Source organism: Zalophus californianus, chromosome 4 (genome assembly GCF_009762305.2).
Source record: "Zalophus californianus isolate mZalCal1 chromosome 4, mZalCal1.pri.v2, whole genome shotgun sequence".
NCBI classification, from domain to species: domain Eukaryota; kingdom Metazoa; phylum Chordata; class Mammalia; order Carnivora; family Otariidae; genus Zalophus; species Zalophus californianus.
Genome location: NC_045598.1, coordinates 70,960,610 through 71,248,967, shown reverse-complemented (window position 1 = coordinate 71,248,967; position 288,358 = coordinate 70,960,610). Strand labels below are relative to the sequence as shown.

The window sequence follows — 288,358 nt, the reverse complement described above, 5'->3', positions numbered from 1 at the left end:
TGCTAATGATAGAAATGAAGTGAAGGTGCAGATTAGATAAACATGAGGGGTAAGTTGGCAGGACTTGGTGGGTGGGTGATCAGAGGTGGCAGGTGAGCAAAAGAGAGGAAGTGGAGGATGAGTTGTAGGTTTATTGCACAATCAGACGCATGGTGGTACTCCCAAATGAGTTAAGAATATCAGAGGAAAAGGACAGGCAAAGATAACAAATTTGGTTTTGGACAAGTTGAATTTGAAGTACGTTTGGGATTTCTAACTGGAGAAAGTCTCGATCACATACACAAACTTGGGGATCATCAGCATATAAATAGTAGAGATGACAACGGATGAGTTGTTTCAAGGAGTTCAGCTTTGAAATCTATTCTCTCCACCCCCACAGCTTAAATTCATGCACTCAGCATAGTTTACGTAAAATATTGCAGCAGTCTCCTTATGGTTCTCCCCCGGTCCTCTCCAAAAGTTTTTTAATTGCTTCTTATTTATAAACCTTTGATGAATCTTTTGGCTACAGGGAAATGTATGTTTCTCAACATGTTAAAAAAATTCTTCCATAATCCAAACTGTTTCCCTTTCAACTTCATTTCTTACCACTGTTTCACATGCACCCTGCATCCCAGCTACCCCAGACTTGTTAGTATTCCCCTCTGTGCACCTTCATGCTACAAGTATAGCCTCTGTAAATTTCCCAGGTCACGGAGGTACAGTTAGTTTTTCCTCTGTGCTTCCCCAGTACTTGTGTTTTTGTTTGTTTGTTTGTTTTTTCTGGGTCATATCACATTGTCTTAAAATTATTGGCTTGTGTCTTGTATGTGCTCTCCAACTAGACCATGTGCCCTTTGTGTACAGGATTCAAGTTTTGTTCATCTTTGTATGCTCAGCACTTGGCATATTAGGTATTTAGATATATGAAATGTTTGTTTTGTGAATAAATAAATGAATGTGGGAGTTCAGTGGACTGGGAACTGTAGGAACCCTTCACCCAGCCTACTTTCCTGCCACCACGTACTCGGATACTTCGAAGGTCTTCCATTGCCTTTAGCTCATCATGATAAATGTAAGTCAAATTAGTCATCATCATCTTCATCACTAACATTTGTTGATGACTTACTATTTGCCAGGCACTTTTCCAAGTACTTTACATACATTATTTTATTCCTCATAATACTCAGATGAGGAAACTGAGGCACCAAGGAGTTAAGTTAGTTACCCAAGATCACATATCTAGTAAATGGAAGAGGTAGAATACAGTCACTGGCATCAAATTATTAATGCTATTTATTGGAACCCAGATCAGCTTTCTGCCAAATAAGCTCCCTGGGGCATTTCTCAGATCTAAGCCTGTTTTCTGTGATTTCCTTTCCTTCATTTCTTTAATTTCTTCCAACATTCACTATTTCTTTAGTGTACTCCCCCTGTCCCACGCCCACCTCCCTTCTACCATCTGACTCACAGAGTTAGGGTATAGTCTTTCCAACTAACTCCCAAGATAAATACATTATGGACTGTTACGGTTTTACTCTAGGAAATACACTCCTTGGTTTTACCCAAGGAGAATGGAAAACTAACAAACATGAGAAAGTTACAAATTACAAGGCCTCACTAAGTTATCCTCTTTGATCCTGACTAATTCTGGATTCCTTGCTAAATGGTAACTAAAATGTATGGAAGCCTCTGCTCTCATCTTTACCCCTGAAGGTGGAGGCCCTGAGCATACCTCCCTATTTCCACAGACCCAGGCCCTTTAGATTTGACCAGCTTCCTCCTCACAATAGCCTGCTCTTGGTTTATAGGTGTGAAGGTGAGATTAAAGCAGGACAGAAGCTGCAAGGAATGTTTAGTCTAGGACCGACTTCTGTCTACTTGGCCCTTCGTCTTAATAATATGGATATTAGTAGTCCTGAGCCTCCTGACTTGAGTACGTTTTCTCCCACCAGTTAAGATTCCTAACTAATAATCAGTCACCTATGTGATTTCCTCAAGGGTTTAAAAAAAAAAAAAGCACTGAAGCACAGTTTTATGTCTTTTAGGCTTTAGAAAATCTGCGTGTATACCTATGTGAAAAAATCATAGCTGAGAGACATTTTGATCATCTACGTGCAAAAAAAATACTCAGTAGAGAAGACACTGAAGAAATTTCTTGCCGAACATCAAGTAGAAAAAGGGCTGGAAAATTGTTAGACTACTTACAAGAAAACCCCAAAGGACTAGATACACTGGTTGAATCTATTCGGCGAGAAAAAACACAGAACTTCCTGATACAGAAGATTACAGATGAAGTGCTGAAACTTAGAAATATAAAACTAGAACATCTGAAAGGTAAGATATTTTGGTGTCCAAGAATTCATTTACATGTGACAATGCTTTTAAAAGTAAAATACAAGGGATGCCTGGGTGGCTCAGTCGTTAAGCATCTGCCTTCGGCTCAGGTCATGATCCCAGGGTCCTGGGATCGAGTCCCACATCGGGCTCCCTGCTCGGCGGGAAGCCTGCTTCTCCCTCTCCCACTCCCCCTGCTTGTGTTACCTCTCTTGCTGTGTCTCTCTCTGTCAAATAAATAAATAAAATCTTAAAAAAAAAAAAAGTAAAATACAAAACAAAAAACAGAAATGATCATTTTGTTTTTATTCAAAAAGTTTCAGCTTCAGAATTATATTTGATTTACATTTTTTTTTATCTTATGTCATTTCACTGGAAAAGTGGAATATCACTCAGTGTTCTGTATTTGTATTTATTTAACAGTACCGTTTATACAAAACTTTAATGAAATCCCGGTATACACATGAGTTTGTTTCTGAAGTGTGCATAAGATCAATCTATTCAGAAGTAACCCCTGAAAATACACATCACACATGAAGAACAATATATAGGCAAAGTCTTTTTATAGTAAGTCCAACTCTGATGGTTCTTCTTCCACCAGTTGATCACAGAATGAAGTGGTTGGCATATGCTTGTAAGAATCATGTTATAGAAGTTATCCATAACTTTAAACACTAGAGTCACACTCGGTCTGGCATGATGAGAGAGACGTGGGAATGGAAGTTGATTAATGGCATAGCAAATTCACTTCCTGTATTTCACCCTCACCCTGGAACACACACTCAGAGAAATACTACAGAGAATTGCCTGCACTGTTTAAATCCTCCTCTCCCCGCAAACCCCCTCTCTCTCTCCCTGTGCCTTTCTCTAGAGCACTTAAGATAAATGTGCATATGATGTAGCTCTACCCCAGGTGTTCTAGGCACTGGGGATAGAGAAGAGAGTAATTTAGGGCTCTGCCCTTAAACTCTGTCGGTCCATACTGGGAATCATTGGAAGTCTCCCCTCCTGAGCCATATTTAAGAAAATAGTTTCTATAGCATGGAACAGAAATGCTGAATGTATTGTGAAGTTGAAAAGCTAGTGGGGAAAAAAATGACATATAAATGTACTTTATAGACTTCTCAGATTTTACATAAAATTTGTCAGCTCAGGAGGTTCTGTGCCTTTAGACAGTTAGGTTAAATATTTGCTAAGACTAACAGAAAGATAAAATTTGTGTGTGTTTATTCTTTCACCCCGAGGCTAATTGTTACCTGTACCCATTGGATATGGTTAAATTCTTTGATCTGAGCAACCACTGTCATTTAAGTGAACTGTTAGGTTGAGAACCGGGACGTTATTTAATGTGAAGAGGAGACCTGGGTTATAGTTCTTACTTTCCCATGAAGTAGTTCTGGAATATTGGGCATGACTTGACTGTTTGGGGCCTCTATTTTTTATTTCTGCTAGTAAGAAGCTATCCCAAGGGACCTCTGACATGTCTAACACCCTGGGATTCAAGAATCTGTAATTGGTAGTGATTAACTCAGAATTTTAGCATATGCTCTGTTTAAAGTTTGTTTTTTATTGGGTAATACGTTTTGTGCCAGAATGCTAAAGAATATTAGTTGTGACAGCTGTTTCTTATTTTATGAAAAATTTTAGGGGCTACTTAATTTTTTCTAGGTCATTCAGTGGTTAAGTATATAAGGATACAAACTAAATGTGAATTATAGCATGTCATTTAGCTTCCTTAAGACTATTTCCTTATCGAAGAAATAAAAATAATGGTATACTTCATAGTTGTTGGGAAAAGCAAATGAAACATGAAATGGATTATGACAGAATTTATAAATTGCTGTTTAAATCTCTGTTGTGTGGTAACTAGCTTATAAGATGGGTATGTGTTCAATTTTTTAAGTTACTTTTTCATTTACATCTGAATACAATTTTATTGTAGGACTGAAATGTAGCAGCTGTGAGCCTTTCCCAGATGGAGCCACAAACAACTTCTCTAGATCAAATTCTAATGAGAGTAATTTCTCTGAAAAACTGAGAGCATCCACTGTCATATACCATCCCGAAGGAGAATCCAGCACGGCCCCCTTTTTTTCTACTGAGTCTTCTCTGAATTTGCCTGTTCTTGAAGTCGGCAGAACTGAAAATCCGACCTTCTCTTCAACTACGCTTCCCAGACCTGGGGACCCCGGGGCTCCTCCTTTGCCACCAGAGCTGCAGTTAGGAGGAGGAGGAACGTGTGGAAACTCTAGTGAGATGTTTCTTCCCTTGAGATCACGTGCTGTTTCCCACCAATGACAGTTTACAGCCTCTTAATCTTTTTTAATAATGACAAGAAATATTTGAAAGGATATCAATCTTTTTATAAAATTGCTAGAATGACAACATTTGATATATGTCTTTTAAAAAGCAATGGAAGCATACTTTGTAAATAGACTTTTTTAGGACAAAAGAAGCATACTTTTAGATAGCTGAAGAAAATCGTGTTGATCATGTAATTTTCAGTGTTTTCTTTGCATTTTTGAGGTATGGAGTGTTCACATTTTTTGTTTTAAGACTAACTTTAATAGGGAATATTTCTCTCTTTAAGAATAGTCTGAGGCTGGGTATAATGTCTCAGTGCATTTGTACTGGAATTTTCACAGTCTAATAGTCCTTTCCAACATACAGCAGTACATTTTCAGATTAAGCTACATCTATATGGTAATAAAGCCAATCACTGACAGGAAAACTGCCAGTGTACTGAAAAGAATCTCCCACTCCCTTGAGCTTAGAGACACTTACAGAGTCCCCTTCTGATGCGGAGGAACATCTAAGGGAGTTTGAGCCACCTAAGATCTCAATTTGCCAAAATACAATTCTTGTTAACCTTACTAATTAATACTATTTTCTTAGGATTTTCACAATCTTTGCTTATCATTTTCACTCCTACAGAAAAATCTCGGCAAAAGCCTGCAATTGCGTGTAATTTGGTGAGATTTTAAAAATATTTTTCTGTACTTTTCATTCTCTTTTAATGAGGACCACTGTACAAGGTGAAATAACTAGGACAGAATGTTGTGTGTGTGTATCTATGTGCCAGTTCTGTCTTCAGTACTGTTTGGAACAAGTGGGTCATTAGCCTGACTTGTGTTTTTATTATAACAGAGTTTGACTAATTTTACACCTTTATAAATTTTATGCTGTCATTGTTTTTATTTAAGTTATAATTCTGCCTATTTCCTGATATATTCTCATATATTTCCATTACTTTTCAAAAGCAAAGGTGGAAATATGCTATTAACAATAAAAGTTTTTCAATTGTGCTATTTTTTTGGAAGTTTCAGGTATTTCAATAGGAAGTAAATACCTAAAATACATTTTTTATGTGTACCAATTTTTATAGAAACATTACTTCAAGTTGTGAGATCAAGTTGCATTTCTGGATAGACTGATGCATTTATCAATCACAAAGAAGATTGACATATTCTTTAGATAAATTTTTTTCAAGCTTGGATGATTTTTATAGTGTAACATTTCCTAAAGATTATGGGAAGCATGTTTCCCATTCCTACGCCTTCAGTGAGGCATAAGAAATAGTGGCATTACATTTAAAGAAGTCTCGTTAAAAAGCAGAAGCAGGCTTTTCATTTCATTAATTAAAATAAAATTTGGTTATGTGGTTACTTGGAGTAGAATTTACTCAGAATCAAAAAGAATTTAGATATGCTGTATCATCTACATTTATAGTTTATAACACTGAGTTTTCTTTCAGACTGTCAACTATACAGACAATAAAATTAAGGTTTTAATAAACTTAGCCTTTGGGTTTTCTGAATCCTATGAAGTCAATTTTTTTTTCCTTTAAACTCTGAAAACCACCTGTTGCTGAAAATATATAAATTAGAATGTCAGACTGACAGGTTGGTAAAGGCAGGAATGAAAAAGTTACTTTTTACAGATACCATATTATCACTTCATACAAAAACAACAATTCAGAACTCACTTTTAAAATTTTATCTTAATTAAAAGACTTTATTTTTTAGCATGGTTTTAGATTTATTGAAAAATTGAGCAGAAAGTACAGACTTTCCCATTTTCACATCTTGCATTAGTGTGGTACATTTGTTAGAATTGATGAACTGGTCTTGAAACATTATTAACTAAAGGTAGTAGTTTACATTAGGATTCACTCTGTGCTGTGCAGTTCTACAAGTTTTCTTTTTTTAAGATTTTATTTATTTAGAGAGTGCATGCGCTAGCAGAGAGAGAGGCAGAGGGAGAGAATCCTCCAGCAGACTCCCCACTGAGCACGTAGCCAGATGCAGGGCTCAGTCTCATGACCCTGAGAACATGACCTGAGCCAAACTCAAGAGCTGGACACTTAACCAACTGAGCCACCCAGGCACCCTGGTTCTGTAGGTTTTGATAGATTCATAAAGTCATGTATCCACCAGTGTGATATACAGGACAGTTCCACTGCCCTAAAAATTTCCTTTGTTCCACTTACTCATCTCTTCCTCTTCCCTCCCCCTTCTAACCCTGGCAACCACTGATCCTTTTATTGTCTCTGTACTGTTTTTTCCGGAATGTCACATAGTTGGAATCATATGTAGCTTAAGTAGTATGTAGCCTAAGTTTCCTCCAAGTCTTTTCGTGGTGAGCACACCTTTTCATGAGGTGATTACACATCTTTGGTCAGCATGTTGCTCTTAGTGCAAGGTCAAACACTGGCAAACTAGGAACAGGCCAGAATAATGGCAAATTTTTGTTTCGTTTTAATTATTTTTAAGAAGTGTTTTGGTTCTGTTTGGGAGTTTCGGGGTTTATTTTGATAAACAGTTTTTATTTTAATTAATCTAATTTATCAATCTTTTGTGGTTAGTGATTTCTGTCTCTTGTTTTAGAAATCTCTGCTTATCTCAATGTCATGATGATAGTCTCCTATTTTTTTTCTGGAAACTTAGTTGCTTTAGTTTCACAATTGGCCATATAATTCATTATAAAGTGATTTCTGTGTATGGTATAAAGTAGAAGTCAAGTCTTACAGGTACTGCTTTTTCACCTAAGTAATACAGAAGGGAGCAGAAATTTCCAGGCTCTGGTCTTATCTTGCATCAGTGGATAAATATACACACTTTTGACTTTGGGAAAAAAAGCAAACCAAGAAGCAAATCTGTCTATAGTTGTTAAGTGCAATCTTATGAAGCCTACCTGAAAGCAGAGCTAAAACAAACTCAGAATAAAGTAAATGATTCAACATCGCACAACTGTTTAGAATAAAAATCCAGGGCTGTTTGGCTCCACAGTCAATGTTCTTTCCACAACTCCATGTTCTTCTTAGTATTTCTTAAATAACAAAGTTAAGAGTGGAGATTATTTTTTCACTCATTTAGTAATTATTGGAGTACCTTTTATTCTAGGTGCTGGAGATACAGTGATAAAACAAAATCTGTGTTCTCAAAGAATTCATACTCTAGTTGGGGGAGGTAAAATAGAAGCATGGAAACCTAGGTACTTCTAGTTACCATGGATATACAATAGGGCATGTGTGAGCTAAACCATGGGGAAGGGTATAGATAGCATCATCTGGGAGGTCCTCTCAGAGCAGGTGGCAGCTGAGCTGAGACATGTTCAAAAGGCACAGAAACCAGCTTGAAGGGGCTCCCACAGGCCAAATCCAGAATAATTTCAACATCAAAATAAGTAATGATAATAACATTATAAATCATTGGATAAAATAAGAAACCATGAGTCAATGCTAATGTAAATGGACAAATAATGTGATGAAGAATGGGATATTGACAATTGTCTCAAATATCTCCCTACAAAACACTTACTAATTACAAAGGAGGAAAAAAGTAGCTTGATAGCAGAAAATCCTGCCAGATACTACCTTAAACAAAAAATCAAGGGTGCTTGGCTGGGCCCAGCTGGTAAAACATGTGACTTGATCTTGGGGTTGTGAGTTTGAGCCCCACGTTGGGTACAGAGATTACCTAAAAATAAAATCTTTAAAAAAAGAAAAAGTTGAAATCGTTAGTACCAAAGCAAATGAAATCACATGCCTCCTGATAGAATGCAATGAGAAGAACACAACACCACTTTCATGATGTTCTTAACAAAGATTCGTAACCTGAATTTATCACTAAGACAAATTGAGGCATCTTCTACAAAATAACTGGTCTGTAGTCTAAATACCAAGGTCATGAAAGTTAAAGACAGAAACTATTTCAGGTTGAAGGAGATGAAGAGACACGGCCACTAAATGTAATGCATGAATCTAAACCAATTTAAAGATTATTAAATGTTAAGAAAATTAGCAAGCAAGGAAAAAAAGGTAATAGAGGTAGAATTGGTAATAAGTGTTTGGACTTGGACTATATTTTAAATTTGAAATGATAACACTTGCTGACCTTTGACCTGAGCACCTGGATTAATAATGCTGCAATTTGGGGTGCCTGGCTGGCTTAGTCTGTAGAGCATATGACTCTTGATCTCAGGGTCATGAGTTCAAGCCCCATGTTGGGTGCAGAGATTACTCAAAAATAATGGTAATGCTGCAATTTAAAGAGATGGGGCAAATTATGGGAGGTGGGGAGTATTGAGGGTAGGAAATGAAGAGTTTCCTATGGACATGTTTTTCAGGTATCTGTTGCTGCATAACACAACACCCTAAAACTTAGTGGTTTAAAATAATGACTGTTTATTTGTCATGATTCTGCAAATTGGGCTAGACTTGGCTTCATTGTTCTTATGATGGTCTATCCTGGGATCATTCTACATTCTTATAAAGGCTCAACTGGGATTCTATAAATTCACTCACAAGTCTAGTGCCTTACCTGGGATAGATACACTAGCCGGGAGCTGGCTGGGGTTCTTTATTCATGGTATCTCCAGCAGAGTAGCTGTACCTTTCTTTACGTGGTGGCTCAGAGCTCCCAGAAAAAAAAAAAAAAAAAAAGTGGAGGCATTCTCGTCATCTAAGCAAGGCACAAGGCTAGCCCAGATCCAGAAGGGAGAGGAAATAGACCCCATGATGGAAGGAGCGGCATGCAGCACTGGCATGGCAGGAATTGTTGACCACCATCTTGGTAGAAAATGTACCAGAAATATGTTGTTTGCAGTGCTTGTTAGACACTGAAGTTGGGAATTGGGTACAAGGATTTGGTGTTCAGGGAATACTTCTGGACTGGTTATATAAATGTGGGAGTTATTAGCATAAAATGGTATTTTAAACCATGGGACTTAATGAATTCACCTTGAAACATAAGGTTCATAGAAAAGAAGGATGATCCAGGACTGAGCCTAAGGTGCTCTCACATCTAGAGGTGAGACGGAACAAGGCAAGAGAGGAAACTGAAAAGAGCCCTGTGAAATAGGAAGAGAACTAAAATGTATGATCTAGTGAAAGGCAAGAGAAAAAAGTGTTTCAAGAAGGAGGCCTATTTTGGGACGCCTGGGTGGCTCAGTCGGTTGAGCGTCTGCCTTTGGCTTGGGTCATGATCCCAGGGTCCTGGGATCCAGCCCCACAATGGGCTCCCTGCTCAGCAGGGGGCCTGCTTCTCCCTCTGCCTGCTGCTCCCCTTGTGCTTGCTCTCACTCTCTTTCTAACAAATAGATAAATTATTTAAAAAAAAATCTTAAGAAAAAAAAGGAGGCCTATCTTGTTAAAAGGTGAAGGAAGAAGCAGCCCTTGGACTTGGTCACACGGAGGCTATTGGTGGCTTTGATAACAGAGACTCATGTTACTCAAACCGGGTACCCCAACCCCAAAGGCACTCAACAGTGGACCAGTTTTTTGTTTTTTAAGATTTTATTTATTTATTGAGAAAGAGAACAAGCGGGGGGAGCAGCAGAGGGAGAAGTAGACTCCCTACTGAGCAGGGGCAGCCCGATGTGGAACTCTAGCCCAGGATCCTGGGAACATGACCTGAGCCGAAGGTAGATGCCCTCCAACCAACTTTTTTACTTTCATTTAAGTATCATTCCCTCTTAGATCACCAGGAGGAGTGAAAGATTTCTAGTTTTCTTGGTGACTAGGTTATATCAATTACTAAGAGAGGGAACACATACAGAAACAAGTCATATGGAAAGACAGGTTACTGATCTAGTAAGTGGGTGTTTGAAGCCCCAGCAGGATGTCCACATGGAAAGCTTAAGACCCAAGGGGAGGTCTGGTCCAGAGGTTGGATGGAAAGATTGGGGTTGGAAACCCAGATTTGGGAGTCACAAGCATAAGGTAGTTAATGCCATGGAAAGAGATGGGCTGACTTGCAACTTTGTAATGCCCTCTGCAAAATGATAAGTATTGCTGAAAGATGGTATAATACGCTGGGAAACACCAGCGTTTAAGGGCCATACAGGGCAAATCAAGAATGGAAAGAAGCTGACAATGAGAAGCCAGAGAGTTTGGAAGACCCACCTAGTGGTGAGATGCAATCCAAGAGGAATTTCATCAAAGGTAGTTTTCAGAGCCCATTGTAATGAGGTCGAGCAGGAGAGGATTTAGTCTGTGACTTGGTAAGTCCACCGCCCATAGAGGTCTTCCATGGTGACTGCGGGAAGCAACCAGACTGAGAGTAATTTTCATTTTGAAGAGGAGATGCGTGAGATCGGGAAGAAATCCTGGCGTCTCTGGGCGATGGCTAAGGTGAAGTGGCAGTGAAAAAACAAATTCTTATCTCTTGTATGCCTTTAATAAATGCTTATTGAATGTTGAAAGTTTGGTTGGGACCACTGGTACAGGACTTGCCTCTTCTCAGGGTTCCTCCGGAAGGAGCCTAAAGCAGCCCCCGCTTGGCTACCAGCGCTCCCCGCCTCCCGCCTCAGTGCCGAGGGGGGAGGCAGGAGCCCGGCGCAGCCGTCAGGGGGCGCAGGCCCTGTGCTCTACCGCAAGACTTGGGGCGGAGCCAACCGCGGGGCGGGCCCTGAAGCAGCTTCCGGCTTCCGGCGGAGTCCACGGTCGTCCCGCGCAGCCGTCATGGCGGCCGAGGAGAAGGACCCCTTGAGCTATTTCGCGGCTTACGGCAGCAGCAGCTCAGGTTCGTCGGGCGAGGAGGATAATAGCGAGCCGGAGGAAACAAATCGCAGGACCCCAGATCCTGCGAAGTCGGCGGGCGGCTGTGGGAACAAGGCGGAGAAGCGGCTGCCGGGACCCGACGAACTGTTTCGGAGCGTGAGTCGCCCGGCCTTTCTCTACAATCCGCTCAACAAACAGATAGACTGGGAGAGGCACGTCGTCAAGGCGCCTGAGGAGGTGAGGTTCCCGACCCGGTTTCCCGATCGTGGCCCCGGCCTCCGCCCCCTTCCTCCTGAGCCCTCTCCTGGGGACCGGCAGTTCGTTCCCCCACACGCAATCACCTCCTGCGGGATGCCGCACCACCCCTCCCACCTCCAGCCCTGGGGAGCCCGGGCCCCCTTCCCCAGCCTGGTGGGTGTCAGACCGGCCCGCAGCCCCCACCCCCTTGTGAGGAGACCCAAACCTCCGCGCTCGGTGCCCCGACCCCGCGCTGCGAGGACTAACGGTGGTGACTCCCCCGCCCCCCCCCCGCTGCAGCTTCTCCCCGAGACCCCTTCCCTTTGACGCCGAAGTGCCTGCGGTGCTGCCTCCAACAGTGTCTGCTGCAGCCTCCTGAAGGGGTCAGCCTTGGCGTAGTATCTGAGACTGGATTCTTCTTTGGTAACTAAAAGTTATTAGCTTTATTCGTATAGGGAACCCTTTGGCTTTTCACTTAACAGTATTATGATTTTGATGGAAAAAAATGTGTCTTTAAACCTTAAAAAAAAAAAAAGTCAGCCTGAACAATGAGCGAACGGCAGGGAGGTGCATGTGCCCATACCGATTGTGGGAACCTCGGTTCCTCACGGTGCGTCTTAATGTGTTTGCTTAACAGCCTCCAAAAGAATTCAAAATATGGAAGTCAAACTATGTACCACCTCCGGAGACCTACACTACTGAGAAGAAACCTCCCCCTCCAGAGCTGGATATGGCAATAAAATGGTCTAACATATATGAGGACAATGGTGATGATGCCCCACAGAATGCTAAGAAAGCTAGGCTTCTACCGGAAGGGGAGGAGACAGTGGAATCAGGTAAGACGAGTCAGACTCCGTTGATAATACCTTTTGGTCCCTGTGATGAGTTTAAAAAGAATAAGATATTTAATGAATGAAATTTAAATGTAGCGATTTAACATATCAATTATGGTGTATGATTATTATTTTTGCTGCAGTTTTGAGAAAGACTGTATAAATTCGGCTTTGAAGTGAAGTCTCTGAAAGGTCAACCAGTAGTATTTACTATGTTTTAGAAAAAGATCTTAAGTTATTCAGGCTTTAGAGTGAATTCTCTGATATCTCAAACAGTAGTATATATGATTTATTATGGTGCCCTTTTAAAACAGAGCCAGTTAATTCATGGATTCTTTCTTGTGATTGCAGCTTTGAAGAGCTGGAGGCTTCATTTTCTATTAAAGCAGTTGTGGTTTAAAGCCAAAATTAGGGTGACAAAATGAAGTTAATTGAGTAGTACTACATAGTAATAGGAAGATGATGACTTAGTTGACTTGCTTATATCATAATTTCATCTCATATTTAGAGTGTAAGTAACCACAGTAATCTCTGCTTACACACTTTTACCCAACCCCCCCAATTCCATCCTAAACACAGCAGCTAGTGATCACTTTCTAAAAGTGATGTCTGGTTATGTAACTCACCTGCTTAAAATCCTTCACCAACAGCATAGTCAAAGCCTTCTGATAGGCCCTGCCTTTTTTTCCACCTTCATTTCAAATGGTGCTTTTTCTAGCACTTTAAGATCTTAAAATTGAAAACTGAATAGACCACGCTATTTTATGGTTCCATGCCTTTCAGCATATGTTGCTCCTTACTCTAGAATGTTCTTCCATCCCTCTTTGGCTGGTAAACACATTCATCCTTCAAAATCCAATTCAAAGAAGAAAAAAATGTCAGCACCTCCCTCAAATTATTTGCTCCTCTGTACCTTGTATGTGCTAATGCTATTGATTACACCTGTCATCTTTTATGAGGTTATTTGTTCATAAGTCTATCTTCTTTTTTTTTTTAAGATTTTATTTATTTATTCATGAGAGACAGAGGGAGAGAGAGAGAGAGAGAGAGAGAAGCAGAGGGAGAAGCAGGCTCCCAAGGAGCAGGGAGCCCGATGCGGGACTCGATCCCAGGACCCTGGGATCATGACCTGAGCCGAAGGCAGACGCCTAACCATCTGAGCCACCCAGGAGCCCTAAGTCTATCTTCTTTATGAAAATGAGTTCTTTTACAGTTTGTAGTATATTTTAAATATTCAGTGGATAATTGTTGAATTGGACTAAATACTTGGACTGTCATTTTTATGAAAGGGCATGCCAGTTAAACAGATTTCTGATGTTCTCATAAATCCAGGGCTCCTTACTTAGCTCCTTTTACAATCAGGCAGAGAGTTTTGTTTAGGAGAAAGAATAACTGATAGGAGTTCTTCAGTTTTGATTCTACTTGGTTTTTCCATTTCTTTCACTGTTTTCCAATGTGGATTAGAAGTCACTAATGAAGGTGTATGTTCAGTAAATGGCATCCTTTTAAATCCAAATACCTCATACTGTATAGCATTATGTAATTTTAAAAAATTTGCATAAATGTTTAATCCTACACCTTGTGAAATCAGATGGGGAAATGTGGAAATGAGAGCTTAATGTGGCTTGTCCATGATCACAAAACTAGAAAATGCCAAGTTGTAAAATAGGTACTTTCACACAATTTTTAAAATTTATTGTTCTTAGCAACCTAGTACAGAAGTGGTGCGTAATTCATAATTATAATGAATTTTATCTATAAAAGGAAATAATCTCAGATTAAAGAATTGGCCCAAGTAAATTCACACAGCTAGGAAGAGGCAGAATTAGAATTCAGATTCAGGCCTTTAAATGGAAATGATGCCTCTGTAAGCTGGGGTTTATTCTCTTGATGTTTTGCAGGCTGTAGTGCTTGAGAAATAGCTGTTCTGTAGGAAGTAAGAACACTAGAGTTGATATTCAAACTAAGGTACCATAGGCTGGTGCTCTATCCTTGTTCCTATATGGAAAATGTGAGGATTCTATACCAGGACAAATAAGCAGAAAGAATTACCTTTTTTTCAGCTTGTCTATTGAGTTCAGATAGAAGAAGTTCCAAATATGTGGCAAATAATATTGTTATTCTCCTAGATAATTTCTGTTCTTTTGATGGTCATATGATGGTCCTCTATCAGAAAGTGTACATAGACAATATCAAACGACAAAAGGACCCAGTGCTCAGACAGTTTACAGTAAAGCTGGATCATAAAGTTAAAAGATAATCCTGGAATCTTTAATTTGGATTCTAAATGTTGGTTATTGAATATAACTATCTTCTTTTTTAGATACTTTTCTTTTTAGAAGTGTTTTTTTGCCATTTTAGAATCCCGTACCGTGTTCACAGAGTCACTATAAAATTGATTATTTTTACCTGTATTTTTTAACTTAATACCTTGTTTAAGAAATTCTATACTCTTAAATTATCTAATTTTTAGATTATTAAGTTATTTTTACTTTTTCTACTCATTTTTTGCACTTTGGCCTTTTTTGCCAGTTAACTTCCAGATTTTTTTTTTCTTTAAAAGTTGGGAAAGAGAGGCACCTGGGTGGCTCAGTCGTTAAGCGTCTGCCTTCAGCTCGGGTCATGATCTCGGGATCCTGGGATCGAGCCCCGCATCGGGCTTTCTGCTCGGCGGGAGGCCTGCTTCTCCCTCTCCCACTCCCCCTGCTAGTGTTCCCTCTCTCGCTGTGTCTCTGTCAAATAAATAAATAATATCTTTAAAAAATAAAAGCTGGGAAAGATTCAAAACTCATCGAGGCTTGCTACTTACCAGCACTTTTTGTCTGGTAATTGTGAAATGAAAATTGGTAAGGCTTAGATATTCACATGTCCTTAACCACGAAATCCTAGTTAAAGTAGGTAATGCTTTTTCTTTTTTCTTTCTTTTTTTTTATAAGAATTTAGAAAGCTCATATTAACAATGTAAACTTCTTTACCTCAGGTGGCATGAATTCCATAACAGAAAAATTTTTTCCTTACTAATGCCTCTGTAATACATGGTACAGAGTAGAGACTCAATAATCTTGATAAATGAACATTTCCGGGTGGTTTTCATTTTTCCTCTGGTTTTTTAAGGTAATACCTTGTTATGTCACTAGATGGCAGAAGCTCCGGTTCAAATTACTGGTAGAAAATTGTTTTTCCAGCCCTAGTAATTTGTGTTTTTTGTTAATTCAGTAAATCTATTTAAAATTAGAGACTAACAGAAGTGTCTCACAATCATCTTTTTTTTTTTAAGATTTTATTTTTTTGAGACAGAGCGAGAGCAAGCACCAGCGGGGGGGAGGGGCAGAGGGAAAGGGAGAGGCAGGCTCCCTGCTGAGCAGGGAGCCCAAAGCAGGGCTGGATCCTAGGACCCTTGAGATCGTGACCTGAGCCAAAGGCAGATGCTTAACTGACTGAACCACCCAGGCACCCACAATCATCTTTTTAATAATATGTCAATGGTGGATTTTATAGCAGAGTTAGAAAATAAATTTCAATTTTTATTCTATGAAGATAATGTCAAAGTCAAGCAATGATGTTAATTAAACTCCATTTAAAAAACAAAGACTTTGGCTTATTTGAGCTGTGTGCCGTATCACTTGGTTTGTACATTATTTTTGTGTATACATGATAAACTTGATTAAAACTCTGGTTTTTGAAGTCCTAGGATGATTCATTGATCTGAATTTTATTTTATCTTGCTGCCTATATAAATCCATACGTGCTTTCTGAAATACATGAATAACATCGCCATACTATGCTTGAAAGATGAATGAAGATAAATCATCTGCTGTTGATTCTAATTATTCTCCACATCAACAAAGGAGATATTCTGAGTATGGTACAGTTAGCAGAAGGGAGTTGAAGCCTTAAGTTGTAAATGTATTTCCTCCATAAGGAGGTTATGGTGTGATATAAGCAGCATTTCCCCGATTTTTTTTTTTTTAATTAAGTAAGCTCTACACCCAACGTGGGGCTTGAACTCACAGCCCCAAGATCAAGAGTCGCGTGCTCTACTCCTGACTGAGCCAGCCAGGCACTGCAGCTTCCAGTTTTTTAATATGAAGACCCCATTCAACATCAGAATATTTTATAGATCACCATGTGATAGACATTGAACGTTGGGTATCTGTTGATTGAGAAGGTAAAGCCAAAAGTGCAATGAATCCAGTAATGTGGTTAAAATAAATTTGTATTTTAAAATTTATAACTTCTACATGTTTATCTATATGGAGTTCTCTTAACATAAAGCCACACACATGTTCAGAGAGAATACAGTTTTGGTGAAACATCTACCAATGAGTGCTTTTTAAATTTCAGAATAAAAGGACGGGTTATAAATACGGAAGGGAGTTGTTTTGCGGGGAGAAAAGCAGATTGGAAGGGAAAGAACAGCCAATGGCCACTTAAATACTTAAATATTAGATTGATACTCTTCTTTGGTAAAAAGAATAGAATGTGTTCCATTTTTACAACATGTAGATTATTTAAATATACACAAAGTGTATACTGTGGAATATATAGGAATAGCTTTTTTCCAGAACAAGTCTGATTTTCTCATTTTAAACTACCTTAACATAGCACTAAAAGGTCACTCTGAATTTTGTGTGACACTACAATTAAAAAACTTCTTGTTTTTACTTGCACTTTAAAATCAGAGTTCTAAAAGTTAATTTTTGGTTTTTATTAGGAAACTGGAAGACACATAAGTTGAGGATAATGATTTTGGTCTAAAGTCAATGAAATTTTAATACTTTTTTTTTTTTAATTACCGATTGAAACTTTTCCTTTCCTATTTAAAGATGATGAAAAAGATGAGCATACTTCTAAAAAGCGCAAAGTAGAACCAGGAGAACCAACAAAGAAGAAAAAGTAGAAAACAACAAATGACAAGAATTTCTGGACTGCGAAACTCGTTGAAACGATTTTTTGGGGCAGATTAAGTTGACAATTTAAATTATTATGAAACAACATCTCCATGAAAGTACATGCTAATTAACTAATAATAAGTATTGCTGTGGGAACTTTCCACTGTAGAATTCATTTTTTATTTAAAACTTTATTTAAAACTCAAGTGGTGATTTGTGATTGTGAAATTGACAACACATGGAAGCATTCTTGCTATCACAGAATTGGTGACATGCTTTGAGAGTTTTGTCACATGTCCACATGCCAATGTTCTATGAACCTTTTATAAAGGAATATATTTTTAAAGTAAATATATTGTACTGTGAACTTGTAGGGTGCTTTTCAACAGTGTTTGTACAGTGTAAATAGATCATGGAAATAAAATTACTTATTCAGTATTACTATTATTGCATAACATTAGCATTTGAATATTTGTGACAAGGAACCTTTTTGCCATGTGATGTTTTAATAGTAAGTATTACCATCTAGGAGTGCCTCCCGTGTTCCAGGTGCTTTGTGGATACTTTTTCTCTGATCCTCAAACAGCCTGGTAAAGCAGTTACTAGTGGCTTCATTTTATAATAAGAGATTAACTTACCCAAGGTTCCACAGCGAGTGAGCAGTGATTTGGGGACTTAACTAAGGATACTTGAACTCCAAAATCATCACCCTGAACCACCTGCCCACCAAACTTTGTTTATCTTCTAGGGACTGCAGTGGTCATGTCTTCAGATGCTCTCTGTGGTAAGCAGGGGGATCTCCTTACCTGATTATATCACTGCACTTTATCATGTAAGCCTTATGTGATGGTATTCTTTAATTTTCCCTGGTAAATAGTTTGCTGAAGATAAGGATTCTGTATAAAGAATTGGCAGAGGTAGCAAATAAAAATACAGGACACCCAGTTAAATTTGAATTTTAGATAGACAACAAATAATGTTTTGTATGTGCAATATTTGGGACATACACTAAAAATGTGTTTATCTGAGACTTAGATTTAACTGAGCTTCTTGTGTTTTATCTGACAACACTACTTCTATTGTGTTTTTGTACATGGCTCCTATTTTAATGCTTTGCATTTAGTAATAAAATCAGCAAGGGGTAGCGAGGAAAGTAATCATCTTTGATTTTACTTCTATAGTCCAAAATGCAGTGCAGTTGCAGTTATTTGTAGCATTTTGAAATATAAAAAGGAGAGGCTAGACATTGTATCAGTCGTTCCATGAATCTTAATACCTTTCAGGGACAAGAGTTAATTATAGGACACTGCACCTTTAGTGTTTACGAAGACGTTGGCCTTTGAGTTTTTTAAAAAAATCCTCAGTCTAGTTGTTTTTCTTCAGTACTGGAAACCAGTACTTGAAAAACTGTAAAATTTGTTTAATTGGGAACATGGATCAAGTAGATTAAAATTTGTAAAGGGCATAAAAGTGATGATGCTAGCCATGGTGTTTTGTGGGATGAGGAAGGAATATAACAGTATGATAGCTTCCAGTACATCTCAAACTTAAAAAGATTAATTCTGTAGCTGTGCATCCTCTATGTTTATAGATATGATTCCCAAAGTGGAAGTAATTGGTAAAACAAACTTTTTGTTTAAAGCCTTTGTATATGAATAATTTCGAGGGCTGTAGTATCATATTAGGGAGTGGCATCAAGTGATAAAGCATGACTCCATGGTGACACCAAACTACAATGAAATTATAATTTTGAGTCTGTGATTCCCAAATCTAGAGAAATAAGTTGCTGGATACATGTATTGGAGGAGCAGATATCTCAAGAAGTTACTGAAATATTACAAGATTTAAAAATTAGCATGAAGGCAAACCTCATACAAAAAAACAAAACCCAGCAAGCCACTGTCGGGAAATCTAACCTCTTTTTATCACCCATTAGTTCAACTTCCAACTTAGATCAGTAAGTTTATGACAGAACAAAAGCTCACTAGATCAGTCTCTAGTGATGCTTTGAGCCCCCTAGTAGAAGATAACAGAATGAGGGTGGTGGGGAGGAATAAATACTGCTTTTTTGGAAGGGGGATTGATAGTTGAGGACAGTTCGTGGCTACACTTGTGAGCTCATGCCCCTGCTGGGAGATGGATGGCTATTTGAGCAGTTCTAATGTAGGAAGGGGAAGAGATACTTTAGGAAGAAGGAGGCTAAATATTTTGGAGCAGTCTGATTCTGCCATTTGTATCTCATTGGGTTTCTTTTCAAAATATGGCCAAAAAACAGAAGGGGAAAGGGACCTCTATCCAAGTTGTTTCTTTTTTGACAGATCACTTGATATTTGACTCTTTCCTCATCTTTAAAGAAGTTAAGCCATATCAGGCATAAATGACTTTCTTTTGTGCAAGGATAAAATTTGAGACGAACTAAGCATCTGTGGGCCATATTTAAAAAAAAAAAGCTTAAAAACCTAAGTAAGTAGCTTTAAGGAGTTTTGTGGAAAACATTTTAACTGGAATCAACATTACTGAGAAAATTGACACTGATTTTTAGCCATTAAAATACTCATATTACCTGGACTTATTTGCAAACTTGCAACTTTCTAGTCTAAATCCTTGTGTAAGTGCTAAATGCTGTGTAGTGCTTTTGAGTTCACAAAATTCAATCACATAGTTTCCAAAAACCTAATGAGGTAGGCTTTATCATTTCCAAATTAAAGAAATGGAAATCAGTCCCAGCCAGATAAACAATATACCCACAAATATATGAGTTAGCTTCAGAGCTCAGGCTAGAATCTAATCCCATTCCATATAAAGTTTATGGAGTACGTATTGGTGCAAAGCACTGTGTTAGGAAAAAAGGACCCATCTTTATTTTAGCAAAGTCACGTTGGTAGCCATAAGGAGAAAGGACATGAAAGGACCAAGTCAGACCAGTTGCAGTAGTTTCGTAGAGCAGGTAAGTATCTGCATGAACTAAGGCACTGGAGAGGGGACAGGGACATGAAAACCAATAGTCCTTAGTTGGATATAATGGCTGAGAGTGAGGTTTTCTTTTGTTGCAATATATATATATATATATATTATATATATAATATATATATATATAATTAAAATGTAAATGGCCTAATGCAGGTTTGGACATGACCTGCATATAAAACATGTTGCCACACCATTTAGACACACAGCCCTACTAGAGATATTTTTAAAATGTAATTGTTTTTACAGGTATCTGCATAAACTCAACAACTTCGAATAAGTCAAATTTCTGACTAATTAAAACCACAGCTGGACTTTAGTGTCATTGGTGGTATTTCAGATTTTAGCCTTTTGTGTCCATATGGAACTGCTTCCCTAGTTCACTTAGTACAGAAGTTCCAGACATTCTTACAAAAAAGATGTTAAAATCCCAGCAAGTGTTTTGGACTTGTCATTATATTCTAAAGCTTTCTGTCTTCCCTTTACATAGTTTTCCCAATTTAAAGCATTGCATTGCATTGTAATGCAAAATAAATAAAAGGTACCAAGAAGCATTAGTATGTACAGTCCACAGAGGAGGGCCTCTGCCTGTTTTCTTCATTGACTAGAATCATGCCTGGCACATAAAAGGTACTCAATAGAACTGATTGTTGATGGTGAACTGAATTTTTCACCTCTGGTTTGGGAGTGATCCTCCAGAGGCTTGTGTTTTCAGTTATATGGGCCAATAAATCTTGACAGTTTAAACCAGTTTGAATTCAGTTTTCTGTCATTTTCCATCAGAAACATCCTAACTGATGTGAAACTCTTCACTCCCTGGGTTTTCTTGCAAGGCCCCACGCTGCCCTGGTTCTCTCCTCTGGCTCCTCTGCTAGCTGCCCCGGAATGCCATTGTAGCCTATGTTGCCTTCTCATTCTCTACGCTGGTTCTTGACGATTTCAGTGGCGTTCTCGGCTACCACAATCAGTAACACTCTGATGGTTCCCTGTACTGTATGGCTTGCCAGAATGTTCTCAGAAAACCCCAGATCTTTGTATCCATTTGTACATCTCTGCTTGAGTCTAAAGGCCCCTCACATACTAGATATGCAAAACCAAACACTGGCAATACCCATACCACCTCCTGTATTTTGTTTCTGGTTAATTGCATCACCATCAACCCCAAAATCTGCCTTCTGCCTCATTTCCCATCACGTGGGTTTAGTTACCAAATCCTAAGGGTTCTCTCCACTTATGCTCACACACTTATTAATCCAGCTCTAATGAACCATTTATAATTCCCCAGATAAGCTAGTTTCATAATTTTGTGTGTTCACTTACACCATTTGCTTGGCCTGGCCTTTCAACTTCGTGAACTCCCTCTTATCCTCACAGATGAGAGTCTCAAGTATTCCACCTCTTATGCCCCTTGCTCTGTTTATTTCTAGATCTGCACCTGTCCATTGCTTTTCCCTGTGCTAAATAGCCAACATTTGCAGAGTACTTACTGAAACCAGGAACCAAACGGTTAATGGGGCTACTCGTCCCTGCAGACTAGTAAGTGCAGCTGCAACTTTTCACCTAGACTTTTTTTTTCAGATGCCTTTACATTTCCCTGATACTCCTTCAAGAGGTGGATTTGAGGCTTGCTCTCCCGTCTCCTTGTTTGGCTGCCTTTCGAATAAACCCTCTCCTGGCTGCACACTTGTCTCAGTGATTGTCTTTGCTATGAATCGGGCGGATAAACTTGGATTTGGTTACATTTACTATGTGCCAGGCATTGTTCCTGGTACTTTACATGTATTAACTCATTTAATTTGATGAGGTGGGTGCTATTACTAGCCCTACTTCCCTGCGGGGAAAAAAAACAGAGGTACAGAGAGGTTAAGTCATTTGCTCCAGGAGGTGGTAGAGCCGGGAAGGCAGGCAGTCTGGCTCCAGACCCAGGGCACTCCTTCACTGCACTGAAGAGGAGGAAGCGGCGCCTGAGTGAACCCATAGATTGATTTATTAATTTGTATGTGTTTCCTTCAAAGGATGTCATCCCTAGAAGGCACTCAGAATACAAACATTTGGAGAATTAATCCAAAACCTGTTCACTAACCAGAGGCACAGCATTTGTTTAATGCTATGGAAAGCATAGTCAATACATAAGTGTTTTAGGAAGATTGATGCATATTTCAATGATTTAGTACCTTCTTTATCACATATTTGGAGTATTTTTTCATTGAAAGCCTTAAAGCAATAGGGCTGAGAATATACCCCCCTCCCTCCAAAAATATCTTTTAGCTTTTCACTTGTTTTTCAAAGTCTACAATTTTTTAAGCAAAGTAAAATAGCTTTAAGTCATAAATTTGGCCTCAAATTTCATTGGCTTTTTTCTAACCTCTCAAATGATGGCTTGAGTGTAGAATCCTCGTACCAGGGCGTGGGAAGGCCTGCAGAGGTCCTCCGGTACAGCCTTGCCAGAATGCACGAATGTCTTCTCTGTCATCTTTGTCTCTCTTTTCTAGGCTCACAGATGAGCCCACAAAATGACAGGTTTACAGGCTGGATTTGAAAAGCCATTTCCTGTGTGTCTGTAATATTTTGGTTTCCAGGGTCTGGAACTCCTGTTCCTTTCCCTGTGTTTACCATTTTCTGAAAAGGGAGAAACAGAGTACTTCGTGCATTTTACTGAAGTAAAAGGGCAGCTCTATTCCTGGCATAATTACCTGTCTCCGTTTCTACAGGGGACCAAAATTCTAGCCACCTTCTCTGGCACACCGGGGAGTTTGCATTAACATTTTAAATTTAGAATTCCTGAGAGAACCAGCAATGGCATAACAAAACAATCACTTCCAACTAAGGAGGTGACTTGCCTATGAGCCAAGTTACAAGCAAGCCAACTCAGAACTAACTCCTCTGAGGCTTAAGACCCTTTTGCTTGTTTTTGGTTTGCAGACACACGCATGCTGAGGATTTGCCAGGCAATAGGACCTTCCTCTCGTCTTTTTTTTTTAAGATTTTATCTGTATTTGAGACAGAGAGAAAGAGAGCACAAGCAGAGGGCAGGCAGAGGGAAAAGCAGGCTTCCCGCTGAGCAGGGAGCCCGATGCAGGGCTTGATCCCAGGACCCCGGGACCATGCCCCGAGTCAAAGGCAGACACTTAACCAACTGAGCCACCCAGGCGCCCCATTCCTCTCCTCTTTTTACCAAGCTCTGCCTCAGGCTGTCCCCTCCAATCCTCTCCTCAACTATAAAAAGTGGCCTAAAAGCCTTAGCAATAACATTTCTTCCATAGCATCTGGAATCCATATGTCCAATATGGAAGGCATAAAATTATTTTTTTCCTTTTAATTTAGGCTTAATTACTTGAGCTCAAAATCCTGCAGGCCCCTGCATCCCTCCATACCAAACTAATTAGAACAATTATCGGAGCCACCCGTGGCTCCAGATCTGTTAAAGCCTGTTATTGAGGTTAACAAATGAGAGGGTTAATTTCTCCCGATTGCTCCATAGTTGGCGAAGAAAGATAACAAGCCTCTTACATTAAGAGGGTGCTTTCGAGCTTTCAAGCTATTTTTTTTTCTCAACACCAAACTGCCACCCAGGAGAAGAGCTTCCTTTGGGGGGATCCAGCCTGTCTGGAGGTAAGTGACTTAATTCTGAACTGAAGCCCTTGGAATTCACTACCGCGTGTGAAAGAGGGGCCTCCTGGCCTTGCCGCTTCAACTGTGTAAAAAAGATTTCAATACTTCTTAAAAAGAAGTGGGATTGCCAGGTAGTAGTAGTAATCTCTGGGGCCAACTCGGAGATGTTGACTTAAAACCTTAAACAGTTAAGTGGCTTTTTCTAGATAATTAGACAAGGGCCCTGTATATTTTTAACTTAAATTCATCCAGTCACTTTGGCTAGTTATAAACTACCTAGGTTTTTCTATTCTTTTTCCACTTTTGTGTCCCCTGTAACAGTAGCAAGACTATCCTATGTCCGTCTTTCTGGGTAGCTAAACTGGAGTTCCTAATTTAATTTTTTTTTTTTTTTTTTTTTTTTTTGCCCTGGAAGGTTTTTTTTTTAGATCACTTAGCCTAGCATTGAATTTTTTTTTTAAGGCCCAAGAGAGTTAAAAAAAGGATTCGAGTTTCTTAGCATTACCATGATTTCAAATAATTTTTCCAAAAGAGATTTGTGAAAATGTGATAAAAAGTGATGGGAAACAGGTTTTCAGTTGCCTCACCAAAGTGCCAAAAGTAAAAAAAAAAAATCCTTGTTACAGAAGTGCCAAAAACAAAAACTTGTATGTTTTCTTTACTACAAATATATTTTGTCTTTTTCAAGGACAGGATCAAAGTTTACTCCAAAAACACAGTAAAAGTTTATTACTTTCAAGTCACATTGTTCCAATTAATTCTCATAACTTTAGTGTTCTATATAAATTGTTTATAATAGTAATGTTCATTTAAAAATATTTCTGGGGACACCTGGGTGGCTTTCTCCGCTGAGCATCTGCCTTCAGCTCAGGTCATGATCTCAGGGTCCTAGGATCGAGCCCTATGGGGGACTCCCTGCTCAGCGGGGAGCCTGCTTCTTCCTCTCCCTCTGCCCCTCGTCTCATCATGCTCGCTGGCTCTCTCAAATAAATAAAATCTTGAAAAAAAAAAGGAAAAAATATTTCTGATTATGTGGATGCCTCGGTGGCACAGTCGGTTAAGGGGCCAACCCTTGGTTTCAACTCAGGTCAAGATCTCAGGGTCTTGGGATTGAGCCCCATGTCAGGAGGCGCTGCGCTCAACGCAAAGTTGGCTTGAGACTCTCTCTCCCTCTGCCTCTGCCCCTCCCCCACTTGCACATGCTCTCTAAAATAAATAAATCTTAAAAAATATTTCCGATTATGAGAATGATACATGTTTGTTGTAGAAGTTCTGGGAAAAAAGTAAAATGAAATAAGAAAATAGAAATCACACTTAGTAGAGAAATCCACTGGTAACATTTTGATACAGAGTATTTTTTAGAGTGTTTTCTTCCTATGCATGTATGTACATATTCTGAACAACATAGTCCATATTTTACTTCACATTAAGCATTAATTCCATTAAGAATTCCTCAAACACCTTTTTAAATTTTCATTTATCTATTAGACTTTGAAATTATTTCCACATTTTTCACCACTATAAATAACGCTAAGATGAACACCTTATAATTTAGTATTCGGTTGTAGAATTTGATTATAGAACTGCTTTTGTGAGTAGGAATTTAAGACAGAGTCCTATGGAGAGTTGATCTAGTTTGCTTGACTTAATGCTCCTAACTTCTTGAGGCCACAGCTAAACAAATATTTTTAAAGTTTTCGTACCTCTTTTTGACCTCCTACATGTTAAGTCCCTTTCCAGAAACCAGCTCTTTATAATAGCAATCTGGTATTTCTTTTTTTTAAAGATTTTATTTATTTGACAGAAGAGAGAGAGCACAAGCAGGGGGAGCGGCAGGCAGAGGGAGAAGCAGGCTCCCCCACTGAGCAAGGAGCCCAATGTGAGACTCGATCCCAGGACCCTGAGATCATGACCTGAGCCGAAGGCAGACGCCTAACTGACTGAGCCACCCAGGCGCCCCAGCAATCTGGTATTTCTAATATGTCCTCTTTTTAGCTGCTCTGAAAAACCATGTTTCTTTTTAGACTGCTCCAAAAAGCTACTCAGATTCCAAAAAGCCATTCCCCAGTGCTCAAATTGAGAACCTGGTTATTTTGCCTTCAGCAAAAGGAATTTGTGGCCACTCTGAACCAAAGACAGATTTGAAGGTGGAAAATGGACAGAGGGAGAAAAAAATAAAGCGGACTGGGCTTTCCCCCCACCCCACCTTGACATTATTGACAACATAACTGCAATTAGCAGAGGAGAACCTTAGGTGGAGCCCAAGGCTACTGGAGAAACGCCCTCCGCACTCCTGCAGGCCCGGCTCCCCGATTCCCCACAGCCCTGGCGGCCTCACTGCCCAAGGGGTCCACAGCCAGCCGCCAAGAAGGGAGGGTGCCAGGGAGCACCTTCTCTCAAAGAAAGGAAAGGAAAAAAAAAAATGCCTTCTTATCGTGGTTTGTGGAATTGGGGAAATTCCACAATCAGAGCTCCCAGTAAAGTTTTACCAGAGGGTTTACAAAGCAGACTCCCAAGAGAGGAGCTCCCTGGGAGAAGTAACATTATCCCCGCTCTCATCTTGTCACTTAATCGCACTTACATTGTTACCTCTCTGCCGGGCATATCTTATCTTCCTAACTGGATTTGGAGCTGCTGGAGAGTCAGCAGGGCCTTACATGTCTTGTGGAACAAACCCCGGGACCCAGCCCAAAGCGATAAAATTAGAAGTTGTTTGATAATTATTTGCACAGGTGAACCAACACTTAGCATCTTAGAGCAGATGAGTCTTCATGTCCTTCCCCTCAGTCTATTTTCGATGGGGGACTGAGCAAAGCAACCCAGGGGAAAGAGGACCAGGAAAGAGCAGTTCACCAATGTCCATTGGCTGGCCCTGAAGAAAGCTAACCGAGTCCAATTCTGATTCCTGTCCCTCAGTTAATCCAACTGTTAATAACCCTCGATTAACTGAGATCCTCCCCCACTTCCTCAATTTTTAGGGAAAAAAAATTATAAGAAAACAATAGGGATTTTTATTTCTTAAAAAACAAGTAAAACTACTTCCTTGGTGTTGGCCATGGCCTAGGTGAAAATCCAACTCAGTCTCCTTGACTTTCTCTGTCAATGTTTCCAGAAATATGTTCCAAGGAAACTTGCAGATGCTCTGAGAAATGGTTTCCATTGACAAAGTCTAGGATTCTTCCCTTCTGGATATTCACAATGAACATGAGAGTTACAAGGGTTCTGAGGAGTCATTCAATAAAGAAGCCTCTACCTTCTTGGCCCCAGTGTCTCAAACTTACCTGAGCACAGAATTCTTCTGAGGAACACCTGGCAAAAATTTGTGGAATGCACTTGCAGACTCCCTACTCTCCACCATGTGGAATGACAATACTCATTTGGGTTTATACTGGGTGGTGTGGGGAGAGTTGATCATTGATTAGTCAAGGAGTATCTTCAGTAGAGTCTATTTGCTAAATTATTTTTCCAAAATAGTTTTTGAATCAAAGATATTTTTTAAAAGATTTATTTATTTATTTATTAGAGAGAGAGAGAGAGAGAGAGAGTGTGCAGAGTGAGAAAGAACACAAGGGGGGAGGGGACAGAGGCAGAGGGAGAAGCAGGCCCTCTTCTGAGCAAGGAGCCCCATGTGGCCCGATCGCAGGACCTTGGGATCATGACCTGAGCCGAAGGCAGATGCTTAACTGACTGAGTCCCCCAGGTGCCCCCCTTCTTTAATCAAAGATATTTTTAATAGAAATGCAAATTAATGCTCCTAAGGGATACTATTTCTCCCTAAGTAGATTAGAAAAATGACACTTGACAACACATTCTGATAAGGATACGGAGACACAGCATTCTCATACATGCAACTAGGAAGGCAAAATGATCTAAATCTATGGAGAACAATTTGGCAAAAAATACAGAATTACAAGTATATTTACCTGTTGACCCAACAATCTCACTTCTAGGAATTTATCCTGTAGGTATGCCTAAACATGTACAAAATGATATATGTGAAAAAGTTATTTATTGAAACCTTATTTATCATAGCAAAATACTGGAATGAATTCAAGAACTGGTTAAATAACTACGGTTATCCACACAATGGAATAGTATTCAGTGCCAAAAATAAGGGAAAAAAGTTCTCTGGAGGGATATGGAAAGATATCCAGCATATACCATAAATGAAAAAAGGAAAATTGCAGAAGGTATATATACTATGTTACTGTTTACTTTTTGTGTAAGAAAGGGGATGATAAAAAAATATATTCACCAGACAATGGAATATTATTCAGTGCTAAAAAGAAATGAACTATCAAGCTATGAGAACATGGAAAAAATTAAGTGCATAAGTGAAGGAAGCCAATTTGCAAAGGCTACATAGTGTATGATTCCATCCGTATTCCATTCTGGCAAAGGTAAAACTATGGGGGTACCTGGGGGCGGGGAGTTGGCTTCTCCCTCTCCCTCTGCCCCTCTTCCCCATTCATGTGCACTCTCTCTCCTTCTCTCTCCCAAATAAATAAATAGAATAATAATAATACTAAAAAGTAAAACTATGAGGACTGTAAGATAGTGGTTGCCAGGAGTTGGAGTGAGTGGGAGGGATGAACAGGTGGAACGCAGAGGAATTTTAGGGCAGTGAAAATACTCTCTATGGTACTGTGATGTTGGATACGTGTTATCCATTTGTCCAAACCTGTAGAATGTACGACACCAAGACTGAGCTGTAATGTAAACCAGGCTCATTTGGTGATTATCGTGTGTCAGTGTAGCTTCATCAGTTGTAATAAATGTACTGCTCTGGTGGGGGACATCGATAGTGGGGAGGACTATGGGTATGGGGCGGGCAGGAGGTATATGGGAAAAATCTGTAACTTGCTCTCAATTTTGCTGTGAACTTAAACCTGCTCTAAAAAAAAAGCCTTTTAAAAATATATAGAGTCATGTTTGTTTGTGTTTGTATAAGGTAAAACTGCAACTACATAGAAGAAACCAATAAAAGTAGTCACCTGTAGAGGAGAGGGGAAGTTTGGATAAATAGCGACAATGTCGAACTTTATCTAAGTCCTGTGCTTCAGAAAACCATGAAGGCTAAGAAATCCCCCAACCCTTTTTTGTCCTAGGAAATAGCGAAGAAACCCCTCCTATCTGAAGTAAGACCCATTTTCATAAGACTCCCATACGACTCCCTGGGGATGACTCCCTTGTTGACCTGCTCCTTCCTTCTCTTTAAGACCTCCCTCATTAATGAACACTCTCCCTGTTATAACAGCCAGAATAAAATTATCTCTTTAAATTGTCCAGTGCATTTTCACAACAAGCATGGGGCCAGAGATTGAAGACTTCTTGGAGTAAACCTTTATATATCTTTTTTTTTTTTTTTGCAGTTTTATACCTTTATTTGACAATCAGCGATTAGTTCTCATCCACATTAACTGTCTGTAGATTTTTGAAAGTGGTGACAGGTACATAGGTAACCAGTGTGTAGAGCTTGTTTGGTGAAACTTCATCCTCGTTACGTTTTCTGGACAACCGCACGCGGATACGGTATGGAACATTCCTTATTCCTTTGGCCCAGACAGCTTTGTTGAGCCTGGTTCAATGCGCACATCTGGAGTTCCCATCTCCTTCATGGCAAATTTCCGGATCTCTTTGAGTGCCCGAGGGGCACGCTTCTTAAAACCCACTCCATGGATGCGCTTGTGAATGTTGATGGTGTATTCTCTGGTCACTACTTCGTTGATGGCAGAACGGCCCTTCTTCTTCTCGCCACCCTTCTTCGCAGGAGCCATTCTGCCGGGCCCTGGTTGGAAAAGCAAACCTTTATATATCATTTTGATGTTCAAACCATGTGACTGCCTTGCCCCCTTTAAAATTTTTAATTTAATTTAAAATATGAAACAAGCCAAAGATACTGTTGACAAACTAGGGGCTACCTTGAAAGTAACATTAACTAGACTACCTCAGGCCCAGCATCCCAGTTTACTGTTTCAGAATAGAAGCATGTCCCACTCTTCAGCTTTCTCTATTGACCGATGAGGCAACCACTCACTGACCTTTCCAGTCTTTTCCTTCCTTATAAGTACACTTGTAATGATAGAATACGGAGAGAAAGGAAAAAGAAGGAAAAGGCAGGAAGCGGTTCTGTCCTTTCATGTATTTTTTTTTTTTTTAACCCATGGCTGATAAAATTCCCTAGTTCGAACCCATAATCTTTCCTCCTACCACAGAAACGAAAAGTCATTTTTCTCTTTTCTTCCTCCATGTATTCCTGCCCTTTGGATCTTCTTTCTCCTTCCCCCTTCACTTTTCATTAATGTTTTGGAAGCCTGAGCCTACATGGACCTCATGCATGGCCGCTTCCCTGCAGTTGCTGGCTGGACCTTGGATGTGGTGGCCTTGCTTTGATGACTGGTCCTAGGACAGGGCACTGCGATTTCATGGAAGGAACCTGGATCACTGAGTGACCAGGAGAAACAAAGCTGACCTGAAGACCTGGACCATTCATACTTAAACTGTTACATGAGAGAAAAAGAAACTTACAAGCCATTATATGGATTAACTTTATTCAAACCACCACAGTTTCTTTTCAAGGAAATTGAAAGGGTTGTATTAGATAATTTGTAAGAAGCTTCCCAGTGCTAACTTACATGAATCAAAGCCGAATTTTGCCACTCTAAATGGTTATAGAGGCTTTGAACCATAGCTGTGTTCATAGAGCGGATCATCATGCACAGCTGTGAGGCATTTGCTACTCTCCTGCCTAACGGATAAGACCTGGACTTTGGATTCAACCCTCATAAATCCAGTTCCTGGCCCTGCTCCTTACCACCTGTGACCTTGGGCAAATTGCTTAAGCTGTCTGAGTCTCACTTCCTTATCTACAAAATTCAGATAACATTAGGAACTGTTTCACAACCTGAGGTAATCCAGGAGAAGTTCTTGACTAATAATAAACGCTCAATAAATTGTAGTTGTTTTTTTTATCATTGGTGCTGTTAATGTTATTGTGATTATGAACTTTGTTAAGAATGTAAACCTCAACTATAATAATGTTTCCACAGACAGATCTTATCCAAATTCTGATTTACCTGCTTTATATCAACATTTTAAAGAATTAATAGACAAAAAAGCATCACGACAGATGAAAATCACTGTGATGGGTGAGATGAATGGGTGTGGTAGAGGCATCTATTCTTTGCCGACATGTGGTTCTCCTGTTTCTTGGGAATATGGGAGACTATACTTCCCAGCCATTTTGCAGTTATGCAAGCATCATGACTGGTTCTTGTCAAGGGACAGTGAGTCAAAGTGCTGTATATGACATCTGGTGCAAGGTATTTCAGAGCGGATGTGCATTCTCCTCAGCTCTTTCCCTAAAGCCACTGGTTGAGCTGATAGCATCATACAATGATGGAGCCCCCATCAACCTGGGTCCTTGAATGACTATATGGAGCAGTCCCCTTCTCACCTTCAACCTCTGACTAACTCACATTGGACATGCGGAATAAGAAATAAACCTTGCTTTGTTGACGTTGACTAAGCTATCACATTACCTATTTTTTTCTAATATAATGAGTAATGACCAAGTTGCCATAATATCCAGAATACTTAAGCCTTTGCATTGAAAGGTCAAAGTGCCCACCATTTGCCAACTGTGATGGCCCTTGCTGGAAATTTCCATGATTAAAATACCTAAAGGTGATTTAAAACATAGAATTTTTTATTTCATTAACAAAAGCATACCAATAAAATTTCCAAGAGTGATTAATATAGAGGTTCTATGATTAGAGCCCCTAGTAGTATAGAGAAAAGCTCATATCATTTTTTGCTGAGTGTATTGAGATGGTTTTTTTAAAAAGGTTACTTATTTGTTTGAGAGAGAGAGAAAAAGAGAGAGAGTGGGGGCTGGGGAGACAGAGGGAGAGAGACAAGGGGACTCCCCGCAAAGCACAGAGTTCAGTCCCACCACCCTGAGATCACGACCCCACCCAAAATCAAGAGTCAGCTGCCCAACCAACCAACTGAGCTACCCAGGAAGCTCAAGATGATTTTTTTAATAGTCGTATTTTTTTAAAGATTTTATTTGACAGAGAGAGAAAGAAAGAACACAAGCACGGGGAGCGGCAGACAGAGGGAGAGGGAGAAGCGGGCTCCCCGCAGAGCAGGGAGCCCGATGCGATGCGGGACTCGATCCCAGGACCCTGGGATCATGACCTGAGCCGAAGGCAGACACTTAACCTACTGAGCCACCCAGGCGCCCCCTCCCAGATGATTTTTTAATGTATATTTATTGCATAGTTGTTAAGAACACCCTAACTCTGACTCTGAAGTCAGACTGCCTAGATTTGGAATCTTGACTTCACTTCTTATTTTGAGAAAGTTCTTCAATTTCGCTGGCCCTCAGTTTCCTCATGCACCTCACTTAAAAAGTTGTTATAAGGATTAAATGAGTTAATATATATATATAAAGTTCTGGAATTAGAAATTATGCCATATGATCCTGTCATGAGAATAGACTGATAAGTCATTGACACAGAGTAGAGAACCCAGAAATAGATTCAAGGCAGGACTGCACTCCTCTTGGTTTGCATATTGTCCCTGTAGCAGTAATTTACAGACGGTATCCGTTCTGGCTGATGTGTCCATGCTGTTTTTGCTATTTATATTTTGAATATACCCCTGATCCCAGGACATGGAAATTTAGTACATGCAAAATATGGTTCCTACAGGCTCTTGGGTGGCTCGGTTGGTTGAGCATCTGACTCTTGATTTCGGCTCGGGTCATGATCTCAGGGTCCTGGGATCCAGCTCCACAGCAGGCTCTGTGCTCAGCAGGGAGTCTGCTTAGGATTCTCCCTCTGCCCCTCCCCAACTCAATCTCTCTCTCTCTCCCTCTGTGTCTCTCTCTGTCACTTTATTAATTAGAGAGAGAACAGGCAGGGAGAGGGGAGCGGCACAAGGACAAGAAGACTCCCTGCTGAGTGCAGAGCTGGACCCGGGGCTCCACCCCAGGACCCTGAGATCTTGACCTGAGCTGAAGGCAGATGGCTAATTGACTGAGCCACCCAGGCACCCCAATAAATGAATCTTTTAAAAAAAAATGTGGTGCTTCAGTTCAATGGTTAAAGATGATTTATTCACATATATTGCTGACAAACACCTGGCTATACATGCGGTAAATAAAGTGAAACAGTTACCTTATACTATATAGACCTAAATTTCAGATGGATTTGAGTTTTAAATGTAAAAAAAGGTAACAATGGAAATTTGGCCCTAAACTTTGGAAAGACTTTTAGCAGGAAATTTAGAAGCTGTAAAATAAAGATAGGTAACTACTCAAATAAAAAAAAAACAAAAAATATAGTGTGAAAAAAATTAAAAAATTTTAAAAATATATAAAAAACATAGTGTGGAAAAAATACCACAAATTCAATAGACAATGATAGATCGGGCAAATGATCTCCAACACATGCAAAAAATGAAGGGTTAAGTGTTCTACTATACAGAAAGTTAAAAAAAAAAAGAGTAACCTAACAGAAAAAGGACAAAGAATGTAAATAGGCAATTCATATAAGAGCAAATCCAAGATTTGTGTTTGCCACTAAACACAGAAAAAGACACCAAGATGCCTGCCTCATGAGGAGTCAGGGAATTGCAAATTGAAGTAACAACAAGATTATCCCTTTACAGACATCAGATTGGCAAAAAGAAAAAAACTAACAGCTACTGCTTTCAGAAATATGTGGAAAGGGTCACTCTCATACCTTGTTAGTGAAAGTGTGAATTAGTACAGCATTTTGGAAAGCAGAATTAAAAGTATATATATATTTATATTATATATATGTATATATATATATATATATATATATATATACACACACACACACACATTCTCTTCCTACCAATCTTACTCATAGGAAGAATTTTCCCATTTAAATGGGAGCACCAGTTTGAAAGGATACACGTGCAAGGATGCATCCTCGCTTGCCCCTGGAAAAAAAAATCTTAAAAATTAGGCATTAGGTAGAAAATTATGAATTAAGTTATGGTTCATCCACACGATGAAAAAATTATGCAGTCATCAAAAAGAATGAGGTTGTAACTATAAGGGATCTCCACAATACCATTTAGATGAGACAGATGAAATGCAGAGAAGTGTCAATTATAGACACACACACACACACACACGAGTATATATATAATCTGATTATATGAGTATGGGGAAAGAAAACCACATATCCATAACATATTTTATATTGATTCCCTAGGATGAAAAAGCAACCAACCGAGCAATATTTTTTTTAAATGTTTTGGGGCACCTGGGTGGCTCAGGCGGTTGAGCCTAGGACTCTGGGTTTTGGCTCAGGTCATGATCTCAAGGGTGGTGGGGTGGAGCCCTGCCTCAGGCTTGACGCTCGCAAGGAGTAGGCTTGAAGATTCTCTCCCTCTACCCCTCCCCTCACTCTCTCTTTCTCTAAAATAAATAAACATCTTTTAAAAAAATGTTTTAAGTGCCTGGGTGGCTCAGTCAGTTGAGCATCTGCCTTCAGCTCGGGTCATGATCTTAGGGTTCTGGGATCGGGCTCCGAGTTGGGCTCCCTGCTCACCAGGGAGCCTGCTTCTCCCTCTCCCTCTGCCCCTCCCCCCACTCATGCTGTGTCTCTCTCTCTCTCTCTCTCTCTCTCTCTTTCACACTCTCTCTCTCAAATAAATACATAAAATCTTTAAAAAATGTTTAAGTGCCACAATAAAAATAACACACATGACATTCCGTTTACATAAATTTGACATATGAGATACATAAAAGGATGGGCACCAAAATGTTAACAGTGGTTATCTCAAGCAAGGTAAGGAGATTTCGGGTCATTTTCAATTTTTTTCCTTCTATGTTCATATATTGTTTTTCGAATTTTCAAAATGTATTATTTATATAATCAGGAAAACATTAAACTTTTCATTGTGGGAAAAATGAATGAGGATCCTCAACAAACTTTTAGGTAAGTAGATATTAATTTTGGGAGGAACTTAAAATGTTGTGATTTTACCTAAACTTAGGTAATATTGAATAATTCATAGTTTATTTAAATTTGACTTAAAACAATAAAAATATTTAAGTACCTTCTAAAGATTTTTTTCTAGTTTTCTACCTTAAATAACAAAATGTAGCAAAAACCTCAATTCACTTAACCTGAGATTTTGTTACTGAGAAACTTTTCACTGTAATTCAAAAGAACAATATTAGCTAAAAGATGTATTTTCTTTTCATGTTTTCAATAAAATCTTCAATGGCCCACATCCTTATATATACCCTGATATTTACCTCGTTTTTGGAGACCTGCTACTTAGTGGTTTTATTCCCTGCCCTGGTTCTTTAAATTTGACTGTACTTTGTGGTAATCAAATTACTACAACAAACATTGCTGAGCACTTTGTTATGACCTCAACACAAAGAATTCATAGTATTTTCAGTTATTATCTTGTGAGTCCATTCATATGTATGTGTACCTTTCTTTTAAACAAGTAAAAAGCTGTTTATAAAAGAAAAGTTAAATCATAACCCTGAAAAGAACTCTACCCCTTACACAAAAAGTGGCCGCATAATAGGGAAAGGACCGTCAGCAGGGAAAGCACTAACAGAACAAACCCATGAGGGATTAGATGCAGTGAGATAGGGCACTGTTTCAAATAGCTTAACTAGACACATACACCACATTTTTCTCTTTTCTGGCTCCCTTGGGCTGCTACATTCCAGCCCGTTTACCATTGTCTACCCACTCAGTCTTTTCTTTCTTTGAAACATCTTCATGTTTTTCCGGAGTATTATGTTCTAGTAACTCCTTTCACAATGAGAGGCTATATTGGTATCTGGTTTTAATAAATGTATTCTCGGGACGCCTGGGTGGCTCAGTCGGTTAAGCGTCTGCCTTCGGCTCAGGTCATGATCCTGGGGTCCTGGGATCGAGTCCCGCATTGGGCTTCTTGCTCAGCAGGGAGCCTGCTTCTCCCTCTGCTTGTGCTCTCTCTCTCTCTCTGACAAATGAATAAATAAAAAATCTTTTATAAAAAATGTATTCTCTTCTCAGTGACCATGGTTTTGAAAAGCAAAAAGTATAGACCCAGCAGAATTTCTGGAACATTCTCTCATCCTTGAGAGGGACATATGAGTAAGGAACGCTGGTCAGGTCAGTGCTACACTGGCCAGAATCCTCACTTTACCATGGGTGATGTGTAGGGCACTCCCTTGCTCCCTGACCTAGCCCCATTCTGCCTTTCTAGAGGCAAGAAAACTCATACTAAAAAAAAAAAAAAAAAAAAGGGATCTGTAATACCTATCCAGTAGGGAAGTTGTGAAACTTAAACCATGTTTTTATGGCACTTTCCAACCCTTTGCTGCAAGAACTGCAGAAGAGCAGTGTTAGCCCTGTTTCGATGGCTATTGTGACCCATTTGCTTCAGTGATGCAACAGATAAGCTACGATCAAGGTAAGTTTGAGGTTTGCATATGACTTAAAGCAGCAAGGATCTGTCATCTATCTCTCCTTAACAAAAGTCTTATGCCAGGGCTCTCTGTAATGACTGGGTATCAACAACTTTCTCAAATCAGAGAGTCTGTTCTGAGGTTTTGGAACATTCCAGCAGCTCTCTATCGTTTCCTTGTTGACATGGGCTATCAGGCTTTCCCAGAGGGTCTTATCTGCAAGGGGCCGCGGTGGTTTAGGGAGCTGCCAAACAGGTTCAGTGGGATTGCACAGCTGCCTGGGAGCTAGAAACCAGGCTGGATGAGCTCCCTGCTTTCTCCTTCCAAGGCCTGCAGGCTTTGACCTGTAAATAGGTGCCTAAACAGGGTCTAATCTGTCACACAAATATGCCTTAGCAAAAGTGGTCATGCCCCTGATTACCTGGCTTAGCAACAATCCCAAGACATATATTTAGAGAAGAGCTTGCATAAATTGCTATACTTGAAGCTATGCCTGGTATTTCTATAAAATCCTCTTAAGAGATGGTATGATGAATCAAATTTTATTTATAGCAGCCAATGGGAACAAGTCCCTTCTTATGACCCCTAGCTCTTAGGAGCAGCCCTAAAATAACAAATCAACACTGTACACTTGATGGATGTCCTTTAGGCTGAGCTCAAGTATTCTGTTCTTGCGGATTGTGTTTTACTCATTTGAGATGGTTTTTACCATCTCTGCCCACCATGATATGATCTTAATGCTTCCATTAAAAAAAGACATTTTAATTTTTAGGGTTTTTTTTTTATAATTCAGAGAACTGTTTTTAATTTATGAGAAAAACTCTCTAAAATTGGAATGATTGTTGATATTCATGGTTGGAAAGTCAGTTCTCACGACCCTGAGAGCACGACCAGAGCCAAAACCAATAGTTGGACACTTAACTGAGTGCACCACCCAGAAAAAGACAGTCTTTTTAAAGATAGTATTTAGAGGTTTTTATCCAAGTTGGAAGACCTTACATTTGCTCTCATCGTTAGCTTTGTGATAGAGGGAGGTGGTAAATACTATCAGGTTTTCAGATTTTAAAAAAGTTGTTACAATTTTTTTTCATTTTTATTATTTTTTTTATTAATCTCTGTGACCAACTGTAGGGCTGCACTCATGACCCCAAGATCAAGAGTGGCATGTTCTAGGGACTGAGCCAACCAGATGCCCTAAAAAAGTTGCTACAATTTTAACATTAAATGAACAACTTTGAAAGCAGTTCATTTTGTAACAACCTGAACCAATAGATGCCCTGTTTATTTATCCTACAACAAATAACGACAAGGTTTATAAAAGATACCACATTATGGATACTATGGATTTCTTAGAGTGTTATCCCAATTTTAGAAATCCTTTTTTTCTCAGTCTCAGTCTGATTTGTTTTTATTTTTTTTAAACTGCTCTTTTTTTTTAAGTTTTTATTGATTTAAGTAATCTCTATACCCAACGTGGGGCTCAAACTCATGACCCCGGAATCAAGAGTCACATGCTCTTCTGACTAAGCCAGCCAGACGCTCCCTGATTTATGTTTCTACGTTAAGACCACCGCCTTTTGCCTCATTCCTTTTCCATTTTTCCTTCCATTCATTCATACATACATCCACCAACTATTGAGCTGAAGAAGTATTTGAGCTGAAACTTAAAGAATAATTTGGGTTCTAAGCTTGGTCCCTGTCTCCCATAGATCTTACATCTTAGAGGGATAAAAAGTAAACAAGTAAAATACATCAATAAATAATGATAACTGGAGTTTGTGATACCTGTTATGACCAGAGAGACATTTAAGCTGAGACCTGAGGGATGAGCATGACCCATGCACCCTCTGCAAAGAGGAAATCATTGTGCAAAATCTGATGGGGAAGTGCTTTGCAGGTGTGAGAAATAGAAAGGTGACCGGCATGGTTGGAGGGTGAGCGGGAGAGCGGTGTGAGATGAGGATGGAGCCTTTGGAGGCTGAAGAAAGAAGTTTGGAATGTATTCTATGAGCAATAAGACCTTGAAGGGCTTAAGCAGGGGAGTGTTAGGTGAATATGGATGGGGGACTTGTTCAGGGTCAAGGGGTAGTCACACGCAAAGATGTGGAGATATGAAAAAGTGTGGTAAGATTGTTAAAATTCAGGAAAGAGCCCCATATTAAGAATCTTGTAGGGAAATGAATATGATGACTAAAGCAGTTTTCTGCACCCAAACTCTGTCATTCGTCAAAAGTGAAAAGCCTCTTAAGTCCATAGCCCTGAACATTGCACTCTGCCAATGAAACCAATCCCACATTGTTGAAATTGATTTATCATGCACAGAGAACATATTAAACAAACCAAGAGACCGACTTTGATCCATTGCTTATCTTTCAAAAGAGAACAGTATCATTCTCTTCCTTTTTTTCTGGCCACAGGCAACCAGAAGTTATTAGTGATCCTTCTACTTTTTATTGGTTCGGAAATGTCTGCCTCTCAAAAGGGTGTAGGAGATAATTTATGGTGAAAGTGTCCATTTCTATGAGTCAAAATTGCATTACCAAGATGGAATTTTATATTTCTAGGATATTTAAGTGTTCAGAGAGAAATCCATTACATTTTCCCAAAAACCTTTCATTTAATTATGAGTTCCATTTCAACCTTGCGCTTGCTGTTACTCATCTCGCTGGTGTTGATGAACATCTGTTCTGCATCTTCCCAAGGGAGATTTCTAGTGGGGTCTTCATTGATTGCCTTTTGAGTTATAGCCCGTCTTCCTAATTCCTCTTTGCCTTTCAGTCTTGGCCTGTAACTGACTTATTCATGCATTTTCTCAGGTCTTTTCAGGTCTTTTAGCATACCAACCTCCATGTATTTCTCCAAGAGCAGTTTTGGAATGTTTACACAGAGAATTAGTTTATAGTTTGGCTCATTCTTTTGTTAACACAATGCTATGGAATGAAATCTTTGCTTCCCTTCAGCCTTGACAGGTCTTGGCAGTAACTGCTACTTACTTCGTTGTGATTTCCATTTGGGGGAGAAGCATTCACTTTTCTTTTCGTACACAGTCTTGTCTCAGACTTTCCTCTCGCCAGGATGTTACACCTCTTCTCCCTCTTCCTTTCACTCAGGAGCAAACCCTCTATTCTTCTTGAAGCCAACCTTATGCTGTTCTCAAGCACATTCTTTACTTTCCCACCTCTATGCCTTTCCTCATGCTGTTCCACTAGCAGGGATGCCTTTCTTCTCATTTCTGTGAACCCACAATCGCTTTCTTCCTCCTTCACCAAGCCTTTTCAGAACGCTTTAATAAAAAAAATCTTTGTTTGACTTCTCACTGGGCATTTTTCCGAAGACCATGCAATGACCTGTTCAGATTTCCTGAAGACAACAAGTAGAAGCCAAGAAATCATTTGATAAATAGTTAAGCAGTGATTAGAGTGGGGAAAATGGGATGGAAGGGGTCTAACATAGTCAATCTGCCACCAAAGTGTCAGACAGTTCCCCTCCGGGCGGTGGTTATACTGAGGACTCCGTGTGGACAACTTGATAGACTCTCAGCAATTAGTAACCAGGTCAGCCCTGCTGAGAGGAAAACATCCAGTTCATTCTACCAGGTAATCTCACTTGAAGGAATGAGGGAGGAGCGACAAAAACAGCATATATCAAGATAAATATACCAGACTATTCTTTTCCTCTTAAGGTTTTCAAAAATTTTTTGATGGTTGAAAGTAAAAATTACAACATTTTCTGGTGGATTTTCAAGGTGGATATAAGAGATAAGACAATTGCAATATAAAGAGGGAGAGTGAGAGGACCTATATGTTGGTAGATTTCTACATTCCACTTGAAGTGGTAAAATACTGATTGTAAGTGACTGTGAAAAGGGAAGCATGCATATAGTATTTCTAGAGAAACTACAACAACAACAAAAAACTATACGGAGACATAGAGTTAAAATCACCATACGTAAGTTAAAATGGAATACTAAAATGTGCTCAGAAACCTGAAAGAGAGGAGGAAATGGAAAACAGAGTAACGGAATACACAGAAAAGAAGTAATGAAATGGTAGAACTGAATCCAAACATGTACGAAATTCTCTTAGATGTAAATGGAACGAACCCCCTGAATTTCTTTCTGCAGAGGCAGAGGGAGAAAGAGAATCCCAAGTAGGCTCCACAACCCACAGAACCCAACGCGAACTGAAATCAAGAGTCAGATGTTCAACCAAATGAGCCACCCAGGTGCTCCCTGAAGAACTTTCTTTCAAAATTATTTTTGAGCTGGTCTCCTGGCAATGAATTCTCTTAGTTTTCCTTCATCTGAAAGTGTTTTTATTTCACCTTTATTCTTGAAGGATACCCAGGTGGGTATATATTCTGAGTTAATAGTTTTTCAACATCTGAGAAGCGCCACGCCACTTTCTTCTGCTCTCCATGGCTCTGATGAAAAATCTGCAGTCATTTGAATAAAGACTAAAGGTAATGCATCATTTTGCTCTGGCTACTTTTAAGATTTCTTTCTTTGTAGTTTTTCAGTAAGTTGATTATGATGTCTGGGCCTAGATTTCTTTGGCTTTATCCTGTTTGGCATTAAATTTCTTAAATGTCTATGTTTTATCAAATTTGAGTTTTCAGTCATTACATCTTCAAATACTTTTTCCAGCACCACACTCCTCTCCTTCTGGGACTCTGATGACGTGGATGTTGGACCTTTTGTTATTAACCCACAGATCCCTGAAGCTCTGTTCATTTTTCCAAAAATATTTTTTTTCTGTTCTTCAGATTGGAAATTCTCTATGGACATGTCTTCACATCCATTGGTTCTTTTTCTGTTATCTCTATTCTTTTCATCCCATTCAATGACACTTTCTGTTTGGCCACTGTCTTTCTAATCTGACATTTCCATTTGACTTCTTTGCTGAGGCTTTCTATTTTTCCCTTTGTTTTAAGGAGTGTTTGCAATTGTCCGCTGAAGCATTTATATATTAGCTGTTTTAAAATTTTTGTCAGATAATTCCAACATCTGTGTCCCTGTGGTATTGATGTCTATTCATTGTCTTTTCCCATGCAAATTAAGATTTTCCTGGTTCCTTGTATCCCGAGCAGTTTTGGATTACATCCTATCCTGGACCTATTGAATATGTCAAATTCTAGTTCTAAATGGTTGTTTAAACCCAATAAAGAATGTTGATTCTTGGGGGCGCCCGGGTGGCTCAGTCAGTTAAACATCTGCCTTTGGCTCAGGTCATGATCCCAGGGTCCTGGGACTGAGTCTAGCATCAGCCGGGAGCCCGTTTCTCCCTCTATCCCTCCCCCCTGCTTTTGCTCTCTCTCCCACGCTCTCTCTCTCAAATACATAAATAAAAATCTTAAAAAAAAAGAATGTTGATTTTTTTGAAGTTTTTTTTTTTTTTTTTACATTTACTTATTTTGGAGAGAGAGAGATTGCACGCGTGTGCAGAGGGGCGGAGGGAGAAGAAGAAGGAGAGAGGCAGACTCTCCGCTGAGTGTGGAGCCTATGTGGCACTCGAGCCCATGACCCATGAAATCATGCTCTGTGCCAAAATCAAGAGTCGGATGCTTAATCAACTGAGCCACCCAGGCACCCCAATTTTTTTTTTTAACAAACAATTGATCTGGCTAGGTTAGGTCTGTAGGCTTCAACCCCCTTTATGTGGGCTGTGGAACCAAGATCAGCTCAGCTCTTCCAGCCTTCCAGCACAGTTCAGATCCGTCCCACATATGGGTCATCTCATGGTCACTTTGGGATCTGGGTGGTGGTGTATCCATTAGTTCAGTTCTCAATGTCTTCAGGAGGCTGATGAAGGTCAGATCCATACATGCATATAGCTCAGTGGTGAACCCAGGCATACATAAGAATTCTGTCTCCATCCACTCAGACTGCTGAGTAAGAATACCATAGACTGATAGACTGGGTGCCTTATACAACAAACATTTATTTTTCACAGTTTCTTTATCATAGTTCTGGAGCCTGGGAAGTCCAAGATCAAGGCACCAACAGTCTGGTGTCTCATAAGGAACCACTTCCTGGTTCACAGATGGTCATCTTCTGTGTATCCTAAAATGGTAGGGGTGAGGGAGATATCTGGGGTCTCTTTTATAAGGGCACTCATCCCATTCATGTGGGCTCCAGCCTCATGACCTAATCACTTCTCAAAGGCCCCACTTCCTAATGCCATCATAATGGGGATTATATGTCAGCAAGTGAATTGTGGGGAGACACAAGCATCTAGTCTGTGGTACAATCTCTCAGGCCCCTTTTGTTTCCTGGGCGCTGTCTGTTTTGGTCATCGGGCCACTGAACTGAGGCCTCAGTGACCTCGCTCTATTGCACACCACTGTTAACTTTGCTTGTATTCAGGGCCAAGCACCAAAAGGATGGAGAGAGAGAAACATGCAATGGGGGTCTGCCCCACCCTCTTTGAGGCCACAGCTCCAGCGTTCAGAGAGAAAGTTTTCCCTCCTTTAGACCTCCCGCATCACCACCACAGGCATGCTTGGGAGGTGGAGTGCAAGAGAACGGGGAGGGATTTCTGCACTTTCTCTGAGAATTAGGAGTTCCCTCTTCCACCTCCGTGAGAAACTAGAGGGCTTCTCCTGAAACTCTCCCTTTGGGGCCCCAGGGCCATTTCCAAGTGTGAAGCTGCATTGCATTCAGTTCAAGGAATACTGGCCCAGTTTGGTGGTCCTTTTAATTCTGGTCTTCCCAATCCATCTGCTACTGTTTAGTTTTCAGAGTTCTAAAAGAGGTGCTGTTCGCATTCTGTCCATGTTCTGTAATTAAGAGAGAGTGAACATTTTATCCACAACCCTAGTTTGATTTTTTGCTTTGCAACTATTTTACTCTACTTGTCATGACTGCATTCTAAGGGGCACTATCTAGATCTGTGGGAATATGTTCAGTTTTCATTAATACATTTTATGTGAGAAAGAATTCTTTTGTTTCTGTCTGTAGTATGTAGACCAGCTATAACTGTGATTCATATATTAAATATGCATTTATTTAATTTACTCCTGGGGTAAACAGAGACATAAAACTTATTATACCTTCAGGCAGTCTTGACATATGCATTGAACTTTGCTTAGGAGCTTTGTTCCCTTTTTATTTGAACAATCTTTGGGTATGTAATTATGAGGTTGCCGACTGGTGCACATAGTTAAAAAAAAAAATGTTTTCAGATAAGTGAACCTCTCCTGCATTTAAAGGAAACATTTTCCCCCCAATGTAATTTCACAAAGATCCTGGTAGAAATGCCATTCCTTATTGGGTCACTTAAAATTCTTGTTATAAAATAAGTTTTTATTTTTTCCCTCCTCAGACATGTTAGATCAAATACACTAGCGAGTACCATGTCAGTGTTTATAATAAAACACCACGCTCTAAGATAATTGTTCTGTATGACCGGAATATTATTTTAATACTTCTAATGAGGTTGTTGAAATATTGAAAAGCACGGCTTCCCAGCAGGAACTGTCCTCCTGTGGAAATGTGGGGGTGTGCTTGGGGTGGGGAAGTGGTTACCTGAGTTTCTTTTCTTAGCTATTTTTGCTTTTCTATATTTTCTAAGTTATATATGATTTTAAAGAAAGAATCACTTTCATCAGATTAAAAAAAATGCTTTTAAAAAGTGAAGGGATTTGGGGTGCCTGGGTGGCTCAGTCGGTTAAGCCTCCGACTCTCGGTTTCGGCGCAGGTCACGATCTCAGGGTCATGGGATAGAGCCCCGTGTCGGGTTTCACACTCAGCACGGAGTCTGCTTGTCCTTCTCCCTCTGCTCTTCCCCCCGGCTCGTGCTTGCTCTCTCTCTCTCTCCCCTCTCTCAAACAAACAAATAAATAAAATCTTTAAAAAAAAATAAAGGTGAAAGGATTGTATTAGAAATTTGGAACACTGAGCTTAGATCCTCTTCAGGCCTGAGTAACCATGATTCAGTGGCTTCCCCCCTCTGGGTCTCATCTACTCATCTGAATGTGGTTATAACCATCTCTGTTCTACCTCTTCCCAAAGACTTTTGGTGAGCATCTGACTAGGAGGTAAAGTAAAAGCACCTCACTATTCATAAAACTCATGATACTCATACTGATACTGAGATTATAATGATGAAAAATAAGGCAAGAAAAGGGAGTTTCATCATCACCATAGACATTGGCCCATTGGGTCATGGGGCTGACAACAGATTATTTAAAATTATGGTGTGAAGCTTCCCTTCCTTTTGGAATGTTTGTGTAGTATTCCCTGAAGGTGAGAGGTCAAAAGCTGGCAACTAGTACAATGTATTTGGTTGGCCCACCCAGAGCTAGCCTCCATAGTATTTTTTAAAATGTGGAACTGACTTCCATAGCCAAAGGGTTAAAAGAAAGAACAGGAGACATGGATGAAGCAGTGGTTCTTTGTCATTCTTCATTCTCTGAGCCGAGAAAGCAGTTGTTCTCTTTTAATAGGCAGGCATGGTTCTTTGGTTGCTATACCTGGACTAGTCCACTCATTGTAGGCACCTGCCTGATCCCGGTGGGCTCTGAGTTTGGACCCTGCTGTAGATGTGTGATGTCAAGTTGTCTTTACGTGAAACTCTTTTTTTTTTTAATTTTATTTATTTATTTGAGAGAGAGCATGAGCAGGGGGAGTTGCAGAGGGAGAGGGAGAAGCAGGGGCCCAACCCAGGGCTTGATCCCAGGACCCTGAGATCATGACTTGAGCCAAAGGCAGATGCTTAACTAACTGACCCACCCAGGGGCCCTATATATGAAACTCTTCTTTAGTTTTTTCAGAGCAGTTACTAAGTTTTCATAGGGTACTGGCCCTTCCATTGACCATCACATTATTGATAATGACTCTGTAGGCTCTTATCTTAATTAAGAAGCCACTTATATTTATTTGTTGAATATGTAGAATTGAGAGCTCTATTGAAAAACTAGGATATAATACAGAAAGCATTTCTGATAGTGATTGCTCAGTGAAACGGCTTTCAAGCTGTTCTTATTTGCATGTGTAGGTACATCCAGGAAAACTGTCACCATGCTTCATCTTAAATGAATCAATAGAAAATGATGATTTTTGTTTATACTCTGGCGATAAGATAGAAAGTCTTATTCTTTATCTTGAATACATTACTAATGGGAGAAAGAACTTTATTCACCCTTGGATAAGCTGTTTAGTAAAAATGGTAAGAAGGTATGTTTTGTGATAAGGAACATGACTTGAGACTGGTGTCCAGACTTCAAAAGATTGGTCAAGATGTGCAGTGTTAGGCCCTGTGGGTTCAAAGAACAACACAAGATCCCAGACTTCAAGGAAAATATAATGCAAAAAGAATTTCTTTGGTGGTTACTGTGTCAGGAATAATAGCTGGAGGCAGAACTTTTTAGAGCAAAGAAATTGTCCTAACTTCATGGTGTGATTTATCAGTATTATCACAAATATACATAAAGCCAAATCTTTTATTGCCTTAATTTATATATCTTTAACCCTTTGAAAACATGTTACTTTATTTTTATTTTTTATTATTTATATTTTTTAAAGATTATTTATTTATTTGAGAGAGAGAGACAGACTGAACTAGTGAGGGGCAGAGGGAGAGGGAGAGAGAGAATCCACAAGCAGACTCCCCTCTGAGCACAGAGCCTGATGCAGGGCTCCATGCCAGGACCCTGAGATCATGACCTGAGCAGAAATCAAGATTTGGCCACTCAACTGACACCCCGAAAACATGTTACTTTAAAAACTCTTTTTTTTAAGATTATATTTATTTATTTGACAGAGAGACAGAGCACGAGTAGGGACAGAGGGAGAGGGAGAAGCAGACTCCCCACTAAGCAAGGAGCCTGATACGGGACTTGATTCCAGGACCCTGGGATCACAACCTGAGCTGAAGGCAGACACTTAACCAACTGAGCCACCCGGGCACCCCAAAAACTCTTTTATTCTAAAAGAACCTACTTGTTTTAGTCTGCTAAAGAACCTTCTTGTTTTAGTCTGCTCACGCTGCTGTGACAAAACACTATAGGCTAGGTGATTTAACCAACAGAAATGAATTTTCCTACAATTCTTGAGGCTACAAGTCCGAGGTCAGGGTGCCAGAATGGTCAGTTTCTGGAAGAGTTCTCTCCTTGGCTTGTGGAGGACTGCCTTCTCACTGTGTGTGCTTCCTATAGACTGGATGTTTGTGTGCCCACCATTCATATGTTAAATCTTAATGCCCAGGGTATTTGGATGGTATTTGGAGGTGGGGCCTTTGGAAGGTGATTAGATCCTGAGGGTGGAATGGAATTAGTGTTCTTACATAAGAGACTCCAGAGAGCTTCCTTGCCCCCTTCCACCATGTGAGGATATGGAGAAAAGCCAGCCCTATATGAACCAGGAAGTGGGCTCTCACCAGATGCCAAATCTGTTGGCGCCTTGATCTTAGACTCCCCAGCCCCTAGAACTGTGAGAAATAAATGTTCATTGTTTATAAGCTGCTCAGTCTATGGTATTTCTATGACAGCAGCCCTAATGGACTAAGACAGCTCACATGGACTTTCCTTGGTCTGTCTGCCAGACAGGAATCAAGCTGTCTGGTGTCTCTTCTTAGAAGGATGCGAATTGCATCAGAGCAGGGCCTGTCCCTCACAACCTAATTACCTCCCAAAGGCCCTACCTCCAGATACCATCACACTGAGGGGCCAACATATACAATTTGGGAAGACACAACTATTCAGTCCATGACCCCACCGGAAATGTATTTCTTGGGATCCATCATTTCTACACTGAATGGACGTTTCTCTCCTTGTATGTACTCTGCTCCCCTTTCTTGTATGTGTCATAATTCGTACATTACCACAATTTAAATTAGAAACTGAAATAAAATTGGGATTTTTCTAAAGTAAAACCATGTAGGTATTAATAGTGACATGTGCTTTATGAAAATGAGCTTGGGAGGAAAATAACTGGTTTTATATAATAAAAAGAGTCTAGCATACTTTCTGGATTACCTGAACTAGTTAATAAATAAGCACTTATCTGAAGTTTCCTCTTTACATATAACTGAATAATCAGAAGATGATTTTTAATCAGGAGAGATATTATTAGGCAGTTTTTGATTTGTTTTTCCCCCAAATTGGTTACTTGCTAGTCCAAAATGTTAAGTAATATGTAGCTCCTTACCTTGTGCTTTAGAGAAAATCCTCTAGTAAAAGAATACAAAAGGCTAAATATGTGTTTACTTATTTATCTCTTTTGGTGTAATTATGGTTTTTCTTAGTGGCTTCTTACCTATAAGTAATGCTCTTTCATTTTGTTTACATCAGGGAACTATGAGTTTCCAGTAGGAGATGAAAGGAAGTTATTTCTAACTGCTGAAAATGTTTTTGTTTTCTTACTGGTAGTGGCAGGTTGAGGTTGTTTATTTAATTTTGTTAAGTCTAGATTTGAACCCATTTGGTAATTGATAGAGAAAAGTAAACTTTAAGTAAGAAAGTTTTTATTTGTATTTATTTGTTAAATATGTAGAATTGAAAGCTCTATTGAAAAATTGGGATTTGGTATGTGAAAACATTTCTGACAGCGAATACCCAATGAAACACATTTCAAGCTATTCTTATTTGCATCTACAATCTTCTCTTAATGTTTCCCTTGAAACTTTTTCTTTTGAACTGACATTTTCCATGAATATTAACTGGGAGTATAGTTAAACTCAAAAGGGCAGGGAAATAATGCTCCCTTGTTTAAAAAATGGAGATGTAATTTGCTTACCATAAAATGCACGATTTTAAGTGTACACGTCTGTGATTTCTAGTATACTTACAAGGTTGTGCAAACATCACTGCGATCTAATTCAAGAACATTCTCATCAGCCTAACAATAAACTCACACCCTTTAGCAATCATTCATCATTCCCCTTTTTCTCCCAGCCCAGGCAACCACTAATCTACTTTCTGTCTCTGTTGATTTGCTTATTCTGGACAGTTCATAGAAATGGAATCGTACCATTTTTTTTTTTTTTTTTTGCTTTGAGGTCACTCTTCATTCCCTCCCCGCCCCCTTCCCGAGCAGCCTGCCCACTCCCAGCCCTGCCAGCTCACAGGGTGCCCCCAGGGCCTGTAGGTGGTGCAGGCGTCTTGCCCGTGACCTTGTTGGCGCAGTCCAGGAGAGCAGTGTGAATGTCCTTGGCACAGGCAATCTGGGCTTTGATGACCGCCAGGTACTGTGGGTAGGGCAGGCTGTCCGGCTGCACGGCGTCCGGTTTGGTGGCCGTGGGCACCAGAGTTGGAGAGTGCTTGGCGCTGTCGCAACTCTGGGACAGGCACTCATGGGCCAGGCGCAGGCAGGGCTCCAACTGGTCACAGAGTGCGTAGAACTCCTCCAGACACTTGTCGAAGCGCTGTATGGGTCCATCACTGCTCTTTTGTCCGTTGTCAATGTTAGTGTTCTGAATCAAGTTCTGGGCTGGAACCTTCATCAAGGTCTGTAGACTCTCCTTCAACTGCGGGATGAGCATCTTATAACGCTGCACCGGATCGAAGTCCTGTTGCTGTTGCTGCAAAAGCCGCTCTGGGCAGACCCCACCAGCTGTGCTGGTGGTTGCGGCTGCTGTTGCGGACCCGGGCCACCAGGCGGACCCGGGCCACCAGACGAACCCGGACCCGACACACCCGCAGCAGACGAAGCAGCTGCAGCCTTTTGTGGCTGACTTCTTCTTCTTCTTCTTCTTCTTCTTCTTCTTTTTTTTAAAGATTTATTTAGGGGCGCCTGGGTGGCTCAGTTGGTTCTATGTCTGCCTTCAGCTCAGGTCATGATCCCAGGGGCCTGGAATCAAGCCCGGCATCAGGCTCCTTGCTCAGTGGGGAGCCTGTTTCTCCCTCTCCCTCTCCCTCTGCCTGCCGTTCCCCCTGCTCGTGCTCTCTCTCTCTGTCAAGTGGATGAATAAAATCTTAGAGAAAATAAAGATTTTATTTATTTATTTATTTATTTATTTATTTATTTATTTATTTATTCGAGAGAGAGAGAGTGAGAGAGCACGAGCAGGGGAGAGGATCAGAGGGAGAGGGAGAAGAAGGACTCTCCACTGAGCGGGGACCCCAACATGGGACTCAATCCCAGGACCCTGAGATCATGACCTGAGCTGAAGGCAGACATTTAACTGACTAAGCCACCCAGGCGCCCCTGTGGCTGACTTCTTTCACTTAGCATAATGTATTCAAGGTTCATTTATGTTACCTCTTTTAATTCTCTTAAAGATACCTCATAGAACAATAGCAATCAGTTTTACCATGAAGGAAATGGAAACATACGTTAACTTGCTCTTGGACATGAAAATCACATATTCACTCAACGAATATATATGGAACATCCACACATGCCAGAAATATTCTACAAAGTAGGGTTATGGTATTTAGGGGTGGTGACGGTGGTGTCACTTAAATCAATAGACATCTAATGTAATATTAAATATAAATAAGTACAATGAAGAAAAATAAAGCAAAATGAATGGATAGGAAACATCAGGGGTAGTATTTTAGGAAAAGTGGTCAAGGGAAGGGCTCTCTGAGCAGGTAACATTTGAGGTGAGACTTGAATGGAGGGAGGCAGTTGCACAGAGGGAACAGCAAATGCAAAGCCTCAGAGACAGGAGTGGGTTTGGTGTGTTAGAGGAACGAGGAAGCCAGTGTGACTGGAGGGCAATGAGAGGAGGAAGGGGAAGAGACAGGTAGGGAGGGCAGAGAGTTGACCTCAGGTAGGCACAGGTGCAGCAGCTCATCGGTCATAAGCGGCCCCGAGGTGGAATATCGGAGTGCAAATAATGCTGGCTGGAAGATCTGGTGGCCGGGGGATGAGGCAGTTCTCTCCTGAATGTTTCTGTTATTTCAGTGTAACAAAAAAGAAAAGTGATAACTGACAGTGAGGAGGGGAGAGTGGTGCCAAAAAGTTGAGAAAGAGGGGGCTCCTGGGTGGCTCAGGATGGTTAAGCGTCTGCCTTCAGCTCAGGTTGAGGTCTCATGATTCTGGGATCGAGCCCCATGTCGGGCTCCCTCCTCGGCAGGGAGTCTGCTTCTTCCCTCTGCCTCTTCTGCTCCCCCTGCTCGTGCTCTCTCTGTCTCTCCCTCTCAAATGAATAAATAAAATCTTTTTAAAAAAAGTTGAGAATGAATGGACTAAGGATTTTTAGTGGAGTCGTTTGGCAGCACTGAGGGGCCACTGGAAGGTTGTAATATGTTTTTCTCCAGCCATGTAAGTCATCCAAGTATCAATATGAAGTGTGTGGGAAAGTTAGCTGTAACCAGGGTTGAAGCTTCGCCAGGTGAGGAGGACAGTGGGAGAGAGGACAGGAGAGCTGAGAGTGTGCAAGAGAGTGATTGTACTGGGACCGTGCGTGCAGTCCAAACTGGGAGAAGAAAGGACGAGGAGAGGCATGACTGACTGGAGGGATGGTGGGACCAAGATATTGTTGGAGTCTGAGTGCTGGAGGGAATGAGCTAGAAAATAGGAAGTGGTGTCTGGAGAGTTTGCAAGTATTGGTTATGACAGAGTCTAATCAATGTAGGACTCAGACTGGGTGGCTGAGGTGGGTGGAGGACAAGATTATTAGAAAAGTGTAAAAAACAATAGGCCAGGTTATTGGATCCTTCTCGTAAATAACGAAATCACCAATAGTGATGACAAGAAAAATGGCAGAGAGATAGTGAGGCGGATGCTAGAAGGAACGAAGGGGAAGGTGGCAGATGACAACAAAAAGCAGAGGCAGCAGGTGGTATAGTTTAATGCCATGTATTTCAAGAGAGATGTGGATTTTCAGGAAGAAGGAGGAATAATGATCTGGAATTGGCAAAGGTGAGCAAGAGCTCACTCACCATGATCAGTGGTGTTTAGGTATATGACTCATCAGGATTAGGATGCGAACTAGTTCTATCTGATTTCAAATAATTTCTATTATACCACTTCACATTTGGATTAGAATTGCAGTCCTTAGACCTAGATTTCAATTTTCTCTTGCTATCCCTGCAGTGTATACCATTTGGCCACCCTCAAAATTATGTTGCTTTAAATAGTTGCCAAGATCCATTTGGAAAGTTGGATTCCTGTTAAAAAAAGTCCATATTGTGCAATTGGCTAATAAGTTGAAGAAACTGAATCCTCTGGCTTGTACTTTCCCATAGTCTGGATTTTATAATTGCATCCCCCTGGTGTTAACATGCTCCTCTGTTCTTTGCAATTCCTGAAAATTGGTAATCAGATCTTGAGGCTGATCAAACTCAGGTTCATTTCTGGTAAGAGGTGGTGTTGTGTACTTGACCAGAAGCCATGTAATGTCAGGCTGTCTCTCTCTCGGTGACGCAGTAGCCCACTTGTGATTTTTGTCGAGCTCTATTATTAGATCCAGTATTTCATCAGAACAAAAAATGTTGGTATTGCACCAATTCTTTTTATTAGATTAACAGCTTTGAAAAAAAAAAAAAAACAAAAAACAAAACAACACTACTTCTCTCCATCAACTGTGAGTTACCTGGAGATACAAATCACTTAGGAGGGACAGGCTATACCCTCAGTTTACTTCTAAAAGAGGCTTATCTGCCAGTGCCTGCGGTTTTAAGGATGCATATATTTTGCCTTTAAAGTATTTAATTGAGTTTGTCCTACTTTTAAAATTAGACTACCTTTACTGGATGCAGTTGCACATTGTGGCTTAATATTTTCAATTAAAGGGGAATATATTACAGGATTTAGTTCTAACACCTTTGAAGAGGACTGCACAGAAAAGCATTCAAATCTCAACAAGCAGCTTTCCAATGATCTGCTGCATTCACAAAAGCTCATAAAATATTAAACTCTTCTGAAAGGTGACCAACTAAATAATTATGAAAACAAAGTTTCAGGTCAGCGCAAGTATGGTTATAGCAAATGGGTATTCTATTTTTCTCTACAGGGAAATGTCCTAGGGTTGTAGGCTATAGTGGTTTTGGAATCATATAGATGAGGTTTGGATTCCCCTTCACTTATTATGGTGACTCTGAGGAACTTACTCTACATATCCTAAATACACAACAAGAAGGTGTGAAATAGTGAATATTCTAAAACATTATACATTTCTAAAACATAGAAGATAGATATGTATTTGGAAAAAGCCTCCCTTTTATTCCTTTGGTTCAAGTAGGGGATGAGGTAAGGAACATGACTATTGCCAGATATCATTAATTATGGAAAAAAATTAACAGTAAAAAATGCTGTAATCAGGACATGCCATCTTTGAGTCCTCAGGGCAGTGGCAGGGTGGTCAGTTTGGGGCTAAAAACCCTTTTTACTCAATATTGATGGAACGGCATCATGGCAGACCAGGCAGGTCTATACCAGAGGATCCCTAGAAGGCAGTTTAGAGAGAGAGAGAGAACTGGGCAAATGCCAAGTTAAACTTGTCTTTGGTTCCACTAAGCAGTGGAAGACTGAACAGCAGTGAGACAGAAATGCACTCTAAATTGCTTAGAAAATAACCATAACATACCTAGACATTTGCTTTGTATTAGTGTTAAACTTAGCCTTCTGTCTCAACCTGTCTTGCTCCCTACCCCTTCTCCCAGACTGAGTCAGTACCACCCCACCCCTAGTTTGGCTCCCGGCCTTACCGGAGTCCTATTATCCCATAGTTGTTTCATCTTTTGTGACTGTGCTGACATAGTTGTTAATTACAGGGCATCAAAATGATTTCCAAGTCAGTGAGAAACAAGTACAAACACTGGAAAATGTATCTCCACCCCTTAATTTTCATAGGAATCTGTTGATTAGAAATATATGAAAATTGAGATAACTGAGGGAATGGGGTAAAACTGTTAACACAAAGAGGATTTTACAAAGTAGAACTTATGTTCATATCTTGTCACCATCTTAACTATATGTGTAATGTAAATTCTGTGGGTACTGTCTTTGTAGAGTTACATTTTTATAAACTTTTATTGAAGTGTAATACACTTACAGTGGGATTTGCATTTTTAAGGTCATTACTTAGTGTCATATAGCCTTGACTGCCTTATTAATTTCTGTTGTGACTCTTTAAAACACTTCTTAAAAATTGTGAATTTATGCGATAGAACATTTTTCCGCTTCAAAGTGGCATTAAGTTCAGTTGTGTTCAGCCTTAGTTCTGAGTAATGTATAGAACAATGTGTAGTATTTGATATTGGCCAATGTATAATTCCTGAAATCAACAAGTTGACAAGCTGAATTAAAGAAGTTCAACCTAGACCTTCAAGGTTATATTTTTTTATTCATGTTTACACATATATGCAACTTATGGTATACTTCACAACTGTTAACTTACAAAGAATAGACAGATTTTGTAACCAAGAGTTGGAATGGAAACAATTTCCGAGATAGAGATCAAATTGTGTTTATAGACACCATTATTGGCAGATTTACTGTCAGTCATTTCCTGTGGGAATATTTCACTGGGACATAATTGTATGCCTTGATTATTCATTAAATAGCCTTTGCTCCACGGAATAAAAATACTGTAGGACTATGAATAGTAATGCATGCAAATTATAGTTTAACATTTCACAGTATTTTTCTAGATGAGGATTTAGATTATTTAACAAAGTATTTCTTACTCATAACTAAAAGAATTTTAAAACAACACCAATACAATATGGTCTAGTGGAGAGTTAGGCAATAGACTGGAAATTAAAGCTGTTCGTTTCCTCTAAATTAAAACTGTCATTAATTCAAGAATATTTATCCATCATGTACATATATAAGACGCTGTATTTACGCTCTGTGGAGAATACAGAAGTCAATGATAAATAGTCTCTGCCCTTAAGGAATTTATGAATTTTCTTGTAGGAGACATAAGGCGTGCTTTGTAGAAAACAAAAACCAATAAATATACTATGAATGGATATGAATAAAGCACTCCTGGAGTTTGGAAGAATGAGAGATCGTGTCCATCTGGAATATCAGAGATGACTTCTGAGAGAAGGTGGTTGAGTGGAATCTTAAAGGATGGGTAAGATTTTGCAAATAGAGATGCAGGTAAAATTATTCCAGGAGGCAGGGACTAAGTACTAAGGATCCTAAGTAGTATATATCAAAGCACATTTAGAGATTGGAGTCTTTAACTGGTGGGGAAAAAAGAAACTTCCATAAATATATTTGGAAATTGGATAAGTTAGGACCAATTTTTTTTTTTAAGTAACTTCTGTCCAAGGTGGGGCGTGTGAGGCTCCAACTTACCACCCGGAGGTCCAGTGGCGCGCTCTACCGACTGGGCCAGCCAGATGCCCCAGAACTAAATTCTTTTATTTAGTTATGCAGGCGTTCATTTATGCAACAAGTATTTCTTGAATTCTTATTATGTGTGAGTACTGTGCTGGGAGTTAGGAGTACATTCATAAGCTACTCAGACACAGGCCCCTTCCTAATATGTAAACGTTAAAAAAAAATGTAACTGGGGGCATCTGGGTGGCTCAGTCAGTGAAGTGTCTGACTTGGGCTCAGGTCAAGATCTCAGGGTCCTGGGATGGAGTCCTGAGGGGCGTGGGGCTCCGGGCTCAGTGGGAAATCGGCTTCTCCCTCTCCCTCTGCCCCACCCACCTCGTGCTCTCCCTAACAAATAAAATCTTTAAAAAAAATGTAACTAAAATCAGAGGTGACAGTGACGATGATTCTTACCAATCAGGGATAGGTCCATTCACCTGTGGCAACTGTTAACACAGAATACGGGATTTTATGTTTTTGAGAGAGCTGATATTTCCAAATAACACCGTTTCCCAATTTTAACCCAATTGTTTCTCAACCAAGTTTTCATTAAAATGACGTGTAAGCGGGGTGATGGGGGGGCACTATATCTGCGGCTCCATTTTACAAGGTTGATAATCAGAATTTTGTGTTGGCATGCATTCATTAAAAAAATAAGACTTAGGAGGACAAGGTGGTGATTTGGGGGGCAAAAGGATTCTTCCTAACTTAAAAGGAATCGTTGCAAATTTCCTTTAAATAGCTGGCTCCCCGCGTCATTAAAATGATTAGGAACGTTTCTAGAACGCATTGCACTGAGATACACCTGTACTCACACTGTGTCCGTCAAAACGATCTTTGTTTTCTCTCAAGCTAGGACTTGTCATATTCGACACGCCTCGTGTAATGGTGGCAACGGGGGAGGGGGTGAAGGTGACGGGGTGGCAGCCAGGAGGGCACTTTCCCTTTCTCCAAAACTTTGCAGCCTTCCAGCCGAGACACCTTCCGCTCATTCTTTTCTCTGCCTCAACTCTAACTGTTCACCTACTCCCCGGGCCCCCACTCCTCACCACGCTCTGGGCGCTCCCTCTCGCGTCCCCGTGTCTACTTTCAGCTCACTCTCGCCCTCCTCCTTCCCGACCCTCCGCCGCGCTGCGCGCCCACCCGGGGAACGCAGCTCAGCCACCCGCAGACTGCGCGCCCCGTCGCGGCCCGAGGCTCCGGGGCATGCGCTCTGCGGCGCCGCCGCCCTCCCCCACCCCCTTCCCGCGGCAGAGTTATGCCAAGTATGTGAGGAGCCCGCGAGGGCCAGCGCCGGTCATGGGGAGCCGCCGCCGTCGCCGCCGCCTCCGCGAGCGCAGATTCTTCCCGAACTGGGCTCCGTCCTCTTCCCGCATAGGGGGCGAGCCTGGCTGTTGAGGCGGAGGGGGATGGCGGACCCTCTGAGGAGGACGCTGTCCAGGCTCCGGGGGAGGCAGAGTCCCCGCGCCGCCGGGGGGCTCGGGCTCCGGGCGGCGGCTGCAGCTACTGTGGCGGCCTCCGCGGTTGCCGAAGGAGACGCTGGCCGTGCCCCGGACCCCTGCCCATGCGAGCACGCCCGCGGAGTCCGGCCGAGCTGGGAGCAGCCCCCGCCGTCGCCGCAGGCGTGGGTTCCCGAGGCGCGGGTCCCGGGAGGACGCCCGGAGCAGTGGGGAGCGCTCGGGCCTCGTCAGCGCGGCGGGAAGGAGGCCCTCTCCTCGGGTCGCGGGCTCACTCGCCCCTGTCTGCCACGCCCCGCCGGGCTCCGAAGGCAGCGGAGACGAGGAGGACGACCGGGAGGACGACGCCGACTACTACGAGAACCTGCCCGGCGGCTCCCAGTCGGCGCCCAAGCCTGAGGGGGCGGAGGCGGAGCGGTGGCCCCCGCCTCCCCCGGCGGCGGGCTCCTCCCCGGGGGCGGAGGGCGGCCGCCTGGAGACAGGCAGGCTGCAGACCCAGTTGCGAGAGGCCTATTATCTGCTGATCCAGGCCATGCACGACCTGCCCCCTGACTCGGGCGCGCGGCGGGGCGACAGGGGTTGGGCGGATCGCGGCTGCCTTGTGGGAGCCCGGGCTCTGGGCCAGCTACCTTCCCCCTGCGGCGCTGCGGTCCGCCGAGCCTGCCCCAAGACTGGCAGCGGGGAGGCGGTGGCCGCCCTCGGCAGCAGGTGGTCCCCCGCCCCGGTCGCCTCCAGGGGAGTCGGGGGGGAGGCCGCCTGCGGACTCCTCGGATGCGGCTGTCCTGCAGCAGAAGCCTCGAGAGCCTCCGGGTGGGTGCCAAGCCTCCTCCCTTCCAGCGGTGGCCGAGCGACAGCTGGATCAGGTGCGGCGCGCGCGGAGGACTTGGGGCGAGCCCCCGCCACGTGGAGGCGGGATGGACGGCTGGAGCGAAGGCAGCGCCCCGGCCACCGCGCCCTCCGGCCTCCTGACTCCCGGCTCCAAGGACCCCGGCCGCTCCTCGGGAAGCCCTTTCAGGGATCCTGCGGGGTCCGCTGTGCTACGCAGCGGCAAAGGAGACGGCCAGGAGGGGCCTCCCCTTCCTCAAGCCTCCCGCGGTGACAGTCAAGAAAGCTGCAAAAGTGGATGTACAAAGGACGTCTGCTGTCCTAGGAATGAAGGGTCGCTCCCGGGGGACACCCCCCAAAGTCACGGGAGCGCAGGCAAACCTCTCCAAATCTGGGCCCTTTGAAAATGCGTGAGAGCCAAGTCCCTCTCCGTGCCTCCAGATCAAAGAATTACTCTAACAGGTAGGTTACTTTGCAATCAAAATGCTAACGCTTTGCGTCTTAATGTTTACCAACTGGGCTTCGCTTAATTAAGAGCCAAGAATAAGGTCTGTTCTTGCAGACAGGTACGTGCCGGTGCCAAAGTGTCACGTAAGGGGCAGCTGAATGCACCGGGTTACTTAGTATAATGCATTCACTTGTTTTGCCTTTTTCTTTTCTTTATCTTCCTGCCTTTCCTTTTCTTTCCTTTCCGACAGTGGCATGAGGAACTTGGGGTTTTTGTTTTTTCTCTCTAAGACCCAGTGTGCCTACTCTTCAACACAACAGTGAGTAAAGGTTAAGTTCACCACACGCTTTTAGTATAGAGTTGGGCGGTGCTGCCTTGATTTTTATTCTTTGTGGCTCTAGGCAAATCCGTAGACTTTGTGGAGTTTGTGAATTTGAATTTGTTCCAAGGAAGACTTTATGGGCTTCATAAACTGTCATTTTACTCATTACACGTTTTTTTTTTCTCTCTCTCCCAGGCGCGCGTGCACACAACACAGACACACACAACCAAACCTCCAAAACAAACCAAACAAAAAAAACACTATCAACTAAAATTTCTTTTTAGTCACGTAGGATTTTCACATACTTCTTTCCACCTTTCCTCTCTCCTCCCTCCCATAAAAAACTAACAAAGTGAATAATCTTTTTATTGTGGGAAAATCAAGGGCACTAGTATTTTAATCAAAAAAAGATGTCTCATACTTCTAAGAAGTGCAGACTTTTAAAGTCATTTGTAAACTTAACTATATTTGCCCTTATAAATAGGATTTTCCTCCCAATTTTGTATGTACATGATTTTAATTTTCACTGAAGGTTTAGAATAACAATTCTAGAAAATCTTTTAATTATGTTGTAAATAGTAAAAATTCTTTCCTGAAAGAAGTATAATACTTTCAAACTGAGTCCAAAACAACATGATCCTTTGAGCTACAGTCTTAAATACAAAGACTTTTAGTGACCATAAAGACTTACATGTCAGTTAATTGTTTAAAAAATATTAGATGGTGAAATGTAAAAAGTATTCAGAGTACTTGGCATTTTCTCTGCCTTCGGCTCAAGTCATGATCCCAGAGTGCTGGGATCGAGCCCCGCATCTGGGCTCCTTGCTCCGCCGGAAGCCTGCTTCTCCCTCTCCCACTCCCCCTGCTTGTGTTCCTGCTCTCGCTGTGTCTCTCTCTGTCAAACATAATTAAAAAAATCTTAAAAAAAAAAAAGAATTTACAAATCCCCCAGGACTGGGTTTATACACATTAACCTTGTTTAATCAATAAATACAAAACAGTGGGGAGAAACAAAAGTTCACAAAACTTCTAATCACACAGTGAAGACAAATCAAATGATTCATTTAAAGCGTATACAAACTTGGAAAGTTTTTTTGAATCTATAAATCTCCAATCCATACCTGTCAATTTTTTCCCTCAAATTTATTCCATTTCAGTTGAATAAAAGGATGACAGGATGTAAATTGTTTTGTAAAGAGAGGTGTGCTTTATGCTAAATTCATATTAAAATATGCATTTGCAGGGGTAAAGTATTTATAATCATATTTTATTGCCACTATAGCTTTATTTCCCATGATCTTTGTTCAGTTAACTCTTTGTAAGATTGTTAAATTTCAGCCGTAGCAAAAATCTGCATAAAACTTTAGTCAAATATTTTTTACCCGTTTGTTGCATAGGTTAAACATTTACCATCTGATGGCTTTTAAGGCCCTCAGTTATAGAGTAAATAAACATTCAAGGATTTAAAAGTAATAATAAACGTAGTAATGCTTAAGAATGAATTCATTGATTTTTTTTTTCCATTGAGAAACTAATTAAATGGAAGTAACTTTAAAAGGAATTAAAATGAAACATTAGAATTACTGTGTGGTAGTATTTTAGATATTTTACAAGAAATCTAAGCAAAAGCTTGGATAATTTCTGGTTTAAACACCTTTCTCAGATGTTATTTAATGTTTTTTAATCAGATGTTATTTCCTTTCAAATTTTTTAGGAAAGATAAAAATAATTTGTGTAATGTTTGCATATCTGGTATAGATTTGGAGAGTTAATCTTGTTTTTTAACTATTTTTCATTAAGTTAGTTTAACTCATTAAAACAATTCTGGATACTTTATGTGGTTCTCATATTTACCCACCAGCCCCATGACACTTGTCATTTAACAACAACAAAATAAACGGGTTTGAGTAGTTTGCCCAAGGTCACTCAAACTAGTATATGGTTTGTATATACTAGTATAACGGATTCAAACAATTACACCGATTCAGACTTAGATCTCTATGACTCCAAAACCTGTATTTATTTAGGGTTAAACAGATGCTAAAGTTCTTTAGAGGTCTGATCCAGCAAATTCTATTATGTTGCTTGGATGGAGGAGATGAATGAATTTCAGCAAGGTTTAGAAGGGTAGGTAACAACCTCAAAGTTGCAAAGATGAAGGAGTTCTCATAGATTTTAAGACAATTTTTTAATCAATATGTTTTAAACCTTTACCTTTAAATAAGTTTAGTTCAGATTGATGTTACTTGGATTCTATTTTTTTTTTACACATCTTTTCCGGATTCTACTTTACAGTCATGTTTTCTAAAAATTAATTGGGCAGTCCAAATGAAGCAGTACGTTCTAGATTGTATAAAGATGTTAAATAGACTAAAAGGGTTAATATCACACTTTTCTATACAGTATTATTTATGCGGATATTTTGTTTTAAAAATGTTACAGAATTTATAATATAAAGTATATAATGGGATAGAGATACCTAATTTGCCCAATATTTAGGTATTTTGGAATTTTTGAGACTGTATAACAAATGGATTTTCTATTTTGACTTCTGGCTCCTACTAAGAACCTCTAAAACTTGAGATAGTGTAATAGTGCCAGTGATTTGGTGCATTGGGTATGTAGTGTTCACAGATTGGCCAATTTGTTCTTAATTGAGATGATTATTTAAGAAATCTTAAGTCATTACACATGGTAAATATTGTCAAGTTTCTGCAAGCCTTAGATTACAAAGGAATTTTAATCTATTTGCCAACTATACTTCATTAAAAAGTCTTTATAAATAAGTTTATTAGCATATAGTACTCAGAAAGAAATTCAGAAGCACTAGGTTGAGCTGTTTCAGCCTTTTATTGCTTTAAAAAATAGCCTTTTTTAAAAGATTTTATTTATTCATTGAGACAGAGAGATACAAAGAGAGAGAGAGAGAGAGCACGGGACCCGATGCGGGACTGTATCCCAGGACCCTGACATCATGACCTGAGCGGAAGACAGATGCTTAAGCATCTGAGCCACCCAGGCGCCCCTAAAAATAGCCTATTTTGACTCTACTTTTGCTGCTACACTATCTGTGAAAGGAAAACTTTAGGGCATGTAACTTGTTAATATTTTTGTCTAAAAATGTGGGCAATTCTTTTAAAATAGTATAATTAACTGGTATAATCTTGTGTAATATACCTTAAAGTGAAGTTGACATTTATAATGTGGAGTCCCATCTATTTCTTCTCTTTTCTCAAGTATTTGTAGTTCTGACTTCTTATCTTTATGAGCTACGCAATCTTTATGGATTTTTTTCAACAAAATCTTTTATGCGTTAGCCCTCTTCACGATTAGTAACAATAAGCATATAATTTTTTTACTGTTTTCTATTTTTATTTTTATTTTTTCTATTTTTTTAAAAAAGATTTTATTCATTTGAGAGAGGGAGAGAGAGAGAGTGGGCATGCTCAAGCAGGGGGAGGGGCAGAGGGAGAGGGAGAAGCAGGCTCCCAGCTGAGCAGGGAGCCCAATGTGGGGCTCAATCCCAGGAACCTGGGACCGTGACCTGAGCTGAAGCCAGATGCTTAACAGACTGAGCCACCCAGGTGCCCCTGTCTTCTAGTTTTAAATCCCCCTCTGAGAAATTCTGCCATTTTGGCCCTAGAAGCAAGTCCAGTTGCTTTTTGGGGGGGGGGCAATGCCATAGAACACTAGAGTTGCTGGTGGCAGGAAAGCTCTGAGAATTACAAATTCAGCAGAAAATAGTGTGTTGATTTCAAAGTCCTACATTTCTAAGTGGAGTTTATTTTTTGAGAATCGCCAAGGCTATTTTCTACACCATTGCCACTCAAAGTGTGGTTCTGGAGCAGTGCTTTTTAAACTTAATGTGCATATGAATTCCCTGAAAATCTTGTTAAAATGCAGATTTATAGGTGTGAGGTGGGACTTGAGATTCTGCATTTTAACAAACTCCCAGTGTAGTTGGTACTGTCTGGTACATACTTTGAGTAGTTAGGTTCTAGAGTTCCCAGTGCCCCATCACCTATCTTGATGCATTTGTTAAAGTTTTGAAAAAGCATTCTACTTTATTCTGATACCTGATTCTTAAACTAATCCCTATTAGAACAAAGCAGTTGAGCTCTTTCTGCTTCAGTTTTGTTATGTATACATTTATATTTACTACTTGCCTGTGACAGGTTTAAGCAGTTCCCTCTATATGGGTCTCATCTTGCACCAATAAATGTGAGATTTTGGAATCTGCCAGAGAGGGGGCCATATAGTATACTGGTTAACAGAATAGGGCCTCTGGGTTTCTGATTAGACCCCAGCACTTACCTTACCAGACTTGTGACCTTGAACAGGTTACTCAACACTGCATAGCCTCAGTCCTCAGGTTGCTGTGAGGATGAAGAAAGATAATCCATTTGGTACCATGCTTGATTCTTAGTTAGCTGTTATCAAGAGAAAGGCAAGCAGGCTTTGTGAGAGTACTACCTTGCCCAGATCATTAGGATTCTGGATGGAGAGTGAAATGATCAGAAGTTGAGGAGTACTGCCTTGAAGAACACTGGGAGTTGAGCTAGAACACACCCCTTTAGGGGCATTTATTTATTCTGCTCATCTTTTCTTTTGTGCATCTTTGTCTTGCTCCTCCCCTTACTTTTGTGGAACTGAAAACAGTCTCAGAGTTTTCTTCTCTACTGTCCCAAAAGCTAGCACACAGCTTTTTTCTTAAGGGTTTTGCTAGTGACAAGAGAGGAAACATAAAAGATAGAAAAATAACTTTCTTCCTTTCCATTGTACCCATTTCCTCATTTAGATTTATCTGGAAAAGAGAAAGACACTTATAAGTACACTCATGCATAAACCTAAGGTTTCAGTTTATTCTAGTCATTTCTTCTGGGCTGCCAGGTTTGACTCTAAGCAGGGCTGTTTGTATTTATTTAAACTCTAATACAGTATTTGTAAGAATACTTTTATGTAGGATTTTTTAATCTTTTCTTTTTTTAAAGATTTTATTTATTTATTTGAGAGAGAGAGAATGAGAGATAAGAGAGCACGAGAGGTAAGAGGGTCAGAGGGAGAAGCAGACTTCCTGCTGAGCAAGGGGCCCAATGTGGGACTCGATCCCGGGACTCCTGGATCATGACCTGAGCCGAAGGCAGTCGCTTAACCAACTGAGCCACCCAGGTGCCCTATTTAGGATTTTTTAAAGAGAAGTAAGCAAAAGCAACAGAGTTTGTTTCTGCAGTAGGACTTTTTTATTTATTTAATTTTTTTAAAAAAAGATTGTTTTTATTTATTTGACAGCACAAGCAGGGGGAGCAGCAGAGGGAGAGGGAGAAGCAGGCTCCCCCTGAGCAGGGAGCCCGATGCAGGGCTGGATCCCAGGACCCTGGGATCATGACCTGACCCGAAGACAGACTCTTAACTGACTGAGCCACCCAGGCACCCCTGCAGTAGGACTTTTTTAAATGATGAAAAGATGTCTTATATAGGTACATTTTCATTGAGGATTGAAATACATAATTTCTCCAAAAGTTTGCTGATGATTTTGAGCTGGGACACTAGTTAAATGTTTAGTAAGTCATTTTAATTTATTATGAAATCATTGAGAACACAAAATTGGCTTGAGTAGTTCACTGCTATGTAGAATATTTTTCTGAGTGAAAAACTTAATTGCCACTTCTACATTCTCTTACAGATTTTCAAAGTAAAATGACTTTAATTAGTCATGTAATTAATTATATCACAATATGTATAAGTATAAGGGAATAAAGACTTTTCTGCCTTGCCACTTTGCATACTTATTTTGGTATCTTTTTTACTTGTTTCTTCTTTCAGTGTGTGTGTGTGTGTGTGTGTGTGTGTGTGTGTGTGTGTGTGTGTTTATGTATGAATATAACTGTAGGTAAAGCTAACATAAGCTAGAGGTAGTTCAAACTTATGCCAGTAGGGTTTAACATTAATTTTAGCATACAAGGGAGTAAATAGAAGATTGCAAATAGTTTTCCATTTCTGTGTAACTAGCATTCATATTCATCCCTTTAGTTAATGGAAATAAAAGTGAAATGTTTTAAATTCTTTATAAATAATTGCTCAAATAAAATTTAGTGCCCTGTAGGCATTGCTTATATTTCAGTTTTAATAAATGAATAAATTTGGCCTTTATCAGAAATCACCATAATGTACCTATTTATCTCTAAATTTCGCCTTCAGCATCAGGTACTATTTTGAATTATTCAACAATAGCAGTCAGACTGTTTGGTTTCAAGTTTTTGTAGTTTATAGTTTCATGAAAAGTAGTTGCATTGTATCTCGTGTAATTATTCCTTTTAATATTATACATTAGGGGTGCCTGGGTGGCTCAGTTGTTAAGTGTCTGCCTTTGGCTCAGGTTGTGATCTCAGCGTCCTGGGATCGAGCCCCGCTTTGGGCTCTCTGCTCCACAGGAAGCCTGCTTCTCCCTCTCCCATGTCCCCCCCCCACCCCCCCCCCCCCCCCCCCCCCCCCCCCCCCCCCCCCCCCCCCCCCCCCCCCCCCCCCCCCCCCCCCCCCCCCCCCCCCCCCCCCCCCCGCCGCTTGTGTTCCCTCTCTCGCTCTGTCTGTCTCTGTCAAATAAATAAAATCTTTAAAAAAAAATATTATACATTAAATACTCATGTCAATAGATGTGTCAATTTGCATAAGTATGGGATGCCAGTAGCTTTGTTTTTGTCATTGCAGTTCCTTGGAATGCAGTACAAGTAGAAGCATGTCTGTTTCATTTAAAATGCATGTCAAAAAACTCTATAAGGGGCGCCTGGGTGGCTCAGTCATTAAGCATCTGCCTTCGGCTCAGGTCATGATCCCAGGATTCTGGGATCGAGTCCCACATTGGGCTCCTTGCTCAGTGGGAAGCCTGCTTCTCCCTCTCCCACTCCCCCTGCTTGTGTTCCTGCTCTCGCTGTGTCTCTCTCTGTCAAATAATATAATATTTATTATAAAATAAATAAATAAAATAAAAAAAACTCTATAGGACTCAAAATAAATTATCTAACTATATAAAACAAAATATATAAATGTTTGAGAGACATCTGAGAAAAAGATACAGTAAGATGTGACTCCTAGCCATTCTGAGTTGTATAATTTTGTACTTTTGGCTTCGAATTTACAATTGTGTAAAGACTACAAATAATATCTTGTGAATGTCTGAAGTGCTATTAAATAATATGGGATTTGGGCTTAAATGTGAAATAGATTTAGTTTTTAGTACACTTGGACAAAGACATGGCCACTAAAAGCCCAGAGGCCCCAGTGATTCATGAGTATGTGTTGATTTTCAGTTTTTAATTTCTTTAATTTTAAAGGAGACAGAACCAAGAGGACTCTTGAATCTTCAAGTTTTTCATTAATTAAACTAAATCAATTCAAGATACTTATTGAATATGTGTTACATGTTTGCATGTTAAATCTTGGAGGGTAGAGGTGTGTAATCTCTTTAGTTGTAGCCCAGGTATACTGCTAACAAACTTTGGAGTCAGAAGAGTTTATTTTGAGTGCTACCTCTCCCGTTTATGAACTAGGTGGTCTTGGGCAAGTTACTTGATTTTTCTGAGTAGTACTATACAGTTTTCAAAATATTTCCAACATTATCTCACTTAATTCTTACCAGCAGCCACCCTATAAGGTTAACTGGGGTGATATTATCACCATGTTCAGAAAGGGCTGCCTACTTCCCTACTTTTTGGTGGGTAGCATGGTATAGGAGAGTGTGGATTTTAGGGTTAGACTGGCTTAAATTTGAATACTACAGCTAGCACATTGACCATATTCCTCATTTTTTCTGGCTTATGGAAATAATCATACCTGTCTTAGCATTTTGGTGGAGGCTTAAACGAGGTTAAAGGCTTTCTTACTGTTTTATCTCTCATTGCTGATAGACAGTAGGCACTCAGTAAATAAATGCATAGTAGGCATTCATGGGAGCTTCCTTCCCTTTTGCGTCCTAGTCTGTTCTTGCCTCTGGAACTAGTTGAACTTGAAGCCCAGTTTCTGTTTGAGGGTTGTTGTTTTTTTAATTTTTTAAAATTAATTGCTTAGTTGGGTAAAATTTAGAATTAAAAAAAGACAAGTTTACAGTTTTTAAGGGATTTTTGTTCAGTAGAGGGAGGTTACTGAAAGCCTTGATTATGCATGAACCTAATTTTTTGGTTGTTATTAAATTCCTCATAGTTTAATATGTTTTTATCACTCTGTTATTAGGGTATTATATTTTATTTGCTGCAATACTAAGATGAATCAACCATATACATACTTAAAGTAGCACAGACTATAATTCCATAATTTATAAACCTGGACATGATCTTAAATTTTTACAAATGTGGTTTTGTCTGTTTTTCTATGTCTAGTGAATTAGATTATGGTATATATTTAGCTTATTGACTGTCATTGAAGCCTGCCTTATGCAATTCTTTGGATGTGTTCCTCTTTATATGGGATTAATGTTACGTATACATTTTCAGAGTCTTATCTCATTATATTAACACAAACACATCCCAACTATTTGATGACCCCCATTGGACTACGAATTCTTTAAGGGTAGAAACTATTTTGTTCATTCTTATGTTCTTGCTCCTTAAGTTTGTGCCTGGCCAGTAATAAGAACTGGTTGTATTTACCGTGAGACAAGATAGCTGGTTCTAATCTAGAGCCTTCTTAAGGGATTTTTATTTTTATTTTTGTCCTAGATATTTAGAATTTAAACCCTGCATAAGGTGCAACTGCATAACTATGAGATTGGGAAATAGATGTTATGTTGAAATTTCAGTAATCAGGAAAGCATTTAGTAATAAGTAAGCCACACTTATTTTTAAAGATTCACTCAAAGTTAATCTTTGTGTGAGAAAGTAGAAATATTACTTATGTTTTCTAAAGATTTCTGGTCCTTGTAGTAGTAAATTGGAAATTATTAAAAATATTAATTAAAGGCATACTGTGTACAAAGCATTCTATGTAAGCTTTTTCTAAAGTATGTTTTGCTTGGGTTAAGTCTTTGTTAGCCCTATCATGTCTATAAAGGCAATCTCAGAGTTTGTTTATTCTTTTTCTCAGAGTTCTTATGTCACTTATACTAGTAGTCTAATAGAAATTATTGTTAGGTGAAAAAGCCAAAATTTTTCTTGTTTCATTTTAGTCTCCAAATGTAATACTACTTTTCTTTCTATCTTTTTAAAAATAATATTTTAATAACTGATTTCAAGTGACCTGTCTTTCCTGGTATGCTAGGCATTATATCATTACAGTATTTTCTTTTTTTCCTTTGAAACAGATTTATTTGAAAATGTCTATGGGTCTTCAGTGAAGGGAAGAGAACTTGAAGATCTGAAGGATGATATTGGATTCAGAGGTCATAAGCCACTTAATAGCATCACTGTGTCAAAGAAACGCAATTGGCTATATCAGAGTACTCTGCGATCTTTTAATTTGGAAGAGGAAAATAAGAAATGCCAAGACATAAGTCACTTATCCATCTCACCCAAACATCAGCTATCACGGCCTTTCTTCAAGTCATCTGAGGAATACTGTACATATATGGTGTGTGATGCTACAAATTCTTCATTATCAAGAAACTGTTCTTTAGACTTCAATGAGGAAAATGATGCAGATGATGAAGGAGAAATATGGTACAACCCCATTCCTGAGGATGATGACTTTGGTTTATCAAATGCCTTGAGTTTTGGTGAGGCAGACCCTCCTGTTCTGAAGTTTCCTGCTGTTAGTTTGAGAGTATTGTCTGGTAGTGACCTAATGAAAACAGAGCAGTACACTGAAGACTTGCTGTGCTCTTCAGAACTCAGAACCACACAGTCCAATGAAACGAATCCTGTAGAGTCCATCCATTCCCCAGAGCTCATGCAGCAGTTCAAGCAAAGGCTTGGACACAAGATACAAGAAGGTATCATGGTAGAGGAGAGTCTCATGTTGAAATCTCCTTTTGCAGGTAAAGATGATCATATGTTTGCCTTTTCTTTTTCCATTCAATTCTTTGACAGTAGCTAAAACTAAATATAGATGTCTGTTACAGCTATGTACTTTTTCTTACAGAGTGAGTGAATTTTCATAAAAATAAAACTCAAAAACCTTTACAAACCTTTTTATATAAATGGTGGTTTCATTATTCCTATCACAGACTTGGTTTTGTAAGGAGTGAAGATACTGGGGTAGTCCTACACCAACTCTTAGGATGTCTGTCCTTTGAGATAGTAATTACTTTTCTCTTAGTTGAAAGAATGGAATCACAAGGCGTGGAAGAGAAAGATATGTAAAATATGTAAAAGATGTAAATCTGATTTTACTTCATTCATTCATTTACACCTAGCCTGATTATAGCTGAAAAGTTGTATATTCAGTGTACCAGTAGTTATTACTTTATGGTTTCATGCCTACATTTCCTCATGAAAGGAAAGGAAGAAGAGAAAAAGAAGTGAGGGGGAGAAGTAAAGACCTTGGAAATAGGTGCTACAATACTTATGGAACCTAGAAAGGAAATAATTGGAAGTTTGATGCATATTAGGTTGAACCATATGAAATTGCTGAGATTCAACAGTGTCTGATCTGCAAAACAGCATTTCATATAGTTCAGCCTGATGGTTTTATTTTTCTTTGATTGCCTTGATTTTTTGATATGCCTCTTTTCAAATTTGATCCCAGACACACTACACAGGAAACTGCATAAAGCATATTTAGTTGCAAGATATCAAATGTTGGATAGAAAGCAGTTCTGGTTTATATCAAGTCATTTTAATTTATAAAATTTCAAATGAAGGGCACCTGGGTGGCTTAGTTGGTTAAGCATCTGACTTTGGCTCAGGTCATGATCTCAGGGTCCTGGGATCGAGCCCCACATCCAGTTCTGCACAACCAGAGAGTCTGCTTGTCCCTCTCCCTTTCCCTTTGCCCCTTCCCCACAAAAAATCTAAAAAAAAATTTCAAATGATACAGAATATTTAAAGATGTGGGGTATAGCAGATGCTATCAGTACCTTGTGCATATCCCTTGGATTTTATTACTTATTTAGAGGGAAGCAGCCTACTTCCAAACATCAGCATCCACATCCCTGCTTGAGGACTCTGAGAAGGGTTACGGAATTTCTTTGTAGGGCAGTCTAGGCGTGCCCCTCAACCAGTGACTGACAGGAGTTGGTGTAGGGTTACCTCAGCTCTCTCCCCCCTTGAGTGCCATAATTCTACATTGTTTCCCAGAGTTTTCTCCTGAGGTTAAGTACCAGTTGCCCATAGTAGCAGGCTTGATAATTCTTGGATTTTCCCCTGAATTTTCTCACTTCTTGCTAGTATTTCTGTACTTTACAAATAAACTACTTGCATTTGAATCTGTTCCTCAGGGATGTGAGGAGCTGGAGTGAATGTTATATTGATAAGAGAAAAAGTGAGTTAAAAAACAGTGTGTACTATATGATGTTAGTTTTTTGAAAGAAACACTGAGAAGTTATGCTGGAAATATTAAGTAACACCCCCCCATGTTGGGATTTGAACGTAATGAAAAATTGTGTGTGTGCATTCCTAATTGTAGACTGACTTTTCAGCATGAATTTGTGGGTTTTTTTGTAATCTGGATGGAGAGAGAAATAAATGCTATATAATATAATAGGAACGCAGGTTGTGATTAGGGTGGAGTGGTAGGGAAGGCTTAAAGGAATATGGCAGAGTGGCAGGTTGGTACGGTGCAGAAAAGGCAAGAGGGTATAAGAACAACTGCAAAGTTAGAAAGCCAGTGTCTGTAAAGTGATACATACTTTGATTTAAGTTATTGTCTTTAAACTGTATTATTTTATGTTTGTGGCAAATTGTGAACCTGGAAAGACTAACAGACATTACAAAAACAAAAAACAACAACCCCCAAACTTGAAAGTATGGTAGGACTGTCATTTAGGTCTCCTTTCTCACTGTTATTCTTCTCTTTAACATATTATTAAACTATAAGCACTATTAAATATGACCAAAGGAAATATTTATTTATTTATAAATATTTACTTATTTATTTTAGAGAGAGAGAGAGCTCATGCTCTGGTGGGACGGTGGTGCTGGAGGGAAGGGGCAGAGGGAGAGGAAGACATGCAACAAGCAGACTTCCCACTGAGCAAGGAGCCCAACACAGGGCTTGATCCCAGGACTCTGAGATCATGACTTGAGCCAAAATCAAGAGTTGGACACTTAACCAGCTGAACCACCCAGGCACCCACCAAAGGAAGTATTTAGACAGCTTATTTACATGTCATCATTTTTTGTTTTAGTTTGATCAGAAAGGTCACCTAAAGTGATATTTTCTTTTCTTTTTTAATATTTTATTTATTTATTTGACAGAGCACAAGCAGAGGGAGAAGCAGGCAGAGGGAGAGGGAGAGGCAGGTTCCCCATGGAGCAGGGAGCCTGATGCGGGGCTCGATCCCAGGACCCTGGGATCGTGACCTGAGCCAAAGGCAGATGCTTAACCGACTGAGCCACCCAGGTGCCCCTAAAGTGATGTTTTCTTTAGCAGTATTAACAGAGAACTGTTGAGAAATAGGCAAAGAGAATGGTTGAATTTTAAAATAATTTTCTGATTAAGAAATAGGAAAGCTTGAGTATATTTAATATGAATGACAATTTTTTAATCATCCTAACACAATTATGACTTGTTTGTCTTTCAAGTCCCATGTGTATATGTATCTTTTATCTAGCTGCAATCATAGCACTATGCTTTTTGGATAGTTTCACTTGGTATTTTCATCTTGTATTGTTACATACTGTAGAATAACATTATTGTTTACCAATTTCATAGTATTTAATTGGGTTGATGTGTCCTAATCTATTTGACTCATTATGTTGGGTGTTAATAGATTGTTTCCACTACTATTGGAGTGATCTTCATCATGTTCTATTTTACTTAATTAGGATTAATTACTAGTAGCATTACTGGGTTTTTATGACTGGTAACTATTATATGTAATTCCTATATTATAATTCCTAAAAGGTTTACCAGCTTACAGGCAACTAACAATTGGTTGGTTGATTCATTTATTCAGTAAACACTTAGTTTCTACTGTGTACGAGTTACTGTTCTAGGTGCTGAAGGAATGTGCCAGTTTCACTTGATTCTAGCCTGGTCCATGAATTTATAAAGATTTTCATTTTGTGCTTTCCCTTCATAGCTAGTCTGTGATTTGATTAGTGTGATTTTGGTTTAATTTTTTTTAAAGATTTTATTTATCTGAGAGAGAGAGAATGAGAGAGAGAGAGCACGAGAGGGAAGAGGGTCAGAGGGTGAAGCAGACTCCTTGCTGGGCAGGGAGCCCGATGTGGGACTCGATCCTGGGACTCCAGGATCATGACCTGAGGTGAAGGCAGTCGCTTAACCAACTGAGCCACCCAGGCATCCCGATTTTGGTTTAATTTTAAGCAGTTATTGAATTTGGTAATATTTCAGCTCTTGGATTTTATAAAAACAAAGCATTTTTATTTTAATAAATTATCTTGTCTGCAGTTAGAAATTGCTAATTTATACAGTATTTCATTTTAATAATCAGTTAAGGACTTAAGTAGGAAATATTTAATGCATGATGTGTAGAAAAAGTCAGAATGTTAAATTAACTCCTTAATAATGTAAAAAAACCTAGAGCAATTTAATATACTGGGTAGCTTTTTAAGCCATGACAAAATAGATTGTAAACTACAGCAAGACTCTGATTATTATAGAATGTTTTAGGCCAGTAAACCGTAGAATTGTACTACAATTTACAGTACAAGAGAATGCTTTATCTAGTTTATCAAACACTCCATTTCTTATTAGTTACTTATCAGAAAAGCCCAGCAGGCATGCTTAAAATAGTCCTTTCTCTATAAAGAAGCCAGTTCTTTGTCATTAGGATACATAAAGAGGGGTGGAGGGAGATGATATTAATACTTTAAAGAAAGGCCATTTAATCTATTGATTTTTGAAATGAATTAATACTTTTTTGGATCATTTTAATTGTGAAAATGTATTACATAGAGTAGCCTCTGATATGAGGGTCATTAGAGATCTTTGTAAGGAATAGTTAGATGAAGTATGAAAAATTGATTTAAATTTTAAATAGTTTAAAAAATAGATTATTTCTTTTTTTCTCTTTTTTTTTTAAAGTAAGCTCTAGGCCCAACCCTGAGATCAAGAGTCGGATGCTCTACTGATTGAGCCAGCCAGGCACCCCTAGATTGTTTCTTTAAAGGAACAGTTTAAACTTATATTAGATTTTAGAAGATATTTTCATTTTGCTTTATTAGTTTGAACCCTTAAATAGGAACAGTTTCAAATTTTAAAATAAAATTTATTAGTCTATACATTTTTTTAAAAATTTATTTATTTATTAGAGAGAGAGAGAGAGACAGAGCATGAGCAGGGTGAGGGGCAGAGGGAGAGGGGGAAGCAGGCTTATCTTTTAAAAGATACAAAGAAATACAAATAAATAGCCTAAACTGCACTATCAAGAGATTAGCCATTGTAAATATTGTGGTGAAAAGAATATTAAAAGTTGTTTAATATTAAATTGTTAATATTTATAACACCAGCCAACATTTATTTAGCTAGACAAAGTATGAAAAATTAATACTTAAGTATGCAAGGATCCTCATTTAATTCTTGAAAATAAAGCTTTAAAAAAATAAAGTATATTAAAAAATAAAAAACAAAAAATCTGCTTGTCCCTCTCCCTCCCCCCGTTTGTGCATGCTCTCTCTCTCTCTCTCTCTCAAATAAAATCTTTAAAAAAATTAAAAAAAAAACTGAATATTGAATATCATAAAGCTAATTGATTGATTTAAAAAAACTATAAAGACATTTCTTATATTATTTATATACAGTAGCTCCCTAGAACTTCAAAAGCTAAATTAGGGTCTTTCCTTGCAATTTCAAAGTATTAAATGACAGTACAGAGACATAAATAAGTTTTCTTATAATTCTGTTTTCATGAAGAGTAAAGCATTGAAATGTTTCTTAATTCTTCTCCACCCAAAAATAGCTTTATTTTTTTTCTGAATGTGAAAGTAAAAAGTAAATATTCTATTTAACCTCAAACTTTCAATCCCAGTTAAAAAAAAAATGTCAGGGCGCCTGGGTGGCTCAGTCGGTGAAGAATCTGCCTTTGGCTCAAGTCATGATCTCAGGGTCCTGCTCAGCAGGGAGCCTGCTTCTCCCTCTCCTTCTGCCCCTCCCCCTGCTTTTGCTCACTTGCTCTCTCTCTCTCTCAAGTAAATAAATTAAAAAATCTTAAAAATAAAGAAGAAATGTTCTTTTATTAGAGTAGGATTTCTTTTTTTAATTAGAGTAGGATTTCTAAATAAACATATTAAAATAGGAAATATGTTAAATGTGTATTAATATGCCAAAATAAACCTATTAAAATAGGAGGCTTTCCTAGTTTCCTCTGATATCCACTGCTTATGGTTCTAAAATAGCATACTTCCTGAATTATACTGCAGTGGGAAAGATTTAAAAGGAACCTATATTATCCTTCCTCCAAACCTTTAGAATAGAAAAGCGGATGGAGAGGGAAATGCTTTTTTCCTCTGTAAGCTATTTAGAAATCCCCCCGCTTTTTTTTAAGATTTTATTTTTAAGTAATCTCTACACCCAACGTGGGGCTCAAACTTAACAACACTGAGATCAAGAGTTACATGCTCAACCAACTGAGCCATCCAGGCACCCCTGGAAATCCTTGATACTCTGTTTGAAGGGGGTAATGGAGTTTACCTAAACTTGTAACTAACTAAATCTCCCCAATGAGATGAAACAAGAGAAGAAAATCTGTCTACATGAGAGTTTGTTTAGTTGATGATTTATAAAGTAGGAACCAGAACATATCACCTTGTAATACCTTTTTTGTTTGTTTGTTTTTTAAGGTCCTGGGATCCTAGCTGCTACAAATAAGACTGAATTGGGAGTGCCAGAACCATCTTCTCCAAGCCCTAGCCCTGTGAAAAAAAGTAGCTCAATTAACTGGTCTTTCCCAGATAAAATAAAATCTCCACGAACTGTGAGGAAACTTTCCATGAAAATGAAAAGGTTGCCAGAACTTAGCCGAAAGCTGAGCGTCAAAGGAACTTTGGATCATATGAACAGTCCAGATAATACTCCTTCCTTGTCTAAATGTAACTGTCAAGAAATGCATCATGCTGATATTCTGCCTTCTGGGAACACAACCACAGCTGCTAAGAGGAATGTTATAAGTCGGTACCATCTGGATACCAGTGTATCTTCTCAGCACAACTACCAGAAGAAGACGTTTATGAGTTCTAAGTATTCGTGCAAAGGGGGTTACCTCAGTGATGGAGATTCACCTGAACTTATAACTAAATCTAGCAAACATGGATCTGAAAACAAATTTGGAAAGGGAAAAGAAATAATTCCAAATAGTTGTAACAAGAGTGAAATAGACATTGATGCTTTTAGACATTACAGTTTTTCTGATCAACCTAAGTGTTCACAGTACATATCTGGGCTCATGAGTGTGCATTTCTATGGTGCTGAGGATTTAAAACCACCCCGGATAGACTCAAAAGATGTCTTCTGTGCGATTCAGGTAGATTCAGTAAACAAAGCAAGAACAGCTTTGCTCACATGTCGGACAACATTTTTAGACATGGATCATACTTTCAACATAGAAATTGAAAATGCACAGCATTTGAAATTAGTAGTGTTCAGTTGGGAACCGACTCCAAGAAAAAATCGGGTGTGTTGTCACGGGACTGTTGTTCTTCCCACTTTATTCAGAGTGACAAAGACACATCAGTTAGCTGTCAAACTTGAGCCTAGAGGTCTTATTTATGTGAAAGTGACTCTTCTGGAACAGTGGGAGAATTCTCTTCATGGACTGGATATAAACCGAGAACCCGTAATATTTGGTGTTGATATTCGAAAAGTTGTAGAGAAAGAAAATATAGGACTGATGGTGCCACTCCTGATACAAAAATGTATTATGGAAATTGAAAAGAGAGGCTGTCAGGTATTATTTCACTGTTTCTCTACTACCTCCTTATCAAATTTATCTGCCTTAACTAAGTTTATTGTTAAGTCTTAGGGGAAGGAATTCAAGGTAGGGTTAAAAAAATCCAATTTAGACATTTTCTCATTCCTATTTTTTATTTTTATTCCATTACTGTTTAGGGTACTTTCACCTGTGTTGTCAGTGAGCAATTGAGAGCATGCTAGATGGTTCTACAATTTATGTTGTGATGCAGAGCTGCATGGGCCTTATACCTCTATCAGGATTGCTTTACAATGGCATTCCTAGGAAAAGCCAGAGCTGATAAGATAGGCAAAGACTAATTCATTTAAGGAATGTTTCTTCATGGTTTGACATTCTTATGGCACAGAATTCCAACAGTGAATCTTAAAACCCCACTTTACTCCTAAAACTAACACCATGCCCTTATTCTGTACTCTCCCTCATACTCTCCCACTCTTCAGGAAGCATAAGCTTATTTGTCTCTGAACTTTGGGATAGCATGGAGGATGAAGAGAGGTCCTACTAATAACATTTCTCATTCTCTTTTCCTTTCAAATAAGAAGGTTAAATAAATAAATAAGCAGCCCATTAAAACAAACAAAAACCCTGGTGTTGTATGTAATCAGATATGTAATATTAACCAGTTTATTAGACCTTATCTTTATTTTCATTAATACATGTGGGCTATGACAATGAGAAACAGCGTATCACTGAAGATATTATTCTGAGGTACAAGTAATTGTTTAAATTTAAAAATTAAGCCTAACGTCAGTATTTCTGAGTTATTTCTGCTTTAGTGCTATCAGAATTTATGACATTGATTAAAAACACCAAGGGTAAATATCACCAAGTCTGAACTATGATTTCTTTATATATAGAAAAGATTTTAAAATAACTCACCTTGGACCTGATGAGGAAACTATGGAAACAGTGTTAAGTAAGTTAGTGGGTTTTTGTATTAAAGATGCAGGAAACAGGTACTGGTTTCTCCTCCATTGTTAATTAGCTGTGTGATATTGGGCAAATCACTTAATCTCTGTGGGTCTTATTTGCTGATATCTATAAAAACAGATGAAGTAGCTTTCTGAAGGTGAGAGGTAGGAGGGACATCTGAACTTTTGAAACCTCTTCTCAGGTATATTATTCAGATTGACTTTATGTTGTCTATATGAGATTGAAGCCTTTAGTTTCCAATCTAACTCTTGGTCCGGTTACTTTTTCTTAAGGTTCTCTGTCTCCCCTTCTTTTTTTTTTTTTTTTTTGGCAACATGTAGAGAGGTCAGAGATTAGGCAGACTGTAAAGCTAATTATTAAACAGAAACTTTTACAATTGAATATTAAAATAAGTAACTCAAATAGCACTGTACTTTTACAGTCTCTTTTCTGAAATATTTTATAAAGAATGTATATATAAGACATAACTTTTTTAAATACTAAGAAAACATTTTTAGCAATGCTTTTTATTTCTATACTTAAAGTTTAGAAATAGTTACTTTAATAAAGAATTATTTCCTGTGATGGGGCGCCTGGGTGGCTCAGTCGATTAAGCATCTGCCTTCAGCTCAGGTCATGATTCCAGGGTCCTGGGATCCAGTCCTGCATCTGGCTCCCTGCTCAGTGGAAAGTCGGCTTCGCCCTCTCCCTCTCCCTCCTCCTGCTTTTGCTCTCTCTCTCTCTCAGATAAATAAACTCTTAAAAAAATGGTGTATTTAAAAAAAAGAATTATTTCCTGTGAACTAAAAAGTAAAATTTACAGTAGTACATTTGGAACTGCAGTTTTTAAACACCTTTTTTGGTTTTGTTTCTTTTGCTTTTTCCCTCCCCCTCACCCCCCAGAAAAAGAAGCTTATTGTGTCTGTATTTTACAGACTTCTACTTGGATTTTGTTTACCTTTTTAGTCAGTAATTATTCTTGTTTTTGTTACCGTGAACATGAGGTTTTAACAGTCATACAAAAGTAGTCTGTGGCGTCTTCCAAATGCTTTGAAGGCTACTACCACCTATCCCCTGCTTCCAGTGGGAAAAATTATGGTGGAAATCATACTCATGGTTAATCCAGTACAGATTTTGTCTCTGATAGAGGCATCAAGCATGTACTTCAAGTGTTTGATTCAAGAAGTCAGTCTCTGAAGTTAGGGATAATATCCTAAAGTGTCCTTTCCTTGAAATATCTATATTAGATCTCTGTCTTCCTTTATTCACCTTTTGAGATAGCATGGTTCATTAATTTATTACTTACTACTGAAGTATTGCTTTCTTTATTCTAGGTTCATCTCCTTCTCAAGTTGAAGGGGATACATCTTTATTAGGGAATTTTCTGACACTTAAGTGTGCCTATACCAGAAGGGTCTACTTGAGTTAGTTTCTTCTAATGTGATAGCATTTTAATATTTTAGCTTTATTTTCTGGATCATCTATGGGTCTGCTATGTCTTGTGAGATGTGACCAGCATAGGACATGCTATTCTCAATGTGAATGCACTATGAATGTGGATAAGAGTAGGAAATTTCCTTTTCAGTACATTCCTTAGTTTCCCATATTATGTTGATCCTTGCATCACCTTCTCTTAAAATAGTTGCAGGTTCCTGGGGCGCCTGGGTGGCCCAGTCAGTTAAGCGTCTGACCTTTGATTTAGGCTCAGGTCATAATCTCAAGGGTCATGAGATCAGGCTTCTCGTTGGGCTTTGCACTCAGCAGGGAGTCTGCTTCTCTCCTTCTCCCTCCCTCTGCCCCTTGCCTTGCTCACATGCACGCACTCTCTCTTAAATAAATAAATCTAAAAACAAAAAAAGAAAAATTGTTGTAGGTTTCTTACTATCTTCCAATTAATAGTTAGTGCTTATCATCTCTAATATTTTGCATAACATTTCTCTGTATCTATTAATAACACTTTCCTATATCAAGACCCACCTTCTATATTCTATTCTATATTTTGTCAGTTATTTAATGACTTGGAGAGGTTTGTGTCATTAAGTACACCTGGAAATTTCATTTGTGTACTCCTTCTCCTAGTTTGTAAGATTTTAAAGTGATTCCTAGTTCAAATCCTTGGGGATATTCATTGTTTGTTTTTACTTTATTTCTGTCTTGAAATAATTTCTTTATAACTTTCTTCAATTCAAGGTAATGCAACTTCCTAAATCGTGTTTGATGTGGAAGTACAGTTAACAGTAACTTATTTTTCTTGGTTTTCTTGAAGGTTTATTTAAAAAAAAACTGCTTAATCAGACATGTTTTCCTTTTATAGATATCATGTTGATTTCCTCTCAGTGAATTTATAGTGAGCTTCCTAAGACTTAAATTTTATCTCCTGTATGAACTAACAATGTTTAAAAAAATAAATCTTTTTAGTGTAGGTTGAGGGGAAGGAGGGTGGTATCTGTGCATCTTACATATATTTTGAACTAAAGGTTTTATTTTACCTTTAATATATTATTTTAATTGAATTTCCTTTATCACTTAATAATCAATTTAGTAAGTTAAAAAAATTCCAGGTTTGCTTTTATTTCTTCCCTAGAATCTTTTTTTTTCCTAAAAAGATAACATAAATAGTATACTGGAATCTTATTTCAACTATATACTTTTTTATGGAAAAATAAACTGAGATTTAAAGAGATTAAATAACTTGCCTAAATTCACTAAGCTAGGAATAATAGGGCGGGGCTTTTGGAATCTAAAACCCTGTTTAACCACTGTGCTGCATTTCTTCAGTTTAGAGCAAAAGATGTGAAAGGGCGCAATCTTGGGCATAGTGGTTGACCACATAAAATCAAAGTGAAAGGCTTGTATCTTAAGATAGATAGCACTACAGAAATCATAGAATATTGTTTGAATTTAAAAGAAAGAATAGAATGTTTTTATTCATGAAGTCTGATGAATATAGTCTATGGTGAGATTTCAAAAGCTGTTTGAGGTTTTTTAATTAAATGTCATCAGAACATATTTGATTACCAATTTCATGTGACTTATACATTTTGTGCTATTATTTTCTCTTTATCAAATTTACCATAATATGGCCATAATTTTATTTCTAGGTGGTAGGCCTGTACCGATTATGTGGTTCGGCAGCAGTCAAGAAAGAACTTCGAGAGGCTTTTGAGAGAGATAGCAAAGCTGTTGGTCTGTGTGAAAACCAGTACCCAGATATAAATGTAATAACAGGTAATAAATATTTTTTATTCTATGTACACATTCTGGAAAGACTGCATCTGTAGGAAAAGGAATTGAAATACTGTTTTGTAGCCCAAATTGAGTTGGGTTTTATTCTGAAGTCTTGTTTTCCTTCCTTCACAAACATTACTGTGTTATTTTCTGTGGGGAGGTACCAAGATATGGTCCCTGCCCTCAAACAGCCAACAAATATTGGGGGGGTTGGGGTGGGAGTAAGACCTACATTAGCTCTACTAGGTAGCAGAAGGGAAATGTAGCAGAGTACATTTTCTTCATAGAGGGATAAATAAAACACCATTAGAGTTCACTTTGATTGGAGCTTGGGTCATGTAAAGGGCATTGACTACCTGGGTAGAGAATTTAGATTTATTTAGGAGGCAGAAGGGACCCATCAAAGATTTTTGAGCAGGGGAGTGAAATCTTTAGAGATAATCTAATCTGGCAACTCTGTGTGATGGATTGGAATTAGAAGAAATCAGAAGACAGAAAACCAGTTAGGAAGGTGTGGTAGTCGTCCCAGCTGAAGGAGTCTGGTAGCAGTAACAACAGGAAGGAATAGCATTGAAAGGATATGAAGGAAGAGAGGGCCCAGATAAGCATGACTTAGACACCTGGTTGATTGGGTACCATTTGGAGAAACTAAAGAGCTGAGAGGAGAGCTACTGCTTTTGGTGGAGAAATGTAAAGAAAGATTATGAATTGGGTTTCTTTTCAAACATATATTGAATTTGAGGTACTAGTTGGAGATCTATGTAAGTATATCAGGCAAAGTAGAGAGTACAACTAAGGAGAGGAGGTAGTAAAATTTACCACGTGGTGAGTATAATCCAACGTATAATAACACTCCTGAGACGGGGGTGGGAAATGGCAGTGTGAGGGTCATTGACATGTAGTCGTAATTACTGCCTTGTGATTGTCCATAAAGTTCGAAAAGACAAGGGCTTTGAGGCTTTCCACACTTTGGAGGCATGCAAAGAAAGATCCAGCTAAAGAGATTGAGAGAAAAGGAGTCAGAAAGTTTGGGAAACAAAAGACAACAGAGTTTAAGGAAAGGTGTGAGGCAGTGTCATTTGATGGAGAGATCATAAAAGATGAGAACAGAAATAAGGCCTTTGAATTTGGCCATTATAAGATTGTTCATAACTAATGGATATCTTCAGGGACTATTGGCTTATAATTCTATGTTTGTTTTTGTTGTTGTTTTACTTCTTATTAGCAAAGTTTTGAAGCATATACAAAAGTAGAGAGAAATTGTAATAAACCCTCTTTATCCATCACCTGGCTTCCATAATCAACACATGACCAAACCTGTCTTTTTTTTTTAAGATTTTATTTATTTATTTGAGAGAGAGAATGAGATAGAGAGAGAGCATGAGAGGGGGGAGGGTCAGAGGGAGAAGCAGACTCCCTGCTGAGCAGGGAACCTGATGCGGGACTCGATCTCGTGACTCCAGGATCATGACCTGAGCCGAAGGCAGTCGCTTAACCAACTGAGCCACTCAACCAACTGAGCCACTCAGGCGCCCACCAAACCTGTCTTTTTTATACCCCTCATTTGATTCTCCCCCAGACATGGATTATTTTGAAGTATATCTGGGATATCATATCCATTCACCTATAAATGCTTTGGTATGTATCTCCAGATCTTCTGTGTCATTTTGATAGTTCTCTCTACTGTTAACTACCATTTTTTTATGCTGTAATATTGTTTATTTATCTCTCTAATTTGATTTTTTATTTTACATGCAAATAATTGCCTAGGAGAGAATTTGAGGGAGGTTCACCTTGCACATATTAAAGAGATTTTTGTTGGTTGGAATCCTTTAAAACTTACTTTTAGGATTGAGGCTTTTCATATAGCTGAGGTTCTCAATCTCTGAACTCTGAATGACTATATTTTCATAGTATTTAATATTTATTCTTAGATCATCAAAACTTTGATCCCAACCATTTTAAAAGAGACAACAAACCAAGGCCCTTTTTCTTTCTTATAAATTTTAGCAAATCAGAAATTTTGGGTACTTTTATTTTTGTAAAGGAAGAAAGTTTATCCTTCCTTTCTACAAAAAAAAAAAATGGATCATGTCTACAAAAAAAGTAGAATTTTCCCCTTAATAATAAGTAATTAAAATCAGCAAAGGACCCATTTTATGAATTCATTAAAAGGAAATTTTATAAATAGCAATTCCCAGGAAATTACACTCTATAACCAAATGAAATGAGATTTTGCCTTGGTGGGGCATTATCTTAGAAATAAAAATAAAATAAAAAATAAAAATCCTGTCAAATATGTACAAATTAAAAAGATGAATGATGTGGTTTAATTAGATTATTTGCTATGACAAGATCCTTAGGAATTTGTAGCATGTGCAGATGATATGAATGAATATTAAATTTATAGCATTCTTTTCTAAAATAGAGAGTTTCCATAATTTATGAATTGGGTATTTTTTGGCTCTATTCTTCGTACTCTTCCATTTCAGGAAAGCTGGGTTTTTTTTTCTTGTTTTGTTTTGTTTTTGTTTCAGATTTATTTATTTATTTTAGAGAGAGAGAGTGCAGATGGGGTGAAGAGGAAGTGAGAAAGAGGAGAGAGAATCCCAAGCCAGCTCCACGCTGGGCGTGGATCCTGATGCAGGGCTTGATCCCAGGACCCCAAGATCACTACCCAATCCAAAACCAAGAGTCTGATGCTTAACCAACTACACCACCCAGGCGCCCCAGGAAAGCTGTTTTTAAAAGAACCTAGAACTATTTTCTTTCTTGATAAAGAACAAGTGAAATGATTTAAAATTGAGAAATAATTGATATTACAATAAATTATACACCAGGTCTCATTATGTCTCAAAAGAAAGGATATTATTGATTTGGGGGATTGGCCAGTAATGATGTTGCCTCATGTGTTTGTTCCATGTGAACTCATATTTCTAAGTATACTTTGAAATATAATTAACAGTTCAGTAGTTCTAAAAAATGAGCTATTAATAAAGTGAATAGAATTTACTCACAGTTTAATGTGTTCTTAGTAGTTGGTTTGTCTGGAACACAGAATGAAGTGCTCCAGACAAACCAGATTTTTCCATGAAGTGCAAAATTTAAGGTATGAAATCTATTCATAATTGTTTATGGGGCTTATTTATCAAAGGAACAAGAAGAAATGAGAAAAGTAAAAATATTTATCATTTAGTGATTATTAGAAAAGAACAAGCCTCCTGCAGAGGAAAATTCAATTTGAATGTGTCTGCCTTATGTAAAATAGACTTCATATTTCAATATTAAACCATTGATATCTAAGTTCAGTGCTTAAATGTTTATTTGACCATGACTTTTTCTGATTTTAATTCTTTTTAAATTATTCATTCTTCTATTTTCCCTCAAAAGAAAACTTGGTCAGAAATAAACCCAAAATTGTCTTTAAAACATTAATAATTTTCTTCATTTAGGCATATTAAATATACATTTTCCCTACCATATGTATTGTATGTTCTCTGATCTCTGGCACATTAACTTTCAAATTATTTCTGTTTTTCCTTACCTGGATTGAACATAGACATCTAAACTGTATAAACACTAAGGAATGCAAAACACTGAGGAATGGTTATAGATGTAGCAATTGAAATATACTGAGGCAGTGAAAGCCATTTGATCTGAGTAACATCTGCGGAGTGTGACCAAAGCAAGCAGGAAGTTCAGAAAGAATAGGTGAGGTAGGATGGGGTAGGTTAATAGACTTAAAAAATTAATTATGAGGAATTCTTAATCTCAGGAAACAAACTGAGGGTTGCTGGAGTGGTGGGGGGTGGGAGGGATGGGGTGGCTGGGTGATGGACATTGGGGAGGGTATGTGCTAAGGTGAGTGCTGTGAATTGTGTAAGACTGTTGAATCACAGACCTGTACTTCTGAAACAAATAATACATTTTATGTTTAAAAAAAAGATAGTAGGAAGGGAAAAATGAGGGGGGGATATCAGAGGGGGAGACGAACCATGAGAGACTATGGTCTGAGAAATAAACAGGGTTCTAGAGGGGAGGGGTGGGGGGATGGGTTAATCTGGTGATGGGTATTAAAGAGGGCACGTATTGAATGGGGCACTGGGTGTCCCAATTCATACCAAACAATGAATCATGGAACACTACATCAAAAACTAATGATGTAATGTATGGTGATTAACATAACATGATAAAATAAAATAAAAAAATTTATAGAATTAACTTCAGGAAATGTCAGTGATTCTGTGTTCAAATCTATCTACTCTAATGTATCTTTATTATCTATAGAAGTTTCACCTGAGAAGAAATGATTCTCACAGTCCGGTAGTTGTATTTTCAGTATTCTGGTTCTGGTGAGTTAATTTTTTGTTATAGTAGGTGCTGATAGAGGATAAGGGCACTTTCTCAGGGGACAGTGTCTCACTTGAAGAATGAGGTTATTTAGTATATTAATCTTCATAGTCCTGCAGTTGCTAGTAGAAAAATGGTATCCATTCATCTAACCACCATATATTGAATGCTTACTATACACTAGACATTTTGCTAAGGCATTTGGAATACAACAATGTGTAAGAGATAATCTCTGCCCTCAAGAATACTAGTCTCAGGGGGAAGACTGAGTAAGAGACAGCTGATTATAATATATGAGGAGGAACACCTAACTTAAATTGTGGGAAAATTAGGGAGAACTTGGTGGGAAAGGTGACTCCTCAGCTAACTTAAAAGGTGAACTGGACTTAGCCAGCAAGGGAGAGCAATCTATTAGCAAAAACTTGAGATGGCAAGCCACATGACTTGCAGTACTTGCTAAAGAGGAAAGCATCAGGCAGGTGAATGGTGAGAGATAGCTGGAATGCCCTCTCAGACTGAAACCCAGACCTGGCAATGAGGGTCATTTGGAAACAGCAGAGTTAGAACATGATTATTTTCATTTTTCTCTCTCTTTCTATCTTTCCCTTCCCTCCCTCCCTCCCTCCTTCCCTTCCTTCCAAGTTAGTTGGATGAGTTTCCATGTACTAAGTTTTATAATAGCACTTGCACATTAAAGACGTAGAGGTAGCTAGGAGGGCTAAAAGAAAGGTATGGAGGTGGTGATCCGCTAACTCTTTGAGGTGAATATGTGTAATTCTACAGTGACTTTTTAAATTATTATTCCCGATTATTTAACAAAAAACAAAACTTAAAAAATTGTTCATTTGTGTTGCAGTACTAAAGGGTAAATACTAAAAGATTATTTGTTTTGGCATTTTTCTCCAAATCAGAACCAGAGTTTTAAACTTAACACTGTACATTCCTGGGGTACTGGTGTGTTGGTGGCTGTAGAAATCAAAGTAAGAAAGCCAAGGAGAAGGGGAGTCTGCATAGGAATAACCAGAATCTACTTAGTCACTTACCCTTCTCTATCTAGAAATTAATTGGTTTATTTACTATTTATTGAACATTTACTATATGCCAGGCATTCTTCTAGGCACCAGGGACAAGTGAACAAGATGAACAGTATCTTAGTCCTTCTGTATGTATTCTAGTGGGGGAAGAGAGAATCAGTAATCAATGAAATGAATAGTGAGATATGGTAACTTATGAGTGATGAGTAGGACATTGGGAATGATACTGATTGAAAGTAGTAGTCAGCTTGGTGACCCCGTGGCTAGGGGTTCAGAGAAGAAAGTTCATCTGAGAAGTGCCTTTTGAGCTAAGATCTGTATAATACAGAGTTAACCATTGGAAGATCTGGGGCCAGAGTTCTAGGTAGAGAGAACAGAGTGATTTTGCTAAGTGAGATTAATAAAATACAGATACTACAAACCAGTCTTTGAGAGTTAGAAGTAGTTTTAGTTATTAGAATGCTTTTTTTTTTCTTTTTAGTGTGATGATACCTATTATTCTGGGGATGAGTAGAATTTTCCTGTATAGTCGGTCCTTGTGCCTGAATGAAGGTGAGAGGCATATGGTTTCATAGTATCTAACTATTACAGAGCAGCTTAAGAGATGTAGCCAGAACCAGTTCTTTACCTATAATTGCCTGCATTTTCTTCAAGTACATGATAAAAGATTTACTGTGTTGCACTAAATAAATTTCTCCATGAAGTTTTTCCCAAGTTTCCTTTAGTAGTTCCTGTAGCAGTAAAGATTGTCACCACAAACTTATTATCTTAAAGTTTTTATGTCCTCATAGTGTTTGAAAGATGTTAAGGCAATATGGCTTAAGATACTCCAGTCTGTCACTAAGTTTTTGGGATAAGGTCATATAGCTAATGTCTAGATTGATGGGTAGTTACATAGTATATGTCACAACATAGTATAAATACCTCTTCTGGGTATCATTTTATGAAATCTTTTGATTATTTTTACAATGAACTCTTTGTCTACATACAGAAAAGGAGCTATAACTTTCACTTCATTGAACATAATGTACATTGAGCATTCTTTAAGGGCTTAGTATTTGTTAGTAATAATTCTCCCTTACTTGCCCTCAAATTATAGTGAAGTGTAAGTAATCTTGAACTTGGATTAATTTAAAATTCCGTTTATATTAATTGTTTAGTATATTAATTATATAAAGGATAATGATATTTGAAATATGTATTTTACTAAGCTATAAAGTTATCTTTTCTGGAGATCTTTTAGGTTTTAATTTAATTTAATTGCTTTATAGGGCGAGTCTCAAACTACCAGGGCATATTAAATTTTGTTAGAACTAACAAGTCATGCTTTGTTAAGGAACACATTTGGAATCTTTTTTTTTTTTTTTATCATGCCCTAGAGGGTAGGTAGTGTCTTTGTTTGGCAAACTACAGGAAATTGCATTTTCACTTTCTAAATCTAACTCAGTGGTCCTCTTTACACCAAATGTTGCTATTCATTGTAAGTAGGTTTAGACTGCAAAACTAATGATGGTAGTAAAAAAAAAAAAATCACATGATATAACTTAAGAAATGGGAATAAACAAGTACTCATGTCTACTGTGTATAAAATGCTTTATTATTATCATCAGTGTACATTTAACATGTATTGATTGTTATGATATGCCAAGCCCTTTATATATATATCATATTTCTTTATGTATGTCAAGGAAGAAGTTTGGTCAGTAATCTCTTGGTTTACTAATGCTATTTCCAGATTATCTTTTCATTGTTGAGTAGAAACTTATGCTCTCCTGAGGAATGAAGCTCTCTTGAGGCTCATGGCACCACCACCTCTATCTTTCCTGTTTAACATCTGCAGAGCTCTTGGGCATTCCCATTTATTCAGTGAACACTGTGATATCTCACCAATGGTTATATTTCCAGCTGAAGTCCTGCCTTTGTCCTAAGTGATTTTACTATGCAAATGTCCCATTCAGAATCTATTTGTTAAAAAACAATTCTCTTTCCATTGAACTGTATAGAAATACAGTTGATTTTTGCATATTGATCTTGTACTTCGCTAAACTCATTTATTAGTTCTATTATTTTAGTGGATTCCTTAGGATTTTCTATATATAAGATTATATCATCTTCAAATAGAGATACTTTTACTTCTCTCTTTCCAAGATGGATCCTTCTTATTTCTTTTTCTTGCCTAGTTGCCCTGGCTAGAACCTCCAATATATGTTGAACAGCAGTGGCAAGAGTGAACATCCTTGTCTTGTTCTTGATTTTAGGAGAAAAGCATTTAGTTTTTGACCATTAGTTATGATGTTAACTGAATTTTTCATAGATCCCCGTTAGCAAGTTGAGGAAGTTCCTTCCTATTCCAAGTTTGTTTGGTATTTTTATCATGAAAGTGTGTTCAGTGACTTTTATGAGCCTATTGAAATGATCATGTGGTTTATGTTCTTTATTTTATTGATATAGTATATTACATTAATTGGTTTTCAGATGTTAAGCCAACCCTTGCATTCCTGAGATTAATCCCACTTAGTCATGATGTTTCTTCTTCTTCTTCTTCTTCCTCTTCTTCTTCTTCTTCTTCTTCTTCTTCTTCTCCTTCTCCTTCTCCTTCTCCTTCTCCTTCTCCTTCTCCTTCTCCTTCTCCTTCTCCTTCTTCTTCTTCTTCTTCTTCTTCTTCTTCTTCTCTTCTTCTTCTTCTTCTTCTTCTTCTTTTCTCCCCCTCCTCCTCCTCCCTCCTCCTCCCTCCTTCATATTTTGCTGGATTTAGTGTGCCAGCATTTGTTGAGGAATTTTGTGTCTGTATTCCTAAAAGATATTGGTCTGTAGTTTTCTTGTGATGTCTCTATCTGGTTTTGGTATCAGGGTAATACTGGCCTTTCTTCTCTCATCTTTATAGTTTCCTTTCTTTTACTCACTTTGAGTATAATTTGCTCCTTTTTTTTTTTTCTATTTTCTTAAGAAAGAAACCCAAGCCATTGATTTGGGACCTTCCTTCTTTTCTAATGTAGACACTTAGTCCTATAGATTTCCCTCTAAACTCTGCTTGAAACTCATCCCACAAATTTTGATGTGTTGTGTTTTAATTTTCACTTAACTCAAACACATTCTGATTTTCCTTTTCCTTGTTTGATTCATGAGTTATTTAGAAGTATGTTGGTTTGTGTCAAAATATTTAGGGAATTTTCCAGATATTTAAAATTATTAATTTCTCATTTAATTCCATTATAATTATAGCACATACTTCATGTGACTTGAATCTTTTTGTTTCGTTGTTTTTTTTTTAAGATTTTATTTATTTATTATGAGAGAGAGAGGGAGAGAGTGAGCGAGTGAGAGAGAGAGCACGAATGGGGTGGGGAGGGGCAGACTCCCTGCTGAGCAGGGAGCCCTTTGTGGGACTTAATCTCAGGACCCTGGGATCATGACCTAAGACGAAGGCAGACACTTAACCAACTGAGCCACCCAGGCGCCCCATCTTTTTGTATTTATTTAAACTTACTTTAACATCAAGGACATGCTCTTCTGTGGTGAATGTTTTCATTTGAACCCTTGAGAAGAATGTGCTCTGGTGTTTTGGAATGTAATATGCTATAATTACCAATGCAGTCAGGTTGATTAATAATGAGGGTATGTTTCAATCCTCCATGTCTTTATGTGTATTCTTTCTTCTTGTTAAGAGAGGCATGTTGAAATCTTCAACTATGACTGTGGTTTTGACTCACCCATCTACCTCCCCCTTTCCTTTAAAGACTTCAGTTACACATGTATTAGGTCACTTGTGTTTGTTTTACAGCTCACCTATATTCTGTTCGTTTTTTCCAGTCTTTTTCAATTTTTGTTTAATTTTAGATTATTTCTATTGCTGTGTCTTCAAGTCATTAATATTCTCTGCTAATATTAATTTCATCCATTGTATTTTTAATCTCTGATATTTAGTTTTCACTATTAGAAGTTTGACCTTTTTTCATACCTTCTGTGTCTCTACCTAGCATGTTCAGTCTTTTTTCTGGCTTCACGAATATATGAAATACCATATAATAACTGTTTCAATGTCCTATCATCTATGTCATTTCTGGGTTGGTTCGCGATTGATTTTCCTCCTCATTATAGATCATATTTGCCTGCTTCTTTATATACACTGTAACTTTTTGTTAGATGTCAGATGTGAATTTTATCTTCTTGGGTGCTAGGTTTTTTTTATCCTTTTAGACACTTCTGGGCTTTGTTCTGGTAGACAGTTAGGTTACTTAGGAACAGTTTGATTCTTTTTAGTTGTGCTTGTAAGTAGAATGAGAGCAGCTTTTAAACAAGCCATCTCTTTTTCTATTTCTTTGATCCACTACTGAAGCAAAACCCTTCTGTGTACTCATATTAGTTTCCTATGGCTGCCGTACCAAAGTTCCATAAGCTAGGTGGTTAAAACAACAGAAATTTATTGCCTCATGATTCTGGAGGCTGGGGGAAGTCTGAAATCAAGATGTCAGCAGGGCCTTGCTCCCTCAAACCTGTGGAGAAATTCTTCCTTGCTTCATCATAGCTTTTGGTGATTTGCTGGCAATCTTTGGCATTCCTTAAGTTTATAGATGCATCACTCCAATCCTCTGTCTTCACAAGGTGTTCTTTACATCCTCTTCCATCTATGTATATCTGTCTCTGTGTCCAAATTCCCCTTTTATAAGAATACCAGTCATATTATATTAGGACCCACCCTAATGACCTCATTTTAATTTGATTATCTCTGTAAAGATCCAAAGAAGACCACATTCTGAGGTATTGGGGACTAAGACTTAAATATATTTAAGATTTAAATATATTTTCTTTGTGGGAGACATAATTCAACCTATAACAGTACTGTACCCAAATCTCATGAGTTACGAAGTTTTTCCACTGTGGTTGCTTAGGACAGGAATTACTGCCTGCCAGTGTAAGCTTCTGAAATTGTTCCCTCTAATCTTTTGGGGCAGGTATTTCTCCAGCTTTGGTTAGTTTCCTCACCTGCACATGCTGATCAGTACTCAGATAGAAACTCAGGGGGATTTGGAAGTATCCAGCCTTTTTTCTGGACAGCTGTCTACTCTCTAATACTGTCCTTCAAGCTCTAGCTGCTTGGATCTCCTTAGACTTCTAGATTCCTCTCCTCAACTTAGCTAGACCTACTAGCTACCTGTATTTGCACCTCCTCACTGTGACCTCGAAAGGCTTTCAGGCAGCAAGCGGAGGCATTTATGGGCACACTTCATTAGTTTTCCATCCCTTAGGGATATCCTTCGTTGCCTGATGTCTAATGTGTTGAACATAGTTTTGTTTTGTTTTGTTCTGTTCTGTTTTGTTTCTAGATATTTTATCTGGTGTTGCCAGTTGTTTCAGGCAGGAAGTTAAATCTGGTCCGCATTACTCCGTGTTGTCTGGAACAACTGGTCTCTTTTTCTAGCCTGTATCTGAGTTAATGATCGCTACTAGAAAAAAATCACACAAGGGTATATCTTGATACTAGTATAAATCCATGGACTTCAGAATTAACTGGGCTTTCAGTGGTGTCTGCTAATGAATATGTGTTCTTATCTCTCCAACCCCCCTTCTCTCATTCTCCAGAGTGTCTGTTTAATATTTTCTCACTCCTCAAATCTCACTTTACCCGCGTCACTCCTAGTAGATGACCCTGCCTCCTAACTTCATGGAGGAGATAGAAGCCATCAGAGAGGAACCTCCTCTACGTGTCACCCAACCTGCCGACAGGCCTTCTTTGGCATACATCCTTTCCACTTTTCCACTGCCTTTTCTGTAAGAGTGTAGAAATTATCTTCTTCACATTTTGGATTCGTTTTAATTCCTTCATGTGTTCTCAGGAGTCTCTTCTTCTTTCCTCTTTGGGGATTTTGCTCAACTTATTCCTCTCTCTTGGACCTTGAAAGCCATTTTAATATCTTCTTTATATTAGCATTTAAATGTTCAAGTCTCTTTCATCTTAAAAAAAAAAAAAATCCCTGCTTTGATCCTGCTTCTCCCCTTCCCACTCATCTGTGGTTATCACCTTCTCTCAAAGCCAGATTTCTGGAGCAGATTTCCTATCTTTCTTTCTTTTTCTCTATTTCTTTAACATCCATTTACTTCCTAACCAAATGCAACCTGACTTCTGTGTCCTTTATTCCCCTGAAGCTGTGCTTACCAAGGTAGCTGACTTCTTTGTCTGGTGGACATTTTTTGATCCTTGATGTAAATTATCTCATGTTTCTTATACCTAGTTACAAAAACCGCAACCTTAGAATCACAACAGGAATTTGTTAAAAATACAAGGACATGAGCCCTGACCCCTGGGGATTATGATTTAGTAGGGCTGGTATGGGGCTCTGGAATGTATTTTTTTTTTTTTTAAGTTCTTCAGGTTATTTCAGTGTGCAGCCCAGTTTGAGAAACACTGTGCTCCGTAGTATTTAACATGGTTCTTATCTAACCTTATTATTGGCTATCAGTTGATACCGCAAACCCTTTCTTGAAACATTCTTTTCTTGACTTCCTTGGCGGCGTACTCGCCAGCCTCCCCTTAGCCCATCCGCACCTCTTACCACCCGTACTTCTTTAGTCCCCTTTGGAAAGTCCTCTTCCTGAAAACCCCTTAAAGGCTGGTGTTCTTCAGGGCCTTCTCACATCATTTGCTTCCCTGATCATCTCAGCTATTCCTAAGCTCTGTTATCATCTTTAAGCATTTTTAAGTTGATCATTCTCAGGGCCTCCAGCCATCTCTTTCCTGAGCCTCGGATGTTTATATCCAGCAACCTTGAATGTCCCATAGATACTTTATGCTGAATATATTCAAAATGAAACTCCTTTCTATCCCCTATTCACCCCTTTTTAAAGTATAGCACTGCTATCCACCTAGATGCTCAAGCTCCAAACCTAGGAAACATCCTTACCCCTCCTTTCCCCTCGAAATCACAAGTGCATTTTTGATTTAGTGATCTTGTTTTGAGAGTTTATCCTATAGACATATCTGCATACATACAAGTAATAATGTGCAAGGCTATTCATTGTAGCATGTTTTGGAATAACAAAAGATTAGAAACAACCCAAGTATTCCATCTGTAGTGACTGCCTAGATAAAATTCTGGAACATCCATACTTTGGAATACTGTGATGTACCCCACTTTTAAAAATCTTATGGCATAGCAGGAAGATGTGATTCCAGTTTATTCAAACAGATATTTTGATCCAGCCTTCTCTTTGGATACAACACCCAAAATCTACAAAGCAATGTAAGGAAGAATACTCTGTTTCTCATCAGTAAATAAGCAAACAAGACAAAACAAGGTCTACTCTCTTAGCAACTTCTAAATATACAATACAGTATTATTAATTATAGTCACCATGCTGTACATGGCCATTGTATTCTTTAACTTTCAAAAGTCTAGAAAATCAAGATTCATGTAATTGGAATAATTTATAATTAATATTAGTGTGCCTTGTTTTCTCAACTTTTGTTTCACATGTATTTAAGGAGGGCCAGAATCAATAGAGTATATGTACCATGAATTGCTTACTTTATGAATAACAAACCTAATATGTATGATCATTGGAAATTATGTGTGTGCATTTTTAGCATGCTTTCAAAACAAGAAGTCAATTACTGAGGCAATTTATAAGATTAAAAAATGCTAGTGTTTTGTTCTAATAGGTCTTTGTTGTTGTTTTTATTATCTTCAGGATATTAAAGGTTGGCTATAACAATACTTTAAAAAAATTCACAGTTTTTAAATTTTGTTCTGAAGACCAATTGCTATCTCTCTGTTTTTGTTTTCAAAAGGCGTTCTTAAGGACTATCTAAGAGAACTTCCTTCTCCCCTGATAACAAAGCAGCTTTATGAGGCTGTATTAGACGCAATGGCAAAAAATCCTTTGAAAATGTCATCAAGAGGATGTGAGAATGACCCGAGTGACTCTAAGGACACTGTTGACCTGCTTGATTGTCTTCCTGATGTTGAGAAGGTAAACATATGTGGTATACCTTTTTCCCTAAAAGCCGGCTAATGAATATATACTTAGCTCCAGAGCTACAAATAATTTTACAGGTATTTCGTATTTGTGGCACTACGAGTTTAAGCTCTGCCTTTACTAAAGTCTCCTTAAACAGCATACATTTAAAAACTGCTTCTTAAACAGAATAAATCTAGATAAGAATTTTATCTTTTCTGTGTATAATTTTAGTTTAGGCACAGGTACTTCCCGTACATTTTTTTAAAAGTATGATTATCTTATTATTAAAATAGTACATGTTTATTATAGAAAAATTGGGAAGATATAAAAAAGAATGGAAAATTGCAATTATCAATATCCAAAGGCAACAATTAACATATTAGTTTATTTCCTTTTAGTATTTAAAAAATATGGTAACTGTTTCAGTGTATGTGCCTTAGCCTCAAGACTTAAGCAACCCTCACCACCACCATTTCTTTCCTTCTTGCTTCTTTCCATTTGCCGCCTCCTCACAGTCTAAATCTTGAGATCAGTATCTTCAGGCATGCCTGCAGAGCAGATAGTAGGATAGCTGGGTCTGCAGAACAGTCTTAGCCTAACTAGCTGTTGTTCCTTAGAACAAAAGGGAGAATAAGGGTGATAGGGCCGGGCTTGTCCAGATGAGACCAACTTTACCTATATTTTTTATCATGTGACGGTAGAAAGGGCATATATAGAAATTTTTTAAAAAACATTTTATCTATTTGAGAGAGAGAGGGAGAGAGCACAAGGTGGGGAAGGGGCAGAGGGAGAGAGAGAAGCAGACTCCCTGCTTAGCAGGGAGCCAAACTTGGGGCTTGAGCCTGGGACCCTGGGATCACGACCTCAGCCGAAGGCAGACGCTTAACCGACTGAGCCACCCAGGCGCCCGAACATATAGAAATGTTAAGCCCCAGAACTTCATTCGCCAGTTTACTATAGTCTTCTGAACATCCTGTGCTCACTCCAATTAGATTAGCAATTACTACTCCTTTGGGTGGGAAGAGGGGAACAGCTACGAAGAGTAGGCAGCAGCAGAAGGGTGGGGTGAAGGGATAGAGATATTCTTTCTTTGATAGAAGGTAAAATTGTGTCATTTTACTTATCAGTGAAGAAATGAGTATCCAGGTATTTAAACACTTATCCAAATTATGTAGCTTTTTATGAGTGTTGTAGTCTGTTATCTGAATTTAGGCCTTTCAGGCCCTAAAGCTCATACAATTGGCGTCCTTTCTAAAAAGGCTTCATAATATTCCATTGAGTGAACTTGACATAATTTGTCACTATTCTCTTTTGTGTAATATTTAGGTTTTGAACCTATTTGTATATATTTGTATGCAGAGATTTCTTTTCAGTTAGAATTACGTATTTAGAATAAAATCTCAGAGTGGAATTGTTGATTTAAATGATGTAAACATTTAAAGGTTCTTAATACATTTTCATGTTACTTTTCAAGAAGGACACAACAATTACATTTTTTAGCTCATCTTACATTGTAGACGAAAAAATATTTTTTTATTTTAAGTTGTATTTCTTGGCTTGCAATTGAGATTAAACCTAAGGTATTTAATCGGAGGTGTGTGGGGGGGGGTTCACAGCACAATATGCTGAAACTAGCCTTAAGATGTCAATGAATGTAGGGTCCCAGTTATGTTAGGAAAATGCATAGTGAATGGAGAAAAGGGACAGATACTTATTATTTACATTGTTTTTATGATTCATATATTTGATTTTTTTATTTCAAAATATCAATTATAGTCTCTGGCTTTCCTTCTCTCTTCATTCCTTTCTTTCACAGCCAAACATTGAAGGAATGTTTATTTCGGCTGTCCTTACTTCTTCACCACACTTGACTACTCAACACATGGTAATCTGGCTTCCCACCCCGCCTCTCTAGACTTGTTTTTGCCAAGGTTTCTAATGACCTTCTGATCACTGAATCCAGTTGTCACTTTTGGCTCTAGAAATATGTCACTTTGATTTTTTTCAATTTTTAGAATTACAGTTTTATTTGTCATTCATTTCTTTAATTATAAAGAAGAAATTATATACTCATTTTATTTGTTAAATGATCATATGCCAGTACTTCAGAAACATTTTTTTCCATAATTGCTTGAACCTAAGTAACCTTCTACTTCTTGAGCAAACTCCCCTTATTAGTTCCTTCAAGTATTAAAAAGTATTCTTTTTCAACAAATTTTTCTGTTATTTCTAGCCATACTTTTCATCATTTGTCTACTTGAAGTATTTATTAGTTAAGTGCATTGGCCTTTTTCCTAATCTGAATCATGAAAGACTGGGTCATGTTTGAAATTGTTAGCTTCCTAGATTTAAGGATGGCAGTCCCCTATTTATGACTACAGGATTTATCTGTGCTTAAAGATGAACACTCTTACTTACCATCACAGCCTTTGCGGTTGTCATTTTAGAGGAGGAAAGAGAGGAAAATGTTGATGTATATTTTCACAGGGACTCCAGTTTTATTAATTTATAATTAATATTTTATATATAATTAATTAATTTATAAAAAATTTGCAATGCATTCATGAGCCTTTTATAAAGAGTATATATTTTAACCATTTAATGGATCAAATTATGTCATCGGAACCTAAGGGTCCTATGTAATGTTTTTATAAGAAAATATGTTTCAAAGTTCCAAATATCCAACTTAGAACCAAATCTTTGAAACAACTTTTTAAAAAGTGACAGGATGCCTCTCTGTATTTTCTGCTATAAATTGTGTCCTTGAATTTGCCCCTGTGTATAACTCTATTAAGTGAAATTTAATTTAATTTAATTTAGGCAACCCTAAAGATGTTGCTGGATCATTTGAAATTGGTGGCTTCTTATCATGAAGTGAATAAGATGACTTGCCAGAATTTGGCCGTGTGCTTTGGACCAGTATTATTAAGTCAGAGGCAAGAGACTTCCACCCATAACAACAGAGTCTTTACTGATTCAGAGGAACTTGCAAGTGCTTTGGATTTTAAAAAACATATTGAAGTTCTTCATTACTTACTTCAACTCTGGCCAGGTAAATGATTCTATGGAAATATTTTTCTCTTTCAATGATAGGGTGTTTGAATTAGCTAATCATTAAATATGCCCATATATGATTCAAGAAAATCTTTTCTAGATTTTGCTTTTTCAAAGAGTTATGAATTGATACCTTTAAATTTCTCCATTTAAATTTTTTGCTTTTGCTGATAATATTGTAGACATATAAATCAATGTACCCATTTTGGTCAGATCTGGATTTGTATCCTGGTTGTGTTACTTATTAGCAGTCTGATCTTGGGCAAGTTCTTTAACATCTTAGAGCCTCAATATCATCTTTTATCGTATGGATTTAATAATATGTTTATAGAATTTATAGGAGAATTAAATAAAAAGTTTATGTTTGTAAGGTGCTCAGCACAGCTCTTGTCACTTAATAGGTAATCTGTAAATACTAATTTCTTTACCCTTCTCATTTTTAGTTCAAATGGTATGAAGTAGAATTCATTTTTCGCCTTCATTCAGTTCTTCTTCCTGACATCTTTACTGTATTCATGGTTGTTCTTCAAATTATCCAGGCTTAACTTGACAATCATCTTTGATCTTTCCATCTTACTTATCTATCGCTTGTTCCAGTCAATAACAAAAAGCTGACAGTTATTTTCCTAATATCTCTCTTACATAGTTTCAGAGCTAAAAGGAATATCTATTTAACTAGATGTTCTATATAGGATGCTGTATTTAAGTTTCAAAATTTTCTTATCCTGTAGTAACTCCCATTCCCCTTCCCCACCCTGCATAATACCAAACATGAAAATACTTAGGGGCTTTGTGTAGCACAGAGTGGTAAAAGTGCTTGGGCCCTGGAGTCAGTCTTGGATTTGGATCCGGATTGTGGCCCAGGCACATATTTAATTCCCCTAAGCCTCAGTATGCTTCTCTATAAATAGTGCCTACCTCAGGGTTGTTGTGAAAATTCTGTAGACAAAGCATCTAAGGCATTGAGCAAAGTGTTTTGCATAAAGTTAGCTCTTTGTTACTCTTTTAAGGATACATATGAGGATAGACCAAAGTACAAAGAAATGCTTGATTTAGTCTTTTAAAATACATCTAATTAATTATAGAAAGTGAATAAAAAAATTTCAACTTTTAAATTTATAAAGTTAAAATTTTTGCTTTCTTTCAAACACAGGCTTAAAAACCATTTCCAATTTATATTTTAATTGAATTGGTATATATTATTAATTATTTAAAAATCCTGAATCAAGACGCTCTGATAATTGGTTTGATTTCTGCATTTGGTACCCAACATAAGGGAGCTCTCAGGTTAAAGTTTTAAATGTGTGTCTCCTATAGTTTTTCCTACAACTGCTTTAATTCTCATAAGCATCAGGAATTGGGAAAGGAACCATCTTAATCATGCTAATCACAAATGAAAACTTGCTTACCCGGAGTTTAGTATCAGTACCTGATTTCTTTATTATTAATTCTGTATCAGAGGTTAATGTTATTTAAAAATAACTGCCCCAGAGGACCTGAATAGACATTTTTCCAAAGAAGACATCCAGATGGCCAACAGACACATGAAAAGATGCTCACCATCACAGATCATCAGGGAAATACAAATCAAAATCACAGTGATAGATCACTTCATACCTGTCAGAATGACTAATACTAAAAAGATAAGAAATAACAAGCATTGGTGAGGATGTGGGAAAAAGAGAAGCCTTGTGCAGTGTTGGTGGGAATGTAAACGGTGTAGCCACTATGGAAAACAGTATGGAGGATCCTCAAAAAACTAGAAATAGCATACAATCCAGTAATTCTACTGTGGGGTACTTACCCAAAGAAAATGAACACACGAATTTGAAAAGATATATGCACCCCTGTGCTTATTGCAGCTTTATAGTAGCCAAGATGTAGAAGCAGCCTAAGTGCCCATCAGTAGATGAAAGGATAAAGAAGATGTGAAACACACACACACACACACACACACACACACACTATGGAATATTACTCAGCTATTTAAAAAAAGGAGATCTTGCCATTCACAACAACATGGATGGACCAAGAGGTTATCATGTCAAGTGAAGTAAGTCAAAGACAAATACCATATAATTTTACTTACATATGGAAGCTAAAAAACCAAACGAACCAAAACAAAAGCTGGAAATACACTCATAAGTACAAGAGAACAAACTGGTGGTTGCCAGAGAGGAGGTGGGTGGAGGGAGGAGTGAAATAGGTTGAGAGGACTAAGAGATACAGACTTCCAGTTATCGAATCAAATCAAGTCCAGGAGGTAAAAAGGACAGCATAGGGAACATAGTCAACATTGTTGTAATAATGTTGGTGACAGAGGGTCCCTACGCCTATTGTGGTGAGCACTGTGTAATGTGGAGCGTTGTTGATTCACTCTGTTTACACCTCAAAGTGATCCAGCCATATGTCAGCTGTACTTCAATTAAAAAAAAAAAAGAAAGAAAGAAAAAACCTGCCCCCTTTTCTAATAACCTGTATTTTTCTTTAGGTATAGTACCTCAGATAAAGGGCAGAAAGATAGGGAAAATAAATACCAGTTAATTTGGCCCTCTAAATCATTTGCTTTTGGATTCAAGGAAAGGCAGACATCAAGCAGAAGCAGTGCGGTTACCATGCCTGAGAAAATTGGTAGTGATACGGAGAACGGGCCATAGCATATGAACTTGGGTGAATGCTCGTCTCTGTGCATCAGGTAGAAGGGTTTGACCCTCCTTGCTGTATGCATATCTTACTTATTTTTCTTTTTGTGGAATTTCCCCTACTCCGGAGGTAAAAAGACTTGGTTCCCACCCTTCCCGCCACCACCTTCTTTTTTTACTTTAATTTTTGTATTATTATTTGTTTGTTTTTTAATTTGGGGCAATGATAAAATTTGCTTTAAGGCTTTCCATTTGAAAAATCGTATCTGCAAAGTGATCAGTTAGAATCCTAGCTTATTGGAACTGGAAGGTAAAAATCATCCTGCCGGTGGCATTTCAGATTGTCCTCTGCCAAGCCCTAAGGTTCTTTGGAAGCAGCTTTGGAGCCAGATTGGCAACGGGTGAGGGAACAAAATGTCAACACACTTCCCTTTTGATCAAAATAGTCTTCTTTTCATCTTTTTTATGTATTGGATTTTTTCAAAATTGTTGCTTTTTAAAAATGGTTTTTGCTGTTTTTAAGAAGAATATTGAAATTTACTTTCTCTTTACAGATGGGGAAATAGCTTTAGAGAGAGTGTAACTCCTAGACCAGCTGTTTGCTGTATCACATTTTCTATGATGAGTAAATTTGGGGCAGGTTTTTTGGGGAAAAGCTATAATTTTTTTCTTATTTCTTTTTGTTTCATTTTTCTCACTAGACTAAGCCTATGAGGTCAGGGATAATATTTTGCTTACCTATGCCCCCAAGTTCTAAGACAGTGCTTGGCATTAACTAGGCACTTGATATATTCTGTAAATAAGGCAATGATACTATATATAAAAGGCTAATAAAGTGGTGATTAAAATATAAATCTATCGGTAGAACAAGATAAGAAAATTAAGTTTCTTAGTACGAACATTACATTTTGAAACATTTCAACAAACAGATTGCATTTTAAATTTTATTCTGTTGGAGTTGGCCAGTCATAGTGCTGGGAAAACCAGAACTTTCCCTTTTGGGGTTAAAATTAGCCATTTTCTCTGCATTTTTTATAGGAAACAAGTCCACCATCAGTAGTTTAAAAGTCAGTGAAGTTGATTTTTCACAAATTGAATTTTTAGTCGAAAAGATATAAAATTCTATAATTGCTTTCTTAAATATTTTCCAAGAAAATATACAAAATCATGTTTGAATAGGGATTTAGTTAAACAACTTTAAGTAATTGGCAACAAAATAAATCTGGGTTTTGCAGGTGAATGTCAGGACACAACAAGATAAGCTCAACCCACAGTCAGAAATGTTTTACTTTGGGGTGCCTGGCTGGCTCAGTTGGTAAAACATGCAACTCTTGCGGTTATGAGTTTAACCGTGTTGCCAAGCATAGAGCTTACTTAAAAAAAAAAAAAAAAGTTTTACTTGGACCACAACCAGATGATTTCAAAGTTAGCAAAGTCCTGTAATGAAAACAGTCATTACACTTAAGCATTAAAAATAGGAATAGCACAGAAAATGAGGGAGAAAGGCAAGGAGACTTAGTAGGTATTAGCAGGTAGAGCAGAAAAAAGGAATTTGATAATTAAACAGTGGAAAAAATTCAGATATTCATTCTCGTAATTGCATCGATTAATGGCATGGGACATTCTATATTAATATTGCTATTAAAGACCAATTTAAAGTAACTACCAGACCTTTATTTTCCAGAAAATTTTTGACCAAGAGATTTTAGCTGTTCATAATTATATATACTGACCATAATAAAAATACAGACAAATGGAAATGTTAAAAACATACCTATATATAGTTATCAAGTATTTTAATAAAATCTAAGTAAAAAAAATTATGTGATCTGAAAAGTGTTGTTAAGATCATTGTAAGTCTGGAAAACTAGAACTATATACATGTTTGTATTACTTTTTAATTATCTTATTTTCTACAGTAGGAAACAAGCATTCATTATATGCTGGAGTGTGAAAAGTGGGTGTGTTACTACTGATAATATATTCACACTGATAATATGTATCGTAGTGAAAGAAAGTATAAATGGAGAGTCATTTATTAATGGAGACTAAACAGGCAGAAAGAGAAAGGTATTATGGACAGTTTTTAAAAGCTATGCCTCAACATTTAAGTCCATTTTTATATACAGAAGGAACCTTAGACAAATGTTTTGTCCAATATTCACAAAAAAGGTAAGCAGTAAAGCCTTGGTTTGTCATGATGTGTATATCATAGTAATCTGTATGGCCAGCACAATGTATACTCTTAGAAGAAATGAATATTAATATGAAGAATGTTACTTGAGATTATTAGATACCTAACCAGAATGGGAAAATAAAATATCTGTACTGTTTTCAGGCAATAAATGAAGACTATTAGTAGCTAATGCTGTGTAATCAAACTCAGGTAACAAGTGGTCAAGTCTAGTATTTGTGCATTTTATCAAAGTGAAATTTGGGCTGCTTAGTAAAAAAAAATTATGACACTGCTGCTAATAGAATTGCAAAAAACGCACAAAGGTTAGAGTGAGCACTTTAGATGCCTTTGCCTCATTTAGACGTTTGCAGAAGAAGGAACTTTTGGTTTTGTTTTGTTTGTACACCAACATGCCTTGCCTGCTTTTTTACTGTAGCTTTTAATTTAGAAGAAGCTACCAGCTTAGCTACTCTTTGAATTATAGCTAGATAATAATTAACTTGCACCGAAAGTTAATCAACATCAGAAATTTGTTTGGGGATGTTATGATATGGCATGAATTAGCACCATTGAACATTCTACTAGCTTCTGTCCCTAATCTTGATTATTTCTGGTGATAGAAAAAAGTAATTATGGAATGCTTTATTTTTTAATAGTGTGCATGTTTTTGTTTTAATGCATGTTTGTAGTTGATTATTAAACGTCTTATCTTTGCTCTGTTTTTTTAAGGCCAGTTGGATGGCTATGACTAAGCAAATTTATTGTTTGTTTCTAGTGCAACGTTTAACTGTCAAAGAATCAACAGACAACTTGTTTCCAGAGCAGAATTCTTCTCTAAATTATTTGAGGAGGAAGAAAGAACGACCTTGCATGTTAAATTTGAGTGGTACTGATTCATCAAGAATACTTAGACCAAGGCAAACCAGATTAGACAGCCCAGTTAGCAATCGTTATGCAGGAGACTGGAGCAGTTGTGGAGAAAACTACTTTTTAAAGACAAAAGAAAATTTTAATGATGTAGATTATGATGATGTCCCCTCAGAAGATAGAGAAAATGGAGAAAATTGTAGCAAAATGTATGGACCAGATATAATGATTGAACAGCCAGTACCCATGTCCAAAGACTACACATTTCAGACATACTTGACAATGCAGACAATTGAGTCTACAGTGGATCGAAAAGTCAATCTTAAAGACCTACAGGAAAGCATTGATACTTTGATTGGAAATCTGGAGCGTGAACTCAACAAAAACAAGCTTAATATGAGTGTTTGAGATTGAGAGTTTTAATTTGCTTTTTTGTAATGTTTTAAATTTCAAATCAGTCTTTCTCACTTTCTTATACCGCTCACAGTGATGGTTTTATTTTTTTACTCTTGAAAATTCCATTAATTTCTAGTAAGTTCATGTGATTCAATTAAAAACACTATTCATTAAGTTTTTACTTATCTTCATTAGAAAATTTTTCTTGGGGCAAAGATAACTTGGACTTGTGGATCTTTTAACAAGTATGGCCCATTCTATGGAGATAACTTTTAAATGCACTTATAAGGTTCAGATAAGTTATTAGCCCCTCATGGTTTTTGTACATTACAGGTACTGCTCTTTTGGAGCTGGAACAGATGTTTCTTACAGAGGAACGTGGCAGCTGCTCTGTCTGGTTTGCAGTGTGAGTCCACATACTCCGCAACATCATTTGATCATATTTCATTTGCAATGCAAATGCTGCTATAAAAAACCTTTTTATAAATAAAGTAAAATTATACAGATATTAATGTATTCTGTATTAACATTCAGTAATTATTTAAGCTTATAAAAATTAAATATTTTTATAATCCTGAAAATGTGTCTATTTATAAGTGCATATATGGATAGATATTAGAATGGGGGAGGCATTGGCTGCAGAATCACATGTATCTTTAAAGCATATATGTCGTGAGGCCAAAATTATTAGCTTAAAATGTCTTTTTCAGGGAAAGAACATTTAAGTTAAAGAAGTTCCATAGAAACACTTGAACAAAACACTAGAAGTGTCTGAAGAGAAATAATAGACTTTCTTTTTTTTGATTCACAGAAAGTCACAATATTCCTAGTGAGAAATCATCTTTTAAATTGAAATCCTCTAATTTCTTAAGGGATTAAGAGCCCAGATTTCTGCACTAGTGATTTACATTAAAAAAAAAAATCTTCACCTGTTCTATGCATTTTTATGTTCTCCTTTTTAAAACAAAGTAATTATACTTTAAAACGTATTTATTTGTAGTAGTACATTGATAACATTGACTTTATAATTACCCTCATTTGTTTCTAAAGAAATCTTGCCAACCTACTCCATGTTAGTGATTTTGAAAAATTAACTTATTTTGGCTAAGATAGTCAATCACAGCAGTGTTTGAAAAATGTAAATTTAGAAGACTTTTTTATTAAATTGGAATGTATTTTTTTAATTTTTATACCCACAGAACATGTAATTTTAAAATTAGAAAATTTGAATCAACAACTTAAAGATGTAGCAGCCATTAGAAAACGGAATTCTTGATGTTTTTCTAAATATTGAAGTATTTAACTATTTCTACGTAATATACATTGATACACAGAACACCTTGTTATTTAATTTGAAAACTCAGTTGTTAAACCAGATAAATAACTATTTTTATATGAAAATTTAATTTTTTAAAGCTTCGTATAACAATTCCGAAGAATACCAAAAGAATATGTGACAGGGATATATATTGAGTAAACAGTAAAAAGAAATGTGCTTTAAATGTTTTTTGTTTGGGGCACCTGGGTGGCTCAGTCGTTAAGCATCTGCCTTCGGCTCAGGTCATGATCCCAGGGTCCTGGGATCGAGCCCCGAGCATCGGGAAGCCTGCTTCTCCCTCTCCCACTCCCTCTGCTTGTATTTCCTCTCTCGCTGCGTTTCTCTCTGTCAAAATAAATAAAATCTTAAAAAAAAAGTTTTTGTTTGCTATATCATGTATATTGTATGAATTGAATAAGTTGTTCCAGAAACGTAAAAGTTTTATTAAAGTATTATAACCTTGGTGTCATGCTATAATTATCATAATGATTTTAAGGATTACTTATTTTAATGTCATTCTTTTAAACAAAAGTGTTAAGAGTATTGGACAATCGAATGTTATCCATAAATAGATGTAATGATATTTTTTGGTCCAGAATTGAATTATCTAGAATCTGAAATACTTTAAAGGCCAGAAGTATCTTGTTTTATAATTTTGGATGGAAATAGTTTAATCTCTGCCATCTTAAATAGAAAATACTAAACATCTGTGTTGTCTAAATCACTGAGTCCTAACTACAAATCTCTTTTATTGACTCTTCTGTATTTAGTAGTGCTCAGTAAGTTTATGCCTTTATTTTACATGACCTTTAACTTCAAACCTTTTTTGAGTTTTTATACCTGCTTCTTCTGCAATAGAAGACTGTCGGCTGTCATTCCCTTCTAAGTCTACCAGCCCCAGTATTTCTTAGGATTAAAAACAATTTTAATTTAGTGCATGTACCTGAATAAAGTTTCAAGCAATTCAGATGGATAGAGAATAAAAAGTGTGCCATTCACACCAGTCCCCCTTCTCAGAGATAACAGCTGCTTTTTATTCTTTGGGTAAGTACTACCTCCATCACTGGGTCCAGGTTCACTACTGCTATTTCTTGATTTGTCATTTAAGTATGAATGATAAGGAATGTCCATTCCTCCTCCCCATTTAATATTTTTAGTTGTTCTTTCAGTGTCCTTTATAACTCTTAGTAATCTTTGTTTCTTGATCCATCTGTTTTAAACAGTGTCTCTTGGCTCGCTACCATTGTGGAGATGACCAACACTATACTTCCCTTCAGCCCATTACTGCCCTTTACCTCTTAATTTCTCTAAGTTACACGATTAGTTGATATAATCAACATTAATAGATTATATTATTTGGGGGAACTATATCTGACTTGTCTTTTCCTTTATATGTTGATTCTAAAAACTACAAACCAATAACTAGCCATTATGCGCTGGATTATGCAAAAGCGTTTACAGGTTAGCCAGGTGGTTTTGTCTCCTACATATCCAATCTATGTCCTGAAGTCTATGCTGATTTAAGCAGAATATTCCAAGCTAAAGGTCAAATGGATTATTTTATTGTATAGCCATCAACTTCTCCAAATCATGCCTTGTGTTATTTGCTTCATAATTGGGTCATGCTTTTGCAGATTTTTATTTTCTTTTATCTTGCTATTGAATTATCAGATTTGTTCAGAGTGCTTTTAGCTCTCATCCTGGGATTCATGAAGTACATTCTTGCCTTTTTATTTCTTTGACAGGAGAAAAATATCTTCTTCAGTATAAGCCTGAGATCATCCTAAGCTTTTTAACTAACTTAATCAAAAGTGGACAATGTGGCTTTTTAGCTGTCATCCTGGGATATGTTTTCCTTGCACTCCTATATTCTGTTTTGTTTTATATCTCACCTTTCTAAAATATAGGGGTGTTTTTTGTTGTTTGCTGAAGTATATAAATAGTTCCCTCCACCACACACACCTCTTTCCATCCCTTGTACACCCCCCACACACACATCCCCCCACAAGAAGGGTGCTTGAGAGAGAAAGGTTTGAGTCCTTGCATTTCTGACAAGGCCTTTATTTTTTTCCCTGTATTTCATTTTGATTGGACCTGCAGTTCTAGATTCAAACTCATTTCCCTTCAGAACTGTGACGGTTTTTCTCTATTATCTTCTTGCATCCAGTTTTGCAGTAATCCAGGCAAGAAAGATAGTGGTTTGGACCAGGGAAGAAGCAATAGAGGTGGTGAGAACTGATTGTATTCTGGATATGTTTTGGAAGTAGGAGCCAAAAGAATCTGCCAGTGGACTGTGAGAGGAAGGGGTAAGGCCTGAGCAACTGAAGGATGGAGTTATCATCAAATGAGATTGAGGTGACTCCATTATATTTTTTTAAATGAGCTCCTTGTAGTGGAAGTTGCTATTATCAATGTAGTATTTATCAAAATACTTATAATGTGCTTTTAACTATAAGTATTAATGCTTCTGTACTTGGTAATGATGCCAGTAGTCACTGCAAGAATAAGGTGGGAAGACTTAAATAAAGCCAAGTTCACATCCTAACTCTCTGGAAAACTTCAGATTGTGTGGCTTTGAAACAGGTTGGGATAGTGGTATGGTTCCTGAAAAGAATGTTTCCAGACATAAGGACTTTAAGGCTTAGGATTTTATAATTTAAAGACACCAACTTTTAGGTACTTGGAAAGTGATCAAATTGTATTATGTTTAATAATAGCAAGTTTCTTTTTGAATCTTACAGACTTGAGGACTTTGGTATGAAGAAGAATGCTCTTTTCCCAGTCCAAGGCTCATTTTTAATTCAGTAAGGCTCATGTTTGATAAACATTGAAGTGCCAGAAATCAGAGTTCTTTTTTTTTTAAGATTTTTTAAAAAGATTTTATTTATTTGTTTGAGAGAGAGAATGAGAGATAGAAAGCACGAGAGGGAAGAGGGTCAGAGGGAGAAGCAGACTCCCTGCTAAGCAGGAAGCCCGATGTGGGACTCGATCCCGGGACTCCAGGATCATGACCTGAGCCGAAGGCAGTCGCTTAACCAACTGAGCCACCCAGGCGCCCAGAAATCAGAGTTCTTGGTTGCTGTCTGACTCAGCCAAAAACTGGTTAATTCAGGCAGAAATGGAATTCATTAAAAAATAATAATGATAATGTTTCAGAGGGAAGACATATAGGGTGCTGAAAACGTTTTATATCTTGATCTAGGTGGAAATTTCACAGGTATTTACATAACAAGTTCCATACTTAAGATTTTTGCTCTTTATATAAATCATACCTCAATTTTTTTTCTTTTTAATGAGAAAGCTGGAGAAATAGACTTGGAAAATAAGCAGAACTAAGGCTAGGTGATCAGAATGAGAGTAACCAAGGCTATGCCTGATTAGGGTACTGCCACCAAACACAGCTCATGCACACCACTGGAATTAGTTATAAAACCCCTGCTCCGCTGCATCATCCCTGATTCAGAGTCCTTGACAGAAGCATCATATTTTGCCCCAGCTTCCAGGTGTCAGGGAGCAATTAGCTAGAGTCCTTTCTCTGGAATTTACACGATGGTAAATTCTATGAATTTAAGAAGAGGCTTCGGATGCTAAGCATCCTGCCAGTGACAAATATTCACAACACTTCCCTAGTCTTCATCTCACCCTATTACCCCCAAACTGGAGTCTTTCTCTCATTCCCCCTTACCCAAGCTATCAAAGTTCTGACTACAATATATCCTGAAACAGTGTACATAGGTTTGTCACTACTTGCACTCTAGACCAAGCTACCATCATTGCAATCTCTTCCTGTTTCACCTCTTTGCTCTCACTCTCTTCTGTCCACACACACAATCCATTCTATCCACAGAAGCCAAAGTGATCTTCAAGAAAAATAAATCGTATCATTTCCTCAGGCTCTTGCTCCCTGTGCTCTAGCAACAAGGAGGACTTCATTCCCGTCCTAGGATCTCTGCACTTGCCATTTCCTCTATGTGGAATGCACCTCATCCAGACTTTCCTTGAGTAGCTATTTTTAGTCATTTCACTTCTGTGCTCAAATGCCACTTCAGAGGCTACCTCTGAAAACCCAATTAGTAACCTGCTTTGAAAATTGGGGGAGGAAAAGGGCGGAGATTTCTGTTTCTTCTAACAAGTACCAAATAGTGACTGTACTATTTGATTAAAAGATGGACATTTATAACTAGAAAATGTTTACATTTAAACCAAATTTAAGAAGAAAAACTGTAAGGGGCACCTGGGTGGCACAGCCGGTTTAGCCTCTAGCTCTTGGTTTCAGCTCAGATCCCCATCTCAGGGTTGTGGGATCAAGCCCCACCTTGGGCTGCACTCTCAGCTCAGAGTCTGCTTAAAACTCTGACACCTCCCCCCGCCCCCCGCTCTCTCTCCCTAAAATAAATAAATCTTTTTAAAAAAATGTAAAAAAGTATATCCACATCTTTATATATCTATTTCACTGCCATCTGCCTAGGAACTATAATATAGAAGATGTTCAGTTAATTTTTTTTAAAATTTTATTTATTTATTTGACAGAGAGAGACACAGCGAGAGAGGGAACACAAGCAGGGGCGGAGGGAGAGGGAGAAGCAGGCTTCCCGCTGAGCCAGGAGCTGGATGCAGGACTCGATGCCCAGGACCCTGGGATCATGATCTAAGCCGAAGGCAGACGCTTAACGACTGAGCCACCCAGGCACCCCTGCTCAGTTAATTATTAATAAATGAATGAATGTAAAGGTATTCTCAGAGAATGGTTATCTTTTTGTCAGGAAAAGACTAAGGACCAAGAGAAGCAATGTCTATCTAATTATTCAAATATTCACTCCTGGGGCACCTGGGTGGCTCAGTCGCTTAAGTGTCTGCCTTCGGCTCAGGTCTTGATCCCAGGGTCCTGGAATCGAGTTCCGCATCAGGCTCCCTGCTGGGTGGGGAGCCCGCTGCTCCCCATGTTTCCCCTGCTTGTGCTCTCTCTCTCTCTCTCTCTCTCTCTCACTGACAAATAGATAAAATCTTAAAAAAAAAAAAAAGATTTACTCCTGAGTAGTAATTCTTTGTAGTTAACAAAGTGTTCTCTCTTTCTCTCGTTTTTTTTTTTTTTTTAATGACTTGTGTTTCTTTTGGAACTAGAATGGCCTTGGGAATATTCTTGACTTAAAAAGTGAGTTCATAAATTTGGGGTATTTTTTTTCCGTAGAATAGCAATTGTTTCAGTGGAAAGAATTATTTAAATAATATGTGTATAAAAAGTGTCTCTCACCATAAGAAAGGAAGGTCTCTGGGGAGCTTTTGTTAAAATGCGGCATTTATTTCTTTGCAGAAATCATGAGCAAAAAATGTCCCGATTCATTTTAGTGTGCACTAATGAAAAACCTATTTTTCATTTTATTAAAAGAAAATATTTTCATAAAGTTGAATGAACCCTACAAGTAGAACTCCTATTAGAAAGAGTAGCAGAGACCACTTTGGGGAACAGGCACTACATTTAACATTTTTTAATCTTTCTCAATGTCAAGTGTTTGTTTTAAGCAAGGGAGAAAAATGCCTAGATATTGCCCCTGGGTTGGGGTTAAATTAATCCTTATCTCTTTGATAAGGCCCATGGCATGTTTTTAAGTCATTTGAGTTAATCTTTCTTTTTGTTGTTGTTGTTTTGCTTACTGGAGGTATTTATGAAGTGAAAACTTGGTGTTAGCCTCAACATTCTACATACTTCTTTGACTAAAAACTCCTCTAGGGAGAGTTTAAAATTCCAACTTTAAAAAATACAGTGAATATTAAATCAAGAAAAGGGAAAGTCTTGCATTCAAGACATTTTTGTGAAAGTTAGAGACAGCAAGCCTGCAGCTCACATTTTTTCATAGCTGCAGATATTGAACAGCGACCCCTTGTTCTTGACCTTTGTTCAAGAAAAGGGATGCAGTTTGCCAGCATTTGGGTCTCTTTTTTGACTAACTTTCCCCTGCAGCCATTGTAAAACTCACATTTTAACCTAAGGGCAAATTTGAATCATTAGGTAAGTGAAAATAGCTCCTCTAAACTGGTTGATAAGAAATGTCAGAGAATAAAGGGCCATCTGTCCAAGGTTATGAATCTATGTTTGATCTGTACTCAATGTCAAAACTCACCTGTAAAGTCAACTAAACTATATGTAAAAGAAGGCACGTTAGTATCTTTTTCCACTGACATTTCATTACGTTTTCAAATATAAAGAAAAGTTGAATATTATACAGTGAACACCCATGTATCTACCAGCTAGATTCTATAATTGTAAGCATTTTGTTATATTAGTTTGATATCCATCATTATCTGCCTTAATTTCTGGTACATTTTAAAGTAAGTCGCAGACTTCAGTACTTCATAGTAAGTGTCATTTTGGAAGTAAAAAAAAAAAGAATTGGAGATGCACTTTGTGCGATTATAATTAACTCCTAAAAGAGTCACAGAATATGTGAATTCACTACAAATACTAGATTTCATCACAGTTAGAAAGATCTAACATTGCTATTAATAGCCTCTAAAAAATAATGCATATTTTGGGTATCTTGTGATCCTTTCCACATAACTTTTAGCTTCCCAGACTTCTCTCATTCACAGATAACCTTCACGATTTCTACCATATTCAAATACCATGTGTAATATTGTTTACTTATTTTCTCTAAAAAATTTTATTTTCAATTAAATTTATTTTTAGAGTACAACTTTATATCACCACCATAAATGGAAAATTGGTATCATTTGTCATAAATAAGTTGACCATATTTTTTTTCTATACACAAAATAAATTCATAATGTATACCTTGGCATGCATACTAAGGGAAATACTGAGTTACATAGCTTCCATCCCTCCCCCTTTTCCTTTCACAAACATTGGGCACAAGGAAGGTCAAATCTGCATTGGAAGTTGGACACATAGATGATACCAGGCTGTTCTCTTTTTAAGGGACAAAAGCACCACATCCGGACTTGCCTGAATCTCACTTGAGCTGGCAATGGAGAGAGGAGGGTGAGAAAGGGTCTGTCTGCAGCCTGTCTGAGATTGTGTCCCAAGTGTGGCACATTCCTCATGAGCCCTGTGTTGTCAACCCCAGCTGCTCTGGAGTTACAGACTCCACACTGGCCAAAGCCCAACCTTTGCAGCCTGAGGTTTGGGGACCTCTCAGAACAAAGGCTCTGACCATATTTTTTCTTTTCTTTTTTTTTGTTACGTCATTAGTTTTTTTTTTTTTTATTGTGTTATGTTAATCACCATACATTACATCAAGTTTTTGATATAGTGTTCCATCTTTTTCATTTTGTTTCCCTTTATAGTTTTAACCCTCTCCTACCAAACCTATCTTCCTCCAAGTTCCCTCTATGTTAATGTAGGTGTGGTAGGAGACTAACAGCACAGCTATCTTTTCCTCCTAAAATTAGAACCAAGACCTAGGAGCCAGACATATGGAGATCAAAATACCAGATTTACTACTGATGAAGGTAAGCTGAAGAAAAGGGCTAGGGTCTATGGCCAAGTAGGCTTCTTCCTACATTCCCTGTGATCTGATCATTCCTACCCAGTCACTGGCACATTTAGTTAAAAACAGGCCTTTCCTGGCAGGGGTACAGCCTGTCAGCACTACAAAGAAGAAAAAAAAGTGCATACTACAGACAGGCTGGCTCTGTAGGTAAGAACACAGAAGCCTCCCAGGCAAGCACGCTCAAGTCTTGCTCAATTCACCAGTCAGATGAGTCAGTCTTTGTGACTTGGAGAACAGTTAAGTGAGGGAGTCAGAGAGAAGCTGGAAGTGATCCTCCCATATTCCTTCCTCTTGAGAAGTCAAGTTCCCTCTTTTTTATGGAAACATGAGAAGTACAGGATGTTATCCCCTAACAATTACCTCCTATTGCTTCCTCCTGTAGTGACTAAATGTCACAGGATGAACTTTGGTACCCTTCATCAAATGGAGCAGGAAATGGAAGTGTGTACTGGCAGCCAAAACCAACATGCAAAGATTTTCCAGGTAATTACTGCCATTGGGCATCCTGTTAACCAACAAAGTGGCCAAAATTGGGCATGTTCTTGCCTTTCTTGATAAAATATTTCCTCCTTTAGCCTCTGTGGTCATGTGCCAGTTCTGGTGCCTTGAGCCTCAGATACCCCAACCAATCTTGCCTTTTCCCACTGTGCCCCACAGAATCTGCCTCCTCCTCTGCCTATAAGTAAAACTTACCTTCCATTCGGTTCTGTATTCTCCACCTGGAAGTAGGCAGGCTCATCATCTGAGTAAAATGCTAGGGTGTTAATGACGGTAGGCTTTATTTATATATTTTAAAATAGGAGTTTATTAAACCTCATAAAGAATATGCATAAGAAAATATCAGAGGAACTCCTTTGGTTTCTCTCTGTTCTTTCTGTTAACTCTCTGCTCCCTGGATGGTGTTGTTACAGTTGCATGTCATGGTTGCTTCTCAAAGACAGTCAGCTTTTTTATTAGCCATCTGAACTTGCCACAACTGCTTACATCCTCAGCTACCACAGGATCACTTAAGCCATTATCAGCTATATCCTCAGTGCATTTACACAGGGCCTGAGTCTCAGTGGGATTGGACGTCTAGCAAATCACCGAGTGGAAATTTTACAAAAGTCAGAACTGCATATGTAAATTAGCATAAATATATATACGAAGGCCAAAACAACCTTGAAAAAAAAAGAATGACTATGGAAGACCAATACTATCTGATTTTAGGATGACTTTTAAAGTGACAGTCATCGAGACAGTATGGTATTAGTATCAGGATAGATATGGAACATAATAGAGTTCAGAAATAGGCCCTACATACATGGACAACTGACTTTTTAAAAAATTTATTATTGATGTATAATTGAAATGGAGTATTATCTTAGTTGCAGGTGTACAACATATTGGTTTGACAATTTTTTTTAAGATTTTATCTATTTATTTGTCAGAGAGAGAGAAAGAGCACAAGCAGGGGAAATGGGGAGTGGCAGGCAGAGGGAGAAGCAGACTCCCCACTGAGCAGGGAGCCCGATGTAGGGCTCGATCCCAGGACCCTGGGATCACGACCTGAGCCGAAGGCAGATGCTTAACCGACTGAGCCACCCAGGTGCCCCGATTCGACAAGTACTCAGTACTCACCACAGTAAGTATAGTCACCATCTGTCACCAATGTTATTACAATATTATTGACTATATTTCCTATGCTGTACTCTACATCTCCGTGATTTATTTATTTTATAACTAGAAGTTTGTACCTCTCCAACCCTGTCTTCTGTTGTGCGCATTCCTGCCCACCCACCTCACCTCTGGTAACTGCCAGTTTGTTCCCAGTATTTGAATCATTTATTTCTTAGTTTGTTGTGATTTTTTAGATTCCACATATAAGTGAAATCATATGATATTTGTCTTTCTCTGATGCACAACTGATTTTTGACAACAGCAATCCAGTGGGGAGAGGATAGTCTTTTCAATAAATAGTGCTGGAATAATTGGATATTTATATGCAAGCCCCCTCCCCCTGAAACCAAAAGAACACGTTGATCTATACCTTATACCATATGTAAAAATCAACTTGAAATGGATCACAGATCTAAATGTAAAACCGAAAAGTATAAAACTTCTAGAAGAAAACCTTGGTTATGCAAAGATGTCTTAGCTAAGTCAACAAAAACATAATCTATAAAAAAACAAATTGATTAATTGAACTTCATCAAAATTAAAATTTTTCTGCCCTTTGAAAGACACTGTTAAGAGAATGAGAAGATAAACCACAGACTGAAAGTAAATATTTGCATATATCTGGTAAAAGACTTATATCCAGAATATATAAAGAACTCTCAAATCTCAATAATTAAAAAAAAAACCTTCAAAGAATAATGAGCAAAATATGTAAATAAACACTTCATGAAAGAAGAAGTGGATAAAAAGTAAACACATGAAAGTAAGCTCAGCAGCATTAATCATCAGGAAAATGCTAATGAAAACTGCAATGAGATACCACTACACACTAATAAGAATGGCTAAATTTTAAAAGCTGACCATACTAGCAAGAATATGGAGGAAATAGAACTTTCATACACATTGGTGGGAAGGTAAAGTAGCACAACTACTTTGGAAATATTTGGCAATATATTAAAAAGTTGAACATATACACACCATATGAGTCAGACATTCTACTCCTATTTATCCAAGAAAAATGAAAACATATGCACATAAAACAACTTGCACGGAAATGATCATGGAAGAGTAATTTGGAATAACCCCAAACTGGAAACCATGAACCCAAATGTCTATCAAACAAATCGTGGTGTATCCATGCAATGAAATACTACTTAGCAATAAAAAATAATGAACCACCATTAATATACACAACAAAAATGGATCTCAAAAATGAAAGAATAGGACAAAAATAAGTACATACCATATGATTCCACTTATATAAAATTCTATAAAATGTAAGCTAATCTATAGTAATAGAGTTCTTAGTGAACTAATGTATGCTGGGGTGATGGTTACATGGCTAAATACATAATTAAAAATTAAGTTAGCTGCACACTTACAATTTGTATACTTCACTGTTTATAAGTAATAGTTCAGTAAAAAGGATAATAAATAAAGAAATGCATGTTTCCTGTAGTAATTCCAACAATGCAGAAGAGTATGTAGTTGAAAGCCCATTCTTCTATTCTCCTCTTGTCTTTTCCTCATCTCCTACTTAAATGCAATCCCACTCACCAGAGGTTTCCACTATTCATAGTTTGATATTTATTAAAGACCTTTTTCAAATTTTAAGATATGTAGCATTAATTTTCTTCTGTTTTCTACTATAATTATTTGAGTACATAGCTTATTGTCTTACTGGATTATATGTATTAAAAGCAGAAACTTATAGTATGTCTCTTTATAATTCTTAAACAAAGAAGGGATAGAAATAAATATGCTATTTTGAGGCAATTGCCATAGTTATGGATACATTACAGATAACTCACATTTACTGTGTTTCAGACACTGTACCAGGAGTTTTCTATGTTCTATTTCATTTAATCCTCACAAGAACAAAAAAAGGTGGTTTTCCCAGTTATCTACTGCTACATAACAAACCATACCAAAACTTAATGTCTTAAAATAATGATAGGATTTACTTTGCTCACTTGTTCACAAACCTTGTGAGTTTGGGCAGGTCTTGTTAGGGATTGATCATCTCGGCTACAATCAGCAAAGGCTTGGGTAGCTCGATAGCTCAGGCCTGGAATTATCTGAAGGCTTGTTCCTTCCACATATATGGTGGTTGGTGCTGGTTGCTGGCTGAAATCTTACTTGGGCTTGTCAACCAGAACACCTCTGTGTGCCCTGTCCATGTAGCCTGGGCCTCCTCACAACATGGTGGCTGGCTTCCCAGGGTGAGTTTTCAATGAGAGAGCCAGGTGGGATCTGTATCTGCATCACCCTTTATGATCTGGCCTCAGTGTCATTTCTGCTGCATTCTATGCTTTGAGGCAACCACAAAGTCACACTTCATTTCAAGGAGAGGGGAAATAGAGTCTTTCTCTTGATGGCGGTGTGGCAATGGTTTTGAAGAGCATGTGGGATGGGAAATACTGCTGTGGCCATTTTTTAAATAATTTTATTATTGTTATGTTAATCGCCATACATTACATCATTAGTTTTTGTGCTGTGGCCATTTTTGAGAATTTGTTGTGCCACAGCAGAAACTTGTCATGGTTAAATTACTAAAACCTGTAAGTGACCGAGTACTCAGAATTGTCTCTGACTCCAAAGCTCTGATTATGATCCAGATAGTTGTCTTACTTTGTGACTTTGAAAACTGTTAATATCACATTGTCAATTCCTGTTATGTCTCTAAGACAAATTCTTTTTTTTTTTTAAGATTATATTTATTTGAGAGAGAGAGAGCACGAGCAGGGTGAGAGGGGCAGAAGGAGAAGCAGATTCCCCACTGAGCAGGGAGCCCAACGCGGGACTCAACCTGGGCTTGACACGGGGCTCGAGGTGAGGCTCCATTCCAGGACCCTGAGATCATGACCTGAGCCAAAGGCAGATGCTTAACTGGTTGAGCCACCAGGCGCCCCTCTAAAACAAATTCTCATGAGCACTGTTCATTTCCGTAGGAGGACTGCATATGAATCATGTTTTAAATGTGTGTAGCTACTGTTGTACTGCATTAGATATTAATTCATTTTAGGGCATTTTAAAAATTCTTGGTAGCTTTTTACCCATGCAAAGGGAATAGCATTTTCCAGGAAGCAGAGGTGAGGGAGAGCATAGCAGGTGTGGAAAACAGCATGGACTGCACTGTCTGAAGGGGAAGCAGGTAAGCTGTACAAAATGGGCTCAAAAAGCACACAGGGCTGTGTCATAAGCAGGTGAAGAACTTAGACCCTGTCCTGAGTCCAACAAGGGCCACTGAAAGGTTTTAAGGAGGGAAGTGATGGGGTTCAGATTTGATTTTTAAATGATCACTTTGGCTTCAGTGTTGAGTATTCAAAAGCATGGGATTTGGCGTGATATGCCAACCCCAGTTCACCCACTTACTGAATAAGCTAGAATTAGCTTGGAATACAGTGTACTCTTTTCAACCTGGAGATAGAGGTATTTTCTAATATGAGAAAGTTGTTTTTTCTTATATCTTCAGCTATCACTTTTTAAATATTTCTAGTATCTTAGTGAATGTTCACAGATTTGAGTCCAGTTCCTGATTTCCAACTAACAGTTGTGCACATATGTTCTAATGAGACTGAGTATTTTCTAATCCACCTGATGGGCAAGGCTATGGAGTGGTGACAAATAAACCCTGATGTATACATGGTTTAATACAATAAAGGTTTATTTCCTGCCTGTCTGAAAGTCTGAAACAGGTTGAGAAACTTTATTTCATAAACATGTCATCTGAAACACCTAGCAGTTGGAGGATATCACAAGGTGAGTTAAAGCCAGGTCCGGAAGTGGCTTCTATCATTTCTACCCACATCCTGTTGGCTAGAATTCAATCACAGGCTCCTATCTAGCTGCCAAAGAGGCTGGAAAATGTAGGGGTGCACATAGATATTTGACAAGCATTGGTGGTTTCTGTCATCTCCTTCCTTGTCCAGATTTTCTGATACTCTCAGTCAACTGAAATTAAGATCCTCATAATGAACTGAAGTAAAATCTTTTTATTTCAAATTCTGTCTATAGTGTATTATTTCTGAGGACTAGATCTCTCTGGATACACAACCCCATTACCACGATGACCCGTACTTAGATTTTGTATAACTGGGAGTTCATTCTGGTTTTTTGTTAGATTTAGATCCATAGAATCTGGAAACTTCATTAAAAGAGGAAGATCAGTGTCAATTTTAATTGTTAATTTAGCTTGTTTACTAAGGTCAAAATAAAGCAGAAACTCACCATATTTTAGATTTGATTTAGTGTTGTTTTCTTTTTTTTAGAAAACTTTTTAAAGAGAATTACTCTTCTTAAAAATATAGCTTCAGGCTGGAAGAACTATCTTTAGTTGACAGGGAAGAATGTGAAATCCAGTATTTTACATCTTCTTTCCTTCTTCTCTTTAAGGAAAAAGAATAAAAACAGCCTAGAATATTACCTGTACAGGTGACTTAGAGAAATCTTATTTTCTGTCCTTTGAAGTTCAGAACATTGGCACGACTGTGGGGAAACACAACCTGAATTATTTACTATACTCACTGCATATATATTTTTAATGTCATATTTGTGAACAAGAGAGCATTTGGAAGCAATTACACTTAACTTTTTTTTTAACCATTTCCCTCAATACATTTTTGAGGTTGGTTTTTTCGTGTTTGGGATTCTACTTTGATGGTGTGCGGTTGTTTTTACATGGCCTGTAACCCTTAAATAGCTCATCAGCCATGGAAGGAGTAGATTCATCACACAGGGTTTAATTTGCCCTTCACTGAGATATTTAATTTCCGCCCCGGGAGCCTTGCTTAGTTACAGGGTATCTGACCTGGTGATGGCATCCTAGCAACGGGGTGGAAGATCGCCTACCCCAAGCAACGCTCGGGGGTAGAGGGCACAGGGAAATGTTAATCATTGACAGTCGTGGATTAGTGAAGCTGTGGACATGTACCCAGGCCACTGACCACCATCTACTAGAGTCAACTGCCGTTTCATCTGAAGTGCACCCAGATGATATGGTTATCTGAGGACCTGAAAATAGGCTCATTTAATTATGCAGCATTTCTGGTTGGGTAAAAAAGCAGTTTATAAAGCTGAATGATAATTAAATTTAACCTAAATAAATCAAGTATTATTAGAATGATTAATTTTTCGGGCGCCTGGGTGGCTCAGTTGGTTAAGCGACTGCCTTCAGCTCAGGTCATGATCCTGGAGTCCTGGGATCGAGTCCCACATCGGGCTTCCTGCTCAGCAGGGAGTCTGCTTCTCCCTCTGACCCTCTTCCCTCTCGTGCTCTCTATCTTTCATTCTCTCTCTCTCAAATAAATAAATAAAATCTTTAAAAAAAAAGAATGATTAATTTTCTAGGTAGCCATAGCATTTTAAGTTCTGCAAAAAATAAAGCTACTCTTTAAATTTTAAATGCTAGGTCCAACATATCTGGTCTCATATTAAAATGATCAAGGCTAATGTTAAACTAGGTGTGCAGAGCCACTGCTTAAGTCATATTTGAGAGAGACATTCGCATTATTGATAATAATAACAAAAATGTTAAAATCAGAGATAATTACATAGAACAAAGAGGAAACACTATGTTTTCTCTGGGGTGTGTGTGGGTTGCCGGGGCGGGGGGGCGAGTACCTGAGGCTAAGCAAGAAGGCAAAACTTACTAAGCACCCACTAAGTGCCATGTATTTTACATACATTACCTTCCGGTGAGGTAGGTATAATTATCATCCCCAATAGATGGTGTAACTAAGACCTAGGAGACAGTATAGCTTGCCCAAGGGGATGAAGCTGGGATTCAGACTCAGGTCTGCCTGGATCCTAAAGCCCTCTTTCTTTTCACTACATGCCAGATCAAAAGACTGAAGGGAAGAAGAGCCTAAATTGGCCCACGGGGCAGCTGGGAAGGAATGGGCAGTGGGAGAAAATGCTGGAGCTATGGGAACCAGAAGGAGGCACACCAGCTAACTCCATTTTCGTTCATGCCCAGTATTCCCCCATCTTCCATTATAGGGAGTCAGCTTCTCAGCTGGAGTCTCCCAGTGTGAGTTGAGGAGCCTCAGAGAGAACTCATCCCAGAGAAGGGGGAAGCAGCGCAGTGCATTTGCCTGAGCTCCAAAGCCTTGGAGTCCAAGAAAGGAGAGCATTCTGAGTGGTCTGAATCATCCCACCCCAACCTTTTTCCTTCCCTCTCTCCTTCCATACGCACCAGACTTGCAATGAGGTCTAAAGGCCCTCCCTGGCTTCTTCTGCTCTCTCTCCCAATAAATCTCTTGTACATCTAGTCTTGCCTTGGTGTTAGCTTCATGCGGAACCTAAACTGACACAAAGGCATTGTCCCAGCACCTTCTGCCATGTTACAGGCCATTAGGTAGCTCTAGCATATTGAGAGAAAGGAGCCTTGAGGGCCTGATGGTTGTAGGCTTGTTTTTAAACATATGTGAGTCAACCTTCATCCCAGGAGCAACAGGACACACCTGGGGGTGCTTTGCAGAAGGACGAGTTACCAGATAAGCAGATGGGCCAAGATCCCATGAAGCTTGGGCTGTGGCTGTTTATATGACCCCACTGATGGCCATAGGCTGGTGAGATGATGAGGAAAACTAAGATTATAAATACGCGATACAAATATCATACTGAACTGATGATAACTGCTCTCATAAGGCAGAGGAACTCCATGTTTAGTTTCTATAGCAAGAATATTATAATTGTGTTATGTTTGTAAATTAGGTAACATAGAAGCCAAAATTTACTGCTTGCTAAATGCCAGGCACTATACTAAGCTCTTTATTTGATAACCAATATCCATTACTCCCTTCTTCTATGCTAATAGAACCCTGCTTTTGTTTGAGACAACAATGAGCCAGCCCCAGGTAATGGATTCTGTCACGCAATCATGACATTCCTGTTCTCCATGGTCCTAGCTGCTTCTGCACTAAGAGGTGTCCACACAACACAGTTCTGTCCAGAAGACCTAAGCAGAAGTCTGTTGAGGTGGGAACGGAAGACTGAGTTATGAAAATGCTTCTCCTAGAAGACTGACTACAGGTCACCCTCTTCAGGTCTTTGCTCAAATGTCGCCTTCCTGGTAACACCTACCCTGAACACTCTGTCTAAAATTGTAGAGCCAGGCACAGTGTAGGCACTCAAAACATTTTTTTTCCTTTGGGGGAATACATGAAGACAAAATAGGGAAAGTTACTGGACAAAGTGCAGAATAGCAAACACAAATGTCCTGGGATAGGAATATGCCCGGTATGTTTGGTGAATTGTAAGAGGCTGACATGACTGGGGTGGCGTGATGTGGGGGAGGAGAGAGAGATGAAACCAGACTGACAATGACAGCCTGATCACATGAGGGGGGCTTGCAGGTCCCAGTAAAGCTTTTGGCTCATGCTCTGAGTGAGCTGGGAAGCCAAGGACGAGCTCTGAGAAGAAGGATAGCCTCTGCCTTCCATTTAAAAGCATTGTCTGGGGGCACCTGGGTGGCTCGGTTGAGCGTGGGATTCTGGATTTCAGCTCAGGTCATGATCTTAGGGTTGTGAGATTGAGCCCTGCGTCAGGCTCTGCGCTCAGCGTGGAGTCTGCTTGAGATTCTTCCTCTCCCTCTGCCCCTCCCCCTGTCTCTAAATAAAATATTTAAAAAAATATAAAAGTACTGTCTGGCCGCTGCTGAGAGAGAGACTGAAGGGGGCCAGGCAGAAGCCCAGAGAACAATTAGGAGGCTACTGCAAAAGTCCAAGCTGGTGATGGTGGTAGCTTGAACCAAGGCGGTAGCAGTGAGGAAGGAGAGAAGTGATCAGGTTCTGTATGTATTTCGAAGCTGTAGTCAACAGGATTTGCTCACAGAGAGGGTATGGATTGTGAAAGAAAGAGAAAAATGATGGATCACATCAGGTTTTTGCCTGAGCAACTAACTGAAAGCAAGGTGATTGGGAGGACTGCAGTGAGAATGGGTTTGGAGGGAAATCCAGGCACTCAGTTTTGGATATGTTTAAATTTGAGATGCCTACTATATATCCAAGTGGAGATATTAAGCAGTCAAATGGATGTACGGCTCTTGATTTTGTGGGAGAAGTTCATGCCAGGGATATATGTAGTATTTAAAGCTATGAGACTGGATGTATTTATATAAGCCATAAGTGTGGGGAAAGAGAGAGAGAAAGAAGGAAAGAAAGAAAAGAAAAGAATAGAAAAGAAAGGGAAAGAAAGGATGGATGGAGGGAGGAAAGAATGAAAGAAGGAAGGAGAAAGAAAAAGAAAGGAAGGAAGGAAGGAAGGAGGGAGGGAGGAAGGAAGGGAAAGAAGGAAAGGAAAGGAAAAGAAAGAAAGGGAGGAAAGGAAAGGAAAGAAAGGAAGGAAGGACAGGAAGGAAGGAAAGTTTGTTCCAGTGCAAGGTTGAGTGCTGGGACAATCCAATAACGATGATACCAATATATGTGGGGCGCTGCCACCTTAGACGCAGGTGCTCATTTACCCCTTGTAAATGTTGCACGGTAAATACTCTCAACTGATGGAATAGTAGAGGAATCTATTTCACAGGATAAGTCATCTGTCCAAAGGTACACAGTTGGTTAAGTGCTACTATCTACCTGACTTTTGAGATAAATAACTTTGAGTTTAATGTCCTCCAGCAACTTAACTTATAAACCTTGGCATCATCCTTTGTCTTGCATTCCCCATCCAACCAGACTTTCATATTTATTTTCACATTAAGCTTCAGTACAGCGTGTGTTAATCTCTTAACTTGAACCACTAGTACTGCCTCCTAATAGGATCTCCTGCCTTCGGACTCTCCCGACTCCAATCCATCCCTTATCTTCCTAAAAATAAAGCTGATTGTGTCACCTTTCTGCTTAGCCCTTCTATTAATGCCCCATTATCTGCAAACTCTAATCCAGCTTCTTTAACTTGGCTTCCTGGAGACTTCACAATCTGGCTCCAAGCTACTTTTCCAGTCTCATCTCCTGCTACTCTCCCCGCAACCCCAACTCCCATGCCAGTCACTTTCCTGTGACATTGAACCTCTGGTTGAGACACACCAAGCTCTTTGGCAACTGGTTCACATGCTCTTTCCTTTCTGTGCCCACATTGGTTAGCCCCCCCAGTACAACACTGACTAGAAGACATGTTGGGGGGCACTGTGTTGTTCCACATCTCAGAAGAAAGCTTTCAATTTTTCACCATTAAGTATGATGTTATTGTAGGATTGTTTTAGATACCCTACATCACAGGAAGGAATTCCCCTTCTTTTTGTAACTGATAAAATTTATTGTTGTTTTATCATGAACAGATGTCAAATTTTATCACTTTTTTTTGCATCCATTTGGTATCATAAATTCTCTCCTTTAATCAGTCATTGATTTATTTTCTACAGTTAAGTTAACCTTGTATTCCCTGGGTAAACCCAACATGATCTTTATGTTATTATCCTTTCTATATACATATATTCCTGGATTCGATTTGCTACTACTGTATTGAGCACACAGCACTATAATCTGTGCAGGGGACCTGGGGGGCGGGGAGCACTGTTTGGAGGGGCAACCAAAAGCAACCTGGTAATTGGGAACAAAGTTTGAGTTCCACTTCTTTCTGGGATTAGGGGCTCTAAATAGACATCAAGGACAGGGGGTGAAGGGATTACTATAGGAAAATGAAAATTCTGTTATTGGTAACTTTCATATTCAGTATAAATTTCAGTACACATTCAATCCAAAAATCAAAACAGATCTTATTGTTATAAAACAATTTTTAATAGCAGTGACATAAAAGCCTACTATTTATAAGTAAACCCATTTAATGTTTAGTTTGCTAGTTCACATTACATAAAAAATGATGAATAAAAAGAAAAGAAAGTCCTACAAAATCCCCAAAACACCCCTGCAGAAAGCTTTTCTACAAGTCCATGAATGACATTGTCTCTTTCACTTTGATGAAGCCAAGGTTGATGAGGATGTTCTTTTCCAGTTCTAAGTAACTCTCATAGTCCATTTTCAATTCAGCCTCCAACTGTTCCTTTGACTTCTGATACATTTTCTAGGGGGAAAAGCCAAATCATCCCAATAAAGCACTGACAGCTAGAAATACCAAAGAAAGGAAGGGGCTGGTTTTGAGCAGTTGGCCTAGCCACTGCCCTCTGGGAGGGTTTCACGGGAGGGCAGAAGGCAGGAGGGGCAGGAGGGCATCTCTGGCACAGTGAGGGAGAGCGGCGGCTGGCTCTGAAGGGCAGTGGCAGAGAGAGTGGAGAAGAGTGTGCAGGTCTCTGGCTTGGGAAGCCTCCTGCCAGACGTGAAGAGGCCAGATGTCCATCCTGGCCAGCAACCCTTTTCTAGCAGTGGTCCCTTGAAGGTCTCCTCATGGAGTCTGGTTTTGCAGAACTGGGAAGTGGGGAATACATGGCCCTTTGACACCTCTTTCTCAAAAAAAAAAAAAAAAAAAAAAAAACCCTCTTCTAGTCTTCCTTTTTTCCCATGATTCTTGTCCCCCTTGTGTAGCCTGAAGTGTGGATAATTGCCTAGAGCTTACAAAATTCTTTTGAATTCCTCCCTTTACTAAGTCCTATTTAGACGGCACAGCAGCTTATGGGTCACACAGAAACTGCTGCTTTTTCTAACTTTGGGTCTCCGGCTGAAATTCCAGTTAGAAAAACTCCCATTTCATGTGCTGTTAGAGCTGTAATTACTATTATTTTTCAAGAAGTGAGCTGTACCCAGACTCAGTGCTTGGGAAGAGATGGGTGTACGGTTTCCTTTGGATTTGTGGGTTGACATGTACAGCCTCATCTCTGGTAACAGCAGGGCACCTGTCAAGACCAGCCATGCTGGATGGATGTGTGATCTCCCCCTGCCTTCTGTAATCACAACAGTAGACGCTTCCTACCATTTTCTATCTGCTGCTTACTAGCTAAGTGCTGTAAATATTTTAACTCATTTAATCTCCCCTACAGTCCCCTGAGGTTGTTACAGCTGTTCCCATTTTCCCTTTTATCAGCAGTTGCTTGTTAGAACGTATTTCTCACTGACATTACTTGTTTTTCCTTGGTGACACCTTCCATGTTCTAAATGTAACAGAGGAGCCCATTTAAGTCCATTCGTTTATCTCCAGTCTAGTTCCAGAGAAAATGGGAGAAGTAGTAGCTCTACTTTAAAGAGGGTACTATGTCAGGGCACCTAGGCGGCTCAGTCAGTTAAGCATCGTCCTTCGGCTCAGGTCATGATCCTAGGGGTCCTGGTATCAAGCCCCATGTGGGGCTCCCTCCTCAGCGGGGAGCCTGCTTCTCCCTATGCCCCTCCCCCTGCTCGAGCTTTCTCTCTCTCTCTCTCAAATAAAAAAAATAAATAAAGAGGGTACTAGATCACATGGAAATGAAGCTACAGGAAGAAGTTGGAGACATTTTGGAAACTCAAGCACATGATACAATTTCAGGATATGATTATTATAAAATTCAGGTGTTTTAAGAGTATTTCACATGCAAATTATTTTTGGATTTTCCACAGGTCTACTGGCTTCCAACTGATGTGGATGATTAGGCCTGTCGCTGTGGTATTTAATCACTCACACTAATCATGGGTAATTGTGGGCATAAAGGAAGGGTTATCTCACACCACAGAATTTCAACCAGTGTTTGTGAGTATGCAAAAGAATGGACCAAGACCAAATCTTTTGTAGCAGGGAAGATGATGAAAAGTTCATTGGTATTCTTTTATACCTTGCCACCACTAAACAATGCTTTTGAAATGAGGACTTTTGCTTTTATTACACTGATACGTATCTATCAATAAGTGATAATGTTAACATTAAGAATTCCACATGCTCATGCTCTCACATGAATAATTGTGCTGGAGGAGGTTATATATTTGCCTATAAAGAATCTATAAATGGGATCAGTGGTGAAATTGCTGGTGACAAAAAGCCTAGGAAGGGAATGAGCAAGAGAGAAATAGAAACGTGGACTGAGGGGACCTCTGCTGAGAGAGAGAGAGAACTGAATTCACAGAATATCCAAAGGTCCCAATCCCAGTGGGCAAGGGAAGACCAACAGTGGCAGAAGCTGGGAAACAGAAAGGTGAGGGCCTTCAGAGTTTTAGGTTCCTTTCTGGGAGAAAGATGTGTCCTCTACCAAATTCTCCTCTATCTCAAATTTTATAGTTCCCATATATTATATTATAGTAAAGTTCCTATCCATCTGTCTGTATACTGGTTCCCATTTACTAAAAGTCTATTTGTCGGGTTACTGAACTGAAAAGCCTAATCCTAAAAGGTAGTTATCAGTATTCCCATTTTACTTTATTTTTACTTATTTATTTATTTTTACAGATTTTATTTATTTATTTGACAGAGAGAGATACAGTGAGAGAGGGAACACAAGCAAGGGGAGCGGGAGAGGGAGAAGTAGGCTTCCCACTGAGCAGGGAGCCCGATGCGGGGCTCAATCCCAGGACCCTGGGATCATGACCTGATCTGAAGGCAGACACTTAATGACTAAGCCACCCAGGCGCCCCAGTATTCCCATTTTAAAGACAAGAACTGAAGCTCAGCAGTGACATAAGCCTTGCTCCAGATCTCGTAGCTAGTAGTGGTGGGTGGAGCTGGGATTTGGGCCCACGTGTCTTCATTCTATAGTCCACTCTTTTTGGACTACCTGTTTTTCTTTAAACAAAAAATTTTTAAGTAATTTCTGCACCTAATGTGGAGTTCAAACTCACTTCTCTGAGATCAGGAGTCGGATGCTCTGTGGACTGAGTCAGCCAGGTGCCCCATGCACTACATGTTTTAAGGTATTATTCACTGGATGTTAAAATTCGATGCAATGAAAGATTCCAGATTTTGCATTGTTGTATCTATGGATGATATTCAGATGCCTTTGTATCTAAAGGACTTTGAAATTACAGAAAACTTTAGAAAGTTAAGTTGGATAGAATCTAGATAGGTGTCCAATTGATAGTTGTCACTCATGGTAATCTTGGAAATGAGAAAATACCCTTTTGACTGTCATGAGAAAGAGAGAAGAATGTGAAAAGGCATAATTTTCTTATTGAAACTGTGGAATAAGCCAAATATACATATTTCCACTGGGGTTAGAGGAAGGCAACGGCTTTTGTTTCTGAAATTTCACTTACAACTTTTGTCTTCTCAAGTTCCAGCTCCATTTCCTTCTTTTCTTGTTCACGAATTTTCTTCCGTTCCTCTACATATTCCAGATGCTTGACTTCTCTTTCAAAGTAGTAATTCATGCTTGATACCTGTTAGAAGCACAGGCCCATGAGAGGGGTGCCCACGTGGAAGCCCTCATATTCTTCACAAGGCTCTAGAAGAATTCCTGCTGCTTGTAATTCATTAGCTGGCTTACCTGCTTTGGGATACCACCCACAGGCCCACTACCAGAGGAGCTAGCTAAACGTGGGGGCTACTGTGCTCAGGTTCAGGGCCCTGCAAATTGGAGGATTCCATGAAGGGAGTAGGGTTGGAAGAAGAGAACAGCAAAAAATTATAGTTTTGTAAAAGAAATACTCAGGGATGGCTTTTTTCCCTTTCCTTGCTTCTCACTTCTAAGCCTGAGGAAAGTATCATATCATCAACCAAACTTGGAAAACCCAGATGAGGAGCTCAGTGTAAACCCTAAAGGGACAGGAAGGGAAGCTGAGTTCCCCAGAGGACTTGGTGTGTGCACAGAAGAACAGAAGCAGTGAAGTCAGCAGAAACCTTGGGCAAAGCAGCCAGGGGATGGAAAGCTTTCTGCTTGCAGGTAAGTAGGCTGATGTTGGGACTTGTGGCGGATTGTAATCTATATATTTAATGTTGGTTGCATATGTATTTACTTATTTCTATTCATTGATTTTCTTTTTATCACCTTATTATTACTATTACTTAAAACTGGCGGGTGGTGCCTATGGAAGGGCAGAAAATTGCCCCCTCAGCCATGCTGCCTACAGTACACCAACTTGGGAGAAGACGGGGTGGAGGTGGGCGATGATGGAGAGATGTATCAAAATGTCAACTGGGCCTCCAGGAAGGGCATCACTGAAGGAGTCCCGTCCTTCAACAGTCTGAAAATAACATTTTATGAATCCCCAAATCAAGTCTTTTCTGAATCTGGGCTTCATTTACTTGCCCTTTCTTCTCATCACATTTGTTTTTCTGTAGTTTCAAGTTATTTAACTCATACAACAGAAATACATCCCTTATTTGGGATTGTGTGATTCTTTTGTTTTCTTACAGAGCAAAAATGCTGTCATTTCTGAACACACTTTTAAAACATGCCTCAGCAATATCTGGTCACATAAATTCTCAGAGCCAAAAGGTACTAACCTCATTGGTGGAAGGGTGACTTAATGTCCAAGGAATTTCCAATATATGCAGTGTTCCATAATAATCAGCTATGGCTATAAATTGCTGCTTAGCTGAAAGATCCAAAAAATGGGGGGGGGGGAAACAGAAAGTCATCCTGGAGGTTAAACATGAAATGTGTTTTTGTTTTTTGGTCTCCCAAAAGACCTGCTGTGGTTATGATAATCTTGGCATCTTCATCAGGCTTTCATGACTGAGGACAATATTAACTGATATATAAAAATCATTTTTTCCAGTTGATGAAATGAAAGTCGAGACCCGGAGCCTTTGTCAGCCCACCTCAAAACTTGTCTTCTTGGTGCTCATGTAAGGAGTGTGGCTCCCAGCTGAGGTTGACCCTCTGTGTGGCTGGGCCACTGGACAGACTTGAGAAGAAAGTGAGGATAACACAGGGAAAGATTTTCAAAGAAAAATCATGAAGCCAGTTTTCACCAAAGACTCAGTAAGGGCTGAAGGATACCATTATCCAGATGAATTTCAAAGACACAGCCAGAACCCATTTTCTTATTATAAAAACAGATTGCTTCTTTTGATCATTGAAAATGGATATAAAACACAAATGTGTTTAAGAATTTTAATTTTCTACCTTATCATATGGGGTTTCTTTTCTTTTTCTTATATTCAGAAGGTTTGGTTTAAATTGTTAAATCCTAGACTCATAATCCCTGGATGTATACAAAAGCAATGTTTTATAGCAAAGATGGGAAAAAAAACCACACTTGGTGACACGTAAGGCTAAGTGGTTGCCAGAATGTGACACTCTAGAAATTCTGAAGACTGAATTTCTAAACGTAATGTTTCTGAGAGAGAAAAGGATAGAAAGATAATTTTATGCCTGCATACCTTTGGAAACAAAGGGAAACTTCTTTTAAAAGAGGCAAATATACTGGGTTTATATAGAAAGTAGTGCTTAGGTAAAACAGAGAAATTGGGACAAAGGATACAAATTACTTTTCTGAGGACACATCCTTGAATTTCTGCTTGCTTTGTTATACGTTGTTTTTTTCCTCATAATTAGTTCAAAAGTTAAAAGTTTAAATAGACAAATGACCCCAGAGAGTCATTTGATCTCATGAAAAGAATTGCTTGATATTGTCCAGGGAAAAGCCAGAAAAATGATAAAATATTGAAAATTGGTGATGTAATGAAAAATTAAAGATACAAGAATTACTCTATTTGGGAAAGAAGCAGCAAAAGGTACCAAAGATTTAGGGATCACACTGTCTGACCTGGAGAAGATGAGAAGGATGCTTTTCATCATGTGGTTAGTTCAAAATCAGCCTCTGCTTGTCGTACTAACCATGCCTCAGAAATAACGAGAGAAACTCAGGTTGTATCCAGAGTTTGAGTGTAAGAAGGAAGGGGAAGGAAGGGAAGAGAAAGGATGGGATGGGCAAAACTTGAGAAAAAAATATCAGAGACTTTCCAGATGAATGTCAAAATGTTCCTGAGTCGCCCTCCAAAAAACAAAATAACTTAGGTCATTTAATTAGAATTAACACACCAGAGAAGGTCCAGGGTTTGATGTAGGTGATCATAGTTATGCAGATGTTTTGTGACAGGGCTGGCTCATGAGTTTTCTCCAGAAGGTCCCAGATGTCAATGTATCCATCTTCTCGGCCAATATAGAAAACTCCAGGCCTTGTCAGGGACCAGTGGCCTGCAGTATACCTTTTTGGTGCACAGGATGACTGAAGGAGGGGTCCAGTCTTTAAACAAAATTTTAAAAGCACACACGAAAACTTTTGTTATTATCTGAGGTGTATTCACAATGATTTTCTTTAAGTACAACTCAGATGGCTATGATCATGGAACAGCACAATTATGCCCACTCTGAACTCTTAGTTCTTTTTCTTATAGGATTTTATATAATGCCAACTCTTTTATTTCCTGTGCATTTTTTATAACATTTTTTTCTTATTTTAGTTGCCTTTTAGAAAAGATCAAACCTTCCAGTCAAGCTGGAGATTGGTGGATGTTAGGTAAGTAGAGATTATAAGGAAATTTTGCTTATACCTTTATTTTGCTGTTGGGTGTCTATTTCCAATGGAGACAACTCTGGCAGCCAGGAAAAAAAGCCAATAAAAAGTCAATTCCAGCTGTGAGCTGCATCCAATGGCTTGCAAATATTGTTTGGAAGAGGATTTTAGACCAGCAAAGCATTGGTACAAGATCAGCTTCTCTTTTCTTTACCATGGGGTAATTTGCCCTCTTTGGGAGGTTTTCAGAGAGAAAAAAGATCAGATGTGCTCTCCTCTTACGGTTGCGCTCCACCTGACAAGCAGGTGTCTTCATTTATCTACTTATAGCTGCAGAGACTAAACTAAACTGTGAAGCCGTTTCCTACCCTCTGAGACATGCATAAGAAACTTCCCTGTGGGAAACGAAGAGTATCTCAGATTCATGGACTCCTTATCCTGTTCTTGCCCACCTTGCCCAGCTCCTTCCATTTCTGTGGATAACCCGGTTCTTGGCCCCTGAATAGTCTATGGACAATCTTGCCTAATTTTCTTTTTCTTTAACAACAAAACTGATACTTATTCACTGTAAAAAAGAAAATTGGACATACTGAAGTACATTGGTATAAAGTAGAAGTCCTTTTGTGGATGGGCACTTTAAGTAGTTTCCAGTTGTTTCAATGACAAACTCGTACATAAATTCACACAAGTATTTGTGTAAGTTAGAGTCCCAGAAGTGAAAGTGTTAGGTCAAATATATATATATGTATATGTATATTTTTATCACTTTATTTAAAGAATATATATATTCTTTACTGAAGAATATATGTACATTTTTATTCATTTTATTCAAAGAATATCTATTCATATAAATGTTATATATATATATACACATTATATATCATTTTTTCAAAGAATATATGTATTACAGCTATGAAATAGATATACATACATATTTCAGATTTTGATGATCTTAAATTGCACACTAAAGAGACTTGTCATACTGATTTCCTCACACCCTTGCCTCACTGGATTTTATCAGTCGTTCAGTTTTTGGCAGTTTAGCTTCTATTTGCCTGGAACCAGGCCCTCTCCTAATCCTGACTGCCAGAGTCCTGCTGCTGCTTCCCTGTGGTCCATGCATGTCTCTGGTCTATTGGCAACAGACCCCTTAGCTTTCTTACTCCCACTTTCTGAACCTGTGGACATATTCCTGGTACAGAAGCAAAGTTGATAGATGCAGTGCTTCTCCTTGGACTTCATAGTAACCAGCATCCCATCATTTATTTTAAGGGGAGGAAAAAACATAAAATAAATCAACTGCCCACAATACATATTTTGAAGAAAGACTGTTAGGTCTTAGAGAGCAAAAGACGTAAATATTGTTTCCTTCCCTCAGGGAAGAAAGGCAAATGGTTGTGTTTTCAAAAGGCTTACGTGGTTCTGCTGACAAGCTGGAACCCAAGCCATCTGTTGTAATTTCTCTAAAAAGTGTCCCTAAGGCACTATTATGTCAGAACAGTCTGTTGTTCCCATTGTCTTTCTCAGTAACCAAGGACCACACACCCACTCCTCCATTTTTCAGGCAACTCACCATAACACCTTCTTTCCAGATGGCCACGTTCCATCCCCCAATGGTGAGGATAATGTCCTTGTAAAAAGGTGACCTCTGAACAGTGTGGACAGATCCATCATGGATAGTGGAGAGGCTCACTGGCTTCTTTGCTGTTGGGATGGAAAAGGCCACTTCATGTTTAATAATAGTGTTTATATTCCTGCATGAAGAATAGGCAGAACTCCAGTGGATGGACAGGTCATGATTAATGGGATCCAAGCACAGACAACAAGAGGTCAGTTGGGGTAAATGAATCTGTCAAGGAACAGCTCTTCCTCTTTTTATGTAAAGTCTAGGGAATTTCCATCAAGGCCATTTTTCCAGTTCAAAGGAATATTTCATGTTCTTAATCATTTACTCATTCATTAACCCACTTGGTTGGTCAATAAATATTTGTGGATTGCCTATATGTATCTATAGGTACTACAGATGGCTGAGTAAACAATGGTTAATAAATGAACATGATCCTGCCCTCATGGAGCTTACAGTCTAATGGGAAAGACAGATATTCAATAAATAATATCCAATATCCAATAAACAAATCCCAAAGTATATAATAAAAAAATGTTAAAAGTGTTATCGTGGAAAAAAATTGCAAGAAAGAGTAACGAGGCACATCCATAATTTAGACCGAATGGTCAGAAAAGTCTTCTCTGAAGATGAGTCATTTAGTCCTAAGTAGCACTTTGGTGTGGGAAGATTTTAATGTGGAGGAGTATTCCAGATAGAGGGAACAACGCACTCCCAAGTCCTGCAGAGAGAAATGCTTAGTGCCTTTATAAATTTGAGGAAGGCAATAAGACTGAAGTCTGGTAATCCCAGCATGAGACCTATGAAACAGATGGGGACCAGGAGGGTCCAGACCACACAGGGCCTTGTAGAAAAGGAGTTTAGATTATATTCTCCACCTGATGTGTTTCACTGAGTCCTTTAGGACCAGAAGGCAATCTGACTGATTTCTAAAGATTCTCTGACTGCTATGAAGAGAATGAATTAGAGAGAGGTAAAAGAAAAGAGGGGACACCATAGGAAGTAGTTCTGGTGAGAGAACTTGGTAGCTGGGTTGAAAGTACAATGGACAAAAGTAGATGAGCAAGAAATATTTGCAAGCTGGAAATAACAAGACTTACAGATGGCTTGAATAGGAGGGCTGAGAATGATAGGTTTCTGCTAGGAGCAGCTGACTCCATGGAGTTTCCATTTATTGCAACTGGAAAGACCAGGGGGAGGCAGGTTTGGATATTAATCAAGATTTCTCTGCTCCAGCCTACAGGTCCTCCTTTCCTTTAGTCTGTGTACCCCACCATTGCTTGGGTCTCCTCTCCCCGAGACCTGGATGCAGGGCTGGCTGCTCCCTACTCCTTGCTGCCCACACCCACCTCAAGAATGGCCGTAAAGGTATGTCCTATTTAGGCCAAACCATATTGTCCAGTTACCTTATATCCATACCATCCCATCATATTGATAGCTATGTAAAAGCTGGATTTTTCCCCTCCTCTCGGAACCCCAGTGGGACATAAAGCTGAAAAAAGAAAAAAAAACCCACCTCCTAAACCTTGCAAATAGCTCATAGAGTTTCAAAGAGATATTTGTCCACCCATATTCATAGCAGCATTATTTGGAAGCAACCCAAGTGTTTATCGATAGACGAGGGAATAAACAAAATGCGATATATACACGCAATGGCATATTATTCATCCTTTGAAAGGAAGGAAATTCAGACATATGTTACAACATGGGTGAAACTTGAGGATATGATGTTAAGGGAAAGAAGTCCATCACAAAAAGACAAATACTGTATGATTCCACTTATATGAGGTATCTACAGTAGTCACATTCAGAGAGATAGAAAGTAAATAGTGGTTGCCAGATGCTGAGAGTAGAGGGGAGCAGGGAGCTAGTATTTAATGGGTGCAGAGTTTCAGTTTTGCAACATGGAAACAGTCCTGGAGATGGGTTGCATGATAATGTGAAAGTACTTAATATTAAAGAATTATACACTTAAAATGATTAAGATGGTACATTTCACATTTATGTATATTTTACCACAATTCAAAAAGTTTATAAAAAGTAAAAATAAACAAAAAATTTAAATGTAGCTTTCCTGGATTAAAAAAAAAAAAACAGACCAATTTTCCTCCAACTGAAGCTCCATCTTGAAGATAGCATAGGAGACATACTTCTAAGGCAATCTTGAAGCAATCTGGAAGGTTCCTGGGAAGTCAGGAAAGCCCTGGACACCAGCAGCTTTCTTCTTGTTGCTGCTCTTGTTTTTCAGAGCCTGGTTTTTAACCTCCTATAGTGGGGGTTCCCTAGACACCACCTCACTCTGGTGAGCAGGGCCATTCATGAATCTGGAAGCCCTCTGCAGAATATAATGATTACCAGTGATAGCAAGATTGATAACCACCAAGATTTATACTTTAAAATAACATGTTAGGTGTTCTCAGCCCATAACTTTTCCTTCCTTTTGTCCTTTTAGGGACATTTAGTTCCATCTAGCAATGGATAGAGCTGTCCTTAAGTTATTAAATGGAGTACTTAGAGGCCCCAGGCCAAGTTGCTATGAGAAATTTACAATAAACAAAGAAGTAGTTTCCAGAATCATTATCTAATGCAGGATTCAGTACAGTGATGTGATTAAGAGTGCAGACTGCCTAGGTTCAAAATCTGGCAATTCTGGTACCTACCCCCTAGGGTTGCTATGAGGATTAAATGAGCTAATCCATGGAAAGTACTTGGAAGAATGCATGATGCATGGCATGTGCCGATTTGTGAGTAGAGTACATGAAATAATTATAACAATTGTCATCGTTCAGCCTTCATTTCTTGGCTTGTCACTTAGATCATCTGGAAATTTTGTTTGATTTCCTTCTTTATCACATATATCTCATTCAGGATACTGCCTTTCAGATGCTTTTTCTTAGAAGAGGAAATTCTCCTTCCTGCCTTGTTGATAAGAACATGGGGTCCCTAGGAAATCAAGAAGGACTGCGTCCCAGTAATTGCCTCATCTTTACTCAGGTACACTCCATGGTGTTTACGAAAAACATTAGACTGGTTGCTCTCAAGGAAAACATTGCCAGTTTATGGATATAATTAGGGCGAGCAGTGCACAGTTTAGAGGGTCTAAACATTGACTTTCTCTGAACTTCAGCCATTATCCAATGGGAATAAGTGTTGCTTGGCTTTCCATGTTACAAAATGCTTGACTAATGATTTTAAAGTATTTTAAAATATTATGATGATTTTAAAGTATCCTTTTGTAAGTAGTTAAAGTTATTTCTCTCCTTTTTTTTTTTTTTTTTTTTTGCAATGAACTAAATGCCAGGAAATTAAAAGCAACTCTTCTTCTTCTTTACCAACCTATATTCCACTGGTCACAAAATCCTGGCATGTTGACTGCTAAGCCTCTCTTATATTTCCTCTGCTGTACATCCCTGTTACCATGCCTATACTTAGTCCTCTCCATCTCTCATCTAGACTATTGCAAGTGATCATTCTACTTCCATTGTAAGTCCCACCAGTAAATTAATCCAGCCCCTGATCTCCTGCCAGAGTGATATTTTGATTATACCAGTGGCACTAGGATAAGTTTCGAAGCTTAGTAGGCTCTCAAGGCTCTTAGCCATTTGGACCCAGCTGTCCTTCCTGACACCTCTCCTGCTGCCCTCTCTATTGCTATGCTTTGGCTAGGAGATCTCCATTTCTTAATTGTCCACTGCTCTTTTGGGCTTCCATGTTTTTGCATTTATTATTCCTTCTATCTGGCACATCTTTCTCCAATTGGAAAATTACAATCCACCCTTCAAGACCCAGCTCAAATGTATCTCTCTTCAGTAGGGCCCTTTCTTAATGACTCAAGAGAGTTTGTCCCTTCCTGGTTTCCCATGTCACTTTGTGTTTGCTTCTAGCCACAGCTCTAATGACAGTGTAATGTCATCATTTGTTTACGTGTTTGATTTTTCTAATAGATCATGGAACTCCTTTGGGGGAGGATAATATCTTGTTCATCTTCATATCCCCCAGTGCCTGGCACAGAATAGATTCTCAATAATGAATTGACAAATGAATGAAAGTAAGAAAGAAAGAACAAAGGGCGCCTGGGAGGCTCAGTCAGTTAAGCGCCTGACTCTTGATTTTGGCTCAGGTCATGATCTCAGGGTCTTGAGGTCAAGTCCCTTGTTGGGCTCCACGCTAGGCATGGCGTCTGCTTAAGATTCTCTCTCCCTTTCCTTCTGCCTATCTCCGCCCCCTGCTCATGCTTTCTTGTTCTCTCTCTCTCAAAAAAAAAAAAAAAAAAAAAAGAACAAACAACATTAGTGAGTTTCAAACACAAAGCTCTTGGTTTTTAAGTTTATTATCATTGGTTATTCTAGAAATGGAAAAAAATTTAAAATAAATAACTAAACCTGTTTATCAGGGTCTCAGGGTCTGCCTCAAAAGCAGTTTAGGAAGCTGGCACCATGGTAAGGCCTCAAAAAACTCTGAGACCAGGAAGAACCAGTGTAACCAAGTCATGGCATCAGGGTCTCCACTGGTGTCCCAGCAGAACAGTGGAGACAGCCGCCGTGTGCATGCAGTACATGCACAATTAATACTCAAGAATTATTGAATAAACAGGTACATGAATAAACATAAAAGTAGCTGAATGTAATTCATTATATCCAATATATAAATTTGAGTTCATCTTTTAAATCCTGGAGTTTGAGAACGGAAAGTGGAAAATCAGTCTCACTTCTGCAAGCACTTGACCTTTCCTTGGATCATATCTAATTCTCTCTCAATGCCCCACTCTTATCAATAACACACATTTTGGTTTCTGGTCAGAGGTTCTATGTCAGAAAACTAGGAGTGCTTCCGTTTCCAGATTAATATGGCTATCCTCGAGGCAATGCTGAGAAACACGCCTTTCTGGGTCTAAGGCCGACTCCAGTCTGCAGAGCCAGACTCGGTAGATAGAGGGGAGGGGGTGAAGTTCGAGGCAGAGACCTGAGACCCAGCAGCGGTCCCCTGCAGGCTGTATTTCTGACCTCTGACCCTGCTCAGTCACTCCCATGCCCGCTGGTTCTGAGATCAGATTCCCTTCTGCGAACCTAGCCGGCCTGCCCCACCTCACTGCTCCATCGCATGCTAGCAGTCCCAGCAGCTACCTCTTCCTGTGCTTCCGGTCATTCCACATTACAGAATGTGGCTCAAATACATTTTCATGCCATAATCAAATCCAAAGCTTTAAAGTAAGCAGCTGTAATTGTAGTGAACCTCAGGGCTCCAAGCTTTGACAGGGAGCTTAGCTTACTTATTAGGGAGCCGAACTCTGATTCCTGCTCCCAGCTGGGTGTGGTCCCCATACCGCTGCTCAGCTGCCCGGAGTCTGCACACCGCTAGTCCCAGCCAGAGAGGAGGGTCCTGCAGCTACTTCTCCATTCTGTTCTGACGTCGCCAAGATCATTGTAAATTTAATTTATAATTTCACATTAATATTTTTCATATAGATGAGTTACCAAGTTGTTGAATTATTGAAACACATGTTTTTTTTTTTTTTAATTTAATTGTACAACTATCTTAGTCATTTAAGCATCAATAGATCAGTACTCCTCAAATTTGGGGGAGGTGAAAACAAATCACCAGGCGAATCTTATTAAAAATCCATATTCCGATTCGCAGGCCTGGGGTAGGGTCCAAGGTTCTGCATTTCTAACAGGCTCCCAAGTGCTGCTCTTTGAGGCCCTCACTTTGAGTAGGTGCAGACACAGGACGTTAAGTGCCTTCCCTCCCCTCAGCAAGGCCAGGGTTACTCAGCACTTTGTAAAAAGGAATAACTTTGGGGCGCCTGGGTGGCTCAGTTGTTTACATGTCTGTGGCTCAGGTCATGATCTCGGGGTCCTGGGATCAAGCCACGTGTTGGGCTCCCTGCAGGCTCCCTGTGGGCTCCTCCCTGCTTGGCGAGGGAGTCTGCTTCTCTCTCTCTGCTCCTCCCCCCTGCTTGTTCTCCTCTCTCTCTCACTCTCTCTCTCTCAAATAGATAATATCTTCTAAAAAGAAAAAAGGAGTAACTTACTCATAACAGAGCAATCATCAGAACTTACTCATCAGTCGGCCAGTTTCAGGGTCTCTTTCCATTTTCCAATCTGTGTATATCACTCCACCTTCCTAAAAATATTACAGGTTTCTGATGAGTACAATGACAACTTAAGGGACTAAAGACCTCATATGCATGTACCAAGTCTGGCTGTAACCCAAACAAGCACAAAGCAACAGGTTAATTCAGTCAAATGATAACTTGATATAGTGTGGAGGAGGCTCAAAGTGATTACTTGATTTTATATTGAACAAAAAAATGAATTTGTTGAATTTTTATGTACACATAGTGATGTGGAAAACACAGGCATTTATGGAGATAATCTATGTACTGGGTTTCTAAAGTTTTTGTTAGTAGAAAATTGTCCCAATGGACCAAAAACTCCAGGAAGGGATCTGGTTCTACTTCTTCAGTGATTTGTTCTCAGCATGATACAAAGTCAGTACTTAAAAATATTTGTGAAGTAAGAGAGAAAAGGGGAATGTAAATTGATAATATGGTAGCGTTACCTTTAAAGTTGAGAACAGGAAACAAAATTCCATTTAAATAACATAACTAATAATATATATTCCCACTTTCCTTATGGCCATGATAAGGAGAGGGGAAGGCAGGGGGATCTGGTGTAAAGGGGCAGAAAGCCACACACAGGGAAAAGATGCAGAACCCGTGAACAGCAGAGGTGGGAGAGGTTTCGAGGAAACCTTAGTCCCATGGCCCATCTAATAGCAGGAACACGGAGACTCAGAGAGGTTAAGTGACTTATTCAGGGTCACCCAGATGCAGGCTCCTAATTCCAGTGTTTTTCTCTCTGGGTGATAAAAGGAAAACACAGAGAAGGGTGTATAAAAAGAGGAGCTGAGAGGCCTGGGAGGATGGCTTGGGATGTGTAGGCGAGGGAGAGGACAGGGGAAAACATCTGGCCGGCGCCCACTCATTCCCTCATCTGTGCTTTTATTCATGAACACATGTAACAAACAAGGGCTGTGTTTGGTGTTGGAAATTCAGTCAGAGGACAAGCCCTCCCTCCACTCTCCACTTGTGGTGCCGAGGCCGAGAGAGCACAGACCGGCCCGCGTCCAGTGCACACACCTTCCCTGTTGGCTGTGACACCTCGCCCACCCTTATCATGAGTGAGCCCACGGTGTGTGCCACCGCTGTTAGGACCTTTCTGTATGTGACCCAGCCTCCACCAGAGTCCTGTAAGAGTCACTAATATCTCCTGAGTCTCACAGTGGATACGTGCAACACCAAACAGAACCAAGTCACAGAGGAGTAGCTTGAACCAGGTTCATCCACACGTGGCGAGTGCCCATTCTCTCGGCAGCCACCTAGCTGGGAACCTTCCCATGCTACTCCTCCATCCAGTTCCCGGGGCTGAGAATTCTGCTCCTCCTCCTCCCCTGTGTTGACATTCTTGGCCCCACTGCTCATGCCCTCTTCGTCTCTGGGCTGGCCCCCTTGAAGTCACTGCCTGGCTGGCCTGTCCGTCTTCCTGGCTCCACTCCCTCCTGCTGCAGCTCTGCACTAGCCAGTCTAGAACCCGGGGAGGTCTCCCTTATTCTCTCTAGCCAAAGGAGACGGATCAGCCATGTCAGGTGTTGGTAGAAGAGCATTCCACCGGAATGTCAGCCGATGAGGGTAGGGAATTTTGTCTCCTTTTTGTTCACTGCTCTATTCCCTGGGCCAAGAACAGTGCCTGGCATATAATACATGCTCAATAAGTATCTGCAATATCTGCTGAATGATGGATTAAGTTAATTCTAAGGAGGGCAAGGGCTCGAAAGGCAGGAAAGAGTTTGGGGTAGAAAAAGAAAGAGAAAAATCAAAGCAGCTGGAAGGAGAGAGGGAGATTGGTGTAGATGGGGTGGAGAGATAGGAAAGGGCCAAATTATGCAGAATCCTGTAGGTCACAGTGTGAAGAGTTTGGATTTTGTTCATGTTTGAGTTGTCACTGAAGAGTTTAGCCACCGGGTGTCATACTTTAATTTCCGTTTTAAGATCTTGTGTTCATTCATCTTTCTAAAGCTGTCAGCCCCTGCTTTATTAAAACTCTGGTGTGGGGGCTCCTGGGTGGCTTAGTCAGTTAAACATCTGCCTTCAGCTCAGGTCATGGTCTCAGGGTCCTGGGATCAAGCCCCGTGTCGGGCTCCCTGCTCTGCGGAGAGCCTGCTTCTCCCTCTCCCACACCCCCTGCTTGTGTTCCCTCTCTCGCTGTGTCTCTCTCTGTCAAAAAATAAATAAAAAATCTTTTAAAAAACCTCTGGTGTGCACAGAGACAAATATTATATGATTCTACTTACATGAGGTACCTAGAGTAGTTAAAGTCACAGAGACAGAAAGTAGAATGGTGGATGCCCTGGGCTGGGGGCAGGAGGGAATGGTGAGTTATTGTTTTATGGGTACAGAATTTCAGTTTGGAAGGATGAAAATGTTCTGGAGATAGATGGCTGTGAGTGTTGCTCAACCATATGGGTATATCTAATAATACTAAATTATACACTTCAAATTTGTTAAGATGGTAACTTGTTATTTATATTTTTCCAGAATTAAAAAAAATTAGAAGCCCAAGTTATAAAAAATTGAAAGCCCAAATTATAAAACAAGTATCTGTTTGGTAAGTGCCTCACTGCTCACCAAATGTAATTCAAATTCCCTAACATGGCAGAAAAGGCTCTTTGGTTGGATCCCAACCTAGCATTCAAGGTATAGCATTCCCTCTTGCACAAATGATTCCACTATCTCCAGGCAAATCCCAAGCTTCCATAATTCCAAAAAGTATTGTTCAGGCTGTTACTTCTGCTGGGAATTGTACTCTGATCTTTCAGATGCCTCCTCAACCTCCAAAGTCCAGCCAGCTAACAGTCCGCCTTCCCCCACCTCCCCTGTCCTGTCCCCATGGCTTCTAGATGGGCATTGGCATGGATAACGCCTTTAATGTTTCTGCTCCTTATCTAGGCAGTGAGTGCCCTGAGGACAGGGACTGTGCTGTTGATTTATGTCTGATCCAGGGCCTAGTGATGTGCCTGGTGGGCAGTATGCTCTTGAGAACCCTTTATTTCAGGGAAATAGAGTTATGAATGAAAAAGGCATCTCTTCTTGCCATTTGCAACAACGTGGATGGAACTGGAGGGTGTTATGCTGAGTGAAATAAGTCAATCACAGAAAGACATGTATCCTATGACCTCACTGATATGAGGAATTCTTAATCTCAGGAAACAAACTGAGGGTTGCTGGAGTGGTGGGGGGTGGGAGGGATGGGGTGGCTGGGTGATAGACATTGGGGAGGGTATGTGCTATGGTGAGCGCTGTGAATTGTGCAAGACTGTTGAATCACAGATCTGTACCTCTGAAACAAATAATGCAATATATGTTAAGAAAAAAAAAAAGAAGAAGATAGCAGGAGGGGAAGAATGAAGGGGAGTAAGTCGGAGGGGGAGACAAACCATGAGAGACGATGGACTCTGAGAAACAAACTGAGGGTTCTAGAGGGGAGGGGGGTGGGGGGATGGGTTAGCCTGGTGATGGATATTAAAGAGGGCACGTTCTGCGTGGAGCACTGGGTGTTATGCACAAACAATGAATCATGGAACACTACATCAAAAACTAATGATGTAATGTATGGTGATTTACATAACAATAATAAAAAAAGAAAAAGGCATCTCTGTCTCTGTATGGCCATAGATAAAGTTTTGAGCCTCATTTCTTCATCTGCAAAGTGAAGATTAATCCCTACAAGATTATTAGGATTAAATGAGATACAATTTGGAACAAATACCTGGCACAGACCCTGCTATATAGAAAATGTCCAATAAATGTAAGCTCACTTTGGTTATTATAGTAGGTGCCAAAAAATGGCAGCCATTATCATTATTATATCCAGTTGTTACTTATCTTTTGAACTGAGTGAGTTTTGCTACTATATTTTGCTAGCTAACAAAGCAATATATTTTCTTAGTAGGGCTCTAATATTTAGCATGGATTTCTTCTATATGGTGTGGGTGTTCAATAAATATTCACAGGTTGATCAATAAATCATTAGTAAAGAGGATCATACTGAATTTTATAGATTTTTTTCACATTCATCAGGAACATTTTAAATATGAATCTATGAAGCATCAACATTAAAAAATTCAGTGCAAAGAAGTATATTAAAATATGGGAATGGTATAAATATTACAAACCTTCATAAAGCAAATGTGCAGTAAGTGTTGTACTGAAACAGAGTAGAAAAGTGGTTGCCAGGGTGGGGGTGGGGGGGAAGGAGAAATAGGAAGAGGCTGGTAAAAGGGTACAGACTTTCAGTTGTAAGAGTAGTGAGTTTTGAGGATATAATGTAAAACATGGTGACTACAGTATAACACCATATTGTATAATTGAAATTTGCTAAGAGAATATAACTTAAATGTTATCACACACACACAGGCACAAAGATAAATATGTGAAGTGATGGATGTGTTAATTAATTAGATGGGGGAAACCTTTCACAATGTATACATACATGAAATCACCATGATAGACACTTTACATATCTCGCAATTTTATGTCAGTTATGTCTCAATGAGGCTGAAATTAAGACTATATATAATGAAGACTCTTTTCTATATATGTATATACATATGTAAAAGAGCAGATAATTCTAACTCACCTCTGTTCCCACAAAGAACTTTGTGCAGAAGTCTTCTATTGGCTTGAGATGATTGGCCAACCCAGCTTCCAGATTGTGGTATGGGTTCATCTCTCCTGCCTTCACTGCTTTGCTCTGGGCTAATATTTTGTCTTTCAGAGGAGTATGAATAGAAGAAGCACATATTTACAGTGAAAGACCTTTTAAAATATGGTTAGTTTATTTTTTCTGTCCCCCATTTCCTCCCCAGCGTGGTAGGAATAAGTATAAATATCTTTAGACTTCTAATTTAGCAGTAGAACACTTTTTTTCAAACCAAAGTATATGCAGGAACCCTTGCATGTAAAATTGATCAAAACCTGCATTGCTGTGATTAAAGTGTTTCCTGGTGGGAAGGGGAAGGCCCCTCTACCTACTTTCAAGGGCTCTAAAAAGTTCCATGGCACACAGTTTAAAAACCAGTTCCACATTTTATCATTTCAGAATTATTTACAGTAAAAATTGAACATGAAATATATCCTCTGGATTACATTACTCTTGATATTCTCAATAAGACTCTAATTGGAAACTCGTGTCATTTTTTCAGTTGGTATCATATGGACATTTTTTTCAAATAATTCAAGATTAGCCCTTTAAGTGTCAAAAATGATCTAACTTCTAAAAAAAAAATCCATCTAAAATGTATTACTTGTTTTTCATAAGCATAGTACATGTATGGAACATAATTTAAGGTTTTCTTATTAGCTCATGTATATTACATAAGAACACAGTGATTGTACTATATTACAGCTGTAACTATACATGCAAACAGAGCATAGTAAATCTGGGAGCTAAAATTCAAACACCATCTGGAAATTCTTTGTTTTTAAAAGTATCTGACGTCATCTTGTTTTAAAACAAAAGTCTTTTTATGAGCTAAAATTAGTAAATGTTATTTACTGAAGCTTTGGAAAAATAGAGAAAAGCATGAGGAAAATAACAAAAATCATCCATTATCATATTTCTCAGCGATAACTACTATTAAAATATTTCCCTATAATTACATTTCTGTTATATATATATTCTATGAATATACAAAGATTTTCTTTTAATTGTGTCTTTTAGCTTTGTATCCTCCTTTTCTGTGCTCTAAGATATTATCTTGGGCATATTCCCAGGTCACTTATTAGTTTTAAAAAAATGTGATATTAAATTTCTGGAAACCCTACTCACCACATTTCAATATATCACCATCTAGGTTATATCACCCATGGGAAAACAAACAAACAAACATAATAACCAACCAACAAACATATAAATGAAAACTAAAATAGAAAAAAACTGAGAAACAAACTGAGGGTTCTAGAGGGGAGGGGGGTGGGGGGATGGGTTAGCCTGGTGATGGGTATTAAAGAGGGCACGTTCTGCGTGGAGCACTGGGTGTTATGCGCAAACAATGAATCATGGAACACTACATCAAAAACTAATGATGTAATGTATGGTGATTAACATAATATGATAAAAAAAAGTTGAGGAAAAAAAAAACCTCAGGTCTACTAAAAATATACATTCCATCTAAAAAAAATATAGCATAATTATGGACAAAAGTAAAAAACAATTATGAGGGGCACCTGGATGGCTCAGTCAGTTAGGTGTCTGCCTTTGGCTCAGGTCATGATCCCAGGGTCCTGGGGTCAAGCCCCTCATCAAGCTCAGCGGGGAGCCTGCTTCTCTCTCTCCCTCTGCTTGCCGCTCCCTGTGCTTTTGTTCTCTCTCTCTCTCTTTCTCTGTCAAATAGATACATGAAATCTTTAAGAAAAAAAACAATAAAACAATTATGACTTTGTTGGTACAATCAACCGGCATTTCCTTTATTAGAGATCTACATGTTTTGGGCCTGTAGATCCCTTCCCAATAAGTAAGACATCAAAAACCAGTATTGAAATAAGCCAAACATGAAATCAGACTTTTAAATAGCTGTATTACAAAGTGTCAATCAACATTTCAAGAAATAACTAGGTACCTTTAATCATAATGTTCTTTTTTTTTTTTTAAAGATTTTATTTATTCATTTGAGAGAGAGTGAGACAGAGAAAGAGAGAGCAGAAGCAGAGGGGAGAAGCAGAGGGAGAGGGAGCAACAGACTCCCAGGACATGGAGATCATGACCTGAGCCGAAGGCAAAGGCTTAACCATCTGAGCCACCCAAGCGTCCCCACATTGTTCCTACTAAAAGATATTGTTTATGTCAAATTCTTCACCCTCATTTCAATGTCTGTTTTTCTCTTTTTAAATAATATACATTAATATATTAGTATTAGTAGAGTATATCATATTAGTAGAGTAGAACATGCATATAATTTGTAGATAAATACATGTTCATTGGAAATATGTGCTTAAAAAATGTTTCCTGAGGGGAGCAAGACGGAAGAGTTTGGAGCCCTCTGGTCTAACAAGGGGAGCCAAGAGCCTGATCCAGGGTGACGTCAGTACAGGTGATGCAAAGGAAGGGGCAAATGTGAGATGTGCTGTAAAGGAAGACCTAGTTATCCTAAGTGAGAGACTGGATGTAGGGACCTGAGGAGAGAGACAGGGATGACCCAAGTTCTGTTCTGGACACACTGAAGTTGAGGGAATAGATTGGGTTCAAACCCAGGAGATAGCGAGAGGCAAGGTGGAGGATTGTCAACAGGGGAAGAGTGGACCAAGTTACCAGAAGGGGTGAGTAAAGAGGAGAGCACACTGCTGAAGTTAGAGTCTTAGGTACATTTATGATGAGAAGGCAGCAGGGAGAGGAGACCGAGGAGGGAAACTGAAGAAGTATCAGGAAAACCACAAAAGCCAAGTCAGGAGCTCCGAGAAAAGGGGCTTAGTTGATAGAGTTTACTGTGGTGCAGTTAAAGAGAATGAGGCCAGAGAAAAATGTGATCATCTACTGTATTTACTCAGACTCGACTGGAATATCCTGCATATTTATTAAATTCAGCATTATCCTCATGGAATCCATCCATGGATTTCCATCACCAGGGACGGCCTGGGATACTAACAGCAGCTAACATTTACTAAATGCTTACTACGTGACTACATGCCAGGTACTGAACGTGTGCTCCGCATGCACCGTTTCACTCAATCCTCACAGTAACTAATTCTCCTTCAAGGATGACAAAGAGCTGTTAGAGCTGTCTATGTATTAACTCATTTTATCTTCACAATACTCCATGAGGTAGTTACCTTCATTATTTACTTCCCTTATCTTCACCTCTCTCTTTTCAAACAGGTTTATTAAAAAAACGGAAGGCACAGAGAGGTATAGTAATTTGACCTGGTCAAATAATAAAATGGTGGCTTTAGATTTAAACACAAACTCCAGAATCCACATCCTTAGCTACTATGCCACAGTGCTCAGAAGAATGTAACGGAGGCTCTGAAGGCAATTCCAAAATAGGAATTCCAAAAACATTTAGAGCAAAGTCTTCCTCAACAGAATAAACAAAAAGAACATCTGAAAGTGAGCGCTCAGAAGGGCACGGACTATTAGCTATCGAACATGGCAGGTGAGAGCCACGTGGCCTACAGCCACTAGGTGGCAACACAGCACCAGACAGCTGGAGAGAGGTCTTGAGAATGTGATGATGGAAGAGCGTGAACTAGGAATTCTTGGTGGAAGGTCGAAGGAGAACCAATATTGGGTCAATAAACAAAATGTGGTCAAGAAACATACGAGTATATTCTAGTCAATAGGTTCAACTCTGGCCAGAGTAGGTACATAGCTGGAAGTGTGTCCTACGGAGATTCAAAACACCATAATGAGATTTCAAATAAACCTCTGAGAGTTGGCCATCTACACAAGAGGCAGGTCATGACCGCAGTAACTGCCTTTAGTGATAAGAGGCATGTGTTAGCAAGATCCATTGAGATTACCAAGCGAAATTTAATTTTCTCCAGGACTTGTGGGATTGCCTGCAACACAGACTTCTGAACACACGTAAAGGGACATAGCCAACCACAGTCTCAGCTGAGAATCTAAAAAATTATGTCCATTCCCTTTATGAACTGATTTAGTCAGTATACCTTTCTCTAAGAAATATCCACAAAATGTCTTCATCTGGAAAGAGAGCATTCATTTGATGGGGAGTATTCCTGTTTGATGACATTTGGGTCATGCCTCAAGATTCATTTTAGATAGGTCCTTCCTTAAGTGGATACAGATATGTATCTATCACACCGGAAGGTAAGCTCCACAGAAGCAGGGAATTATCTCTTCACAGCTATATCCTCAGAGCCTAGCACTTTGCAAGAGTTAATACATGTTTTGAATAAATGCCGATATAAGTATAGAGATAACAGTTAAAAATTGTTCCTTAAAAAATTCAGGGATTACAATTATTAAATCACAACCAAGTGGAGTTTATCCCAGGAATCCAGGGCTAGTTTAACATTCAGATATTAATCAAAGCAATTCACCATATTAATAAGTTTAAAAAGGGAAAAAAAAAGCATATGATCATCTCCAAAAATGCACAAAGATCTTTTGACAAAATCCAACATTAATTGGTATATAGAAGGGAACTTCTTCAACCTGATAAAGGACTCTACAAAAACCCTACAGCCTAACATCATACTTAATGGAGAAAGACTAAATGCTTTCTCCCTAAGATCTGGAATAAAATAAGAATGCTCTCTAACCACTTTGTATCCTGAGGTTTCTAGCTGTGTAATCAGGTAAGAAAAAAAATCATACAGATCAGAAAAGAAGTAACACTGTCCTTATTTACAGATGACATTATCATCTACAAAGAGAACCCAAATGACATTATCATCTATATAGAGAACCCAAAGAAATCTACAAATAAGCCACTATAACCCATGTGATTTTAGGAAGATTGTAGGATACAAAATCAATACTCAAAAATCATTTGTATTTTTACACACTGGTAATGAACAATCAGAAATTAAAAATTTGGAAGTACCATTTACTAGAGCACCAAAAAATGTGAAAGAGTTAGAGACAAATCTGTCAAAAGAAGTGAAAGACCTGTACACTGGAAACTATAAAACATCACTGAGAAATTAATGACCTAAGTAGATGGGGAGATATACCTTACTAATGACTTGAAAGACTCTATATTGCAGACACCAAATTCTTGTAATACTGATCTTGTAATATTGATTTACCAATCAAAGTCAGAGCAGGCTTATGCAAGACAAAAGATACAAAATTCACATGGGATAACAAAAAACCTAGAATGGTTAAAAACTACTTTGAAAAAGTAAAAAGTTGAAGGACTAGCACTAATTTCAAGACTTTAGTACTACAGTACTAAAGCTACAGTAATCAAGACAGTGTGGTATTGGTGTAAAGGCAGACACAGATCAACAGAACAAAACAGAGAGTTCAGAAATGGACTCTCACATATTTGGACAAGTGATTTTTGACAGAAGTGCAAAAACAATCCTGTGGAAAGAGGATAGTGTTTTCAACCATTGGTGCTGGAACATCACACACAAATGAACTCTGATTCATAATTTGTGCATAGAAAAAAATCATCTCAATGAAGATCATAAACTTAGTTATAAAACTCCTAGAAAAAAAAAAACCCAACCTTCGGTTACATTCAAAACCAAAATCATGACCCATGAAAGAACAAACTGATAAACTGGACTTCCTCATAATTAAAAACTTCTGCTTTTCAAAAGACAGTGTTAGGAGAATGACACTTAATAATTTTTTAAAAGATTTTATTTATTTAGTTGACAGATGAAGAGAGAGCACAAGTGGGCAGAGGGAGAGGGAGAAGCAGGCTCCCTGCTCAGCAGGGAGCCCAATGCAGGGCTCAATCCCAGGACCCCAGGATCATGACCTGGAGCCAAAGGCAGATGCTTAACCAACTGAGCCACCCAGGTGTCCCTGACACTTAATAGTTTAACAGAGTGTAAATCACAGACTGGGAGAAAATATTTGCAAATCACTTATCTGATAAAGGACTAGTATGCAGAATATGTTAAGAGCTCTGAAAACTCAATAATAAAAAAACAAACAGCACAACTAAAAAATGGGTAAAAGATACAGACACTTCACCAAAAAAGATATATATATGAGTGGCAAAAAAAATACATGCAAATATGCTCAACATCTTTAGTCATTAGGTAAATGTAAATGAGATATCGCTACACCCGTTTTAGAATAGTTCAGTTAAAAAGACTAGCCATACCATCTGTTCATGAGAATGTGGAAAAACTGGAACTCTCCTGCATGGCTTGTTGGAATGTAAAATGGTATAACCATTTTGTAAAACACTTTGGCAGTTTCTTAAAAAGTTAAACATACACCTGCCACATGATTTAATCATCCCGTTCCTAGGTATTTACCCAAGCAAATAAAAGCACATGTCCATACAAAGGCATGTATATGTACATGTACATATGTATATTTGTACATATATGTATATGTAATAGCCCTGTGTTGAAAACATTACATTTTATTGTATGTCAATTGTACCTCAATAAACTTGTTGAAAGTGAATAAGGAAAAAACACACTTTTAAAAGATATAGTGATATCCTTTCTATCAACTGGATAAAAGCAGTAAGAGCCTCACGATCATCTTTTTTTCATTAATTTAATAGGCATTTAATGAGTTACCCTCCTTTTTTTTAAAGACTTTATTTATTTGAGAAAGAGAGCAGGAGCAGGGGGAGGGGGAGACACAGGTTCCCTGATGAGCAGGGAGCCCAACGTGGGGCTCAGTCCCAGGACTCTGAGCCAAAGGCAGTTGCTCAACCAACTGAACCACCCAGGCGCACATAACCTCTCTCAGTCTTGGTTTCCTTAATCATAAAATGGTAATGAAAATTCCCAGTTTGCAGGATTGTCATGACCATTAGCATCTGTTTTACACACCATTGCACCCTCAGGGCCTAGCATACAATAAACACTTTATAAATATCTGGTAAATGAATGAAAGCATATGCAGTATTAATTAGCACAGTACCTAACCCATGGCCGAAATTCAATAAATTGCAGCTGATAGTTGACTACGAAGAAGTGGAGAACTCACCTTCCATTCCTTCTGAAATGAAGCAGGCCCAAATACATTTAAAAAATGCAAAGTTTTAATAGTGCTTAGAAAAGGTCTATAAACATTTTTTTTTTTAGCATGAGGCCTTGGGTTGTATCTATGAAACACACAGCTTCAAAATGAGTTTTGCCCAAGCAGGGTATTAGATACATATTATGTTTTTTACGAGATATTCTATCACTTAACTGAACATTCAACAATTTATAAATGGAAATCCATTTGACAGGGCAAATATTTGGAAAGTACTTTAGTTTCTAGTGATTCTTCTACATTTTCACTGTTCATTGCTCTCAGGTGGGATATTCATGAACACCTTTATTTTAATAGTTTTGATATTTGTATGTGTACCCTTCAATTACTTCAACAAAGGTGTAGGGGTTGAGTTGAGACAGATGTAAAAGGCAATTGTTATTTCTCTACTCTATTTTATCATGTTGCTGTACAAATATTAATTTTTCTATTATATTCTGACTGGGAATGGTAATTTATTTCTTATACTTCATAACTTACTTTGTTAGACTCGAGATATGTTCCATTTTATAGAATTATTCTTTGAGCACATCCATATTTATTAGGACAGCTTCGTAAAATTTTTTTTAATGTAATGAGTTCTCAAAAATATACTCGATAAATGTTTATGAAACTAAACTAAACTGAATTCTGTCGTCAAATCTGTGTGTGTGTGTGTGTGTGTGTGTGTGTGTGTGTGTGTGTGTGTGTATAGACAGTTTTAATGTGTTGGCTATAGTTTTGTGTGTATTTGTTTTTTGAGAAGGAGTGAGGGGGAGGCGGAGGGAGAGAATCTCCAGAAGACTCCATGCCCAGTGAGGATCCCAATGTGGAACTCTGTCTCACAACCCGGAGATCATGACCTGAGCCCAAATCAAGATATGGATACTTAACCTACTGAGCCACCCAGGCGCCCTTATAGTTATTATAGCCATTATAAAGTTCCATATTGGAGGGTTTGGTTTTCTGTATCCTTTTTACAAATCAGACTATCTTAGCAAGTAACGCACCCTGGACGTTAGAAATTAATACTCAAACTACTACGTGCCATTTTAATAAGCAAAGGCAGTTACCTTGTGCTTTGTAAAGGAGATTGTCTTCACTCAAGCTGATCTTGGTTGGGCAGTGGTCTAAACTTGTTTCACCTTTAGACAGCCTTATCTTTTGGGAGAACATAGAAGAAAGATTATTTCCATATATCCTGTGGGTGAGTTATTCTTGCTTTCTCCTTCCGCCCCCAGATGGCTGTTTCCTACCTCCCTCCCTCCCTTTGTCTCTTTTCCATTCTCCCTCAAATTCCTAGTTGCTTTTCCCCACAGACAGTGCCTAAACCCTGCGACTCAGGGCACCTGGGTGGCTCAGTTGGTTGGGTGTCTGCCTTCGGCTTGGGTCGTGATTCCGGGGTCCGGGGATCAAGCCCCGAGTTAGGCTCCCTGCTTCTCCCTCTGCCCCTCCTCCCTGCTTGTGCAAGCTCTCTCTCTCTTTCTCTCTGACAAATAAATAAATAAGATCTTTAAAGATAAATAAGTAAATAAATAAAAATAAAAGCCTGCAGTCAAAGGGAGCTTGTCCAGGGGCTCATTTCCAAATCCTGTTTAATTTCTGAAAATATTGTGTATTCTAGTTCATAATACAACCTTTTTGGTTTTAATATAAAATAATGGTTTATTCTCCTGGTTCCTACATCTTTCACTTAAATGAAGCTCCAGAAAGTTGTGTGGGGTCTTTTCATCTGCCAGGCACTGCTGAGTCACCCTGGGGACACACGTGCCCCTGGGTTCCAGAAGTGGCCCTGGATCTGCACCAGAATGGGAAGCTGTCACTCTTTATACTTTCCCTCACAACTTCTGCCCCACATTTCTCCATCAGGACATTTGTCCACATGCTGACAATTATTCCCAGGTTAAGTTTCTGATTGCTCACTTCTTTTTAAACAGTTTGCAGCTTGGTAAATCCTACCCCAGAAAATTCCTCATCCTCTGTAGTTTCTAATTTCTAATTTCTAATCCCAGCTCCTTCCGGAATATTCTCACCCCTCTGTGTTCTCTCTTCCATTTGGAGCAAATACATAATAATATAATTCTAGTGATACTTGTAAAATAAGGGACTAAATCTTAAGTTTGGAATTGAAACTAGACATCCTAAAAAAAAGAGGGTCATCAATGTCAGAAGCCCATTCATACTTTCCACACATATTCCATCCACAGCCATATCTTTCTTAAATTAAAATTGCTTTTCTTCAAAGCTCTGCCTTTTAAGAAAAGTAAAAATAATTTCTCTTTCAATTACTTTCAGTTTTGTTTGGTCATAGATATTAAAATACTGTTTCCTACTACATGAAAAAATATGCAGAATTTTGCCTATATTAGAGATTAAAATTAGCTTTCCAGGCTAACCTGAGAGCCTACTGGTTTACAAGCAACTGCTTATGCAAATGCATAATTAATTATGCTAACCATCAGTAAGTTGGGGCATGCTTATACATGAACAAATATCAATCTTGAGTTCACAAAAATTGTGATTTCTGGCTTGACCTAGGCAGGCCTCATAATAATTCTCAATAAAAGAATTCATTGGTTAAATGAATACATAAATTATAAAGTCCTATGTTTATTTGAGCTGCTCTACTTCTAGAATGTGTGTATATATATGTATGTATATGCACATATATTATAAGTGTACATGCAAGCAAATAGAATGGACTAAATTGCATGTTACTTACCTTAGTGAGAGGTTTCCAGGAGAGATCGAGATGCAAAAAAGTAGATGGTACATCCAAAGGAGTTTCAATATGTTCTTCTTTCTTTTTCTCTATTAATTGTGGGGTTAAAGCTTTCTGTGGTCTGATATCCCAAAAACATATTGTGCTTTGAAAAAAATTCACATTTTATTTAGTATAAGTAAGAGATGTAGCCTTAGAACTACCATACTTTATGCTGCTACACATAAGCAATGTGATCATGGCTGTATTTTAATATCTCTGAAACTAAGATTTTTATGACATGGGATTGTTTTGCATTTTATATTTTAGAGAATTATACAGTTTATAGGGTTATTTGATGACTGCTGGTATTGACACTAATATTATCATATATGAGAACTGAGTTTGGAGATTGACACCATTTTTTTTAGCATCTTTTTAAGCATTTTTTCAGCATTTTTTAGCACCATCTTTTTAACAACTTTATTAAGATATAACTCATATAGCATAAAATTCACCCACTGAAAGTACACAATTCAATGGTTTTTAATATAGTCACAGAGCTGTGCAACAATCACCACAAGTTTAGAAGATTTTTATCACCCCAAAAAGAAACCTTGTACAGATTGGCGGTCACTCCTCACTGTCCCCCAGCCCATCCCACCAGCCCTAGACAATACTAATCTACTTCCTGTCTCTATAGTTTTGTCTATTCTGGACATTTCATATAAATGGAATCAGACAGTATGTGGCTTTTGGTGACTGGCTTCTTTCATTTAGCATATTTTCAGAGTTCATCTATGTGGTAGTATATATCAGTATATCATTTCTTTGTATTGCCAAATAATATTCTATTGTTTAGAATATACCACAGTCTATCCATTCATCAGTTGATGGACTATTATGAATAATGCTGCTATGAACATTTGTGTATAAGTTTTGTTTGGATGCATGGTTTCATTTCTCTTGGGTATACATTGAAGAGTGTTAATTGCTGGGTTATATGGTAATTTCTGTTGTTGATCTTTTGAGGAACTGCTAGATTGTTTTCCAGAGCAACTGTGTAATTTTTACATTCCCATCAGCAATGTGTGAGGATTCCAATTTCTCCACATCCTTGCTAACACTTGCTACTTTTTGTCTTTTTTATTATAGCCATCCTAGTGGGGGAGGTGGAGTCTCATCAAAATTGATTTAGATTTGCATTTGCTTGTGCTTTGGATGTAATATGTAGGAAATCACTATCTAATCCAAGGTCATGAACATTTGCGCTTTTATTTGCTTATGTTTTCTTCTAAAAGTTGCATTGTTTTAGATCTTGCATTTAGTGTTTATTCCATTTTCAGTTAATTTTTTTATACAGTGTGAGGTAAGGGTCCAACTTCATTCTTTTGCTTGCATATATCCAGATGTCCCAGCACCATTTGTTGAAAAGACTAGTCTTTCTTCATTAAATTGTCTTTGTACCCTTGTTGAAAATTGGTCATCCATAGACATATGGGTTTATTTCTGAGCTCTATGATTTCTATGTCTATCCTCATGCCAGTGTCAGTACATCTGTCTCTAGCTGTAACTTTGTAGAAAGTTTAGAGATCAGGAAGTGTGAGTTCTCCAACTTTGTTTTTCTTTGTCAAGATTGTGGCTTTGGCTATTTTAGGTCTCATTGTGGTTTTGATTTGCATTTCCCTCATAGCTAATGTTGAACATCTTTTCATGTGCTTATTGGCCATTTGTATATTTTTTGGGGGAAAATGTCTATTGATAATCTCTGCTCCTTTTTACATTGGGTTGTCTTTTTATTGTTGAGTTGTAAGAGTTTTATATATTCTGGATAGAAATTTTTAATCAGATATATGATTTGCAAATATTTTCTTCTATTCTGTGGACTGTCTTTTCAATTTTTTGATACTGCCTTTTGAAACAAAAATTTTGATGAATTTCAACTTTTTTTTTTTTTTTTTTCTCATTAAACTTTTGTTTTAATGGGTCTCAAAATTCTGTGACAGATTTTTGGTCAAGTTGTTTCCATTAAAAAGTACTGATTTTAAAAACTAATAACTTAAAACTGCCACACACACACAAAAAAAACATGGTCCACAAAACATTCTCCTTTCCTTCTGAAGGTTTTACGATGCATTGTTATCATTAACCAGTCTTTTACTATTAAACTTAAATGGCCAATTGACACAAACAGTTCTGAGACCGTTCTTCCACCACTGATTAAGACTGGGGTGGCAGGTATTGGGGATAATATTCATTTAGCCTTCTGAGCTTTCTGGGCAGACTTGGTGACCTTGCCAGCTCCAGCTGCCTTCTTGTCCACTGCTTTGATGACACCCACAGCAACCGTCTGTCTCATGTCACGAACAGCAAAACGGCCCAGAGGAGGATAGTCAGAGAAGCTCTCAACACACATAGGCTTGCCAGGAACCATATCAACAATGGCAGCATCACCAGATTTCAAGAACTTGGGACCATCTTCCAGCTTTTTTCCAGATCGACGATCTATTTTCTCCTTCAGCTCAGCAAACTTGCAAGCAATGTGAGCCGTGTGACAATCCAGCACAGGTGCATATCCAGCACTGATTTGGCCTGGATGGTTCAGGATAATCACCTGAGCCGTGAAGCCAGCTGCTTCCATTGGTGGGTCATTTTTGCTGTCACCAGCCACATTGCCACGACGAACATCTTTGACAGATACGTTCTTGACATTGAAGCCCACATTGTCCCCGGGAAGAGCCTCACTCAAAGCTTCATGGTGCATTTCAACAGACTTTACTTCAGTTGTAACATTGACTGGAGCAAAGGTGACCACCATCCCAGGTTTAAGAACACCAGTCTCGACTCGGCCCACAGGGACAGTACCAATACCACCAATTTTGTAGACGTCCTGGAGAGGCAGACGCAAGGGCTTGTCAGTTGGACGAGTTGGTGGCAGGATGCAATCCAGAGCTTCAAGCAGTGTGGTTCCACTGGCATTCCCATCTTTACGGGTTACTTTCCATCCCTTGAACCAAGGCATGTTAGCACTTGGCTCCAGCATGTTGTCACCGTTCCAACCAGAAATTGGCACAAATGCTACTGTGTCGGGGTTGTAGCCAATTTTCTTAATGTAGGTGCTGACTTCCTTAACGATTTCCTCGTATCTCTTCTGGCTGTAGGGTGGCTCAGTGGAATCCATCTTGTTAACACCAACAATTAGTTGTTTTACACCCAGTGTGTAAGCCAGAAGGGCATGCTCACGGGTCTGCCCATTCTTGGAGATACCGGCTTCAAATTCACCAACACCAGCAGCAACAATCAGGACAGCACAGTCAGCCTGAGATGTGCCTGTAATCATGTTTTTGATAAAGTCTCTGTGTCCTGGGGCATCAATGATGGTCACGTAATACTTGCTGGTCTCGAATTTCCACAGGGAGATATCAATGGTGATACCACGTTCACGTTCAGCTTTCAGTTTATCCAAGACCCAGGCATACTTGAAGGAGCCCTTTCCCATCTCAGCAGCCTCCTTCTCAAATTTTTCAATAGTTCTTTTGTCGATCCCGCCACATTTGTAGATCAGATGACCAGTAGTGGTAGACTTGCCCGAATCTACGTGTCCAATGACGACGATGTTGATGTGAGTCTTTTCCTTTCCCATTTTGGTTTAGGTTGAGCGGTGGTTTTCACGACACCTGTGTTCTGGCGGCAAACCCGTTGCGAAAAAAAAGGAAATTTCAACTTTTTTCTTTTATTGCTTGTGTTTTTGGTGTCACATACAAGAGACATGATATATAACCACATATCATATATTATAAATATATAAATATAGAATGCAAATATAATATATAATGTAAACATATAATAAGTATAACATAAATATATGTATATTCATTGGGAAAACAATACATACACAGGCAATGTTGGATTTAATGTGCTTTGTACATAGTAAGCATCCCCAATAAAGGTTATTTCTCCTCTTATTTTTCCTTCCTTATAGCTTGATTATAAAAATCAAATGAGATAATGTATATGAAAATTCTTTATAAAGCTCTACACATCTATAGAGTATAATTTTAAGTGTAATAAACTTGGTAACACATAATGATACTTATATAGTATCTTAGTATAAAAGTGACTTTGTATTAATTATGTGAAAACATATGATGAGGATGGCAAAGGACATGCTGTATTAGCTCTATTATTTCTATCACTGAGGTTATGAGTAACCAGATTAATAAACTTAAGATATTATTAAAGAATTTAGATGTGTAAGTTAAAGTATTTAGATAAATGGTTAGTACCTCAAGTAAGACTAACAAAACTTTTATTCATTTATGTGACTTAATAAATATTAATCATTTATTCTTTCTTAATGAACTGTTGAAAGTATTAATAATTTTTATGTTGTCAAAATATAAATCCTTGAGAGAACACCACAAATGACACAAAAACATCTGTTTTAAACTACAATTATAGTTGATTTAAAACTGTTTTACCAAATTAGAAAGATCTTGAATCTCATTTATAGCATTAATTTGCATTATTCATGAAATGATTTTGCTAGGGGCGCCTGGATGGCACAGTTGGTTGAGCATCTGCCTTTGGCTCAGGTTATGATTCTGGGGTCTTGGAATCGAGCCCGGCATCGGGCTCCCTGCTCCACGAGGAGTCTGAGCTTGTGCTCTCTGCCATTCCCCTTGCTTGTGCTCTCTCTGTCTCAAATAAATAAATAAAATCTTTAAAAAATTTTTGAAAAAAAGAAAGAAATGATTTTGCTAAATACAGATAACTTCAGTTGAACTTCCTGCATAAATTAATCACATATTCTTTTTGGGGGGTTTAAAAATTAATTAATTAATTAATTCCAGTATAATTAGCATATAATGTTATATTTAGTTTCAGGTGTACAAAATAGTGATTCAACAATTCTATACACTCTCAGTGCTCATCATGATCAGTGTGCTCTTAATCCTCTTCAGCTAATTCATTCATCCCCCACCCACCTCCCTTCTGGTAACCACCAGTTTGTTCTCTGTAATTAAGAGCGTTTTTTTGTTTGTTTGTTTTTGTCTCTTAAATTCCACATATGAGTGAAATCGTGTGGTATTTATCTTTCTCTGACTGACTTATTTCACTTAGCATTATACCTTCTAGATCCATCCATGTTGATGTAAATGGCAAGATTTCATTCTTTTTTTATGGCCGAGTAATATTCTATTGTTCAGGCACATATTCTTTATTAATGGATCCTTATTTTACCTTATTGTATAGTATAAGAACCTTGGCATGGCTAAGGTATAAAGATTAGAACTGGTAAGTTTTCCAAATAACTAAAAGTTAGCTTTTCTAAATGCATTAGCTGTTTTTTTTTTTTACTTTAACAACTTTTGAAGGAATTATCTCCAGAATATTCTAGAATATTTCTAAATTCAAGGGCCATCATTATAACCAACAATCAAGGACCTGTGACTTAAATAAAAAAGCATATAATATTTTAAGTCTGTTCAGCATTTCTAAATGTTTTCCAAGGCTATTGAAGAAGAGTATAGCTTTGCATTCTGTTGTTTAGAATCAACATCATACCATAAACATTGCTCCATGAAATCATTACAATTTTACTTGTTGTATAATATTCCATATGGCCCTATTGGTGGCCCTTTTGGGCAATAATCTCCCCACCCTCATGCTCTTTTAGCAAGAGCATTCTAATTGTTTTGTTTTTTGGGGAACTATCCCTTCCCCATTCCATGGAGTCAGGTTGGAACTGTCACTCAGGGTGCCTGGCCATTCCTTCCTTGGCCAAAGGGGTGAGTTTGTGGTGTAACAGAAGTCAGGTTGGAACTGATTCATTCAAATGGAAGGGGCTGGCCATTCATTCCTGCTACCCAAATCCCTGGGGCTGTTTCTAAGGCTTGAGTCAGCTCTTTCTTTGATTCAGCAACTTTATTACTTACTACCTATAGTATAGGATATAGTTGTGTGTGGGTGGGTGTGTACACATATATGTATCCTTTTTACAACATATTTGTATCTATAAAAATATTTTTTCAACCAGCAACAATCTATAATATTCTGCTCTGTTGTTAATATCAGGTTTAATTGCTACGATAAAGACTATCTAAGGAACAAAAGATAATGATTTTAGAAGTATCTAAGAAAAAAGAATATATTGTATGAAAATATTTTAGGTAGTGTTTAAAATAAGACTGTGATGTTGTAAATTATAAGATATATAAATCTGTTCTTCCTCCAGGATTCTAGAAGAGAGCTTCTAAAACCTTTGGAATTTCCTAGAAGTTGAGAGTGGTAAAGATTCCTTTTGTTATGTTAATGAGGTGACTTTTGGAAAGTACCTAAGGATGGGGTTGGGTTGTCAATGGAGCCAACCATGCAATTAGAGAGTTGGAATTTTCAGTTCCACCCCCTGACCTCCAGGGAGGGGAGAGGTGCTGGAGATTTAATTCAGTCACCAATGACCAAAGATTTAATCAATGGTACCTGTGTAATGAAGCCCCCTAAAACCCCAGGAGGACCGGGTTCAGAGAGCTTCCTGGTTGGTGAACACGTGGAGATTCCGGGAGAGTGAGCACCAAGAGAGCGCATGGAAGCTCCTCAACCTGGCCCCATACCTTGCTTTCTGCATCTCTTCCATCTGGCTGTTACTGAGTTACATCCTTTTATAGTAAGCCAGTAATCTAGAAGTAAAATGTTTCTCTGAGTTCTGTGAGCCGCTCTAGCAAATTAATCCAACCTGATGGAGGGAATCTTGGGAACCCCCAATCTACAGCCAGTCAGTCAGAAGTACAGGTAATGACCTGGGTTTGTGACTGGCATCTGAGGTGGCCGGCAGGGGAGTGGGCGGTGATAGGGGAGAGGTGTTGGAGGGAGCAGTCGGGTAGGACTGAACTTTAACCTGTGAGTCCTGGTGGATAGTGTCAGAGTTAAGTGGAGTTGTGAGACACTCAGGTGGTATCCGGAGTATTGCTTGGTACAAGGGTGGGGAGACCTTCCTCCTCACCCCCTCTGACTTTGGGGAAATTGACCCAGAAACACTAACAAAGACATACCAATCAGCTGAACATGTGACAAGTTGACAGCATATTCCATTTCGATTCTCAAAGACAGTACCCGATCTGTTAATCTGTTTTTTTAAAGACACAAGAAGTAATTTATTTGTACCTAGGATGTAATGGCTTTTCTCGTAGCGTTTTACTCTTTTAATATTTTCTTCTTTGTTTTAATTTTTATTAAAAGAATATAACAATATCACTGAAATTTGAAGAATAAGTTTTAAAATAAAATGTAATTTGGCCATATATTTTTCCAGTTTTTTTCACAGAAACATTTTGACATAGTTTAACTAGCATGCATAAAAATTTCTATCCTTAGATTTTTCAGTTGATGTAATTTGAACACTCACCTGTGTACTCATAAGTCATTTTAACAGTTTTATAATATATAGATGGTGTATCACAATTTCATTATCCACTGTAATTAGAAATGTAGGGTCTTTTGTTTTTTACTATTAATGGTGGAACAGAACATAGGCGTTTTTATGAGATTGTTAGGCAGATAAGGTGTAACATTAGATAACATTTAGTGTAACTTTAGATACCAACAATCACCCGGCACAGGCCAGAATCCAAGGAGGGTTAATGGCTCCTCAGGGTCCTAGAAGGTCCCAAGTTCCAACTAGCTAGCTTTGAAACAAGGTGAAAGGTTTTGTGGCAATCTATGAAGGTGCCACTCTTGAAACAGTAGGGGAGACATGACTTTCCCCAATTCCCTACCTTCCTGGTATGACTGATGAGCAAAATAGTAATCAAAGGTAGGGGCTCCAGCAGCAAATAAACAGTGGAAGTAGCAGGTGGGAGGAGGGAGACAGGGGCTGCACTGCTAAGGCCAGTAGGTGTCCCAGGAGCTAAGACCCTGGAAACCTCGCCGAGGCCACAGGAGCCTAACACTCTCTGGTTCCCAAATGCTGGCAACTTCTACTCCTCTGATAAGGAATCCAGAGTCCGTGTTGCCTCTCCCTCTACTGAGCCTTCCCTGCTGTATAAAGGGCAAGACCCCAGAAGTGTGCTTGCTCTGAGCTTTTATGTTTTAATGATTTTAACAACAACAACATAATATTATAGAAATTTGGAAAATAGGAGGTTGAATATCAAATATAATTCCACCTATATTCTTTTCCAGTCTTTTTTCATGAATACATTTTGACATAATTTGTTAGGATGTGCATGTAATGTTGTATCTTGAGGCACAAATTGGATTATTTCTTAATATGAATTCCCAAAATTTGAATTACTGTTCGAAAAGTTGAAAATTTGGATGACTTAAGAACCACACTAATTGTATTCCAAAAGTTTTGTGTTGGAACCAGCAGTGTTAGAGTTTACTGGTTTCACCACTGCATCCTTTCTAACACAGGGTATTATTATTTATTAAATTTTTATTTAAAAATTAAATGATCCAAGAGTATATTATTATTGCTTTATTATTAATTTCTTTGATATTAGAAAGCCTGAATGATTTTCATGTTTATCTACTAATTGTTTTTCAGTATATGTTTTATTTACTGGAAACCATATTTTAGACCAATATTTTCCTCCATTTTGTTGTTTGCTCTTTGTTAAATTTAGAAATTTACATGTGTATGTTTTGAATTTCTTTCAACATTAATTAGCTTAGAAAATTATCTCCAATCCAGAAATATGGTATTCTATTTTGATTTTTATTATATTTTTCCTATGATTTATTTTTATTTAAATTTATAATCATCTGAATTAATTTGTGTGTATTGTGTGAGCTGAGATGAAGTTGAAACAGAAAGTTCCTTCCGTTACCCTAAGTTAAACTCTTAGAGGTAATAGAAACTGTCTGGACTATTTGTTGAGGTCCATTATAACTTTTAAAAGTATTGTTGCTTTGCATCATCCATTTGAATATGTTGAAGAGCTAACTACCTTTTATAACTCTACTTTGTCATAATATTCTTTGATATTCTCAAAGTACACAGTAGACCCTTAGTGTCCTTGAAGGAAACATTTGGGGAGCTTACCAGTTTCCAAATTCACTAACACCAGACTTAGTGAGTAAGGTACAGAACTACAAAGCCAAACTATATTGCAGATGCTAGGCACTCAGCTGGACTCATTCACTGCATGATTAGTTTTCACCCACCAGCCTCACAGTGCATTCAGTTCAAAATTGCCTTGACAAAATAATACATTACTATATGTCACAGATCTTCAGAGTTGCCTGCTCCAACTAGCTGAAATTATAAATTTTAAATCCACAAAGGCTGAGGGTGTAAAATATTTGCACTCTATCTTTACATATCAAACTCTTATCTTCTCCACTATTATATTATTGTTGACACCACCTACAGTTTTTAGTGGTTTATAAGCCATTGAAGTTGAAACATTGGCCTTAGTCTCATCCCCAAGTCAGATATTGGACAGGCAACACTGACAAAACTGTTTGATGCCCTGGTTCCTGGTTATTTTATGATTTAAATGTAAATGAATTATTGACTTGAAACATGCTCTTTGAATAAAATCTTCTGAAATGTACAATCCAGCAGGAGAAAATTATGAAACCATCAAGACTCACCTCAAATGTGTCAGACAGCCAATGTATATCTGTAATTACTTTCTTATGACCATTTTCTATTGAGGAAACTGCACAATGTCTGATATATGTTGCTTCTTTATTACTATCTGGTTCAAGGAGAAACATAGGCTGGAAAAATGTGAAAAGAAAGTTGTATGCTAATTTCAGAGAGCTATGAGTGAATTCATACTTACTCTTTATTCTAGCTAGAATTAATAACTTGGAGAAATACTAGTTCAAAGAAAAACATTGAAACTAGTGTTTCAATGCATCATGTATTTAGGTAATAAGATTATGCACTTTCCCTTCAATTTAGTCTAAGGTTTCATCTCCAAATTTAACAGGAATGATTGACCCACTCCCTAAAGGATCAATGAAATCCTATCTTTAAAGGAGTGTTTCCTGAATGCACAGAGGGCCACGCCCACTGTGTCTTGGTGGAGGCCCATTGGTGTTCAGATTGAAGAACTGGGGTAGAGGTTTGCAATATGGTGGGTGAGTACTATGTCAGGAGCTCAGGAATCTTGCCTCAACCCTCTTGGCAGCATCCACAGCGTCACAAAATCATAGTATATGATTATCAGAAAGGATGGTAACCCCTTCATTCTACACATGAGAAAACTGATGCTTGCTGAGGTGAGAAGACATGTCCAAACTCACAGGACTACAGTCCAGAGCCTACATACATGGTCCTTCTGTCCCATGCTCTTTCCATGACATCACTTTAGGCAAGTCACTTTATTTTATTTAACAACAACAAAAATAACATCCTCAGGTAGGTCATGTGACTTGTTTTATTGATTTTTGAATCAAGGGCCTACATAAAAGCGGTTCAGAACATGTCCACAAACAGATGTGAAGGTGTGGGAAATAATACTTTTTTCCCCTCTATATTTTTTTAAAAGATTTTTTATTTATTTATGACAGAGGGAGACAGCGAGAAAGGGAACACAAGCAGGAGGAGTGGGAGAGGGAGAAGCAGGCTTCCCACCGAGCAGGGAGCCCGATGCAGGGCTTGATTCCAGGACCCTGGGATCATGACCTGAGCCGAAGGCAGACGCTTAACGACTGAGCCACCCAGGCGCCCAATTTTCCCTCTATATTGAGTCTTTGTGTAGCTTGGCAGTTCCGTTATGTACTTTTTTTTTTTTAAAGATTTTATCTATTCATCTGACAGAGAGAGACACAGCGAGAGAGGGAACACAAGCAGGGGGAATGGGAGAGGGAGAAGCAGGCTTCCTGCTGAGCAGGGAGCCGGAGGCGGGGCTCAATCCCAGGAGTCTGGGATCATGACCCAAGCCCAAGGCAGAGGCCTAATGACTGAGCCACCCAGGCACCCCACCGTTATGTACTTTTTGATAAACCCCTGAACTGAAGAAACTTGCTAGTCAAAAGTTATAAAAAGCTAACCTTGAGCGTGACTTTTTTACTTCTACTACCACCTGTCTTGATGTTTTCTATGCGATCTGCATGCGCAGTAATATCCCACATGACAATCTAAAACAGAAATAAAGCTTATTACAACATATTTTCAGGAAATAGCTCATTGGGTCTTAAAGAATTTTTAAAAACTTATTGGTATTGGCATGCACTCTGATGAATCAATCTCCTTGAAGGATAATCAAATTTAGCCTACATCTTTAGTAAGTCAGCAACTTTTAAATCATGACAAAGAATGTTTTCTTCTCTATAAAAGTATTTTTTAGCACTTTGATTTTTGTGCTTGTGTTAATAAAAGCTAGTATTTAAAAAAAAAAAAAACTCCAGTATAAACCGTATGCAATTTCCTCTGCTTTGGGAAGAGTTCTTCCTCTGTCTTTGGGAATGTGCTGTGACTGTGTGCAAAGCAGCTTTGCCTGTTCTCCAGAAGTAGTACAAATACTCAGTTGTCCAAAAAGGCTGGAAAATGATGATTTCTACTTAATTGAATATTCTAGCCAACTCCAAGTTTGCATATACATGGATGGTCATTTTTGGAAAAATGAGAATAAACTAGAATATGCAACACGAAATTAGATTAATTTTCAATGATTAAAAGTCATTTCAACACACTGAAATGTTAACAAAATGTCAGGATTACAGAATTGTGAGTGATTTTATTTGCATCATTTGCTTTTCTAAAATATTCTTTTAAAAAAGTATTTATTTGTTTATTTACTTACTTACTTAATCTCTACCACCCAATATGGGGCTTGAACTCATAGCCCCAAGATCAAGAGTCGCATGCTCTTTGACTGAGCCAGCCAGGCACCCCTTTTCTAAAATATTCTTAGAGTTGTATCACCTTCATAATGAGTAACAAAAAGCATTTCAGGATTTGCAGGGCTTGGAGCATGGGCTCTGGGTCATCATTATGACCACCAGTTATTGTTGAACAAAACTGAGGGGGAAAAATGGCTTTCCTGGTTGTTTTGGTTCTGGATAAATGGTCATGGATGCTGTGGACATTTATTTTTTTTTAAAGATGTATTTAGGAGCACCTGGGTGGCTCAATGGTTAAGCGTCTGCCTTCGGCTCAGGTCATGATCTCAGGGTCCTGGCATTGAGCCCCACATTGAGCCCCACAGCAGAGAGCCTGCTTTTTCCCTCTCCCTCTGCTGCGCCCCCTGCTTGTGCCCTCTCTGTGTCTGTCTCTTTCTCTGTCAAATAAATAAATAAGATTTTATTTATTTATTTGACAGAGAGAGACACAGTGAGAGAGGGAACACAAGCAGGGGGTAGTGGGAGAGGGAGAAGCAGACTTCCTGCTGAGCAGGGAGCCCGATGCGGGGCTCGAGCCCAGGACCCTGGGATCATGACCTGAGCCGAAGGCAGACACTTAATGACTGAGCCACCCAGGCGCCCCATAAATAAAATCTTAAAAAAAAAAAAGATGTATTTATTTGAGAGAGAAGTCTTGTGGGGGAGCGGCAGGGGGAGAGGGAGAGGATCTCAAGCAGACTCTCTGCTGAGTATAGAGCCTGATGATGTGGGACTCAATCCCACGACCCTGAGATCATGACCTGAGCCGAAACCAAAAGTCAGACACTCAACCGAGTCCCAGGCATCCGCACCGTAGACACTTAAATTTTCAATCACAAGGAAGTTTTCCTAGCCACACACAAAAAGACCATATACCATTAATGGTCAAACTCACTGGGTCACAGTGAATTTCAATTCTGATCATAAAACAGCTTTAAGATTTTTGTCTTGCTTTATTGGAGAAATAGGCAATTGGAAGATAGGATCTAAATTTCATATACATTAGATAAAAAGAGAAGAAAACAAATATGGTATCAAATTATACATATGTAAATTCAGTAATATATGTATTTTTCCCAGTGAATTGCTGTTCAAATTCTGGATCATCGCCTAACTCCGATTCCTAGAGAAACATCAGAAGAGGACTCTCGACCAAGAGGTATTAATGCTTGTGTTTTTGTTCTTCTGTGGAATCTTGTACAATATGCGGTTCTGTTCCACAAATACAAACAGATTTGACTCAGTTTTCTTCCAGTTATAACTAGATTACCCTGTGGACACCTCAAGCCCTGATACCATGTCTAACACATCTATATACCCCAGTTTTTGGCACACAATTGGCATACTTTCCTTCGGCCAAATTGAATCCTTAAGTTTAAGAAAAACTACCAATCAAAACATATTACAGAATGTTGTCTAAAATAATAAATAGCTGGGGGAAAAATCCATAATTACCTGCCCATTTATGCAGCCTCCAGCAATGATATTAGGGTCACTTGGACAGAACTTGAAGCAAAAGATGTCATCTGGGCTCTCCAGCATTAACTAAAGTAAATCCCCCCAAATTCAAGAGAGAATGAGAAAACCTATTAAGATCATAGTGAGAAAATAATGTTAACACAGTCAAAAGTTGAATTTTATAGCCGTCTGTAAGAAACATGGACGTAGAGTTCATTCCCAGAATCCCACCTGTGGATGGAAAGTTGCCTCTGCTGAATTTTGTGAACGTTGGCTATGTGTATGAGAGAGGTAGGTTCTCCAGGAGCCCAGGTCTCCCCTTCCTCCACCCTCCATGGGTTATTGCTGAGAGATGTTACAATTTTTTAAAACAAAAAGACTAAGCTTAGTGTTTCTGAGAAGTGTGAAGGTAAGCTCTGTGAGGACAAGATACTTTTCTGTTTTGTTGCCTGCTATCTAGCTAGTCTGGCACAGAGTAAGCACTCAGAAAGAAAATGTGTTGAATGAGAAAAGATAGAAGTATTGCCAGTGATAATATTTCAAATTTTAAAATAATACAGGACCCAGAAGGTAAACAAACTCAAGTATTGGAGGGTAAGAAGGAAGCCCTGCAAGGAATATACCAGTGTGAAGGAATAGGCATAGTAATCATACTGGGCACCTGTGCTAATGTGTTAGCACCAGGCAAAATACGTGCATGGTTACTGTTCTTCATATTTAAGGACCATATTTTTAATGGTCCTTAAACATGACCATTAAAAATATGGACCCCAGAGGCCATTGGTTTGCCACCACTGAGCTAAAGTTTCAGACTGGAATTGGAGTGACTCATCTTTGTTTATTTGGTACTCTGTGGCTTCTAGAGAAACTTTTACTTTTAAAGTAAATTAAAAAAAATATTGTCCTATAGTTTTGATAGGACAAAAACAAAAGAAATCATTTGCATTATTTCTTTAAGAAATTATTTGCTTGTCTTTTAAAGCTAGTCTTCAAAATAAAGGAGAGGGTCCTTTTTTCCTCTTCCTAATTTGCGTGAAAGTTCAGCCACACTTCCATGATGTGGACTGGAGAGTAATCCTAGTCCACTAGAAAATGTTAGAAAACCCCTACTTAACCATTTTTGTGGTAATTAGGCTGATAGGAAAGAACTAGAGATCTGTCATTTTGATCTCTATGTCTATAATAATTAAAGTACTAGAATCTATTATAGTAAAACTGCCTGAATTCAGATAAATTAGGTAAGAAGTTAGGAGGAAAGGCTAGGGTTTATTAGGGAAATCCTTAGATATACAATACTTTATAGAAACAAAATATTATATTTAAGTACATTAAAAAAAAACTTAATCTAACACTATAAAGCACCCTCCCCTAAGCAAAACTCTTTGAGCAGCTGATAGAAATAGAACCCTGTGGGGCAAACCTAGCCCTCAGACTTGTTTTATTTGAATTGTGTGTTTGGTTTGGTTTTAGTTGAACTATTTAAAAATTGGGAGATTTCACTCAAAAAATCTGATCTGGATTCTTTAAACCAAGTAAGACCACCTGGCAACAAGAGAGCTGAAGAGTAGTATCCCCCCAGATGGGCTGTCCACTCTCCGGGGCCATAGTCTGCACCCCTCCCCACTGTTTCCCACAAAGGCATCTGTACTCATTACTGTCACCTACTGGTGATCCTCAGAACTGAGGAAATTCATGTGAAATTAAAATCTTATTTGCATTTGAACAAATAGTATTTAAATAAAGCCCATGAAAGTGTTTGCTTTTTAACAGTCCTCTTAAAATCATTTCTGAAAATAACATGTTGATTTGTTCAATAAACCTTTTCAATAAACTAAGTGTAAACTTTAGTTTTGCTCAAATTGATGACAAATTCTAAATTGAAGAAAGCTTAACTTTACCAGCACTTACCATATTAACTGGTTATAAAGTACTTTGCAATTAAAACTGCTAAAGATAAATGTGAACATAGTTTTTGAAATGTTTAGACTATGTGGACACCTCTCCTTAATTACCTGAGGATGTATGGGATCCGAGAAACTCCAGAAAAGAATCAGTGATGGTTGCAGCAACAGTTTACCAGAAAAGTGGACTCTCTCTTCAAGGGAGAGTCGTGCAGCCACGGACACAGCTATTAGGCCTGATTGAAACACAGTTAGAAGTTAAAATCTGCAGCAACGGTACATAGAGAAATGTTTTTAGGTTTTGCTGCTCAACGTGGTCACTATTCATTTCCATTTTGATAAAACTTGAATAAATACATTCAAAAAGAGACCAAGAGTTCTCCTAGAGTTCTACTAGGTAATACGGTAGCCAGTAGCCACATGTTGCTTATTTAGCCCTTGAAAGGTGGTCAGTACAAACTGAGATGTACTGTTAATATAAAATAAACAATGGACTTCAAAGATTTAGTATGAATTGTGTGTGTGTGTATGTGTGTGTGTGTGTGTGAGAGAGAGAGAGAGAGAGAGAGAGAGAGAGAGAGAGATTGAGAAGGGCCACTGTGGGGGAGAGGAGGAGGAAAAAAGAGGGAAAAGACTTTTTTCTCTTCGTGGTTCCGTCTGCATGTGGTCCAACCTGCAACGGGTCCCCCCTCCCTTGGCTGCTGAGTGATTTAAGGGAGGTGTGTTTCCTCTCTTGTCCAGTAATCAGATAGGAAGAGCATGTGAAGGGAGGGGTGGGGGGCGGGAAAAGGAGCTAGCCTTGGGAGTCCCAACAGGCTGAGGCAAATCCAGATTCAGCACTGCACCGGCTAGGTGACCTGAGCCTGTCACTTCCCTGGCTTGAGCTCTGGTTCTATCCTTGTAGAGACCACAGTGAGGTGCTGGGAGAACACAGGACGGCAGGGGTGCCGAAAATGCTCGGCGGGTGCACTTTGCAGCTGGAAGTGGTCTTACTACAACTGAGAAACTGAGCTAGTTTGTCATTTTACTAGAAAAGCCACAGACTATTTCTGTGCCATCACAAAAGAGAACCACCGTCCTGTTCATCTCACCATAGATGGTCGGATGCCACGAGACGGAGGTGACCATCTTCTCTGTCAGGTTATGGAGGTCCGTAAAGGACTGGTACTCTTTCAGGTGTGTATCGGTTTTGTCTCCAAAGGAGCTTTCTTCTTCTGCCAGGCACTTCCAATCATCAATAAATGTGTTCATGATTTCATTTTGCTGCAGGGCTATTTCAACACTATTTTGTTTAAAAAAGCAAACAAAAAAAAAACCCAAGACGTTGGATTTTACTATTCAATGACAGGTCTTTCAGCAGATTCGCCTTCATTTATATGGAAAGAAAAAAATGTTCTCAATTATATTTGGTAACTGACAATTACCCCCATGTGAAATAAATGACTTAAGAGAAAAAAACCTCATAGCTGTGTGCTACTCAGAACTTCTAGTGCCAGGAGGCTGTTAGCTGATGGCCTGGAGCACCTTCGTGATCTACTCAGGCTTCTAGGCTGAGGATGTGCTCGCCCAGGCCCATAACTGAGCTTGCAGCTGCAGGGACACGGGGCCTGCCCCTCTCTGCCTCCTGCTGGACTCCTCCCACAGGCCGTCTTCCCGCTGGAGTTCCCTGCTGGGGTTGGCCTAGACTTGCTGAAGCTCTCCTTGCCCAATCCTGCTTCCTTTAAAAAAAAAATTTTACACAGCGGGACCCTCAGTAAACCTCTACTTTAAACTCGGTCTCATTCGCTCCCTGAAAACCCCAAACGGACAGAAAAGGCAATTTTCTTAGCCATATTCAGTACTGAATGTTCATATATACTAATTACTATACAAATATATTAGGATTATATATATATATAAGGGTTATGTATTAATCAGGATTAGAATATATATTTATATATTGTATATATAAAATTTAAAATAAAAGATTCTCAAGGGGAGATTTGGAGGTTACAAGTGTGATGTATGTGTGTGTGGTAGTGGTGGTGGTGGTTTTAGTTATCACAGTGCCTGGGAGGTGCTAATGTGTTTAACTATTACTAAACCTGCAATGCATGATACAATCCCTCAAATTAAGAATTATCCTGCTAACAAGGCTAATATTGCCCTTTCAAGAACAATCTGAGTGCTAAGCTCATCTCTTAGTAGCCTAGGGCCCTGACTTGACTGGCCCCTGTCTTTAAAAGTTACTATAAGAGCTCCAAACTCGGTGAATACTTGAAAGTGCTGGGAACCTAGCATGTCTCTCCCAACCTCCCACCCCCAATCACTTGTCCTGTGCATCTCTTCCATTTGGCTGCTCCGGTGTTGTATCCTTTACAATGAACTGGTAGGAGTAAGGAGAGCACTTTCCTGAGTTAAATGAGTCATTCTGGAGAATTATCAAACTGATTTATAACTGGTCAGTCAGAAGCATAGCCCCCCTGGGACTTGAGACTGGCATCTGAAGTTGGGGCAGGCTTGTGGGACTAAGCCCCTTAACTTGTGGAGTCTGCACTAACTCCAGATAGAGAACTCCAGAGAGATAGAGAATTGATGTGGGAGAGGATGCTATTTGGTGTTGGGGGAAAAAACCCTTGTTTGGTACCGGAGGCGGTATCGGGAAGAACTTGAGAGTCCCATTTTCCTGCTTCTTCACATGGTTAGAGACTTTACATATTTAATGAAACTGGTTGTTATAAATGATATGTTGTAGAGACCTGGATTCTCTTTTTTCCCTCTGAAAAGTGAAATTTATTCTGGACTCAAACTCCAAATTCTGTCTTCTTTGTATAGAACAATAGCTGAAATCTCTGCTCACTTTTTCAGCTTCTAGATGCTGGTTGTTCTGGACTCCCCTGGAGTTTCCCCTAAAAATGAGCACTTTAGTCTACAGCCTAGCATCTGATTAGATTTTTTAGGTGGATCTGGGGTCTTGGCTTATCTGGGGCTCCCATCCTTCCATGACTTTCCCCTGACTATTTGGCTATTCTACCACCCACAGACCTGTAAGGCTGCAGGTTTCTGTCATCTGAGCCTCCTATGGATTAAGCACAAATTATAGAAAAAGCACTGCAAACTTGCAAATCTCAACCTTCTCCCCTCTAGTTTCTGCTAACTTTTGGTCACTCTCCTGAGCCTTCAAGTAGTTGTGTTTATGTTTGCGTATAAATACTGTTTTTTACATTTTCTGTTTTCTGTGAGTTTGACTAATTTATTTCACCATTACTCAGTCACTTGCTTATGATACGAAAATGAGGTATATTCTTGAAAGAAGCAGTACCATAAACAAAAAACAAAACAAAAATTGCTGTAAGTTTCTGTCATGTTTATTGCCCCTGTATATGCTTGCTTTGAAAGCTCAGCTCACTCACAAGGCCTCTGGAGCTTTCCCACAATTAGGATGTCACCCAACGTTTTACCCTAGTGATTGAGAGTCCAAATAGCTTGGTTTTTTAATAGGTATGGTAAGCTGAAAGAGTGGTTCTTGAGTATGAATTTCCTCAAATAAGGAAAAAAAACCCTCCTTAGACAATTAAATATAAACTCTAAATATTATAATAGATACTCCTAAGAATGTAATTAAACAGGGTGACCTTTAATACCTCTATTGTTAAGAATTAACACTACCGTCCACTGCTTAATTGGGTACTCTTGGTTAAATTCTTCTTGTATTTTACCTTCCAAACTAGGACCTTGCTACTTAAAGTATGGTCTATGGGCCCCCAGCACCATCATGACCTAGAGTTTGCCAAAAAAGGAGTCACAGACTCCACCCTGAATTTAAGGAATCAGAGTCCGCAGGTTGACAAGATCCCCAGGTGATTCATATGCACGTTTAAACACCCATGAGGGCTAGCTTCACAGCCTGGAGCTTCAAGTAGAAGCATTTGTTAGCTTTTTCAAAATCTTGTGGGGTTTTTGTTTTGTTTTGTTTTGGTTTTTTTTCTGTTTCAGCCTAAATGAGAAAGAAATTCCCAAGAGACAAGCTAAAGCCAGGGCCTTTGATCTGATTTCCTGATTCTTCCCTCTCAGCCTGAACTGGGAACTAATTCACAAAGGAGAAGTGAAGACAGCACCTTTTCTCTGGTTTCCTGTTTCTTTATTTTCCTGCACTCCAGTTTCTGAGGGTGATGAAGTGGAGGCTGGCAAAACCATTGTCTGAGTTAGAGCCTGTAAGCACTTTTTTTTTTTAAAGATTTATTTATTTATTTTGAGAGAGTGAGAATGAGAGAGAGAGAGAGAGTACATGAGAGGGGGGAGGGTTAGAGGGAGAAGCAGGCCTCTTGCTGAGGGAGCCCGATGCGGGACTCGATCCTGGGACTCCAGGATCATGACCTGAGCCGAAGGCAGTCGCTTAACCGACTGAGCCACCCAGGCGCCCAGTACTTTTTTTTTTAAGATTTTATTTATTATTTTTAGAGAGAGATAGGGAGTGAGAGTAGGGGGGAGGGGGCAGTGGGAGAGGGAGGGGGAGAGAATCTCAAGCGGACTCCGAGCTGAGCATGGAGCCTGACTTGGGGCTCGATCCCAGGACCTGGGCTGAAATCAAGAGTCAGACACTTAACCAACTGAGCCATCCAGGTGCTCCTGTAAGTATTTTTTTTTAAGGTTTTTTTTTTTAACTCAAAAACAAATGTTTTTTAGTTGCTTTGAGAATCCCTTGAAGTTCTTCTCTTTCCGTTATCATTTCCTTCTTTTGCAAATACTGCTTCCCTTAGGTTCTTTATGGATAAAATTCTTTAAGAAAGAACTCATTTCTAAAAGGGCACTATTCCCAGATCAAAACCAGCCTTATATTAACTTTTTTTTTAAAAAATTGAATAAGCCTTAAACAGTTTTAGAGTGGGAAACATGGCAGTGCTATATTTGTGGGCTTATTTATTCTTGACCGGTGCTATTATAATTCCTGTGCCAATTTTCCTCTTTTTCTTATAGTTCTGGCTTCTTCTTCCCACATCTTAGAGAGGGAATTATAAAGCTGTTTACTATTCCTCTCTCAGTAAGCATGGTAACTGAAAGGGAAGAATAAAAACCTAGGTCTAAAGTTAATACACCATGTGGATAATTAAGACTTGGCTATAGGCCATTTATGGCTTTGAAATGGATTGTACATAGACTTCTCATTTTTAATATTCTTATCAGGAAAAATTTTAAGGACTAAATTTTGATATGGGGAAACAGAAACCTTAGGTTTTCTTGTTTCTTTCTCATTGCCCCACAGGAAAAACTATAGCATGCTTCCTGTAAATGAGTGGCAAATAGTTATGCACTCTGTTTTTCTGTTTTTGTTGTTTAGTTTTGTAGCCTAAGCAGAAATGCATTTGTCACCAAACAGACAAGAAAATGAGGCTTGCTTCAAAGTCTGAAGTAAACTCACCTGATTTTCATTTCCCCTAATCAACCAGCAGAGTCCACAAAACTGCAACCCCCTTTTTAAAACATTGAACCTCTGGCAATTTCTGGAGGTTTCATGGAATTCTGCCTTGTAGTGTGTCCCCTACCCTTGCCATGAGATATACAGTTTTTCTGCATGTTTAATATCTTCTCCAGAGACCAACTAGTATGGAAATCCTGTGAGGAGAGACTGTGTTCCTGCCTCTGGGTTTCTGGCTCTTTGTTAAAAGCCATTGTGTTCCCTCCGCTCTCCAAGCTTTGATTCCATAGTCATTCTGGTGGCTGGCTCAGGGAAATATCAGGCAAGCTAGCTAAAGTGTATGACGAGTCAGCAAGGGACAGCTGTTGAACAGCTGTTAGTCATCAGGCATTGATGGAACATCTGTCTTTCTTTGTTCCACGTTTACTAAACTTCACAAGAAGCCTTGACCCGGAGTAAACAAAACTATACGTACCTAAAGTATTTTATCTAGTTTAATGCACTCTCTTTGCATCTCTGGTGAATTTTTGAACCAGATTCCCCCCAGACATAGGTAACAACTTTCGAGAGTTGTTGGAATTTTCAGGATATTTAAAAGTCTCAAAGAATTAATGGTGTTTTCTTAAAAATGCAAAAGCTTAATATGGGCTACGTATGAATTCGACCAACAAATTTTTAATTTTGGAAAGAAATGGAAACCAACCTACAGGGTACACCTGGCCGACCTGTCCATCACTGGCTCCACTTCTCTGAACTCTGATGTTGACTTGATGAGACCTTGTCAAGCTCTTCTCTGGTTTAGAAACCCCAGGGTCCTATTAACAGTGTCTGTGTGTGTGTGTATGTGTGCGTGGGGGGGTGTTTCTGAAGACACCTCTCTCTCAGATTCAGTGAGAGTGGCAGCAACACAGGAATTAGGGGCAAGGGATAAGATGTGCAAAGGTACATCTGAATCGAATTCAGGTTATCATTCACAAAGATCATCATCGTCATGATCATCCTCCACACTCCCTTCATCCTCATCTTTGCGGTCCTGTACAAGTTAATGAAGCTAAGAAGGAGAGTAGGGAGTGGGGAACAAAGACTTAAAGAAAAGAACCAGGGTAAATAGATGTTAATTTGCCATTAGGAAAACATCCTCACACACTCAACTGTATACCTCTCGCAGGTGAACACTGGCATGGCCCTAGCTTGGGAGGTCTAGGATGTTGCCTGGCAATAGAAAGGAAAGACTGAGAATGTTGTCACATGCTCATGCATATCTGATAACTCTTCATACTCTCTAATTAGACACCATGGACCAAGTTGCTTTTTAAGACCTATCACTATAGGTACACATACACATTTTATGTTTTATTTTAAAAACTTAATAGACAATTCTTACCTTATACATGTGTTGTTAAGAAAGTCACTCAAAGGCTTTGATTGTCCAAATGTCTCTTTCTCCTCCTCTGATAATTCTCTTGGATAATATTGTGTAATGGCATTTTTGGGATATGTCCTAATATATTAAAAGAAAATCAAATACCAAAAATTAGAACAAAGGGAAGTAAATATAGCTTGTGACAGGTCAAAGGTTTCTTTCTGTAACAGTAACAAGATAGTATTTTTTATTTAAATTCTATATATTGAATTTTTTCTTTATCCTAGATAATTGATATTAACTGCCTTTTTGAAATACTTTGAGTATTTATGTATTTGTTTCCAACATAAGAAGTTCTTATTTTTTAAAATTTTTATTTAGATTTTTTAACTTAAAGAAAAGTTGTAAGAAGGATCTAAGGAACTCTCATACACTCTTCACCCAGATTCATCCGCTGTTAACATTTTGCCACATTTGTTCATCATTCTCTTGCTCTTCATTTCATTAAATCAATGTTTCTTAACCAGTGCAGTCCTACCCCAGCCCCACACCCTGGGAACTTTTGGCCACATCCAGGAACATTTTTGGTTGTCACAACTGGAATGTGCTACTGGCATATAGTGAGTAGAATCCAGGGATGCTGTTTAATACCCTACAATGTACAAGACAGCCTCCCATAAAAGAGAATTATCCAGCCCAAAATGTCAGTAGAGTTGAGATTGAGAAACTCTGCTCTATATATACAAAACTAAAAACAATTTACATTTCAGCAATGATGGCAATGTGATCTCTGGGAGAAAGCTTATTCCATCCAGTCTGCCCTCAGTGCTCACCTGCACCCTTGAACATATCCTGTTGCATTTGGGCATTGGCAGTCTTGCCCGTAAGACCGGGTGAGTTCCTTGATCTTATGGTATGGGGCTATAGAAAGGTCGTGTGTCACAGTCATTAAGAGGATGTACTCTGGTGACACGCTGCCTGGTTTTGAAGCCTGATTTTATCACTAACAAACTTTGTGACCCCAAGCTAATTATTTAACCTCTCTGTGTCTGTTTATTCACCTCTAAATGAAATTCTCAAAGTAGCTGGCTCCTAGAGTCATTGTAAATTGAATGTGTTAATACATGCAAAGCTTTTAAAACAGTGCCTAGCCCATTGTAAGTGCTCAAAAAAGTATTAGGTTGTATTTAATCTGTGTTGGACAAATGTCAGTAAAATGTCTCTGTGAGAAGAAGATATATTAAGTGAAGAGTAATGAAACAAAGCATAAAGAGAGTTTTATGTTTAATAAAGAATTCATTCTTTTTTCTCCTAAGTAGGCCAGTATCAGTAGCATAAAGCAGAGTGCTGGAAAGAAAGAATGTTGGTATTAGAACCAGAGAGACTTGGGTTCAAATTGTAGCTTCACCTCTTAAATTTTAGCACACATTAGTGTCCTCTAGGTAGGATTAAGTAAGAAATTATGTGGCACCTATGGGTTTCATCCAAGAAGCAACATGACTAAATCACTCTAATATTTTCAATGTAATTTGTTTTGTTATTTCTCAGCAGATCTATTTGTTATTGCTTCAGATTTAAATTATGTTCCAAACATTGAGCTTTCATTTTTAACCTGGCTTTGCTTCAGTTTATTTGTAAAATGGGCATAGTGCCTACCTCAGAGGGCAGTTGTGAGAATTGAGTTGCTGCATGCCAAGGGCTTAGAAGAATGCCTAGTGTGTGGTAAGAACACAGTGAACATTTGCTTTCACTGTCAGTCCTCTTTGAACCTCACCTTTGATTTTTTTTTTTTTAACTTCCACCACAATTGTATCTCTCAGCCTCTCCACCCCAGACTAGCTACCCTTCCTGATCTCCTGATGTTGATAAGGAGTACCTTACCATTCTCCCAGCATCCTAGATTTGAACCTTTTGATTCATCTATTTTGTTTCATCTCATGGGTCAAGACCCTCACTTACTTCTCATCTTTTCACTCCATCTGTATAGATACAACTGTCTCTTGGTATGAGTCAGCATTCATTGAGAAGCTACTAAACCTAGAGTCCTCTGGTTTGGGTCCCTGTTGTTGGAAGTTCCCTGTCCTTTTCTGAGTCTACCTCTCGAGTCTACCCTGGCTGACTCGTTCTCATCACTTTTCTGCACCCTGGCAGGATCATAGGAAAAGTCTCTGGCTGGCTTGGCTTAGAAATTTGTCTCAAAGTTTAAGTGTCTTTGGTACTAATGTCTCACCTCTCTCCCTCCTGTCTCAGCTTCTTCTTGGTATTTGTGGATCTCTGGTGTCCTGATTCTCTGTCCAGACTTGACTACTGATCCTGTCTTTCTTTTTTACCTTCTTTAATTCTGGCCTGTCTATTCATCTGCCTCCCATGTTTCTGACCCATTTCTTATTCCGACCCCTGGTATTGATTGATGTGTATGTGCCCTGACTTTATCACTGCATTTTTATGGTTTCTGACTTGTTGGTTTACATAGATTTGAAAAGCATGTTTTATATTTCACTCCACACTGCTGATTCCTGATTCTCCTGGACACTGCATATTTCATAGCCCTCTCCTGACACTGTGAAATCAAGTCAGTCATCTGTTCTGCACATTCTTCTTTAACTCCATCCATCTCTTCCCCCTTCCTTCCTCCATTTCATAAATGTGTGTCAGGAAATATCCTAGGAGTTGAGGATGTGGAAATAAAATAGACGAAGTTCCTGTGTCATGGAGCTTAAATTTTAAGGCAGGGTGGACTCAGAGGTGAGAGAAGAATGACAATGACAAACACATATCAAATGATGATAATAACATGAAGAGAAATAGAGTAAGGGGGTAGATAGCAATGCGGGTTATTGCTTTTATAGATGGCCCCCAACTGATGATGCTTCCACTTGTGATTTTTTTTTAGTTCAGGATGGAGTGAAAGCAATATGCATTCAGTAGAAACTGTACTTTGAATTTTGGATTTGGAATTGTCCTGGGCTAGTGATCTGCGGTACGATCTTCTCTCATGATGCTGGGCAGTGGCAGGGGGCCAGAGCTCCTAGGCAGCCACACGATCATGAGGGTGAACAATCCATTCACCGACAATCATTCTGTACCCACACAACCATCCTGTTTTTCACTTTCAGTATTTAATAAATTACATGAGATATTCAACCCTTTATTATAAAGCAGGTTTGTGTTAGATGATGTGGCCCAACTGTAGGCTAATGTAAGAGGAGCAGCATAGGCAGAGGCAGGAAGACGTGGAAAAGCGGACATTCTGGAAGCTGGAAGCACCCCATGGGGCTGGAGCACAAGAGCTTGTTTCAGACCAGGGTGCCAAGGCTGGAGTGGCAGACAATGCCTTGTCATGGAAGAAGGAGGATCTCGTGCCATCCTCAGGGCTCTGGAGGAGATTTAGGCAATCTGCTTTGATGTGGGAGAGCGATCACTTGGGTGGTGGGATAGAGTGGTTACGAGGCAAAGGTGAGAGACCACAGGGCCCCTGCTCTGAAAGCAGGAGTGTGCTTATTGACGGCATCAGTATTGTCCTATTTCATAGTGTCTACACTCTTACAGACTTGTCTCTCCTTCTCCTGTTGAGCTTTTATTTATTTATGTTTATTTATTTTCCCATTGAGATTTTAAAAGGTATTGTTGAGTATAATTAGATCTGCCTGAATTGCTCTGTGAAGATCTATGTCGTCATTGTCAATCCATTTCTATTTATTATAAAGATCTTTCAAAATAAGCATGGATGTTGCTAGATTTTGCTGTAATTGCCTTTGAAAATATATAACCCCACCGCATACTTACCATCTTGTTTGAGTGCTTGTGTCCTTGACTTTGGGGACTACTTGCATGCCAACATCTTTCTCAAGTTGCTTAAGGGCAAAATGTCTATCTGGGTAGGCTATACATTCAATATAGGCATCTTTTACATTGGAAGCATTTTGGTCACTGAACTTAATTGGCGCTCCAAACTCACTTCGTTTTCGAGAAATCATATATGTAATCTGTAACACATGTGAGCAGGAAAAGTAACAGAATCAAGTTCATGGAAATGTGGATGTTTGGTAGACAGTACTGGTGCTCTGCTCAGATCCTCTCAAATCTTTTTCTTTCTTTTCTTTCTTTCTTTCTTTCTTTCTTTCTTTCTTTCTTTCTTTCTTTCTTTCTTTCTTTTCTTTCTTTCTTTCTTTCTTTCTCTCTCTCTCTCTTTCCTTCCTTCCTTCCTTCTTTCAAAGATTTATTTGAGAGAGAGAGAATGAGAGAGAGCACAAGCAGAGGCAGAGGGAGACACAGCCTCCCCGCTGAGCAGGGAGCCAGATGTGGGGCTCTCCTCCCAGGGCCCTGAGATCATGACCTGAGCCAAAGGCAGGTGCTTAATCAACTGAGCCACCCAGGTGGCCCTCAAATCTCTTTCTATACTTTACTATACTATACCTCTAGCTCTGTGTGCTTTCCATTTTCAGGGCCACCCCCTACCGCTCTTCTGCAGAGCACTGCTCTGGCTACCTGGGAGCACTTTGGTACAAAGGTAAAAAGAATAGGAAGTGACTGGCACTCACCCGTGTTGGACTGGTGGGAGACATGTGTAAGCCCATCTCCTTTGCTTCTCTTTGGGACAACGCAGGTGTCATTTACACTCCAGAGTTCCCCTAGGGGTTCAAGCTAAAGCCTTTTCTCTACTGGCCTTTTGCCTGAGATTGCATCCTTGTAGGACTTCTGCTATGTCCCTGTCCTGCTGCTTTTCCTTTTCTTCTATGGTGCACTTTCATAATAAATCACTCACATACAAATCTTCTCAGGGGCTGCTCTTGGAATGCCACTGTGTCAGTTTCCTCTGGCTGCTGTAACCAACGGTCACAGCCTGGGTGGCTTAAAACAACAGGAATGAAGTCCGAGATCAAGGTGTTGAAGGTTTTGTTCCTTTTAAGGGCTCTCAGGGAGAATCCGTTCCTTGCCTCTCTCCTAGCTTCTGGTGACAGCCAGCAATCCTTGCTGTTCCCTGGCTTGTAGATCCATCACTCCTATTTCTGCTTCCTTCTTCACATGGTGTTCTCCCTATGTCTGTGTGTCTTTGCATGGCCATCTTTTTATAAGGACACCAGTCATACTGGATTAGTGACACCCATTTCCTAATAGGGTCACCTTCTGAGGTACTGGGTATTGGGACTTCAACATATCTCTTTTGGGGAATACAGTTCTACCCTTAATACCCAAATACCCCAAACAACGACCATTCTTCTATCAAAGGAAATACCACATCCCCATTGGCAAACATAGCAAACCTTACAGATCCCTCAGGAATCAGTGTCGTTCAGCAATATAGAGAGGTAAGCACACTGAAGATCATATCCAAGCCTCTGACCTGCTTTGTAGATTCCTTAACCGATTCTTCCGCAATTTCTTTTTCACTGCCCAAAGAAACCCATGGTTTAGAGATAGGTGGCTTATAAATGTATATATCTTCTGGAATATGCTCTTTATATTCTTCCTGTTCTTCTGGTACTTCTGGGGACTAGAGTAAAATAAATAGCACTCTAAAATATATGACCAAAAGTAAGTTATAGCTGCATGTGAATATTTTGCCATAAACTTTATGTTTGTATAAATTAAGCACTTCCTATTTTCTTTATTCTTGGTTCATGTTTTTCAATTAGGAGAAGGAAACTAAGCAAAAGGAAAAAAAAAAAAAGCCCATTTAATTTTTACAACAGCCCCGGAAATAGATACTATTGGTGCCACCATTTTGCAGACAAGTGGTTCAGTAACTTACCCAAAGTCATGGAGGTGGCAAGAGGAGACCCAGGAGTGTGGGACAAAGAGTGGCCAAGAGCAATACTAGTCCCAATTTATTGTTTCTACTCTCAGTGGGACAATAAAAGGCAAATAAGTAGAGTATCTGTTACTCTGAGGTGTTTGATTTAGCTCATCTCTTACCTACTCTAAGTGCTAGAACGTGGTCTAGGTCCCAGGGAAAGAGAACTGAACACAAATAATCCAAACCAGGTATAGGTCTCCCCCAGTGGTATTCCTTCCCTCCGACAATCAACAAAATGCAAGGACTTGGCATCTGCTTACGTTTAAATAGTTTTCTTTGCCCTCTTCAGTTCCAATAAGATAAAAGTTAACTCCATATTTGAAGTCTTTGTCATAAACAACCAGAAGCTCATCTCCAGGATATTCCTATAGGAATATAATCAAAAGAGAAGGTCAGTTTTCATTCACTTTATTCAGATACAAAATTGACATTTTTCTAATCAATCATAAAAGATAACCACCATAGTGCTAATCTATGGCTCATAATCCCAGATTGTAAAATTATTCTATTAACAAAGCTCTTAAAACTCAGTAGGTCTAGGGAAATTTACTACACAATTTTATTTCTAACAGGAAAAAAAGAAGCATTCCTTTTATTTAGTGTTGGCGCTCAGTAGCATGTTTGGAGACAAATCAGACCAAATTTATGAATTAAAAAATTAAAGGATTATGGGAAAATAAGAGTAGATTCCTATTCTAATTGAAAGTGGGCAAGGATAAGCTTTTCTGGGTGTGAAGTAAGAATCAGTCACTGATAGGTGACTTCTTACAGAGGATTATCAAGCAGGATTCCAAAGGAGGTGTGGGCAAGCTAGCATTTGTCCAACGTAACTGGGGCAGGGGGAATGCCACAGATTTGAACTCAACAATCTCTCTGCCTTTTGTTATCATGTACCCGAAACCTCTTGAGGCAGAACTAGAAAATAAAGAGGGATGTTATACTTATCTGGATAACTTTTTTGACTGGATAGAAATCAGATACTGCAGCTCTGTTCTGAAAGTCTGCAAAAATATCTTCTTTTTTGATAAGTTTATAAGGTTGTTCATCTGTGATATCTTCATCTATTCGGCAGTTAAATATTTCCTGGGTCTGGGTAGTTAATACTAAAGGATAAATTTCTGGATGACCTGGGGAAGGCAAAGTAGAATTTGGACATTAAATAAAACCACTTAAAATATTAAGAGGAAAGAGGCAATTGTTTGCTTTAAATAATTGTCTTAGTTAAAATTTTAAAAGGCTTTAAAAATCATTGTTCTTATTTTCTAAGTAAGTATATCCATTACAGAAAATGTCAGAAAAAGATAAAAGGAAGAAAATGACAATTATCTATAATACTACCTCTCAAGAGAGAGCCTCTATTAAGAGTGTGCTCTATTTCCTCTATCTCAAGCTGTCTTCTCATTTTCTTACCGTTTTTATCACCACCAACTTCCACAGTCCCAGTCTCAGCTCTGCATCTACTCCCAAAACTTCCTCCCCCAACTCTCCCTCCCAAGGTCCCGGAGTCCCCTCTCTTCTTCTCCAGACCCGGTACGCCTAGACGTCCTGACATCTTTTCTCTTACTGCTCAGCAGATGTGCTAGCAAGTGGAGAAGTGCATGTGGCCTCTCAGAGTGGAATTTGGGGCTTATTTTCCTACAGAAATATTTACCCCCCCCACCCTAGTGGCTCTATGACACAATTATTCAGGTAATTTGAGGGCAGGGTTAATGACCATACCCATAACGCTGAGTATATGTAGAAATATATTCCAAATTGCAGTCAGTTGGCATAATAAACATTTGGAATACAAGTTGTTCATAAATTAGGGACAAACTGCCATTTTTCTCTCCTTGGGAGTTGGAAATGGGGGAGCTGAGATCCAGACTAAGGTGTCTGCACTACCATGCTATACTTTCTCTCTAATGTGTGGACATAGCAGAGCACAGGAGAGGGTCCTGCTCCTTCCTCACACGTGGTCAGGAGGTGACAGATTACACTCCACAGGATGCAGTCAATGGCAGTTACTGACCTAGTAGCTGATAGAGCAGGAGCCACAGACAGACTCAAGATCTACATAACTCACTCCTCACAATCTTACTGTGTGTACAAGGAAGAGTCCCGTGCCCTACAGACCAGAGCCCTCAATATACATCAATCGCCCTGCATTTTTAAAAATAATTTTTTAGAAGATTTTATTTATTTATTTGACAGAGAGAGAGAGCGAGAAAGCGCAAGCACTAGCAGGGGAAGCGGCAGGCAGAGGGAGAGGGAGAAGCAGGCTCCCCGTGGAGCAGGGAGCCCGATGATGATGCAGGGCTCGATCCCAGGACTCCGGGATCATGACCTGAGCCTAAGGCAGACGTTTAACCAACTGAGCCACCCAGGTGCCCTGATTGCCCTGCATTTTGAAACAGAGCTAATTTAAATAACTCTTATGTATTTCATCTGTACCATTTTTTTTTAAAGATTTTATTTATTTATTAGAGAGAGAGAATGAGAGATAGAGAGCATGAGAGGGAAGAGGGTCAGAGGGAGAAGCAGACTCCCCGCCGAGCAGGGAGCCCGATGTGGGACTCGATCCCGGGACTCCAGGATCATGACCTGAGCCGAAGGCAGTTGCTTAACCAACTGAGCCACCCAGGCGCCCTGTACCATTTTTTTTTTTACATTTTGGTTGCTATTTCCTTTTTAAAAGCAGTTTTATTGAGATATAATTGGCAAACAATAAACTGTATATATTTAAAGTGTACAATTTAAAAATATATGCATATACCCATGAAGCCATGACCACAATTGAGTTAAAGAACACACCCATAATCCCCCAAAGTTTCCTCCTGTCCCCTCCTCCCTGAACCCCTCCCGCACCTCTAAGCAACCACTGATCTGCTTTCTATTATTATAGCTTAGTTCACCTTTTATGGACTATTTATAAATGCAATTACACAGTTTGTATTCTTTCTGTTTGTCTTCTTTTACTCAGCATAATTATTTTGAGATTCATTCATGTTGTTGCATGTAACAAATGGTTCATTCCTTTACATTTCTGACTGGTATTCCATAAAAGAAAAGATCAATTAGGCAAAGATTTCTTAAGATTTATGACTTTGGGTATTGTATCTAGGAAATCTTTGCCTAATCCAAGGTCAAAAAGATTTTTTCCTATGTTTTCTTCCAGAAGTTTTATAATAGTTGGTTTTATATTAAGGTTTATGATCATTTTGAGTTAATTGCTGTATATGATGTGAAGTATAGATTGAAATTCTTTTTTTTTTTTGCATATAGATATAAAATTGTTCCAGCATCATTTGTTGAAAAGACTGTCCTTTCTCCACTGAACTGCCTTTGCGCTTTTTTGAAAATCCATTGACCATATATATGTCAGCCTACTTTGGGATTCTTCATTCTCACTCATTGGTCTATGTCTTTATAATATCTTTTAAAAATAGTAACAACAGTTAGCGTGAACCGTCTTTGTGATGGCTCCACGTAAGGAAGTGTGTGTGTACTAACTAACTTAACCTGCAATAATCTCATAAGGTAGTCTCGCAACCTTGTTTTTCAGACGAGGAAGCAGAGGCTCAGAGAGGTGAAGTCATTTGTGACCACACTGTCATTAAGTGTCATTAAGTGTCATTAATTATGAATTGAGCGAGGTCTAATTCCCAAGCCTGTGCTACTAATCACTCGTGATAAACAGAATAGAGTCCCCCTGAACGTGTCCATGTCCTAATCCCTGAAACCTGTGAATAAATTACCTTATATGATAAAAGAGACTTGCAGATGTGACAAAGTTAGGGAAGCTGAGATGGGGAGATCATTGGGCCCCTGAGCAGGGCCCAAGGTAACCACAATGGTCCTTGTAAGAGGAAGGCAGGAGGGCCGAAGTCAAGGAAGGAGATGTGACAAAGTGGCAGAGGTCAAAGAGAGAAAGATTAGAAAATACTACACTGCTGGCCTTGAAAATAGAGGAAAGTGCCAAGAGTCCATGAACGCAGAGAGCCTTTAGCTGAAAAGGTAAGGAGGTGGACCCTCCCCTCAAAGCCTCCAGAAGGAACCAGCCCTGTTAATACCTTGACTTTGACCCAGTGAAAATAATGTCAGACTCCTGGTTTCCCAAATTGCAAGATAATAAGCCATTTAATTTTTAAGTGTTTTAAGCCACGAAGTTTGTGGTAATTTGCAGCAATAGTCAATTAATACACCATGGATACTCTAACCTGTATTAAAGCATGACTTAGAATTTGGGTAAATTATTTAATTTTGGGAGTCACAGCATCTCCATCTATGTCATGGCCATAATAATGCCTAGTTCACAGAGATAAACTGATGAGAGGAGCGTGCCTGGCACAAAGGTGTTGCTCCATATATGTTAGCTAAATGTAAAAATTACATCTATTTTCTAGAAACCTCTAGACATTGCCCTTTAGACCCTTAGGCAACAGTTTTTTAGTTAGTTTGTCATTCCCTTGGTTCTTGGAAGGAAAGGGAATCCCAGTTCCCTGGGGCATGAGCCACAAGCCCTGAGTGACAATTGACAATGTCAAGACCCCACAGCAAGGAAGTCAGAGGGGTCCTAATGTTGCCCTGGAAGGTCTGGGCGGTAAAGGAGAGATGTTCTAGTATAAGGTAAATCAACACCTACTTTCAAGTCTCACTACAACATACTGAGGTTTTGGGGTTTTTTTCTCCTTAAATAAATAGACATCTATTTTTCATCCCATTTACTTTCTGCAGAAATATCTCCATCAGGCCCCATTCTCAGGTTCATGGATTTTCTTGCCAGTCAACTCATTTAGTCAAGACATATTTATTGAGCAGCTACTATGTAAAATCATGGTGTTGGTACTAGGGTTAGATTATCTAGAGGGGGAGACAGACATTAAACAGACAAATACACTCAGAAGTACAGAAGTACAAATCATCACAAGTGCTATTTGGAGAAAACAGGGTGAAAGGTAGAACTTAGAACTAAGGAGAGTGGGAGTGGCGGTGGTCTCTTAGACGAGAAGAATAGGGAAAGCCATTTTTTCATTCATTTATTCAACAAATCAATCAACAAATATTTGCTGAGTGCTTATTATGTGTCCAGATCTCTTCTAGGCATTGGAGTACAGTGGTGTACAAGGGAGTTTCTGTTCCCAGGGAGTACACGTGTGCATGTGCATGTGTGTGAGTGAGAGTGAGTGGGCACAACGGCCAGCCAGGTATGTGTGAAAGTAGATTATAAATGCATAAAGAAATAAATACAATCTTCAATATTCATGGATTTTGTATTTGCAGATTCACTTGCTAAAACTTATTTGTAACCCTGTGCTCACTTTGGCAGCACATATACGAAGATTGGGATGATAAGAGAAGATTAGCATGCCCCCCGCCCCTGTGCAAGGGTGACACACAGACTTGTGAAGCATTCCATATTTAAAAAACAAAACAAAACAAAAATGTGTAACCCCAACATCAGTAGTCACGGTGCTTTTACCACCATCAGTGGCCATGCTTACAGTGGCAAAAAGTCTTAAGTGCCCAATGTGTACGTTCCCAGCTGAGGTCAAACAAGGTGATGCTCTCCATCTTGTATCAGCCCTCAAACCGTAAACGAGTGTCCTTCCCACTATTTAGTGCCACGTTTTTCACATTTTTGTACTTTTTCCGTTGGTGATTTTGCCAGTTAAAATGGTCCCTAAGCATAGTGCTGAAGTGCTGTCTAGCATTCCTAAATGCAAGAAGGCTGGGATGCGCCTTATGGAGAAAATATGGGTCTTAGAAAAGCATCGTTTAGACATGAGTTATAGTGCCGTTGGCCATGAGTTCAATGTTAATGAATCAACAATATATATCAAATAAGGTGTCTTTAAACAGAAACACACATAAAACAAGTTTATGTATTGATTGGCTAATGAAAATGTGACCAGAGGCTCAAAGGAACCTAACTCTGTATTTACCCTAGGAAAAATAGCTCAGTATTTGCTAAGTCAGTGTTTGCAGCAACTGTATAGAACTTCCAAGAAAAACAAGAATTGACTGTACTTTAATTTCAGAATTAGGGTAAGTGCTATGAAGGCAGTAAAATGGTACTAGGTGAAGGAGAGGTTAAGGAAGTCCTCTTGCAGAGGTGGGACTGGAGTCTAGATCTGAATGTTGAAAAAGAGATAGATACATAAAATCTGGGGGAAGCTCTATCCAGGTATCAGGAGTAGCAAGAGCAAAGACCCTGAGGCAGGAATAACTTTGATGTGCTCTGTGTTAAGCAAGGCTGGTGAGCTCTAGGTTGGGGTGGGGGGGCCGGGGGGGGAGAGGAGAGAGACAGAGACAGAGAGAGATAAAGAAAGGAAGGCAGAACCAGGACTGGTATAATGGCAAAGTAAAGCCATGAGAGAGTTTAAGCAGGAAAGACACATGACCAGGTGGTGTGCAGAATAGATTGAAGGAGAGTGGGTGGAAGCAGTGATACCAGTTGGGGGCTAAGGAACTAACCCAGATGAGAGGTGTGGAGGTCTGGACTAAGGTTGCGGATGTGGACATAAGGTGAAGTGGATGGGATATATTTTGGAGGTGGAATGGTTTCAGTGGGGATGGGGAGGTGTTAAAGGGAGATAGGTGTGAAAGAGGACTTTCAGGTTTTTGAGTGGTATATTCATTAATTCAATAAAGTATTTGGTGGGCAGTGTGCCCTGTTCCGGTGCCATTTACTGTCAGCTGACATCCCCCTGCCATCTCCACTATCCCTCTACCACCCTGGACCAAGCCACCACCTTCTCTTTCCTAGGTTCCTGCAGTAGCTTTCTCTCTGGTCTCTGCTTCTGTCCCTGAAGTTCTCAGCTAGGTAGCCAGGGTGACACTTTCAAAACAAGTCAGATCCCATCACTCCTCTGCTTAAATACCTCTTGAGTCACCTCCATCCTAGATGACTCAAAGTCAGAGCCCTTACAACAGCCTACAAGGCTTTTAGATCTTCCTCCTCCCCAACCCTCACTGTTTCCTCTCTGTCTCTAAACATGAAGGGCATCACCTAAGTCCAATCTAAGAGGAAAGTTTCAACAACAACCAAAACAAAAGATCCTATTGGCATAAGAGTATTTAGCCTCTAAAAGTAGGAGAAATATTAACTTGGTTGTCTAAGTTCTAGTTTATTTGCTTAAAAATTAGCCTCTTTACTTGAAATACTTGAATCTTACCATGAGGTACAGATAAATATTGCTCACAAGCCAGAGTCTTAAAAATATTATTCTAATGAAAGTAATAACTTGCAGACTAACGACACTTTCTAATCTCTTCCATAACCATACCCTGTTAGATTTGTGAGAGACTGCTTGGTTCAAGTCTATTTCTCAGTTTGAAATTCTCTCTTCCACTCTTTTTATTCTTTTTTCAAAATTTTTCACTTTATATTCTAAATGATATAATGTAATTTTAGCCCATGTACATCTTGATCAATCACTTCAATTTGTATTTTTGTTTGCTCATTGCATATTAAAATATTATAAAACTGGGGTCATAAATTCTAAATTATATTTCCACTTACCCATTCTCTCCATATTTATAGGTTCTGTTTCTTCCCTATCTAGAATATAATAAAATGATGTCACATTTACATTTTTGAATCAAATAAACATTACAGTTTATTACAGTCTTTTACCAGCCTCAAAGCACAAAACATAAACAAATATACAATGAAGATTTAAACTATTTTATGCATGATTAAATGGAATTTAAATAATTATCTTTTTTTCACAGAATTATCTCTTAGTGATACATTTGCTATGGCATTCATTATATGACATTTAACAGGTATTATAATGAAATGAATAAAAAATAATAAATCTCCATACTTTAAATTCCATTTGTGGTTGACTTTATGACAGCAAAACTATTTCATTATTTGATACATTAAACCACAGCCATTTTGGTGGCTAATATATATACAAATACTAGATCCATAAAAATCCCATTAATGAGAAAACAGTCCTACCAGGTAACGTTTGTTTGGTTTTGCCCCATTTTGGTTTTTTTCGGCCAGCTGAGCTCTTTTGTTTTTGAGATTTTGGAGCCATGGTTCTGACTTAGGCTGCATAAAGAGAGAATGTCATTAGTAAATTCTGTGTTACAGGTTCAAATAATAAGCATTATCATTTAGCAAAACATAAGAATATGTTTTCTAAGCCTTGCCTTTGGTTACGGCGACATGCGTCTTCATAGAATGGGTGTTCTGTGACCAAAGGTTTATCACAACAACAATCTTACTGATAAGATCTTACCATTTTGGTGGAGCCTTTCAGCTGAAGCACACAGAAGCCACCTGCCAACCCTTCGAAGTTTCAGCCATAGGGTCTGCCGTGGAAGCAGGACAGAGGACACTGGATCCCCAGCCTCTTGGGGCTGTTCCCATCCCAGGGAGTTGCTGTCTGCTGCCCCATGCCCAGCTCCCCAGCAGCTGCCCCAGCAACAAAGACAGGCTGGACGTCCACAGGCAGGCACAGGCCCAGAACATGCATATATGTACATAATTTTTTAAAGTTAACATAATTTACATAGTACTTGTGTCCATGTACATGTGTCCATGTAACCACTGTGTCCTTATTTGTGCTGTCAGAGTGCCTCCAGAAGTTTTCTGTGGAACTGTTCATCAGTTTTGGCTGAGGTCATTTGTTATCACATCGAGTCCTTGTCATCTCCATGGTCACCCCTGTCTCATCTTGTTAGAGGGTTAGGAGTGTGATTTCAGGCATCTGAGCAGCAAGGTTGAAAAATAGACTCTGCCTTTTACCAGCTGAGTGATGCTTGGCAAATTACATACCTTCGGAGTCTCAGTTTATTCATGTTTAAAGGGGACGATAATAATCAAACCTATCTCACAAGATGGTTGCGATGATTTAATGAAATAAAGTATCGTCCTCAACTCAGTCATGACAGACTGGTTGCCTCATTTTTTTAAAACGATTTATTTATTTGAGAGAGAGAAAGCACGAGGGTAGGGGCAGAGGGAGAGGGAGAGACAGAATCTCAAGCAGACTCTGCACTGAGTGTAGAGCCTGATGTGGGGCTTGATCTCACCACCCTGAGATCACGACCTGAGCCGAAACCAAGAGTCAGATGCTCAAACAATTGCGCCACCCAGGTGCCCCTGGTTGCCTCATTTTAATAACCCAATATAGATTGAAAATTATTTCATAGTCCACAGTCAGAATATCCTGACTTTCATTTTATGCTTCATCCCTTGATTACTAAATCTGGACCAAAGTGTGTGGGGGATGTGTTTGTGATCTACATTTTTTACATGTATTTTTTCCAAAGGTAATAATGATAGCTCATGTTTGTTGAGTGTTTACTATGTGCCAGACACAGTCCTAAGTACTTCACATGTATTTTTTTATTTAATTTGAGCTAACCTTTTAGATAAGCATTTTATGAATATTTTTATCCTCATCCCCATTTTATATGGTAAAAACAGAGGCCAGGAAACTTGCATGAGGGGATACACAAAGTGTGAGTAGAGTCAGGGTGTGAGCCCACCCAGTCTGGCCCCAATGCTCACACTTGTAATCTTTGTACAAGACTGTCCCTTGGCTTTCAGTGGTAACTGTTCACTGTGTTTCATTACAAATGAAATTATTTAAAATCATTGTCTTTACCTAGAAAGGTAGGATTTTATGATTTATTCAGCATTTTATGATTCTGACATTTGGGAATTTCTCCTTTTTAAATATCCTGCAATGAATGGCTCTGACCCAACTTTCCAGCCTGTCAAGCATCCTCCAGCCCTCCTCTCAGCCTTCAAATATTGGACCTAGTCCTTTTCTCAGAAAATTCTTTTATCAATGTACCCCTCTCCATATTCTATTTCAGCTGCATTTGACTTAAAACACTCAAAACACTCTGGGCACCAGCTGGACTCGCCCTACCCCCATATACACACGTACCTTCACCACCACCACCACTAGTCATTCCACAAATATTTACTGAGCAATTTTGAGGCACCAGAGGCTGTCCTAGCTGTTAGGAATATAGCAGTGAACAAAATAGGCAAAACCCTTGCCCTGCTAGAGCTTACATTCTAGAGGGGAGACAGTTCCGGGGCAGGAATATGCTTGGCACATTTAAGAGAACAGCAGGAAGGTCATGATGGCTGGAGCAGAGTGAATAAGGGGACTAGGGGATGAAGTTGGTCAGAGAGCTCATGAGGGTATATATTAGTCAGCTCTGCTAGGGTAATAAATGTCCTGCAAATCTCAGTAACATACAACAACGAATGTTTATTTCTTCTAATGTTTTGTACTGTGATTGTGAGTGGGCCACTGCTTCAGGCCTTATTCTGGGACTCAGCCTGGAGAAGCAGCCCCTATTTGACAGCCCCCACTTCCGTGGTGGAGTAAAAAGCGAGAGAGCTACCAGAACTGTGTAATGCCTCCTCCATCTTCTCCGTGGCACGGGCATACAGTCCTTTCTGCTTATATTCCATAGGCCCAAGCAAGTCACATGGCCAGTCCTGCTAATGGGGGAGGAACACCTTCTTCCTTGGCAGTGGGTGGGAACGTATGATCCTTGTGCAGGGAAGGGAGGTAAGAGTTGGGAATAAAATCGTTGCGGACGAGTATATAATATGCCACAAGGGGACTAGGTCATGTGTAAGGATGTGGGCTTTTACTCTGAAGGAGGGGGGAGCCATTGGATGGTTTTGAGCTGAGGAGTTACTGGACTTGATCTGACTTCCTATGGCCAGTGTAGTGAAGCCTGCAGTGAGGAAAGAGCTGAAGCAGGGACTCCAGCTGGGAGACATTCGGTAGTCCAAGGGGGAGGTGAGTGTGGAATGGAAAAAGTGGTTGGATTCTGCATATGCTGTGTAAGCCAAGGTGATAGGATTTGCTGATGACTTGGATGTAGGGTCTGACAGAAAAAACAGGACCAAGGAGGACTTCAACAGGTTTTACCTAAGGACTTGAAAGCATGGGGTTGCTATTTATTGAGATGGGGATCCCAGGGAAAGAGCAGACTTGAAAGGGAAAGTCAAAAATTCAATTGAAGGCATGTGAAGTTAGACTGTACAGTAGGTAGCAAACTCCAGAACTGGCACAGTGTACATGCTAAAAAAAAAAAAAAGAATTAATGACTCCTTGGTGTCCCCTTTCCTTCTGCCATTCTTAGCTTATACATTTCCAGTCTGAGCAAAAGTCTTTTGCTTAAGGTCTGTGGAATCACCGGCATGCATGCTGTTTTCATTTTCTATTGCTGCTCCAACAAATTACCAGAAATTCAGTGTCTCAACACAGATTCATTCTCTAATGATTCTGTAGTTCAGAAGTCTGACTTGGCTCTCACTGGGCTAAAAACCAAGCTGTCAGCAAGGTGTCAACAAGGCTGTGTTCCATTCTTTCTAGAGTTCTAAGGGAGAATCTGTTTCCTTGCCTTTTCGTACTTGAGGCCACGAACATTTCTTGGCTTGTGGGCCCTCTTCCTCCATCTTCAAACAACCCAACAACAGTGGGTTAGATCTTTCTCACAGAATATACTCTGACCTTCTCTTCTTATTTCCACTTCCACTTTTTAAGGACCCTTGAGATTACACTGGGGCCCACCGAGATAATATAGGATACACTCCCTATTTTATTTATGGTCAGCTGATTAGCAATTTTAATTTCATCTGCAACTTTAATTCCTGTTTGCTATATATGTTAACATATTTACAGTTTCCAAAGATTAGGAGGTGCTGCATTGGTGTTCAGTTTGAATATATAGGTATCAATCTAACACAATCACCCCAAGAAATAGTCAAAGTAATCACATGTACCCAGTTCTTTTCAAAGGCTGCTATAAAATGATTTGTGGGTAATCTGGTTCCATTTCCAAAATTCAGGGGAAAACAAAGTCCATTTTCCACCAGTACGTTGGAAAACAAAATTGGAATAAACATTAAATGTGTGCTTCCTTATTAGAATAGCTCACTTACTATTTTCACAAATATTAATCCCTATGTCTAAAATGTTGACTAGTGACTGAGGAAAAAGGAAGACCATGTTGTTCTACAGCTTTTAGAGGTCCCAATTATTCTTTTTTTTTTTCTTTTTCTTTTCTTTTTTTTTATTTTTCAGTTTGGCTCTGATGTGCTGAGGTATGGATTTCTTCTTATTTATCCTGCTTGAGATATGTTGGGATTCTTGAATTTGTAAATTCATGTCTTTTTTAAAAAATTTTTTATTGTTATGTTAATCACCATATATTACATCATTTGTTTTGGTGTACTGTTCCATGATTAATTGTTTGTTCATAACACCCAGTGCTCCATGCAGAATGTGCCCTCTTTAATACCCATCACCAGGCTAACCCATCCCCCTACCCTCCTCCCCTCTAGAACCCTCAGTTTGTTTTTCAGAGTCCATCATCTCTCCTGGTTCGTCTCCCCCTCTGACTTACTCCCCTTCATTCTTCCTCTCCTGCTATCTTCTTCTTTTTCTTTTTTCTTAAAATATGTTGCGTTATTTGTTTCAGAAGTACAGATCTGTGATTCAACAGTCTTACACAATTCACAGCGCTCACCATAGCACATACCCTCCCCAGTGTCTATCACCCAGCCACCCCATCCCTCCCACCGCCCACCACTCCAGTAATACTCAGTTTGTTCCTGAGATTAAGAATTCCTCATATCAGTGAGGTCATATGATACATGTCTTTCTCTGATTGACTTATTTCACTCAGCATAACCCCCTCTAGTTCCATCCACGTCGTTGCAAATGGCAAGATCTCATTCCTTTTGATGGCTGCATAATATTCCATTGTGTATATATACCACATCTTCTTTATCCATTCATCTGTCGATGGATATATTGGCTCTTTCCACAGTTTGGCTATTGTGGTCCCAATTATTCTTAATTAAAAGCACAGTATTTAAGTTGCTAGGCATCACAGATGTAAAAACTCATTAGCTGAGGTCAGCCTGGTAAATATAGTCTAAACTGAAAAGAAAATGATTACTTTGGAAGTAGCTACTTTACATTGTATTTGTGTTTCAGGCAAAATTTCATAGTTTATTTTAGTAACTTCAAATAATAGAAACCCTACCAATATCCTGTGTCTAGAAAATAAATCACTTTTAATTGAAGATATCTAGATCAAATGAATAATGTACTCTATGGAATTTCAGTAAACCCACTTATTTATTCACCGTTTATTTTTTATGCTGATTTTCTTTGAAAAAGCAAATCCCAAATGAAAGACGTTGCTTTAAAATTACAGCAGGTCTTACTAAGATTTTTTTTCATAAAATCAATTGCATATTTCATGCCGTGAATGTGCTATATTTTCCAAATCTTTTCCCTACTAAAAGGTCATACAAATTTTTCAGTACAGATATCATTTTATTCATTCATTTATTTATTTTATTTTTAAAGATTTATTTGAGAGAAAGAGTGTGGGGGGAGGGAGGAGAGGTGCAGAGGGGGAGAATCCCAAGTAGGCTCTGTGCCCAGCATGGAGCCGGACACGGGGCTCAGTCCCACCACCCTGAGATCATGACTGGAGCTGAAATCCAGAGGTGGATGCTTAACAGACTGAGCCACCCAGGCGCCCCCAGACATCACTTTATTAAGATGTCTCTGAAATACATTTTTCCTGTTCTCAACTCTTATTATTAAGAGCAGAAGAGATGCTTCATCTATCCCTAGAAAAGGGTTAGCCTCCTCCAGTAGCTTGTATTACATTTGGTTTTCAAAGCCACTATAATTGATTGAATTTCAAAACAGAATGTGTGAACTATAATCCTGATAAATATTTAAGCATTCCATTTAAATATTTTTGATATTAAAACCACTTATATTCTTTGTAAATTAATCCACCCATTCCAGAATATCTTTTTACTACCAGTGTACCAAAGGACACATTTTTTACCTTCCTTGTTAGGAACAAAGGCATTAGGGAGTGATAAGAGAAGCAAGTGTTGAGTAGGTCCTCCATGTAACAGTTCAAAACCTGTGATGGCACGCCACTGATTCTGAGGACACTGCATTCAGAGCTGTCTCTGACCTGGTTCCAAACTAACTTCCAAGACTTGTTCATGACTGTATCTTTTTATGATGCTTCTATTATTCAGGAGGGTAACTACTACAGGTGAAGGGATAGTGACCAGTGATAACTGACATAATGCAGCGATTTAAACGGTTATTAAGCTCCCTCTCTTCACTCTATTCCACTGTAATCCATGACACTTGTTTACACATTCTCTTTTGTTTCCTGTGTGGATGTGTGGCTTATGCCCAGCCATGAGATTTTTAATTCTGAGAAGACCTGTGGCACTGGCGCCTTCTCTTCACCTAGGGTCTTCCTTAGAAAGTATTCTCCAGTGTACTTCAATTAGCTGACCTTGTCTGGGTGGTCAGAATCCTCTTTTCTCTTCCTGAAGTATTTGTAAGCTCATCATGCTTGTGTCCCATTTTTTTAAAAAAGAGATTTAGAAAAATATCCAGGACTAACATCTTGGGAGTCTGGTAGATGTGTCTCCAAGAACTGCTGTTTCCTGGTCGATCTCCACCAAGACCCTGACTAAGCTTTAAGATTCTCCTAGGTGCTTCAGCCTTCTTCTGACAAGTTCACAGCATCCATCCTCCAGAGATGAACTGTCCCCACAGTGCTTCCCATTAGTCTACTACTCTGGTTTCTCCCCTTCCAAACTACTTTTACCTCTTCCCAAGATTGGATATTTACTTACTTAAGTCCATGCTCTCCCATCACTCTGCCTTTGAAATTTCTCCTGAATTCCATGCCCTCCCCTCCAGGCTCATCTCCAATATGACCTTCTCTCTGAAGCCTTCCCAACTTTCTCACTCAGGCTGAAACAATCTTAGTTCACCCTGACACTTTCTAATCAAGTTCTATGTAATTATACCAGGCCTCTGCAAAGGCAGAAGGCCTCAAACTCAAGAGCTTCCTGAACGATTGCTGTGAATTCATTCAGCATGCAGCATACACGGTGGAGAAGGACAGAGAAATTACTGAGCAGCAGTTAGGCACTGGCGGTCATCAGGAATCAGACAAGGCCCTTACTTTGGAAGATGTAATGTTCTCCCATTCAGCTTCACTCTTCATCTACTCCAGCCCTTTTGTAACAGTCCTGAAGTCACCTCCCCAACTACGTTAGCCCATGCTAATCTTTTCTTCTTTGATCCTCTGTGCCAGAATTATGCTGTTTTCCTTCTCATTCCTCCCTCCCACCCTCCCTCCACCCATCATTTACCGAGCTCCTACCATTGCGCCGCAATGCGCTAGACAATGCACTGTATACAACCTGTGAACGAGTCACAGTACCGGCCCTCACAGTTCTTAGACTGTCGTTAACTGCTCTCTCTCCTTGCTATTTTTGTCTCCTGGCTAGGCTGGACGTTCTTTGAAATCAGGGAAAGTTTTGTAGTTTTTTGCAGTCTTCCCTGTGTCAAGCACATCGCTGGCCCAGGGAGTGTTCCAAACGCCTTTGGAAGAAGTAAAATATTTGTTTTCCAAGCCTCCTTTCCCATTCAGACCTCCCCTTACCTGATACTGCTAAGCTGGAGGGAAAAGAAGCCTCTTTGCCGTACCCTGGAGAAAGCTCCTCTGGGAGCTGGAGATGGAAGTTTGACTCTCCTCTCAGAAAAACAGGTCCCAAGAGCTCAAACGGCCCCTCCCCGGCAAACTGTTGCTATGACACATCCGTTGCTAAGAGGAAAGAGGCGGCTCCTCTGCTGAGAGTGACAAAACACCACCACCAATACAGTGTCCACTCTCTAGCCGCCTCTTCAAGAGCGCACTTATGATTGGCTGCCATGATGCTGACGTGAGCAGCGGCGAGGTCCTGTTTTCTGCTAGCCAGAAAGTTGTGCGATTCAGGTTCGTGTTTAAGAGGGCGGTAGCTTGGCTTGACCCCAGGACCGACAGTCATGCCTCGCACCCAAAGATGCGATAGTGCAACAGTATCCAAAGATGAATCCTTCTAGGCTGTGGTCTCTAGCAGCAGGGAGTGAAGGATGATAGGAAGATCGAGGGCTTGAAACCCCTTAGGCCAGCTCTGCTTACCCCATTTGCCATCTGGGGGCAGTCCCAGGAACCTGTCAGATTCCAGTGTGAAGGAGGTAAAATCTGGCTTGATTGGGTGTCGTGGGTGTCCTGGAATTCTGATGTGTTACATTTTCCTCTTGCCAAAGTAATTTTTGTATAGTTTGACTCATACTGGAAATCTCAGGGGGAGGAGGATTAAATCCCTTAGTAACTCTATGGTTCATTTTATCTGTGGTTATGGGTCCTATGGGATTCATACAGTGAAGCTCATCTCCCTGAACACTGTTTCTCCCTTTCCTTTAAAAAATAATTAAAATTGCCTAATTTGAAAGCTGGCAGAATTTAATAAAGTATGCAACTGACTGCTGTAATTGGTCCAAATTAATTTTTTACACCCAATTTGAACGAAAATATTTAATTGAGAAGAGGCTTACAGATTCATGACATTATTTAAGATACGGTCCTAAATAGCATGACTTGACATGGTGTGCAGAAAGATCACATATATTCTTCAAAATTTCTGAAGAATTTGTGTTTGCAAAATGCAAATAAATTTTACTGAAGAAATCATTAAAAAAAAAAACAAAACTGTAAGGAGGACTTACCATTCTGACATTTTGGCAACCTTTTCCCAGGCTCTTCTGCTCCCTGACACTGAAAGGTTAGTTTTCCCTGGGCTCGGTACTGAGTCTTCTTTTCTTACTCTGCACCTTGTTGGTGGCATATTCAGTCCCTTTAGCTTTGTTTTTTTTTTTGTTTTTTTTTTGTGCTTTTTTTTTTTTTCCAGTCCCTTTAGCTTTAGCCATCCTGCAAAGCACATCAGTGACTTCCATTTGTATATTTTCAGCCTCATACATCTCTTAAATTTCATTCAGACCTGAATTTCCACTGCTTACTGGATACTTCCAAATGCATGTCTCACTTACTTCATGGTGTTTAATATTTGCCAGATGAAGATATTGAATGAATAATTACTGTACCACAGACATCACAGCTTAGCAGAGGCAAAAGTCAATTCGTTGTACTTCAGATATCTTTCAAATATTTTTTGGAAACTTTTTTCTTCCTTTATTTTCTACCTTAGGTGATAATACCCACTGTCCATTGGTCTGCAAAGCTAGAAATCTGAGAGTCATCCCTGACTCCCACTGCTCACAGTGAACAGGTCACTAAGTCTTGTCATTTTCCTTTGCTAAATTATCTCTCAAATAGTTAATCTCTTCTTAGCCACCCTCACTACCTCTGCCTTATCTCAAGAAGGCCTCATTTCTCACCTAGATGGTGGTAATAGTCTCTTGACTTGTTCTGTTTCCTCCTCCTTCATTTATTTGCCCTGTTGCTACAGAGGGTTCTACAACAGAGATTCAATCTGGACATCAGCTTGCTTAAATATCTTCAATCTGGCATATGAAACCCAGTACAAAGAGGGTTCTGAAAGATGCCTTAAGGATATCTAGGAGATAATGAGTTATTTTTCTAACCTCATTTCCTGTTCCTCGTTTTCCCCCCTTCAACCAATGTGTTAGTCCAGTGCTTCTCAAGTAAAGCCCCTAAGAGCCGAGGGGCATAACGACACAGGGGTTGGTGATGATAGGCTGATGGTAAGAGAGTTACAGCTTAAAACAGACTTCTGAAACTCAGGCATATTCGTTTCATGTAAAGAACTCATGAAGTTTTTGCATTCTGCTTCACAGATGTATTCATGTTTATTTTCATTTTTAAAATGTCTAAAATCCCTACTCAATGTTGTATGTCAACCATATTCCAATAAAACTGGGGAAAATGTCTAAAATCACTATTTATTAAAATTGACATGAAGTTGAATAAACGCAAAGAAGCCCCAGGCAGCTGGGACATGCTTGTCCCATGGTTTCCCACAGCCCCTGGCATAGAGCTGCATAGGCCCAGGGACTTGTCCCAGGATGAGAGGCAGAGCCCTGCAGAGCTCTACTGCTCCCCCGAGCTGCCATGCCCTTTAATAACTGCGCATCTGTTCGTTCCACACCTCTGCTTCTAGCTCTATGTCAATCGGTAGTGTAGTGCCTTTCTTCATCTTCGTTAACCTGGTAAACTCCTGTTTATTTTTCAACACCCAGCTCAAATATCACCTTCTCTGCAAAGCCATGCAGGCACCCAACAGAATTAGTCACTCTTTTCTCTGTTTTTCCATTATAGCAAGTATGACACTGTGTTGCAATGACTTGTTTATACGGCTATCTCCCCCAGTGGACTTCTGGGTGGAGATGGTGTCTCTTTCCTTCCTATCTCCATTGCTTAGCACAGTATCTGACATGGGTATTTAGTAAAATATATGTGGAATTATTTAATTGATTGACTACTCTTGAGAACCCATCTAGAAAAAGCTACCTAACAAAAGTGTCTTTGCATTCTTCCAAAGAATTTCCTTTTCTAATTTCATAATCTTTTGCAGTCAGATTTAAGGAAGTAAAGATTATGACCTTGTGATTTGGATGAGACATCAAGACTTTTTGTCATCTTTTCTTTAGAGACACCTTAAGGGGATGACCATTGGAGGAATGAGTCATAAGTCATGAGACCGAGAAAGTTAGAAATTAAATGGAAAATGCTTAGTAATTTCTTCATGTTACAAATTTAAGTTACAAATGATTGACTGAACATCTGTTTTCTCATGGGAGTGGTCAGAAATGAAACATCCCCATGGTGGCTAGTGAACACTTATATGCTCTTCCAGGGGATGCTGAATTAAATTTGCTTAAAATTTGAAGGTATTTAAAAATTAGTTTCAGTTTTACTAGTTGAGTGAAAATGTAATGAGTCAAGAATTTGTAGTTGAAAATACTTCTCTGATTATTTAAGGACATCTTGATAAATTTCAGATTGGATTTATAGAAGGGTAATCTGTCAAATTAGATATGAGGTGGCTCTTTACTAATTATTATTTTAGTGAATGACTCCCCCACCCCTTTTAAGAATATTTTTTTTTTTTAAGAGTTAAGTTAGCTCAGAGACTAGGGGCTGAGGACCCTAGGAGTCATTATGCTTTTTTTTTTTTTTTTTTTTTTTGCCTGCGTCAGTATGCCTGGGAGGGAGAGAGAGTGGCAGAGAAGGAAGGGTCCTTGTTTGAACCCTAAACTGCTGGGATTCGAAATGTTCAAAAAGTGCTTGAGAAAACTATCACAGCCTATTGCATGAGGAACTGAGGAGTACCTTAGTAGAATACTCAGGTTCTGAAATGAGAAAACAGAACAATCTGACCTGGAGACAAAGCTTTAGCTTTTGGAGGAGACGACCAATTGTGGCAATTTTCGAAAAAAAGAGCTAAAACTTCAATAAGAAATTGGAATATATGCAACACTAAAATGAGGAGATAAGCATTTCTGATGACTTCTACACAGAATAGCTTGAGTCTAACGGGGACTAAAGAGGATCACCACCCGCTTCCCCATACGGATATACGGAGATATCCGTATAACAACCATCAGAATTGCTGGTAGGCTGCGGGCAGCAGATGTTCCTGGAAGAACCAATGCAGGAGCTGAGGAGGAAAATATGGGGCCATGTGGTCACAGAGTGGTCTTATTTGTAGGTATAGATGAGACTCCATTCTCTACACCCAGAAAGAGTTGGTGGTGGGGGAGTCTTTGGTGGTGATAGTCCTACAATATCAACGGGTATCAAGAGCTAGTGAAATATCAGTTCTAGATGTGTAGTGATTATTACTCTTAAGCACTTTAAACATTTTTAAAAATAGAATCATTCAAATAATACTGTCTTTAAAGTTAGAAAATTTTGTTGGAGACTAAATTTGGCACTTTCTGGATGAGTGACATCAGACAAGCTGTTAAACTCTATATCTCAGTTGTACCTCTGCAAAATCTGGGATGACAATGCTTTCTTCAGAGCCAAGCCAGATAAAGGTTGAGAGCAACTACATGGCTGCCACAGTGGGGCATTTCTCAAGAGACGAAACTTCACAGCAGTGAATTAGAAATAGGTTGTCAGTTAGTCCAGCTTCCCACAAGGGACTTCTTCCCTACCAGAAGAAGGAGAAAATTGTTTCTTCTGTCCACCAAGAAGACAGCTTTAGATTTGAAATAAAATCTGTGTAGAATATTTTTGTCATTTGGTACAAATCACAAGGTTTGACCAAAAGGTAATGTTCCCATCTCTGAGTTCAGCCGGTTTGAATGTTTAAAATTGGAACGGTATAATATGCTCTCCAGAAGTTGTTTAGCTTGGAAAATTGTGTTTAATAAGTTATTTCTAATGTAAAGTAAAAGTATATATGTTTGTTAACAGAAATCAGTTTTTTCCTATTTCCATTAGATATACAGTGAATAAATCTTTAAAGAATATTATTAGTATGAAGGGATGCCTGTCCAGATTGCCCACACACCTTAATCTGTCCCTTCCCTTTGGCACTGCCATTAAAAGGCCAGCATAGTGACTCAAATGTGGTGCATCCTCAACGAATAGTTGTTGAATCAGAATTAATCTTAAATTCCATTCAATTTATAGACATTGCCTCTGCCCTTTGGTGATGATTAAAGGTAGATTTGAATATTCAACGATCTGCTAGACATTTCTACTTGAATGTCTAATACAGGGTTCTCTAAAGTGTGGCCCCTCAGATTACAGCTGGCCAGGAAATATTTGTTGCTAGTCCACTAGTCCATGAAAAATTTTCACCAACAGAAATTTTCTGCAATAAAAGTACAGAGACTAAAAGTACTTAAAAACTTTAGAGCAATTTGATGGAGTTAACTACTTGTGTTACATACGAACAAAACTGAAGTTTATATTTTAAATGTCTTTATTTCATTTTCTAGCAACTTATTTGTGCTGTGTATTATGGAAGTATCAGCCTGTTAGAGAAATGGAAACACAAGCAAATTAAGTAGCCTCCAGCAGTCTGAGAAGCACTGAGTAGACATCTCAAACACACATTCGAAACCAACTCTTGATTCTCCCCAACAACGTGCTGGTCCCGCCGTTGGCTGCCCCTCCGTGGATGGCAGTTCCGTCTTTATGGCTGCGCAGGCCAACATCTGTGAGTCATCCTTGACTCCTTTGCTTTCATCTTTCACCCTTTTAGGACATATTTTTAACACTGCAGCCAGAGGGATACACTTTTAAAACATAAGACAAATCATGCCAGTCCTCTGCTTAAAACCCTCCAATGGCTCCCACTTCATGCTACGTGAAAGCCAAAGTCCTCACAATGGCCTACGAATGTGGTCCAGTATAACCCGGCCCCTATAGTCAACCTGTTTTCCTACTAGTCATCCCTGCGGCTCCCACTGCTGCAGACACACTGGCCTCCCTGGGATTGCTCAAACAGACTGGGCCCACGTCTGCTGTACATGGGCTCTTCCAGCTGCTGGAATACTTAAAGCAGATAGCTTTCAAGTTTTGGCTAAAATGTTAACTTCTCAGTGAGGTCTATTTCCATCCTATCTAAAATGGCATCTTCTCAACATTCCTCATTCTCCTTTCTCTGATCTGTTTTTAATTTTTTTTAAAGATTTTATTTATTTATTTGACAGTGTGTGTGTGTGCAAGTGAGGGGAGGGGGCAGAGGGAGAGGGAGAGACTCTCAAGCAGACTCCTGCACTGAGTGTGGAGCCCATGGTGGGAGGTATGGGGGAGCAATATCTCATGGCTCTGAGATCAAGACCTGAGCTGAAACCAAGAGTCAAGGACTTAACGGACTGAGCCACCCAGGTGCTCCTGAGTTATTTTTTCCCCCCACAGCATTGATCACCTTCTAACATACTCTATAATTTACTTACTATGGTCATTGACTGTTTTTGTCCACTAAAATATAACTCTGCAAGGGCAGAAATTTTTGTTTTTTTTTTTACTGCTGCATCCCCAATGCCCAAATCTCTGCCTGGCATATAGATGATACACCCTATAATATTCAATAAATGATTCAGAACAACCACTTTGGACAGTAATTTGGAAGTACCTATTAAAACTGAAAATGTACATATCCTAAAATCTAGCAATTCTACTCCTGGATATATACCTTAGAGGAACTCTTACATATGTGTGTGAGGGAATGCTTCATAGATGTTGTCTGCAGAATTTCTTTGTAAAGGCAAAAGATAGACATAACCTAAATATCCCTCAGTAGGAAAATGGATAGTGTTTTGCTTTAGTCAATAAATTACCATAAAGCTTCCAAAATAAACAAACTTGTGTGGATATAGCTCAGAACCAAAACAGTGAGGTAAACAGAGCAATGCCATCATTGTGAACAAAAACATGCACAAATTATTTCTCCTTCTTATGGGTACATGTATGTGAGAAAATATCACAAATGAACTACTGCAATGATTTATACCAATTCATGACAGAAGGTTACTTTTGGGGAGGGATGGTTAACTTTATAAAGTTTCATTTGTTTGTAAAATAAAAAGACTGGAAATAAATCAAATGATATGTAAAATTTGTTGAATTTGGGGACTGTATTTCTGTGATTTTTTTGTGCTTTTTTGTATTTGAAATTTTCATAAAATTAAAAAAATTATCTTCTAGTCTATAAAATCTTTAAAAGCAGGAGCTATGTTTTATTCATATTTCTATCCATAGGACCTAATATTCTTACTAGAATATAGAAGACTGTTGAATATGTATGTGTTGATAAGTAAACATTTTGAAGATTCATTTATTTATTTTAGAGAGAGAGCGAGCATGAGCTGGACGGGCAGAGGGAGAGGAACAGAGGGACAAGGAGAGAGGATCCCAAGCAGACTCCACGCTGACCATAGAGCCCAACATGGGGCTTGATCTCACAACCCTAAGATCATGACCTGCGCCAAAACCAGGAGTCAGATGCTCAACCAAATGTGCCACCCAGGTGCCCTATAAGTAAACATTTTAATTTAAAAAAAGAGAGAGAAGGAATTAAGGGGGAAAGAAGATAAGTGTTATAGATATAAAGAGAAAGGTGAAAAATATTTGGGGTTGACATATGTGTGACTTAACACTCATGCTACCTGAGACTTTCAGCTTGGCTATGTTACTCTGAAACAGGATTTTTTTTTTTTTAAGATTTTATTTATTTATTTGAGTGAGAGAGAATGAGAGATAGCACGAGAGGGAAGAGGGTCAGAGGGAGAAGCAGACTCCCTGCTGAGCAGGGAGCCTGATGTGGGACTCGATCCTAGGACTCCAGGATCATGACCTGAGCCAAAGGCAGTCGCTTAACCAACTGAGCCACCCAGGCGCCCTGAAACAGGATTTCTAAGAGAGTAAGAAGATAAAGATGAGAAAAAGCTCTCTTTTATCCATCAGATACAAAGAATGCTGTAGGGATTCATTGGTTATTGTGGTAATTTTTCCCAATTCCTAACAGATACTAACCTTTGGGTTTCAGGGGCAATGATTTCTGGAATTTTGATTGAGATTGGGTTGAAACTGTAAATGAATTTGGTGAGAATTGATATATTAACAATATTGAGTATTCCAATCTATGAACATGGTTGCTCTTTTCATTAATTTGGATCTGCCAAAAATAAAAAATTTAGAAAAAGACCAATATTTACAAGCACATAAAATATTCCAGGCACAGTACTGGGTGCTTTACATGTATACTATTATTTAAATTTGACATTCCTTTCTTTAGACAGATTAAACACAGAAAGAAATAGGGAGGCGGAAAAGCTCAGTAACTCTGCAGTCAGTAAATGGAATTAAAGGGAATGTAGGTCCCATTTGTCAGACTCAATTTTCTATTCTTCAGTTTACTTAAAACTCCGCTCCGAGGGTTAAGTTTGGGCCGTCAATTATGTCTGTGAACCTCTTCAAAGTTCAGATTGTTTCTGAACAATCAAGCATTTCAATCTCCCACTGTCGTGAGGACTTCACTGTTATGGTAAGGAAATAATGTTAAATCATTGGAGGTATACAGGCATTAGAGATTATATTTTCCAAATTACACTTGAGTATCAAATGTGCCAACTGCATGCTTTTTAATATCTACCATGTTCACAGCACCTGGGATTAAGGTTTATGAACAGCATAAAATTCCTGTGTCCCAATGCAAGAAAATATATTTCTATTTATAAATTATCTATGCAAACTGGTTTAGGATTTTAAAAAGATTTTATAGAAGATCTGACAGCTCTGATATAATTTGGGGGAATTACCTTTTATGATATTCGGTGACCTTTACAAACTTATCCATGGCCCCCAAAATAATAAAAAAATCAATTTAAACAAACCTGAAGTGGTTGTAATTAAAATTAATCAAAGTTCCTGATCTATTCCTGATAAGAAGTAAGCTTAGGTTTAATTTTTTTTAAAGATTTTATTTATTTATTCATGAGAGACAGAGAGAGAGAGAGAGAGAGAGAGGCAGAAGGAGAAGCAGGCTCCCACGGAGCAGGGAGCCCGATGTGGGACTCGATCCCAAGACCCTGGGATCATGACCTGAGCCGAAGGCAGACACTTAACCATCTGAGCCACCCAGGTGCCCAGGTTTAATTTTTAAAAAGAATTCATGAAGAGAAAGGTTATAATTGAAGAGCTACTCTTAAGGAAAAAAAAAAGAGTGGATGACACTTGATTAAGATGGTAAGGCAGAGTTTATTTCGGACAATCCAGATAGTTATAGGAACCCCTGCAATGGGATTTTACCGTGGGGGAGAGAGATGAGGCTCAACTCGTAATACAGCATGGGCAAGTGGAAATTGATAGCCCAGGAGCAGTGTAGGGGTCAGTGAATGGAAAATTACTAAGAACAAACAACAGGTTGTTTTGGCTAAACCCACCTAACAGGATTCTTGCTGAAAACAGCCCAGGGTGATCAGACTTCACTCGGGGGTGGTGGAGGATAGGGAACCTAAATACATATTGAAGATGACCAGATATTGAGGGGTGTATGGGGGAGAGTGTTTTGGTCAAACTGACTTAGCAGGGTTCTTGCTAAAACTGGATTTTACAAGAAAATGCAGAGATGAACCTAGGAGGTTTAGCAGCATGGCTGATGTTTGGTCAAGCAGAGAATCTTTGTCACTACCTCAAGTATATCCAGTCACATTTCTCCTAAGAGCTTTCCAGGGCTTTCTGTCCCCAGCACCCCGGCTAGAGGAGTCTAGTTAACGGTCTACAGGCAATTCTGCAGAGCCTGAAGGCCTAGAGGTGGTACAAGGCTCGGGCCTGCAAAGTCTTACACTTGATGATTTCCCCTGTAAGGCAGACATCAGAACCGACTGCCGCTGGAGAGGACTGAGCACTCCCCCGCAGCCAGGCTCCTTCCAGGCTCCATCCTCGTGTCCACCCCCAACATGCAAGGGAGAGTCCTGGGCCGCGAGGGGTTGCCCCTTTGCGGTCGGAAGCGCACAGCCCACGCACTTGCACTGCACCGTGAGTCACCCCAGAGCACCCGAGAAACGCGAGCCGAGCTATGCGGGTTGTTTATGGGAACAGGGAGGGGCGTGAAGGGGTGTGCAGAGACGCGGACAGCGCCGGGCTCGATCGGAGGCCTCCTTCGCCCCACCTGGCCGGCTGAAAGACTACCCAGAAAGGGCGTGGAAAGGAGTGGGAGCAAAGGGGAAGCGGGTCACGAGTCAAAGCGGCCGAAGTGGGGAGGATGCCACCGGCCGGGCTCCGGTTGGACTGGGTTGAGAGGAGTCTCGGAGGCTTCCGGAGCGGCGGGCCGAGGTGCCGCGCCCCCTGCAGCTGCGAAGACCTGGCACCCCCGCCCCGCTGACGCTGCCCCAGAGCCGCAGGTGAGTCGAGCCCGGCGCCGCCCGGAGCATCAGGTGTCGTGGGAGCTGCGCCTGCGGCGTGCGGGGAGGGACGGCGATGGGGCGAGCCGTCATTGACACAGCGGGAGGGTCAGGCCCCCGGACGTCGGCGCCATGGAAGTGACACAGGTGGGAGCCGGGTGCGAGCTGCAGCGGTTCGGCACGGCGCGCGCTCCGCCGCCCCCGCAAGGTCAGTGGCGGGTGGTGGCGGCCAGGGCTCGGGCAGGGGCCCCGCGGGGGGGGTGGGCGCTCGGGTTGGGGGTAGCCCGCACCTCTGCCGCGCAGCCCCGCCCGGATCGTCGCCCACCGGGGAGCCTGGGGCAGGGACCCGGAGAGCAGGGAGCCACCTGCGGCAGAGTCTCGCCCTGGAAGACCTGGGCGGGGGCTCAGAGAGGGTCCTGAAGTTGCTCAGCCAGCCTCTCTGGACGCGAGTGGCCTTTATTAGAGGCGTGGGGGCGGGGCGATGGAAATGGGGGCCAAAGCCAGGGTCCCTGGACTGGGCGAAGGCGGCCTCCAGCCAGGCCCGGCTGTGAAAGTTGCCCGCGGCGCGGAGGCTGGGGAGGAGTGCGCTGCGGCCGGCGGCACTCTCGGGAGAGCGGCTGCACCTCCTCCCAGCACCGGACCGCAGCACTTCGGGCAGTCGGTCCCGACGCCGGTGAAACAAAGAGGGAAGGAGGGAAGGAAGGAAAGAAAGGAGTTTCGTGTCTGGTGAAGTGAGAAAGCGCTTCTGAAGAAATTAGGTTGTGTTACTTTATCAACTGTGAGGTTTTTTCTAAATATACATATTCCCTGGTTTTCTCTAAATTTCTGCAGCTCAGTCCAATAAAGCCTCTCGTCGCCGTGAATAAATAACCTCTGTGTGTCAGTCTGTAGATTCTAAGAGCGCGCCTAGTACCTCGGATGGACTCTCCTGACCCGCGTCTCCGCCTACCGTGCATCCCGCGCGCCGCTCCGGGGCTGTGTGAAGGGTGGTTGGCACTCCCTCAACGGCTAGGGGTCTGGACACTTTGCAGTTTTTAAAGTGCACCCCCCAGAAGCCTGGGTGGCTAGTCGGTTAAGCGTCTGCTCTCGGCTCAGGTCATGATCCCGGACTCCTGGGATCGAGTCCCGCATCGGGCTCCCCGCCCCGCGGGAAGCCTGCTTCTCCCTCTGCCTCTGCAGCTCCCCCTGCTCGTGCTCTCTCTCTCTCTCTGACAAATAAATTAAATCTTAAAAAAAAAAAATACGGTGCACCCCTCGAAGGGCCTCTGTGACTTGGTAAAGCTAAACTCTTGCAGCAAGCGTAGTGGTCAGTCCTTGTGAATGAAATGCCTTGCTTCAGGGACAACTTGATGCCATGTGCTGAATAAATTAATTGTGGTTGGCTCATTTTCTCTTTGTTCCTGTGGGTTACTGTTACACGGCGTGTGTCTTGTTTGTTTAAAGTTTACTTCTTCCCTGTATCAAAAGAGAAAGGGCTTAACGCGTCGTCAAATCTGTAATTCACCAACATGCCCTCAAATCTGTAATTCACCAACATGTTTTGTTATTACCAGCTTCATTACTATTGTTGGTATTCATGTGCCAGTTTTTTGATTAACATAAAATCACCTTCATTTTACATCCCATAGGTAATGTCTCTTTAAATGCTGGGTTTTGAAGAAGGAAATAAAATGTTCTTGAATGAAAATCCTAAGGGATTAATAACTTTTTTTCTCTCCCTTATGTCTTTACCTGAGAGTTTCTGTACTCATACTTTGACAGGGATTTTAAGACATAAGAACCATACCTGAATGAGTTCTATCGTAATTATTTCATTTTGAAGATACAGCACATGCTATTTTTATGCCATTGCAAATATGTCTCATGCTTTACTGACTCAGCACTATCCTTGTTAATCTTTTCATTAATCAATATTGTAAAAACTTTCCCCATAGCTAGTTTTTGCCAATATCTATTACTTGGAGATGTCGGGTTTGCTAAGAATGTTTGAATCAGAACCAAATGTGGGATTCTATACTTGAAAAGCAGGGTGATACCTAAACAGCGACTTGTTAGATGTTGTATTACTATAGTTTGATTCCCTTCTACCCCCACCTTGACTTCTGAGTAGAAGTCACTGTAAAAATATCACTATAGAGCCAGCCTTTCTAGTCTACATGGAAGCACTCTACTCTCCCAGGTGGTTTGGGGTTTCCATAGTATTAATTAATCTGAGTGAAAGTCCAAGAGAAGTCCCCACTTCTGGATTGACATCTTTGTCGTTTTGGAAAAGCTGACTACAAAGACAATAAAATTAGCCCCATCCTTTTCAAAGAGACAAAAGAAATAATACATCTGGTGTACTTTGGGAAGCAAAATGTACTACATAAATATAAGGCCTCCAATAAAAATCAAATACAAGTGATGTGGCTGATTGGGATTTGGACTTAAATTGAGCTTCTGCGTTCCCTTTTGTAGACTAGTTAAGTTTCCTGAGCCTCCACTGCCCCTTAAGAATCTTGGTGCCTGTTTAGGAAGCTGCCCTGGCTGCTGGGGCTGCAGGGAGAGTGAGGCTGTTTGCTCAGTGTTGAACCCTATGCAAGGGCTTTATTTGCATTTTTATTCAATCAGAATCATGTGAGGATTGGTATTGTTATTACCAATTTGTAGAAGAAAAAACTGAGGCTCAGAGAGGCTGAGTGACTTGCCTAGGGTTATAGAGGTGTCAAGTCATAGAACCAGGATTAGACACCAAACCCGGCCTTAGTTCTCTCTCTCTCTTTTTTTAAAATTTAATTTAATTTAATTTTTTTATTTTCATGTTATGTTAATTACCATACATTACATAATTAGTTTTTGATGTAGTGTTCCATTCATTCATGTAGTGTTCATTCATTATTTCCGGCCTTAGTTCTCTACATAACACCTTGATACCTTTAACTCAGTGATTTTTTTTTTAAAGATTTTATTTATTTATTTATTTTGAGAGAGAGAGAGAGAGCATGAGAGGGGGGAGGGTCAGAGGGAGAAGCAGACTCCCCGCCGAGCAGGGAGCCCCATGCGGGACTCGATCCCGGGACTCCAGGATCATGACCTGAGCCGAAGGCAGTCGCTCAACCGACTGAGCCACCCAGGCGCCCTAACTCAGTGGTTTTAAACTTATTTTGATGATCTGATAAAACTTTATCACTGCAGGGAAAGTAAACACCTGAAGTGCAGTTTAGAACAATGGTGCTTATTTGAAACCAGATCTTTGTTTGGGCTTCTTCAACTATTCTATCACGAAGAATATGGATCTGTGCCTTTAGTTATAGAATGGAAACAGTCCTTTTTTCCCCTCTCCCCAGAGATGGCAAATCCTGTGGTTGTTATAAGTAGCTGCAGCTCTCAGGAAGAGGAAAATCGCTGCACTTTTAACCAGCATACATCACCCTCTGAGGAGCTTCTGTTAGAAGACCAGATGAGGCGAAAACTCAAATTTTTTTTCATGAATCCTTGTGAGAAGTTCTGGGCTCGAGGCAGAAAACCATGGAAGCTTGCCATACAAATTCTAAAAATTGCAATGGTGACTATACAGGTAAGCATCTCAAATCGTGAGTTTAATGAGGCCTCTTTTAGTAACAGAGGAGTAAGGACAGTGTTTTTTTCTAACTTTGAACTGTATGTATAATGGAGAACAATAAATAAGGAAACATACAATCTTAAACTCCTCTCTTCAATATTTGTGAAAGAAGACTTTGGGGTTTTTTTCCCTTACTTTTTTTCCTTCTCATCTTTCATTAAATTACAATTTTAGTCACATAATGGAATCAGTTTTTAGGAAAAGAAAATTTTAATATTTGGTTTGTAATAGAGAAGCTGAAGGTTTCTAAATCAGCTGTGAAAACTAGCTAGCTGTTGCCCAACCAGAGGATTCTTTTCCTTCCTAGTTTCCTAGGAATTTCTCTCTCTTCAGAAACTTCAAAGGTTTTCTCTTAAGGCAAGTGCTTGGATTCTCACAGCCCTGCAGTGGAAAAATGTAGAGTTAACTAAAAAAGAGTGGCATAGGTAGTGAAATACAAGACTTCATTTTAGGAGAGTTTGAATCTCATTTCCTTGACTTTGTTGACATTTCTTGGGGAAATCATATTTTGCAATTCTTTATATATAGTGATTATGATTTACTCTTGTGAAGATATATTTTCCTACTGGTGAGAGTAATTATCCCCATTTCACAGATGAGAATATTGAGACGTAGGTAAAATAATCTGTCATAGTCAGGAAACTAGAAGAGTGGAACTGAGCTTCAACTCAGATTTTATTCTCTCTAAGACTTGTGTTCTTAATTACTCCTAATTTTTTTAGGGAGCTCATTTAACCATCCTCTGTTTCCTAGGGTGGTCAAGAGGAAAAGTGACCAATGGTTTAAGATGTTAAGCCTGTTAGTAATAAGCATATAAAAGGCATTTAGGTACATTCTTAAAAGGAACTGAGGGGTTGTTTTGTTTTGTTTAAGATTTTATTTTTAAGTAATCTCTACCCTCAATGTGGGATGAGAACTCACAACCCTCAGCTCTTTGGCTGAGCCAGCAGGCTCCATCTGAGGATTTTTCTTTTCTTTTCTTCTTCTTTTGTTTAGATTTATTTATTTATTTATTTATTTGAGAGAGATTGGGGTGGGGGGTGAAGAGGAGCAGAAAGAGAGAGAGAATCTTAAGCAGACTCACCACCAAGCACGGAGCCTGACAGAGGGCTCAATCCCACGACCCTAAGATCATGACCTGAGCTGAAACCAAGAGTCTGTCCCTCAACCAAGTGAGCCACCCAGGTCTCCCTGAAGGTTTTTCTTAATTGTGATGTTTCCTTAATCTGTATTAGATCAACCAAGCAAATATTACATAAAGACTCTGTAACCGAGCAAAACAGGGTGACTGGGTGACAGATCTCCTCTTCTCAGGGGAAGAAGTTCATTTGGAGATTTCGTGTCTGCAGCCCCAAAAGAAAGACATCTCTGATGATAGGCACCCTACTAAATGTTCCCTTTCCCCAAGGCCTGGTACAGTCTCTGAGTTACAGGGCTTTTCTCTCTGCCATGGGTACACCCTTGAGGGCAGGGACCGTTGTTTCTGCATTGCATCCTTGGGACCCAGCTCAGTGCTGGCATGTGGGGGGTACTCATTTGTAATTGGTCTTTAGGAATTCTCTGGAGGCTTTTCAGTCATCTGCTTCATTATATGTAAAATCCCTGGAATATCAAGCTGTCTTCTTGGGATTTAAATAGGACACTTGGCTTAAAGAGGCTCTTTGTAAATAAAAGTCCAGTTAGATGGAGAGCACTGGCATGTGTGGGGTGCAGGGCATACATCACAAGGAGAGGTGAGAAAAGAAAAGATTTGTGTGCTCAATTTTTCCCCAGTAAGACCCTGTACTACTTTGTGTAGCTTGATAGGGTGGCTAGAGCTTGGATTTAGTCTGTTGGACTTGGGTTCAGATTTTGACTATACACTTGGTAGTGAGGTGACTTGAAAAAATTATTTAACTTCTCTAGGCCTTTATGTACCCATCTCTAAAATGGGTATGTTAGGGACTGTACTGTGGGATTCGTATGAAGGAAGTTCCTGGTATGGCACATAGGTGCTCGGTGTTGTTTCCCTTTTCCATATAAAATACACCCTTCTTCACTCTGAGATCCAAGTCAGAGTGTATGTTCTAAACTTACAGTGTGTGTGTGTGTGTGTGTGTGTGAGAGAGAGAGAGAGAGAGAGAAAGAGAGAAAGAGAGAGAGAGTGAGAGCAAGAGAGAAAGAGCAAGAGAGCAAGAGATTGAGATGGTTTCAGAGGGAAGAGAAAGTGAAAGAGACACCTGGAGTAAAGTTTCAGGTATGATTGAAAGAGCTTACGTTAAGATGACAGCGGGGCAGTTAAACAACTTTTTGTGCGTGAATAACTGAGTTTCATGTAAAACTCTGGGGTCAGTCCTGCATGAATAGTAAGGATATATTATGTTAATATTCTTTAATTTAGAGATCAGTTGAAAGGCTGTTTTTTATTTTTGGTCTTCTTGTCACAGTTTTGATCATTAAACTGACAATTAACTATAGTCATTTGATTGGAGGCTTAGACTTATTTAAGAAACTTCTTATATTGCATTGTACACCTGCTTCAAAGCCTTCTTGATGTCCTGCACAATTCATTTTAAAATCTTCTACTTGCCATTTAAACCCCTGCACCATCTGCCTCCAGTTTTTCTGCTGACATTTTTTTCTTGCTGTTCCTTCAGTTGGATTGTGCTGGGATCCTCAGTGTCCCCCCCAAAGTGCTAAGTTCCTCTCTACCTTCTTAGCCTTTTTCCTGTGCTCCTCAAATGTCCCCACTCAAGTTATGCACATGCTTCCAGCGTTTTCTATCATTATTTCATTCTTAAGGAAACCTTCCCATTTCTTTAGCCAGCGTGACCTTGCTTCTCTAAACTCCTAAAGGAGGACTTCTCTGAAAGTGGTGGTGGGGGCAACGACATAAGCAAGATCATACATGAAAATGTGCAAAGCCACTTTCTTTCATTTTAAAACTAGAAGCCCATGTTATCTTTAAGGCCAGATTAATTTACAGCTACCAAAAGTTTAATATATATTGAATATATTCAGGACCAATTAGACGAATAGATAAATTGATTGTTATATGGAGACCTTTTATTCCATTGCTTTTTCAACCCCCTTTTTTTTTCTTCTTTTAAGCTGGTCTTTTTTGGGCTAAGTAACCAGATGGTTGTAGCTTTCAAGGAAGAGAACACTATAGCATTCAAACACCTCTTCTTGAAAGGATATATGGACCGAATGGATGACACGTATGCAGTGTACACACAAAGTGATGTATACGATCAGATCACCTTTGCAGTGAACCAGGTAAATCCAAGTATGTGTGTTCTTACTTGGGAGAAAGAACAGACTGGGAAATTGTTAGCAGTGTACATAATAGAAGGTGACATTCCACTGTAGAAGGGTGAACATTTCTGTGATGTTTTTTTAAACTTTTTTTTTAAGATTCATTTATTTGAGAGAGCGAGAATGAGAGAGAGAGAGTACATGAGAGGGGAGAGGATCAGAGGGAGAAGCAGGCTCCTCGCTGAGCAGGGAGCCCGATGCGGGACTCGATCCCGGGACTCCGGGATCATGACCTGAGCTGAAGGCAGTTGCCTAACCAACTGAGCCACCCAGGTGCCCCTTAAAATTATTTTTAAAAAAATCACCATCGAACTTCCATGAAACAAGAAATTGAGAAAAGCTTTAGTTTAGTAACAAAGAGACAGAAACTTTAAAGACTTAATTAAAAGAATCAGAGCTAGGGGTTGGCATGAGTACCTCAAAGATTTAAAATTATTAACCATGGCCCTGGTTGTAAGTAGTCATTAAGTCTTCAGAGTTTATACATTCAGGGGCCCTTAACAAATAATGAGAATATTAACTTTGCAAAGCATATATAGCAACTAAGACCTGAAAGTTTGTTTAAAAAATAAGTAAGGCCTTTATGTCATACATGACAATGGTTTTATTGTAACATTGATTAACTGCCCCTCAAAAGTAAAAATTACTATAGTGCAATTATGGTTCTTAATTATCTAGAGACAATCTATGCTCAGTGAGATAGCAAATTGCTAGGATGACATATGTGTTTACGGCATCAAGGCTTTTCTGTTAACCCTTGGACTGTGTAAATTGGTCAGAAATCTACGGTGATGGAAGTAAGCTGCGTAAGTTACTAAACAGAATTATGGATCTGTGTGAAAAATTCCTCTGTCAAAGCAGAGCTGCAGAGGCAAGTGAGGACAGATGCCCAGTCTGATTAAAGCCCTCAGAGGCCACAGCCACTTGGGGGCCCCATTGGTCAGTCCCATAGGTCACCTGCCTTCCAGCCTTAGTCCCACACACCCCATTCCTGTCCCAGAGTCCTCTGACTCAAGCTCCAGGATTTCCCTTAGTTGGACACAGTCCTACCACTTGCCCCTGACCATCTAGCTCTTGCACAGACCTCCATGAAGAGTCTTATTAGGACAGCAAGGAAGTTTGGCCAGAGGATATCTTATAATGTTAGCAGGTTACCTGCAGCCCTGCACCTTGGATTTTCTATGTTTCAAGATCTTACGAAGTTCAAGACATACAAGTTTCTGTGGTCAGGAGGCTCAGATCTTTAGGTAATTCCTATGAGGACTGCTTCACAAATAGTAGGTGCTCAGAAGGGCTACAGGACCCCATACTTGTATGACTCTACCTCATGACCCCTGCTTGTCTTTCCAGCTTTACTTCCCATCACACACCATTGCAGGCACACTGGTCTGCTTGGGACCTCACCACGCTCAAGATCTTTTACCTTCGTTTTCATTTAATGGACTGTTGACCTCTTACACCCTCCCACCCCCAATATAAAACTACCAGTTTGGCTCAGAGTAGCTTTAGCAAGGCTTAATCCACTTATTTCCTTGAATAGAGAACAAAAACCTCAAAACCGAGTATCTCCACTGTTATACTATTTGGTCCCTACATATAGGATATAATGCTATTTAACAACTTAATGCAGCTTCTTTTTTTTAAAATTTTTTAAAAAAGATCTTATTTATTTATTTGGCAGATAGAGACATAGCGAGAGAGGGAACACAAGCAGGGGGAGTGGGAGAAGGAGAAGCAGGCTTCCTGCAGAGCAGCGAGCCCAATGTGGGGCTCGATCCCAGGACCCTGGGATCATGACCTGAGCTGAAGGCAGATGCTTAACGACAGAGCCACCCAGGCGCCCCCATTCAGAGTTTAAATTGATGATTATTCCAAAGTACCATGAGATCCTCATTTGTAAAATTACATTTTATTTTATTTATAGGACTCCCTAGGAGGAGGGAATATTGCTGTGAAAGTGACTAACCTGTATTCTTGCAATGATAAAGATGAAACAGTTTTGTTTGTTTTTTGAAAAAGTTTTGCAAGTTAGCTTAGAACAATTGTATCCCCTTTCCTGTATTACAACAGCAAAGCAGAACTCTGACCTTAATAAGAAACGGTTCAGAGATAAAGTTTGTATTCACACTGAATGCAAAAATCAATTCCTGCACTTAGTTCTTTAAAGAAGGAAGGATCACAGAGTTGATGTACTGTAAGCCTTTACTTTTGTAGACAAGGAACCAGAGGCTCAGAAAATTTGTGACTTGCCCACGCTCACAGAAATGAGACTGGAGCCCAGAACTCTAATTTGGGAGTGCTTTCTGAAGGCTACTGTCCTGGCGCACAGTAACATGTCATGTGCTCGCATATCAACGTGAATGTGAACGTGAGCGTCTCCACCCAGAAAGCAGGTTGGAACCTGCCCGTTTCATAGGCAGGGTGGGTAGGCAATCATGGCTTTATTTCTGTCTAGCTGGTGTTCCCATTCTCTGTTTCTCTTTTTGGTTTGAAGTACTTGCAGCTCCGCAACACGTCGGTTGGGAATCATGCTTACGAGAACAAGGGCATGGAGCAGTCTGCTCTGACCATCTGTCAGCACTTCTACAGGCAAGGAAACATCTGTCCTGGAAATGATACCTTTGACATTGATCCAGAAATTGAAACTGGTGAGGTTCTTCAAGAAACTAGAGCTTCCTTTTTTTTTTTTAGCTCCTTGATTTATCCTTAAAACCAGTAATTTCATCTCTGAAAATGTTCATTTGGTCTGTGCTATTAGGTCATAGTAAGAAAATTTGTGGGAGTTGTTCTGTGTCAGTGCTGTCCCAAGCCCTTTACTGTAACTCATGATTTTTAAAAACAACAACAAGAACAAACCAATAAGGCAAGATATATTATTATCCTCAATTTATAGAAGACTAAAGTATGGCTCAGAGAGTTAAGTGATATGGTCCTGATGGAGCTGGTAAGAGGCAGTGCTGAAATTTGACCCAGGCTACCTGTGCTCTGAGCCACTACATTCTTAGCCTCTATATTCCAATTCCTCTTGCACTGGATAAGCCAGTTATATAAACTTATACTATCCTTATAAAACATTGTACTTGCAAATTCATCATGTATATAAAACTCCCTCCCCTCAACTGCCCTTCTCTACTTAGTATCTTTGATGCTGGGTTTAGGGAAGAACCAGAACCAGGAATTAGAATAGAATGGCTTATTATTATTATTATTATTATTATTTTATTTTTATTATTTTTTTTAAGTAATCTCCATGCCCAGAGTGGAGCCCAGTGCGGGGCTTGAACTCACAACCCTGAGATCAAGATCTGAGCTGAAATCAAGGGCCGGTCACTTAACCAACTAAACCACCCAGGTGCCCTTGAATGGCTTATTCTTATTAGCAAAGTTCTATTTATAATGTGTATCTAAAATACTAACTTAAGTCTTTGAGTTAAAAATTAAGTATCCGGATACTTTTAACAATAGTCACTGGGACGGTTTTTGGAGAGGGATAGTAAAGGATTACAGTACAGATTAGTGAAATCTCCTAAAATGCTGTCTTCCTTTTTTTTTTTAATTTTAAAATAAAATAGTATTTTAAAAAATAGATCCTTTAACTTTAGAAAATTTTATCTTAGGTACTGTAAGTGCTTCACACTTATGCTTAGGATACAGAAAAGGGAGAAGGGACGCAAAGTTTAGGCTCACAAAGGCAGGAAGGAAGAGAGCATTCTATAGGAGACTAATGAGACAGAGTTCAGGTTCAGGTCTCCTACCCTTCACCCACTCCAGAAATGTAGCCACTTGCATCTTAAAAACAAATGACTCATTGTAACCAAGAGATATTGACCTTTAGCTTTTAAATCTTAATTCAGAAGAACAGTAGAATCTGAATATCTAGTCTTAAATATATTATCCTTCCAAGATGCAGTTCACTTATTTATTTTAGGCAATATACATAATGTTTTGTTTCTTTCTATGGCAGAATGTTTCTTTGTAGAGCCAGATGAACCTTTTCACATCGGAACACTGGAAGAAAATAAACTGAACTTAACACTGGACTTTCATAGGTGAGGGAAGCAGTTGGGAGTGTACCTTGTGTGTCTGTGTGTGTATGTTTTCACTGCACTAAAGCCTCCTCTGTTTCCTAGACTCCTAACTGTGGAGCTGCAGTTTAAACTGAAGGCCATTAATCTGCAGACCATTCGTCATCACGAGCTCCCTGACTGTTACGACTTTACTCTGACTGTAAGCATGGGCTGGGCTGAATTTGGTCCCAGGCTGAAGAAAAATTGTTTGGTTTCATTACATGTTTCATCTACCCCTATTAAAGCATGGTCAGATATATAGGATGTTCCCACTTGAATGTGCCTGGGGGAAGCATTGGTATAGCTGGCTCTGTTTTGTTATGGTAACTTGTTTACTTGTTGATTATCTATCCTCTGTACCTCAGTGGAAGTCCTGTGAGGGCGGGGACCTTGCCTTGTTCAGTGCAGTGTCTCCAGTACTCAGACCAGTAACTGGCACAGGGGAGGTGTTCAATACAAAAGTAGCAGAGAGCTTGTAGGTCCTCTATAGTTGGCTCATACCAGTCTGTGGCTCTCTGCTTACGGTCATTGCCAGGGGTTCTGGCTGCTGAGGCTCCTCACTGTAGATGTGTGCAGCGTTTGGCTTATTGCTCACAGTGCTTTCCTTGGGCTGCCTCCAGATGCTTTGGTTCCTCCCCCTTCAGCCCACCCTGCCACATCTCTGTTCTCTACATTCCAGTTGCAAAAGGAGCTGTTAATGCTCTCTAGAGAGCACAAGATCAGCCCGTGAGGCTCAGGGTCAGTAATCCAATGCTGTGTGGGGCATATGTGGAACAGCATTTGATACAACTCACCTTCACACAGTCCAGATTGCTGTTACTTCAGCAGTAGTTTGTACCAGAGCTCTGTCCTTGATACTCAACTAATTGGCTAAGAGAAATCAAGTTTTCAGAGGTTGAGGTTAAAAAAATTTCAGAATATAGTCTAAATAATTATGCATATCATTTAATGGGAAAAAGCACTAATACTGTAAGACTATTTTGTATTAGGCTACAAATTTTGATCCTAATGTTAGCTGGGAAGTTACGAATTTTCAATATTACTTGACTTTTTTAAAAAAATTGAGCTATTATCCAGTCTTGTCTCTTCTCCCTCCTCTCCCTTACCATCCCCTGCACCATTCTCAAACTGAGAAATGGCACTTTTCAGAAGTTTTATAATCCTCAAGGCTCAGCTCAACTGACACCGTTTTCCTGGACCCTCTTTGTGATGCTTCAGTTAGGAACACATTCTGTGTTCTGAACTCCAGGGTTTTATTTTTGGTTTTGTTTTTATATTTTAATGGGCTCACCCACCTTCTCTTTTGTTTTAGGATTTTCTAGGCTTTTATCATCAACTCTGCTAGACTGAAAGCTCCTTGAAGGCAGGAATCATTTTATTAATCTTTGCATCCCTGAAAGAACATAGTAGGTGACTCAAATATTTGTGGAATGAGTAAATGAAACATTTGTAAAATGTAGACCCTTTCCCATGACTCAGTACAGTGGTGAGAGCAGCCTGGCCTGTTAGCCGCAGGTGGATGTTCTGTTTTTCCTGTTATTGCAGATTTGACCCGAGCTATGCCCGTGCCTTGTGGATTTAGCAGTGTGTCTCCCAGAACTACAGTGGAACTGATGCCCTACAGGGTAGTTTATTTTTTTGTTTTTTACTTTTTTTAAAGATTTTATTTATTTATTTGACAGAGAGAGAGAGCCCAAGCAGAGAGAGTAACAGGCAGAGGAAAAGGGAGAAGCAGGCTCCCTGCAGAGCAGGGGACCTGATACGGGGCTCCATCCCAGACCCCAGGATTATGACCTGAGCCAAAGGCAGACGCCCAACCAACTGAGCCACCCAGGCGCCCCAATAGGGTAGTTTAATAATAAATACAATTAGTGCAACTTTATGTTTATAAGTAAACATGAACTGGGGCCATATATGCCTGATTTAAAATGCAAGGGTTTTAGATTCAGGCAAGCGTAGATTTTAATTCCAGCTCACCAATTAGTAGCTTGTAACTTTAGGTAAATTACTTAATTGGTTTGAATTCCAGTTTTCTCATTTATAAAACAGAATTAATGCCCATCTACCCAACAAAGTTGTTGTCAAGACATCTGTCTATCTAATATACTTCATGTATATGAGATATATAGCAGATATTTGATTCATGCAACAACTATTTATGAAACCTTCCTGTGCCTATCATTTGGATTTATAATGTAAAAGTAGTACATTAACATTCATTCATAGCAATTTAATATATTCTTGCATCATGTATTTTGAAGCTCTTTATTAGGTGTACAAACATTTAGGATTCTTGTGTTCACTTGAGGAACTGACTTCTACATCATTATGAAATGGCACTTTTTACCCCAATATATATTCTTTGCTCTAAAATCTACTTTGTTTGATCTTAATATAACCACTTCAACTTTATTTTAATTAGTGTTAGTATGGTATATCTTTTTCCATCCTTTTGATATTAACCTATTTGTATCTCATGTTTAAAGTAGGTTTCTTATTAGACAGCATAGAGTTAAGTCTTGCTTTTTTACCCAACCTCATCATCTGTACCTTTTAATTGAGGTGCTTAGACCATTTAAATGATATGTGATTATTAATATAGTTTCTCTCCTTTTCTGCCTGAATTGAGTATTTTTTGGATACTATTTTAGCTCATTTGTTAGCTTATTAGCTGTAACTTTTTGTTGTATTATTTTTAGGGTTTACAGTTCAAATATTTAAATTATTATCATCTGCCTTCAAGTGATATTATACCACTGCATGTAGAGCCCAGGAATCTTATAACAATCTATTTCTGTGTCTCCTATCTTGGCTTTTATGTTGTTGTTGTCACACAGTTTACTTCCAGATGTGTTACAAACTATATAATGCACTGTTAGGAGTTTTTATTTAAACAATTATCTTTTAAAGCAATTTAAATAATAAGGAAAAAAGTATATTGGCCCACGAAGTAACCATTCCAGCACGCTTCATTCTTTAGTATAGCTCCAGGCTTTTATCTGCGATCATTTTTCTTCCATCTGAAGGGCTTCCTTTAACATTTTTTATAGTGCAGGGCTGCTGAGAGACTTTTATATGCCTAAAAAGTATTCCATCTTCATTTTTATTTTATTTTTTAAATAAATATTTTATTTATTCACTTGAGAGAGAGACTGAGCATAAGCAGGGGGAGCAGCAGGTAGAGGGAGAGGGGGAAGGAGGCTCCCCATGGAGCAAGGAGCCCGACACAGGGCTCAATCCCAGGGTCCTGGGATCATGACCTGAGCTGGAGGCAGACGCCCAAACAACTGAGCCACCCAGGCGCCCCTCCATCTTCATTTTTAAAGATTGTTTCACTGGGTATAGACTTCTCTGTTGACTGTTTCTCCCGCAGTACTTTAAAGATGTTGTTGCTCTTCTAGCTTGCATTGCTCTGATGAGAAACATGCTGTGGTCTTCATCTTTGTTCCTCTGCAGGGGATGTACTCCCCCTCCCCCTTGCTGTTTTTCAGTTGTTCTCTTTATCTCTTTGATTGTGATATACCTTAGTGTAATTTTCTTCAAGTTTCTTGTGTTTGAGGTTTATTAAGCATTGGTTCTGTGGGTTTATAGTTTCCATTACATTTGACATTTATTAAACATCACTTCTTCAAATAGTTTTGTCTCTTCTCCTTCCTCCCCCTTCAGAGATTCTAATTCCATGTGTATTTGGTCACTTGAAGTTGTCTCATAGCTTACTAATGTTTCGTGTTTTTGTTTTATTTTCCAATCTTTTTTCTCTGTGTTTCATTTTGGAAGTTTCTATTGCTCTACCTTCAAATTCACTAATCTTTTCTCTGCGCTATCTAATCGGTTCTTAATCCTATCCATTATTTTTTCTTCTTTGTTTAAAGAATTCAACTTCTTCGAGCCCAATTGAGATGTGATTGACATTGAGCCAAAGTATATTTACTCAGCAGATATTTAGTGAGCACCTACTATTTATAAGGCCTGGACACTGTGTGGGAAAAGCATGGGTTCTCTTCGGCAAAGATTTCTGACTCATTCAAATAATATGAAGCATCTTTCCTTTGTGAGGCCATGGACTGGGTCCTCCAGTGGGTGTGGAGATGTGCAGACACTGACAACACTTTTAGTTGCTTGTCAAGGAAAGAAGCTTACAGTCCAACATGAGGAGAAACAAAGTGACCAGACTCACTAAATTTCTTTGAAATCTTATATATGCAGGGATGTCTAGTTACCCCACATGAAGAAGCTTCAATAAAACTCATTTAAATGGCAGGCATTTTTTCTTTTTGAGAGAGAGAGAGAGAAAGAGAGCACAAGCAGGGGGAGCAGCTGAGGGAGAGGGAGAAGCAGACTCCCTGCTGAGTGGGGAGCCCGATATGAATCTTGATCCCAGGACCCTAGGATCGTGACCTGAGCTGAAGACAGACACCTTAACTGATGGAGCCACCCAGGCACCCCTAAAGAGCAGACTTTTGAAAGAATGTTTTTTCTTTAAGACTTGAGAGAGGAGGCACTAAAAGCAAACCAAACAAAACCATGGCTGATTTCCGTGCTTTCCCTGTCCCTGCATGGGGAAAGTGGAGAGAGCTAGAAAGGGAAGACAGTAGGACTATGGAAGGTGTTCTGGTGTGACTTTGTCCTGCTTGGTGCCTGGTGTCTGGAATGATTCTTGAAGCAAAACATGGCTGTCGACTCCCTGTCACCACATCCTTTTTTATACATATGGTACTAGAGTGACTAAGAAATCTAGGCCCAGAATGAAAATCAGAAAACTTCACCTGAAATGTTTCAAGCCTGAGATAATTAACCTCTGTGTTAGTAAGAATTGCTGCAGCATTAACAAACTATCTCCAGCTGAGTCCCGGGAAGCGGGGAGGGCACACTTGTACCAGCTCTTGTTCATATCAAGAGGGCATCTAGAGATACTTAGAGTGGGAAGGAGAGAGATCTCTTGTTTTATAAGTTGTCCAGGGCTGGAATACTGTCCTAGAAATATAGGGTTTTAGAGACTAAAAGGTCTCGACAGAAGATCTTGTCCAACTTTCTCATTTCACAGAGAAATAAAGGGCGCTTCCCAAAGTTAAACAGAGCTAGCATCAACTTGGGGAGGAGAGTCCAGGATGAGAATCTGGGTGGATATCCTGTTACCTTGAAAGATCTGTTTCCTAATTAATGCCTAGAGACATCTTGGCTTCAAGAACTATAGGTGTGTTTTGACCCTTTTCCTGTTCTTCACAGATAACACTTGACAATAAGGCCCATAGTGGAAGAATTAAGATAAGTTTAGATAATGACATTTCCATCAGAGAATGTAAAGACTGGCATGTATCCGGATCAAGTAAGTGGTGAATTTTACTAATTTTCAAAATGGTTATTAAATAAAATGAAAGGGTTATTAAATTACTGGGATGTGTGGAGCATCAAATGAAAGAATCAGAGCATTCCCAAGTTCCTAATTCTCTGCAAATAGATCAACTCATTGTGGGTGTCTGATGTTCCAGGCAATGCATGAGTTACTAGTAATTGAAATGACTTTTGCTGACCTCTACATGTGTCCTCACTAGCCCAGTTCCTACCAAAAAATGCACATGATCCCCCAGGAAAAATAATCACATATGCCCAAACTAATATTTTTTGAGTGTTTACTGCATAAGGACTTCCACCTACATTTTAATAGTTTTAAAATATCCTTGAGATAGGCAGCATCCCTATTTACACAAACGAAGAAACTAAGGCTTAGAAGTGAATCTTGGTGCCTGTGATCATACAGTCATGGAGAGGTCAGGTAGGATTGGACCCTGAAGCATCCCGCACATTATATTTATATTCAGGAATGAGGAAAGGGTACATTCTTAGAAATATGGACATAAATTCAGGTATAGACTAAGTATGATTGAGAATTTGGGGGCCAAACTAAGAAAATTGACTGGAAAAGAATTGACCTTTCTCATTTTTTAGGCCCTTTGGTATGCTGTGCTGGAATAGGTCAGGGGTTCTTGGATTCTGGTGAGCATGAGAATCACCCCAGGTCCCTGCTTAGATGCAGTTTCCCCAGCTCCCTGCAAGGCAGTCTGCAGGTCTGGGGTGAGGCCTAGGAATGTGCAGGACATCCTTATTCATGCCATACTTGGAAAATCATTGCTTTAGGGCTTCCTACTGGTTGATTCACACAGTTCAGAAGCGGTAATGAGATATTAAGGATAAATGAAGTGAAATTTCTTCATTCTAGTATTCTTTTCATTATGAGGTAACTTCAAATATTTGAGGTTTGTGAATCACAAATTTTATTTGTCATCTGTAAACACCACAATACTTCTCCACACACTTTGGAATAGAGAAGACGAGAGCATATGAACGTACCTGGCACGCAGGCGTTCTCTTAAATGTTTGTTTCTTAGTTTTTAGGTTTTTCTAAAGTAGATGCAGACATTTTGGTAACAATTAGATGCCCCTTGGCTAATGTTAATAGGATGCTTCATTACAGAACTTTGAACTACAGAACTATAGTGTTAAGTGCTTGTCTTTTTATCAGCGGGGAGCAGTCTACCTTGTCAAATAAAGACAGGCTCTGTAGCACAGCATAGGAGGGCTGGGACCTCTGCTCACCTCTCTTCACCTGACTCCACTCATGCTGGCCGACTCTGTGCTGGCAATCCTCCAGAATCTCTGCGTGGGTGGCTCTGTCTTACCGCTCAGGTCTCCCCCGAGACCTGCTGCCCCTTATGGTGCCGCATAAATGAGCCTCTTCTCCCCATGCCTCCACACCAGTCTCTCTCATTTCGAACAGTGGTTCTTGAACTTCTGTGCCAGCTGAGAGAGCTTTTGAAAATGCCGTTTCTGATTCAGTGGGTCTAGGGTAGGGCTGGAAGGTGTGCATGTCCAGCAGTTCCCAAGGGATGCCAAGAACCACTCATACACAGTGACAGATGCCGGACACAGACTGCAAAGGTTTGAATCCTGACTCTGCCATGTACTGGCTAGGTAGCCTTGGGCAAGTTTCTGTGACCTCCTTGTGCTGCATTTTCTCACCTGCCAAGTGGGCATAATCACAGCCCCCTGGCTGGGGTTGCTGTGAGGATCAAATGAGTTAACACGTACAAAGTGCTTAGGACTGTGTGTGGCCTGGCAACACCTGTTAGCTATTATGCTTATTTTCTTCATATTACTTACTCCTGTCTGGAAGTATTGTGTTCAGTTACTTGTTTACTTCCCTGTGTGTTACACTGAGTAGAACAGAAATTCCCCAAGTCGGGGGCCCACCTTGGTCACCACTTGTATCCTCAGCATCTAAAGAAACACCTGACACATAATGGGTTCTTAACAAGTGTTTTACATCCAGATGGTATATTTTAATAGGATGTGCAGGAAGGCTAACTGTATTAAGAACAAAAGACCGCAGGCTGATAATTAAAGATCTGTTACTGATGGCTGTAGTAATTTTTAAAAGAAGGACTTTTAACTTTTTTAAATACTCATGTGAAGGACACTTACCAGGGCCTTTTCTCTCTGTTGTCTTTGCGGAAAGAATGTCTGAATACTCTAAATTATTCTAAAAAGCAGTGTAATGGGTTCAGATAAAATTTGAAAATGCTCCTGAAGGATGCAAAAAGACCTGAATCAGTGGAAAGGCACATCATATTCTTTTGGACAAGAGATTCTACATTACGTATATTCCAATTCTCCCTAAATTAATTTATAAATTTAATATGATCCCCCCAAAAAAATTACCAGTAGGATTTTTACTGGAATTTAACAGTCTGACTCTAAAGAATATATGGAAAAATAAACAAGCAAGAATAGCCAACAAAAATTCCAGAAAAGAGTAATGAGAAGTGTTTGCCTTAGGCATTAAAATACACAAAAACATCAAAAGGGTAAGAGATGGTTCTTGAATACATACAGTTAATTTGGCAGCTGATAAAGATGGCATTTCAAATCACTGAGAATAAGATTTGCTCTTTTGGTTGACAAAAATAAAAGATTATTAATTTCCAATGGTGAAGAAGATGTGGAGGTATGTGTAGGTATGTAAACTGGTGTGATCTTTTTGGAGGGCAGTTTCTTAGGATTTCTTTTTAGAACTGTGTATATACCTTTCCCCAACAATTCCATCTCTAGATATTCATTCGCCTAAAGAATCACTTGCACCTGTGCACAGAGAGGACAGATTACAATCAGAGTGTCCTTATAAACCTTATACATCTATCCCGTGGTATGCAATGCACTAGTTAAGGAGGTAACACTTTTTCCTTCCAGTTCAGAAGAACACTCACTACATGATGATCTTTGATGCCTTTGTTATTCTGATAAGCTTGACCTCACTAATCCTGTGCCTTCGATCTGTGATTAGAGGACTTCAGCTTCAGCAGGTAGGGCTTGCTGCTTTCTAGAAATGCTACGGACACTGTGATCGACAGAGAAAATCATGGTGCCTCCCCTCTTTTCCCTAAAGGAATTTGTCGGTTTTTTCCTCCTCCATTATAAGAAGGAAGTTTCTGTTTCTGATCGAATGGAATTCGTCAACGGATGGTACATTATGATTATTATTAGTGACGTATTGACAGTTATTGGATCAATTCTGAAAATGGAAATTCAAGCGAAGGTAATTTTTTTTCCTATTTATGCCATCATCAGTATCAGATTTGCACTAATATTTTTCCAGAATGTGAACATATGCAGAGTAAATGATTTCTTTCAAACATTGCGTTGAGTAAACTTAAAATCAATAGCAGTAAGTTTCTTACATCTCGTCAGGAAATCTCTTACGCAGAGCTCTCCAAAGGTGATAACATAAGCCTCTGGGTCAGAATCATTTGGGGACGTCATCTTGACCTATCAGCAGATTTTAACCCTGCAAGCACTGCCTCTTTGTTGATGCGCTTCTTCACTGAGCTATCACTTACCTGGTTTCCATCCTAAATCACAAGCTGGTCTTCTGACATCCTTTGCTGGATCCTTCTTATCTCTCTAACCTACTAAAGTGACAATGCCTGAAGGTGCAGGGCTTGGACATTTGCTCTTTTCTGCCACTGTCTTGGTGATCTCACCCTGTCCCGTGGCTTTAAATAGTAACTCTCTGCCAATGATTTCAAAATCTGTATCTCCAGCTTGGAACTCTTCTCTGAACTCTAGTCTCAAATATCCAACTGTTGATTCGCATTTTCATTTGGATGTCTACTTGGTCTCTCAAACTTAACATACCTAAACAGAACTCCCCAGTCCAAACCTGCTTCTCCTTTCTGACTTCAGTTAATGGCAACTCTTCTCAGTTGCTCAAGACAAAAGCCATAGATGCATCCTTGACTCTTCTCATTCACTAATCCTCTCTCCCCTCCATCTAATCCAAGAGGAAATGCTATCCATCTACCTTCAAAAACCACCTCATCGCCTCTGCCATGACCAGGCTGGTCCCAGCCACCATCAGCTGTCACCTATATTATTGCAATAGACTTCTCACTCTTCTGACAGTCTGCTCTTAATCATAGCAACCCAAATGGGATCATATCACTCCTGTTCAGAGCTTTCCAATCTCCCCAGCCTATCAGACTAAAATGCAAAGTTGTTAAATTACCCACGAGGCCCTAAACTGCCTACTCCCTTACCTCTGTGACTCCATGCTCTCCACCATTGCTCACTCCCTCCGGCTTGACTCCCTGTCTTGCCAGGCATCCTCCTGCTGTGGGGCCTTTGCACGTGCTTGACTCTGTGCCTGGAACACTCCTCTCCTAGATTTTTGCTTGGCTTGCTCCCTCACTGCCCTCAGGTCTTTGTTCAAATACCACCTTTTTAGTGAGACCTTCCTGATCACCCCACTTAAAAGGCAACCCGGATAGCCATTCTTTCTCCCCTCCCCCGAATTTTCTCCTCAGCACTTACCATCAGTACTGAGGGTTTTAACTTATTTCTGTTATCTCTCCCCCATACACACCAGAAAGCAAGCTTCATGAGGGAAGGACATTTTGTCTCTTTGTTCACTTCTTTGTTCTTAGGACCTAGAACAGTGCCTGATTCATATCAACCCCAAAAATATTTTTTTGCCCAAATGAATTTCTGCTAAATAATCTGTTTCTTCCCCCCACACTGTTTCAGAGTCTAACAAGTTATGATGTCTGTAGCATACTTCTTGGGACTTCCACCATGCTTGTGTGGCTTGGAGTCATTCGGTACCTCGGCTTCTTTCAGAAATACAATGTAAGGATTCCATGGATCTCCACGCTGCTGGTATTTCTATCTTTCTGAGTTAGTGCACTGCTTTGGCTGAGGGACGAGTGGATTCTAATGGCCTCTCTTCCTTTCCCAGCTCCTTATTCTGACCCTGCAGGCAGCGCTGCCCAATGTCATCAGGTTCTGTTGCTGTGCTGCTATGATTTACTTAGGCTATTGCTTCTGTGGATGGATCGTGCTGGGCCCGTACCATGATAAGGTACCAATAAACAACTCTTTCCTGTTACCGTTAAGCTCCTAAAATAGTGCCAGTGGCTCGTTATCCTTTTAAAACGGGCTCCTTCCATTTTGTGACTCAGCCTGAAAATGCTGAAGGTAGACTATATCTAGTGACATGTTTATAAACTGGCACGGTGTGACCAACTTGAGAGAATGATTGATTCACTCAACTACTTCACCTCCTTTTGTGGAATATATCAGATAATTACATCTTTTTTTTTTTTAACTACCTATGAGGTCAAGATTAGTCTGACTCATCAATATATATTAGAGTAAGCTATTTAGGCAAGACTTTTGGAAGTGTGACTTTATTAAAACAATAGTATAGGGACAAACTTGAAGAAATATTTGAAAATTTTGTTACCAGAGTTATTGTCTTGATTATAATGCCATGACCCTAAATGGAATGAGCTTTAAGATGAGAAGTATGAGCATGCATGGTTAGGACTTGGGTATCACTACAGAAGTGTTTCTAGGATCTCTTTCTATGTAAGTAAAGGGGACGGTAAGACTTGATTCAGAAAAGCACTGAGTGCAGACCAGCCCCTTCTCCTTCAGTTCAGGCTGTCCCATTAAGAGGAGCTTCAAGAAGGAGCTGCTTATTCCCATGCGTTATACAGGTTGTGTATATCACACAGCAAATGCTTGTAGTTTTGTCAGGTTAACTACATAGTTTGTAGGAGTAACTTGGGATATCTGGTCCCATTATTTTTAATATACTGTCACGCTTGTGTTCTCTCTTGCTCTCTCTCTCTCTCTCTGACAAATAAATAAACAAAATCTTAAAAAAAATATGCCATCATAAACAAAATCTCCACTGGGAAGGAACATGGAATAAAGTGGACTTTTTTCTTTCCTTTTTCCAGTTCCGTTCTCTGAACGTGGTCTCTGAGTGCCTTTTCTCTCTGATAAATGGAGATGATATGTTCGCCACGTTTGCAAAAATGCAACGAAAAAGTTACTTGGTCTGGCTGTTTAGCAGAATTTACCTCTACTCATTCATCAGCCTCTTTATATATATGATTTTAAGTCTTTTCATTGCACTGATCACTGATACATATGAAACAATTAAGGTAGGTTCATCAAGAGCCGTAAGTAGCAACATTTTTCCAGAACTTGTAGAATGGCAGTAAAATATGATACCTAAGAGAGAGGAGAACTGATAGAATGTCAGTTTTTTCAGGGTAGAAAAGAAAGACTTCAATTTTAGATACTGAGACACAGAAATGAAGAATTAGAATTTGGAGAATGTTGAAAGTTTTATCTCTAAGTAAGCTTTTGCAAACAAGCTTTCTAAACTTTTATTAGAATTATAAGATCCTGACTCAGTCAGGAAAGCACGTGACTCTTGATCTCAGGGTCATGAGTTCAAGCCCACGTTGGGTATAGAGATTATTTAAATAAATAACAAAGACTTCTAAAAGTCAGTAGGCTTTGATTGAGCAAAACATATGGCGTTTCAAAATTTTATGGGGAATTTTTAAAATCCAATTTTCATAAAGAAAAATTGACTTTAGTTTGGAGTGTGCTGTGACTGAACCCATACTCTTTGCAAGGCCCTATCTGGGACCATCCCAGAGGCGTGGTCTCCAGAAGAATGAAGGGATTGATATATCAAATACTAGCCATGTATGCTTTATACATGTCAGAAATATGATTTGAAAAGCTGTTATTTATATTGTCACTCACATGGGATAGTTTAAAAATCAGTCTGAGCCCTTTGAAATAATGGAAAAGCAGGGTAAATATCCATATATATTTAAATTTCTAATAGCTTTATACTATTAGGTATACCATTGACATAGACACTTCCACTTGAGGACCTTCTGGGTATGAGAGGGGTAATGAAACATGATGGCATACAAATAGTACCAGGGATTAAGCAAAGGTTAGCAGGAGTTGATGGGTTATGAGTTGATAATTATGAATAACTTACTTATGAAGCCTGGGCCATGATTTTATTTTTACTGAATCAGATTTCAAGAACTGACTGTCCTCAATACTTGGTTGGCAGATGTGTGCTTAGAGTCACCAAGGCCACTGGGAAAGAGTGTAGTTGTACTTATCCAAATCCCTCCCCACTGTGCTCTAAAAATTCACTGCCTTTAGCTTTGCATGCAGAGAACTGTATGTTATTTAAGGGTGATATCCAGGGTCTCAAAGAGTAGTAATATGAGTTGACAACTCTTGATGATACAAGTCTGAGACTCACAGTTTAGATGTTTACCTCTTTCCATGAGCTCACAGCACCTGTCAGGTAGGCAAGTGATGGCTGATCCTGTCTGGTGAGGGCATGTTCTAGAGATCTTAGACCCAAAACTGATGTTAATACAAGGCCCTTAAATAAACCTGTCTGAAAGGGAGACTCCATAACATTGTGCAGGCTGGACTCTCCCTGGAAAGACAGCTCAGACTCAGATTCAACATGCCCATTTTGGGTTGAACTAGACCCACAAAAGAGCCGATGAGGACAATGCAGAATTCTAGACTCACTTTTCCTTAGCTAGACTTAAGAATGGCTCTAAAGGCTACATCTACCTGGAAATACTTGGAAGTGACTGAACTATCCCTCTAGAAAGATCCCCTTCCCTTGACAAATGATCAATTTTGAATTTGGAATAAAGCTGTTTTCAAGGGACTTATTCATGAGAGCTTTTTTTTTCCTTATTCTTCTGTGTAGCATTACCAACAAGATGGCTTTCCAGAGACTGAACTTCGTACATTTATATCAGAATGCAAAGATCTACCCAATTCTGGAAAATACAGATTAAAAGACGACACACCAGTATCTATATTCTGCTGTTGTAAAAAGTAGCTATCAGGCTAATCTGTGCCCTGGAGGGAAATATAATGTGTAGCTGAGTTGGGAAACTATATGGATATTTTAAGATCAGGTGTCGTATGTTTAAAGACTATTTCTTTGAGCAAACTGATAGCTATAATTCATCAAGAACTATTTATATTTTTAAAAGCAGTATTTAATATCTTTTGCAGCTTTATGTTGGGTTTATTTTAAACTAACTTTGATGAGAGAAGCTATTGAATTCTTGTTATTTCTTGTTTATTTTGCCATAGCTTTAGAATGTGTTCTCCATCCCCCTCTTTAGCTCTTAGCTTCCAGCTCTTCTGACTGGGCTGATTGTATCATCAGTGGAGAATAACGCCTGGTCTGACTTAACACAACTCACTAACCCTGGTCTTAACCACTCTCTGGGGTACATCCCTGAGAGAGAGGGTTTGTGGTTGCTGTATATCAATAATCACTGCATTTTAAAATCTTCTCTTAAAGCGCAGAATAAGAAAGACAACTCTCACCAGCTAACAGTCTCAATTTTCATTCCGAAGGACAACTGTTATATGATGCTGCTTTTAGTTCTGGAAAGAATCAGGTTTTTTTTATTATTCATGTATAAGTTTTCTCTCCTTCAGTGTTAAAGTACGTAGTTGAAAGTATCCTATACATATATAGAAATTAAAGTGCGTACCAAATGCATATTCAGTCCTGCAAGGATTGGTGTAGTGCTTGCATGGCCTTGCGCAAACTGTGTGATGTACTCTGCCCTTCACAGGCCATTCAGTCTCATGGAAGAGAGTGTTTTAGGGTCAAGAACTGTGGTTTCAGGTTTCAGGGGGAGAGGTTCTAAAACTCACATTAAACATATTTTGAAAAACAATTATGCTTAAAACGTAAAAATAAGTGAGAAATGTATGCCTTAAATAGACACAGAAACAAAGTCTCCACTCCTTGGATACTGCTGATTGGAATTTCAGGGATTTTTACAACATGTATCTTTGTTTTGAGTGTTATTTATTCAAGTAGAAATGAATTCAATGATGTGCAATAAAGGTTTTCTCAAAGCAGCTCTTTTTTTTTTTTTTTGTAAAGGAAACGTATTTGTTAATTTGTAATTTTGTTTTAAGGGTTAAATGAATATAGCCCTGAGACTCTGAAGTCTTACTATTTAACATAATGACAATCCCAATAACACTCCAGGTGTTGAAATGTGAGGTTTTACAATGAGTATAAGCTATTGCAGAACTTATGGCTTTTAAAAAATGGAAAATCTAAAGTCTCTGGATCCCCTGGTGTTTCATTTGCACATTGAAATTTGAGATACTTGGAGTTCCCCATTGCAACTATTTCTCCCTCTACAGTGCTTGATAAGAATTTACTTACTGTTTATTTTTAAAATAATACCTTTATAAAAATTAAAAACAATACCTTTTTACCTATCAATAATGTATGTACCACCAATTACAGCTATTTATGTACATATATCTCTTCTCCACTTTGTGAAACTAAGGAAACTTCTCCAGATCAGGAAAGCAATTCAAGGGCAGTAACTGTTAATTAAGTCTCTATCAGTAGCAGTGTGGTGAGAATAAAGACCTGAATAGAAATCTTGGATCTACTACAAATTGTGTGGGTGACCTCAGGGCAGTAACTTAAACCTCTCTGAACCCATCTTCTTAATTTCAAAAGGAGATGACAGTACACAGAGTGCTGAGTGTTCAATGAGATAACATGGAAATCAAGCTGCGTACCTAGTGGGCACTCAGGGTGACTCCTGGCCCCTTGAAGCACACAGCCCTTGCAGATGGTAAATGTTCTGAATAACTGCACTGTTAACAATGAATTTGCTTTTTAACTACCCACTCATAAGTTTTTCAGTAGAATAACTCATGAGTTATTCAGTAAAAATACTGAAGTTTTAGAAGACACCCATAATGAGTAGTTGGCTGATACAAAAGGAAGTTATCCCAGTTTACAGTCCCCTTCTAAAGGGATCGTTGTCCCTAGTGGAGTCCTAGCATTTTGAGGTTAGTAAGGTAGTTCTTCCTGGTGGCTTTTCTTTGAATTAAAAAAGGCTTGAAAATTCCTTAGCGTAAAAACGGTGTGTATACCTATACTATATATATGATATGTAGTATCTGTGTACATATTTACACAATAAGCATAATATGTCTTACGTTCCATATACTTCCCCCAGCACTTTCCAGTCAAGCCACAGTCTGTCTTTTTCACGGAGTCCACATCCTCTCCACAAGAACAGCACTGTACCGCTTCCTCTCCTAAAAAGGAACCTAACCAAACCACCCTTGCGCCCACCTGTGGGGACGGTACTACGCAGACGGGATCTTCCAAGCCTGTCTGCACCCAGTGGGCGCCTCTGATGAAAGGGACTCTAAAATGCATTTTTGCCTTAAAAGTGACTTTCAAAAGCGGGTCAACTATGTATATCTATTTACATCATTCTGTCCAATTACGTCTACCTGCAGACGCATATTAAAATAATTACCTGGCAGAATAGTCTGGCCTAGCTAACCCCAGAAACCTTTTAAACACTTGCTAATCCCGATCGCCTGGAACTCAGCACTTCGCTGCTGCCGCTACCACCGGGAAAGAAAGAATAGGACTCCCCGGAAAAGGGGCTGTCGGCCGGGTCCAAACTGCCAAGTCAGCATCGCCCGCAGCTGAACATGACATTGGGGCATGTGCCCGAGTCCCTCATCTCTAAGACTCATGCCTGGTTTCCAGCAGGCCACTTGCCCTCCGTTTCGTGCTCTGGGAGGGAAGAGCCGCGGCGGCAGCAGGCGGGAGCGCGGGCTTACCCAGTCCCGCCGCGCGGGTCCTGCAAGTCCGCGCCAGCCCTCCGTCCCTCCCACGGCCACGCGGACACGCCGCGCTCCCTGCGCAGAGGGTCCGCTCCCGCGTGCCGGCGCGAGCGAAAGGCGATTCGTTTCTCTTTTCCTCGTGCGCCCATAGCTCTTAACATCTCCGAAACATGAGCCTTGTCACAGAGTTTTGTGATCGTACGCTTCGGAATACTTACACGGTCCAATGAATGAACTTATCCGAATGAACTTGCCAGTTTACGTAAAGTCCTAGAAGACAGGGCCATTTCTTTCTTATCCCGGTGTCCACAGTACCCAGCCCTCGGCTTGGCACTGAGTGTGTCCCGAACGCATCCAAATAGAAATGACTATTTCTACAGTCATGAATGGTGTAGAAACCGGGCGCAAAGAAAGGCAGGAGCCTCGGAGGGCAGGGAGTGCGCGCCCCCGCCGCCCGGGGGCAGTGTGGAGGGCGCGCGGGCCGCAGCGGCGCTCCACCGCTCGGTTCTCTTTAGACGGCGCTTCTCCTCAGCCCGACCTCCGGGCAGACACCCAGGACGCGGAGCCGGCCGGCCGCAGCTCCCGGCACCACCGGGGACCAGAGGGCAGGGGCCTCGGGCCGGCTCCTCGGGACCGAGGCAGGTGCAGCCGTCCCACCCTCGGCCTCCTCCTCCTGACTCGCAGGGGCCGCACCATGCCTCCCGGCGTGGAGGCACTGGACCTGCCGGCGTGGAACGGAGCCTCAGGCGGGTCCCGGGGGCCCCGCGGAAGGTCAGTACCCCTGAGGCGCTCGGCTCCGCCCCCCTGCCTTCCACGGTCCCTCCCCGGGGACCCCACCGCCGACCCCCCCCCCCCCGGGGCTGCTTTCCTCCTGGGGTGTTCTGGCTCCCGCACCTCCGCGCCATCTCCCACCGCCCCCCGCCGGGCTCCGCTTCGCTGCCTCCCGCCCCCGGGGCTCCGAGAGGCCCGCGGGCTTACACGTGGAAAAAGTGCCCAGGGCCCAAGCTGAGAAGCTCTCCGCCAGCTCCGCAGTCCGCCCTGCCCCGGCGGGAGGCGACGCGGCGGAGGCGCTGGCTCGGGGGGCGAGGCGGGAACGCCCGGCCACGCGCCCCTGGGCTCCGGGCTAGCACTTCAGCCCTGCGGTCCCGCCGCCGACGCGGCCCGAGCGGCGCCCGCCACCCCCCCGCGCCCCGCCGTCCCCAACCCCGGGCCCGGGTCTGCGCGTCCCGGGCGGCTGCAGGAAGGGTAAGAGGAGGGAGCCTGCCTGGAAGGGCTCCGACTTTAGGGGAGGTGTGCCCGGGAAGGCCGAGATGCGTGTGCGCTGAGCGGTTTTTCCTGCTCGGAATCCCGAACGAAAGCTGGGGAAAGTTTTGAGGGCGGAGGCATGGCCCCGCAGCCTTATCGGTTTGCCCAGGCCTGGAAGCCGGAGAGAGGATCAAGTGTTTTCAGGCTAACCGTCAGGTGAGGCGCCTGAGCTGTCTCTTCGAGGATGTCAGATTCTGGAGGAATTCTCATCAAGCGGACGGCTGTACTGTTCTAGACTAGAGCTTTCTTGCTGCCTTGGGAGTGCTTATATTAACTTCTTGCAGTTGGTTAAATAAGGCTAGACTTTGCCTTCCGGAACAAACAGGCCTTTTCCTCAGGTGGGAGGGTTACAGTGTGGTTCCTCTGCCTTTATGAAAAGGCGTACAGTTCAGCCGGATGATGCTGCCAAGGCGCCCCACCTCCGTGGTCAGAGCTGCAACCACCCAGCTGCGCCGCTGAGCCTGGGCGGGGGGTGGGGGGGGTGGGGGGGGGTGGGGGGGGTGGGGAGTACAAACAGGCCTTGGCTCCCCCTCCTCTGCTCACAAAACAAATATAGAGGTGGGCCGTTAAATTTTCTTAAAATACTGTAGAGACTCTCCTGCTTTTCCTGCGTGGCATTCATAAACGAACTTAATGCTAGCAAGGAAAGCCAGAATTCAGAAGGAGAATTTACTTGATCTCTGGTGGCTGTCCAGATAAGTATTTAACTAATTCCAAGCAAGCGTGGCATATACTTTTTTAGACTTTTGAAAGGCCAGTTTTGAATTAGAAGACATAACTTTGGTACAACTTTTTGGACAACGGAATACTTGTGAATGTTACACCAAAATGGCCATCTCTCTTAAGACTAGATGTCTATTTTTAATGGGGCAGATGGGTAGAAATTATACATTTCTACCCATCTGCCTTAGCTCTAAAAGCCTGTCCCAAAAGGTGGAGAGAAAATGGACTCTGGCTTTATTTATTGTGTTCTGCTTGGACTGATAAACAGGCTTGTGCTTATGGTGGGTGTGGTCTATATCTTTCTCTTTTCTAAATCTTTACGGCAGTATTTTCCTTAGCCTATTTCCTTCTGGACTTAACCATTTGTATCCTTTCCGTGAGTGTCTCCAGAGGCTCCCATGCTTACAGTATGGGACACATACTCAGCTGTGAAGCTTTTGTGAGGATTCAGATTTGACATATATATGTGTGTGTGGATCTGGTTGTGCAGTGCCAGTGGGAAAGAGGACTGTATCATTGTAAACTGAGGATGGAAGAAGGAGTCATTAAGAGAGAGATGGGAGAAGTTGTCTGGACATCAGGATAGGAATTCTGATGTTTTATGTGGAAGGGACCAGCTACCTCGTTCTCCTCAGAGGTGGGATATTGGCTTCACACTTTCAGAAACTGCTCACCACCTCTGTGATGTGCTAACCAAACAGCCCAAGTTTGGGGGAATCCAGTATAGCTTTTTCCTTTTGAGTCAGCAGTCTCAAGATTTAGCTCATCTTCCTCCTCATACTTTGAGTCAAACTCCCATAACCGTAAACTTGGCCTTCTCCTGTAGCAAACCTTCCCTAAACCAGGTTCTGTGGCCTGGACCCTTTAAAAAACACACATGTCCCACTCTTCATCTGACTGTTCCCATGCAGAGGTCAACCAAATGGTGCCAATTTTATTTAATTTCCTGCACTTAAAAATCAGTAAATCCTGATGAAGTGTTTGAGGAGGCCATGTTTTTTTCTCTCAAGGAGGAGCTTATCAAAAGTGTTGTTTTTAACAACGGAATAATAAATATAAAATCTCTTAATGAAGCAAGGAGGAAGAATAGGGAGATAAATTTCGAACAGAATGACAGAGAATAGAGAACTGAAAGTCAGGAATGATCGTATTCACAAGCTGAGCTCTTCAGGCTCGGTCTCTATTAGTGAAGTGAAACCCAGGATAAGACAGTCCTCAAAACTTAGTGGGAAAACAGGTTGCTTCTTGTGGCTACAACTTTCAAAGTAAAATCAGTGGCCAAAAGAAACCCTTTTGGCCAGGGAAATTAGAAGTGGGATTTTCCCTGAGGCTGGGCTTTTCTTAGCAGAGGCCAGGAGTCTAGGTTCTGTGTGTTAGTTCTGAAGAATGAGATCACCCTTCAGGGAGCTCTTACATCACCTGTTGTGAGTTTCATAGAGAAAAGAAATTTTATTTCCAGACTTTGTTCTTTTTTACGCAGACTGCAATATTCTTTTCAGGGACAAATGTTTAAAGCCAGGTTTTGGTTGGTTGGTTGGTTGGTTGGCTTTGGCAATTATCGGGGGCGGAGGGGAGTTCTTCTCATTTTCCTTAGCCTACCCCTAGCTGAGCTTTCTGCTCTGTTTTGATCTTGGGTCTCTGCCTCCTTTCCCCCCCTTCCCAGCTCCCAAACCCCAGGTGACAAGACAGCTTTGGGGAGAGACGGGTGCCAATATTTCTGTCCCCTCAGTTGGGAGATGGCTCCCTTTCTTCTTCTTTGAACGTTGTCTTTTGTGATCTCCCCTTGAATACATCTGGTATTTCAGCCTAAAACATCTGTCAGGCTGTAATTGGTGACTAGTGAAGCTAAAGATTCTGAAATATTGTCCTTGCTATAATTCCAGGAGACCCATAATTTAAGCTGTGGGCTTTAAAAAATCATGTCACCTATGGCGACTAGAGGGAATTGTTAGGGATAGGGTGAATCTAGGGATTCCCCAATTGACACTGATGTGAGCTTGTCTGAAAATAAGGTAAATTCATTCAGTGGTTTGAGGAGAAGAGGATTAATTATGGCTTTATGGCTTTTAATTTCACTTTTCCTTAGGGATAGGCATCAGCATGACCCTGTTAAATTGGGCACTTACTGATATGTTAGAGAAAGCAAAATGTAAGGAGTGCCATAATTCCAGTCATCTTCTCAAGCCTTTTTTTTTTTTTTTTTTTGAGAAGGAGAGGTTGAGAGAGAGGATGTGTGGAGGGAGAGGGAGAGAGAATCTTAAGCAGGCTCCATACCCAGTGCAGAGCCCGATGTGGGGCTTGATCTCACGACCCTGAGATCATGACCTGAGCCGAAATAAAGATTCAGAGGCTTAACTGACTGAAACACCCAGGCACCCCATCTTCTCCAGCTTTAAGTGCTTTTGGAATCCTGTATTGCTGAGAAATGGAGTTTTGCTTTACTTATCTCTGACCTAGGAACCTGATTGGTCAGGATGTGCTTTCAAAGGGGGTGTGACTTTTTCAGAACAAGAACTTTTAAAATGAACAAGCACTTTTAAAATTTCTAGTTCTGCTTTTCTGTTGCCCAGAGGCAACAAAGTGGTGATGGGAGATGATTTTATAGGAACTTGGTGGCATGGTTGGTCATCTCTAGGGAAATTCATGAAAGTTGTAGCATGCACATTTTTTATGAGTGGCTCTAGTGGAAAATGAAAAACCCTACAGTCTTTCTTCCCAGTGCTTCTCAGGATTAGAATGAGCACATCATTTATGTTCTGAGAGCTATGCTTAGAAGGTAACCAAAGTTTCTCTCTGACTTTCTTTTCTTTTCCTTTTTTTTTTTTTTTTTTGGCTCATGACTTCCTTTAATTGGGGCCTAACTATCCCAGAACCTCAGCTGCCTGGATCTCTCTCTTTCTCTCTCTCTCTCCCTCCCTCATCTTCCCTCCCTCTCCCTTCCTTCCTACTCCTCCCTCTCTCTGTCTCTCTCTCAACAACTCAGCAAATCACAACAAAATCAGTTCATTGTAGGAACTGGAGTAGAAGAAAAAACCCAATGTGGGTTGTTGGGATTGATCTAAAGTCTGCCATCTGCCAGATTGCCCTGTGACACCCCCCCAACACTGAAGTTCAGTCTCTACATGACTTCCCCACTTTCTCGCTCCCATTTAAATGTTGGGCAGGGAAATGCTGGATTACCTGGTATGTATTATTAGATCCTTTTTGACATACCTTATTTTAACTCATAATGATAGCTCAAGAATCTGTATGTCAGTCACCAAAAATCAAGAAAATGTGGAAAACTTAAGAAAATTAAGATTACATATAACATGACTTCTAGAGATTACCAGGATTGTTTTTTCTAGTTTACGCACTTTCTGACTTTTAAGATGTCTACATACAGATATAAATGTCAACATTTCTTGGAAAGATGGAACCTCAATATATTTATTTTGTAACTTAAAAAAATTAGCAATATTCATAGACATCTTTAGGCCAATACAAAATTGCCAGTAGGGTTACAATGAACATTTTTGGAGCCATTCTTCTGACCAGTGCTTGTTCTGAAAAACTCACACCCCCTTTGAAAACATACCTTGAGGTTCACAAAGTTTTAAACATTTGTGGCATAAATCCATAGAAGGTTGATTCCTAAATCACAGTTACTCTCCTAGATACTGAGTCCAAGTGCCCTTCAAAAATTTACATTTCCATCAATAGAGTTTTGTTGTCATTATTGATAAATAAAACTTAAGAGAGATTTTCACCAATCTTGCTGTTAGTACATTTTTATTGTTGTTAAGTGTTCGCTGTCCTGTTCAGATCCTCAGCCTGTTATTTACACTGGGTTGTCTTTTCATACTAATAACTCAGCTCTCTACAGATAATAGGTCGTAAGCTTTTCTGCCTGTTTAAATATATTGCAGACCTTTTCCCCATTCTGTCTTTCAACTTCTCGAAATTGTAGATATTTGTATTAAGATCTGTCAGTCTTTTTCATTGGCTTCTAAATTTCATCATCCTTAGAAAGACATGTCAAATTTGGGGTGCCTGGGTGGCTCAGTTGTTAAGCGCCTGCCTTCGGCTCAGGTCATGATCCCAGGGTCCTGGGATCAAGCCCCAATAGGGCTCCTTGCTCCATGGGGGGCCTGCTTCTCCCTCTCCCACTCCCCCGCTTGTGTTCCCTCTCTCGCTGTGTCTCTCTCTGTCAAATAAATAAATAAAATCTTTAAAAAAAAAAGTTCTATTTTGTGCTTCAACCAATTTTATTTTTTTAGATGTATCTAAGTTTTACTTTTGTGTTTGGTTTCAAGGAGGACACTCATTTTCTTTCTCCCCAGTGGATTGCAAATTTTCATGATAACAATTCATGGAATCATTCATTCTTTGGAAAGACTTTAGGGATGTTAATTGAAACAAAATAGGGTTTCTATCAGCAAACCAAGCAACTAAATTACCTAAAACTCTCTTATGTACCTTGACTAAGCAAGCCTTTTCAGTATATTTTTAATTCAAATTTTCCTACCTGTGTTTTAGACTTTGCATTCTTGTTGTTGTATTGTTTTGATTATATTTGTTGCTGTTGCAGGCATTATTATTAGTTTACCTTATCAGGTACCGGCCAAGGAAATGTTCATGTTGTCAGGGTTATTGTCTCCTTCATTGACTCATTTCTTCCCACCAAATGTTCATTGAATACCTATTATGTGTTAGGTGCTCTGCTGTATGCTGGGGGATTATAGTGGTGAGCAAGACCAGGCCTTCATGCAGTTCTCTTGTAGGGAAGACCAATAAAGAATGTGATCTCAGTTATAAAGGAAATTCAGTGATGGGAGAGGCAGTGGGGAAGGATGAGAGGGAGCCAGACATGCAGAGAGCTGGGGGCAGAGCAGGACAGGTGAAACAGCAAATGTCCAGATCAGGTACTGTTCCAGGGCCAGGAAGGAGGCCGTGGGGTAGTGAGGAAGGGGAAGGGTGGGTATGGGAAGGAGCGGGTAGGAGACTTTTAGGCAATGATAGGGGGGTTGGATTTTAGTCTGAGAGCAGGGGAAAGCCACTGCGGAGTTTTAACCAGGGAAATGATAACTGACTTGGGCTTTTAACCTTACCCCTCTGGCTACCATGTGGGAAAGTGGGAGGCTGTTGAAGTTGTCAGGCGAGAAGTGACAGGTCGTGGACCAGGGAAGCTGCAGTGGATAGAGAGAGATGGGGACCAATCCACGACGTGCTCTGAAGGAAGACTTGATCAATTGGGTGTGAGGATTGAGGAAAAGGAGGAGTCAAAGTAGGGCTCTGGAGCACAAGTTCCTACACTTACCTGCCCATTAGAATCACCTGAAAATCTTATAAAAAATCTTGACGCTCAGCTCATAACTGGGCCCCAGTTAAATCAGAATGTCTAGGGGCTGGAAGCCAGGCACTGAAACCTTTTAAAAGTCTCCAGATGCTTCTGCTGTATAGCCAAGGGGGAGAACCACTGATAGGGGAGGTGACTTCAGCTGAAACATCTGGATAAATGTGTGTTATCACTGCATTGAGCAGAAGGGTGGAGAAAGGGGTAGGGAGGTGGTTGAGAAATCTATTAGACTCGTGGGTGGAGTTTCAAGGAAGAGGTTGGATAAGGGAGCCTGTTCAAGAGAGAGATTTGCTGGAATGGCAAATGTGAAAAGTCCACATCACGTGGGTAGTATTTAAAGCCGCAGGACTGGACAAAGTCTTCTAGAAGGGAGGACGGAGGATGGAGTATGCAAGCGCCCTGGGCTGTGTCCTGAGGCACTCTGGCAGCTGAACTCAGATGGAAGAGGAGCCAGCAAAGGAGACTGGGGAAATGCCCAGTGAGGTAGGCAGAAAAACCAGGGGAGTGGGGTGTCCTAGAAGCAGAGAGAAGAAGTTGTTCCAGGGATGTAGTGGTCAGTAGTGTCAAATGCTGCCAAGCCCCTAAGCTGCAAGCCTGAGAAGTGGCAACTGGAGTCCACAGCAGGAGAGGGTTCACCTTGAGCACATCCACTGGGGTAGAATAAATGGAAACCAAGGGTTTGCTCTAGACAGTCTGAAGCCCAGAGAGACCCTGAGCAAAGTAATTGTTGGATTTGTTCCATCAGATGGCTTTACCTGTTTTTTCCTTCTCATTTTGATAACATGACCTTTTAGAAGCCTCCTGAATTTATGGACTAGGATGCTATTGTCTGCTAAATACCACACATTTCTAAATAAGAGAAATTATATCTGAAATACTAGTTTATTTGAACATAACATTTTTTTTTTCTTCATTCCTGACTATCTTACAGGCCATGACTCCTTAAGAAAAATTTAATTCCGGGATCAGGAAGGAATACTGGAGGGGGTCAGTAAATTGGACTCTTTGGGGGCAGGTTGCAACTTTAGGGGCCCTTAGTTGCCTCATTCATAAAATAAGGAGATGGAAACAGGTTAATCTCTAAGGTAGAGGATTTCAAACTGGGTGCACAGTAGAATAACTTGGGGAGATTTTTAAAAGCCCCGATGGCCAGGCTGCACCCACACCAATTAGGCCAGAATCTCTGTGGATGGAAGCCAGGCTTCCATGGTTTTCAAGTGCCCCAGATGACTGTGTGTGTGGCCGATTTGGCAAACAGTGGCCCTGTGTTTTTGTCTAGCTCTTATATTGAATTACCCTATTCTTGGGTGTTAATACATTCCCTACCCTCAACAAAATCAGGAAGAAGGGAGGAATGGATACTGGGTAGGCAGTTAGCAGTGTCTACCAAGGGAGGTCTCAAAATGTACCTTCCAGGTTTCCTTTCACAGGAAGGGAATGATGGATACTCTCCATAAAAATGAGGTAGCAAAGGAAGTCCAGGAAATGCGGAATCCAATTTGGGAAGAAGGTGAAGAGAATTCCCAAGTTGATGGCCCTGAATAGGGATTAGGAGCAACCAGTGTGTAGGTTGGAGCAGGAGGATGAAGCTCCGGGAATGATGAGAAGAAACAAATTGACAAGTTGCCCAACTTGTTTGACTGTATTGAAAGGAACGGGTAGATTCAGCCAGTTTGGTGATAGAGTCCCTTGTTAGTATGTTGAAAACTAAGCAAATGGAGAAAAAGGCAATTAATGCCAGAACCTTCTTTTTACAAGAAAGAATAAAAAACGGGGCAGTGGTGGTGGGGTGCCTGGCTGGCTCAGTCCATAGAGCATGTCACTCTTAATCTCAGGGTTGTTAGTTTAAGCCCCATGTTGGGCAGGGAGCCTATCTAAATTACAGTGTAATTACAGTGTACCAGTAGCTCAACTATGAAAAGTATTTGTATATTTTTTATATATACAAATATATATATATTTGTACATATATATTTGTATATATATATTATACAATATACATATTGTATATATAGATAATATTATATATATATAATTATATATATAATATAATTTCACTTTGTAAATTTTAAATATTTATCCAAAAGTTTTATTAAAATTTTATTGGGATGATGAGTGGGGGAGGTGAATGTATATATTTGCTGGTGGGGAGCAGATATAAGAGCTAAAATCATCTTTTCCATGGGAGGATATAAATTGATGACATCTAAAAGAGTAATAAATAGTGGGACAATATTGAGAAATATTAAAATAAATAACTGAAAGAAACATGAAAGAAGTTGCCTTGGAAGGAGTGAAAATCGGGGGTGGGGTTTGTTACAGTTCCTTTGAAATTATGTACACTATTAAGTTTGAGGGGGGAAAAAAGATGACATTGCAGGGGGTAGGTGAGACCAGAAGATGCAGAGCTACCCAGATGTAGGTTCCTGGAAAGCTGGTGGTACTTACTGTTCCCTGTGCTAAGGATACGGGAAGGATAGATTTGGGAAGTGGTTCCCCTGCTTCTGCTGTGTCATCCTCTGGGACTAGTAAGAGAGTTGTGAATTAGGAAGACCACTCTGTCCTAGCACCACTGCATCAATACAAGATACCTAAGCAGAGCAGTGATGTCTGTCAGAAGCTAGGGCAACAAACACCAATTTCTCCCAAGCTAAGGAGTTTATAATAGTATCAGCAGGGATTACAAAAGAACAACCACATCTAAGCTCTGAAACACTAGAGAAGTCGTCCCAAATATTTTTGATAACTTACCCATCAATTTAAAGAACATCCACCCCCTCTGAATGTATATCTGTATATTGTATGTAGAATCATATATACTCTAAAACAGGTAAAATGAACATTTTGGGGGGCGAGGGACAGAGGGAGAGGGAGAGAGAGAATCTTAAGCAGGCTCCATGCCCAGGGTGGAGCCTGATTTGGAGCTCGATCTCATAACCCTGAGAGCGTGACCTCAGCCAAAGGCAGACGCTTAACCAACAGAGCCACCCAGGCGCCCCTAAAGAGTTTTCTTGATAAATCTGTTTCTTTTTTCCATATTCTTTTCAGATCAGATATGCTTTTCATCTTTTTTTAAACTCATGGCAAACCAAGTTTGCACAAGGAGAGTTTTCTTGTTGTTAACTTAGGTCCTTATTAGTTTCCCAGTGAGTCTCGTTTTTTTGCCAGGATCTTTATGTCACTTGCCCACCTTGTGAGGGTTGACTAAACTGGATAGTATACCCCAAAAGTGCTTAAATGGGCCCACATAAGCCTTTAGTGTTAGGACTATGCTGAAAATCAGTGAGGCCACCACCACAAGCCCCTATTTTGGGAACTCGCTTTCTTTCCCCCAGGATGCGTTGCCTACCTACGTGAGGCACAGGCATCCTTCGGTCTGACCAAGTGAGGGCAGTTTCGATATGCTAGACAATGATCCCTGTATTAAACCTTGTAAACCTTCACTTCTGTCTTTGCTAGGTTAGTCCAGTTAGCAGCCCCTAACCCTTTCTTCCCACATAGCAGTGAACGGTCTTAATTCTCCCTTGTAGGCACACACCCCCTCCTTGGAGGCCACTGCGATAGAAACCAATATTTTCTACCTCTTTTTGAATCATGCAAACTGAAAAAGTAGCAGCCTGGGCTGGTTAGCTTATTTGCCGAGCCGATTGTACTAATAGGAACAAGGTACCATCATTGAAACTGGTGTGTGCATTTTTCTGAGGTAAAGGTCAAAAGCTTTCACCGGTTCTCATAGGGGGTTATGACCCATGTGAGATTAAGAATTGCTGGTAACTTGTTTTCTTTTACGTTTTTTTAAAACTTCAAGCTTCCATAGACTTTCTTAGTCATTGATTCATTAAAGCTGGAATTGCCCTTGGTCACACAATAGCCTTAAAATTAGCTGACATTACACAGTCCTGATTATCTGAGGGAAGAGTAGGTTTTCTGAATAACAGACAGTAACTTTGACGTGCTTCGTCTCTGACTTCTCCCCATAGTACTGAGGCTCGGGCTTCTTTCTTTCCCAAGTCCTGTTTACTTTGCCATTCTAGCATCTCTCGCTTTTATTTAGCCCATTGTGTGGGTGAATTTCCATTCTATTCCAGATCTTGTTTTTATGTTCACCAGTACTGTGCTTTTTCCATCTGATACTTTGGTCTTTAACAGTGCTCTTTATTAAGCTTATATAATCCAGATCCTATAGTTTAGTGAAACATAAATAATTCATGAGTCATGATTGTTCTTATTTATTTCATGCAATTTCAACTTCACGACTATGCTGCAGCTGATGTGTCAGATTTAGATCTTCATTGATTTCTCTTCCTTAACTGTTTTTATGGTGCAGTTTCTCTTCCCCTGAATTGTGTTACAAGTTCTCCGCTTTCTGTCCTTTTCTCAATCCACTGGTGATTTTCATCATTTGTGATAGAACTTGCAGTGTTTCTCCCGCTGACTTAATTCTTGCTTATAAAGTTGTGATTGAAGCGTCAAGCCTCCTGTACCAAACACCCAGCCTGGTGCCCAGCATAGGAGGGTGTTGGATGAATATGTGTCAAATGCAGGGATGTTTTAGTCCTGTGATACTCTCTTGCCTCTTTTGTTTTTTTTTTTTAGTTTTCCTTCTTTTTCACTTTGCACCATTTGTTTGTTTGTTTTGCACCATTGTATTTTTGTTACAAAATGTCCAGTTGTATGTGAGTGTGTATTTAATACCCTTCACCGACCAGGAAAATAGGGCAGATCTACAAATGGGGAAGATCTGGGCAAGAAAGAACCCTCAGAAAAGTAAAGGTTAGCAAGCTTAAGCATTTACATTATCCATGAGATTCCAGAATTCTTGAACCAAAATATCATTACCTTTTCTTCCAAACTTGGCATGTTATTTTTTTTTTTTTTTTGGTAAAGATTTATTTATTTACTTTAGGCGGGCAGGGGCAGAGGGAGAGGGAGAGAGAATCTCAAGCAGACTGCCCCCTGAGCACAGAGCCCACTCGGGGCTCCCTCTCACAACCCTGAGATCATGTCTGGAGCCGAAATTGAGTCCAAACGCTCAACCAACTGAGCTACCCGGGCGCCCCTAGACGTTATTTCTAAACTTAAGTTGGACTTACTAAAAACAGCCATCTCATAACTTTATTATTCACATTAATTTTTTTCTGTATTTCTATTGATTACATTTGACTAGTACTATCCTTTATTTCACCAGGTGGCTCCTGTATGCTTGAGGGGAAAGTTTTTCATGCTGTCTTTTCCATTTTTCTTTTTATCCTTCACCGTGCTAGAAGTATTACAGCTACTCTCTAAGTGAAAAACTTCTGGATGGATAGAGTTCTGTAAATAATTTAAATATATATGCTGATGTTTGTTATCTCTCACTTTGTGAATGTGTGTGTGAATTACCTTTTTTTTTAAAGATTTTATTTATTTATTTATTTGACAGAGACACAATGAGAGAGGGAACATAAGCAGGGGGAGTGGGAGAGGGAGAAGCAGGCTTCCCACTGAGCAGGGACCCCCCCCCCCCAGGCGGGGCTCTATCCCAGGACCTTGGGATCATGACTTGAGCTGAAGGCGGATGCTTAACTGACTGAGCCACCCAGGCGTCCCTGCGAATTATCCTCTTAATAAGGTTTCTTAGGGTAATGTTAACATCAGTTACCATTTTTTGAACATTTAGTGGCCAAGTAGTCAAAGAAATCAGCAGCTGAAAGAATTATCTGAAGCCTCTTGAAGCAGCTGGGGCACTGTCTTCTCTGTTCCTGGGGTGCTCAATGCATATTTCAGTTACAACACAGAACATGTTTTGTTGTACTTTCACGTATTCATAGCTCTCCTTCCCACTGCACTGAGCTGGAAGACAGGAAGATGTCTCTGGCCGAGCTGGGCTCACAAGACGTTCACTAAGTATTTGACCTAGTGCCCTGTGTTTCACACCACTGTTTTCTAGAAGACCATCTCTTCTTTCTTCAGTATGGCGTTTCTCACATTAGAGACCAAGGCAGGAGTTTCCATGCCGTGTTCTGAGGGTTCTATCACAACTTTTCAGTTGCCTTTTTCCTTTTATTAAATGGAAAAAATACTGTGAATTATCAGGATGACTACATTAGCAACACAGATCCGCTGAAGTGATGGTGGTTAATTCTAAATTTAGTACTGCTCAAACATGCCCACGAAGATTTCTTCTGGCATGTTCTCAGGGGTCTGAAGGCTCATGTTAGAGGACGTTGCTGTCAGGCACAGTTAAGACACCATGTTCTTCTGGGAAATGCCTCCCTCCGTGCTCCTTGTCTGGGGCCGCCATGACACGCACCCCCTGTGTGTTCTGATGGGATCCCCCTCTGGCTCTGTGAACCCCTCTGTCAGAGTTAGACCTGTTTCCACAGTGCTTTTCACAGTAGTGTATAGCGTTCACTGAGCTATGTGGTAACTTGGGAATATGCATTCACGGGCCTCTCTCCTACCGGACGCCGAGCATCTGCAGTCAGGGACGCTCTCCAGCGTTGAGTCCCGAGCACCCAGCTCAGTCTCAGCACAGTGCACAGTTAGGTGGTCCGATCCAATCCAAAGCTGACTGGAGTGGATGCAGGCAAACACATTTTAAGGGTCTCCTCATACTTTTGAGATTGAGACTCATGTGGTCATTGATTTTTCATTTCTACAGATATTTTTTGTTTTTCCCAAATCGGTCTTATAGATATTTTTACCTGTTCTTATATTTCAATATGCCGAGCATGATCATCTTCAAACCCGTGTCTGATTCTTACGGACTTAGCACTGTTTCTGCTCCCTGTTTCCAAGTAGACTCTTCATGTTGCTTGGTTATATCTTACGACCTGCGGATCAATGAGTTTTTCAAGTTATATGTCAGAGTGGCCAAGTCTTAGGATGAACCTCTGGAGAGGTCTGAGTTTGCTAGGAGACAGGGCAGTCTCAGTCTGGAGCCCCTTGAACCAAGCAGATGTTCTCTGGCTCATCCAGGTGTGAGGCTCAAAAGGCTGTGTTGTGGGCATCATTTCTCAGGATGAGCCTATTTTTTAAATTTCCTTTTTCTTTTCTTTGGTTTGAAACTACTGTGGCCTTCTCTGTAGTCCTTTAAGTTTGGGGACAGGCCGTTGTGATGCTAGGTACTTTTCTGAGAGGGTGGCTCTTTGGGACCCCTGTCTAAATTTGAGGAGGATCTCCTGTCAGATCTTGGATGGGCTTTGGGCCTTGAGTCCTGGCTCCTTCATTCCCCTTTCCTGGGGCCACAGACTGAAGCCTAAGTGGGCATGAATGGCAGTGGGCCCCACTTCTCCAGGATCCCCCCAAGACTAGACTGGGAGTTCCTTGCTCTTAAATTTTTAAGTGTTCTTAGAAACAACTTTATTATATGTTTTTTTTAATTGAAATATATTTGATGAATAACATTGTACAAATTTAAGGTGTACAACATGTTGATTTGATACATTTATATATTGTAATATGATGGCCACTGTAGCAATAGTTAGCTCCTCTGTCACCTCACAGAATTATCGTTTCTTTTTTGCGGTGGGAATAATTAAGATCTAATCTCTTAGCAAGTTTGATGTTTATAATACAACATTATTGTCTATATTCACTGTATTGTGCATTAGATCTCCAGGCCTTATTGGTCTACGTTTAACTCCTCAGTCTTTTACAGGTACTTCCTCCACCTGCCCCCCCAAAAGAAGTATGCATTTTATCCAGCATCTGTCTTTTCTCTTTTCTTTTTCTTTTCCTTTCTTTCTAACCTCCCTCTCCCTCCCCTTTCCTTTTTCCTTTTCCTTTTCCCCTTCCTTCCTTCCTTTCCTCCCTCCCTCCCTCCCTCCCTTCCTTTCTTCTACCCAGCAGGAAAATTCTAAATAACCTAGCCTACTAATTCTGGAAATAGGAGATCTAAAAATCAATTTAAAGATAGAAAATTATTAACTGAGTGTAAGTCTTAAGTAGTCTTAAAATAAGCCTTAAAATACTCTTTCGCTTTTAGTCTTCTTTTTTATTTATGTATGTATGTATGTATGTATGTATGTATGGATGGATGGATGGATGGATGTAGGCAGGCTCCACACCCAACATGGGGCTTGAACTCATGACTCTGAGATCAAGTGTCGCATGCTCTACTGATGAGCCAGCCAGGCACCCTCCGCTTTAGTGTTCTTTAAAACTTGTTAGTCGAGGTAGATAATGTAGATCTGAAGTCACTATAAAAATAGGTCATTTAGATATTTCAGGTGAAAAGTTGTCCCCAAATGACCCCCAATTATAAAAACTTCCCTAGAAATATGTACCTTGAATGACTGGCTGAACTTAGTAAAATTTAATCCTTAAATTTACCATCAAGACACTTCCTGTTGTATGAAGCACAAAGCTAACTCAAACTAGCATAAGCCCTAAAGAGTGTTTATTAGCTTACATTGCAGGTCTTGGGATGAATGGCTTCAGGCACAACTGGATCCAGGAACTCAAGTATTATCATTAGGCTTAGTGTCTATCTTTTGTCTGTTCTGTGTTAGCTCCACTCTCTGGCATGCTCTTTTATGATGGCAAGGTGACTTCCACAAACTCCAGACTCACAGCCTTTGCTTTAAGTTTGTGATCTCCAAACTTTGTTGATTATGTATCCAGTGATAGAAGTTAAGCACATGTTCTCAATGTGTGTATATTTACTTATAAATTATATGTGATTATATACCACTGTTATTCTATATGTTACATTAGTTATTAGTAGAGTTCAGGTTTCTTTTGTTTTAAGATAAAGAAGAAAATAGGGGCACCTGGCTGGCTCAGTCAGTAGAGCTGTGACCCTTGATCTCAGGGTAGTGAGTTCCAGCCCCTTGTTGGTCATAGAGTTTACTTAAAATAAAAAATTAAAGTATAGAATTAATTTCTAAAAAAGATAAAGAATAAAATAGAAGTACTAATACTTTCTGTACTGTCAGTGGATTGTTTTGCATACCCCAATTTGGCAACGGCTTAGTGGACATCTCTCCCATCAGATATAATCACAGTCTTGGGACCACAACTCATTGGTTCTTTTTGGCCTAGCTTGAGTCACATGCCCATTCCTGAGTCCAGAGCTGTCAAAATAGTAAAAGCAAACTTTTCTAATGTGAAGTGACACAAATATCTGAATAGGCATAGTTAGATACTATTTTAACTTTTTAAAGGTATTTACATTTTTGAACCTTATTATCATTGCTATATTATCAAAAAAAAGGGCATAATCATTCAGTACAAGGTTATAGAACAAAGATTCTCTATTTTCATAGCAATTTAATTCCATTAGTCAATACTCAATTTCTGTGATGTCATACCCGGTGTATCATGAAAGTATCCTATCTAGTTTTTGTTAATATTCCAGTGACAGGTGAATGCTATATGTTAAGATATAAGAATTGATGACTCTTGCAAATAAAATCCTGTTCTTATAAATTTTGACAATGGCCATTTTGAACAAGATGGATAACTGTGTGGAAAGGCAAGTGATAGAGGGTCCTGAATAATTTTCTGATTTCTAAAGAGAAGAGGAGGTCACTGGTTGAAGGGAGAATTTTGCCTATAAGAATGGGTAAAGAACATGAACAGAAATATTATTCAGAAACTTTCTTTTAAAAAATATATATATTTGAGAGAGAGAGAACAAGTGGGGGGGACATGGAGGGAGAGAGAGAATCTCAAGCAGACTCCATGCTGAGCATGCAGCCGAACACAGGGCTTGATCTCATGATCCTGAGATCATGACCTGAACTAAAACTAAGAGTCAGACGCTTAACTGATTGAGCCACCCATGTGCCCCTCAGAAATTTTCTGATGAACAAGATGTTCTCTTTATTTAAAAATTGGTCTTCTGTGGCAGAAATGCAATGGCTCATCTTGATTCTGAGGTGAAAGAAGAATGTCTGAGGGAAGACCTGAAGTTTTACTTCATGAACCCTTGTGAAAAATACCGAGCCAGACACCAGATTCCATGGAAGCTGGGATTGCAGATTTTGAAGATAGTCATGGTCACCACACAGGTAATTCATATTATCAGTTTTTTTCCCCCTTATCCCAAGATGAAATTGTTTTCATGTGTTCCACCCTTGACTTTTGTTCTGAAAAGTCCACACTCAAGTTCATAAAACTACAAAATTATGTTGACTCTGGAGGGCAGATGGTAGGTTGAAGTTCAGTTTCAATGATGACCTTGTTTTAGTAAGGGCTTCTGAGGCCATCTTCCCATGGGTTCTGTAAATAGAGATGAGTAGTAGGTCTATATAATAGCAGATCGATATGGGGTGGGGTGGGGTGGAGTTCTATATCTGAATGAAGCACACAGACTGGCAAAATCTGCTCAATCCCAAGTGACGGTGTTCTTGAAATTTCTCATCTTCTTTCAAATTTTTGAAATCACATTTTTTACCGTTTTGACTTGAGGCTTGACAGAATTCTGTTTCCCTTCCCATCAGTAGCTAAGCTGGTAAGTAAATACTTATGCTCAGGCCTGTCAGGAGCGTATGAGGTCTACATTGGGATCTTCTGTTGAATTTCATATTGTTGAGACTTTACTCCCAGGATCACACCAGCCATCAGAATTGTCATCTAGTTTTTGAAACTGTGGTTTGGAACCCGTTTCAGGGAGGCTCCATTTGAAATGTGTGCCCTTCTAAAAACACTACCAATTTGGGGTATTTGGCTCCTTTGGCAAATCATCGTCCTATTATCAATGTAAAGATGTTTGTAAAGATGTTCTTTCTGGAACACAAAAATGAATACCTTTCTAAAAATACCTTCGTATAGTTTTAGAAATGAGAGGAGGTTCCTCTTGTAACTGAAGGTGCATCTTTATTCTGTGATCATAAAGAGGTCTTTTCATTGTATGTCATGCTTTCCACTCCACCAAGTTCTAGGGTAACCAAGTTGCTTTAAAAGAAACAACAAAGTTGAAAAAAATCCAACAAAGTTGAGATACAGGGACCCCATTAAATGTGAATGCTTGGCTTTTTCCATTTAAAAATCTTTTCATTTTAATTCTTGGTTTTGAAGTTTTAATTTTGGCATCCTATAAAGTAGGTACATTATTGGTATTACTTGGAAGGAGGAGAAATAATGTCCCCTTTCTCATTTGGTTAATTTTAATTGTTTCCCAATTTCTTCTCTGGACAAACCAGCTTTCAGTTCAGCTTCTTGATCTGTTAATGTTACTAAAACTCCACCTCATCTAGGTATAGAACATCCCGATCTTTGACTTAACTTCTTTGTCCTGATGTCTAGTAAATCTCGTGGATTCTTCCTCAAAACTGTGTCTACTTATGGGCGCCTGGGTGGCTCAGTTGGTTAAGCGACTGCCTTCGGCTCAGGTTATGATCCTGGAGTCCCGGGATCGAGTCCCGCATCGGGCTCCCTGCTCAGCAGGGAGTCTGCTTGTCCCTCTGACCCTCTTCCCTCTCACGCTCTCTATCTCTCATTCTCTCTCTCTCAAATAAATAAATAAAATCTTTAAAAAAAAAAAAAAACTGTGTCTACTTACGCTTTGCCATACTCACTATCTTCTCTCTCTAGCACAGACTCTTATCTCATTAATTTAAGATACTTATGAAGCACCTCCCATGCTGTGTGTCCTGCTGGGAATACAGCTAGGAATAGGTCACTGCTGCTGAGAGGTAACCTAACACGTGGCATAGCATTCACCATGTGCCAGGCACAGGTGCTCTCTGCATGTTCATTCATTTCATCCTCACAGCAACCCTGGGAGGCGGGGTCAGTTATTGCTCCCTTCTTGTGGATGAGGAAATGGAGCCAAAGAGAATAAGCAATTTGCTTATGGCCATTCAGTTGGTAAGTGGTAGAGTTGGATTGGAGCCCTGCGGTCTGGCTCTAGAGTCTGCACTCTTACCCTCAGATTGGTTTTCTTCCAAACGTGGGTCCTGTCCTCAGTTTGCAGTCTAGGAATACAGACAAGTTAACCGAGGCTGCTTCCAGATTTTGTCTTATGCCTACCTTCCTTATCCACACCCACACCAGTGTGTTCAATGCTAATATCAAATGAATTTTTCTTAGAATGCCTTCATTGGGTCACTCTCCTGCTCAGAAACTTTTGTGGTCCCCATTTTCCCACAGAAGAAAATCTTGATTATGGAGCTTGAAATTCAGATTTCCACAGTCTCCTTCGACTTGCCTTTCTGGTGGGTTTTCATCTATTTCCTCCCCAATCCCAGCCAGCACCCGAGGATGCACCTGGGGATTCTCATCCCTGCCCTGTTTGCTCCACCAAGTCCAGACTGATTCTTTCTCCATCATCTTGCAGGTGCCCTTGGAAGTCCCCCACCGGTCCTGCCTGACCACTCACCACGTGGTTTTCCTGGGGACACTAGTACCTGTTGCTGTCTATCTCACTGCTTTTGCTTTTAATAGACTACTTCTGGGAAAAGATAATTTACTTTTTGTGTGGGGATACCTTGTCTTCCCTAACAGTGTTGGGAGGGATTAAACTCTTGTCCTGCTGGAGGACCATTCTAATAAGTTTTGCTACAGGGATGATATCTAATTGGGGCAGATTTCTCAAATACCTTTCTTTCTTTCTTTCAGACCCCACTTGTCCCTCCTCCTCTTTTTCTGTCTCTTAGCACCCCGTCCTCACGTCTAACGGGACGGGTGGCATTTTATCAGGGTTGATGAGGAGGAAACTTTTTTTAAAAAAGACATTCCTACTCTGCATTCTGCAGTAATTTATAATCTTGAGAGAGGTGTCCACATTTTTTTGCCAGTTCTACTTGTTCCTTCCCATATTTTTTGTATATTATTAGAGCAGTATCTTGTTTTTATCTGGTGCAGAATATTTTCTCCTACACTGATTTCATAATCAGTCTTGCCCTCACAGTCTTTGCCAGGCTGCACTTAATGTGTAATTATTTTTCTGTCTTATATCATAGTCCCGGCAAATCTTAAGATCCAGTTAGTGGGGCAAGAGTGCATTTTTCTGTCAACCATTTGACCAAACCCATCATCTTACTCTTGCTCCATAGGGAATATTTGGTTCTGCCATAGCAGGAAGGGGACTTATGATCTCCTCCTGAGGGCTTCTCTTCTCTACTAACAGATGCTTTGGAAAATCCCAACCCTGACCTGATGCTGGGCCATATAGGTGGATCTTAGCTTGTTCTAGGAATAATGGAATGGAGGAAATTTCTTGTTCCTGATGCGAGATGGGGGTGGTTCCAAGCAGAGATCACACCTTCATGTTCTCTCATTCCCAAAGTTGAGTTGATGAGCTTTGAGTTTAAATAAGGTGGTAGCCTAAAATATCAGCAGATAGTATGCCACTTTCTTGGTCAAGTTATCCATTCCCCATTCAGATTTTTTTGGTGTGTTTTTTTGTTTTGTTTTGTTTTTTTAGCTCAAGTCTGACTGTGGGAGGAATGGGTCGAATATCACTGTTTCTAGAGTTAAATTGGCAACATCTCTGTTTGAGAGGTAGTGTGGCCAGGTGGTCAAGAGAAGGAATATGTAAGCCTAACAGACCTCACTCTGACACTTTCTAGCTGTTCCAACCTGAATAAGTTCCCTGACTTCAGTTGCACATGTATAAAATGGGATTATATTCATCAATGGATTCAGTATTTGACCCTGGCATTGTGATGGGCACTGTTCCAGTTCCTGAGTAGGGGGGAAAATGCCTGTCCTTGTGAAGCCCAGTGTAATATCCCCCTCATAGGGTGTTGGCGAATTAAATTTTTTAAAGATTGTAAATTTTAGGCATGGTCCCTGATATTCAGTAGATAGGAGCTGTTATTCAACACCATGCAACTTGATCTTGCCCACATCATATCCCAACTCAGGACAGAATAAGCACTCAGCAAACTTTGACTGAAAACTTAATTCATGTGTGTGTATACCAGTTGTTTTTTTCTCATTTGTGCGTCGGTATTTAATAAAACCTTGAAACAATCGTGTGTGTATTGGTTCCCTAGTACTTTTGGCTTTCAAAAAGCAACGTGACCTTTTCTGGCATCTCCTACAGCTACCACTGACAGGTGTTGTGTGCTTGGAAAAACCTTTAGCTTCCAGTTGCTTGATTTCTAGCACAGGTTGGATGATGTGGGGTTTCTTATCTGATATTTTCCTTAGACTAGCTGGGTTTTAACAATTGCTCAATCCTTTGACTTGGTATTTGAGGAATGTGACCTGGTGAGGCTCAGATGCTAAAGAGTGTCAACTAAGTACGGTTCTCAAACAGTAGTGGCAATTCTCAAAAGCTAGCCCTTAAATTCTTTTCTTATAAGAAGAGTCCCAAAGGCAGATTCTTCAACAGAGGTAAATGGTATAGCACAATAGAGTGACTTTGGAGTTAGACCTGACTTTCATTCTAGTTACAGGACTTAGGGCAATTTAATGGGGCTACATCTCAGTTTCCACATGCATAAAGTGGGGATTAACCATAGTGATGTCACCTTAGAGTTGTTGTGTTAGTAACGGAGATAAGTGCTTGTAATGCGGTTCATTCAGTAAGCACGTGGAGTATAATAGTTGCTGAACATGGTAGCTAGTATTTTTAATTATTCAGCCTTTTCAAAAAGTCAGACAAAAACTTAAAAGCTAAAAAATATAAATCACTAAAAAATAATATATACATTTGCATATGCAGATTACCGTGTGTTTATCTGAAAGGGTCATTAGTTGAGGTCTGGTTCAGTGCCATGCAGTCTCTCATATCCAACCGTGGAGTGACAGCACATAGCAGAAATGCCACTGTCATCTAGTCGGACTGGCTGATTTTACACATGAAGAAACAGAATCCCAAATTGCTTTGGAGACTTAGTGGGATGAAGATTTAGGGCACAATTTTTGGACTTTTATTGTCTTATGAAGCAGATGAGGAGATCAAATAGGTAGATGGGGAAGGGTGTGTGGGACAGAGCTTATAAAGGTCTGACTTGTCTTCTGCCATTGCGTGCGTGTGTGAGAGAGAGAGACAGAGAGAGAGAGAGATTGTTGGTGTGTGTATAATTTCCTGGGGTTTTTTGGTACACATTTAGTGCCTGCTAATTTTCCCCACTTACTGGATTCCAAGATGGGCGGGAAGAATACATTCCCTCCTGGTAAAAAGAGCTCTTGGTGCCTAAGCTTGGACTAGGATACAGTGTAAGGAAGAGTAAGTGGGAGTTTTATTGCAAGAAGGTGGGTGCTTGCTGCCAGTGAATGGGTTTGAACTCAGAGGGGTAAAGCAAGCCCTGTTCTTCTTTCTGGCGCTTTGATGCTATCGATCTTGGAGTGGGAACTCCTAGGTGTAAATCTTAGATAAGAGTTCTTGCAGAGCTGGAATCATTGAATTTCTTTGACAACCCTTACCTCTTAGCTGGAGTAAGTATCATATAGTCCACTTTTCAAAAACATTCTTAAAAGCTATCTATAAAACATAGCTGTGATTTTTAAAAATAGTTACAATTTCTAAATGTTAAATCAACAAAAAATGGCTTACTACTCTATTGAGTACATCAATTTTTTAAAACAATAAATTTGAAATCCAACTATACAAAAAATGAATTCTGACTTCACTGACTTGGATTTCTCCTTTTTCTCCTTCATTAAAGACCAGTAAGGTTGGTAGTCACTGGGAGTAGTAATTTCCCCTAATTTTATGCTATTTTGACTTGCTGATGTAGTTTGATGAGGCTATTCTTTTTTGGTACTTGTATTTTGACATTAATGTGGTTAGTAAACACTTGCTGAGGTTTGTAGGCGGGGGGGTTGATGATAATAAGAATGCATTTGCCTGCCCTGGTAAATGGAAAATTCACAGCTTCCTATTTGATTTTCTTTTCTAGCTTGTTCGTTTTGGTTTGAGTAACCAGATGGTGGTTGCTTTCAAAGAAGAGAACACTGTTGCTTTTAAGCACTTGTTTTTAAAAGGATATTCTGGCACCGATGAAGATGACTACAGTTGCAGTGTGTATACTCAGGAGGATGCCTATGAGAGCGTCTTTTTTGCTATCAATCAGGCAAGTGTTTTGTTCTGAATGACCTGCACTTGGAGAATATGTTGATACTTTGTTGTTTTAGCAAAAACAAAATTATACATGTATTAAAATATCTTAATTTAAATTTTGCATAGTGCCAAAAAATGTTCATTGCTATTTCTCTAGCTACATTTCCACATGATAGATTTTGCTTATTTAAGTTTTTTCTTAAAGATTTATATTTTTTTATTTATCCCTTTACACCCACTAGTTTTGGGAGATTACTTTCCCCAAGTTCAAATTGCCAAGAGTGGATTTATCATCTCAGAAGTTTTGGTAAATGAGATACCAAATCTAAGACTCCAGAGTCTCAACTTTGATGTCTTAGCATTAATAAGCCTAGCTGAATCTTGAGAATATAGAGTAGGATGTGATATAGTTGTATCTAAGCAGGTATTGAGAAACCAGATTGATAGGCCTGAAGAAAGCATTTAGGGGGAGAGAAATCATTATTCTTATTTTTTCTTTTCTCATTCATTCAATAAATATTTGGGTGCCTATGATATATGAGGTACTGTTCTAGACACTGGGAATGCATCATGAATAAAATGGACAAAAGCCCTGTCTTATAGAACTTCATTGTAGAGGAGAGAACCAGACAAATGAAAAGAAGTGAAATGTATAGCACTGAATGCTAGCGCCCTGAAAACACCACCAAGAAAACATGTTGATAAGCAAAACTGAGCTTATTGCTTACAGAGGTAAGGGAGATGCTCCCTTGATCGTTCTCATTAGTGCCTTGGCTGAAGAGGGCAAAGTCCAAATACAGATTTTGAAGACTGATGTAGGGTGGGTCTTTCAGTGTGAGGGGAGCTCAGTTAGAATTGGGTAAAGATATGATGTAATAGTTTTGTATTGGTGGACACAAGAAGGTGAGGATTTGTGGGGAGAGGGGCATGGTTTCAAAGAGTCTTGGATTTATTAAACTAAATCTTTAAATTGATTATCTGTCTAAATGAGTTGTTTTAGATGTTCCTGAAATGAACAATAGAGTTATTTGTAACTTATGTTTCTGAGCAAAAGTTTTCTGGAATAGGGGAGCCTGGGTGGCTCAGTCGGTTGGGTGTCCAACCCTTGATTTCTGCTCAGGTCATGATCTCATCTTCGGGTCCTGAGATCCAGCGCCAGATGGGCTCTGCGATGGGACTCAGAGATGGGCCCTGCTTAAGATTCCACCCCCCCCAAAAGTTTCCTGGATTAATAAAGTCAGGAAGTGGGGAGCTAGTAAAGCCCTCTTAGCCCTCTTAGTGCAGATAGGCGAGTGGTAAAGTCATGTGATGAGAGCTGCTTTAAGTTCATGTAAGCAAAGGCCAGTTGTGTTAATGTGAGCTGTGGGGTATGGTTGGCTTGGGTCTTCAGTGGTGTGTCAGAAAGTGATAGATGCTGTGAAATAAAGCAGGGGAGGAGATTGCCAGTGCCTGGTGGAGCCTGTGTGCTGGGGATGGATGTTTGCAACTTGCACTGGATGGTAAAGGGAAGGACTCACTGAAGAGGTAATTTTTGACTCGAGATCTGAAGGAGTGAACCTAGTAGTTAGATAACACGGGGTTCCAGGCAGGGGGATGGCAAAGGCCCAGGCAGGAATGTGCCTGGCAAGCTCCAGGAACCGCCTGGAGGCCCGTGTGGCTTGGGAAGGTGGGGCTTGGAGCCAGGGGACAGTAGTCTGCTGTGAGTTCAGAGCACCTCGGCTTTGGCAGTCAGCGAGGTGGGAGCATCTGTCAGCAGGTTTACTTTAGCTCTGAGTTCTGTGAGGCAGTGTGTTTCCTGCCCAACCATGAGAAAATTACCTTGTGGTATTTTACACAGGGGGGTTCTAGTGAGGGATCTCAAATAAACAATTTAAAATAGCTAAAAGTGTATTCCATATGCTGTAACTTCTGATGAAACTCTTAAAAGCTAATATATTTTTTTAAACTATTTTTAACAGTATCGTCATCTAAAGAACATATCCCTGGGGACCCTTGGTTATGGAGAAAATGAAGACAATACAATTGGCTTAAAAGTCTGTAAGCAGCATTACAAGAAAGGGACCATGTTTCCTTCTAATGAGACACTGAATATTGACAGCGATATTGAAATAGGTAACGCACTGATAATTTCATTTTATGCCTTTATCATCTTCTGTGGTAAGAACAAACATCCCCTCAGGTGCTGACAACCCAAATGGAACGACATTGCTTTTGTGACAGCTAACTTAGTTGGAGGCTTGAACATACACCTGCAAAGGGCTTTGTCTCAGGGAACTGCGGGTCTACTGAGATAGGACTGGGGAGCATTTGTGGAACTTCTTGGTACAACTCAAGATTGTTGGGGGTTGAGGTAAATGGACAGGTGTTTCCTGTTTGTTGAGGTTTTTCTCTCCACGAGGAGGCAATTAGGCTTTTGGAAAAAAAAAAAAGAGTATTTATAAATGAAATAATGTATGTTAAAATGCTGGGTACTCTTGCAATTATATGTTAACTACATTAATGCTCTTCAAAGACGAATTGTGGTTAGTGACTCATTTTCTCCTCGAGGAGGTTGCTTAGCAAAAGTTAATATCTAATCAAGTAGAATTATTTTGTGCCACTCTGTTAAGAATTTAAAAACACATTATATGTAAGTGCAAAGTGGTTGACTTAAGGCTCCAGGGGTTTTGTCATTCATTCAATAAATCTCTGGTGTAGAACCTGTCATGCCCAAGGCACTTCCTGTTTTATGTACTGGGGTTATGTACTACCAAGATTAATCAGTCATGACTCCTCAAGAAGCTAACAGTTCAGGAGTGGGGGTCCTAGGAGCAGTTTAAATGTGGAATGGTTTTATTAAGAAGAGAGCATCACACAATTCATTTGACCATACTTCTTATAATCCCATCTTAAGACGCTTTGGTAAAATAATCAAAGAACATGTCTATAAAATAGAGATTCTGAGTCTCTTTCCCCAGGCTGCCTGTTCAGAATCTCTACATGAGTAAATGTGTCCCATGCTCTTGACTCTGAAAGATGCAGCCCATAAGCCAGCACCACCAGGGGCCTCAGGGTGCTTTCAGAAATCATCTAGGTTGTCAGCAGCTTGGTTCTGTGGCCAGCAGCCTTGAAGTGCCCCTTGTCCTCTTAAAAACGTGTGACTTAATTAGATGCATCTTACAACTATTTTCCAGTAATTCTTATGTTGCTTTCCTCAACTGATTTTTCTTGGAAAATAGATTAAAGAAATGTGGCTAGGTAGGACAGACAGTGCCAGAGAGCAGGATTTATTGCCTGACCCCTGGGCAGTGGTGTTCTTGTTCATTTTCCTTCTATCAGAATATGGAATAGTTTTAACCAAATGGAGAGAAGTTGGTGATTTTTTTTTTTTACTTTCTAATAATTTCCTTTTTTCCCCATTTTTTATTGTTATGTTAATCACCATACATTACATCATTAGTTTTTGATGTAGTGTTCCATGATTCATTGTTTGTGCATAACACCCAGTGCTCCACGCAGAATGTGCCCTCCTTAATACCCATCAAGTTGGTGATTAATTTGACTTTATTTTAAGAGAGACTGCTTTAGCAAGTTAATTGTATTTTTGACTTTTGAAATGTAACTCGTCCAGGAGAACCCTTTGACATATCTATTCAAAAGATGTAAAGAATATTCTTAGAATGCTTGATACTAGATCTTAGACTTTGTGTTCTCAGATATATTGCAGGAAGCCCGCACATGATAGGAATAGGGCTTGGTGAGGCATTATAGTTTATGTAGGTGAATTAGCAGAAGCTGTTCTAGATTACCTATTCATGAATTTTGCATGATCTTTATTATTAAGAGAGTCATCCTTTGGTGTGCTAAATGCAGAGGTCACCCTCCATGCCCACTTCCTTGGTGGGTCTCTGTTTAGTTGCACGGCCGATTGTGTAGTTCAAGCTAAGGGTTTCCCTTAAATCAGGCTGTGGGCATATCATGGCTCTAGACCTATAGCTTTACAGTTTAGCCTCAGTGGGGGGACTGTTATAAATCCTGTTTTTAATAAATGTTTTACAACATTTAGATGGCTATCATTCTAATACAGTAGTGCTTCATTTCTATAACACAGATTTTGAATTCATGTTCTCCTTTCCACATATTCTCAGCCTGAGATGTCATGAGCACTTCATCATTTTCCCTGTTGTTTAAAGAACACGTAAACTCTACCTTCCCTTTATCTCTAAGACGTCATTATTTCATTGGCTGGAATATTCTGCCCTGTAGATGAGATTCTTTGAGGGACATCGCTGCTCCTCTAATACCAGTTTGTTCTATCTGAGGTTTGATGTTTTACCTAAAGGGTTTTGCCATCCTTAAAAAAACCCCAAAACTCAGTTCTTAGGTTTTATTGCCACCGGGTGCTTGGTGGCCTCATAAGCAGTGTCTGTAACCTATGGTCGGCCAGACTTCAGAGAGTCCTGAATGTGTATTTAGAGAAAGTGTAACTCCATACTTACAATTACAAAACTTGAGTAACCAAATAGATTTTATAAGGCAAATTTTGTGTAAAGTATAAAATTAACTAACAAATGCTATTATATTTCTCTGAATCTAAGATACCATCAATATTGTTTAAAACTCATCTTTTTTTAAATTTTTTTTAAAGATTTTATTATTTGAGAGAGCGAAAATGAGAGAGAGAGAGCACATGAGAGGGGGGAGGGTCAGAGGGAGAAGCAGACTCCCTGCTGAGCAGGGAGCCCGATGCAGGACTCGATCCCGGGACTCCAGGATCATGACCTGAGCCGAAGGCAGTCGCTTAACCAACTGAGCCACCCAGGTGCCCCTAAAACTCATCTGTTTTAGAGGTATTTAAAAGTGAAAAAAAAAATATCTTAGAATGAGTGAAATATAGGAGAAAGAGACCTGAAACAGTATGTGGCACGTAGATTTTGAACATGTTCTTTCTCTTTTCAGAATCTAGCACTTAGGGTGCCTGGGTGGCTCAGTTGGTTAAGCGACTGCCTTCGGCTCAGGTCATGATCCTGGAAACCCAGGATCGAGTCCCGCATCGGGCTCCCTGCTCAGCAGGGAGTCTGCCTCTCCCTCTGACCTTCTTCCCTCTCATGCTCTCTCTCTACCATTCTCTCTCTCTCTCAATAAATAAATAAAAGTCTTTATAAAAAAAGAATCTAGCACTTACTCAAATCTATTTAAATGTTTTGTTTTCTTTTACTTTGTCTTCAAATGAGAATGTGGGAGGTGGAAGGACCTTAAATATCATCAGTTTGGCTTTTTACAGCTGAGGAAACTGGAATTCAGTCAGGCTAGGTGGTTAAGCCAAGGTCATGGACTGTTTAGTGATGGGAGGTCATTGCTACACCTGGCCCAGTGGGAGAAGAGGCTTAAAGAATCGTCCATCAAGTCTACCAAGATTCTCAAGCACCTCCTGGGTATTAGGCACTGACATTTCCATTTCAAAGGCAGCACGAAGGGGCAGCAACAGCGTGGGGCGACAGTCAGCCAGGCTGGCTTCCCCCCTGTTCCATGTCAGGGCTCTGTGACCTTGAAAGGCATTCACCATTTCTAGACCTCCTTGGTTTGCTGCCAAGATGTTGAGCTACACAATGATGAGACCATTTTTATGTGAGGCTCTTGGAATTATTCTTTTATAGTTTACTGCTCATAATTTGTTTTTACTTGAATAAAACCTAAGTTTCTTTCTTTTCTCTTTATTTTTTTTTGTTTTGAAAAAGCATCAGACTTAACAGAAAAGTTGCAAAATAGCACAAAGGTTTCCTTGTGTGCCCTTCATCTAGATTTTCCAAAGGCTAATGTTTTACCACATTTGTTTTATCATTCTTCCAATGTATAAATATGTCTCCTGACGTGTATGAGAATAAGGTGCAGACATGATGTCTCTTTATCTCTAAATACTTCAATGTGCATTTCCCTCAAACAAGAACATTCTCCTACATAACCACCATACAGTGCTCAAAAGCACAAAGGAACATGGATACAGTACTGTAATCTACAAATCCTATTCACATTTCACCCATTGTCCTGTTCTTTATAGAAAAAGAAAACTGCCTTGACCATACTACCCCTTCCATGTGCCCCCTCCCCCATCCCCTGCCACCTCCCCGGTCCAGGATCACATAATGCATTTAGTTGTCAGGTCACTTTAATCTGGAGCAAAATAAAATTCCTTAGGCTTTTTTTTTTTTTTTTTCCAATGACCTTGACATTTTAAGAGTAGAATGTTCCTCACTTGGGTTTTTCTGTTTCTTTATGACTTGATTGAGGTTATGCTTTTGGGGCAGGAACACCACACAAATGGTACATTATTTCAGGAGGTGCATGATGTCTCTTTGTCCCATTACTGGCGATGTTAGCTGTGATTATGTAGTTAGGGTGGTATCTCCAGGTTCTTCTCTGTCAGGTTATGGGTCTCGTTACAATGAATATGGATTTTGTGGGAAGATATGTTGGAACTTTCAAGTGTCGTGCTTCTCAGCACACCTTGTCCCAGCATTTGATTGTTGTCTGAAACAATCCTTCTTGTTGTTTCATTGCCCTAGATTGTGTTCACTTAGACCTCTCCAAGTCCCCTCAGGACTCCTGGAAGAACTCGTCATTCTTCAGACTGGAATTTTATCGGTAAATAAGTTTCTAAATCTCATTTCCCAGGAGACAGGGATGGGGAAAGCGAGTAGGATAGTAAGACTATGACAATTTATCCTTGTAATATTTTTTATTCAGGCTCTTACAAGTTGAAATTTCCTTTCACCTCAAAGGCATTGACCTACAGACGATTCATTCCCGAGAGTTACCAGACTGTTACGTCTTTCAGAACACGGCAAGTGTCTTGTCATACTAAAGTTGGATTTTATTATTTTTCTCTACTCCTGTTGCAGATGCCAAGTGTAAAACTCATCAGCCTATACAGATGTGTCAGATGCAGTTGTGTTTAAAACAGCTTAATGACACTTTCTAGCCTTGTTGGTCCAGAGACCATTACTTCAGAAAATGAAGCAAGCCCTTTCCAACTTTTTTAAAACCAGATTCCTGGGCTGGAAAGTGGAATTTCCAAAATTGGCTTTGACCTCTTATTCCCCTAATACATTAGAAAAAAAGCTGATGACAAATGTCTTAAGTGTCTATGATGTTTTTCCTACTTTCAAAGGAAGGTCTTTGCAACTGTTGTAGCAAATGTTTTCAAACCTCCAGGCAGAAACTGTCCCGCCCATCTGAGGGCCAGTCTGCAAAGGATTAGTTGTTGTTTCTGTTATTTTGGGAGGAGGCACGTGCAGTAGAGGAGAATGTTCATTTCTGTGGGGAGAGTAACCCGCCTTCTTGTTCCATGGGCTTCTGTGCTTTCCCTCTCTCCCTCCCCCGTGTTTATGGAGGGGCAAAACCGAATGCTGAGCTGACAGTTGTGTGTGACCGCCTTTTAACAACTCAGAGGAGTGCCTCATTCAACAACAGTCAATCAGTACGTAATGACACGGCCATACCGTCGGAGTACAGTAGCCCTCAGGAAGCTTATAGCCCAGTAGACGAGCTCCAGCGGTAAACAAGTACACAAAGAAATAAAAGTAATTATAAATCTTGACATGTGGTGAGGAAGAATGTCTCTGGCACAGAAGAGCATGATTAACCTCCCTGGGGTGACCTACATGTTACAAAACACATTACGAAATCCCCCAAAATTCACAGGCAAAGAGCTTGCTGAGCTGCATGTGTAGGTGATCTGTAATTAAATCCATGAGTGCCTGAGCATCTCCACACATGAGCCACACTCTGTGTAATCCAAGAATATCCCTCTGATCAAACCAGAGGCTTGAGAATTAAACCTGTTGGCTTCATTTCAGTGCCTATGAACTATGAAGACAACTCCACTAACCCTGGCACACCCACGGCCTAATTCTCCCCTAGGAAAGCCCCCAAAATACTTCTCTCAAGCCTGAAGATACTCAGCATATTTCACTTGGAAACAACATGACTGAAACATAATGTGGAACATCGAGGCTGTTTGGAAATCTTAAATTCAGCCTGAAGCCTGGGAGCAGTCTTTGTCACTTCTGAAAACATTATATGTAGCGTTTGAAGCAAACAGAAAAATAATTTCTAGCCTACTACAGACCTAGAATTTCGAACCCAAAGGACTAAGTTGAAGCAAATGCTTTTACATTCCATTCCGTATAATAAATGAGATCATTGTATTCTCTTGTCAAAGATTGGTGAATCTTGTTTTTGTTCCTGGGACCGGTTAGTTGTTATGCTCTTAAGATTTCTCTGGACCCAAATGTGATTCATTAGAACTTCACATATTCACCCTTTGGATCATATTTTTTCATTAATAATAGAAACTTGTGAAGGAATCATGTGACGAGGCCATTTTCGTCAGTATAATTATTTTTGAATCAGCATGCAATTTGGATGCCAGTGATATTTGAAGCAGAGTTCATCTTGCGTGCCATACTTTCTGCTGGGCGGTAACCTTTCCATACATTTGTGTCTCCAGATTACCTTTGACAATAAAGCTCACAGTGGCAAGATCAAGATCTATTTTGACAGTGATGCTAAAATTGAAGAATGTAAAGACTTGAACATATCTGGATCTAGTAAGTATGTTACCTGCTTCCCCATTATGGATTTTGGATGGTTTTTAACACATTATTTTGGGATTTGGGGTGTTTAAATGGTGATGGGAAGAAAGAGCTCCAAAAAACTCTTGAGCATTCAATTCTGTACAGCATATCCTAAAGCTTTGCCTTTTTGTTCAATTTCAGCAGGTGTTGATTACATACCTCTTAGAAGAAGCAGTGTTCTCAGTCCTTAGGAGCACAGTTTCTGGAGCCAGACTGCTTGGGTTTGGGTCTTGGTTCTGTTCACTATGCCTGTGATCTTGGACAAATTACTTAACCTCTCTATTTCTCAGTACTTTTCTTTATAAAATGAGTGTGAAAATAGTACCTACCTTTTAGGATGTCAAATAGTAAATGAGTTAGTGTGTCAAGGAAAGCACCGAAAACAAGAGTTGGCACAGAGTAATTGCTAGGCACTACGGAAAAAGAAAGAAAATGCCTCAGTGAGAGAGATTGACGTGCTTGTGAAATCTAAGTGGTGGAGGTAGAAAGGGATGCGGATAAAGAAAGCAAATGTTAACATTGGGGCAGAGTGAGAAATAAAATTTAGCAGTAGTTTTTGGAGAATGTATGCTTTGAGCTGAGCCTTTGACAATGGACAGAGATCAAGGCCTCTGAGCTCAGAGAGCAGCCTGTACAAACATTGGGTCATTTAGTCAGTTGTTACTCAGAAAACACCTCTTCATCTAAAGTTCAAAATGGGTTATGCAGAACTTCTCAATGAGGGGGTAGCGATGGTGTTAGTAATGGATTGTCAGTATTTTTTAAAATTTAAATCCAATTAATTAAGATGTATTATTAATTTCAGAAGCCAGTTTTAAAAAAAAAATTTATTTCTTTGAAAGAAAGAGAGGGAGAAAGCATGAGTGGGTGGGGGAGGGCAGAGGGCGAGGGACTGAGAGAGAGTCTCAGGCAGACTCCCCAGTGATCACCAAGCTGGGCTCAATCCCACAACCCTGAGATCATGACCTGGGTTGAAATCAAGAGCTGGACACAGACCTGACTGAACCACACAGGTGTCCCAGATTGTCAGTAGTTTTTAAATTAAAAAAAGAAAAAAAATTTTTTTAAGTCAAAGAGAGAGAGAGAGAGCGCGCGCACAAGCGGGGAGCGGCAGGCAGAGGGAGAAGTTGACTCCCCGCTGAGCAGGGAGCCCAATGCAGGACTTGATCCCAGGACCCCAGGATCATGACTTGAACCGAAGGCAGACGCTTAATGGGCTGAGCCATCCAGGTGTCCCTTGGCAGTGTTTTTTAATTTACAGGTTTTGTTGAATTTGCCTTTGACCAGATTATCAGAACCAAATAAAATGTAAAATACCTGTGTTTTTTAACTATTTTAGATTTGTTTTACTCTAGATTTGTGTGTGGCCCATGGCTGTTCAGTTCTGTAATATATCCTAATGATTTGAAGGTTTGGTGTCAGTATTTCCATTAACCGACTCAAGGCTCTGATCAGCATACACAGTTTTAGTTTCTTTCTGTTTGAAAGTGGTTCCTATTTCCCAGCAGACACACCACCCTCCCACAGAAACACACAGATCACATGCGTATTTGCCAAGCCCAAGTATAGGTTCAGCCATTTAATGTGAGAAGAGCTAACCTTTGTCACAGATGCAATGTGGTTTGGAACAGTCATTCTGACCGAATGAGTTAGTGGGTCAAACGTGTTGCCAAAACCTGGTTTCCTTTCTCCCCACAGGGCTGCTAGGATGGTGGGGAGTTTTCCTTGCCTGTTCTCAGGAGAGAAGAACTCTGGCTCCCTTCTGTGGCCAGTGAGGAGAAACACAAACCTCACAGACTGCTGAGTAGAAACACTAACGTTTATGTTTCTCCCAGACCTGTGTCCTAAGAAACCAGATTCTGTTACGAGGGGAATATGAATTTTAAATGATGGGACGTGAAAACCTTAAAAAGCTGAAGTTTGGAAACCAGCTTAGGAAGTGGATCTTTTTTTTTTTTTTTTTCCTGTCTGTGGAAGCTGTCTGGTGGATTGATTGCTCTGGCTTTGAGGGAAGTGGGAGAAAGGCAAGGGTGACCTCTGGTGGGATCTTTGTGCTATTTCCAGAAGGTAGTTCTGAGGCTCTTTCAAGTCCACACTCTTACCCCGAGGTTTTTCTCTTCCTCTTGTCATTACCTATGTTATCTCAGGAAGAATGATGAGGGATTGTCCATTTTCACATACAAACCTCACGTTGCCTTTTATGACTTCTCATACCTATTCCCCAAGTTTGCCACTAATCTTCACTTTAACTGGATTTTTATAAACATAGCAAGTTGGGCATGAGGGGCTGAAGGCAGTAGGGACTGGTGGGCAAGATCCCCCACTGATGGGTGATTTCCCAAGTGCCACAGGGAGGGGGGTTTTAGCAAGCAGGGGAAGCCCTAGGTTAGAGTCCCTCAGATGGGCAGTAGCAGTGCATGCAAGACTCCTTAGGACCTCTGGGAGGAGGGGTGGTATGTAGGACTTCCCTAACCAGGGTGGCAGGGATCTCTCTCGATTAGTATTTTATAACCAAAGTTTAAGAAATGTTCCCGTGGGGGAAATATAGATTCAGTGGAGTAAGAAAGCAACTGCAATGTTCATAAACTACTTTTTGTAGCACACCAGCTAGTCTTCTCAATAGATCAAATTAAAACAGAATATGAGAGAGAGAGAGACAAACCAGGAAACGGGCTTTTTTTTTTTTTTTTTTAAGATTTACTTATTTGAGAGAGAGGGTGGGGGGGGGGCAGAGGAAGGAGAGAGAGTCTTAAGCAGACTCCACACTGAGCGTGGAGTCCAACACAGGGCTCGATCTCAAGACCCTGAGATCATGAGGTTGTTGAAATCATGAAGTTGAAATCAAAATTCGGACAAACCAAGAATCAGACACTTAACCGACTGTGCCACCCAGGCACCCCAAGAAACAGACTCTTAACTATAGGTGATGGGGATTATGGAGTGCACTTGTCGTGATGAGCACTGGGTGTTGTATAGAAGTGTTGAATCACTGTATCATACACCTGAAACTAATATTACACGGTATGTTAACTAGAATTAAAAGAAAAAAAGAAAAAATAAATAAAAAGGTGTCTGAAGCTAATATGACAACAACAACAACACCAGAATATTATACTGGTTTCTCTGTTAGGAGGGACGGTTTATCCTTCTAGATATGGGCCTCTATTTCCCCATTTGTAAATAAGACCCAATACAAGTAATCATAGAGGTTTTGTTCTGTTTGTATGTCAGAAAGTAAAGTGCTAGATGCTGTCCTTGCATTTCATAAGGTTTTCAGTCCCATCTTCCCAAGAACTGTCCCATTCCATGGCTCCGATAGATAGATAGATAGGAAGGAAGGAAGGAAGGAAGGAAGAAAGAAAGTCAGTCAGTCTTGGGTTCTGGTTAAGTTGTTTTCTTACCTACCCATCAGATGATATCTCAAGATAACTTAAAACTTTGTAATTACAAAATGGCTATAAGTAAGTGTAAATCCTAGGTGCTAGGTGCTGTTCTAACAAGCACTTGACATGGATTATTTCACCAGATTTCCCGACAGCCCATGAAGCAGGCACAGTTGCTGCCCCTATTTTGTAGTGGAGGCATCTAAAGCTTCGCAAGACTAAATAATTGGCTCAGGGAATTACATCTACTAGCTGGCCATGCTCGTAACCCACAGGATGAGCTGTTTCACCCTCAGACCAACCGGCCACTGTTGCTCACGCCCTTGCATTACTAAGTCCATGGACACGTGGTCTTTTTGTTAAAGGCCTTTTTGGCAGAGGTATCGCTGTGGAGTGCTCCACTTTATAATCCCTCCTGCGGACCCTTCCTAGCCCTTGTTTCCCTCTGTGGTCTCTCTCAGTGGCTGTGTCCACACCCATGGCTTTAACTGCCACCGAGTCGCCCTCTCTTGTCATGAATGTCCAGACTGAGCTCAGTTCACCCAAGACAGAAAACCAAGAGTCGTTCTTGGCTGGACCTTCACGGGTTCTAACTTTTGGATTATTCTGGGGCCTTCTCATGTGCTGAAGGCTCTGCATGCCTCTGTAAGCACACTGAAGCATTAGGAAAGCACACACACTGTAGTGTTGAGCAAACACATACAGTCCCTGCTTCCTAGGGTCAGTCCTTTTGTGAGGAAGATAGACCTCAAGTGATACCCAGTAGGAAGCACTGGAGATGCTGTTCCAGGGGTTTCATCTATGAACTTGTTTCATCCTCACAACAGCCCTATGATGAAGGGTTCCCCCCCAACTTTTTTTTTTTTTTTTTGGTTGAGGAATCTGAGGCAACTTCCCCAAGGCTCCACAGCTCCTGAGTGCAGAACTGAGTTTCAGACCCAGCTCCTTAGGCTCCTGAGACTGTGTCTTTCCTGTCCTGCCCTGTCTCTGTGCCCCTTGCTGTGCTGTCTTAGAAGACGCGATCACAGGGGCGGTGGCCGGCCATAAAACCGAGAGGGATAAACAGAGCCTTGGGTGTGTATACTTGTGGAGGGTGCTATGAAAGAGTATAGGAGGCGGCTGATACAGATGGGAATTTAGGGAATTCTCTTCGGAGGAGGAAAATATTTCATCTGAAACCCAAGGCTGAAAAAGAAGAATCTAACTTGCAGGGTAGGAAGGGCCCCCTGCTCCAGGCAGAGGGATCAGCACTTGCAAAGTCCCTGAGGCAAGAGAGCAAGCAAACCTGGTAGGAGCAGGGATGGAGGAGGAACAGTGTGGCCTCAAGGCAGAGAAGGTGGGGAGAGAGGAGTGGCGGGTGATGAAGCTGCAGGAATGCGCAGGGCGCCAGGCGTTGGGAGTGCTACCATCAGGTCTCAGAGGCGCTGGGGTTCCAGGTGCATCTTCCTCCAGTACATTCCCCCATGCTACTGTGTATTCCACCATAAAAATTTGATTACTACTGTTCTCGCTTCCATTCTGAGAGGCTCTTTGCTCCATGTGCAGAAGCAGCTAATTAGATTGGCACTATTTGCTGGTCAAGTACACAGTAAGGTTGAGAAGCAGAAGTGGGGATTCTGAGGAGTGGTGTTTTTTTATTTTTATTTTTTAAGATTTTATTTATTTGACAGAGAGCGAGCACAAGCAGGGGGAGCGGCAGGCAGAGGGAAAGAGAGAAGCAGGCTCCCCACCGAGCAAGGGAAGCCCAATGTGGGATTCGATCCCAGGACCCCGGGACCGTGACCCGAGCCGAAGGCAGTCACTTAATGACAGCCCCCCGGGCACCCCTGGAGTGGTGTTTAAAATTGTTCCTTTATTAATGGAGAACTTGGTATTTGTGTTTTTATGAAAAAGAAGTCAAGACTTTGTCAGTTTTGTCTCTTTTGAATAGATGTTTCTTTTTTTTTAAAAGATTTTATTTATTTGAGAGAGAGAGAATGAGAGAGAGAGAGCACATGAGAGGGGGGAGGGTCAGAGGGAGAAGCAGACTCCCTGCTGAGCAGGGAGCCCAATGCGGGACTCGATCCTGAAACTCCAGGATCATGACCCGAGCAGAAGGCAGTTGCTTAACCAACTGAGCCACCCATATGGACCACCTTTTGTTGAGTTCAATAAAAAATATTTTTAGTACGTTTAGCAGAGAGTTTATATGTTTTTAAATGTACAACTCATAACATCAGAGAATGTTTTACCCTATTTAAAGACTTTTGAATGAATGCAGTGTGATTTGTTTCTGATGTTTAAGCATTTATCATTTGAACTTCTTCTCAGACTACCATTTTGCTTGGAGATTACTCCCAAGTAATATGAATTTAACATTTGAATTCTGTTTTTGTTCCTCAGTTCAGAAAAATACTCAGTATGTCCTGGTGTTTGATGCATTTGTCATTGTGATTTGCTTGGCATCTCTTATTCTGTGCACAAGATCCATTGTTCTAGCTCTCAGGTTACGCAAGGTAAGTGTGTGTTCACATATTCTCCCTCCCTTCTTGGCCTCTGCTCTGTTTGTCCAGACAGTGGACCCTTGATGTTGGGTCATCCTGCCCTTTCTGGAGCTCTCGACTAGATTAGATTCCTTTGAATGATTGTCCCCTACAAGGCATTAATCAACCTGAGGTGTAGAGAGTGAGTAAAGGCTCCTGGCATGTCAGGTGGGATCAGATAATTATCCTGCTTAAAACTGAGCTAGTAGGCACAAGTGCACAGTGGTGAACTCTCTAGCTTTTGAACATTTCCAGAATAAAGGAGACCCTTTTAAATTCAGAAGTGATCTTAAGAACAGAGTAATAGCATGTGTGGGTTACATCTTTTGTCTTCAAATCAGAGTTCATTTTGACAGGGAGTCATGGTAAATGGGTTATAATGCAGCATAAAATACTTTATTCTATTTTTAAAAATAGTTTAAAAATTCTCTCCTGAGTTTCATTTTACCTTTTTACCCTCAGAGTTCTTGTGAATACATACTTCAGCTTCCCACAAATATAATTCTGGTCTGTAGCATGTGAGTAAATGCAGACTGGGGTCAGGGGAAATAAGAAGTCATCCTTTGTGGATACCATTTGTGGAACAAGAAAATGGTCTACATTCTGGTTTTCTTATTCTTGACCTTTGTTGACTTATTTTGTAAATACCCACTTCTCTTACTGTCCCCCAAGCCTCTTGATATTCTGAATCCAATGTCAGCGTCCTGGGTCTGCCAAAATTAGGAGCCACCACTGGGAGTCACCACTGACTCCCACCATTGGGAGCACACAGCCAGGCTGCCGGGACCCAAATCATGGCCTAGCCTCTCTGTTTCTCAGTTCCCTCTTCTGGAGATAGGCCTGATTCATGGGGTTATCAGATTGAATGAGTTGATGATAGGTAAAATATTGGGAATGTACTGCATGTTAGCTGTTATGACAAGAGTTTCTTGGTGTTAGAACATAAGCCTTTGATGTGTGAGTTAACTTAGCAGGTACTGGAATGCTTAATTTATAGCTGCCGTAGATTATGGGAGAAAGTGGGGCCATAATCGCCACCCTTGAAGTGGATCTATCCAGTTGGGAAAGGTAATGCCATTTCACTTTACAGAAGAGCACTGTTTTGCACTTGTCTTCTCCTTCCAGAGGGCTGTGTGGTTTTTAAGAAATGCTTTTTAAAATGTTTGCCACAGAGATTTCTAAATTTCTTCCTGGAGAAGTACAAGCGACATGTGTGTGATGCCGACCAGTGGAGTTCATCAATGGATGGTATGTCCTGGTGATTATCAGTGACCTAATGACAATAATTGGATCCATATTAAAAATGGAAATTAAAGCAAAGGTGGGGCAACTCATTTTAATCTCTCTTCTTCCCATTCTTCTGGGTGACCCCAGGCACTTGGAGATATAAAATCCTTATGGAGACTATTTTGAGTCTCATGTTTCTCTTTTCTCACATATAACTGAAGGTTCCTCTGACTTCATTCCTCATCAAGGGAACATAAGAAAGCCATTGTTCTGTGGAAGATGATATTCCTATGAGTATCCCCTCAGCAGCATCTCCAGAATAGGAACTAAAGTTTGAGAAGATTGGCTGTTTGGGTGGCTTCATTTTTTTTTTTTTTTTTAAGTTGCAGAAGAAGAAGCTGACCCAAGAACCAATTATATCAAGAACCAGTAGTGACTCTCCAGTCACTTCCTTAGAATCTCGGAGGGGAGTGAGGGCAGGAGTATTGAGTGACCTCCAAGCAAATGACGCTCTCTTGTTATTCGTTGATTTAATCTCATGACTACATCTTGCCTCCTCCTTCATCCGGATGTTTTCCCCTCTGTGCTGTCAGCCAGCAGTCTCACCACCTTTGCCTCCTGACTGCTTACCATGCCTCCCTCCTCTCCACTGACTACTCTGCCTCCCTTCAGGCTATCTTCCTCTCTGGCCTGGATGCTACAACAGTCTCCTCATTGGCTTTCCTGCCTCCCGCCTTATATGCCTCAGATCTATCTGTCAGACTCATTTTTCTTGAAGTATCAAAACGCTCTCTGCTTCACAGGGCCCCACTGGGATGAAGTGGCTTCCTTTCACCGTGGCCTCTGGGGTTCTCATCCTCTTGCTATGCTTCCCTCCCTGCCCTGGCTCTCCCGAACCCATCAGGATCCTCTCTAGGATGCCTTGCCTGCCCTTGGCCTTGGGCCTTTGTTCAACCTTTGTCCGTTGACCTGCAGTGCCCCCTCCCACCCTGTCCTCCAGGCCCAGCTCCATTCTGGAGCCAACCTGGAAAGCCCTATGTGACAAGCCGGGTGTGTGGCTCTCGTTGCACTTAGCATGCTAAGTTAGAGCTGTGTTTGTGTGTTTGTCCTCAATGAGACCTAGAAGTCCTCAAGAGTGGGAACTGGGTTAGCAAATCATGTGTAGCTTTCTTCAAAAATAGCTGAGTGGTATTGTTTGGTATTTACCAGAACCATTACTTTATATTCTTTAATGCCTAGGTCAGTAGTCAAGGCAATTTCTTTTCCAGGATATTGTTTGAACAGAGATTCAGTTCAACCAATTCAAATACGAAGAGGAAATGAGAAATGTATTTGGAATTGGGCTATTTTCTTCTTCAGTTTACAGTTCTTGGTGTCACCAGGAAAGGCAGGCAGTCCATTCTTTTGCAAGTCCATTCTTTGCAATTTAAAGTGAGGTCAATAAGCTGAGTGGAGTGGAATGTTTTACTCACGTCTATTTTTTCATCCTTAGAATCTCACAAATTACGATCTGTGCAGCATTTTGCTTGGAACGTCTACGCTCTTTGTCTGGGTTGGCGTCATCAGATACCTGGGGTACTTCCAAGCATATAATGTAAGGATGTGGCATTGGGTAGGGCACGAGGACTTAGACTCATTTCTCCTTGGGTCCTAGTAAGCCACTTTTTAATTTCCCTCATTCTGCTGTTTTTTATTTCAGGTGCTCATTTTAACGATGCAGGCCTCACTGCCAAAGTCCTTCGCTTCTGTGCTTGTGCCGGTATGATCTATCTGGGTACACGTTTGTGGCTGGATTGTCTTAGGACCATATCATGACAAGGTGTGTAGCACCAATTCTTCCTTCTGACATTAGGGGCCCTTCCAGGGGGTCCCAAACTGCCCTCTTTCACTTTGCTCTAGCGTGTACCATCGATGTCAGTAAGACGTATCTTTGCATCGGTTTTCTTTGCTTTTCAGGATATTGAAGTGACTTCAGGATATTGAAACAAGAGCTGTAGAACTGTAACTAGAGGATACATTTCCTAGTTGTCTGGGACCGGCTTCAGAGGGCACATACTAACCCAGCCGATCACCAGCTGAGAACTGTTTGGACACGAGATCGCTATATTAAAAATGAAAATTAAATGAGGAGAATTATTCCAATATCCTTCTCACTTAAAGTATTAGGGTTTTCATCCACATTAATTGAGGAGAATGAAGATGGACAAAGACCGCCCAGAAGGACCATCTTAGGTCTAGGATTACAATGATAACAGATGTTGTCTTTGCAGGTGGTTTTGATTACACTGTCATCTTAGTGCCTTATTAAAGATCAGTATCTGAATTCTAGACTATCACTGGGCTTCAGTCAGCAGCAGCATCTCAAGGACATCAAAGTTACGTTCAGATGTTCTTGTTTTAAAATGATAAATTTGATTGACAGATGCCTCAGGAAATGAAATTCGATAGGCCTTGTTTTCAAACCAAAAAAGATGAAAGGAATTATTGTATCTTAACGTTTTTCTTCCATGGGCCTCTGGCAGTTGGAACAACAGAAACAACACAATGAACAATAATAACAGCTATTACTCGATGCTTGTATGTTAGGTACTATGCTAAGCATGGCTATCTTCTCTTATTTCATCTCTATAGCCCAGGGGACTGTTATCCTGGCTTAGATTCTCTGTGGGGAGAAAAAGAGGTGAACATACAAAGGATGGTGTTGAAGCTTGTAGAACAGCTTAGCCTTAAGTTTTGACCTTGATAGTTGCATTAAACAAAACATGATCAAATCTGGTTTGTAAACTACTCACAGAAAGTGGGCAGTCCACAAGGTTCCACTTTTCTGTGTTCTCATACTAAAATAAATCCTAGTAACTTGACACACAGGCAGGTTTTCTCCCCTGTAAGTGTTACATTTAACGTGTCCAAAGAGAACTATTGTTTTCCTATTTGAGCAACTGTATAATTAACAAAGTGACAGTCCCTGGGTTAATAGTAAATCTGGATAATCTTATTGCTCTTCCAATTCCATGCCACTGCTTTAAAGGTGACTCATGAGTAAAAATTGTTCTTTGATATAATCTCTCTGATCTGGAGAACTTACTGTCTTAGTACCCAGGAAAATTTCCATTTTTCTTCCTTGCTTGCCTCCTGTTCTGACTGCTTCTCCGCATTTTTGTCACTAGAGGGCATTGTTGCACTGCGTGGAATAAATACTGAGCCTGACTTTTCTGCTTCAATTCACTGGCTCCAAGGGCTTAGGATGAGTGCTTCTGTCTCCTTTGCCCTCCATCTCCCCTACCCCATCATTATTCTGGAAGGTGATCAGATAATGTTGCTTGAATTTTACTAAGAGCGCTACCATTCTAAAGCATTATATGCTAATAGACATAGTGCCCAAGTTCTCTACCTCTTGCTATGTCAACCCTCCCAGCAAACCTGTGGGGAAATATTATATTTCTTTTACAGAAAATAGGGCTCTTAATATGTTAGATAGTTTTCCCAAGGTTACACAGCTAGAAAATGGCAGAGATAGGATTCACACCCAGGTTTGTCTGACCCCAGTACACATGCTTTGACCAATACCCTGCAGGGGTTTTCTTGGTATTATCTAAAACAGATCGTTAAAAAGAGCATTTAGTTTGATCTATGAGTAGATCAACTGTGAGAGGAGAGCTGTGTAATCAGTCTTATTTCCCTCAGTGTGTCACGCTTGAAGAAAAGGATGTTATTTGTTTTGTGGGTCTGAGTGTGTTTTCATATGTTAGGTTCTCTCCTTTTAAGAATCCAGGCGAGATTGGGTTGCTCTGGACAGCACTGTCCAATAAAAATATGAAAGCTACAAATGAGAGCCGCAAGTGTCCTTTCACATTTTCTAGTAGCCACATTAAGAAAAGAAACAGATGAAGTGATTTAAATTATATATTATAATTTATATATATAAATTATATATTAAATCCAATATATCTAAAATATTAATATATTACTTTAGCATGTACTCAATATAAAACATTGAGATAGTCCACATCCCCCCCTTTTTTTTAGTACTTTGAAATCTGGTATTTTATCCTGATAACGCAGCTCAGTTTGGACTAGCTGGTACATATCAGGTGCTCAGTAGTCACATGTAGCTAGTGGCCATCATATTGTACCTTGCACCTCTTGACTTGTATCGCCCACTAAATGCCAGCCTTCCATTTCTCCCCCAGAGGACCAGAGGGATAAGGGCTGTCTCTAGGGTTGTGTGGCAGGTGTTTATGGCATCTATCATCTTTAGCCAGACTGATATATTGGGGAAATGCATAGTCGAATTAATCCAGTGGATGCATTAGTCAATGGAGGGAGAAAACCTTTAATCTGGTTCTGGACTTTTGTGCTTTTCTTCTCTATTTTGCTTCTTCTTCTTTGAATCTGAAGTTCAAAATGTTGACTGCCCCCTGCACCCCTTCCCCTGCAAATTAATCCAAACCATCAGAATTCTTAGATTCTGTCAGCATCTGTTGAATCAGAAGACCTTTAGAATTACCTGAAGTCTTGAAAAGCTGGGCACCACGGCAAGCATTTTCTAGGATTTCTAAAATACAGCAACCTTGGGTGTGGAAGTGAACTCTTCCTTTAAACAAACAAAACACTCTAAGAGGAGGTATTGGGAAAACTAGGTTCACACTGCAGTTTGATCGGCAGCAGGACTCCCATATTTCAGCTTCCTGTTTTCCTGTCAGACATTGAATTTCAGTGGTTCAGCTGAAAGGGAGTAAATGTACAAGTGTCCTGCCAACGTTGATCCCAGCACTAATGGACTTTGGCATGGCGCCCTTTCAAAATGTCTGGGCACAGAGGACTAGAGACTGTTGGTGTTTAATAATTCAAGATGAGATTTGGAAGAACATTATTCTAATGTGGCTCTTCCATTTCCAGAGGACTTCTTCACTGTGAGGTAATAAATTACCTTGTCCTCATTTTACAAACGAGAAGACCAAGCCGTTGAAAAATCGTTGGACCTTGCTGATGGCCCTGGGTAGAAGTTCAGCCGAACCCACATGACATCCTCATGCTTTTAGGATTTCTCTTTGTAGCCAAGCTCCTTTCTTATTCAAAACAACGGTTAGCCAGTTAAAATATTTCACCTGAATGTTGCATGAGGTTCTCAGTACTAGCTCTTGAAGCAAATTTTTATGTCATTCTCCGTAATAAGCCACTGTAGGTTATGTGTTCATTCAAATGAAAGTTCTTTGTGGCTCAATCACAAAGTGATTGTTTGTGGGACAAATGCTCGAGTTCTCACTCTGGCCCCGTAGAACCTAGGGGGACTCTTTATGGAAATAACCATTTAATATTTACTAAGTGTACACCAAATCTTGTCGGATTCTTCTAGATTGAGTTCTTCAAGGACAGTGACTATGGCTCCTTGCTCTTTGCATTCCCCATGTCCAGCATGGTGCGTAGAACGTGGTAGAGGCTCAGCAAGTTTTTTAATGAACAAAAAACAGAGAGACAGTAGCACCTACTTTTTAGGGGCTTACAACCTCATAAGAACCATAGCAATTCCCTATAAATGTAGTCCTTTTAGAACAGAAGCCCATGAGAATCTTCTTCCTCTTACCTTGGGTATTATTAAAATTCACTTCTACTATGGATTTTGGCCACCAAAACTGATTGTGTGGTTCACAGCCACTTCTTTTTTTTTTTAATTTTTTATTGTTATGTCAATCACCATACATTACATCATTAGTTTTTGATGTAGTGTTCCATGATTCATTGTTTGTGCATAACACCCAGTGCTCCACGCAGAACGTGCCCTCTTTAATACCCATCACCAGGCTAACCCATCCCCCCACCCCCCTCCCCTCTAGAACCCTCAGTTTGTTTTTCAGAGTCCATCGTCTCTCAGGGTTCGTCTCCCCCTCTGACTTACTCCCCTTCATTCTTCCCCTCCTGCTACCTTCTTCTTTTTCTTTTTTCTTAACATATGTTGCATTATTTCTTTCAGAAGTACAGATCTGTGATTCAACAGTCTTACACAATTCACAGCACTCACCATAGCACATACCCTACCCGATGTCTATCACCCAGCCACCCCATCCCTCCCACCCCCCACCACTCCAGCAACACTCAGTTTGTTTCCTGAGATTAAGAATTCCTCATATCAGTGAGGTCATATGATACATGTCTTTCTCTGATTGACTTATTTCACTCAGCATAACATCCTCCAGTTCCATCCACGTCGTTGCAAATGGCAAGATCCATTCCTTTTGATGGCTGCATAATATTCCATTGTGTATATATACCACATCTTCTTTATCCATTCATCTGTCGATGGACATCTTGGTTGACAGCCACTTCTTGAGGTACAAAATAGCAGACTGTGTACCACTTATTTTATTGGATCTCTTTTAAATTTCTGGTGGGTTAAAATAAATCTCATGTGCATAGAGGAGAGGGAAGTATAATGGTTGTGAATAACATTAACATTGAGGCAGGTATACGTTGAGGCAGGTATTACATTGAGGATGATCCTAAATAACTGAACAAGAGACTAAGGAATGAATTTGATATGTACTTACCAACTGGCTATTTGCACTTTTGGAACCCAAAGTACAGACTGTTATGGGTTCTTGAAACTAAAGAAAGGACTTGACCAGATTCCAAAAGAATTATTAATGGTGCTGGCAGAGTTTTAATTCATGTCCATAGAAACCAGCTTTGATTTTATTGTCTTAAGGCTGATAGGGATGGAAAATATTTACTCTTGAGAACTGCCTGTCTTACTGTTAAATAATCTGCATATTGTTAAGTGATTTGCTCAAATGGATGTTCCCTCCAGATCTCTGTGGAGACCAACTTTAGAGTTTTTCAGAGTTGTTGCTGATGTGCTAAAGGCATGGGCATGATCTCTGTTTGGGCTACATTTGTGTACTCTCCCTTGGCTACAGGCTTTACCCTGTGGATTCAGTCATGGAGCAAGGAGGACATGGTGTGTGTTATCTAGTTGGGGTATGGAGAAGTATATAAACCAACTAGAAGACAAACTGGTGGTTTCCTTGGTGGTTCTTACTGATGCAGAGAACAGGGAAGGGACTAGAGCCGCCAGGGCAGCCTGGCTTGAAGTAGATGTTGAACTAGCCCTTCAACATTGGCTTAATGGGACACAGAGACAGGGAGGGAGAAGGTGGGGGGAGGAGGACGTCCCATCAGATGGAGAGAACCCATCCATGAGGAAAAGAGAAAGAAGTGGGCCTGCTGTGTGGGCGCAGTCAGGCCCAGGATGCTGATACTGACAATGAGGAGAGGGGAAGAAGCCAAGTGAAGAGGAAACTTATCCCAGCCTTCTTGGTTGGGATGTTCACTTTGCATCCTAAATTTGTATATTCTTAAGCACGAGAAATGACCTGAAGGCTATATTCTGTGAGGTTTAGATTTTCCTGAAGTGTGGACTCTGTAGGATGAAGAGGTTGGAGTAAAGACTCTCTTGGAAGTTTCCATAATAATCTGGGTGTAAGTGCTGACATCGGAGCGGTTCAGAAAAACATCCTAGGAGCCGACAGACCTTAGAAGACTGAAGACAGGAGAAGACAAATCAATTCGACACATAGTTTTAAGTACTTGATTATTTTGGAGTAAACGGTTATTTTGATAGGAGACTGAAGTCACTGACAGCAATAGGGAATTTAGAGGGAAAGGCCAGTTTCCGGGTCAGGGGGTGGGAGGTTTTGCCTTGTGACATGTGAAATAGTCCTCACGACCTCTGAGTGGAGGCACCCCGTAGGCGTTCGTCAGGGACAGGGCTATCCCCAGAGCCACACGGACTCCGTGGACATGTGCGCCTCGTGCTCGGGACAGAATCGGATTCAAAACTCTACACTAACATGTCCCATCTGTGTTTGAAAACTGCATTGTCTTTTGCCTCTTAGGTCATTATTGTTCCTTAGAAGATTTACATTCCACTAATGTTTAACCCTCTGGCCCTGGAGATGTCCCTTTATTAAGCACCTGCTGTTTGTTGTTAGTTGCCGTGGCAATAGTTTGTCAACCACTTCAAGCCAGGACGGCCGCCTGTGGGGTTCCAGTGGGAACCCCATTGCGCACGCTCAGCTCCTGAACCTCCCACTAACCGCAGCGTAGCAGCATTTTCCTGGGCACCTCAGGACTTGCCTCACCGAAAACGGAGTCCCCTAGGTGTCTGTCCCTTCCCAGACGTATGTTCATCTCTGCTTCCTCCTCCTCCCAGTCTCTCCGGATTCCTTGCAACCCCGGGCTCTTGCACTCCCTTCTCCCTGGCCTCCCTGCCCCTAGGCTTTGCTCATTCTAGATCTTCCGAGTGCCATGGTTCCCTTTAACATAAAACACAGATCAGATCCTGTCACTTCAGCACCTCATAGACACAACTCCTTCAGCATGGGGCCCTTCAGCACCTCATAGACGTGCCTCCTTCAGCATGGCATAGACATGCCTCTGCAGCCGCTGCTCATAGACCCTTCAGCACCTCATAGACACGCCTCAGCACCTCATAGACACACCTCCTTCATGGCATAGACATGCCTCTGCAGCCTCTGCTTCCCAGGCTGAGCGCCCTATTTCTCCTGTGTTCACTGAGTGAACCCTCCCCTCTCTCCTCTCACTGGGGAACCACTCAGCCTTCAGGCCCAGTTCTTTATTTTATTTTATTTTATTTTATTTTATTACGCTATGTTAGTCACCATACAATATATTAGTTTTGGATGTAGTGTTCCACGATTCATTGTTTTCCTATAACACCCAGTGCTCCATGCAGTACGTGCCCTCCTTAATACCCATCACCAGGCTAACCAACCCCCTCTCCGCCCTCCCCTCTAGAACCCTGTTTGTTTCTCAGAGTCCGTAGTCTCTCATGGTTCATCTCTCCCTCCAATCCCCCCCCCCCCATTTTTCCCTTCCTTCTCCTAATGTCCTCCATGTTATTCCTTATGTTCCACAAATAAGTGAAACCATATGATAATTGACTTCTCTGACTTATTTCACTTAGCATAATCTCCTCCAGGCCCATCCGTGTTGATGTAAAAGTTGGGTATTCATCCTTTCTGATGGCCTGAGTAATATTCCCTTGTATATATGGACCACATCTTCTTTATTCATTCATCTGTCAAAGGGCATCTCGGCTCTTTCCACAGTTTGGCTATTGCGGACATTGCTGCTATGAACATTGGGGTGCATATGGCCCTTCTTTTCACTACATCTGTGTCTTTGGGCCACTTTCCTTCCACAGGGCACCCTAGCTCTACCACAGGGCGTTCTGTGTCTAGGTTATGGCCTGTCCATTGTCAGCAGGGGAGCCCCTCGAAGGCACAAGCCGTGATCCTTCATCTTTTGACACTTCCTCAGCCTTGGAAATCTTCAGGTTTTTAATGTGCGGTTGGAGAGGCTAAGGTAAAACCCTCCATGTAGCAAAACTTTCTTGAGCCTGTGCTATGTCTCAGCCACTTCCCCTCTCTGCTGGTTGTAGAACACAGTAGCTGCTGTTCTTTCAGAACGTGGTCTGGCAGATTAGACCCAGTAACAGGAAAAACCTGTGCTGAGAAATGTTTATTACATTGTCTTTTATTATTGCGAACATTCTCAGGATTCTAGCCAGAGGGAAATAGTTAAATCTGACATCCAAGGAATGAGCTGTTATATTTAAAAAAAAAAAAAAAAAAAAACTTTCTAAGTGTGAGTAACATAAGATGATGTTCAGTAGAAAAAAAAAAATCAGGATCCAAAATTGTTAGATGATATGACCACAAATATACACAAAGTGTAAAGGAAAAAAACTGAGGAAAATATCGAGAGATTATCTTTGTAAGCATGGAGGAGAGTTTTGGTCTTTTTTTTAAGATTTATTTATTTATTAGAGAGAGTGTGCACAGGGGGAGGGGCAGAGGGGAGAGGGAGACGAGCAAACTCCCTGCTGAGCACAGTGCCTGATGAGGGCTTGATGCCAGGACCCAGAGATCAAGACCTGAGCCAAAATCAAGAGTCAGACACTTAACTGAATGAGCACCCAGGCGCCCCAAGGAGAGTTTTGGATAATATTTTCTTATTGTGGTATATTCTAGATGTTTTATTTATTTTTTTAAAAGATTTTATTTATTTGAGAGAAAGTGAGAGACAGAAGGGGTCGGGGGGGGGGAGACAGAAGGAGAGGGAGAGGTAGACTCCCCACTGAGCTGGGAACCTGATGTGGGGCTCCGGAGCTTGATCCCAGGACGCTAAGATCATGACCTGAGCCGAAGGCAGACGCTTAACCAATGGAGCCACCCAGGCGCCCCTAAAATTCATTTTAAAACATCTAGAATCGGGGCACCTGGGTGGCTCCATTGGTTAAGCGTCTGCCTTTGGCTCAGGTCATGATTTCAGGGTCCTGGGTTCGAGTCCCGCATCGGGCTCCCTGCTCAGGGCGGGAGTCTACTTGTCCCTCTGCCGCTCCCTACCTGCTCATGCTCTCTCTCTCTCTCTCAAACAAATAAATCTTTAAAAAAAAAATAAAATGAATGTTATTTAATAATAGTGATGATGACAACAACAAAATAAGTTAACTAGATACTTCTCTGCTTTTTTGGATCATACCTCTTAAAAACTAATTTTGGTTTCCCCCTACAGTTTTGAGGATCTGAACACAGTTGCTGAGTGTCCTGTTTTCTCTAGTCAATGGTGATGACATGTTTGCAACCTTTGCTCACATCCAGCAGAAGAGCGTCTTGGTGTGGCTGTTCAGTCGCTTGTACTTATATTCCTTCATCAGTCTTTTTATATATATGATCCTCAGCCTGTTCATTGCCCTGATTACAGACTCCTATGACACCATTAAGGTAAGTCATACTTCCTGCCAAAAAACGACAGCGAATTCTGTATGGATTGGAACATAGGAAAATACTCTGCCTTTTTACTTAAAATAGTACAATTTTACTTTGATTTCAAGGTTTTTTTTTAGAAAAGAAACTTTGTGGGTGCCGGTGGTGAATTTTATATATACATTCAGGGTATTGTCCCTGTCATCCAGACCGGGGTGGACTGGTCTGGAAGTGTGTTGGAAGAGAGAAAGGACGTGGGTCCGGATGGGTTGAGCATGGTCAGTCAGGTAGCTGGGCTGTCAGTCTCCACAGTGGCAGCTGTACCTGCCCGTCATGGAATTTAAGCCATGGAATAATCAGCTTCAGCGATAAGGGGTGTCTCTGCCACCTTGACAGCCTGACCAGGCACGGGCACGCCTGTACACGACAGCCATTTGTGTGGTGCGGGTTTCCTTGAAATGATGAAAGCTAAGGTTTTTGTGGCTGCCTCGCTTCCTGCCTCCCTAAGCCACCCCATGGATTCTGGATCCTTTCAGACTGGCCCTGTTGAACTGCGTTGTAGCTCAACGGAAGCTCTGTGCCTCCTCATGCGGTGGCATCTCCACAGCAGATGGTCGTGCTTGGAAAACCCTGTTTCGGGACCAGTGTCTGAACAGCCAGAGGTGTTCTGTCAATGCCTTGGGCTTTTGTCCTCTTAGTAAGCCCTTCTCAGACTAATTCAGAAGACCGTCCATTGAGGGCGCCTGGGTGGCTCAGTTGGTTAAGCATCTGCCTTCGGCTCGGGTCATGATCCCAGGGTCCTGGGATCGAGCCCCACATTGGGCTCCCTGCTCAACGGGGAGCCTGCTTTTCTCCTCTCCCTCTGCGTGCCATTCCCCTTGCTTGTGCTCTCTCTCTCTCTGACAAATAAATCAAATCTTTAAAAAGAAGAAGACTACCATCCATTGGAAATGCTCCTGAGTGCTTTGTTTGGCCATGGGGAGATGAGTGCTCACGTGGGGATGGGTGGTTGGCTCTAGTAGCAGGGCTGGGCATGGAGATAGGAGCCGCACACTCCCGCCCTGGGGGTTCCTGTCTTTGATGAGGCAGTGGCCCTGGGAGTGGGCCAAGCCTCAGTAACCTCAGTAAGCATGGGGTGAGCAGGGTCTCAGGGTCTTTGTGTCTAACGGGAAGAACTTGCTGCCTTCTGCCCCACTAAGTGACCAACTTCCATAAAAGTAGAGGAATTAGGGCTTACTGCCCCGTAGACTCTACATTGGCAGTGAGGGTAAGGGGAGATCTTATCTGGTCTTATAATTAGCATTAAAATTTTAGACTTTTGACTATTTCCTTCACTCCCCTTATTAACACACCCCTCCCCTGCACAGCCATAGCTTTCTTTCTGGGATTTTTGGATTGTTTTTGTTCCCATGGTGGCCCTGGCTTGGCTTTCTGGGACTGACAGATTGATGCATCACTGTTAATATCAGTTTTTGCATCTGAGCTAGCAATGTGGGAGAGTTTTATTTTAGCAAAGGTGGGTTTGATGTGTTGACAAAGGGAGCAGTTTCTCATGCTCTATAAATAAGGTAACAACATTGTGTTCTTTTTACAGAAATACCAACAGAATGGGTTTCCTGAAACAGATCTTCAGGAATTCCTGAAGGAATGTAGTAGTAGCAGCAAAGAGAAGTATCAGAAAGAGTCCTCAGCCTTCTTGTCGTGTGTCTGCTGCCTGAGGAGGTCAGTACTGTGTTTAATCAGGTCTCCATGCTCCTAAGGTGAGCTTCTCCGTGGCCTTAACAAAGAATTCTTCCAAGGTTAACTCTACACTCAGAAATCAGCTTGTTGTGGGAAATAATTTGTCTTTCATTTTCTTTCCTCCCACTGAAACTGGCTTCGGAAATGAATTGTTTCTTCTAAAACAGGGTAGAAAGCTACATGACATGGTTGAGATCTCTTGGGAATATTATGAGACTCTAATGGGAAGGCATGAGTTCTGTCCCTAAAGAAGGTGAATTCTGAGGTGGCCAAATAAGAGGTCAAAACACTTATTTTTAGAGGTGGACCTCTGGGAATGTCCAAGGCCTTTCCCTTGCTGCAATATTTGGTACAAATAACCTTTCTTGAGCAGAGCAGGGACCCTCCTTGAGAGGAGGCTGTGCATAGCCTTGGCTGGGAACACACAGCAGTAGCTCTGCCTTGACCAACGGCACTTTGCTCGTGTTCAGCTGGACACTTACGCAAATGGTCTACGCCTCAGCGGCAACACATCCACATGGTGTTTTGGGGACTAGAATGGAGGTCAGATGAGGATAGTTTTCTTAATTGTGCCCTTATTTGTTTTCATGTGAAGTCAGAGGTGGGGTTGTTAACTAAAAATACCCCCTACCCATGTTTTTCGAGAAGAATGCTTGAAACCAAATTCCTGAAGGAAGATGGAAGAACATAATTGCTACTTAAAACCACAGGATGTATTTTCTGTTAATCAATTCATACTGCATCTTGGGATTTTGAAATGATATGATTGAGCATCTCCAAAGAATGTCTGGTAAATATGAAATGAGGTCTTCTGAGAAAAGTGAAGTTTTTAAAAATCACGTTTCTTCCTCTTAGAGCATGAGATTATTGACATAGGAGCTGGCAAAGGAGAAATTAATTTTCCTAATAGGCAGCTGCTTCCTAAGAGACACCTTGCATAAGGAAAAGTCTCACAAAGTTGCTTTTTCTGATGTGTATTTAACTGTAAAGAAAAAGTATTCATCAGAGAATATAATTGTGAATTCTGGAAAGTAACCAATCAGTCTTAGGTGTTTGGTTTTTGGACCTTGGTGTGCATCACAAAAAGCCACAGGAGGTGGTTAAATGTTTTCTAGTGCAGCCATATGGAACGAGTAGAGGTTTAAGGGGTGGATGGGAAAAGTTCTTGATCAGATTGGGTCTGAGAGCTGAGAAGAAGTAGCAGTATCAGCAGACTGTCCACTGTATGGTGTGCTAGGGTCCGTCGAGAAGATGCTGGTTCAGGGGAGACTGTGCTCATCATGATGAATGAAAGAATTAAATGGAATGAGGGAGTCTATCAAGGAAGTCAACTGAAGAACTAAAATGTTGAAAGTTTTGAACAAGGGGATATCAAAAATAAAAACAGTAGTGTCTGTTACCAAAGATGGTCATGGGTGAAATCAGCTGGAGAAGTTTGAGTTGAATCATCAGATCAAGGCCTGGATCCCGGGCAGATTTGGGTGGACCCTGCCGAGAGTAAGTCAAGGTCATGGGACTGATGCAGGAAATGGATTGTACTGAGAATAAATGATGGCTTCGACTCCATCAAAACCTCAGTACACCTGAATGTGTTTAAAGGCTTCATGAAGCTAAGAATGGTTTAATTGAGGAAGGCCATAAATGGAGAGTAAATATTGGAGAAGGACATCACTGAGGGAACCTGGGGAGTGAGGGCAGCACAAATGTTGTTGTCTGGGGCCCCTGGCTGGTGCCTGTGACTAACAGCCTCAACTATCACAGCTCTGTCTCCTGCAGAGCAAGATGAAGGTCACTCTTTTTTAATCAAGCAGTCCAGCAACCGCCACAGACTGATTCTCCTTCAATTATTGCCAGAGCCTCTAGCCTGATCATTACAACACCTGGGTTTCTGTTTTGGACCCTACTGGTTACTGAATGTGTTCCCTGACCTCTCCTTAACCTCCTGGTCTTTCCAGTGCCACCAGGCTGCAACATACGACCTCTGAAACCTCTTCCAGTTCTAATGTGACGTGATTCTTTGGAAAGATCTACTGGGTTGGACAGATGCAGAGTTAACCTTTCCCCTTCTCCACTGCAGCAAAAGGGAAATCTGTTGTAGCTATCGAGTGAGACTTTGTCAATATAGGGAGATGCAGAGTCCCAGGACAGGGGCAGCTCTTCAGAATTGCCAAAGGCATCCGCTCAAACCAAAAAATAATGTGCGTTGTCCTTCTTAACCTTTCTTCCTCTTATATGTGGCACTCAGCAGGTCTAGAACCTATACATGCCTAGAACAGAGAGTATTTCTATTCCAGCTCCAAGATTTTGAAATCAGTATTTTCTCTTTCTCCCTCCCCCTTTCTGATACAGGAGGGAAGTGATGACCACTTGATACTTGTCAACTAAAGTCCTTCTGCTAAAGATAATCAAGTTTCAGGCCTTTTTACCCAGTGACAGTGCAGAGGGACCCTGAACAGCTTGGAGCAGCACTTCCAAAAATACTGACTTATTACTTGTGGAGCAGGAAAGAGGACTGTCAGCTGGTTGAACACAACTGAAGTTCCAAAGTTCCTTTTATAAACTTGCATGGGATGAAGCATAGACTGCAGTCAACTACTGGGCATGAGTGCAATAGCGCAGTGATAATGACATTCTGCATTGGACTTTAATTTATGACATCACAGTGTTGGGCTGGAAAAAAAATCACATTTTAGAGTGTGCAAAAACAATGGCACTTAAAGCCATGCATTGAAAGATGCGTGTTTATCATCCACTAAGTGTTTGTTTTAAAAGGGATTCTTGGGTTAGAAGACATTTGTTAATTCATGGTGTGCACAGCAATGAAGTTGGTTGTGATACTAAATTAAAAATTCCAAGTTGGAGAACCATCAAGCCTTTTAAAGCACACACTTACATCCACAAAAAGACCTCTTGTAGTGGGCATTTCTAGGCCTATTTGTGTGTGTGTGTGTGTGTGTGTGTGTGTGTGTGTGTGTGTGTGTGTGTGTTTCAGCATGACAGGAAGCAACTGTTGGCATGGTCAGTGGGATAAATTGGAAATAGAGTCATTTGGACACCTTGTCACTTGTGCTAATTGTTGATTGTACACATGACATGTGGAAGTGAACTGTAACAGTGCTCACTCATTTTAACAGTTGAAATTTACTATGGTGGTGATTTGCCCTTGTCAAGCAAAGAAAGATGGTATTTTTTTCCCAAATAAATTTATTTTTATCACAACAAATGGAGCTACTGCTTTTTTCTTTTTTAATGTGGTATTTCTTAATATCTACCTACTGCAAAATTCAGATCACATCTCTTTTAACTATCTGGTCTCCAAAAAGGATTTCTCACTTTCTTAAAGGCAGTGAAGGAGGGGTTAGTATATAGAAGTTATTCAGTAAATATTTATGATAATGACTTGAGATTAAGATCACTTCATGTATGGATTTATCTCATACTTGTGCTATCTTTTAGGGCTCAACTACTTTAAATTTATTAGAGAAGAACAGAATTTGAATTAAGCAGGATGCTCATCCCAAGGGTCTCTTTTTTCCCTGCCCCTCCTGGCCAAGCTCCTTTCAGATTTACTTTCTCATACCCTTCCCTTTGCCCACCCCCCCCCACTTCCACCAAATCTAGGCCAGGAAAATCATTCACTTAGTATCATTAAAATTAATAAGTGAGTGACTCATGTATATACACAGAATACTTTGCCAAAAATGATCATTTTAGTTAAACTTCTTTAAAAAAAAGATTTATTAGAGAGAGAGCATGAACGGGGGCAGGGGTAGGGGCAGAGGGAGGGGAAGAAGCAGACTCCACCCTGAGCAGGGAGCCCAACTTGGAGCTCGATCCTAGGACCCTGAGACCACGACCTGAGCCGAAGGCAGACGCTTAAACAACTGAGCCACCCGGGTGCCCCATTTTAGTTAACTTCTTACCAAAAAATGTCAAGAGTTACTTTCAACTTTTAAACTAATGACCATTTAACTGGTGGTTCTAGGGTCATTCCCAAGACTCCAGAATCAGGTATGCAATTAGATCACTCGCTCACTTCTGAGTGCACACCCAGTATTTAGCTTGTCTCTGAATAGAAGTGCTATTAAAGCCTTTCTGTAATCTGCAGCAATGACTGCCATTTGAATAGAAGATGAATGATGGTGTTCCATGCTCGTGTTTTTCTATTATTGGCTTTCATGTTTCCTTTTATTTCTTTTCCCTCCAGCCGAACAAAACCCTTTCAGGAAGAAAAATCTTTTTCAAGGTGACCCTCTCTGCATGGAAGCCTTGTTTTCTCTCTTTTTAATAATTTTAAACAATTGTCATTTTACCAAAGGTATTATCTGTTTGGATTTTATTGAACAATGTTGCTCTCAGAGCTCTGCTAATAGACACATCTGGGACAAACCATTTTCTCTCCCACGTAGGCCTCCACTTGGAGAGTTCACCCTGGAAGGTGGGAGACGTGTTCTGTCTGGTTCTGCTGGTTTCATCCTGGGATCTCCAACTCTTGACGATGTACCTTGTTGGCTAGCAGGGACACCCTCACAGCTGGACACAACCCCCTTGAGCTTGTTGACCTGGGGCAGGAGGAAAGAGCACAGGTGTGGGAGCCATCTGGACTGACTCGAGTGAAAGTCCAAGTCTCCCCTGGAGCTTTGTGGCCCTGGGCATATTACTCTCTGCTTCTAAATGATGATGATAAACCTCAACGGACTGTGGGATTCGCATGTGAGTCAGAGAACTCAGACATACCAGGCATTGAAATCGAAACCTGAACCATTCTTTCCTTTTGATTTTTCTGCCATGTCTGTAAGTAGGTTCTATGGGACCAGGCAATAGTGAAGACATTAGATGTTTAGTCTGCCTCCCTTCTTCCTACTGAGTCTCCTTGGACAGATCCCACAGGGCCTCAGTTTCCTCTTCTGTGCAATGGGGACCGTGAGGATTAAATAAGTCAAATGTGAAGTGCCTCCAACTGGGCATGACCCCTGAGTGCATGGTGAATGTTGTATCTTCGAGAAGCTTTTCTAGCATAGTCTACAAATGTGCAGATCTATTCACCTCAGCTGGCCAGGAAGATCTTTATTTTGTCGTGAACTCACCACACACTTTTGGTGGACTTTGTTCTGGTTAGGACTTCAAGTGTGTAAATACCCCACATCCAGTCCTGTGTAACAATAGTGGGAGGGCAGCCTGGCTCAGGGGAGGCCTAGGCTCCGCATCTCAGGGTTAGGAAGAGCACAGCAGGTCAGCTTTTTACTCTAGAGACACACAGCCAGTCACCCTGCAATGTCCGAGGGCCCCCTGTAGAAGTGGCCCAGCGCTCTCACCAACGGGCGGGGGCCCTGGAGTCACTGAGGGAGTATGCTCGGTGAACTGCTGCTGTGGTCTTGACCATGGATTGCTTCTGCCACTACAAAGATCCGTGCTGTGTAAAGATAACGAGTCCTGTCATCTGAAGGATTCCCCTGTAGCCGCCACTTATTTCGGTAACTTTGGATGACTAGATCGTGCTTTACTGTTAACCATTTTCACGTAACTTGAGCAAATTTAATTTTGCTACTCCTCACTTCAATTTTGAACATCTCAGCCATAACGTTACCTGAGTCTCTCTACCAAATCCAGAAGTTCGCACTACTTGTGAGACACACAGGAAGCAGCTCTTGTGGGGCACAGAGGGACTGAGGACCCCCCAGATGAACTCCTGAGCATGGTGTTCAGATCTGAGGCACTTGAGGAGGGACAGTGAACTCTAGGCACGGGAGAGGAAAGGTGCTGTGCCGAGTTGGAGCCAGTGCCGAACACCTCTGCTTTCTTGTCCCTTCCGTTTGAGATGCTTGATACTGATGCTGAGCAGCTTTGTGGCCGTGTGACCTGTGCGTTCCCAAAGGACCCCACACGGTGTTTCATGCTTTGCCCTCACAGCCTTGCAATTCTTAATATTTTTTGAACAAGAGGTCCCAAAAGTAATGTAGCAAATTCTCATGATAGGACAGTGTAACTCAGTGATAACTTCAGCGATTAAAGCATGGCCCTTTAGGAAAAAGCTAGGAACCTAGCATTACACTTTATCTTTAAACCAATTGAAATTTAACAAAAGCAAAGAGTGAACCTGAGTTCATCGACAGGTTGGACGCTGGGCGGCTGACCTTTCCCACCATGCCTCATTTTCTTACTTTCTATTCCATGTCTTTCCCTTGACAGAGAGGC

At 40.0% G+C, this 288,358-nt stretch overlaps 9 protein-coding genes, 1 long non-coding RNA gene, 1 other non-coding gene and 1 pseudogene across 21 annotated transcripts in view; 8 read left to right on the top strand and 4 right to left on the bottom strand.

Annotated features, from left to right (window-relative positions):
- Positions 1-6,583, top strand: part of BCL10 (BCL10 immune signaling adaptor) — a 10,057-nt gene extending 3,474 nt beyond the window's left edge. The window contains exons 3-4 of one of the 2 annotated variants that reach the window (XM_027573606.1): positions 2,028-2,316; positions 4,259-6,583. In XM_027573606.1, coding sequence (XP_027429407.1) covers positions 2,028-2,316; positions 4,259-4,614 — 645 coding nt within the window. In that variant the 3' untranslated portion in view covers positions 4,615-6,583. The remainder of the gene's footprint in view (positions 1-2,027; positions 2,317-4,258) is intronic. The other variant, XM_027573599.1, reaches the window with a different exon arrangement.
- A 4,440-nt stretch (positions 6,584-11,023) lies between these two features.
- On the top strand, positions 11,024-20,996 carry C4H1orf52 (chromosome 4 C1orf52 homolog). Of its 2 annotated transcripts, XR_003524690.1 has the most exons (4): positions 11,270-11,554; positions 11,855-11,977; positions 12,192-12,390; positions 17,214-20,996. XR_003524690.1 is itself a non-coding variant. In XM_027622488.2 (3 exons), exons 1-3 carry the CDS (start codon positions 11,279-11,281, stop codon positions 17,285-17,287), a joined length of 549 nt encoding a protein of 182 aa, XP_027478289.1. In that variant the 5' UTR covers positions 11,024-11,278; the 3' UTR covers positions 17,288-20,996. The 2 variants fall into 2 exon arrangements, 1 of the variants encoding a protein (XP_027478289.1); XM_027622488.2 differs by lacking the exon at positions 11,855-11,977 and having other exon boundaries at positions 11,024-11,554.
- An 8,215-nt stretch (positions 20,997-29,211) lies between these two features.
- On the bottom strand, positions 29,212-29,650 carry LOC113936696 (annotated as a pseudogene).
- Positions 29,651-48,309: 18,659 nt separating this feature from the next.
- LOC113926601 (mediator of RNA polymerase II transcription subunit 29-like) lies at positions 48,310-49,015 on the bottom strand (the record flags this gene model as incomplete). The annotated part of the gene is given in 2 exon segments (XM_035727049.1): positions 48,310-48,850; positions 48,853-49,015. Coding segments are annotated over 2 exon segments (630 nt in total), but the record flags the coding sequence as incomplete, so codon positions are not given.
- Positions 49,016-55,314: 6,299 nt separating this feature from the next.
- On the top strand, positions 55,315-56,427 carry LOC118356916 (translation initiation factor IF-2-like; the record flags this gene model as incomplete). Its single annotated transcript, XM_035727253.1, has 1 exon — positions 55,315-56,427. A coding segment is annotated over one exon (1,089 nt), but the record flags the coding sequence as incomplete, so codon positions are not given.
- On the top strand, positions 56,399-103,234 carry SYDE2 (synapse defective Rho GTPase homolog 2). Its single transcript, XM_027620193.2, is given in 14 exon segments — positions 56,399-56,678; positions 56,681-56,874; positions 56,877-57,077; positions 57,079-57,111; positions 57,113-57,146; positions 57,149-57,207; positions 57,209-57,253; positions 57,255-57,291; positions 66,889-67,560; positions 73,490-74,592; positions 78,630-78,756; positions 91,927-92,108; positions 94,917-95,148; positions 100,744-103,234. Coding segments are annotated over 14 exon segments (3,561 nt in total). The 5' UTR covers positions 56,399-56,536; the 3' UTR covers positions 101,244-103,234.
- Positions 103,235-118,633: 15,399 nt separating this feature from the next.
- LOC113937291 lies at positions 118,634-131,018 on the top strand. 2 transcript variants are annotated; one of them, XR_003524591.1, is made up of 5 exons: positions 118,648-118,765; positions 123,200-123,272; positions 125,257-125,448; positions 127,977-128,032; positions 130,890-131,018. It is a non-coding gene; the product is annotated as an uncharacterized LOC113937291 (long non-coding RNA). The 2 variants fall into 2 exon arrangements; XR_003524596.1 differs by lacking the exon at positions 123,200-123,272 and having other exon boundaries at positions 118,634-118,765.
- On the bottom strand, positions 121,433-193,475 carry DNAI3 (dynein axonemal intermediate chain 3). 4 transcript variants are annotated; one of them, XM_027614454.1, is made up of 23 exons: positions 193,343-193,475; positions 185,802-185,897; positions 185,355-185,393; positions 178,796-178,977; positions 178,111-178,215; positions 177,398-177,547; positions 175,840-176,039; positions 172,075-172,191; positions 166,387-166,577; positions 165,407-165,531; positions 163,392-163,481; positions 161,106-161,192; positions 159,696-159,824; positions 157,148-157,221; positions 150,117-150,261; positions 148,468-148,555; positions 140,351-140,481; positions 135,713-135,776; positions 129,603-129,733; positions 127,555-127,759; positions 126,012-126,103; positions 124,823-124,945; positions 121,433-121,739 (listed from the first exon to the last, which is right to left on the bottom strand). In XM_027614454.1, the coding sequence occupies exons 2-23, from the start codon at positions 185,881-185,883 to the stop codon at positions 121,599-121,601; spliced, it is 2,691 nt and encodes an 896-aa protein (XP_027470255.1). In that variant the 5' UTR covers positions 185,884-185,897; positions 193,343-193,475; the 3' UTR covers positions 121,433-121,598. The 4 variants fall into 4 exon arrangements, with proteins under 4 accessions (XP_027470255.1, XP_027470280.1, XP_027470270.1 ...); XM_027614462.1 differs by lacking the exons at positions 126,012-126,103; positions 127,555-127,759 and having other exon boundaries at positions 121,466-121,739; XM_027614479.1 differs by lacking the exons at positions 178,111-178,215; positions 178,796-178,977; positions 185,355-185,393; positions 185,802-185,897; positions 193,343-193,475 and adding an exon at positions 176,595-176,904 and having other exon boundaries at positions 177,323-177,443.
- Positions 152,350-153,738, bottom strand: LOC118356941 (elongation factor 1-alpha 1). The gene has a single exon (XM_035727426.1). It carries the CDS (start codon positions 153,736-153,738, stop codon positions 152,350-152,352), a length of 1,389 nt encoding a protein of 462 aa, XP_035583319.1.
- LOC113917451 lies at positions 183,143-183,254 on the top strand. Its single transcript, XR_003518236.1, has one exon. It is a non-coding gene; the product is annotated as a U6 spliceosomal RNA (small nuclear RNA).
- A 333-nt stretch (positions 193,476-193,808) lies between the features above and the next one.
- Positions 193,809-228,816, top strand: MCOLN3 (mucolipin 3). 5 transcript variants are annotated; one of them, XM_027604263.2, is made up of 13 exons: positions 193,809-193,917; positions 206,892-207,121; positions 210,257-210,424; positions 212,958-213,111; positions 214,428-214,512; positions 214,594-214,690; positions 219,757-219,856; positions 222,775-222,887; positions 222,971-223,120; positions 224,608-224,709; positions 224,819-224,941; positions 225,828-226,034; positions 227,642-227,776. In XM_027604263.2, exons 2-13 carry the CDS (start codon positions 206,894-206,896, stop codon positions 227,774-227,776), a joined length of 1,662 nt encoding a protein of 553 aa, XP_027460064.1. In that variant the 5' UTR covers positions 193,809-193,917; positions 206,892-206,893. The 5 variants fall into 5 exon arrangements, with proteins under 5 accessions (XP_027460064.1, XP_027459947.1, XP_027459995.1 ...); XM_027604211.1 differs by lacking the exon at positions 193,809-193,917 and adding an exon at positions 203,428-203,565; XM_027604203.1 differs by lacking the exon at positions 193,809-193,917 and adding an exon at positions 203,583-203,773.
- A 2,256-nt stretch (positions 228,817-231,072) lies between these two features.
- On the top strand, positions 231,073-285,374 carry MCOLN2 (mucolipin 2). Its single transcript, XM_035726937.1, is given in 18 exon segments — positions 231,073-231,348; positions 247,782-247,941; positions 253,729-253,902; positions 255,848-256,001; positions 260,432-260,510; positions 260,613-260,709; positions 262,378-262,477; positions 268,270-268,382; positions 269,582-269,639; positions 269,642-269,730; positions 271,129-271,230; positions 271,336-271,369; positions 271,372-271,411; positions 271,413-271,457; positions 280,233-280,263; positions 280,265-280,441; positions 282,018-282,145; positions 284,513-285,374. Coding segments are annotated over 18 exon segments (1,680 nt in total). The 5' UTR covers positions 231,073-231,271; the 3' UTR covers positions 284,535-285,374.
- Positions 285,375-288,358: the final 2,984 nt, after the last annotated feature.

Bases quoted from the DNA above. Each gene is read 5' to 3' on its own strand.
- C4H1orf52 (XM_027622488.2), top strand. From the start codon at position 11,279: ATGGCGGCCGAGGAGAAGGACCCCTTGAGCTATTTCGCGGCTTACGGC. The intron at 11,555-12,191 runs GTGAGGTTCCCG...TTTGCTTAACAG, and splicing joins TCGTCAAGGCGCCTGAGGAG to CCTCCAAAAGAATTCAAAAT. The intron at 12,391-17,213 runs GTAAGACGAGTC...TCCTATTTAAAG, and splicing joins GGAGGAGACAGTGGAATCAG to ATGATGAAAAAGATGAGCAT.
- LOC118356941 (XM_035727426.1), bottom strand. From the start codon at position 153,738: ATGGGAAAGGAAAAGACTCACATCAACATCGTCGTCATTGGACACGTA.
- DNAI3 (XM_027614454.1), bottom strand. From the start codon at position 185,883: ATGGCTCCAAAATCTCAAAAACAAAAGAGCTCAGCTGGCCGAAAAAAA. The intron at 176,040-177,397 runs GTCAGAGGCTTG...CATGTGTTACAG, and splicing joins TTAAGGAATCTACAAAGCAG to ATTACATATATGATTTCTCG. The intron at 159,825-161,105 runs GTTAGCTTTTTA...ACATTTTTCCAG, and splicing joins GTAAAAAAGTCACGCTCAAG to CCTATGTTTCTCCTTGAACC.
- MCOLN3 (XM_027604146.1), top strand. From the start codon at position 203,122: ATGCAAGGGAGAGTCCTGGGCCGCGAGGGGTTGCCCCTTTGCGGTCGG. The intron at 210,425-212,957 runs GTAAATCCAAGT...TTTGGTTTGAAG, and splicing joins TCACCTTTGCAGTGAACCAG to TACTTGCAGCTCCGCAACAC. The intron at 214,691-219,756 runs GTAAGCATGGGC...TGTTCTTCACAG, and splicing joins GTTACGACTTTACTCTGACT to ATAACACTTGACAATAAGGC.